Below are 288,358 nucleotides of genomic sequence, written 5' to 3'. Positions count from 1 at the left end.
AGACTCAGAGCACTAGAAAGAAGGTATAGTCTTCTTTTTTGATCTGTACACCGTGAAGACCCATGAAGAAATACAATGATAATATCTGTTTGTGGGAGTCTAGGACTTATGACCATTTTGCTCAGAGGAGCTATCCATTGTAAAGAGTCTGCATTTTTACATATTGGATTAGCAGGTAGAAAAACATACTTAGTTTAGAAGAGCATACATCAGGCCATACCCTTCACTGGAAAGATTTTGCAGCATTGGACAAAACAAGATCAGATTTATTGTTCATCTATAAACTCCGAGGGGGCACTTTCATAAAAGTCCTCATCCTCATTCAAACGTCGAATGGAAAGCCAGGAAATGGAGTTTGTGTTACACTCCAAAGAGCTTTGATGCTTTTTCATAAACATTAGCACACTTGGAGAGCACCACGGCCTTCTCTATTAGCTAAGACTGTTCTGGTTGCTAGTGACAAGAACCCAGATGGGACTGGCTTAGGCAGAACAAAAAGGAGTGAAGGGAGTAATTTCTTGGAAAGCTCTCATCACAAAGGGAAGAGCTGAAGAAAGGTGAACGAGCTGGCAGGACTCTCCCTCTTTCTCTCGTGTGTTATTTTCTGTCAGTCAGCTTACTTCTATGGCAGATAGGATCTGCTACCCCATGGGGCTTGGCCAATCCTGGCTTGTAGCCTCACACCTTCCCCCTCCAGAAAGGAATAGTCTCTGCTTGGGAAATGTTCAAAAGTCCTAGGGAAGGGCTCTGACTGGCATTGCATGTTGGGGGTTCCTTTCTGACACAAGGGCCATAGGATCTTAAAGGCTGATAGCATGGTAAGGAAGAGGTCCAAACATTGACTCCCTTGCCTCCTAGCTGTACGATCTTGGGCAAGTTATTTCAGCTCTTTTACCTCAGTTACCTGATGTGTAAAATGAGGATAATAATGGCATCTATTTTATAGGCTTTATGTGATGATTAAATGAGTTAAAACATGTACAGAATTGTATGTAGTACCTGCCGCAAGGTAAGCAACCAGCAATCATTCCTGTTCAGCTGGGAGTGTTAGGAGGCCATGCTTGAATCAGTCACTATGGCGATTTAATGGAGAGATTAAAAGCATAAACTCCATGGTCTGATGATTTGGCTTCAAATTCCAACTCCTGCATTTACAGTTCTACCTTATGCTACTTATTTAACTTGCTCTGTGTCTTTGGTTTCTTCGTCTTTATAAAATGGGGGCAATGATAGTTCTTGCATGGTCAGGTGATTTCCAGGAATAAATGAGATGATAAAAGCCAATCATTTAGCATCTTGCCTGGTGCGTAGTGAGCATGCAACAAGAGTCGTCATGAAGGCTATGTAGGTGATCTGTGAAAAGATGAAAGCTCCCATTTGAATCCATGATATTAGAAAGAGTATTTCATTCATTCAACAGATAGTACTGGGTGTTTCTGCTGTGCTAGGCACCGGATAAATGTGGAGAATACAGAGTGATGAACAAGACCGACAAGACTCTGATCTCAGGATTCTAATAAGGCTTTTAGAAGAGGGCTATTGTTCTGGACAGAAGAAACAATAGACATGCACTATCCCTGACTTATGTCAATAACTATTAGACCAACTATTAGACACTGACTTCTTTTTTTAAAGATTTATTTATTTATTTGAGAGAAAGAGAGAGAGAGAGAGAGAGAGTGTGTGTGTGTGCATGAGTGAGGGGAGGGGCAGAGGGAGATGGAGAGTGAGAATCCCAAGCAGACTCCACACTGAGTGCAGAGCCTGATGTGGGGCTCAGCCTCATGACCCATGATATCATGATCTGAGCTGAAATCACGAGTAAGACGCTTAACCAACTGAACCATCCAGGCTCCCCTAGACGCTGACTTCCATCAATAGCCAGTCCTTTATAGTTCTTGTCCTTTGTATTCTCTCAAAACATAGTCACCGGGGCACCTGGGTGGCTCAGTCGTTAAGCGTCTGCCTTCAGCTCAGGTCATGATCCCAGGGTCCTGGGATTGAGTCCCACATCGGGCTCTCTGCTCCGCGGGAAGCCTGCTTCTCCCTCTCCCACTCCCCCTGCTTGTGTTCCCTCTCTCGCTGTCTCTCTCTCTCTCTGTTGAAAAATAAATAAAATCTTTAAAAAAAACAAAAAAACAAAACATAGTCACCTTCACCATCATATCTCTGTCTCCTTGAAAAGGGATACCTTTTTCTATTCTTGGTAGATATTTATCACTGTTAATTTTTTGTATTCATGTGTGTATTGCATGTGTAAATTGCATTATATGTATACATTCTTTTTGGCATTTAAAAAGACCTGGTATATCACTTCACTGTCTAGGTATTTTGTGGACTTGACATCTTGATTAGCCTCAAATTTGGAGTATGTAGAACCAAGGGTGCAGAAACTCAGTTTCACCAAAAGATAGAAGAATCATTTAAAAAGTGACCAATAAACTATACACAGAAATCATTTCCAGCTGGATCATAGATCAAATGGGAAAAACAAAAACAATAAGGCTAACAGATAATATAAGAAAATATCTTTATGATTTACGGATCAGGAAAGATTTCTTACACATGGTACCAAAGCATTTGCGATTAAAAAATAAAGTTTGAAAAAGTTGACTGTGCTAAGAACTTCCATTCATTAAAGTGTACCAACAAAAGAGAGAGAGGCAAATCTCAAAGTAGGAACATTTTGCAATGAGTTTAATCAACAAGGGGTTCATATCCAGAGTATATAAAGAATTCCTACAAATGTATAAATAAAAAACAAAAACAGATAACTCACAAGGGAAATGGCCAGAAGATGTGAACAGGCACCCCACAAAAGAGAAACCCAAAGAGACAAACATAAAAGGGTGCCCAACCTCATTAGTTAGCTGGGAAATGTACACTAAAATCACACTGATATACCACTACATGCTCACTAGAGAGCCTACACCAAGTGTTACAAAGATATTGAACATCAAGAACTCTGATACACTGGTGGTAGAAGTGTAAATTGGCACAATTACTATGGAAAGCAGATTGACATCATCTAGCAAAATAGAAGATATGCGTAATTTATGACCCAGCAATTCCCCTCCAAGTTATAGTCCCCATAAAACATATGCTTATGTGTGACAATATACATATTTACGAATGTTCATGGCAGTATTGAAGAATAGCTCCAAACTGGAAAGAACCTAAATATCTATTAAGAGTGGAGTAAACAAGAAATTGTGTTATATTCATATTATGAAAACTATACCATGAGAGATTGGGGGGGGGGGGAGTACAGCTACATGACACATAGAAGATGAATCTTAAAGACAATATTGAGTGAAAAGAGCCAAACAGTACACATACTGTATGATGGAGTTTATATAAACATTTTTAAAGGAAAAATTAAATAATTGTTAGTGGTAAAACTATAAGGAAAAGTAAAGAAGTAAAGACTACAAAAATGAAGGGAGTATTTAGCCCTGAGGGGAGGGAGGGTAACAATCAGGAAAGGTTTTTAGAGTGTCAGTAATGCTCTATGTCTTTTCACTAGTAGGTTCCACAAGGATTTATTTTACACATTGTTAAATTATATCTTTATTTTTAAAGCTTTCTGTATGTTTGTTATATTATACACACACACATGAGTGAGTATGCAGACTTACTGGACAGAGATAGAAATTAATACAGCAAGATCAGAAGTAGAATTGTTCAAGTCCAAAGTCATGGAGATCTCTCTCTAAGAGAGGTCATCAGTTTAAGGATAATCACCATCCTAGAGCAAGCACTGATGAGACTTGCTACTAGATGGGGCTAGTGGTATCTTGCCCAACCGCATTACACATTCTATTAGTGTAACTTATAGAAAAGGGTTTCATTGTAGAGAAAACATGTAGCAAACATTAAATCCATACATTATAAATTATCAGGGCTAACAGTCTCCTAGAATGTCTGTCTGGGAGTGGATGTCCTTGCTCCACAAATTTACAGTTGGCAGGGGGGTGGGGATCACAAGCGATACATGGAGAGTGTCAGTCAACAGAGCCTCTGCCAACTGGACACACTCTGTTCCTAGCATGCCCCTTGCTTACTGTCCCCGGGGAACTGACCTGCTCTCCAGCTGGTCCAGTGGGAACCGCAATCATTTCTGCTTTGAACTAGCACCTTCTACACTCTTGTGAGGCTGCCCTTTCCCCACAACTTTCATGCTACCAGGGGGGTTTGTTGATTGGTTGGTTTGGCGTTCACTAGGAAAGGAGAAGTTCCTATCATGGGCGTGCTCCTCACATATTGCCCATGATGCTTAGTCCGTGGACTCTTCCTGCATCATACTCCTCCTGCCCTTCACAGCCTCCCCAGGGCCAGCAAGAAGGGGATTCTCCAGTGTTTATTGGGCTCTTACCATTTTTAACCTTCATAATGACCTACAAGATTGGTGCATTTTTATCCCCAAATGGGCTAGAGAAAATGATGTGCCTCATTTTCCTGTCTCTGTTTCCCTGCCCCCACCCAAACACGTCCAGTAATCTTTAAAATATCTATTCTTAATTTTCACTGAAATAATGTCATAAAAATATTAAAAGGAATTTTGAAAGTAAATTTAATCTCTAATCTTACCAATCTAGCATTTAAACATTTTCCCAAGGTTTTGCCACATAGATGTATAATTATTCTGAGTAGTAATCATAATATATATGTACATTTGTGTTTTTTATGTGTAAGAAATAATTTTCCAGTGCTTAAAAAACCTACAAAATTTTCATTTAAGGATAATATTTAGTATTACATTGAGAAGATAAATAATAACTTAGTTAGCCATTTCCATATTATTGGTATTTAGATCTTTTTCAATTTTAACTGATAATGTGTGTAATGATAACATTCATTAAAGCTAAATGTAAAATTTTACATTTATCCCTGTTACATTTAACTTAATTAGTTTTGGCCCGTTATTGCAACACATTAACAGCTTTTTGAATTTTGACTTTGCTAATGTACTAATGTGGTTCATGGATTTGATGTTATTAATTAAAGTATTGAAATGACAGACTCTAGGACAGAAGCTTTCAGAGGTATACGTGCCAAAAGGTATGCACTAGAATGTTCACTGTAGCATTATCCATGATATGTTCAATCTAGTAACAGCCCAAATGTCAATCAGTTGTAGAATGGACAAATTAATTATGGCATATTTACAGAATGGAGGACTATACAGGAATGAAAATAAGTGAACTACACTAGAACAATTACTTCAATGAACCTCACATACTGACATTAAGCAAAAGAAGCCAGACACAAAAGAAATATATACTATATTTTTATAAAGTTAAAAAAACAGATGAAACTAATTGATAATGTTATGTATCAATATACTCGTTATCTTTAGGCAGGAGTTAGTGGTTGGGAAAGTGTATAACGTGGGCCCTTGAGACACTGATGAGTGTTTCACTTCTAGACCTGGATGATTACATGAGTATGTGCACGTGGTGATAATTCATCAAGATGCACACTCAGGGTTTGTGAATTTTTCTGTACATATTTTAGGCGTCAATAAAAAGTTTATCTTTTAAAAAAGATTTATTTATTTATTTGAGAGAGAGAGAGAGCGGGGTGGGGGCAGAGAGAGAATCCTCCAGCAGACTCCCCACTGAGTGCAGAGCCTGACATGGAGCTCGATCTCACGACCCTGAGGACACAACCTGAGCCAAAATCAAGAGTCAGCTTCTTAACCAAATGAGCCACCCAGGTGCCCTAAAAGTTTATTTTTAAAAATAGTGATAAGCATCATGAATTCAAGAATTCATCGTGATGCTAATGAGTATACATAAATCAATAAAAAAATAATGATACAGGATTAAAGCTATGTTGGGGTGGTAGACAGTGAGTTTAGTTTGAATATATTGAAACTGGAAGGATACACAGATACAAATGTTCAGTAAATAGTCGTGTACATGGGTCCTGGGCTCAAGGGAGGGAGCTGGGCTGGAGAGAGATATTTGGGACTCAAGTGTAGCGATAGTAATTGAAACCATGGGAGTGGATGAAATCATCCACAGGGGGGTACAAAGTAGTGTATGAGAGAACTAGAGGATTACCAAGACTTCCAGAAAGAAAGCTCATGACAGAGGTGAAGACATCCAAAGAGCAGTGGTAGGGAAACCACGGGAAGAGACTTTCAGAGGAGGGAATGGTCCACAAGGTCTGATGCCAGAGACAGAAAAAGCTAGTTAAGGCCTCAGAAGTCACCATTGGGTGTGATAGCTGGGTCACAAGTGACTCTCTGGTGGGAGCAGAATCAGTGGCCCCCTCAGGTCTGAGATGGGTTTTCCACAAGGATATCATCTAGGAAGATGGCAGAGTTTGGAGAAGAGAGGAAGAACTTAAATTAAGCCAGCTGCTGAAGTTTTCAGTGAATTTGAGGTAGTCTTCAAGATTCTGGTGGGGGTGGTGGTAAGGAATGGTGGAGAACAATATAGCCAAATGGCATGAATATAGAGTAGTTCTGGTCTGGAAGGAGCACGGGGCACTGGGACAGGACTGACCACCCATCTTCCAGCTCTAGGGTACATGGGGCTCAGAAAAATTCTCAGCCTCTATTCAGGAGACCATAGAAATCCAAGTAAATATCAGGAGAGAGCGCAGTTTCATGCCAAATCAGGAGGTGGAGGAAACATTGTATGAAGTGGTCCAGAGAGTCTTCTTATCATGAAGGTAATTCTGCTTGAAACTGAAGAACGGACAACAATTCTCTCCACTTGGCTAGCTAAGCTTTACCTCTTGCAGTCTGAATGGTTGTCTTTGTGTGCCCAATTATCCTTGTGTCCTCAGGCAACATATTACTCTCCTCTCCCCTCTGTCTGGTAATTTTCCCTGCTCCTTGCTGTCCACTAGCTCTGCATTCTTGTTACTCCCAATCTTTCCCTGAGCCTAAACATTTTCTTCCTCCAGCCCCAAATTTCAGATTCCCCTTGGACTTTTCGGTACCTTCTAAAGCCAAAGCTAGTTTCTCTCTCCTGGGGGAGGTTCAAGTGTGTTCTGTTGACTTATGAACATATCAACTACACAGCAGAAGGCTAAAGATCCAGAAGCTGTCCCAGACTCACAGCAAAAGTGGAGTTCTTAATTGGTCATTAAGAGGAAACCTGCGGAGTGGCCTGATTGCAGACGTGCCCTCTATGCCCATGACCATCATGCTCAGAGGTTCCTGTGCCCATGGGACTTCCTGTGCCCATCCTTCCCTGTGCCTATTCATATGCCTTGACAGGTGGCTGCACAGCATGAATGTGAATCAGGGTTCTAGTCCTTTTCTCAAAGGCTTTGATTTTATCCTCTACCTTCTCAGCCAGAGAAAAATGACCCCAAGTCAGAAGTCCCACCTTCCGACTTCCTCTTTTACTTAATCAGCTCATTCTCTTGCCATTCCTTCTTTTGAGGTTCACTCCAGTCGGGGGCAGAGGCTAGAGTGAGAGTTCAGGGACTCAGAGTATGGAGAAAGCCCAGGGTGGAGCCTCACATGAAACGCATGTTGCTTTCCTTCCTCCTGAAGAGGGAAAGCTGGTGTGAGGTTCTGTCCAGTGAATTTGAATGGGCTTCTCTTTCACACTTCTGGGGCTCATTCCAGTGCAAGATTGATTCAATGAAAGAAGTATTTATAAAGCACCTGCTGTGTATACACACAGCAACACAGGAAATACAGAGAAGAAACCTGCATAGCAGGCTGAATGATGTCCCCCAAAGAGGTCCTGATCCCTAGAGCCTGGATTATTATTACCTTATTTGGAAAAAGGGTCTTTGTAAGATGTGGCTAAATGAAGGATCTCGAGAGGAGATTCTCCTGGATTCTTTGGGTGGGCCCTGACTGGAATCACATGTATCCTCACACACATACCCTCCTACAGGGAGGATGGGGAAGATTAGGCACACAGAGGGGAAGGTGATGATGACACAACAGAGAGAGATTTGAAGATGCTGGCCTTGAAAATGGGAGGGATGCGGCTACAAACCAAGGAATGGCGGCGGCCACCAACAGCTGGAAGAAGCAAGGAGCAGGTTCTTCCACAGAGCCTTCGGAGGGAGTGTGGCCCTGCCAATGCCTTGATATCCAGCTCCAAAACAATGTTAGAATAAATTGCTATGGCTTTAAGGCACCACATTTGTAGTTAGTTGTTACAGCAACCACGGGAAACTGACAGAGCATGTAACAGCTTGGAAACAGTCCTTGTCTCTGTAAGGGAGAGGAGAGTGGAGTTGTGCCAACTTGCAAGCACGCACGCACGCACATGCATGCCCCAAAATAAAACAATACAGGGTGGCAGGTGAAATCCAGCATTGAAGTGCATGCCATCTAGCAGCAGAATCTTACGTGCAGGTGGCTTAGTTCACGTGGGACCAGCGGTGATCACTGGCTACCTCCCACTCAACACTTGCTTACGGGCTCACCTCACACACGACACCGCTTGTGGTGACAAGGCCCGGCACGAGGACCACGCAGAACCTTGAGCCCAACGAAGACAAGACTTGCGCTGAGGCTCTGGGAAGGAAGCCATTCTTAGCAAATATTGCTGGAGCTGGAGCACTTGTTAGAGGTGAACAGAAAAGGGAAAAAAACCTGACTTCTTGTTTGAAGAGCCCAGCTGGACAATGTGCAGAAGCACCAGCCAGGACTTCCCTGATTTGCTGGCCTTGGGCAGAGGTGGAGATAGCCCCGCAATGGGGAGGGAAGTGGGCTCCAGGGGCAGGGGCGACCTGGGGCCAAGGAATCCTGCCACACGCTGGCAGGACATAGACTCCTGGTCTCAGTGTTGGTTACCATCAGAGCCCTGAGGAGAGGGAAGATTTATTTCATCTTTAAAAGGTAAATATTACTTAACCACAGAAAGGAAAGACTTCATTTAAGTTCATGAGCACTATCAATAAGAGCGTGAGAAATGCTATGCTAAGTCAAGAGAATGAATAAACCCACTTGGCATCCCTGACTGGAAGTTTGTGGGTGGATACTCTCAAAAGGTTACGGATATGGGACACCTGGGTGGCCCAGTCGGTTAAGCGACTGCCTTCAGCTCAGGTCATGATCCCAGGGTCCTGGGATCAAGCCCCACCCATCGGGCTTCTTGTTCAGCAGGGAGCCTGCCTTTCCCTCTGCCTGCCACTCCCCCTGCTTGTGCTCTCTCTCTCTGGCAAACAAATGAATAAAATCTTCAAAAAAAAAAGTTTAGGGATATGCACATCTCCCCCCAAACACTTCTAACTCTCTTAAAGGATGATCCATTAACTACATTAGTATCCATCAGTCTTGTGATCCTTTGGTTTGAGGGTTCAAGGCAAGGACTCTGGCCATTATATTTTCTGCTCAGACAATAGAAAAGGCAATGCTTCCATTTATAATTCAGAATGGTCAGTCGTACCTTCATAAAGTACTGACCCAGCAGTCCTAGATTAAGGTCTCTGTCAGCACAAGCTTTGTCCACGTGACAGCTTACTTCCTGTTGCCATCTGCTGTTGAGAACAATGTGAACTGTCCCGTGACCAGTATATTATACCACCTTTGACTGTGATTGTGAGGGCTGAATTAACCTTCTTGTGATTTAGAAGCTGATGGGTCTGAATTTCATTATAGATAAGACTTCCATGCTCTTCTCCTCCACTGGGGCAGAGGGATTCACTTGGAGAAGTGTTGCAATTACTATGCAGATTGCTTTCCTATCATTTGATTGGACCTTCAGGAAGAAGGAAGGTCATTAATGTACCTTCTTCCTCAATTTCTCATTTTAGGGAATCTGAAAGCAGAGCCAGGCATAATTCAGTATAATTCAGCCCACTGAGCCACTCTTCACAGAAAATATAGAGCACAGAAGTTCTGAAATGGATTGTAACCGCAGAGAGAAATTCTCAAAAGACCCATTTCTTGGAAATAAGTCCACCAAGTAGAGCTGGATCCATGGCTGCTCCTCAAGGTCTGTATTCCTCAGAGGGCTGTCCTGGCAAATTTACCTGCTTTGTCATCCATCCGGTGGTAAAATGTAAAGGAGGCTTTTCCCCATCTCACAGTTGGTGGGCACTCCCGGGGCAAATTCATGTATCACCCTATGGATCTCTTTAGAAGGGGCTGCATAAGACCCATAAGAAGCAAAATACGCCTTTCCAATGCCATGCCCACCGCCTTCTCACCCCCAGAGCCCATTTAGCATCAGCAGCCATCAGTAAGTCAAGTTCGCAGAAGGTGAGAGATGTGTCTGCCAGATGCCCCGCTGGAGCTTTTGGGTCCCAGGACCCTGAATTGGACATAGCACTGATTCTATTTCATTCTCCTACCTGGAGCAATGTACCAAGAAAGACATAAAGGACACTTACTGAAGTATCAGAATCGTAAAAGCTCAGAAAGAATCTAAATAGCCAATAACAAAAGACTGGTCAAATAAACTAGATTATATCTATGGAATGGGATACCATCTAGCCAGCGAGAAGAAAGAAGTTGGTTAATTTACGCTAATACGAAATCACCTGAAAATACATTAAGTGAAAAAAGCAAGGTGCGGAAAGTATGTATAATAGGAACACTTTATGTAAATACAATATATGCATATATGTGTGTATATATATGCACTAGTACATTCATAATTTTTTTTCTAGAATCTTCAAGAAAGCCTCAACAGTGGTTTCCTTTGTGTGTGTGTGGCGGGGGGGCGATAGAGATTTTTCCTTTTATTTCTTTCCATCTATTTCTTTTTAAGATTTTATTTATTTATTTGACAGAGAGAGACACAGCGAGAGAGGGAACACAAGCAGGGGGAGTGGGAGAGGGAGAAGCAGGCTTCCCGCCGAGCGCAGAGCCCGATGCGGGGCTCGATCCCAGGACCCCGGGATCACGACCTGAGCCGAAGGCAGACACTTAACAAGTGAGCCACTCAGGCACTCGTCTTTCCATCTATTTTTTAATGCTAAATATATATTGCTCCCTGACCATCTCCCAGAGGATGTTTCCAGGCTCTTCCTCTTGACTCCAGGGCAACCTTCTATGGTTGTACGGGCTATATCCTGAACACAAGCACCTAGCCCAGGGGACACGTGGGGGCCGAAATCCAACCTGAGGTATGCTTGCCTAGCTGTGAACCCTGGCACCAGGTTGCATACACCCAGAGGCACATCTTTTTCTAATTCCCCAGATGCCACCATATGGGCTGGTGACAGCTCCGCACAGTCCTTGACGTTACATTTCACTGCTGGCAACCCTTTCTTTCCAGTACAGTTTGATTAGGTTCTTGCTCCTAACCTGTCCCCCTCAACTTACCTTTTCAGACCATCCTTCACGTCCTGGCCCTCCACCCCCTAATGTAGGTTTAAGTCAAACTCCAGATCCATCCGCCGCCATGTCCAGTGAGGCCCGAACTCACCCAACCCACTTGACTTAACTGGAGTGAAGCCAGGCGAACATATTCATGATGCCCCAACTCCAGCATATGTGTATGCTAATATTTATCATGCATCATTTATTGACAGTCAGCGCTTGATTATCCACACAAATGGCAGTGAGCATTGGCACATAGCATCCAAAACAGCAGATGATCTCAAAATTAGGGCTTTGGATATTTGTCCTTAAAATGTGATCAGTGGTTTTTTAATATAGATTTTTTTTCCCACCATAGTCTGTTGGAATTTAAATCAATTCGTATTTTATGTTTCATATCTGTGGAATGTAGTAGGACTGAAGGAACATGCAGCAAATCTACCGGAGATCAAATCAGAGATTAAAGATTTATTTGGATAATCTGTATGGAGGGCTGAGTTCACTATATCAACAACCACACTTAACATCTCTTTTCCTGTTGTTACATAGCAGCCTTCCTGCAAAACTAAATATTCAATCTAAGGCCAAAGTAGCTTTTCTTGAAAATATTTTCTTATCTTTAATAGAAAGTGTATGTGTGTGTGTGGTGGGGGGGAGTATTAGTGAATTGGATTTTACAAAGCATCCCAAACCTTGTCTTATTTTGGATCTCTAAGTCAGCTTCATCTGCTTTCTCCGGTCTAATCTTCAGAGGTGGGCATCACCTGCTCATGAACTTTTAGGATGATGGACCATGTTGCCATTAAGTAAGGCTCGTTGCATCATCATAGCTACAAACATAATCAGAATTTCATATGGTGACTTTTGACTTTCAGGCTTAGGGTACCAGGAGAATGAGGTTTTCCAATACATTAATTATGGGCACCATGTGTATGTTCCATTCATCTTTTGTGATGGTTATGCATGATCTAGAATAAGGGCACATTTTATCGGAGTAGCATATATCCATAGAATTAAGTTCCGGGGCGCCTGGGTGGCTCAGATGGTTAAGTATCTGCCTTCAGCTCAGGTCATGATCCCAGGGTCCTGGGATTGAGCCCTGCATCAGGCTCCCTGCTTAGCGGGGACCCTGCCTCTCCCTCTCCCTCTACTATTCCCCCTGCTTGTGCTCTCTCATTCTCTCTGTCAAATAAATGAATAAATAAAATCTTAAAAAAAAAAAACAACTAAGAAATAAAAAAAAGAATTAAGTTCCCATTTCCACGAAAGGGCCAATGCATATGACCCCTCCTCTAAAAAGTATAAAATAAGAACAGTGTTGGGTGCCTGGGTGGCTCAGTTGGTTGGGCGACTGCCTTCGGCTCAGGTCATGATCCTGGAGTCCCAGAATCAAGTCCCGCATCTGGCTCCCTGCTCAGCAGGGAGTCTGCTTCTCCCTCTGACCTTCCCCCCTCTCATGTGCTCTCTCGCTCTCTCATTCTCTCTCTCAAATAAATAAATAAATAAATAAATAAATAAATAAATAAATAAATAAATCTTAAAAAAAAAATAGAACAGTGTTTCCTATGCCTATTGGAGCATTGGGAAGGATTAAGTTTTCCGTCCTTTTCTTTTCCTTATTTCCATGGGGCCTCCACTCCCCCACACGTGGCAGGTGTACATCCTACAATGACCCTAGAGTTCATGCTGGGGAAGGTAGGGATGGAATCAGCACCAGCCAGGCACAGACTCGGGGCTAGAACAGCAAGCTGCAGCTTGGGGCTCACCAGATACGTTCGTCGGCATAGAAATGTCAATTGGAGCAGATGTATTTTCTGTTTTTATGATACAATTTAGGGAGATGGGATGGTTGTCATAGTGTAGGAGTTTGAATGAGCGTTTCAAATTCAAGAGGAAACTAAGCGGGAGCTGTGTACACAAGCAAGGAATGAGCAAGGCATTTCATAATTTAGCAAGAAACTGATGCTTCCCCCTCACCCTGGACTGCAAAGAGATTGAAAAAGCAGGGATGGTAGTTCCAGTTGTGAACGGCAATGCCGCGCAGAGGTGACCTGAGTTGTTTTGCGATTAGAGAAGCCTGGCTTCTAACCATCTTACCGTTTCACACTTGAGAGCAGGAGGAGCTGCGTAGAGTTTGGCTGGGTTTGGAGCCAGGATCTGCCCCTTCCTGGCTCTATGGCCTCAGGCAAGGGGCCCGTCTCCTTATCTCCATAGTGGGGCTGATAATAGTACCTACCTAAGAAGGTGTCTAAGAGGATTATGGATAATAATCTATGTAAAGGGTTTAGCGCAGTGCCTAGCACAGAGTAAGCGCTTCATCCAAATTGACTTATTATTCTTAAGTATTTGAAAACAGTATGTCCTTTTAAATAGGCTAAGCCACCTTGAGTATTTTTCAACAAATCCTCTCTTCATAGAATACACACAAGTCAACGCTAATCGAACCCAGGTGAAATGATCATAAATTCCAAATTAGCGGTGGCTTAAATAAACGCAGCGTCGCTGTTTTCTATTATCTGTGTTAATACTCCCCTCCATTTGTACCGATAATTGAGAGCTGAATGTAGTGGAGCTGAATGTAGTCTAAATAAAATGTAATGCCCAAGTGGAACTTATTTAAGGAGTGATTATGGCTAGAAAATGGTCTGTAAAAATAGCTCCTGTCCTTACATCACATCTCTTGTTCCCAGCGGTGCCGTCAAGCCTTCCTGACAAACAGGCCTGCCCTCCCGCAGACCCAGGATTCTGTTCGGCCTCACACATCCCCAACACAACAGCCAGCTGAGTTCTAATTGCAGAATCTTCATTACCAGGGATGATTGAAACTATAAAAAGAACCCAGCTGAATTTTTCACATCCTGCTGGGTGAGCACAAGGACCAGCTCTCCAGTTCCTGCCCCCCGCCTCCCCCCAGCAATTATCCTCGGTCCATGTGTGGTCCAGCTTCTGAGGGAAGCTCTGAGCGGTTGATAGATGTTACCTTGCTTTTCCTCTGAACCTCGCTCCGTGGAAGGGGGTCTGATGACCATGATGGGTATGCCTGGCTTTCCTTCACGGCTGCAGAGACAGGAGCCTCACCGCTTTACCTCCCTGACTAAGGGTCTTGCCTAAAGTCACCCAGAAGTGTGCGACCAGAAGGAGATCGTAGGCATTTCTCTTGGTCTCTTAGGCCCTCGTGACAATATATTGGTAACTCTATCTGCAAATGAGCCTTTTTCTGTTATATCCTTTCTTGGTTGAGTCAATCAACAAGCATTTATAAAGCACCTGCTCAGTACTGATTAATTATAGTGAAGGGAGATACTGAGAAGCAAAAAGCTACCAAGGAATTTAAAATCTAGTTGGAAGGCAAAACTAGACAGGACTGCTCCTGGTTCTATCACTAATAACTTTAAGAATCCAGGGAGTGATTTATGCAAATTTTATATAAAATTTATGCAAACCCTTTTTCTAACTACAAGTATTATGTGTGTGTGTGTGTGTGTATGAGAGAGAGAGAGGGAGGGAGAGAGAGAGCAGGGCACATATGTCTGTATATCTAGAAAGAGAAAGACAGAAAAAGAAATGTCTAGAAGGATGTTCACCATAAAGTTAGTCGTAGCTGTCTCTGACACCTGTGTAGCAAAATGATTAAGAGTATAATCTCTGAGGACACAAAGCACCTTCAAATCCCAATTCTGCCACTGACCATGGGACCTTGTGCATGTTATATTCAGCCTCTCTCAAGTTCCAGTTTTCTTAGAATGGGGTAGTAATTGTAGCATCTCACAGGATTGTCAGAGGGTTAACTAAGATAATGGATGTATGGAGAGCATTTTGCAGGCCTGGTGCCTGGCACTTAAATATTAAGTACTCAATAGATGTAACTGTTTACAGTGATGAGACGTTGAAGGAGGAGAGGCCCGGGAGGGGAAATCTTGGGGAAGATAAGACTTGAACTTATTCCTGGAGAATGGTGAAGATTCAAATAGCTGGAGGGGAAGGCTGAGAGATTCCGGGTTGGGGAAACATTCTGAGCAGGGGCAGGGGCAGAGGCAGGAAGGAGCCTCATCTGTTCTCCAAGTAAGAGAGGGCTATGTGTGAGGCAACAAAGTTACATAAGAAAGGGACTCGGGACAGTGGAGGGCCTCAGGGATTTGGGGTGTTGTCCAATCACGGAAAGAAAGCTCTTGAATGTATTTGAGCTGACAAAGAGTCTAATTAGTTTAGTGTGTCAGAAAATTGTCCTGTCGATGAGATTAAAAGGTGGAGCTCGATGGAGGAATAGAGGCAAGATGGTGGCTATGATTCGTGCATTTTAATCTCTCTGATTGCCCCCAACAGAAATAAAGACAATAACTAAGATAGCAAACAAACAGGAAGGAGGCCGCCAGACCAGAAGGCAGCAGAAGGAAGACAGTTCTAAGAGCCAGAGAACTTAGAGATTACTAATAAGGACTCACCCTGGAAAGGAGGGGGTTTCACAAAGATGTTGAAGCTCAACAGGCCCAGCTGAGACTGTGAAGGGTCTACACAGGTCCCACACGGTGCTTTATAGTTGGCATGTGGCCAGCTCCTCTTCACAGGGAGAGCCAAAAGGGAGAAAGATTTCTAAAAGATTTAAAAAGAAAAGTGCCCAGGATGGATCATTACCTGCCCCGACATTATTGCAAGACCGGAAAATAGAATCCCCCTGGCCAAGAGAGGGTTGGCCTATTAGCATTATGTGAGTCTGGAAGCCTGATGTGAGGAGGAGTGAAGAGATGGCCACAGAAACAAAGGTTAGACTGGTGAGTTTCTTCTTCCTGCCTTCCTGCCAAGGGAGTAAAACTCCTAAGAGAAAACAGTGGGGACAGGGGTCAAGGTCGTTTTATGAGGATGCAGCAGTCAAGGATGGCCAAACCCAGACTCTGATCTGTTGATTCTCCTCCCTGGGGAGCTCTTTCCATCCTCTGTTAATTCAGCAGGAATGACACAAACGAGAGGCTGACTTTAGGCTTCTTCCCACACATAAAGGCACACAAACAGCCAAGTAGCTGACATCTATATGGAATGAAAAAAAGGATAAAAAAATCATGGAGAAAAATGCCAGATAGCAGAGAAGCATGACCACTAATAAAAGAAAGGGGATCCACTGAGTTACCCATGCTACATGGGGTAGACAGAGAAAAGCGACTGAAGTAAGTACGATATATACTCTCAAAAGAGGATATTGCTAACATGAAGTGAATATGATAATTTTTGTTTAAAGCTCAAGTAAAAATGCCAGGTAGGAAAAACATAACCGTTTAACTAAGGAGCTCAATCCAAGAGATAAATAACAGAGTAGATAGAGACAAATTTGAATTAGTGAGCAAAAGATGAGGGTAAGGAACTATCTCCCAAGGCATTGGGAAGAAAAAAAAAGGGAAGAAAAATATATTAGAAAAGGTAAGAGTAAAGGAAGCTTGACGTAGAAATTTTAACATCCATATAATAGGAGTTCCAGAAGGAAAGGAAAAAAACTGCTCAGAGGGAGATGTGGCGGGTTGTAACACCATGGCCCCCTCGGACCACAGCTCCCACAACAGTCTATACCCTCTCACACTGAGCTTGATCGCGTGCCTCACTTTGACCAGTGGGATCTCAATAAACAGGAAGCCAGCAGAGATGTAAGTATACGGGCCTTGGGGTTGGCGGGGGTGGTGGTGGTGGTGGGGGGGGAACAAACGTGATCACGTGACTTACGTTGACTAACAGGACATCAGTAAATTTGAAGTGGGCAGAGACTTAGGGAGCACTGAGCACACTGCCCTGACCATGTGAGGCAGCCTCGTGTAGCCCCCCTTGAGGGTGAAAGATGTCTGTCCCGGCGTGAGGCCAGTCATCCCAGCTGTCTAGAGGAGCCCAGCTCCTGTTCTGCTGGGTTAACATCAAAAACAAACGGAGACCAGCCTTGAAAATTGCCTGAGCAGATGAAACCCGCTTAGTCATACAAGCAAAGCTTAACTTAGCTCTTTTGCAAGGCTAACTTGACCTGGGTCATTTCTGGCTTCTGCCCCTGAAAATCAGAAGCAAATCTTACTCTGTTTCCCAAGGTCAATAGGAGGTAATCATTGACCAATTCTCCATCATTTCAGAAAATTCTTATATTATAACCAATCACTGTGAAGAATGGTCATCACTTTTTCAGTAAAAGCTGCTTTATCATCCTGAGTCTCATTCCACGTTTTGGCTTCAGTGCTCCCGGTTTGTAAACTGGTTTTTTTTTGGTCTGTGCACTGTAAACTTAACACTAATTATTGCTTCAGTGACTCATTGGCTTTACTTCTGTTATTTTTGAACTTTGGACAGCTGAAAGCAGCCACCTGAGCCTGCCCAACAGAAGAACACCCAGCCAACTCACACACTCAACAAGAAATCATTGCTGCTCTTTTGTGCCATTATATTGGGGGTAATTTATTATGTTTGTAGCAATAGATAATTGATATGAGGTATGAGGAAATAATGACCTAAATTTATGAGGGTAAAAGATTTTAGATTAAAATAAACAAATACCTTTTTTGACTGAAAGCCTAGTCCAGTGTGAAAAGGATGAACACAAAAAAATCATCATCTAGGATTTATAGTATAAATGCAATAACTTCAAATTCACAGAGCCAATTTTATAAGCATGTAGAAAGTTCATGAGTTAGTTTGACATCAGCTTTCTCAATTGTGACACTGAGATCAGGAAGTCAATGCAGTATTATTTTCAAAGAATTCAAAAGAACTTCTTACTAGAGCTAAAGAATCCCATTTAAAATGTGAGGATTTAATAAAGACATTCTTTGGTAAACAAAGCTACGGGAGCCTTAATATGCAAGAGCCGCTCCTAAAAATACTCCTGCACCAAAAATGAATGGGTCAAGTTATTGGCTCAAAAAATTAAATATTATACAGAAAACCAAATATATACACATGTATTTCAGTATACTTAGAATATTTAGTATATTCTTTATTTTATTTATTGTATTTATTCTGTCGTTATGAATGTAACAAAATGTAATAGAGAAGAAAAAAAACCCTTTTCTTTGAAAAGGTTTCTAAGGTAGACAAATATCCTGCTATGCTGAAAGGCACCCACAAATGTAGACTGGGGGCATTGTGCTCAGTTGCAGTCCCCGAAGATTTCAGCAGGGCAGGCAGAGAATGATGAGGCTTGGTGCTCTCTTGGCAGAATAGCAGGGGTGGTTATGAGGTACCTTTCATAGAATGACAGGAAGAACTTCTGACTGGTTGGATGTGGGGGTTGCGGGAGAGAGAAGAATGGGCTGTGTTGGGAGATGAGGCTGGCCAGATGGATCAGGGATGGACCGTGCAAGCCTTTATAGGAAGTTAATCATAGAAAGACAGCGTCAAGGATGAATCAGAGGAGAAAGAAAGAGACCAATTAGGCTAATTGGAGAAACACCCATTAAACTATTACAACAGTCAGGCTGAAGTACTGAACCAGACTGTGGGAATTAGGACGGGAAGAGACGAGTTAGAGACAGGAGATATTAAAAATGTCGAATCTGAATGACTTGCCTGGTTACTGAATGGTGAAGGAAGGGAAGGGTTCAAGAAAATGGAGTGTTCTGGTTTTGTTTGGAGGTGAGTGGTAGCAGCATTACCCAAGATAGGAAATTCAGAGGGCACTGTTCTAATTAGAAATTAGTTTAATTTCAAATATGCAAATATGGATGCTTTCAATTACACATATCCAGTGGGTAATTAGAAATGTAGTCTGGAGAGCCGCCTGGGTGGCTCAGTCAGTTAAACATCCGACTCTTGATTTTGGCTCCGGTGGTGATCTCAGGGTCGTGGGATTGAGAGCCCTGCATCAGTCTCTGCGTTGGGTGTGGAGGCTGCTTAAGTTTCTCTCTCTCCTTCTCCCTCTGCCCCTCCCCTCACCCCCCACCCCTGCTCATGCACTGGAACACTCTTTCTCTCTCAAAAAAAAAAAGAAAGAAAGAAAGAAAGAAAGAAAGAAAGAAAGAAAGAAAGAAAGAAAGAAAGAAAGAAAGAAAGAAAGAAAAAGAAATGTAGTCTGGAACTTGAGAGGTTAGGATTGGGATATAGAATCAAGAATCACCAGAGTTTGGGAATGTAATTGGTGTGCCTAAGACCGCACAAAAAATGAATATGGAAAGTAAACGGCAGGTGGTCAAGTTCTCCAGGAGACTGTGGTCCAAAGGCAGAATCCAGTCTTGCCTTTGAGAGGCTCAGGATCTGCTGGAAAAAGGGAGAGCCACACTTGGCAACTGTCAGATCACATCTGTTTTCTGTGGCGTGGTTTCCTCACTGACTGACAATCAGAATACAAAAATATATGTAACACATCAGACAGGCAAATCCACTCTGCACAGACCTGCCTAAATATTTAGACACAGCCAAGCAGTGACAGAAATTGTTAAGAAATTGAAATTGCAATCACTAAAGGTGATCAGTGAAACAGAGAACAGCTCTCATTCCAACCTGACTTTCATCATCAGACTGTGGTTGATTTGTCACTTCTGGAAGAGAAAGGACAACTCAACAAATATGGAAGGTTCTCTATTTAACTGATCGCATCTATCTTATCCCTTATTCTCCTTTGGTGAATTTTCTTCTCCTGGTGTCTCCCACTGGAAAAGTGAGCAAAGAGCAAGGGGTTTAAGGTTTAGTTAAAAGAGTATTAGATTTGGCATCAGAAGATTGAGTTCAAGTCCCAGCACCACTGGGCACTACCTGGTTGACATAGCCTTCCTGAACCCGTGCTTGTCTATAAAATAAGAATATTCATTCCTGACCTGCTACCTCACAAGGCGCATGAGAGTCAAGAGCGAATGTCTGTGGTGTTTTTCGAATTGTGTTCTTCAGGACTCTGGGCTTTCACAGTGCTCCCTCGGAGGCCACAGGTACAAGGGGGAGGGAGGCTGGGACTTACCCATGGGGACAGGGCTCTGATCCCCCCCCCACACACACATAAGCTCCACTTTTTTTTTTTTTTTTAAGATTTTATTTATTTATTTGAGAGAGAGAGAGAGCACAAGAGCGGGGAGTGGGAGAGGGAGAAGCAGACTCCCTGCTGAGCAGGGAGCCCAATGTGGGACTCGATCCAGGGACTCCAGGATCATGACCTGAGCCGAAGGCAGTTGCTTAACCAACTGAGCCACCCAGGCGCCCCATAAGCTCCACTTTTATGGGCTGTTTATTGGCTGTAAATACTTAGATGCCAAGAGAGATTTTGTTTGAAACTATGTATCTGCTGCTGAAAACATCCTTGAAAACCACCGGTGTATGTGAAAGGGCCATACATAAACATGATTTTTTTAATTGAGGTGTAATTGACATATAACATTATATTAGTTTCAGGTGTACAACATAATGGTTGCATACTTGGATACACTATGAAATGATCCCCACAATGAGTCTAGTTACCATCCATCACCCTTCATAGTTAAAAAATTTTTTCCTTGGGAGGATAAACATGAATTACTCTCATTACAGGGTAAATTCACCTCTTCGGATAAATGTTGGATGAAAAAGAACATGTATCTGAAATGAGCTTTTTGGATTATCTGTGCTCTGCAATTTCTGGTGTCCTCCCTTGAACTTCATTATCAGATAATTAAGAATTCATTGTGTGTGAATTCTTATTATAATAATTATAACTTGGCTCCTAGTCCTACCCTGAATTACATCTCCTATAAGACCACAGACTTACTTTTTCTGATGACATCTGTGGGCTGGGGGCTGAGTCGCAGGCTAAAGACTGCTACCATCGTTCACTGTTCCTGATTTAATCATGATTCCCCATCCTGCAGCCCCCTGGAATTATCTAGAAGGGGCAGTGTCCCCAGGCATCCCTACTCCAGAGACACCATTCAGGAGACTGAACTGCCCTCAGCCCAGAGTCGCTGTGGGAGAACACCATGTCCCTCCAAGTCGACGCCATGATTTCACACCATTAGACGAAGGCTTAGCACAAGGGAAGACACCAGGGATGCAAAGCAGAGCTTAGGTTTTCTGCAGACAGATCATTAATGACTTCGCCCTGGTGTGTCTTAATAAGATTCCCAGGAGCTCAGGAGCTGAGTGGTCTGTAGTGCTAACCTGCCTGATAAAGGGAAATGGGTTGACAAAGGAAAAATTTCAGACCAGCTCTAGTTTTAAAAAGAGTGGCATAAATCCTGATTAGGTAGCACCCATGGAAGCGGGAGGTAGTTAATTATCATTCATGTATAAGAACATCGTGCGTTACCCACAAGACTCTCCTTTTCAGCAATAACACCCAGGAAATGCCAGTCAGAAATAAAGGAGACATTTAATTTAAGAAAGCTCTTAAATTCTTAATTAGCTTAGCCTCTGAAGACTGCAGGCCTCGACAGCCCAAGGCTTTGTAGTCAGCTTACTTTCTCCAAAGTCTGCTTCCTAGGGATGTGTCACATGGCAGCTTGTCCATCCTCAGGTGTGGCTTTCTCTAAAGCCACCTGGTCATCCAGCCAGGACACTGGGAGGAAGAAACTGCAGATTTTCCCATTTGTACTCAACCGAGGAAAAAGGAGGATTGGAATAGTTTCCTAAAGTCATCATGTTCAAGGTCCTGGTAGCGTCTATCACGGTAGGAAAATGAGAAGAGTGTGGGGTCTCTAAATGGTAAGTACCAAGATCTTATGCTGGGGTATAGGGAAATTCCAGAGTCCTTCATTTGCCCCAAGCTGGAGTAGGGAGAGACCCAGAACCCTTTTGGAAACTAGGAGAGCTATAGGGTCCCAGCTCCCACTGCCTTGTATCACAGAGGTCTGGAGTGAGGACCCAGAGTACATGATCCACACTGTCACGCCTCGTTTGGGACTTCCAGAGCCTTACCAGGAAATTCTAGTTGCTTCCTCAGCTAGCTTAAGAATACGAAAATTGCCACAGGGTCCAAAACATGATCCACTGAGCCTAGAAGTTGCTTTATCGTGAAAACTCTGAGATGTATGGTGGAAAGGCATGCTATCCCCCCAAAGCCTCAAACCCCAGATATTCTTCGCTCTTGGTGTCCAGCATGAGTATCTCTAAGAGCCAATCTTCACAGTTGAGAAGAGCCTTTCTGCACGATGGCCCGAGGAGAAGAAAAGGAAGTGAGAAAGAAAACCAGTATTTGTGGAAAAGCAGCTTTGTGTAAGGCCCTGTGATTGGTGCTTTTACAGGAAGCCCTTTTAAGGCTCTTAACCCCATGAATTAGGTATTATTACTCCCCATTTTCTAAATGAAGAGAGTGAGAATTGGAAAGGTCAGGCACTGTGCCCAAGGCCATGTCACTAAGAAGGGGATAGAGTGGAGTTTCTCTCATCCATTACATTTAATTGCTAAATCCTATGGGTTCTGCCTCTTAAATAAGTCTCAAATCTGTTTCCTCTTGGCCAGTCTTATCACCCTGAGCCTTGTTCAGATCGTTGGAATGACGGCTTTCTTTGCCTTCCCACTCATGTGACTACCTCCGCCTGCTCACTTCTAAAACACAGCGCTCTCTTAGTATTCTACTGCTTAGAAACCTTCCATGACTCTGGTGTCCACAGGACAAAGACTAAACTGCCCTGTGTGACTTATCATTAATGACTTCGCCCTGGTGTGTCTTAATAAGATTCCCAGGAGCTCAGGAGCTGAGTGGTCTGGGGGGCCTGGGTCCTGCCAGCTCTCCAGGCTCTTCTCTGGCCACATGCATTCATTCTAACTTGAAACTCCATGCGTGGTACACTCTCTTGCAATTCTCCCACAGGACCTGCTGCCTTGTGCCTTGGGACGTGCTGTTTCCCTGGACTCTGATACCTTCACCACCTACTCAAGACTGGACTATGCTGGGAAAGTCTTTTTTCCCCTGCAAGTCCCAACTTAGAACATCACCTTCTCTGTGAAGACTGCCCTGATATCCACAGGCTTAGAAGCTTCTCCCGCAGTGCAGGACCTGGTAAACAGCTCCTTGATGGCAGCGACGACAGAATACCATAATCGGCTCCTTAAGGGTGTGCCTGCAGCCTCATCAGACTGCTTTCTGTGGACAGAGTTCATATCTCTTTTTACCCATTGATCCCTTGCACTTAAATTAATACAGTGTGCAGGTTCCTGGGTGGCTCAGTCGGTTAAGCATTTTTCCTTCGGCTCAGTTCATGATCCCAGGGTCCCAGACTCCGCCGGGAATCTGCTTCTCCCTCTGCTCCTCCTCCCACTCGTTCTCTCAGTCTCTCCCTCACTGTCTCTCTCTCACTGTCTCTCAAATAAATACATAAAATCTTTAAAAGAAATTAATGCAGTGTGCACATAGTAGGCACTCAGTAAGAACTTGTTGAATAAAATGAATGAACGAATGAATGAGTGAACATTTTAAAAACTCATTGAATGAAAGAAATGAAATGACATTTCAAAAACCCAGGTATCTCTGTCTCAAGCTGCATGAATGAGACAATCTAGAATCATTAGTAGCATGTTCGATGTCTCTTGTAAACACAAAAGGGACAAGAAAAATAATTATAGAATAAACTTGATAGGTAAAATTTGATTTTAAAACAGGTAAGTTAATATTGTTATTCATTTCAGTTTGCAAAAAGTACACACGGAGCTGCGATAAAATGTATACATGAACTATTTCATAGTTTTCGAGGGATACTTCATTTGAACTTAACAGCAACCCAGTGGGGAAGGCAGACAGGGTATTTATTGCCCCCTCCCCTTTTTTTCCAATGAGGAAATTAAGGATTGGAGAGGTGAGAGCGACACACCCACAGTCATCGAGAGGCAGAGATGGATCAGAACCTGAGAATTCTGAAGGCAAGTTCAGCGTTCTTTCCAGGTGACCCCAGGTGACCTCTGATAGCAGGTTTTGATTGCTCCACGGACATGGAAAGGTACTGTGAATTTTCTAGTTTACCCCCCTGAAGACTTCTCACCTCCCTCTCTGATGACAGGCAGTAGGGTCCCAGGCACCTCCAGACCTCAGGCAGGCAAACTTCACAGTCCAGACTCCACTCCCCCAATCTCCCTAGCAAACAATTGACACTGTGATTTCTTCGGCTGCTCCGGTATCTCAACCTTTAGATTCACCTCTCTGAAGACAGTGGCCAGAGAGGGAGGCCAACGACAAGGCAAGGGTAGGAAGGAACACAGATGTGGTGAAGGGAAGTATGAAGAGCAGACAGACCCAGGGTCAAATTCGAGCTCTATCCACTTACTTTTCCATTTAGATATCCAGTTGTTCCAACACCATTTCCTGAAAATATTTTTCTGTCCCCATTGGATTGTTTTAGTGCCTTGGCTGAAAATCATTTGCATGTATAAATGGTCTATTCTTGGGCACTCTATTCAGTTTCTTTGATTGATTGATTTGTCTCTCCTCACAGCATACTGTCTTGAGAGCATAGCTTTAAAGTAAGTCTTGAAGCCAATGCAAGTCCTCCAACTCTGTTCTTTGTCTGTATTTCTTTGGGCAGCCTGGGTTGTTTGCACATGAATGGGAGAGTGGGCTTGAGAATTTCTACCAAAAGCCCTGGTAGGATTATGATTGGAACTGCTTGGAATCTATAGACCGATATGGAAAGAATCGACATCTTACCAATACTGAGTCTTCCAATTCATAAACATGGTATATCTATCCATTTATTTAGGTCTTTTTAAATTTCTCTCAGCAATGTTTTGTGATTTCCACTGTAGAGGTCTTGCACATTTTTAGTTAAAGTTACTCCTGAGTATTGTATATTTTTGCTGTTGCTGAAAATGGAGTTACAGGTTTTAGTATTTTTTCATTTTCCAGTTCTATCTCCTAACAGCAAATGTGAACTTAGCTTGGAGTTAATAAGGCCTAAGCTTCAGACTCCTCCATTGCAAAGACCCTTTGCAAGAAAATTTGGAGGGACCCTAACAATTTTGTCATAATAATTTTGTATTATTTTTCTTAAATAAGGATCCCCAAATTGCAAAATATTTAGACCACACAAAACTTAGATCCATGCCCTGTCTGATAGTAATGTTGTTGATCTTGCTTAGACCTTCAGTCTTCTTATCTGTAAAATTGGGATAATGATACCTACCTTCCAGGAATATATTTCATTTTGGAAAATAACATAACAAATTTACCATTTTAACCATTTTATTTTATTATTATTATTATTTTTAAAAGATTTTATTTATTTATTTGACACAGAGAGACACAGTGAGAGAGGGAACACAAGCAGGGGGAGTGGGAGAGGGAGAAGCAGGCTTCCCGCCTGGCAGGGAGCCCGATGTGGGGCTCGATCCCAGGACTCTGGGACCATGACCTGAGCTGAAGGCAGACGCTTAATGACTGAGCCACCCAGGCGCCCCCATTTTAACCATTTTAAAGTATACTATTCAGTGGCATTAAGTTCATAGAGTCATGCCACCATTACCACTATCTAGTTATAGGACTTTTCATCACCCCAGAAGGCAACCTGTCCCCATTAAGTGGTCAGTCCCATTCTCTTCTCCTCCCAGCCCCAGGTGACCAGGAATCAGTTTCTGTCTCTATAGATTCACCTATTCTGGATATTTCATAGGAATGGAATCACTCAGTTGTGGCCTTTTGTGCCTGGCTTCTTTCACTTAGCATAATGTGTTCAAGATTTATCCATGCTGTGGCATGTGTCAACACTCCATTCCTTGTTATGGCTGAGTAATATTCTGCTGTAATATACCACACGTTATTTAACTGTTCACCTGTTGATGAACATTTGCGTGGTTTCCATCTTTTGGCTATTGTGAATAGTGTTGCTCTGAACACGGGCGGGCGAGTTTTTGTTTAAACACCTGTTTCCAGTTCTTTGGGGGTGTGTACCCAGGAGTGGAATCGCTGGGTCATATGGGAATTCCAAGTTTAACTCACTGAGGAGATGCCAAACTGTTTTCCCTCACAGGGTAATTTTCAGGATCAAATGAGCCAATGCATTTGTAAAGTTTTAATATAGTGCCTTGCATACAGGACTCAATAAATCATTGCTAAAAGGTATAATTCAAATTACTTACAAGTTATTGGCACTGGAATACATCTGCTGTAAAACATGTCATGTGTTGGAAGGAACAGTTACTCCCTGCTCTTCTGTGTGGAGGGACCACCATTATAAGAACATTCCAACTCTCATTCCAGCCCTTTCCTTACCTCTTCCAGGAAAAGTGGAGTGACTTTCTATTTGGAAGACCAAACTGGGTGTGCTTATTCCATCCTTCCCTTGGATCCACATGCCTGTAGGGAGCATGTATGGAGCCATGCTGTCAAGTTTTAAGGGGCAGGTCCCCCTCTAACAGAGGTTTGAGGCTGTTCAGCTTCAAGCAAGTCTGCCGTAGCAGGGTGGTAGTAAGCTTAATCTGGGGCAGAGTACTAGCAAGCACACTTGCTAACTGATTTAAACTACCTTCTCTAACGATGGACTCTGAAAAACAAACAGGGTTCTAGAGGGGAGGGGGGTGAGAGGATGGGTTAGCCTGGTGGTGGGTATTGAGGAGGGCACATTCTGCATGGAGCACTGGGTGTTATGCACAAACAATGAATCATGGAACACTTCACCTAAAATTAATGATGTAATGTATGGGGATTAACAGAAGAATAAACTACCTTCTCTAAATTCCTTCTTTATGAATAATAAAGATAATATTTTTGATTTACCTCTCTCTGACCCCTCTTACACAATTGGTTCTGTCCGTGGGAAGGACAGGGATATTATATATCACTCCCCCCCTCCCCCCCAAAAAAACCCAAACTTTAAATTGAGATCAGTTATAATGAATGACTATTTGTGTTTTTTCCTAGAGTTTTTTTGTTCTCTGTTTTTGGACAAGTTGGAACGAAAATAGAAAGGCTCTGGGATATTCTGTGGTATTGTCATAGTACCCCTTGTTATAGAAAGTGCTTGGCAAGCGATTCTCCATTGTGGAGAGGCTTCATTTCAGAGTCCTCACATCCTTAAATTACCAACCTTGACATGGTATTTGTTTTCATCTCTGCACTTAATAGAGCATAACATCACATTCATTCTCTTCTCTCTTGGGGTGAGTGTAGAATGGATAAGTAGCGAATGTTTGCTTTTTAATTCCATTCAATAAACATTTATTGAGCACCTGCTATGAGCCAGGCTTTTGCGGGGGGGGGGATACCAAGATGAGTAACCTTCAGTTTCATATACAAGGCACTTTTAGTCTGGTGGCAAATGAAGGAAGACACTTACATAAGCAAATACACGGCAGAATTTCGCTGATCTGGCTTTCCATGGGTTTCAGCCATTTGGCTTCGATGATTAAAATCTAATACATCTCACCAAAGGAAATTGGATTCAGAATTTTCATTTTATTACTATTCCCATGTTAGTTATCCTCCCTTCTGTCAGGCTGAATTCCTCTCTCCCTTTGGAAAGTGACATGTTTTCTCTAGTTGCAAACATATCATGGCCCATTCACTAAATAGTTTATTTCGTCGCTATGAACCCATCCTTTAAGTAGCCTAATTGTTTAGTTTCTGCTGCTATTCCTCAAGCGGGTAGCAGGCAGCATCAGGCTGATGAACGAACCAACTGATAAACAAATAGAAACCCAGGCTCAGAGACTCAGAAAACCTGAGCTTTAAGTTCATCTCAGCTGTAGCCCATAGAAATTCCTTTCTCCAAAGTCCCTTCCCAGGGTCCCAGCCCACGCTGTCTAAATTCACATGGCAGACTGAAAAGAGTGGAGAACTATGCTTGCCACATCTGGGCCAAGTTGGGTAAGAACGTATCCTGAAGGACAGAGAGAGGGACACTCAAGGCCCGAATGAGAGGCAGCTAGAGCTGAATGACTGAGGATGGGGCTTTGAAGCCAGACTGCCCAGCCGAGAATCTTGGCTCTTTCCCAACCAGCCGTGTGACCCTGGGCAAGTCAGGTGACTTGGTTTTCTCATAATGAAATGAGATTTCTCATAAAATGAAGATAATCATAGCATCTGCTTTCCAGGTTTGTGGTGGGGAATAAAAGTGAGTTAATGTTTGCATGCAGGTGGACCGGGGTCAGGCACATCAGGTGAAACCCAGTCACCTATGTGGAACCCAGCAGGAGGGATGAAAGCAGAGCCCCCTCCCCAAAGGACACAGAGAGGGCAGAGTGAGGTGGAATGGAGAGAAACAAAAGAATGGGCAGAATGAAGGGAAAGCTATAAGGTGGAAAAGAATATGAGGCAAACGCTTGGCTCAGAGTGAGGCAGTGACTCCATGGCAGAGTGGGGAATGCCAGGCTGAAGCCCAGCGATGTGGCTCTACGTGACCCTCTGCGGCTCCCTGACCTCCCTGCACCCCTGCCCCCTGCCCTGCAGAACACACCAGAGGCAGTGAAGCACAGTACTTAAATTCCAGCATCGCCGCTCTCCAGCGACGTGACTCTGGGCCAGTCACTTAACCTCTCTGGGACTTAGTTGCAATGTTTCCATGAGGGTGCGAATGGTTCCTACCTTATAGGGACTATGCGGTCGGGGAACGTGAGTGCAACACGTGAGTTCTCAGAGTATCGGTTCGTGTAGAAGAACGTTTTCTAAACTTCAAAGGGACCCACCCCCGTAAACATTAGGGATTATTATGGCCTTCAAACTGACATGCTGTTTTTCATTTAGACAGTGATATGGCCTACACGTTTTCTTTCTCTCCTCATCCAACTGATCTTGGAAACTAATTGAGAATCTCGGTCCGTAGAGACATTTCATAGCTTCTCTCTCTCCTCTCTGTGGGCTGACTTCCTAGCTATTTCTCTCCCTCTGGATAGCTGTAAAAGCAAGAAGTACTGCCAGGACAGCTCTTATCAAAATATTTTAGCACTTCTGCATCTGGTCCTGGCCATAAAATAGAAGTGAAGAAACACTTATGTAAAGCTTTCAGAGCTGTGAAGGAAAAGGAGAGCTCTTACTTTATTGGCTCTGGTTCATGTATCTCCAGGACAGGAAAGAAAAAATAACTTAAAGATTTAAACCAAAAAGGCATTCAGTGAAAGAAACTGAAAGATATGACATGAGCACCCCAGCAACGAAGATAAACAAGAGAGGAAGGAAGAGCGAATGTTGTGGAGTGAATTATCTTTCCCCTGGGCTCTGCTCAGCATTGTGTACCAAGTCGACTAACGAGCTGGGCCAGCGAGAGAGCTCGGTGATCCATATGCTACCTAATCGGCTCTCCTGGAGATCCTTCCCACCCTGGCCCAACTGCTGTGCTGGTGGCCCACATCCAGACCAGCGAGTCTCCAGTGTCCCCAAACCTCTTCCTCCCGTTTCCTTCTCCAGCCCAATCCTTTCTGTCCCAGCCCTTCTTGTGACCAAATAGGAAGTGGGTAAGAAAGACAGCATTCCTTTCCTATGTATTGGGCATCTCCCATGTTCCAGACACGGGGCTAGGATCTGGGGTAGGAAGATGAGTAAGACAAAAGCCCTGCATTCAAGGAGCTCTCTGAGTGATGGGAGAGATACCTGCCCTGCCAAGCGGTGAGAACACTTGGGGATGCGCTGGGGGCACAGGTGGGGGGCGGGGTTGTCACTCTCTCTGAAGGCAGTGGGAAAGAGAAAAGCTTTAACTTGACATTTCTTAGCTCAATTGTGTCGTATAGTCCTCCTGATATCCCTTATGAGGGAGGCATTGTTGTTGGTGGCGGGTTTTTTTTTTCTTTTTTTATCACTTCATAGATACGGATACAGAGGTTCAACGTAATTATGTAACTTACTCAAGGCCACGAATCTAAATCTGACTCCAAAGCCTCTGTTCTTTCCAGTAACCTTGTGCTGTTGGTATGGGACAGACTGAAAATGTTGGTGAGATTCAGAGGTCGGTAGGAAATCCTAGGTGAAACTGGGTAAAAACTTGGCAGAGAGGGAGGGTGATGAAGACCAGCAGGGTGGGGTGAGGAGAGACAGTGTCTGAAGAAAAAAACAGGGAAGCAGGGGTGTGCTGAAGGCAGCCCTAACCCTCTCATAGTCAGGCATTTTGCTAGCTGGTTGTCAAGCGCAGGTAGCTTAGTCTGCCCTGGGGGAGAATTAATAGAACAGAAAGTGCCGAGTGCTACAAAGCAGCATCTCCCCCGTACCCTCGCCCCCTTCTAGAATCTAGTTTATCCGCACACCTCCGCTGGCGGCAAGGCAGCGAGTGTGGGTGGTCACTGAAACATTTACAAATAGTAAGTTTCTTCGTGGGGGAAACTGACATCTCCGGTGGCCCACATAGCTCCATTTGAGTTGTGGGAAGAGTTCCGCAGGGAGCCCTGGGCGCGTCAGGGTTAACCCTGGGTGTCCCTGTTAACGGACTTTCCTTTTCCCTCTTCAACCTGCTGTGATTGTCAGAATTCCTCGGGTGAGAGACAGAAACTACTCAAATGACCTTGAGCAAAAGGGGGGCATTCTAACCAGGAAGACCAGGAAGGAGTTGGCCCCAGATCCCTGAGAGTCAGAAAGAACTGTCAGGTGCCGGCCCTGCATCTTTATTTCCCTCTCTGTCCTTCAGCTTTCTTCTGGGTATTTGCCTTAGTCTTTCCAATGGCAGAGGAGGTGGGAGCAAGGGAATCAGGAGTGGGAAAGGGAGGAGGTGGCCGGAGCGCGTCCAGCTTGAGTCATCCCAGCGAGGTGACCCCAGAGGGAAGAGACCACTTCTCCCTCCCAGTAGCCAGCTCTCCGGTTGCTGTTCTCTCTGCCAGAAATACTCATCCCCTACATAATCCCACGGCTGATTCCTAAATTGAAATGCATAATTTAATTATTAGAGATAACCAGTAAATCTTTACATCCACTAATGGAATAAAATACAAACTACGTAGTCAGCACAGTTCGGGGCTTACAAGCTACGAGGAAAATACAAAACAGTAAAGAAAGCAGCCTCGTTAACTGACCGTTTCCATTTTTATTAATTGGAGAACTATATGGCAATCATTTAAATTCAAAAGAACTGTATTTTGTGGGTCATACATTTAACCGTTCCAGACCCTTTCTTCAGTAAAATATTTTCATCCTGTTACCAGATTATTTTACTTATTATTTTATTTATTATTTTAAAACCTTTTTTTAAAAACTGTATTTACCTTATGTGGTTTGTTTTTTTTTAAGATTTTATTTATTTATTTGACAGAGAGAGACACAGCGAGAGAGGGAACACAAGCAGGGGGAGTGGGAGAGGGAGAAGCAGGCTTCCCGCCGAGCAGGGAGCCCAATGTGGGACTCGATCCCAGGACCCTGGGATCACGACCTGAGCTGAAGGCAGACGCCCAACGCCTGAGCCACCCAGGCGCCCCCTTATGTGTTATTTTTAATATTAAAAGCCCAAGCAGGATGCGATACCTCTAGGCTTTCATTTTCTTGTCTGTAAGACAAGGGTGTTGGAGGAATACTGGTTGTACTACTTCGGTACTGGGGCTACAAGAGTTCACAAACGTTTTCTTCCATTTCATGGAACCTGATGTTGACATAAGACTGTAATTATCACCCGTGTCCTTGGAGTTCCAGCTTCTCCCAGACAGCCTTAATGATCCTACCGATAAGCTTTACAACAAGCAAACACTATACACTTGAACTTAGAAACTCAATTTATGTTTTGTGGTTGTTTTAGAATTGTTTCACTTCCTGGGTAGAATTCCACGGAAGGTTTTGTTTTGCTGGGGGAGACATGGCTTCACTGTTTAAACCGCAACAACATTCTGAAAATTATTGAGCAAGAGAGGCTTCGAGGTTGTGCTCAGCGGTCAGGATCTGAGATTATATCCAAGAAGCGCTTCCAAACCTGTAGTTCCGAGAAATACTCGATTCAAGCCTTGCTCTAGCCTTGCTCATCACCTTGAACAAATACCCTTGCAGGACCAGCACCCATTCCCTACACTACTTTTCATTTTTGGAAAATCACTCAAATTATCTAACAGTCTTTAAAACTGTCACATGAGGGAAGAAGTTCATGCTCTATCATTAAATGAAAAAAGCAAGCTACAAAGAAATGTGAATATTTCCTCCCCATCTTATAAAAATATATAGCTGAATCTAGATAGACAAATGTTAGTTATAGATATTACCTTATAGATCTTACTATGCACCATTACTATTCTAAATACTTTGTGTATATTAACTCATGTTTTGCCCTCAATCACTCCATGGGGTAGATAATATTTTTTTTTTTATTTTACAGATAAGAAAACTGACACACAGCCATTGATTATATAGCTTACCTGAGGTTATACAAATACGTAGAAAGAAATTTCTGGAAGTATTTGTTCTAAAACTTGTAAGACTATGGTGGGTGATGTTTGCTCTTCCGCCTGTGTATCATTTCTAAAAAAGAATTTCTATGACTTATGTAATAAAATGAAAAGGGAGGCTGTCAGAATTTCACGTTCATTTTTCCTGGTGATGCTCTCATTTGGAGTCTGAATGCTGGAGGCCTTGGGATCACACACTCTGTTCTATTTGGGAATGGGGCGATGATCCATTAGGATTTGCAGACGGTTCTGTGCATAATATGGGACAGTAGCAATTTTTATTCGGTTGGTGGGAAGAAGTGGTTACGATAAAATGTCCTTTGAAAGAATCCTTGCCCTTACGGCTGTCTCCCTCTTACTACGGGTGACTCTTCAAACTGACCAACCAGGGTAAGCTAATTCTGTTGGGGCTCAGCCCTAGATAAGACACGCTTGCAGGAATTATGTCTTCATCCACTTGGATCCATGAGAACCGGGCATTTGGCACCAACTTGTGCTATTATTGTGTTGAACTGCTATTTTTGATTTGTGTTATCTATCTGCTTTAAGCCTCTGTGTTTCATTTCCCCAGTGAGATTGTAAACTTCTGGACATCACTGATGGCCTGGGAAATACGTCCTTATTTTTCCCCAGAATACTTTAAGCACAGCAAGTGTGTGATGAATGGTAGTTGAATGGAATGGAATCCATCATATATGTAATGGTAGATTTGGCAAAAATTGGTATTTATTTTCTTTATTTTCTGTTGTAGCCAATGGGCAATACATTGATAATTTAATCCATCACTTCAGGGTAATGTCCCATTCAAAACAGATCACTTGGACATACGTTCTGAAAACAACAACAAAAAGCCACGGTTGGACCGTCTGGGTTATGCTGGGCCACACTGTGAGGCTGCAAGGTATACATTTTTCGTATGGCATCTAAATCGCCAAGGTGAACCCCACTGATACATACTTAATAGACAAAGAATAGAAGGGCCTTCTCCTTCTCTTCTTTTCCCTTCCTCTTCCTCTTCTCTTTCCCCTTCTGAACAACCCAGTCCTAAAGCCATTATATGGCGCAAAGCGTTATTTAGGTGGGCTGTCTGGTGTGGGGTGTCAGAGCCCAAGTAGGATGGGAAGGACTCTATTCAGGGAAAGGGGCAGCCAACATACAGGGAGTTGATTGAATAAATAAATATGTTAAAAATAATGGGAGCCAGGCTTCTTACTGTTGTATAAGAGAATTAGAAATAAGGAATGGGAGGAACAAGAACGAACACTGTGGTGTTGAACTGATATTAGAGGTAGTGGTATAAGGCTCACAGATCAATAAATACACAGAGAAATGGAAATAAATTTAGATATAAATGTGTTTATGTATATCTGTCTACATACATATACATATACGTTTGTGTATATACTTAGATACATACATATTCCTCACCTAAATATTTTTCTGACTGTTTTAGATTTTCAGCTCCACATTTACGTCATTTGGGATTTATTTTTGTGTACTGTGTGAGATGGGGTGCCATGTTGTTTTTTTTTTGACTGACTAGCCAGCCAATTTCACCAACACTATTTATTAAGTAATTCATCTTTCCCTATCGATCTGAGATGGTTCTATTTCCATATATTATGTTGACTATAAACATCTTAGAAAATCAACCTTGATCATCTCATTAACGAGGAAGCATTGTTGACACATCTCCATTTCTTCTGCTCTGACATCTTTTGGGGCATCAATCGCCTCTTTCTGGCAAAGGACCCAAAAGACATCCTTAAGCTCAACATTTCCGAGGCTAAGCTGATCCTGCTCTTCCTCATGTATTCTTTTTTTTAATATAAAGATTTTATTTATTTATTTGAGAGAGAGAAAGAGACAGAGATGGCAACACAGAGCATAAGCGAGGAGGAGAGGGAGAAGCAGGCTTCCCGCTGAGCAGGGAGCCAGATGCGGGGCTCGATCCCAGGACCCGGGGACCATGACCCGAGCCAAAGGCAGATGCCCCACCGACTGAGCCACCCAGGCACCCCTTCCTCATGTATTCTTGACATCAGGAAACAACATCACCATCAGCCTAGTTGCCGACAGACTCTTAGCTACGTCAGACCCTTACTCCCGTCACTATCATATCTCTCCTTCTTTCCCTCTCCTCTGCAACTCCTTATTTTAGACTATCACGACTTTTCCCCTGAGCTGTTGTAACAGCCTTCAAATGCCTCTCCCCTTCTAATTCATCCTTCATACTGATTTCTTCATAATGAATACAAATAATAAATAATACATAATATTAATAATAATCTGAACCTGTCTCTATGATTCTGCAACTCAAAAACCTTCAAGTTTATGTGTTGTCTTAAACACTACAACAGAACATTCCAGGCCATGGTAGTTTACCTTCCAGCTACTTTTTCTCCTACCGGATTTGTGCTCTTGTCCCTCATTCAAAGCTCTGGCCCTGGAATATGCCAAATAATTTCCAAATTTTGTCTTGTGCCCAACCTGGAAAATCTATTCTAAGAAAATTTATTCTCTTTTAAGGTCCAGCTTAAACATAACCCTCTTCTGGCACGTTCTACATGGAGCACTGGGTGTTATACACAAACAATGAATCATGGAACACTACATCAAAAACTAATGATGCAATGGATGGTGATTAACATAACAATAAAAAATTTAAAAAAAAAGAACCACAAAGAAAATGAGGCTTGGAGCTATGTACAAATACATCTGAATGTATATTCTAAGATGGGAAATGCTTTATCAGTGCAATTATTATGGTCTGTAGGAGTGTTCTACTTTGGAATACCCATCCCTCAGGCCTGACCACACTTTTTGTTGCCATCTTTTCTGGGAAACTCCACAGGTTTTGGGTTTTTGAACCCAAAATAACTTTAGGTCTTTGGTTACTGGAAACCAATCCTGGAATCTTAGACTCAGAGTCACTGAGCTTGGTGCATGAGTCTGAAGTTCCGGGTGATTCAAAGATATTTCTAGGTTAATAACTAGCTGGATTGGATAGAGCATTTTGTTTCACAAACATGATCATAATTGGTTCTTATTTACTTTTAAATTATAAATGATTATTCAGTAGTTTTTTTCCTCTTTTTTAAACAAGCTCTTGAAAACATTGCTTTAATGAAAAATAAAACTTAAAAGCAAAACAACAACAACAACAACAAACAAACAAACAAAAAACATAACCCTCTTCTGTAGTGTTTTCCAACTTCTCCAGTTGGGACTCACTATTTCCCAATCGTCGTCAAAGCCCTTCGTTCTTGAATTATACTACATGTTTCATTATATTTCATATGTAAGTTTTCAGATCTAGACTATACCTCCTGGAAGCAGGACCATGTCTGCTACCGCTGACCTATGCTTCTAGTTAACAGTTCTAGCCCACTTAACTTGGATACCTTGCAAAAAATGCCATAACTCCTTCCTTACTTCATTCATTCAAGACTGATTTATTAAGGGCTACCTGCACGCTAGGCATTATTCTAGCACTGGAGATCTTGTGATTAACAAGATGGAGTTCTCACACTCGTGCAGTTTGCTTTTCAGAAGGATTCTTATTTATCCTATCAAGACCCAATGACATAGGGGCTATTGTTCTTCCCCCTTTAAATTATTCCTCAAGAACAGCCACATATATGGTAACTGGCAGAACTGGAATTCAAACCCAAATCTGCTTGATACCACTTATCCCTAGCATCCTGCCTTGCTAAGATAGTTGTGGAACTGAAAAGGAGAAGTTTGGTACCAAGAAGATTAAAAAGGGTGCCTCTCTGGGTCCTGACCAAAGAGGAAAACAATTATGTGTCACTGTTGAATAAGACATGGCCCCCTTTGCTACTCCTGTATGCTCAGGAAGTAAATGTAGAAACCTAGTCTTATGTCCAAGTTGGATCTTTATTCTGAGGGCCCATGATGCTTTATTACAGAAAATTGAACACAAAGAAACTCATATTTATTGAGGTAGATACATCTACATACTTTACTTTTTTAAAAAAAGATTTTTTTAAATTTATTTTTTTAGAGAGAGAGCATGTGTGCGCATGCGTACATGCATGTGGGGGTGGGGTGGAGCAAAGGGAGAGAGAGAAAGAATCTCAAGCAGACTCCACACTGAGCGCAGAGCCCCACGCGGAGCTCGATCTCACGACCCTGAGATCATGACCGGAGCTGAAATCAAGAGTCGGACGCTTAACTGACTAAGCCACCCCATGCTTTACTTCTTAAAATCTTCACAAGAACACTGCAAGGTAGATACTCTTGTCTCCATTTTTATAGGTGAAGAAACAGACCTGGGGAGCGGGGGTTTAAACAAGTGCCCACAATCACACAGCTATTTCTGGCATTATCTTTTAAATAGAACTTTTGTAAGTGCATATAGAGAACTTGTATAAATTGAATCACATTTAAAATGTATATGGAGAAGTAGCTTTTTAAGGGGCTCCTTTAAAAGGTAGATTATTCAATAAATGGTAATTGGATTTACTTATTTGCCATTTGCGGAGAAAAAGGCAAGTAAAACTGGATCCTTATCTCACTTCTTATACCAAAATAAGTTCCAGATGGATCAAAGATTTACATGTAAAACATGAAATCACAGACATTCTAGAACACATGGATGCATATTTTTATAATCCTAGAATGGGCAAGACTTTTTAAAATATAATGCAAAATCCAGAAGTTATAAAGGAAAAGACTGATAATTTTGAGTACAAAAAAATTAGTTTTGTATAGCAGACTTCATTCCCTTAAAAAGAAGGCAAGAGGGGGCGCCTGGGTGGCTCAGTAGTTAAGCATCTGCCTTTGGCTTGGGTCCTGATCCTAGGGTCCTGGGATCGAGCCCTGGCATTGGGGCTCCCTGCTCTTCAGGAAGCCTGCTTCTCCCTCTCCCTCAGCCTGCCGCACCCCCTGCTTATGCGCTCTCTCTGTCAAATAAATAAATAAAATCTAGAAAGAAAGAAAGAAAAAGAAAGAAAGAAAGAAAGAAAGAAAGAAAGAAAGAAAGAAAGAAAGAAAGGAAAGAAGGCAAAAGGTGGATCCCACCAAAGGACTGCATTGGGGTTTGGAGCCAATCCCTGCTGGTAATACAGGACTGCATGGCCGGCGTGTCCTCTATGTATCAATCTTGCCTAACAACCTCAAGGGATAGACGACAGCCAATCAACAAGCAGGATTAGCGTCAGTAATCTGCATCCTGGACTATTTGTTTCTTCTCAATCTTCAGTAAAGAGTAATTCACAAATTACCACCTGGGGACCTTAATGTAGGGAAACACGTGACGTCTGAGATTTTAAAGATGGAAAGAATGGACACGAAAGTGCAACCTGTAGCCTGTTTGACACAGGGCTCAGGTGACAGCTTTGAGCTCCCTGTCGTTCCTTCTCAGAGCTGGGTCTCAGGCACAGAAGAGGGGAGAAAAGCAAGCATGAAAAGGCAGGTGAAATCTATTTGATTTCCGGTGAAACTGGATTTTCTGTGCAAGGTACTGCTTTGCTATTTTTAAGAGATATTTAGTTGAAGGGAAGCTGTGACTGAATTTATGTGACTTCCCTTCACAAAATTATGGAGTGTATCCATTTAGAAAACGTTAGGAACTGGGTTAGAGGTCTACAGGGGACTTTCTCTGTGTGTTACATTTATAATTGCAAAGCGCATATCCTCTGTTAAGCAATTTTTTAAGGCATGACAAAACTGAGCTCATTGGCAATGAGCAACAGACTTTTTTTTTAATATGGCTGTGCTTTTTATTCTCCATAGTCATTTGGTTATTTTCCTTTTTTAAAAAGGTTTATTTATTTATTTGAGAGAGAGAGCGGGGGGCAGGAAGGGACAGAGGGAGAGAAAGTCTTAAGCAGACTCTGCACTGAGTGCAGAGCCTGACTCGGGACTCGATCTCACAACCCTGAGATCATGACCTGAGTTGAAACAAGAGTCAGGCCCTTAACTGACTGCACCACCCAGGCACCCCTCATTTGGTCATTTTCTGATGAGACATTTGAATCATGTTGAGGCTTTACAATAGGAAGACACATATTCAGGAAGGCTGTTGACCCATCCCAGTCTAGTCACTCTGCTTTGTGATGGAACCTCCGGGTGTGTGTGTGTGTGTGTGTGTGTGTGTGTGTGTGTGTGTGTGAGTTGAAAGAGCAGCACAATCAAAGCGCTGTAACACTTTGGGGCCCAGGCAGCTTTGTCGTGGGACATTCTCATCTGAATATGACCCTGGGAAGATGGCTGAGGGAATCTTCTTCCCACTTCCAGAAGGATCCCTGTCCTAGAACCCTGACAATGACACATGATGAGATGGGGAGGAGACAACGAGGACAAGGTAATCATCACACTTGGAACCTTGAAGGAGACGGCCAGGGAGAGAGACCCAAGCATGCATTATCAAGGTGGGTAGTTTCTGAAGGCCAGTTTCATTAACCAGCCAGAGAGGATCCGTGCAGATACTCAACAGGAATTCATGGAAAGAGTTAAAGAGTGGAACCCAGGAAAGATTGGACTGATGGCAAATAAGGCAGGAGAGAGGTAAGGGCAGGAGCCCTCTGTGCTCAGAGCCATTGCGATTGGGTATAAATGCATGAGGCCACACAGGTTGGTGAAGTCTGAATACTGTTACCTCTGGCTTCCTTCCAGGATTTTTGTGAGTCCCAATGTCGTACACATATGTATCAAGGACCTCTAAGAGTTTTGGAAATGGCAGTGATATTGTAGGAGGCTAATGCATGGATATAGGTGTGGATTCTCAGTTTGTTTGTGAATGCCAGTGAGTAGTGAAGAATCTGAAATTAAAAACAGCAGACGGGCTTCTTTAAGGACCCTGGAAAGGGATAAAGTGCTTGGCAAGTTTTTCAGGAAGGAAGAGAAAGCCAATGCTGCCTTCCTAGAGCTTAATTATTTGTACTCACTGGAGAGATAAGTATCTGGAAAGTAGTCTTTCAGCCCTGTCCTCTCTACCTCAAATACTGAACTTCTATAGCGACTGAACCTCTTCCTAGGTCAAGACTGGCAATGAAAGTCAGACAGGACTAGTCACCCAGTGGATTTAAACCTAAGCAGGCCACCTGCCATATACACATAAGCTCCTGGTGGAAACAAACCATGGGGGGACTGGGGCAAAAGCTGGTGTGTTCCTCAACGGTATTAACCATAGCATGAGCGGAACAAACATTTAAGCCCTGGCTAGGAAATCCACTTAGACCCTGCAAAAGTGGCAGGTGCCAGAAATGAGGTAATAACATCAAACACAACCAGGACGATAGGTCCCATTTCCTGATTGCTTGCTAGGTGTCATGCATTGTGCAAAGCACTTTACAAGCATTACGAGAAATTGAAGGAGGTTAATGGAGAGCCTAGAGCCTCGACAACTGAGGTCTCACATATATCTTCAGTCACGTGGTACTTTGGCAAGAGTGGCTAAATGTTTGAAAACACTTGAGCAGGTATTTGGGTGTGTTATCAACCGAAGTGCTACACCACAAAATTGCTAAATCACCAGTGAGCCAAGCAAGAAAAAAAAAGCTTACTTATTAAAAATTGGAGACCCCATGATGGAAAATGGTAGGGAAGAAGGTACAGATAAGGCTCACTGCCAACAAGCAATTATTGGGGCTGCCTTGATTAGAATATTTCAACCCAAACTGCCAATCCAAGAATAGGCTCCTATTTCCCTCCAGCTGCTGAGACTAGCGACAGGAAGCAAGGAGTCATCCAGATCAACTGGAACAGGCGCTGGACTGCCAGGAAGGCAGAGACTTAACCTCAGATCCAGACCCAGGGAAGACCTATAGGTGGCCTCCTCCCAGTCACAAGGCTCGGTCTTCCAAGAAAAAAAATGCAGGAAGCAGTGCCCAGAAAACTGCAAAACGAACCTGCCCTTTAGTGGGCTATCAGTGTAGGGAGCAAGGCTACATGCAAAAAGGCTATGATCAAAAAAGAACATCAGTCTCAGGGCTGCCTGGGTGGCTCCGTCAGTTAAGCATCTGACTCTTGGTTTTAGCTCAGGTCATGATCTCAGGGTCTCAGGGTCATGGGATCAAGCCCCGCGTCGAGCCCCACATCAGGCTCCACACTCAGGGTGGAGTCTGCTTGAGATTTTTTCCCCCCTCCTCCTCCCTCCCTCTCTGTTCCTCTCCCCGCTCACACTTTCTCTCTAAGACAAATAAATAAAATTAAAAAAAAAAAACAACCCACCAATCTCTAGTATTCCCAAGGTAAAGAGCACCCCAGAGAGTCAGACATGGCAAAGGGGCCCCAGACAGAAACCGGCCCTGTCCCTCACAACGACAGTCACTAGGCAGGCAGAGATTTCAGGACGTCAGCGTGGAGGAGAAAGGTACAGGAGGGATTTCGTGTTCGGGTGGTGCAGGACAGTGGGTCACAAGCAATCATCTCTTCTCAATCACTCCATGCCTTACACGTGACCCACTTCCTTTTACAAGAATTGGGTAGATTAGGCTTGTTGGTTTAGCCTCCCTAGATCCCTACTCACTTTGGAAGTGTGAGCACAAGGCTTGAGTTTTTCTGAAGAAAAGGAAGGGGTAGATGTGGATGCTAGTGGCTGTGTGTCTGAGACAAGAGGGCAGAACCATGGAGAAGCTGTTGGGTAAGAACCTGCTCCAGTTAATCAAAGTGCTTGCTCCACACGGTGGGCAGCCGGCAGGAACAGAGCAGTTCTCCCCTGCAGCCCGCAGACTGAAGCTTCCAGGCTTGGGAAGGAGCCAAAGGCTCCTACTCTAGATAACGTGCCGACTGGGACCCCAAGAATAAACTTAGGGATCTTAGAACATGCCATGCTGGGTGAGAGGAGAGGTTGAGGAGATGTCTTACCCTGAGACCCAGTTTTCCCTTTCTGTGAATGGAACTAAAGGGTCTTCAGGGAAAACAGTGTGAGAGAGAGCTGCGGGACCCTTTTTCTTTTTGAGAAAGTTCGCAAAATTTGCACTGCTTGGGATTAATGAGATCACCTTGAATAATTTCTCATTAACAGAGGCCCAAGTCTTAAAGTCCTGTGGCCTATCTGTCTCTTCATGGCATAGGGGAGAAAATGGGTCAACAAAATTGGTGTAGACTTTAGCACTCTGAATGGATTAATTGATCCAGACCACTGTACATAATACTTACCCCAGAGCGCCGGCTGGAACATCAGTGATTTTCAATGTCTATTTGAGGACTGGCTTATGAAAACCCTCTGACTAAAGGAAATTAAAAGACACTGTGAAATAGAGGCACCTGGGTGGCTCCGTCATTAAGTGTCTGCCTTCAGCTCAGGTCATGATCCCAGGGTCCTGGGATCGAGTCCCACATCGGGCTCCCTGCTCGGTGGGAGGCCTGCTCCCCTGCTTGCGTTCCCTTTCTCGCTGTGTCTCTCTCTGTCAAATAAATAAATAAAATCTTTTTTTTTTAAAAAAAAGACATTGTGAAATAATCTGTGTATAATTTCAGTCCGAGATATTGGGAAGTAGGTTGACTTGTGTCTAGGCCTAGACATTGTTAACAAACATGCTTTGAAAACTAACATATAGGGGCACCTGGGTGGCTTAGTCATTAAGCGTCTGCCTTTGGCTCAGGTCTTGATCCCAGGGTCCTGGGATGGAGCCCCACCCACATCGGGCCCCCTGCTCAGCGGGGAGCCTGCTTCTCCCTCTCCCTCTGCCTGCCATTCCCCCTGCTTTTGCTCTCCCTCTCTCAGTCAAATAAATAAGTAAAATCTTAAAAAACCAAACCAACCCAACATATAAAGCTGTAAGAAAATAACAAAAGTTGGGGCGCCTGGGTGGCTCAGTCGTTGGGCGTCTGCCTTCGGCTCAGGTCATGATCCCAGGGTCCTGGGACCGAGTCCCACATCGGGCTCCCTGCTCGGCGGGAGGCCTGCTTCTCCCTCCCCCACCCCCCCTGCTTATGTTCCCTCTCTCGCTGTGTCTCTCTCTGTCAAATAAATAAATAAAATCTTTAAAAAAAAAAAAAGAAAATAACAAAAGTTGATGGAGTGATTCTAGGCTGGTATTTCCCAAACTTCGGTCATATCCATGCCACCATCCTCAACATTTTTGCCATTTATTATACTTATTTCACGTAACGTTTTTCTTTAAACTGATGTGTACTTTAAACTTACAAACTTGGCTTTTCAAAGAAGAAACTTTATATTAGGTCTATAAAAAGAAAACCAGGATCACTTGCCGTAAATAGGAGGTGAAAATAAAAACAAGTATTTATGTAATAAAAACCAAACTAATGCTATAAAACTGTAGCTAGATACTATTACACATCAAAGGCTCTCAGCTGAGGTCTGCTCTCTTTTCAAACGGGACATTAGCGAGCGACAGACATACAAGGACCAAATGGAAACTCTTCCCTTGAAGTAATCAGCAGGGTTGAGAGAGAATTGAAAATTGCTATGTGACTCAGTGTTATTTCTTGTTGGTGTCTGGGAACCAGTGATAATCGTCCCCAGAGCCCACGTAAGCCCAGATCACAGTTCATGTGCTGGATGTTTTAGGAAACATCATTCTTGACCCTCCCAAGATGATGGAAACCCCATCCGCCCCAGATGGAGTAGAAATAAGATGGGGAATCAGAGGAAGAAGGTCTAAAAAAAGGTCTACAGAGGGGACTATACAAATGACGTAAGGAAAACAAAGCCAAAAGGATGAACTTATGTTTGAATGTCAGCAAAGACAACTAACAAAAGGAAGAAGCCAACCTCTTTAAAGACTGAAAGTGGCTATGAAGTGACGAAATGACGTCCCATGCAGTTGAGATGAGCACTAGCGGAAATGCGGCAAGTTATCCAAATAAGCCTGTGTGCGGAAACTCCGTAGGCCGTGCTGACGGCTCCTCATTGACCTCTGCTCTTGTGGGAAAATGGAGGGGGTTTGGGAGCCATCCCACCAACAGTCCTCTCAGCCTTCACGGTAAGATCACTGCCTGGTTGAACTAGCTGGCGGCGGGGAAACAGGACCAGCTGGCAAGTCAGGAATGTCAGCTACTTGAAAACAAACATATTCTTCATCCCACCTCCCCCACCCACCAGAAAAAAAAGGTGTGGGGGGCATTTGTCCAGCCAGAGTTTGACTTCTCAGAGAGCTATTTTACATGTGGAATGTGAATTGCCCAGCACTTAATTTGTTTTTCTAGAAGGTAATAAAATATAATTTATAATTGGTAGGTTCAGTGGCCAGAGAGAGTGATAAAATTCGAAACCCAAAGCATTGGTATTCAGTACCTTTTGCTTTTCTGCTGTATAATCTAGTTTAGAGCAAAGCAAAGATGGGTCACTTGGGGCTCCTAGAGTTACCATTTATGCCTCAGAAAATAATTGCTAATGATTGGGACAGGGTAAATAAATAGAAGAGCAATAAAGCTCAAGGTAAATGCAATGTTTAGATCACATCAGAAGCTACACATACGCTAACTAACATAAAACTGTTTTGTTGCTTTAAAAAATTCTACCATCTGGGTTTTAACAGTGACTCAACAGAAACATGTAATAATATACTTAATATATGCATAACGTGAAAACATGTCAATATATAAAAAATTTTCAAGTTTCTCAAGTACTATTCCAAATGTGATTTTCTGAATTTTTGAAGTCCCTTCCAAGTTTGGTCTGTTCTCACATTCATTGACAGAATGAAGCAGATGATAAGGGTTCCTAGATTTTCATGTCACATTTCAAAAAATAATAGTTTACATTTATATAGTGAAATGCAGTCTATAGAATATTTTCCCACGCATAACTTATTCCCCACTGATCTTCACCATGACCCTATGAGGCAGGTAGACTTTATAGAGGAGTTAACTGGCTCAACAGGATTAAATGACCTGCCCAAGCCCGCACAGCCGGTAAATGAAGTTGACATCCAAAATGATGGTGGGTTGAAGCTGGTGTGATGTCAGGGGAGGAGAGGCTGGTTGTCGCCTCAGAGACCTTATTCCACTAAGTCTTCAGGTTGCAAGATCTGTCCTTAGCTTGTCAAAGTCCCAGAATTTTGCTCTCAAAGTCAACTGAAGCACTGGTACCAAACCCATAAAAGACCGAAGTCTCCACCAGCAGGCTGGTAAGTTTGTTGTGAGAAACATTCCTGCCGCGTGAACCAGACAGATGCAATTGCTGGTGTGCTGGTGTGCTCCCTCCTGGTGGGCGGAATTATATGGGGAGACAAACACAATGGTGAGATTGAATGCTGGGCGTGAAGGTGCTGGGGGGAGGGAGGAGATGGTGAGGACTGCACAAGGAGAAAAATGACAGGTATTGGCACTTACAGTGGGCCTATCGGTGTTATTATCAATTCCATTATTCCCAGTACTTATTATCATCATCTGCCTGTTCTAGAAGAAGGAAATTTAGTCACAAAGAGATGCATTAACTTGCCCAAAGCTGCGCAACTAGTGTGAGAGACAGGTTTCCAACCCAGGTCTATCTGCTTTCAAGGCTCTTGGACCTTCTCCAAGGGAGCATGGTAGCGATTCTACGGGATGATGGGGATGTGGAAAAGGAGGGAGAGGAAAAAGAAGGTGAGGGCAGGATGGGGGAAAAGGAGGAGAGGTAGGATGGAGGAAAGGAGGAGAAAGAGACAGAGGGGATGGAGAAAGGAAGGAAAGGGGAAGAACAGACAGAGGGGAAGGAGAGGGAGGGCCAGGATACAGACTCTAAGTAAGGTGGACCTCAACACTTGCAGGGGCACCTCACATAATTCAAGAGTGAGAAATTGCCAGGGCAGGGTTGAGGTGCTACTGCTCTGCTTGGTCTGTGCTACCCTGGGGAGTAGGGCTATTCTTCTGGGGGAAGAGGTGGGAGGAGTGGGGAGGGGGGAGAGCCAGGCAGGCATCACAGCAGCTTCCCATATGTGATTGGGCTAATCTGCCCTTTGGGGATTTGCAGACTAATTACAAGCAGCAAGGTTTAGAAGACTTAGAAGTGCCTACTGTATAACTAGACCACTAACTAGGGATCCTGGCCTTACTATTTATCTTCTAACTTCAACACATCATCCCTTAAACTCTCCGAGCCTAAGTTTCCCCATCTGTGAAATGGAACTAAAACTACTTGCCTACTTTCCTTTTAATACCTCGCATTTCTTTTTAAAAAATAAATCAAGTATAATTAACATAGTGTTCTATTACTTTCAAGTGTACAATATAATGATTCGACAGTTCTATACATTTCTCAGTGCTTATCAAGCTAAGTGTGCTCTTAACCCCTTTATCTATTTCACCCATTCCCCCACCCACCTCCCCTCTGACAACCACCAGTTTGTTCTCTGTATTTAGGAGTCTCTCTCTCTTTTTTTTTTTTAAGCAGGCTCCACGCCCAGCATGGAGCCCAATATGGGGCCTGAACTCATGACCCCCACACAGGACCTGAGCTGAGATCAAAATTCAGTCGTTCAACTGACTGAGCCACCCAGGTGCCCCCAGGAGTCTATTTTTTGTCTTTTTGTTTTGTTTCTTAAGTTCCACTCCATATGAATTCCATTCCATATGAATGAAATCATATGGTATTTTTCTTTCTCAGACTTGTGGTGCTTATCATAATACACTCTAGGCCCATCCATGCAAGATGTCATTCTTTTTTATGGCTGAGTAATATTCCATTGTATTATATATATATATATATATATATATATGTATACCACATCTTCTTTATCCATTCATCTATCAGTGGACACTTAGACTGCTTCCATATCTTGGCTAGTATAAATAATGCTGCAATAAACTTAGGGGTGCACTTATCTTTTTGAATTAGTGTTTTCATTTTCTTTGGGTAAATACCCAGGAGTGGAATTACTGGATCAGATGGTAGTTCTATTTTTAACTTTTTTGAGGAATGTCCATACTGTTCTCCACAGTGGCTGAACCAATTTACATTCCCACCAACAGTGCATGGGTGCTCTTTTTCTCTACATCCTCACCAACACTTGTTATTTCTTGTGTCTTTGATTTTAGCCATCCTAATATGTGTGGGGTGGTATCTCATTATGGTTTTGATTTGCATTTCCCTGATGATTAGTGATGTTGAGCATCTTTTCATGTGCTTGTTGGCCATCTGCATGTCTTCTTTGGAAAAATGTCTGTTCAGTTCCTTTGCCCATTTTTTAATTGGATTACTTGGGGTCTTTTTTTTTTTTTGGAATTCACTTATATACATTTTATGTAAGTATCTATTTTGGATATTAACCCCTTATTGGATATGTTATTTACAAATATCTTCTCCCATTCAGTAGGTTGTCTTTTTGTTTTGTTGATGGTTTCCTTTGCTGTGCAGAAGATTTTTATTTAATTTTGCTTTTGTTTCCTTTGCCAAGGGAGACATAGCTAGAAAAATGTTGCTATAGCTGAAGTCAAATAGATTACTACCTATATTTTCTTCTAGGATTTTTATGGTTTCAGGTCTCTCATTTAAGTCCTTACTCCAGTTTGAGTTTATTATTGTGTATGATGTAAGAAAGTGGTCCTAGGAAACACCATTTGTTGAAGAGACTGTCTTTTTCCCATTGCATATTCTTGCCTCCTTTGTTGAAGATTAATTAACCACATAATTGTGGGTTCATTTCTGGGTTTTATATTCTGTTCCATTGATTTATTTGTCTGTTTTTGTGACAGTAACATACCATTTTGATTACTACAGCTTTGTGGTATATCTTGAAATCTGGGATTTTGAAATCTTTGGCTTTGTTTTCCTTTTTCAAGTTTGCTTTGGCTATTTGGGTTCTTTTGTGGTTCCTTAGAAATTTTAGGATTATTTGGTGTTCTAGCTCTGTGAAAAATGCTGTTGGTATTATGATAAGGATTGCATTAAATCTGTAGATTGCCTTGCGTAGTATGGACATTTTTACAATATTGGTTCTCCCAATTCATGATCAGAGAATATCTTTACATGTTTGTGTCATCTTCAATTTCTTTCAATGTTTTATAGTTTTTGGAGTACAGGTCTTTTATACCCTTGGTTTATTTGTAGGTATTTCATTATTTTTGATGCAATTGTGAATAAAATTTTTTTTCATTTCTTTTTCTGCTACTTCATTGTTAGTGTATAGAAATGATTTCTGCATGTTCATTTTGTATACTGTGGCTTTAAAATTGAATTATTTATCAGTTCTAGTAGTAATACTGGGGTTCTTAGGGCTTTCTGTAGATAAGTGTCATGTCACTGCAAACAATGAAAGTTTTACTTCTTTCTGACCAATTTGGATGCCTCTTATTTCCTTTTCTTATCTGATTACTATGTCTAGGACTTCTAGTACTATGTTGAATAAAAGTAGTGAGAGTGGATATCCTAGTCTTATTCCTGGTCTTAGAGGAAAAGCTCTGTTTTCACCATTAAGTATGATGTTAGTTGTGGGTTTTTCATATATGATGTTCCCTCTAACCCTACTTTGTTGAGAGTTTTTATCATGAATGGGTGTTGTACTTTGTCGAATGCTTTTTCTGCATCTATTGAAATGCTCATGTGGTTTTTAACCTTTCTCTTGTTAATGTGATGTATCACAGTTGATTGATTTGTGGATATTGAACCACTCTTGAACTCCATATCCAGAATAAATCCCACTCAATCGTGGCGAATGCTTTTCTTAATGTATTGCTGGATTTGATTTGCTAAATGTTTGTTGGTGACTTTTGCATCTATGTTCATCAGAGATATTGGCCTGTAGTTCTTTTTTTTTTTGTAGTGTCTTTTTCTGGTTTGAAAACCACATATTTCTCAAATACTTTCCGGGTGCCAGGACTATGCTCAGTGTTCTTTTTACAGGCACCATTGTTTTTAATACTTAGTAACGATCTTATGATTCATAAAATAAATTATGGTCATGCTTGTTTCATAAATGATTAAAATGAGGCTTAGCAAGGTTAAGTATCTTGCCTGACGAGGTACTTTTGTTATACTTTTGTTATTGGGGTACTTTTGTTATAAAAAGCTGAAAGATTTCGCTTAAGAGTTTTTTGGCTCAAAGAGTAACTTAAAAAAAAAAAAATTCCTAACCCATGGAACACTGGAACCTCACGAGGAGTAAATCATTTGTTTGATTTCATCTAGGCACTGCCTCTTGAGATGGTGTAAAAAACCCACATTAAGGGCCAGGTTGGTCCCCTTTGAGTATTGGCTTCTTGACTGGCAGTGTCAGTGAATTTATGCAGGCATTTGAAGGATACCCTCTGAAGTGTTGCCCTCTCTAGAGGTGACCTGCTGTAGTGGAGTGGGTCTGCCAGACAAGGAGAGGTTCAGGACTTGGATCTAAAGCTCTAAGAAAACTTTTGGAAATTCTTTTTTTAAGGGTGACATAAAGACCCTATTACTAATGTATAATTTGATGAGCAGTAATAGGGGGCCCGGACCCCTTCTCCTTTTGTAATTTTACAGCTTCCACATTATGTTTTAGAGGTTTAAATATATCATCTCTTCAGGATCCTGTAGATTTTAATTACCAAAGCAGTTCCATCAGTTTTTACCAAAAGCAGAGTGACCTTGTTTTATAGCTGAAACAAAGCCCAAAGCTGGGTCCCAGCAGCAGGCAGTTAATAGGTCATTCCATAAAGATTTATATATACTTTGTGGACAGAGAAGAATATCAAATAGGGTAAGTCAAACTATAGACTCACTTTAGGCAAGTTAAGATTTACTTCAATTAGGGGCTGTATTCTGGCTACATGAGGTTTGTTTTTATGAAGACTCCCAAAAAACACTGCCATTAAACAATTTAGAGAACAGTAAATTCAGCATCTAATGTTAACATACCTGCAGGGGAAACAAAGCAACTGCATTTCCTTTTGTTTTAGGACAAAGGTAGCTTCTGCTGTGAGACCAGGGAAACAAGCAGTGTTTCATAATTGTATTTATGCACCTGACAGAAGAAAATATTCCTGCAAAGTGAAAGCAAAAATCTCGGGCAGAAATAGCTGGGTGTTGGAGGGAGGTGGGTGTGTGTGTAGGAGAGGGGGAGGGGCGCTCTTCCATTATCTCTTGGATTTAGCAATAGCAACATCAACCTATCTTTCAGCTCACTTTGCTGCTGTGCAATTCTGAGAAGAAAAAAAAAAAATCTGTGATTAAAATTCTCAATCTCTGCATCCCTATTCCCACACCCCCTTACCCTCTTCCCTCAAAAAAAAAAAAACAAAACCCAAAAACTCTGTTGCCCATGCCTTTGCTATGATCCTTCCTTATGTGGGTTTCATCTCTGGAATAACAGCTAAATCAGGAAAAGGTCTTGGCCACAGCTCACTGCTTCAGCGACTACCTTGAGACCAGCTGGGGACCGATAGTCTCGGACACCGGCCAGTTGCCACAGATGCAATTGCTTTGAAAAGCAGGTTCCCGGCACCACTAACCTCATGCAGAAAAATTGAAAATGGGAAACGCAGTGATATTTTATTCCGTTTCCTCCTGCTCGTTCTAGGAAATAGAACCAAGGCAACATATGATTGGAATGAAATGAGGTTTTTCTTAGCAAATAAACATTCCACATGCAGAATCAGTACAAAACGTGGCTTAGAGAGTGTTCTTAAAACATTAAATGGCCATTCTTCGTCTTCCCATCAGTGAGGGCCTGGGGAAGGGTGGGGGGTGGGTAAATGGTTGCCACTTAGAGAACAGGCCTTCTTATTCTTGTTTTTGAGACTAGCCTTCAAATGTGTAGAAGCTCACAATTTATAATTTTGTCATGACAGATAGAAGTATCATTTCGGCGTATTTTGGATGAGATAGAAGGAAATGTGGTCGTTACGTGCGATGTTTTGAGAGCTCTTAATTAAGGTTCCTGGAGTTTTCTGCAAAATATGGCATCCTTCATCTGCAATATGAAATCCAGAGCACCTTTCCTCTTAGGGAGGGAGATCAGGAGGGGCTGGGCCTTCAAGTGGGGAAGACCCCGAGCACAAGTAGAATGAAGCGGCAGCTTGCTACCAAATAACAATCCACATCTTGTAGCCTGATGCTGTGACTACACGTCCCTAATAGCCTTATTCCTGGCTCGCTCTCTCCCCCAAAGCTCGTGCTGTCAGTTAATAGACTCTCGCATCTGCCTCAGTGGCCGTATCCCCTCCGTGGGGGAGCTGACCAGGGTCTCCCCAGGGCCTGCGTGCCTAAAGGAGCAGACAAAGGAGTTACCCCATTGTAATGTTGCCATGAAATCACAGCATTCTCTTCACTGCGGGAAGGGGAAGGGCCAGGCTCCCTACAATTCGGATGTCACGTGAACAGCAATAAACATCACCCCAATTCATCAGACTGAGAGAGATGCTGCTTAGCTCAGAGACGAGAAGAGCTGCGCCTCCGGAAACCAGAGCAAGATGGTTAGTCAGGATGGGGCCAGACCTGCCAGGCCAGTGGGAGAGAAGGCTGGTGTCTCAGGCCGCAGTTCGGCGGCTTTGCGTGCAGGCTGCGGGCTCAGCCAGCCTGGTTCCTACTCACCCATCGATCTTGGGCACATTTCTCAACCTCTACAGTTTCAGTGGCAGACTTGAGTTTCCTTATCTCCGAAACGGAAATAACGATGTTCTGACAATTACAAGAGATAACATGTACCAATTGTCTGTCAGGCGGTAAATGCTCAATAAGTGTTAGGTATTACTGTCATCAAAAGCAAAACAGATTCATGATATATGAGGCCGAACAATTATGCTGTACACCTTAAACTTATACAGTGATGTGTGTCAATTATATCTCAATAAAACTGGAGAAAACGGAATAAATTGAAAAAATAGTAACACATTCTTCTTATTTTTTTACAAAGCCAAATACAGATTTTTCAAGTGGCATCTGACATGTGACTGATGATTCTTTTGTCCCCAAGCCCAGGTTCCTGGATGGGCAAGGAGAGGGGCACATGTAGCTGGGCTCTCTGTCTTTTGCTTCGGCTCTGCAAATGTTGATTTTTGTGTTGGATTAATTTCTGCGTGGAGGACCGGCATGGAGGTAGGCTGAGCCCTCAGCTGACCATTTTCTCTTTATGCTCTACCCAGACTGTACAAGTTGTCCAATGAATATTAATGAATCAGTGTTAATAAATGTCTACCTGAGAGAATTGCCGAGTGGGAGCCTCTGACCTTTCATCCTGTTTCCCCTGTTTTCTGGGGCTTTGATAGTGACAATTATGGTTGTAACATCCATTTTTATTAAATAAGGAAAGAGACAAAATTAGGAAAATGAAAGGCTTGGGTGCACTTGGCTGTGCTGCTTTTTTAAACATGTATTAACTATTAACATTAACTTTGTTCTGGGCACTCTACCAGCTGCTTTCCTCATGCTCTATCCTTCAGTCCCTGCAAGAACATTTGAGGAAGTAATGTTTGTGCTGAGGATCAGAGAAGTCAAGTAGCCTGCTCCCAGTTGCGTGACTCCACGTGGCAGAGTCCTAGTTCATCCACAGTGAGATCTCACTGTTCACTCCCTGCGTGTTTGTGAAGTGCCTGCTCCGTGTTACTCGTGGCGCTCGGTGCCGAGGACATAATGGTCAGCCAGGCAGACTCAGTCCTGATCCTCACGGAGCTTCCAGCCTTGAGAGGAAGGCTGACAAATAAAAAGGCCTTTTCAAGTCCATGCCAAAAAGCACAGGATGTGGAGTGCCTGGGTGGCTCAGTTGGTTAAGCGTCTGCCTTGGACTCAGGTCATGATCCCAGGGTCCTGGGATCGAGCCCCACATCGGGCTCCTTGCTCAGCAGGGAGCCTGCTTCTCCCTCTCCCTCTGCCCCTCCCCCTGCTTGTGTTCTGTCTCTGTCAAATAAATAAATTGAATCTATAAAAAGGAATTAAAAAAAAAGCAAGACACAGTATGTGGACTCAGTGCAAAGTCCTGTTGTCTCATCAGGTCTTGGGGGTGGTGGGGAGAATGCAAAATATCTCCCCTGAATAACACCCATTGGTCCTGTATACCTAATACTTTGTGCCAGGCTGTGTTCTTGAGCTGCACAGGTGCCAACTCACTGAGTCTTTGAAATGAGCCTGTGAGGTAGGAACAATGACGCTAATGCTTCAGATGGGGAAATTGAGGCACAGAGAGCTTAACTAAGGAAGATACCCAGGCTCATACAACGAGTAGGTAAACCTGGGGCAGCATGACCCTAGAGTCTGTGCTCTTATTCCCAGTCTTGACCCTGTTGGAATTGTATTAGACTTGCAAAGCTCATGAAATCATCTGTGCAAATTATGGAAGACAAGCCATAGTTCCTTTCTTTGGCAGTACATGAATTAAAACCATTTATGGGCAATCTCATGGATAAATCTACCACCACCCACACCCGCCCTCGGTGCTTTTGACTCATCACCTCTATACCTTCACCAAACAACCAGACGTCCTCGTTACCTTCAGTAGAGCAGTAAGCAAAGACATCTCGCTGGAACCCTGTAGGTGGTTTTTTTTTCACATAAGCCTGAACCGTGGGTCCTCCGCAGAGAGCACCAGAAAGACTGAGCCCAAGGTGGGTAGCTATGACACTGTAGCAGCCTTTTATTCCTAGCATAGCCCCTTAGGGTTCATTACACGACCACATTCTACCCCAGGAGATTCTAATATAGTGGCTCAGGGAAGGGGCTGGGGCACACAGATTAAAAAAAACCCTTCAGGGCGCCTGGGTGGCTCAGTTGGTTAAGCGACTGCCTTCGGCTCAGGTCATGATCCTGGAGTCCCGGGATCGAGTCCTGCATCGGGCTCCCTGCTCGGCGGGGAGTCTGCTTCTCCCTCTGACCCTCCTCCCTTTCATGCTCTCTGTATCTCATTCTCTCTGTCTCGAATAAATAAATAAAATCTTTAAAAAAAAAAACAAAAACAAAAAAACCCTTCATGGGTGATTATGATATAGGGCTAGAATTGAGAACCATTGGAATTGGTCAGTCAGATGGGAGGAGCATTAATCTGGTTAACAGAGAAAGGTGAAGAATGCCTGACATCAGTGATGATGATGATGATGATGATGATAAATTAAATTAGTTGAATGAATGAAAGAATGAATGAATGAATGAAGTGATGATTCCACAAAGCCTTGGAATGTAAGTGCTCCCAGACTATTTGGCTATTTCATCAGAAATAAATATAGTTCCTTGTCTTTGCAAGCCATGGTCTCATCAAGAGACCCATCTCTTTTATGGAAAGTTAAACCCAGACCTCTGTTTCCCTTACCCATAATCGACTTCAGGTCTGTGTCCTCTGGTGCATCTTCCTCCAGGTTTTATTCAGATTGCTCCCCAGTGGTCTTTTTTCTATATTTATGCAGTACTTAGTTTGATGGCTTACCTTGGGGTAAGTGGTTACTCCCTAGCCCTGTTTTTACCTATATGAGGAATTTCTGCTTCTCCTGTTATATCAGCCTAAGGGAACCTGCCGCCCCAGAGATGCTATGGCTCTCATGTTCTCCGCTGCCTACAGGAATCACTGGCAGAGAAGTTAAGGCAGGAGAGAAGTTTAGTCTAGATGCAGAGAATGACGTTGTATGAAATAGCAAAACAGACATTTGAGGAATCTTCGTTTTCCCCAAATCATAAAATAAGATAGTGTCTTATGAGGACACCGTGGGTATTTTGCTAAAAAATGAGAGAAAACACTAAAGACCTTTCCAGGTTCCTTGCTCTTAGGTTATCATAATGATTAACATTGTTACTATGGAAATGATACAATTACTTTTTTTTCTTGTTGGGTGCTGATTCTATCTTCAAATCTTGATGAATCTTTCTGTGCAGTATGTGTAATTCTTGAGCATTATTCACATCTACTGGTACATCAGTTCCTCCTTTCTTTCTTTCTTTCTTTCTTTCTTTCTTTCTTTCTTTCTTTCTTTCTTTCTCTTTCTTTCTTTTTCTTCTTCCTTCCTTCCTTCCTTCCTTCCTTCCTTCCTTCCTTCCTTCCTTCCTTCTTTCCATGCATTTATGTTTCGAGAAAGTACAAAGATCTGAAGAAAAAACCTACCACCAACATGAAAACAAGAACAAAAACCCCCTCACCTTTAACATATCTGGCTCAACTGGAAATACAAACTATAATTTTATTGCCATGTCCCATTTTTTCCCATGCTGTTTAAAACTAACAAGTAGTTATAATTTTGCAAAATATCAGAAAAGCATAGTGCATCAGTTCTTTCAGCTTACATGATAGGGAAGAAGACTCCTACAGCACCGTGATAGCAGGACCTCTGTGATTTTAGCATTTCTCCATGAAGGGAGAGGTGTCTATATAGCATGATGGTAACCAAATCATGCTGTAAGTTGAATAGTATACCAGCTGCCCACTTCACTGTTTTGCTTGCATTGCCCCTGAATGCAGAGGGTTGCAGTTGAAGAAGTAATATGGTCTGAAGAGAAATTATCTGATAATGGCTTGTAATAAACAGCAGACTCCATGTGTGAAATGTAATGCAATATTTGCCCTCAAATAAATGAAAGTGTTCACTTTAAAAATCAGACACAAAAAAGGTCTTGTCTTTTCAAAACACATCCTTGCCATCATTTCAGAGACAATCCTAGAGTCACACAGCTCATTATGGGTCTATTACAACCGGGAAATTTCCCATGTGCAGATGCCCAGGCGGATTCCCTATAGGGTTCCAAAGGGTTTCTCGGCTGTTGGAGCAGTCCTGTGGTGGGTAACAGGCTCAGACTTTACTCCATGGGTTAGAATGTTCGTCTGAAATTGCACAACACATTTGGAACTTTAAAATTAAATCTTGGGGCACCTGGGTGGCTCAGTCATTAAGCGTCTGCCTTCGGCTCAGGTCATGATCCCAGGGTCCTGGGATGGAGACCCGCATCGGGGTACCTGCTCGGCGGGAAGCCTGCTTCTCCCTCTCCTACTCCCCCTGCTTGTGTTCCCTCTCTCGCTGTGTCTCTCTCTGTCCAAACAAAAAAACAAAACAAAAAAACCCCACAAAACAACTTTATATAAAAAAATAAAATTAAATCTCATTTGCCTTTTAGAATGGCTGTAAAGTAAATACAAAACCTTAAAATTCATAATTGGAAATCTCTAAGTCCTTTAAACCTTTTTCATGCTTGAAGCTACTAAATTGCCTTTGCAATAATAGCTCCTTAGCTTTCAGCATTTATAAGTAACTTCAGTTTGGTCGTATAATATATACACCCCTCCCAACTTCAGTCAATGCAAAATCATTGTTCTCTGAAGGATAGAGACACATTGTAAACTGAAACATTAGTTTAAAGTAATTAATGACCACCAGGGAAAGGAAAGAAGTTACATGCCATGAAACCTATGACTCCCTGTAAGAATTCACAGGTCAACATACTGGATTTACTTGTTTTTAATACCAGCTGTGCACTAAGAAAGCCATGACTGCTTTACCACTTCAGTAGTTAGGCATATAGGTGTGTTTGAAAACCATTATGTGTAGAAAAGTGAGAAAATCTGCAATAAAAATATAATCTTAAAGGACTATTATCATGTGGAAAATGATTACTTAGAATATACACACATTTTTCTGGTATTATTAAAGTGTCATTTTCCCCCAGATTATTGAAACATTCCCTAAGCACCAATAGTTAAAAGTAGAATACTTTTTGATAGACATTATCTAAAATTGATTTACATAATCCTCGTATATTGACTATAATTTAATTTATTTATTCATTTATTTTTTTATTTTTACGTAGGCTCCATGCCTAGCATGGAGCCCAATGCAGGGCTTGAATCCATAACCCTGAGATCAAGACCCGAGCTGAGATCAAGAGTTGGGCACCTAACTGACTGAGCCACCCAGGCATCCTGAGTATAACTTAACTTTTTTTTTTTAAAGATTTTATTTATTTATTTGATAGAGAATGAGATAGAGAGCATGAGAGGGGGGAGGGTCAGAGGGAGAAGCAGACTCCCCGCTGAGCAGGGAGCCTGATGTGGGACTCGATCCAGGGACTCCAGGATCATGACCTGAGCCGAAGGCAGTCGCTTAACCAACTGAGCCATGCAGGCACCCCCTATAACTTAACTTTTTAATGAACCAGTTTGAATATCTAAACTGAGGAGCTGAATGTTAAGTGGTATAATCAGAAACAAGGAAATAATATCTTCTACCCCCACAAAAAAAACCTCCTCTTCTTTTTCAGTTCCATGCATCAGGTTTTCTAGGGCAGGTGTATGTATAGATGCCATCTTTCATCTCTCCCCTGTCACCCAATCAGCTATACTATCAGATTGCTTATTGAAATGCCTGCTCTTGTTCTTCACCAACACCACTATGTAGTTCAGGCCATTAATATCTCTTGGCTACATGGTAGAAAGAGTTTTCTAAATGGTCTTCCTGCCTTTATGTAGTCTGACCACCCTGAAGTCCACTCTTCATTTTATACCCAGAGTGATCCTTCTAAAAACGCACATCTGATCTAATCATTCCCCTGCTTAAAACCCTTTAATGGCTTCCTATTGCTCTCAGAATAAAACCCAACTCCTTAATGTGGCCTCCTTAGAGGCCCTTCATGAAACGATCTCTATTACCTCTGTTTTTTGTCTGCCTGATATAGCTGTGTCTGAGAGATCCTTTAAAATCTCCCACTCAGACAGTGGGCTTGTCAATTTCTCTTTGTAAGGCTGGTGGGTTTGCTTTCTGTAATTGAAAGCTATGTTATTAGGTACATTAAACTTCTTGGTAGTGACCCTCTTTATTTCATTTGGTTTAAAAGATTTTTTTGTCTGATACTATAATGCTTCATCAGCTTTCTTTTTGATAGCATTTTATCCTTTTATATCCAGTACTTCTGTAGTTTAGTTTGTGTGGCATTTGCTAGCATTGTATACCTGAATGTTGTTTTATTTTTTTTTAAAGATTTTATTTATTTATTTGACAGAGAGACAGAAAGAGAGCACGAGTAGGCAGAGCGGCAGGCAGAGGAAGAGGGAGAAGCAGGCTCTCCGCTGAGCAGGGAGCCCTATGCCGGGCTTGATGCCAGGACCCTGGGATCATTCATGACTCCAGCCGAAGGTAGCCGCTTACCTGACTGAGCCACCCAGGTGCCCCCTGAATGTTATTTTAAACCAACCTAATAATCTGTCCTTTAATAAGTCATTTAAATCTGTTTAGTTAATGTACTTGCTAATATATTTGTGCTTAATTTTACTATTCCATTTTGTGTGTGTACTTTCTTTTTCTCTCCTTCTCTGCCTTCTATTCAATGATCAGTTTTCTATGTCAAATTTCCTCAACCCTTGGCCATTTCTTTTCTTTCTGCAGGTTTAGAAGCTCTAGATCAGCTTTTTATTAATATAAAATTTCCTATAGACAAAGCATTCAGACAAAGTCATTATTTCTATACATCTCCCAAGAGGTTTAGCATGCTTTAGTCATCCACTGTACATTTCCTTTCTTCCTGTCATTTTTTTTTAACACTAAAGTAGTTATTTTTAATTTTACCATCACATTTTATTAATTCCCTCCCTCATCAGTATCTTGTATCCTGTGCTTTCCCTCTGGGCTTATTTTTCTTATTGGGAAAGGACATTCTTCCTTCTTCCATAGTTCTTTTGGTGTAGGTCTGTGGGTGGTAAATGCTGTTAGTCTTTTATTGAAAATGTCTTTGTCTTGATCTCTCCCTTAAATGGAAATCAAATTCTTGCTTGATAGTGTTCCATTCAACTTTTAAGATATTCAACTGTCTTCTTGTTTTTGTTGTTGCCTTTGATAACTCTAGCTATAGTCTCTTTGTAGATAACCAATGTTTTCCCTTTGGTAACTTGTAGATAACCATTGTTTTTCCCTTGGTAACTTGAGAGACTTTATCTTCATCCTTATAGCCCTGTAGTTTCTCTACAATGCCACAAAAGTGTGAGCTTACTTTTATTTATCTTGCTTGCTACACAAGGTGTTCTGATATTTTGATTAGAAAACCTTCAGTCATTTCTTCTTTTAAGGTAGAGTTTCTCCATGCTGCCCTTCAGTTTTCTCCTTCTGGAACTCCTATGAGACATGTGTTGGAGCAACTCCATAGAATCCCCATGAATCTTAACTTTTTTGCTTCCATTTTATAATCTCTTTATTTTTCTATGCTGTGTTCTGGGTGAATTATTCAGTACACCCCTTTAATTCCTTACTTTTTCTCTTCAACTTTGGCCAGTTCCAGACTTAAAGCCATCCATTGATTTTCTCATTTCAGTGACCATATTTTTATTTTTAAGATTTCTGTTAGTTCTTTTTCACATTTATCTATTATTTACTCAGTTTGTATTTGTTCCCTAATTTCTTGTCCATTTAAAATGTCCCTAATTTTTGGTCATTTATCACTTTGAGAATGCCAAAATATTAATTTAAAAATCTCTGTCCGTTCCATAGAGTTAATTTTATCTGAAGTAAATTCATTTTCTGAGTGTTCATCATGTTGGCCATCTTTCTTAGTATTAGATATCAGTATGTGTTTGGAACTTGGTGGTCAGGCTCATTTTGGGTGGGAAGTTTTCACTTGCTGTTTTCTGTTTTGTTTTAGCTTAGTGTTGGTTTTTCTGTGTGCTGTTTTGCTTTGTTTTGTTTTTCCCTCTCACACATTCTGTGCTCACCCCTCCATGTTCAGTGATTTTTGTCTCCACCTGCCTCCCTGGATCTCCATTCTAGAATTGGGTCTCATGTTGGCATTTTGATGCTTCCACTCCACAGTGATATTGGGGATATTGCAGAACCAATCACTTGGCCAGCTGCTTGGCTTGGTTCCTGAGTTTAAGGCTGTGTCTTTGTCCTGCCGCTTCCCCAGGTGTTGGGTTGGCAGCAGTTTATTTTCAGCCTCCTTTCGTGAGCTTCTGACTTCAAGAATCAAGCCTGGTTCCTGTCCTCCACCTTATTTGGAGCATCTTTAGTTCCTGTCACCTTGCAGGAGACAAAAATCTTGGCTTTCAAACCTGAGACCTCAGTAGGCCTGGGGCATCAGACCGCTTTAGGCTTTTTATTCCATTTCTGATCTATGAGAAGGGTTATTTGTTTTTGAGCCTGGTTGTGCCTTTTTGGTTTTTCTCTTTCTATATTTTAATTATCATTACTCTTTGTGTGGAGTAAAGGGAATGGATCAAAGCATGACCTTACTGTACCAACCACTCGAGCAGAAACCCTTCTATGTTTACCTCTCTGGCTTTATCTCTCACCACCCTTCCCTCTACAATCTATGTTCTGGCCATAATTAATTACTTTAGAGGATCAATAAATTGTATGCTCTTTCTCCCCAGCCCAGCCCTGAGTTTTGGATGAAATAAGACATAGAGGACAGTCAAGTGGAGATTTTTTAAAATGTCAGCTTTATTATAGATAAGCTAATAAAGAACAGGGTTCTGGATCTGTAACCCAAAAGGGTTTGCTGACATTCTGTGCCAGCTCCTAATCCCCACAGAATGTAGCCTCAGAACAGCCTACAAAGGGGAAGGATGGGTCTGCAAAGCAGACTTGTTTACCCAAGATCATTGTCTGCATTACTCTGGGGCAGAAAGGGAACAAGAGGATGAATCCTCACTAATTAGGGCCTTTTAATAGATTAGCTCCATTCAGTCAAGAACTATGAACCAATGAATGCAATGGTACTCACCCATCAAGAAACTCACTCTTGAGTGTGAAGGATAGTGGTGTAAGGAGCCAAAAGTCATATCCTAATGGAACATCTCCTACCCACTCCCTGGAAAAATGGGGCAAGGGGAAAGGAGCTGCCCCTAACACATGCCATGTTCTTTCTCCTTCTTCCAAGTCTTTTTTTTCACCTGCCAACGCCTTCCCATCCTGATGCCAATCATAAAAACCGTAGTTAATATTTACTGAATCCCTGTTACGAGGAAGTACAACCCTAGAAGGTATGTGTTTTTATTTTAATCTTATGGATGAAGAAACTAAGCATAAGGAGGGATTCCAATATTTCCAAGGTCACACAGGTAAATGGCAGAGGCAGGATTGGGCCCAAGGTTCTCTTAGTTCCAGAGCCTATATACTTTATATTATATGCAGCTGCCCTCCACATTTTATTCACCTTCGGATATTTAGAACAGGGCATAGCATCAGTAGAGAGTGGATGCTCAATAATATTTAATGAATGAACATATAAATCAATGAAACATTCTCAAGTTAACTGCCTTGAGTGGATTAAAAACAACTTTAATATGAGGATTTATAAAGAATGTTTAGCTTCCTTTAGCATCGGACTGATTTTTATAAAGGTGGATGTGAGCATCCATTGGAAGGTTTCTGTGGGGGTTACTAAGGTCTGTTGTCACTTGTGTCCAGCCCTTTCAATTTTAGGTTTTCTCCTCCAGCTGTTCAAGAAGACAGTTGTTCTCTCTTGGGTCTATCCCACTTTTGTCCTTGGCCCAAGCCTGTTGGCCACCTGAAAGAGTGGTCCTTTACATTGGTAAGACTACTGATGCTTCTTCGCATACTATGGGCAGCCAGAGCACCTCCATGCAGACATGCTGTGTATCAGTCAAGACTCTTTTTACATTGCAAGCTGCAGAAATGAATTCTGATGAAAAAAGAAATGTATAGGCTTGTGTAATGGAGAAGTTCAAAGGATGAACTAGCCTTGGATATGGCTGGATTCAGAGCAGAAGTAATTTATATGAGCCCAGTGTAGCTTAAGATTCTGGGTTCCTCCTTGCTTGGCCCTGTCTTGGGCTCTGGGAGAGGCCCCAGCAATGTGTTTATGTAGGAATAGGTTTTTCTAAAATTTGAAAATTTCACTTGCCCAGTTGGAGAGTACTGGGGGATTAGGGCCAGCCGAAGAGTAAGCAGGGAAGGGTTCTGGATAAGTGGCAGGCAAAGCAACAAGGGGTTCCTGTGCATTCTCTGCTCCTTAGGTTGAAGCACCACCCTTCTCTCCTCCTGGTTAAAGGCTCAGTTCAGGTGACAGTTGATTCAGGAGCCTTCCCCAACACACTCCCAATCTCCCTCCTCTCACTCTGGTGCCCTTTCAGTGTTCCCATGAACCCCTGGGGCTCTATTCTAACATCATCGTCCGCCCCCCCCCCCCCCGCCGCCATTTGTAATTGCCAGTGTTCAGCTCTCTCTCCACACTAGACTGTGAGTTGGTTGAAATAGGGATTCTGACTTATTTTTCCAAATCTCTAGCACCTCGTAGGGTATGTCGCATAGTAGTCCTTCAACAAATATGTCTTTTATGAGCAAATGAACCTTAAAGACTTAGGCTCAGTGAGACACCTGAAGCTTTTATGGCTTTGCTGATTTTCATAGAGCTAACTTGAGAGTTTCATAACATTGAACTTCAGTTTATCCCTTCCCTCTGAGGAAGAAAGCTTCAAAGAATAATGTGAAAACAGAAAGAACAATGCCAAAGCCTGGTTCTCTATGCATTTAGTGGTCATGTCTGGTAATTTCTCCTCTAATATCTTTCTTGGATATTTGGGAACCAGCTGAAACTAAGAAGGTACAGGTTATGTAAGTAAAACAAAATCTTTTTTTTTTTTTTTGCATATCAGGTGTATATATATTTTTTCTCTAGCATGTAATTTCAACTTAACTGAAAACACAGTGAGGTGGTGTGTGTGTGTGTGTGTGTGTATGTGATAGGTGTTAAAATTGTTTTGATAATGGAAAAGTTAACATATGATTGAATAAATTCAAATAACTTTTACACTGTAATATGTAAGTGGATCGCAGTAATGATCCTATACATCCAAAATATGTAGGGGTAAATTTTGTTTTGTTAGTAATTTAATAAGTCATATTTACTGAAATATCAATTAATGTATATGGATTTATAAAAGGGAAATCATCTCTCTATCTGCCACTTTGGAATCTTGTCTATACCTTTGATTAAAGCATAACTGCTCTTTGAAAATGAGATATTCTCTTTGCACTCTCTAGAATGAGATCCTTCCCTGTTTTATATATACGCTCTGCTTTCTGTTGATTGCCCCCAGATGTGTTTTCACCTTGATACAATTGAGTCCACCTATTTGAAATCTGACCTCAACTTTCTCAGGTACCAGTTTAACATTATTCCATAAAAGGAACACAAACAGAACACATGGGGAAAATCAAATGTAATACCAGCATCTTAACACAACAGTTATACTTCTTTTTCAAATCTTCCCTTTTAATCTTTTTTTTTTCATAAGATTTTATTCATTTATTCATGAGAGACAGAGAGAGAGAGAGGCAGAGGCAGAGGGAGAAGCAGGTTCCCCGCCGAGCAGGGAGCCCGATGCGGGGCTCGATCCCAGGACCCTGGGATCATGACCGCAGCCGAAGGCAGACGCCCGACCGCGTGAGCCACCCACGTGCTCCCCCTTTTAATCTTTTATATGCATATTTTTATATACTTGTAACCATATTTATGAATGCATCTGCAACTTGCTTTAAGGAAACCCAACAAAACGGTGCTGATTCTTCCGCAACTTATTTGAAAGGGACCTAGTCTCTAGAAGAGAATACATGCACACACTAAATATATATGTGATTTTTTTTTTTACATGCTACTTTTTGATGCTTGGGTAGGATTATAATAAAATAACTGACAGCATCAATGGCTTCAGAATTGCAGACTGAACTTAAACATCTACAATAACCCCCAATTTAAATAATGGTGTTTTTACTCTCATGAAGGAAAAATGAATTTTGCAGGAAGGTAAGGACAAGAAAGAAGGGGCACATATAAGACTTTTCCAGAAGCTATGAGGTTGAGCCTGCCAAAGTCACACTAGGTTGTGGCAGGTTTCCTATGATTGATCTCTCTGTGGTTAATGATTTAGTGTCAACTTAGGTATTTACTTTGCAAGACACATAACTTGCTATGTCATTCATAGCTCAGTATTTATTTTCCCTCATCTTTTCATGGGAAAGAATGACCTGACCAGTAGGAAACCCATGTTTCTTCTCCTTTGGCTTCCGGAGAGGCTCAGCATTAGAAACTTATTCATAAAATTGGCACATTTTATAGAGATACTTCAGGAAGGCAGGGCGTTTCTTATACCTACTCTTGACAAGTGTCCAACACAAACCTCACTTTGGATTCAGCACACTTTACTGCCAGCATGACTGGGTGAACTCATGAGAGGGGACCCTCCGTTAACATTTTTATCTCTGTTTGATTTGGTGAAGCATGGTCAACCACAATGACTTCTTTTGTCATACGGTAGGTAGCTGGATAAGCAGAGCTTCTGAAAATAGTGCAGACTAGAATGTACTTCGAGTTGTGCCAATGAGCATGAGGATTTATTTATTTATTGCTTGATTTTTGAGCTGAGACTGTCTTTTTCTCCCCTGCCATTTAAGGGCTTCCTCTCCAATCCCCAGCCATCAGTAAGGATGCCTAGAGGGAATGACAACTTATCTTAATATTAGAGTAAAACTCAGTGTGAAAGTAAGTTGCAAGCGACAATACATATATATTATAAAACATTCTTTCGGACTTAATCACAACATGGTTCTTCTCAATATTATAGATGAAGGAATCGACTAGATTGTTTTTAAGCCCGAATTTAAACAATATTGCCCTTTTGGGTTTTAGAACCTCCTCGATCACACTTATCTTTTTTTACGGGAGTGGTGGTGGTGAGGAGTGAGATGACTGGAAAACGTATTGCAGAAACTGAATCATGAAGAGGCCGCTTTCATATAAGGTCATATGGGCTGGTGTCACCCATTCCGCAGACTGGAAACCTAACGGAAAGGACAAGGCCGCCATTTTTAACACAGAGCCTGGCACATGGTCGGTGCTCGAGTCTCGGGTGCCCAGCAACGTGCACATGGGCTACATGGAAGAAGTTTGAGATCCTGCCGCTGGGCCCTAGGGACCGACGGTCTATACCACAAGACAAGACTCCCATGGAGCAAGATTAAACGCCAGAGCCCGTTCATTCCGCGAAGCCTTAACTGCGGCGAACCCTTCGCGACCCGCGCCCTCCTCCCGCTCCCCAAGGCCGGGCCAATGCCACCAACTGGCGATGGCAAGGCGCCCGGCAGCGGCAACCTTGGCAGCCGGGCGCTGGGGGCGAACCGCGCCCACCGCGCGCCCAGACGCCGGCAGCCGGACGCTTCCGGGGGGCGCGCGGGCGCTGGAGCCCGCCGCGGCGCGAGGCCGGAGCGCGGGCCGGGCGGGGCGGGGCCCGGAGCGTGCGCGCGCACCTCACACTCCGGCGCCCGGGGACGCCCACTCGCGAGTCAGGGCGGCAGGCCGGCCCGCGCCTTCCGCCCCCCTTCCTCCGCACCCCCGGGTCCCCTGCAGGCGTGTGCCCAACGGGCGTCGGCCCTCTGCTGTCTGCGCTCCCCGGGCCTAGGAGGCAGGGGCTGACGACCGGGCCGCAGCGCCGCACCGCGTGGACGCGCCGCCTCTCCCGCACCCGCCGCCAGAGCAAGCTGCTGCGAGCGACCCGAGGCGGCGCCGAGGAGGCCCCCACGGCGGCCCGCGGCCGGCGAGGACCGAGACGGAGCCGACCTCTGCTCGCCCGAGGCGCGGCCGCTCCTGCGCGCCCGGGGCCGCCGCCTCCCCAGCGCCGAGCGAGGAATGAGCAGGCGCCTGCCCCGGGCTCTCGGACTGAGGGGCCGCGGCGCGACTTCTTCCCGCGCCGCGGGGCGGCGGGGGCCCGGTCACCGCGGCCGGGCGCGGCGGGGTCAGCGGCGGCCTCGTCCGGGGAGCAGGCGCCGGGGTTAACTTCGGCGGCGGCGGCGGCGAGCGGGAGGAGGAGCCGGGCGGGGGCGGCCGCCGCGCCTCCCCTCCCCCTGCACACGCCGGGGCTTCTCAGTGGCCGCCCGAGGAGGAAGTTCCGCTCCCCGCCAGACCCGTGCGCTAGCAACAGCGGCGGCTGCGAGGGCGCAGGCATTTGGGGCGCGAATGCCCTTCGCGCCGGCCGTCGAGGGGGCAGCGGCGGAGCTCTCCCCGAAGCGTGGAGCCTGGGGGCGGTGTCGGGAGGCGCGGGCGTGCAAGACTCCCTTCCCGCGGCTTCGCCCGGCGCCGCCGCTTCGCCTTCCCGGCGAGGCGGGAGACCTCTTTCCTTCCCTGTTGGCAGACTTCCGAGGAGCCCCTTATTTTTCCACCACCGAGGTGAAGAGGTTCTGGAATCGAAGCATCAGAGGTGGTTAAGTGCACCTTCTGCAACTCCTCGGATCTGGTCAGTCTCCCTTTGGGGCGGGAGACTACATTGGAGCATCTCACTGGGGTGCAGGAATGGAAGACCCCACCTTGCATCCTTTCTGCAGTGTTGCTTGCCTCATCTACTCTTAGGAATGAAGAGGAGACTTGTGATAACCCGCTGAGGTACTGAAAACCAAATGGCAGAGAAAATATTACAGGACACAAACTAGTGATCGTGTGGGGGCCACGCTCGTTTCTGAATGTAATTGGACGAGCGTGAAAGAGGTGCCCTATTAAAAAGCACAGGAGTCCTTTAAGAGGAACAAAATTGAGTTTTTCCATTTTTTTGCCAAGATTTTGGAGACTGTTCAATGTATTGTACGTCTGACATAAGATGAGAACTTTGTAAGATATTCAAGAGCGTAAACGATGACTACCCCGGCCCTGCTGCCCTTATCTGGACGAAGGATACCACCTCTGAACCTGGGGCCGCCTTCCTTCCCACATCACAGGGCTACCTTGAGACTTTCCGAGAAGTTTATCCTCCTCCTTATTCTAAGTGCCTTCATCACCCTGTGTTTTGGGGCATTCTTCTTCCTTCCAGACTCTTCAAAACACAAACGCTTTGATTTGGGTTTGGAAGATGTGTTAATTCCTCATGTAGATGCCAGCAAAGGGGCTAAAAACCCTGGAGTCTTCCTGATCCATGGACCTGATGAACATAGACACAGGTTTGTTTATTTTAGAAGTTTTGGTATTAACGTTTGGCAGAGCAGGGCATGGTTTATTGCATCAAATCTGTCTTATTTTTTTTTTTTTTTTTTTAGTAAGATGTAATTTTCCCTGAGTCGTTAAGAGTTGTAGTTATTTCAAAACTGATGGAATAAAACCATGGACTGGAAGAGCTCCTAGAGCCCCATTTAAAGTGCAGCTCCTTTGTTTTATATAGGAGAAACCTTTGAGCTCAGCGATATTAGGTCTGATGTGAAAAATTGGGAGGTAGGAAAATTTAATCTAAAGAAATGATTACCTATGCTGCGTCTTCATTTATTAGAATGTTGCATTCAGTCATAGTGCCACCCTGTGAAATAGACCCATTGAATCCTTCCAGCTTCTATGAGTTCTCTTCCAAAGGGCTCTTATTCTCTAGCTTGTAGTTAAAGATCAGTAATGAATCTTACCTTTTTAGGAAGACAAACTATGGACAGAATATACCTGTCCTTTCTTAGCATACAAAAATACCCTGATTTCTTTTATTTTCAGGGGATCTGTTTTGGTATTCCATGTGGAAATCAGTTAGGTTAAAAATATCATTGAATCTTTACAGTCATTTCACTTTGTGTCTTGTAGAAAGATTTGGTTATGTTTTTAAATTTTTTATTTTTTTTTTAATATGTGGGTTGGAGTGTGTCAAGTAACTTTTGCAATATGGTTGATGAAAGGGTTCACATTCTTTCAAATCACCAAATTTGAGGAGAGCTGTTGGGTGAGTAGAGCCAAATCAGGATAAAATAGGAGCTCTAGTGTTTATCTCTTTAAATCATTTATGCAATTTGTGTCAAAAGAAGAGTTTGGGAAAGTAGTTTACTTTTCTCAAACCTATATATATATTTTTGACCTGCTAAGTTCCCTTTTTCCTGTTTCTTAAAATAACTTTTGAGTATGTGAAAAAAAACAAACCATATACTTGAATTCTGTTTTCAACTGACATTAGTTTTCACTTTTTATTAAGCAGGAGTTGAAGAAGCTTAGGTTCAGATGTGAGCCTACGTTAAATACTTGGGATAATGCAATGTTGTAATGACAGCTGGTTTTTCCTTTTTCTCAATCTTGTTAATGCACTATTTGCTTCCCGATTCTTTGACTTTTGGCTGAACCTTGTGGTGTAGTTACTTCTAAAATTGTTTCAAGCCATTATTTTGTAACTAAATTTGGACTTTTTGCCATCATTTTCAACTTCTGTACTCTTTCGCATCAGTTTCTTTTATTTTTGCTCTTTGCTCTTTGTGACTTAGAGAAAAATCTGATCTGTGAAATATGTTGCTGAAAAATTAACACTGAAAGTACTGTTTTCCTGGAGAACCTTATTTCCCATGATTTTTATACAAGCTATGATAAATATTTGAGAATAAAGGGTGTTAAGACTGGCTTCAGATTTCTTTGAGAGCCACACATTAACATTACTGAACTCTGTTATTACACTAATCTGTCATGTACTAAACTTTATATTTTGTGTGGTCTAAAGGTTAAAAAATATACAGTATATGGCAACATTCTAGTTTAAAAACATTCATTAGAAAAATTCTCTCCGGGCGCCTGACTGGCTCAGTCATGCCTTGGCCTCAGGTCATGATCCCAGGGTCCTGGAATTGAGCCCCGCATCGGGCTCCCTGTTCAGCGGGGAGCCTGCTTCTCCCTCTCCCACTCCCCCTGCTTGTTCTCCCTCTCTCGCTGTGTCTGTCAAATAAATAAAATCTTTAAAAAAAAAAAATTCTCAGTTAAGTGTAGTTAAAATGTAAGATTTGAAAAAAAAAGATTTGAATGAGAATACAGGTATGTCCATCTTATTTACATTTTTAAAAAGCCTACTTAGATCTCTTAAACAATTCTTTTTTTTTTTTCTAATTATTTATTTAATTGACAGAGACAGCGAGAGAGGGAACACAAGCAGGGGGAGTGGGAGAGGGAGAAGCAGGCTTCCCGCAGAACATGGAGCCTGATGCGGGGCTCGATCCCAGGATCCTGGGATGGAGCCTGATGCGGGGCTCGATCCCAGGATCCTGGGATCATGACCTGAGCTGAAGGCAGACGCTTAACCGACTGAGCCACCCAGGCGCCCCTCTTAAACAAGAATTCTTAAGTTTATATAACCTGTGAATATTTTGCTTTGTGTATTGTTATCCAAACTATTGGGTTCCTGAGTTGGGAGCTTTGGTTGGTTATTGAGTTCTAATAGTAAGGGATTGTGAGCCAGATCCTGAGTTTTGGATAGTAAGAGCCCGGGTTGCAAATGATACATGTGAGAATTTATTCAAACTGCTTAGTTCCTGAATTTTGGAAAGCAAGGATTCAAATTGTGAGGGTTCCGGTGAAGAGGGATCCCTGTATTACCTCTCTACGTATTTCTGAGGTTATATCGGTTTATATTTGCTTGGTATGTTATCGGTTGTTGCTTATATCTGAAAGCACAATCTGTAGCAATTTCTAACATGGGCAATGAAGTACATTTCAAAATAGAGATCATTCAAATAGTAAGTTTAAAATGGGAGACATAAAACATCAAGCTAATGTAGAAACATTAGCTCATTTAAAAATCATTCAGAAAGATAATATTTCAACAGGACTAGTTGGTGCTAAAATCATACCTATTTTGGGTGTGGTTCAAAAAAATCTTAATTTGAAAAATGCAAATTGATAATTTATCTTTATTTTGTGTATGTAGAAGGGTGCAGGGTAGAGGGATGAGGAACCTTACTTTAATGGATAAGTAATGGAACATGAATCATGGCCATTATTTCTTATTCACAGTATTTAAGGGGTACTTGTTGAATTGACTTTTCTTTATTAATGAGTTAATTTAGTATTATAGTTAGGTGCTTAAGTTCTACAGTCTTGACTGCATGGATTTATGCCCTCGTTTGTTACTGATTAGATGTATGATCTTGAAATTTTTAAACTCTGTGCCTAAGCTGCTTCCTCTGGATGACGTTGGCATCTACTTTACAGATTGTTGTAGTGAATGAGATAGTACATGTAAAGTGCTCAAAATATTTCCTAGTATTTAGTAAGTGCTCAGTAAAGATTAGCAGTTATTGTTACTGGTAATTATAGTTTTAATTGAATTATTTTAATTTTGAGACCACTTTAAATACTGTACATGTTTCTGAAAAGTTAGGAACAGATTAATATTTTAAAAGTATACTCAAACCTTGGTGTCTAAAGGAACATTTTATAACCAGAGTAGTTAGCAACAAATGTGTATTTCATGTCCATTGCGTGTCAGGCCCTGCTTTAATGGAGCTTCTCATCTAGGGGGATGATGGGCATTAAATAAATACATTTCTTTTCTTTTTTTTCTTTTAAAGATTTTATTTATTTGACAGAGAGAGACACAGCGAGAGAGGGAACACAAGCAGGGGGAGTGGGAGAGGGAGAAGCAGGCTTCCCGCGGAGCTGGGAGCCTGATGCGGGGCTCCATCTGAGGACCCTGGGATCATGACCTGAGCCGAAGGCAGACGCTTAACAACTGAGCCACCCAGGCGCCCCTAAATACATACATTTATTTTCAAAGTGTGCTACGTGTTATGGAGTTGTACTCAGTGCTGTCAGGGCACATAATGGTGTGATTTATCCTGTGGATTGGGGTTGGGGGGGGCAGCCCATGGGAATAGGGAAGTTTTCATTGAGGAAGCAACGAATGGCTCAGATACTTAGAACAAGTAGATTGCTAAGTGAGGTAGAGATGTGGGAAAAAGTGATCAAAGCAGAGGACACCACATGTCTGAGAACCCTAAGAAAAAAGCCTGGCATCATTGAGGATCTGAGAAATGTTCAGTATGGCTGGTGTAGAGATTTAGCAGTGTGGGGCTAGGCGAAGAGACTACTATGAGAGGTCAGATTTGGCCTCCTTGTTGTTCAGAAAGTATGAGTTAGTTGCCGGCCTTCACATATCAGGAGATTTCACATGAAAGTCTGGACTTCTGATTTCTCTTGAAAAAATTGGAGGGTCTGGCAACACCCAAATGGGTATTTTCAGATGGCAGCCCTGAGCTGGATCTGGGCACAATACTGGAGAGTCTAGTTAAGTTTTTGGTCTTTATCCTGAGTACTGTGGAAAGTCAGTGAAGGGTTTTCATTAAAGCAAAGCAATGACATAATCATTTTTTAAAAATTTAAATAATCACTATGGTTGCATTGTAAACACTGGATTGGAGAGGAGCAGGAGGGCATGTGAAATTAGGAGAGGCTAGGCCACAGAAGAGATTGGCTTAGACCACAGTGGTGATAATGGAGAAGGAGAGAAATTAGTGGAGAAGAGTGGTTGATTCAAGAGATGTTAATGTGTTAAGTTTCACAGAAATTGATAGTTGATCAGATATCAGATATGGGGGCTAAGGTAGGAGAGGAGAGAGTCCAGGATAACTGCCAGTTTCTGGGTGACATGCTATGGATTACTAGGAAATATATACCATACGGAATTAATACTTTAATTTATATAATAATACGTGAATTTGAGATAAAGTCTTTTCGTGAGAAAACCTGTATGTTCCCTTCTATTAAGTGGTTCACAAATAACCCATAGTTCTCAGATGATAATAATGTAAAGTGCGTGGTTTGATGTTGATGACAGTCATTTTTAGCATCTGTGATTTCAGGGTAACCAAAACAGCTATTGGTCGTAAAACACATGAATGTTGTTACAAGTATATACTGATACACATAAAGTATGTTCACAATTTATGTACATAATAGACCTAATTGAAATTTTACTTACTAATTTCTTTCATAATTCTTGAAACTGACGTTTGTTTTATATAATGGCATTGTATAAATGGGCTTTGTGGTTTTGTTTTGTTTTTTAAATATTTATTTGAATTGCCAGTAAGTTTCATCCTCTAGTCAGGATTTTGTTAGTGTGACTTGAATACTTGAAAATACGTTAACTTCTGATAGTTTCCTCAAACAGAAAGAACAGGCTTTGGAGTTAGAAGGACCTAAAGTTGTGTCTTGGTTTTACTAACTAGCTGTGAGACATTGTACTAGACATAATCACTCTAAACCTGTGCTGGCCAGTGTGTTTGTCACTAATGACACGTCCGTGTTGGACTCGAAATGTGTCTAGTCCGGATCGCAGTGTGCGTTTTTCAGTGAGAGTTTTTCAAGATTTTCATGTCATGATTTGCATTGTTGCTTGATTCAGTTTTGCTTTTTATTGCAAGAGTAGAGATTTTAAATCTCACCCTTGTCATTTTAATTTTAATATCCTTCCCTCATTCCTCCTCCATGCCTTTTTCCGCCTTATCCTGTTAGGGAATTCTGCTCATGTTTGGGGGAGGTCACATCACTTTATCCTGTTAAGTCTGCTGGGCTTTCCCTTGTAATGTATTTACCCTCTTTGTCTCATGGTTATTTTTCCCACTTGCCTTTACTCAGATGTGAAATCTGTTTATACTTGATATTTATCAACAGTCTGATGTAGATGCCTTGACTGTATGTATATGTATATAGACTTTATTTACTTTTATTGAGTGAATAACGTTTTCACTTCTGTAGTTGGGGAACAAGTTGATCTGTGCACCTCTCAGTCTCATTTCCTCTACTCTGCTGTGATAGTAGCATCTTTAGTCCTCTCAACTGTTTTGGTGCCAGAGTACATTTTTATGTGATTCCTAAATTAAGAGTACAGTTGGCTGCATGGACAGCTACTGAGATTCTTCTTGTCTTGTCCATTACCACTTAGAAAGCAGTTTTTCATTGTTTCCCACACACTTCCCCCATCCTCCAGGAGTTGCTCTCTGACTGAACCTGATCAGTTAGATAATAAGGTAAGAATTGGGAAGAGAGTGGGGAAAGGCGGGTTGAACAGTGAGTGCTCTGTATGGAGGTCTCTGTCCCATTTTCCTATTGGGACAGACCTTTGGCCTCTGAGATCAGTTACAGTTGGGGTAGCGTAGTAGTTTGGGCATTTTTTGTTGCATGAGGTAAGGCTTGATTCTGTATAATCTAAGTATGGTTATCAGTTAGTAAAGAATTCTTCCAAATTCTGATGTGATGGCTCTTACTTCTTCGATAGTCTGAGTTTTCATCATTTTCTGCATCTTTCCTTAAGTATTGATAGTGATTTGGAGGAGGCTGTATTTTGGCGTTGCCACTGCTCACCAGATGACATTTGATATATCCTTATTTAAAGTCAAATTTTGATCCTAGACCAAGTGACAGTGACCTTGCTTTTATTAGTTCAGCATTATCAAATCACTGAATATGTCGGTATATTTTTAATTCTCAGAAATGAATAAAGTATTAGAATGGCATGGTTAAAAGGCAGAATGCCCAGGTATAAATTGTGATTTTCATGTTGGTCAGTGAGTGTTGGAAATTCCAGGAGATGATGCTCCGAAATCGAATGTTAATATATTAACAGTATTTATTGGATCAAGTTAAATGTTTTAAGGAAATCAAATTTGTTCAAGCATCAGTTTATTTGCTTTAAGAGCTATAATAGCCTTTCCAAAATTTCTCTTGGGTTTTATAAGGTGTTATAGGGCTATGAAATGTTTCTGTACTCTTATTAATATTTTTGGATTTTCTTATTTTAAAGGATCAAACAATCTAAGATTATTACTTCCAAATTATTAACATTGTCTTATGTAGATTATGTAGTCTGTATAACATGTAGTTTGAAATTAGATTGTATTTTTTTATCAGTATTATTTATTGTAATTCTGTGCTTCAGTTACTTTGAGTGATTTGCATTTAATCTTATTTCCTAATAGTGTTTTCTGATCTACAGGATTCTTGTTAGTATTAATTTATCCATTACAGCTGAGATTGCCCAAATCCTCTTATGGGTTTATTTCCTTACCTCCCCTGTCTGTAGGTAGTGTTTTTCCCAGGTACTTTATCTTCCTCATGTATGTCTGTGATTGCATATTTACAGTCTGTATGCTTGCTTCTCTGTCTCTCCTAAAAGAGCATGGGCTCCTTGAGGGCAAATAACTGTCTTTAATTTATCTTTGTATGTCCAATGCTTGAAGTACATTTGGCCCTTAATAAAAGTATATACCTATTGAATAAATGATGTGCATGGCAAGGTGGCAAATTTCCTAAGAGAAGGTATAAACAAAACACAAGGAAGAATTGAGAGGTAAAATGCAGAAGGAGGAGGAATGACGTCTTATAATGAGAAGCATAGAGTCTTTAATAAAGGCCATTTATAAAAAATAATTTAAAAAATTAATGAATAATTCCTATTGGCCCTATCTACAACATACTTATTCCTATAAATGTATCTAAGTTATTTTGCATGCCCCCACATTGAATTTCTCCTTCTTTAGGAAAAAAGGAAGAAAATAATAGCATGTGATAAATGTTTTCACACATTTATCCTTTAGTCTTTATGTCAGACCTGTAAGTTAGGTATTACCTAATTTTTACAAATATAGCTATAAAATTAGATCATGCTGAAAGTTGGCACCTAAGAAACTAAACATCTCCAGTAGTCCCCCCACATCCGCGGTTTCACTTGCCTAGTTCTCAGTTACCTGCAGTCAGCCGCACTCTGGAAGCAGATGATCCTCCTTCTGACGTGTGTGAGGTCAGTAGCAGCCTAATGCTAGGTCACAAGGCCTGCATTCACCTCATCACGTAGGCATTTTATCATCACATCATCATCATCATAAGGGGAGTGCAGTACAATAAGGTATTTTGAGAGAGGGAGGGAGACCACATTCATGTAACATTTATTACAGTATATTGTTATTGTTGTATTTTATTATGAGTTGTTTATCTTTTACTATTCCTTATTTATAAATTAAACTTTATCATAGGTATATATAGGAAAAAATGGTGAATATACAGGGTTTGTTACTATCTGTGGTTCAGGCATCCTTTAGGGGTCTTGGAACTTACCTTCCACAGAGAAGGAGGATTTTTTTTTAAATCGGTAGTACCTGGTAAACATTAACTGGGCAAATGTTTTGTTTACTGTTGTTTGAAAATTATTTAAAAAATTAGCCTATGGTTTGGGCTGATGCTGTATATTAATTGGCCAGACAATCATTTGCTGTTTTTAATTTCAAATAAGTCAGAATTTTGCAAATTCTGTCAGGAAAAGTTTATTTTGACTGCCACTGAACCTCTGCTGGAAATTTTTCCTTTTAGAACATGGCTATAATGAAGAATGCACTGGAGATTTAGTTACAGATTAGGTTTTAGGATTTATTATAAGAAAAATGTTCTTCAAAGGGCATTCATTTCAGTGGTCTATCTTGGAATTTTATGTAGTCCAGAAGGAAGGCATCATTGCATATTTAAAAGAACATCGGGTTCGGTGTTAAGAGATAGGGGCTCTAGTTTCAGCATTGTCCTTACTTGCTGGAGTGTATTTAGGTAAGCTATGACTTTCCTGCCTGATTTATGAAATGAGGGAATTGATTGAATCTTTAAAGATTCCTTCCAGCTCATACATATGAAATACTAATAATTTCATGAAGTAGGGAACTGAAAAATGTGGCAGTAATTTACTTCAAGATATTATAAATACTGTGAAAACAAAATGTGTTCTAAATAGGAATTAGCAGTGTCATTTTTACATATAAAAATAAAGGTTAAAAACCATTTCATATGTGACTATAATTCACTTACATAATATCCTGATTCTGTAATGAAATTTGTACCAATTTAAAAAGTGTAAATGAATGAAATACTGTTTTATAGTCTTGGTTTTCATAAGTTTGAAAGTATAATTTATTGAACATTTTTTGTGGAACATTTTATGTGCTGGCCTGGATGAAGGTAATAGGTATATTTAGAAAAGTATTTCGAGGTGTCATTTTTGAACCCAGTTAACAATTCCATCTTTTAATTTGCTGTCTAAGTCTTTAGGGTAGATGCTGTGGAAAACAGAGAGTCCCTGAGTAATTCAGGCTTCAGATCTGTGAAGGCTCTTACTATTCTTGATGTAAAATTTTCTTTGATTTCCTAACCTTAATATTGAGAGATGCCATTGAAAGTGTCTGTTCTCTTTTATTCCCCATATCTTGACAAGAACTTTAGGGACAAGTTATATAACGAGTTAAAGAAACAAAAGGATATGAAGTAATCTGGAGACTACAAAGAACACTGTGTATATTGTTTTTCCTTTTACATTTTTGACATTTACAAGTTTATAACATCAACCTCTATCACTTATACAGATCTCTTGGCCTTTCCTTTGTGATAATGATGTTAACCATTAGAGAATATTGGTCACATTCATTTATTCAGCAAGTGTTTTTGAGTATGTGCTAAGCATTATGCCAAGTACTGGGGATTATAGAAGATTAGTTTTGACTTGGACACCACTGAAAAATTTAAATCTTACATTCACATCTTAACATCATTCTTAAAATATGTATCATCATCTTTGGAGTCAGATTCTATGGGTCTTAGAGATACCTTCTCACCTAGATGAGACTTGGTGTATGCATTTAGGTCATTGGCATTTTTTGAGGGTACAGATAGGTTATTGTCTTATCTTTCCTTCTCTCTGTTTTTTTCTAATGCATTTATGTCATTAATTTCTGCATTTCTGGAATATGGACTGTGTTATCTGGAAATAAGGTGCAATGTTCTGTAGTTTTTTTCAGTCAGCATCTAGACTCTGGCATCTGAAAAAAATATGCCCACCAATTAAGATCTGGCATGATTGTATGTATTTATGTGTCTGAAACTGTGTAGATAGCTATATTGTGGTTATATTTGTAAGTTTATTTATAAAGTTATATGTGCATACATGACCTCTTAAATTACTTGGCAGTAAGATGGCATCTGATACAAGGTTTATATTTGGTATGTATCTGTTATGCATATAATAATAAATGTGAATAATTTTTCTGTTAATTAGTGATGCCATCAATAAACATTTACCTTCTCATGACCTGGATTTTTCCCTCTACTTAACAAGTAGAGTACTTAAAAACATTGGTAATAACTCGAGTGCAGTGAACATTGAGCGACTGGCTCCTCTTGCACTTAGACTGTTTGTGGGTCTAGATTCATAGAGTTTCTGTGAAGAACAATTTGGTGGTATCAGCTAATTTAAAGTGCATATTCTTTGATTCAGCTCTTCTAAGAACTTATTCTTGGGAAATCGTCACATCACTGCACAAAGAAATGTTCAATAATATCCCCTGAAGAACCCTCTTACACTGTTGGTGGGAATGCAAGTTGGTACAGCCACTTTGGAAAACAGTGTGGAGGTTCCTCAAAAATTTAAAAATAGAGCTACCCTATGACCCAGCAATTGCACTACTGGGTATTTACCCCAAAGACACAGATGTAGTGAAAAGAAGGGCCATATGCACCCCAATGTTCATGGCAGCAATGTCCGCAATAGCCAAACTGTGGAAAGAGCCGAGATGCCCTTCAACAGATGAATGGATAAAGAAGATGTGGTCCATATATACAATGGAATATTACTCAGCCATCAGAAAAGATGAATACCCAACTTTTACATCAACATGGATGGGACTGGAGGAGATTATGCTAAGTGAAATAAGTCAAGCAGAGAAAGTCAATTATCATATGGTTTCACTTATTTGTGGAACATAAGGAATAACATGGAGGACATTAAGAGAAGGAAGGGAAAAATGGGTGGGGGGAATTGGAGGGAGAGATGAACCATGAGAGACTATGGACCTGAGAAACAAACAGGGTTTTAGAGGGGAGGGGGCAGGGGGGATTGGTTAGCCTGGTGATGGGTATTAAGGAGGGCACGTAGTGCATGGAGCACTGGGTGTTATACGAAAACAATGGATCGTGGATCACTACATCAAAAACTAATGATGTATTGTATGGTGACTAACATAACATAATAAAATTAAAAAAAAAAAAAAGAATATTCCCTGAAACTCTAACATGACATATTTAAATGATCTAAATGTCTGTCAACGGGGGATTACTTAAATAGATGGTAATATATCCCAGTATGTGCATAGTTCTTTTTTCTTTTTTTTAACCCCCTTATGGATCTTTCTGGTTATTCCCCAAAGCACTACACTGTTTTAATTTCATAGTTTTATAATAGTATGTTTTGATATCTGGTATAAATTCTCTGTATCATTATTTTGTACAAGAGTTAAACGCATACATACAAGTCTTAACATAATATTAATGTAACTGTACCTGCTATTTAAAATGTTAACATTTTCCTATTTTAGCCAAAAATTACTCTTCTGGAGGCAAATTTCTGGCCTGAGTTAACATTGTCTTAAGTATATGATTTTATACTTCTGTAACATATATTGATAAAACTATCTATATAAATATAAATGCATAATTTTATATTGTTTTGCCTGTTCTTAAATATTATATATATCATTCTGTGAGTTTTTCTTTTTTGCTCAACATTTTTTTTTAACAATTTATGTATGTTGATATTGGGCTGTGGTTCAGTTATTTTATTCTCTTAGTCCATTTTATGACTTAATGATAGTCCATTTTTTCTCCATGGTAAAAACTTAATAATAGAACTACTGGGTTGTAAAGCTGGTGTATCACTGACTCAAAATTTTTTTTGCTAAATTGTCTGTAGAGTGGTTGTACCAATTTACACTCCTACCTGAATCTTCATAAACCATAAACCATGGTATTGTTAGACTTTAAACATCTTTATTAATCTCATGCCAATTTTAGTTTTTATTTCCCTGATGACTAGTGAGGTGGAACTTTTTTTTTTTAACATTGGTTGTTTGGGTTTCCCAGTCTTTGAGTTGCTCTTTCACATTTTTTTTTTGTCAATTTTTCTTTTGGGTTTTTCTCCTTTTTCTTATTTGTATGAATTATTTATACATTCTGAGTGAATTCTTTGTTATGTGCATTACACATCTTCTTGAACATGGATGCCTTATTTTTATACTTTGTTTATGGTTTCTTTAATGTTACAGAATTTAAAATTTTAACGTAATTGAAATTGTTAATATTTTTCTTCATGGTATTGCTTTTTGAATTTTGCTTAGGGAATGATTTAAACCCTGAAGTTATGGTGACCTGTATTTTCAATTCTGGCAGTTTTAAAGTTTTGTTTTTCACACCTAGGGATTTAACTTACTGTTTGGTTTTGATTTTTGTGTGTGATGAGGTAGGGATTGAGTTTATATTTTTTTTGTACAGGTGTCCAGTTTTCCCTGTGCTACTTATTGAAGAATCTGTCTTTTCCCATAGATTTGTAATGCTGTTTCTTCCATAAAACAATTTTTCATATTTTCATAGGTTTGTTTTTGGGCTCTCTGTCCTTCTATTTCTTTTGGATGCGCATGATGTGCTGTTTTAGTAAGTGTAATAATGAGTGTAGCTTTATATAAGTCTTGATATCAGGTGATGCTACTGACCGAATGCTTGTGTCCTCCCAAAATTCATATGTTGAAATCCTGATTTTTAGTGTGATGGTATGAGGAGGGTGGAGCCTTTGGAAGGTAATTAGGTTATGAGTGTGAAACCCTCATGAATGTGATTAGTGCCCTTATAAAAACATGTGAGAGAGCTTGCTTTCTCTCTCTGCCCATTCCACCATGTGAGGAGTTGGCAGTCTGCAACCTGGAAGAGGGTTCTCACCAGAACCTGACATACTGGCATCCTGATCATGGACTTTCAGCCTCTGCAACTGTAAGAAATAGATTTTTGTTGTTTATAGGCCATTCACTCTGGTACTTTACTATGGCTGCACAAAGACGGGTAGGGTGGGTTTTACCTTGTTTGTTAAAATTGTGTTTGCCCTTCTTGAGTCTAAGCTCTTAAGTATTTCTTCAATCAAGGTAAATTTTGCATGACATAAAATCAGTCATCTTAAAGTGAACAATTTAGTGGCATTTAATACATTCACGGTGTTGTGCAATCACTGCCTCTGTGTAGTTCCAAAATATTTTCATACCCTAAAAGGAAGCTCCATACCCATTAAGCAGTTACTCCCCACTCCGTCTCCCCACCAGCCCCTGGCAAACTACCAGTCTGCTTTCTGTCTCTAAGGATTTACCTATTCTGGTAAATATTATGACCCATGTGGCATATATTTAACATAAATGGAATCATGCTATGTAAGACATTTTGTGTCTGGCTTCTTTCACTTATCATAATGTTTTTGAGACTAATCCACATTGTAGCATGTGTCAGTACTTCATTCCTTTTTATGGCTGAGTGATGCTCCATTGTTTGTATAGACAGTTTACAGTTTGTTTAGGCATTCCTCTGGTGATGGACAAGTTGGACTGTTTCCACCTTTTTGCTACTTTGAATAGTGCAGCTGTGAACACTGTGTACATGTATTTGTTTTAAGTATCTGTTTTTAATTCTTCTCTTGGGTATATCCCAAGGAGTGGAATTTCTGGGTCATATGGTAATTCTATGTTTAACATCTTGAGGAACTGCCAAACTGTTTTCCATGGCAGCTGAATCATTTTACCTTCCCATTAGCGACATCTGAAGGTTCCAGTTTCTCCACATCCATGTCAACGTTTAAAAAAAAAATATATCCATCCTAATGTGTGTGAAGTGGTATCCCATTGTAGTTTTCATTTGCATTTCCCCTCATGACTAGTGATATTGAACATCTTTTCATGTACTTATTGGCCATTTGTGTATCTTTTTTTTTTTTTTTAATATTTTATTTATTTGAGAGAATGAGAGAGAGAGAGAGAGAGCACATGAGAGGGGGGAGGGTCAGAGGGCGAAGCAGACTCCCTGCTGAGCAGGGAGCCCGATGTGGGACTCGATCCTGGGACTCCAGGATCATGACCTGAGCCGAAGGCAGTTGCTTAACCAACTGAGCCACCCAGGCACCCATTTGTGTATCTTTTTGAAAGAAATGTCCACCCAGGTACTTTGTCCCTTTAAAAAAATTGGGTGGTTTGTCCTTTTGTTATTGAGTGGTAAGACATATTTATATCTTCTGGATACTAGATCCTTATCAGATTGATGGTTTGTGAGTGTTTTTGCCCTTTCTGTAGATTATCTTTCACTTATCTTGGAAATGTTCTTTCATGTAAATAGTTTTTAATTTTGATGAAGCCCAATTTATTTTCTTTTGTTACTTATGCATTTGGTGTCATTTAAGAGTTTATTACCAAACCAAGGTCACAAAGATTTACTCTTATTGTCTTAAGATTTTTATGACCTTAACTTTTATATTTAGGTTGTGGATCCATTTTGACCTTTGGTGTATGGTGTGAGAAAGGGGTCCAACTTCATTATTTTATGTGTGGCTCTTCAGTTGTTCCTGCACCATTTATTGAAGAAACTTTTTTCCCCCATTGGACAGTATTGGCACCCTTTTTGAAAATCAATTATCTGTACTAGTATGAGTCTATTTCTGAACACTCAGTTCTGTTCCTTTCATCTATATATGTTTGTCCTTGTGCCAGTACCACACTGTTTTTTTTTTTTTTTTAAATTACCTAGCTTTTACCCATTTAGTTCCACATTATCATGAAAAGTAAATCATTATTATTTAATATATTAAAAAAATCAAATAATGGACCTTGTGTTGGCATCAGTCATAGATATAAAAGCCATTTAATCTGAGCTTAATAGGACTTAAAGTCCTCTAAAAATGTACATACATTTTGGAGAGAATGGGGATGAGGGAAAAAGAGGGAGAGCAATCAGAATCAGAAAGAGATGCAGACAGAGGGAGAGACATTATTTTAAGTAGGTATCTCATGATTCTGCACTACTGGGTTTGCACACACCTCGCATGCAAGGGGATGTAATACAACATAATCTCGAAAATGCCTTCAGAGATAGGAATTCATGTCCTAGAATAGTGCCACACAGTTTTGATTACTGAACCTTCGTAGCAAGTTTTGAATTTGGGAATGTTGAGTGCTCCAAACATTGTTACTGTTTTTCAGGATTGTTTTAACTATTTGGGGCCACTTGCAGTTCCTTATGTATTTGAGGATCAGCTTTTCGATTTCTGCAAAAACAGCTGTGGGAATTTTCAAGGTGATTTTGTTGAATCTGTAGGTTGCTTTGAGCAGTCTTACCTTTTTAACAATATTAAATCTTCCAGTCCATGACTATATCTTTCCATCATTTACGTCTTCTTTTTCTTTCAGCAATATTTGTAGTTTTCAGTACACAAGTATTCACCTCTTTAGTTAAATTTATTCCTAAGTATTTAATTCTTTTGTATGCTATTATGAGTGGAATTGTTTCCTTAATTTCCTTTTTTGGATTTTTCATTTGTGATACATAGAAACGTAACTGATTTTTGTATGTTGAGCTTGTGCTCTCCATTTTACTGAGTTCATTTGTTATCTCCAGTAGTCATTTTGTGGATTCTTGGGGATTTTCTGTATATATATAGGATCATGTCATCTGTGAATAGAGATAGTTTTACTTCTGCCTTTCCAACTTGGATTCTTTTGATTTTTTTTTTTTCTTGCCTAATTGCTCTGGCTAGAACTTTACAGTATAATGAATAGCAGTGGTGAAAGTGGGCATCTTTGCCTTATTTCTGATCTTAGGGGGAGAGCTTTTAGTCTTTTACCACTGAGTATGTTAGTTGTGAGGTTTTTATAAGTGCCCTTTATCATGTTGAGGGAAGTTTCTTTATATTCCTAGTTTGCTGTATGTTTATCATGAAAGGGTGTTGGATTTTGTCAAATGCTTTTTCTGCATCAGTTGAGATGATCATGTGTTTTATTCCCTTTGTTCCATTAATGCGGTGTATTACATTTTATGATTTTCTTGTGTTGAACCACATTTGCATTTCTGGGATAAAATCTGCTTGCTCATGGTATGTATAATCCTTTTAATACGCTGTTGGGATTAGTTTGCTAGCATTTTGTTGAGGATATTTGCATCTGTATTTCTAAAGGGTATCGGTCTGTAGTTTTCTTTTGGTATCTTTGGCTTGATATCAGGGTCATGCTGGCTTCATGGAATGAGTTAAGAAGTGTTCTTTCCTGGGGCGCCTGGGTGGCTCAGTTGTTAAGCGTCTGCCTTCGGCTCAGGTCACGGTCCCAGGGTCCTGGGATTGAGCCCCACATCGGGCTCCCTGCTCAGTGGGAAGCCTGCTTCTCCCTCTCCTGCTCCCCCTGCTTGTGTTCCCTCTCTCGCTGTGTCTCTCTCTGTCAAATAAATAAATAAAATCTTAAAAAAAAAAAAAAAAAAAGAAGTGTTCTTTCCTCTTCTGTTGTTTTGGAAGAGTTTGAGGAGGATTGGTGTTAATTCTTTGAACATGGTAGAATTCACTTGTGAAACCATCTGGTGCTGGGCCTTTCTTTGTTGGGAGGTTTTTGGTTCCTGATTCAAGATCCTTACCTTTTACAGGTTTATTTAGATTTTCTATTTTTGCTTGAGTCAGTTTTTGTAGTTTGTGTGTTTCTAGGAATGTGTCCAATTCATCTAGGTTTTCTAATTTGGTTGTATACACTTATTTATAGTACTGTCTTTTAATCTTTTTTATTTCTATAAGGTTGGCAGTAATGTCTCCATTTTTATTTCTGATTTTAGTTAGTTACATCATCTCTGTTCTAGCCATTATTGAAAGTGGAGTATGGAAGCTCCAACTATTATTGTAAAATTGCCTGTTTCTTCCTTCAGTTCTATCAATGCTTGTTTCATATATTTTGGGGTTCTGTTGTTTGGTTTTTATAATTATTACATATATGTTTATAATTGCTACATCTTCTTGATGAATTGACATCCAGAAGTATTTTAGAATTAGGTTATCAAGATCCCATCCTCCTGCTTTCCAGTCTCCCTTTAGTACTGCTTATTGGTTGAACCTAGTAGGAAGCCAGTTGATAAAAGAGAGGGATAATTTGCAGAGTCTAAGCCCCAGCATCATGAAGGAAAGTATAGAAGAGTAGATTTGGAATTGAAGATTTGGGTTTACTATCTGGTGCTATCTGGCTTCCTTGTTTTTAGTGTATGGACTTCTTAAATAAATTTTTATTTTTTTTAAAGATTTTATTTTTATTATTTATTTGAGAGAGAGAGAGCATGAGCAGGCAGAGGGAGAGGGAGAGGGAGAAACAGTTTCCCTACTGAGTAGGGAGCCCCATGCAGGACTTGATCCCAGGAGCCTGAGACCAGGACCTGAGTCGAGGGCAGACGCTTAACTGACTGAGCCACCCAGGAACCCCTTTTAGTGTATGGACTTTAATTAGGTCCAGATGAGCAGTCAGTGGAGCAGTCTATGAGGGGCCTCTTTTTTGTAGACTTGGAGTTGAATAGCCAGTAGTTCACCTTAGGCAAAATGGATCCCTTTTGGCATGGCCTTTTCTCTGGAGAGCCTTGTAGTCTCCCTCAGGTGATGGTTTTGAACTGGGCAGATGATCAGGAGGACCTCTTCACAGGAGTGACTGAGGCAGGCCCTTTTAGCCTATGCTGGAAGTTATAGCAGTTGGCAACTCAGGCATGAGAATAGCTTTGCAGGAGAGCAGGCTACATAGGTTAGTGCTTTGCCAAGTCCCAGGTCTCTTCCCAAATTCCTGAAAAGTACTTTCTTAATCAGTGAGTAATAGTAATTAGTAATTATGGGTTGGTTGACTGCCTTCCTGCTCTCCAGCTTGTTCTCATTTATGCCATATTCAGAATAACTTGGGAGTTTTAAGCATTAGGTGGAACTCCTCTGTTTTTTGGTGGTGGTGGTGGGTCAGAATTTGTCATCCTACATTGGTTGGAATTGCCTTACCAGCAGCATTTGAGAGTGAGTCAAAGGCATGAGCTTAGGTCGTAGTCTCAGAATACCTCTTCTGCCTGCATTAAAAAAAATTATAGTAGAGGAATTTTGGATACAAACAGTAGAAACCAAGTGAAATGCATGTATTTGGTATGCATGTAAAAGGTATTTATTGGAAGGATATTGGCTGGCTTTCAGAATTGATATAAAGGCTATAGAACTAGGTTTAGAAAATAGGCATTAAAGGAAGCTAGGTATGCAGAACCGTAGTGAGGGTCAAGAAACAGTGTACCACCCTTAGTGCTGCTGTCACTGAGCACTCGTTATGGCTTTGCTACTCTTTTTGTGTTTTGTTTTAAAGATTTTATTTATTTATTTGAGAGAGAGAGAGCAAGAAACAGAGGGAGCATAATCTGAGGGAGAGGCAGAAGCAAACTTCCCACTGAGCGGGGAGCCCGATGCGGGGCTCGATCCCAGGACCCTGGGATCATGACCTGAACCGAAGGCAGACCCTTAAGCGACTGAGCCACCCAAGTTCCCGCTTTGCTACCTTTTGACACTGGATCTGCTTCCTGAGTTATTTCTAAAATTGAGTCCTTGTTTCTTTATGTCACTTCAGCTTTGTAGTCCCAGCCAGAGCATCTAATTGCCTAAGTGTGGGTTATAGGCTCTTGTCTTGTTGTTAGGTGATAGAAAGACAAACTATCTTGAACCTTCTGACTTCTATAGGAAGAGAAGGGATTCTGCTTCCAGTATAGTGGTGAATTCCTCAGTTTAGATAAGGGATTATGTATTAACATCTTAAGAAACCTAAAGTAAGTTGAAAAGAACCGTAAGTTTTATTACAGTGACTTGTATTATAGTTGGGAATGAAATTCTTACTTGTGCTGTGCTATTTAGAAATGTAGATATAAACAGTCTTTCTAGACTCTACCCTTTCAGTACTTTCTGTGTAGTGGTTTAAAACAGGGGCCAGTATTCTCCCCTTAGAGGGTTGTTGGAAACATGAGGGCATTTTTTGCTTGTCACACTGATGAGAAGGGTAGCATTATTGGCATTTAGTGGATGGGCACCAGGAATCCCAACCACTGCAGTGCCCTGCTATTCTGCACAACAAAGAATTGAATTATCTTGCCCCAAATGCCCATAGTGCATTTGAGAAACACTGGATTATATGGATTATCTTAATGAAGGGCTGCAAATTATTACTGGCCTCTTTTACTTCACTGTCTGTACCCTCTAGTTTGAGCTTTCTTTCTTACTTCCTTGCTTTGCTTCTTGGTACTTTTCTTTAGTTCAGGGACTTTACTCCCTTTCAAGCCAAAAATAAAATAAAATAAAATCTTCAACACCACATATAAAGATTAACTCAAAATGGATCAAAGACCTAAGAGCTAAAATTATGAAACTCTTTAGAAGAAAACTTAGGGGAAAAGCTTCATGACATAGGATTTGGCAGTGATTTCTTGGATAAGACACCAAAAACACAGGCAACAGAAGAAGAAAATAGATAAGTTGGACTTCATTAAAATTAAAAACTTTTGGGGGCACCTGACTGGCTCATTTGGTGGAGTGTGTGACTAACTCTTTGTCTCAGGCTTGTGAGTTCAAGTCTCACAATGGGTGTATACATAAATTTTTAAATAAAATCTTAAAAAATTAAAAACATTTGGGTTATCACTAGTTTGTGGACTGCAGGGCTTGGAGCTGAGGATGGGGGGGGGTCCTAAGTCTGTGTGGGCTGCCATAGCAAAATACCAGAGTGAATGGTTTAAATAACAAATCTATTTCTCACAGTTCTAGAGGCTAGAGAGTCCAAGATCAAGGTCCAGCAGGATTTGGTTTCAGGTGAAGACTCTTTTCCCGGCTTGCAGGTGGCTGCCTTCTTGCCGTGTCCTCACATGACCTTTCTTTTGTGCTTAGGGTAGGACAGGAAGGGTGTAGAGGAGAAAAGAGAGAGATTTCTCTTTCTCCTTATAAGGCCTCTTATCCCATCATGAGGGCCTCACCCTTATGCAGTCTAAACCCTCATTACTTCCCAAAGGCCCCATCTCCAGATACTATCGTGTTCAGGGTTAGTTTAGATATACAAGTTTTTAGGGATACAGATATTCAGTCTATGTGAATTTTTAGGGATACATTCATTTCTAAGAGGTAGCATCTTTGGGAGAAACCAAATAAACTTAGACCACAGAAGCAAGTTGTCAGTTTGAAGAAGCTAGGTGGAGAAGGAAGATAGGAACCAGAAGAAAAATTAGAGAAACAAGAAAAGGAAGGTTCAAAACTAGAAAATGGGAAGGCAGAGCTGACCAGGAACGAAGATAAGTGGCTACTGCATTTGTTCCTGAATCTTATGTTTCAGGTGTAGGCAGGGGGTACTTGGTAAAGATGCTTATGGTGAAAATAGCAGCTTTGGGCCAGGGGCTGCACTAAAGTCTGAATGGATAATGTTTTACTCCACAGGAAAATAAGCAGTAATGTAACAAAACCTTTTTAAAAAGAACACTTAGAGTAAACTGTCTTTATGTCTTCACAGATGACCTATAGTGACCTATAGTTTTGTTTTGAACATGATTTCTTTTTTTCTTTTTTAAATTTTAGTTGACACACAGTGTTACATTAGTTTCAGGTGTACAACATAGTGATTATGTGCTTGCCATAAGTGTAGCTGCCATCTGTCACCATACAATGCCATTACCGTACTATTGACTATATTCCTTATGCTGTGCCTTTCATCCTGCTGACTTATTCTAACTTGCATGACTGCAACCTATACCTCCCACTCCACTTCATCCATTCTGTCCATCCCTCACCCCGTCCCCACTGGCAGTCACCAGGTCTCTGTATTCATGGGTCTGTTGCTGCTTTTTCATATGTTCGTTTGTTTTGTTTTTAGATTACACAGATGAGTGAAATCATATAGTATTTGATTTTCTCTGTCCGACTTATTTCACTGAGCATAATACCTTCTAGGCCCATTCATGTTGTTGCAAATGGCAAGATCTCATTTTTTTATGGCTGCATAATATTCCATGGCATATTTACATGACATTTATACATTTATTTATTGATGGATGCTTAGGTTGCTTTCATATCTTGGTATTGGAAATAATGCTGCAGTAAACATAATGGTACATACATGAATTGATGATTTCTTATAATCAGTCTAGCATAAGTGTTGTCTCTGGCCTCTCCATTTAATGGTTACTTTTTGATGATTATGATTTTTGGGGAGAGAGGATCTTTATAATAATCAGAAAACCATCAACTTTCATTCTTTATACTTTTTTAGCTAGTTAAAAGGACTACTTAAAATACTAAGTCAGTCACCTTCTAAGACAAAAGAACATTATGAAATAAAAGTCTTGTAAAAATTTTTTTTTTTTAAAGATTTTATTTATTTATTTGAGAGAGAAAGACTGAGAGAGAGAGAGAGAGCATGAGAGGGGGGAGGGTGGGGAGGGTCAAAGGGAGAAGCAGACTCCCTGCCGAGCAGGGAGCCTGATGCGGGACTCGATCCAGGGACTCCAGGATCATGACCTGAGCTGAAGGCAGTCGCTTAACCAACTGAGCCACCCAGGCGCCCCAAAGTCTTGTAAAATATTGAAGCTGAAAGAAAGAGGCTGGGAGTTACTGTGTACATAATAGTTTCTTCTTTTGCTTTTGAGTTTTATACCTGTTTTCAGTTTCTGATTCATTGCAGGATGGCCAGGCTTTGTTTTATTTAGAACCTCTATTCTGGGGTAGAGATTTTACTATTTCTTTGTTATATGTTTTTAAATGATAAGAAAACACTGAATTTCTTACAAGGTTTGTTTTATAATGGATTTTTGCATATGTGGTTTGGTTATCTGTGCGCCTGCACTATCTGTGCTTTAGATTTTAATCTCAGGATAGCAAAACCTCAAGGAAGAGAAGTAAATTGACAAAATGTGGGTTTTTTTGGCCTTCAGAATAAATTGTAAAAATTGGTTGGGTTAAAAACAAGATACATGAAGGGCGCCTGGGTGGCTCAGTCGTTAAGCCTCTGCCTTCCGCTCGGGTCATGACCCCAGGGTCCTTGGGATTGGGCCCCATGCTGGGCTCCCTGCTTTGCGGGAAGCCTGCTTCTCTCTCTCCCACTCCCCCTGCTTGTGTTCCTTCTCTCGCTGTGTCTGTCTCTGTCAAATAAATAAATAAAATATATTAAAAAAACAAAAACAAAATACGTGAGAGAGATTGTTATCAAAATGATCACATGAAGGAAACAAACTTACACAGCACTATATTTATTGTTGAGGGATGAAATAAGTATGATAGATGTAGATGATCAACATGAAACAACAGGATCTGAGAAACATGATGAAAATTAAGGTGGCTTTCCATGTGATCATTCATTCATTTATTCATCAGGTATTTATTGAGTTCTGTGTTTCAAACAGTGGGAATATAACAGAGTAAGATAATGCCCTAAACTTAAAAGTTTAACAAACTTACAGAAAAATGATAAATATGAAAATAAGATTTATAAATAAAGGGCTATGGGAAGAGTGATATTAGCATCATGGTTGCATAAGATGTCCCTCATTTTTGTCCCCTACCACCCACACCAATGTTTCAGCATTTATCCATGAACAGAAGTGCTTTTGTGGGGGCTTTGCAATCAGCATTATATACCAAAGGACCCAGGAGGAATCTCGCCCAGCCATGCATCAGATAATAGGCAAACAGACCTCTGTCCTGACTGTGGACCCTGCAAACTGGCCTGTGACCTGGCTTTAGCTTTTCTCAGCTGCAGTCTGAAGCCCCTGGAGAATACTGAGACATTCACCCATGGACAAGAGAGCCTTGGTGGGCATCCAGGTTTCTAGAAGAGAAGTTCCAGCACTCTGGAGGCAAAAAAAATATATGAGTTTGGACTCACTGGAGTGGGTAAAAGGAACAGCTTGGCCTCACCTGAATCAGCCCTCCCCCAAAGTAGCACAGCTTCAGACCAGAGCCCATTTCAGCCCATGATTTCTCCCACGGGGCAAAGGCAGAATGGGTAAGTGAACATCCAGCTTCCCCAGCTATGCTGGATGTTGCCAAACAGGCTCATTTCTCTCTCATGCCATCTAGAGTACTAAATTGGGAGCTCCCTGGCTGAGATGTGAGAAAAGACTGGGATAGTGGCAGATAGGACTCTTGGACATTCAAGGGATGTAGATTCTCTTAACTGCCTCATGGACCCCCATCAAGAAGCTCACCCCTGAGTTGCTGGAAAAGCCTCACCTGTAGATTCCCTCAGCTGGCCCATGGGCACCCTCAGCATCCCCTGTGCCTTATACCTCCTCCCACTATCGAGCCAGGTCTTTGTGCTCCTGAAGGCAAACTTTGGCACCCCAAATCTGTGGCTCAGGGAGAGAGCACAAACTTGTGCTGTAGTGCCACCCTTAGGAAAACAAAAGAGGCAGTCAGCACTCCGCCTGGTGCATTGTAGGATTGAGAAAAGGCAGACAAAATTGAGAATTCTGCCACAAATGGGAACAAGAAGTATGAAGCATGTGTATGGGTAGAAAGTCTCAGAATTTCTAACAGAGCTGATGGAAGGTATTTATTCTCCCCAGAAGGCAGTTGGTAAAGACTACAGGAGGTGACTGATACTTCAGCTGCAAAGAGAGCAATGCAAAAACTCCCAAAGAACATGAAGAACCAAGGAAACACGACACCACCAAGTGGTCACAATAGACTTCCAGTAACTAGACATGGAGATCTGTGAATACAATGGATAAAAAATTCAAAGTAGCTGTTTTAAGGAAAGTCAGTGAGCTGTGAGAAAACCCAGAGAACAAAATCGATACATGAGCAAAATGAGAAGTTTAACAAAGAGATAGAAATCATAAGGAAGAACCAAATTCTGGAGATGAATTTAATGAAAGAAAGAAGAATGCAATAGAGAGAATCAGTATCAGAATGGACCAAGCAGAAGAATGATTCTGTGAGACAAAAGACAGAAACTTTGAAATTATACATGCAATAGAGAATAAAGAAGAAAGATGAGAAAGTGAAGAAAACCTATGTGATCTTTGGGATACTATCAGGAGAACCAATTTGCAAATTATTGATGTTACAGAAGAAGAGAGGGAGAAGGGGGCAGAATACATATCCATCTCAAGTGTACATAGAACATTTTCCAGGATCATATGATAAGTCACAAAACAGGTCTCAATAAATATAAGAATATTGAAATCATACCAGGTATCTTTTTTAATAACAGTGGTCTGAAACTAGAAATCAATTACAGAACAAAAGCTGGAAAATTCATAAATATGTTGAAATTCAGCAACACTTCAACAATGAGTGGATTAAAGAAGTCCAAAGGGAAATCCAGAAATACCTTGAAACATACGAAAATGGAAACACAACATACCAAAACTTACAGGATGCAGCAAAACCAGTTCTGAGAGGGAAGTTTATAGTGATAAACCCCTACATTAAGGAAAAAAAATTTTTTTAAATAAATAGCCTAACTTTAAATCTCAAGGAACTAAGAAAAAAACAACAAAAAAACCCAAAATGAAGCCTAAAGTTAGCAGAAGAAGGAAATGAAAAGAGCAAAAGGAACTGAAATGGAGACCAGAAAACCAATAGAGAAGATCAACCAAACTAAGAGCTGTGTTTTTGGAAAGATAAAATGGACAAGCCTTTACCTACGCTGCTAAGCAAAAAAAGAAAAGGCACAGGGGCGCCTGGGTGGCTCAGTTGTTAAGCGTCTGACTTCGGCTCAGGTCGTGGTCCCAGGGTCCTGGGATCGAGCCCCACATTGGGCTCCCTGCTCAGCGGGAAGCCTGCTTCTCCCTCTCCCACTCCCCCTGCTTGTGTTCCCGATCTTGCTGTCTCTCTCTCTGTCAAATAAATAAAATCTTAAAAAAAACCCCCACAAATAAAATCAGAAATTAAAGTGGACACAACTGATACCGCAGATATACAAAGGATAAGAGAGTACTAAGGACAAATAAATGCCAACAAATTGGGTAACGGAGATGAAATTGATACATCCTGGAAACATACAACCTATCAAATCTGAATCATGAAGAAAGAGGAAATTGAATCAGTAATACAAAAACAAGGAAAAGCCCAGAACCAGAGGGTTTCATGGGTGAACTCTACCAGACATTTTAAGGAAAAATTAAGGTGACCAGTCCTTCTCAAACGGTTCAGAATATTGAAGAGGAGGGAGTACTCCCAAATTTATTTAATAAGACGAACATTATCCTGATTTCAAAGCCAGACCGGGACATTCGAAGTAAAGAAAACTGCAGGCCAATATCCCTGATGAGAAAACTGCAGAAATCTCAATAAAGTATTAGCAAACCAAGTTCAGCCTCACGTTAAAAGTATCATATACCATGATCAGGTGGGATTTGTTCCTGGGATGCAAAGGTGGCCCCAAATATGTAAATCAATACATGTGATACACTGCATTAATAGAATGAAAGATAAAAGTCATATGATCATCTCAGTAGATGTAGAAAAAGCATTTGACAAAATACAACATCCTTTCATGATAAAAACTCACAGTAAATTGGGTACAGAAGGAACATACCTCAGCATAATAAAAGCCATATATGATAAGCCCACAGCTGTCTTCATACTCAACAGTGAAAGATTGAAAGCTTTTTCTCTAAGATCTAAGATAAGACAAAGAGTGCTCACTCTTATCACTCCTATTCAACATAGTACTGGAAATCGAAGCCAGGGCAAGCAGGCAAGCTAAATAAAAGGCATCCAAATTGGAAAGGAAGAAATATAATCGTCTTTGCAGATGATATGATCTCATGTATAGAAAACCCGTAAAGACTCCACCATAAAAAAGATGGAAATATTCAGCGAGTTCAGTAAAGTTGAAGGATATAAAAATGTAGAAATCAGTTGTGTTTCTGTACGCTAACAAACTATCTGAAAAAGAAGTAAAGCAATCCCATTCACAATAGCATCAAAAAGAATAAAATACTGAGGAATAAATTTAACCAAGGAGGTGAAAGATCTGTCAATGAAAACTACAGGATTTTGATAAAAAAGATTGGAGAGAGATATCCCTGCTCATGGATTGAAAGAATTAATATTGATAAAATGTTCATACTACCTCAAGCTATCTATAGGGTCAGTGCAATTCCTGTCAAAATTCCACTGGTATTTTTCACAGAATTAGAGAAAACAATCCTAAAATTCATATGGAATCACAAAAGACCCTGCATAGCCAAAGCAATCCTGAGAAAGAAGAACAAAGCTGGAGACATCACACTTACTGACTTCAAACTATACTATAGAGCTATAGTAATCAAAACAGTATAGTCCTCACATAAAAATAGACACATAGACAAATGGAACAGAATCAAGAGAAATAAACCCTCACAATATTTGACAAGGGAGTCAAGAATATTCAATGGGAAAGGATAGTCTCTTCAGTAAATGGTGTTGGGAAAACTTCATAACCACATATACCACTTATAAAATGGACTTACACCACTCATAAAAATTAACTCAAAGTGGACTGTAGACATTAACATAAGACCTGAAACAATCAAACTTGTAGAAGAGAACAGGAAAAGAACCTTGATACTTTTGTCATTGTCATTGATTTTTTGGAAATGACTCTAAAAACACAAGCAACAAAAGCAAACATTAATACTTGGATTACATCAAACTAAAAAGCTCTACAGCACAAGAAACATTAATCCAGGGCGCCTGGGTGGCTCAGTTGGTTAAGCGACTGCCTTCGGCTCAGGTCATGATCCTGGAGTTCCTGGATCGAGTCCCGCATCGGGCTCCCTGCTCGGCAGGGAGTCTGCTTCTCCCTCTGACCCTCCCCCCTCTCATGTGCTTTCTCTCATTCTCTCTCTCTCAAATAAATAAATAAAATCTTTAAAAAAAAAGAAAAAAAAAGAAACATTAATCCAAAATGAAAAGGTGACCTAAGGAATGGGCAAAAATATTTGGAAATCATATTGCTGATAAGGGAATATCCAAACTATATAAAGAACTCCTACAGCTCAGTAGCAAAAAAGCAAACAATGCAACTAAAAAATGGGCAGGGGAACAGAATAGACATTTTTTCCAAAGAAGACCTACAGATGGCCAAATGGTATATGAAAAGATGCTTAACATCACTAATCCTCAGGGAAACACAAATCAAAAGCACAATATCACTTCAGGTGCTAGATGTTTATTATCAAAAAGGCAAGAGATAAGTGTTGGTGAGGACAGTGGGGGAAAGGGAAGCCTTGTACACTACTGGTAGGAATGTAAATTGGTAGGACTACTATGGAAAATGTTACAGAGGTTCCTCAAAAAATTAAAACGACCTACCATAATAAGATCCAGCAGTTGCACTTCTGGGTATACATTGAAAGGAAATGGAAACAGGATCTTAAGATATTGGCACTCCTATGTTCACTACAGTATTACGATAACCAAGATATGGTAACAACTTAAGTGCTTGTCAGTTTGGATATATGGGTAAAGAAGATGTATGTATACATATGGTGGAATATTACTATCCCATGTGAAAGAAGGACATACTTTCATTTGTGATAACATACTGCCATATGCTTAGTGAAGTAAGTCAGACAGAGAAAGGCAATTATATCACTTGTAAGTAGAATATAAAAAGGCCAAAATCATAGAACAGAGACTTACAATTGTGGTTGTCAGGGGCTGGGAGTGGGGGAAATGGGGAGATGTTGGTCAAAGGGTACAAACTTCCACTTATAAGACAAGTTCTGGGGATCTAATATATAGCATGGTGATTATAGTTAACAATGCTGTATTATATACTTGAAAGTTGTTAAGAGGGTAGATCTTAAATATTCTTATCACAAATGATAATTATATAACATGATGGAGATGTTAGCTGATGCTGTGGTGGTTATCATTTTGCCATATATAAATCTATCAAGTCAACATGTTAATACACCTGGAATTTATACAATGTTCTATGTCAGTTATATCTCAAAACTGGGGGGAAAAAAGGTTTTGGAGAATATAGAGAATGCTGGATATAGAGAGTGGGATTTTTACAAATGCATATGAACTCATCAGGGCAGAACAGAGAAGACTCCAAAGGAGGGGTGGTTACCATGTGCATAGTCTGAAAGGTGCAAAATTGCAAAATATGATTAGAGTTAGGGTTATAGATTTTCTACAGTCCTGTCCGTGAATAAATACAGTTTTACTTCCTTCTTTCTGAACTGGTTGCTTATTTTTTCTTGCCCTTTTGCACTGGCTAGAATCTCTAATGTGTTTTTGAATTGAAGTAGTGAGAGTAGGCATCCTTCCCTTGTTCCTTATCTTCAGGAGGAAGCATTCTGTCTTTTACCATTAAGGATAATGTTAGCTGTAGGTTTTTCATAGATGCCCTTTATTGGATTAGGAAGTTGCCTTACATTCTTAAGTTTGCGGAGAGTTTTTTTTTTAATCAGGAATAGGAATTGGATTTTGCCAAATTTTCTTTATCTACTGAGTCTGTTAATATGGTGACTTGCGTTGTTTGATTTTTGAATTTTAACTTCATTCAGTCATTACATATTTTTTAAATCATAGAAGTGCTTTTCTGTGTTCACAAGGAGTAGTTATTATTTTTGTCTGTTTTGGTATCAGAGTAATGCCCTCATGAAAGGAGTTGAGAAGTATTCCGTCTTCAGTTTCCTGAGTTTCTGAGGAACTGATATTGATTCTTCTCTAAATACTTGGTGGAGTTCACCAGTGAAATCATCTGAACTGCTGGAGTTCTCTATGGAAAGTTTTACATACACATTCAGTTTCTTTAATAGATATTGGCTATTCAGGTAGTAGTCTAGGTCCTCTTGAGTCCACTTGAGTTTTTTTTAAGCAAGGAATGTAAATTGTTGAATTTTTGGTGTAACCTTGTAAAAAACAGTCCCTTACTATAATTTTAATATTTGTAGTATTGTAGTTATGCTGCTGCTTTCATTTTAGTTAATAATTTGTGGTTTTCTTTATTAGTGTTGTCAGAAATTTATCTTTTTTTTTTTTAAATCTCAGTGTGAGCCTTTTGTTTCATTGGTTTTACTCAATCTTTAATTTTCTCTTTTATTTCATTTCACTTTTATTATTGCCTTTCTTCTGCTAGTTTTAGGTTTAATTTTCTCTTTTTCTATTAAGTTAGAACCTGAGGTCCTTCATCTAAGATCTTTCTAATTTGGATTGGTCACGCTAGAACTGTCCCTATAACCTTTCTTCTTTTCTTCATGAAGGCATTTAGTGCTGTGAATTTTCTGTAAGGATTCCTTGAGCTTCACCTACAAATTTTGATGTTTCCATTTTCTTTTAGTTCAAGCCACTTTCTGATTTAATTTTTTTAAAAATAGCTTTATTGAGATCGAATTCACATACCATACAGTTCAACCACTTAAAGTGTACATTTCAGTGGTTATTTATTTATATTTTTTCCTAAGGATTTTATTCATTTGACAGAGAGATAGAGTACAAGTAGGCAGAGCGGCAGGCAGAGGCAGAGGGAGAAGCAGACACCCTGCTGAGCAGGGAGCCTGACGCGGGACTCGATCCCAGGACCCTGGGATCATGACCTGAGCCGAAGGCAGACACTTAATGACTGAGCCACCCAGGCACCCTCAGTGGTGTTTAATATATGCACACTTATATGCATCCACCACTGTAATCATCTAGTATCACTTTTGATTTCTTTTCTGACCCTTAATTATTGAGAAATATATTACTCAGTTTTCAAATATTTGGAGATTATCTAGATCCCTTCATGTTATTGACTGCCACTTTAATTCTACTATAGCAAAAACATACTCTGTATGGTTTGAATCCTTTTAAATTTATTAAGACTTGTTTTACAGCCCAGAAAATGGTCTGTATTGGTAAATGTTCTATTTACATTTGAACGGAATGTGTATTTTGCTGTTGTTGGGTAGTGTGTTTTATAAATGTCATTTAGGTCAGGTTGGTTGATAGTGTGTTGCTCATCTTTTATGTCCTTACTGATTTTCCTTCTTCTTTTATGAATTATTGAGTGAAGCATGTTGGATTTGCCTAATATGCTGTGGATTTGTCTATTATTCCTTTTATTTCGGTCAGTTTGCCTCATATATTTTGAAACCCTCTGATTAGATGTGTAATGTTTACATTGTTATATTCTCTTGCTATATTCTCTTGATGTATTAACCCTGTTATTATAAAACCCGCTTTGTCCCTGCTCTGGAAACTACTGTCTGATATCCACATAACTGCTCCTACTTTTTAATAAACATCTTTATGAGATTTACTTTACATACCATAAAATTCACCCATATAAGTGTACAGTTAGGTGGGAGCTTCAGCCCCTCCTGTAGGCTGATGATTTCCAAATGCATCTTCAGCCCTGGAGATCTTAACCTGCTTGCTTTGTTGGCTTTTTAAACACAGCATGTCTAAAATACTTACTCATTTCTTTCTCACTCTTTCCCTTTATTCCAAGTCAACCTTTTCTCTATTTTCTGTTTAGTTAATGCTTACCCCTTTCTATCCAGTCAGTAGAGTGAAAAACCTATCATATTACTCCTTTTCCCATTCACGTTTAATCACTTACTTAAACTTATTGGTCCTGCCTTTCTAAGGTCTCTGATATTTGGTCCCACTTCTCCCTATCTACTTTAGATGGATTTTATTAGGTCCTTATCATTTTTTGCTTGGGTGACCTCCTGACTCCCATTTCCTGTATCATTTTCCTTCCTAACTCCCTTGCCACCGCATTAGTCCTCAGTGTTTTTTTGTTTTTAAGATTTAAGTACAAGCATGCCATTTTCAAGTAGAAGCCCTTTAGTGGCTTCCTTTTGTCATCAGGATGCAATGCAAGCTCTGTTCATGCTTAAGATTTTGTCCTCTCCAGCTTCCTTGTTATATTCAGTCTGTTTACTGTACCATACCCTCTCCCACCACACACACTAACGTTTAGCATCCACAGCAACTTACTTGCTAACTAGTGTGTTGTGTCACTTCTTCCATATCTTTATATACTATCCCTTCTATGCCTAGCATGCCCTCGTTTTCTTGATCTGCTTGGCAAACTCATGTTTTTTCTTTTAATTTGTATTTGAAGATCATGCATTTCTTTTTTTTTTCCCAAGATTTATTTTTATTTTCGAGAGGGAGGGGGAGGGGCAGAGGGAGAAGGGAGAGAGAATCCCAAGCAGACTCCTCTCTCAGTGCGGAGCTTGATGTGGGGCTCAGGCCCAATCCCATGACCCAGAGATGCACCAAAACCAAGAGTCAGGACGCTTAACTGACTGCACCACCCAGGTGCCCTGAAGATTATACATTTCTAAACTATTTTCCTATGTAAATCTTCTCAAGGCATACTTGTTTGCTTCGAGAATACTTTTTCTGTGGATATCTTACTACTTCTGTCTAACCTACAGTCCCTGGTACACCAACTGTAGTTATTTACTTCCTTTTTTGTGATTCACTCATTTTGTATTTGCTTTGTTTGCATAGGATTGTTAACCTCTGTGGGCAAATAATACCTTATTTTTCTTTGTATTCCCTGCACCTAGCTCAGTGCCCCTCACATTTGGTAGACATTTATTGATTATCATTGAGTTAAGCTGAAATTAATTCAATGACTGATAACTAGTGATTTAATCGGAAGTTACCATTAACTCAAACTAAAATTCCCTAAAATGTAGTTAGATTGATCTATAACAGTTCTCTCTTGTAGACAATTTTTTTTGATAGCCATATGGATGACCTATATCTGACCAAATTTAAGATAGAGATGGTGAGTTGTGTTGATGGTTCATGAGCTGCGTTATTAAAACGGGAACATGAAAGAACTTGGTATTATATGGGGCCCACATGTCCAAAGTAAGTGGATTTGGTATGGAAACTTGAGGGTCATTGGATTTCTCAGTGAATTTTGTTTCACTTTGAATCTCTTTCAGTTTTTTTCAGGTGACGGACCAGTTACTTGTATTGATGAATGGTTGTGCTTTCCTTTTAATGTGTTTTCTTAAGAATGGATTCACTCTTATGGAATAGGGAACCCAAATGTGATAGAGTTTGTGCTGTTTGGTTCTTAACTACAAATCTGTACACCAGAAGGTACACGGTTTAGCTTAAAACAGTAACATTCAGAAAGTTCTTTGTTGTTTGTATGACAGTGTATTCTGCGCACGTAGAGTGCATTCATTTGCTATGAAGACTCATCTTAGACCATATTTGTGAAAAACCCTCTGAAAATAATTAGCACTATTTTAACTCTTGGTTAGTTTGAGTTTAAGGAATTCTTCCTTTATGACCTTGAAGCAGTGGCATTTCTTTTTGGAAAGTCTTAAATTCTTTCAGGCACTTGCCACTGAATATTGTTATTCTGGTATATTCTGTACCTGCTGCTGATTATCTTGTGGTCGTTTCCTAAAACCATTCTTGGCCTGTGATTGTGCATAAGTAGCTAGCTTGTGCTCTCTCTGTCTCTCTCAAATAAATAAAATCTTAAAAAAAAAAAAATTTTTAAAAGGTCATCATATAGGTCATTGTCATTTATCTTTTGGAAGAGAGCATTACATTTTTGAATCATTCAGCATGTTTTTTAGTCAACCCCTAGGATGATTAGAATTTGGAGATTAGTAAGAGTCACTTTAGTAAAATTCCTCACTTATAATGCTTTAGAAAAGTTATCTGACAAAGTCTTTAAGGGCTTTTATGTTTCTTAAATCTAAATCAGAAGACAGGGCCTGGAAATGCAATAATGGATGTGAATGAAAGCTGATGTAAACAGTGGTTTTACCTTAAGAGAAAAGAATGTGTCAGTGCAAGTTTGAGTGCTTGGAGTCTAGACAGGTGAGACCCAAAGGGTGGGAAGGAAGGGCAGTGACCTTTATTGGGGGCCTCATTTCTGTTCGTTTCCTTCCCTTGCTGCACTCTGGTTTCTAATAATTTGTAGATTCTTTGGGTTTCCAGTGTATAAATCATATTATCAATGACAGAAGACTTTGAAATTTTTCTTGTATTTTCATCTCCTTTACTTTGCTGGCTAAGACATCCAGTACAATCAATCAAATAAAGTTTTTTTTTAATTTTTTTTGCATTTTTAAAATTTTATTGTGTTAATCACCATACATTACATCATTAGTTTTTGATGTAGTGTTCCATGATTCATTGTTTGCGTATAACACCCAGTGTTCCATTTAATACGTGCCCTCCTTAATACCCATCATCAGGCTAACCCATCCCCCCACCCCCTCCCCTCTAGAAGTTTGTTTCTCAGAGTCCATAGCCTCTCATGGTTCGTCTCCCCCTCCAGTTCCCCCCCTTCATTTTTCCCTTCCTACTGTCTTCTTTTTTTTTTTTAACATATATTATTTGTTTCAGAGGTACAGGTCTGTGATTCAACAGTCTTACACAATTCACAGTGCTCACCATAGCACATACCCTCCCCAGGGTCTATCACCCAGCCACCCCATCCCTCCCACCCTCCACCACTCCAGCAACCCTCAGTTTGTTTCCTGACATTAAGAATTCCTCATATCAGTGAGATCATATGATACATGTCTTTCTCTGATTGACTTATTTCGCTCAGCATAATACCCTCCAGTTCCATCCACATCATTGCAAATGGCAAGATCTCATTCCTTTTGATGGCTGCATAATATTCCATTGTGTATATATACCACATCTTCTTTATCCATTCATCTGTCGATGGACATCTTGGCTCTTTCCACAGTTTGGCTATTGCGGACATTGCTGCTATAAACATCGGGGTGCACGTACCCCTTCGGATCCCTACATTTGTATCTTTGGGGTAAATACCCAGTAGTGCAATTGCTGGGTTATACGGTAGCTCTATTTTCAACTTTTTGAGGAACCTCCATACTGTTTTCAAGAGCGGCTGCAACAGCTTGCATTCCCACCAACAGTGTAGGAGGGTTCCCCTTTCTCTGCATCCCCGCCAACATCTGTCGTTTCCTGACTTGTTAATTTTAGCCATTCTGTCTGGTGTGAGGTGGTATCTCATTGAGGTTTTGATTTGGATTTCCCTGATGCCAAGTGATGTTGAGCACTTTTTCATGTGTCTGTTGGCCATTTGGATGTCTTCTTTGGAAAAAATGTCTGTTCATGTCTTCTGCCTATTTCTTGATTGGATTATTTGTTCTTTGGGTATTGAGTTTGATAAGTTCTTTATAGATTTTGGATACTAGCCCTTTATCTGATATGTCATTTGCCAATATCTTCTCCCATTCTGTTGGTTGTCTTTTGGTTTTGTTGACTGTTTCTTTTGCTGTGCAGAAGCTTTTTATCTTGATGAAGTCCCAATAGTTCATTTTTTGCCCGTGCTTCCCTTGCCTTTGGCGATGTTTCTAGGAAGAAGTTGCTGCAGCTGAGGTCAAAGAGGTTGCTGCCTGTGTTCTCCTTTGGGGATTTTGATGGACTCCTGTCTCACATTGAGGTCTTTCAACCATTTGGAGTCTATTTTTGTGTGTGGTGTAAGGAAATGGTCCAGTTTCATTCTTTTGCATGTGGCTGTCCAATTTTCCCAACACCATTTGTTGAAGAGACTGTCTTTTTTCCATTGGACATTCTTTCCTGCTTTGTCAAAGATGAGTTGACCATGGAGTTGAGGGTCCATTTCTGGGCTCTCTATTCTGTTCCATTGATCTATGTGTCTGTTTTTGTGCCGGTATCATACTGTCTTGATGATTACAGCTTTGTAATAGAGCTTGAAGTCCAGAATTGTGATGCCACAAGCTTTGCTTTTCGTTTTCAACATTCCTGTGGCTATTCCGGGTTTTTTCTGGTTCCATACAAATTCTAGGATTATTTGTTCCATTTCTTTGAAAAAAGTGGATGGTATTTTGATGGGGATTGCATTGAATGTGTAGATTGCTCTAGGTAGCATTGACATCTTCACAATATTTGTTCTTCCAATCCATGAGCATGGCATGTTTTTCCATTTCTTTGTGTCTTCCTCAATTTCTTTCATGAGTATTTTATAGTTTTCGGGGTACAGATTCTTTGCCTCTTTGGTTAGATTTATTCCTAGGTATCTTATGGTTTTAGGCGCAATTGTAAACGGGATTGACTCCTTAATTTCTCTTTCTTCTGTCTTGTTGTTGGTGTATAGGAATGCCACTGACCTCTGTGCATTGATTTTATATCCTGCCACCTTACTGAATTCCTGTATGAGTTCTAGCAGTTTTGGGGTGGAGTCTTTTGGGTTTTCCACATAAGGTATCATATCATCTGCAAAGAGTGAGAGTTTGACTTCTTCTTTGCCGATTTGGATGCCTTTTATTTCTTTTTGTTGTCTGATTGCTGTGGCTAGGACTTCTAGTACGATGTTGAATAGCATTGGTGACAGTGGACATCCCTGACGTATTCCTGACCTTTGGGGGAAAGCTCTCAGTTTTTCCCCATTGAGAATGATATTCACTGTGGGTTTTTCATAGATGGCTTTTATGATATTGAGGTATATATCCTCTATCCCTATACTCTGAAGAGGTTTGATCAAGAAAGGATGCTGTACTTTGTCAAATGCCTTTTCTGCATCTATTGAGAGGATCATACGGTTCTTGTTCTCTTTTATTAATGTATTGTATCACATTGATTTGTGGTTGTTGAACCAACCTTGCAGCCCAGGGATAAATCCCACTTGGTCATGGTGAATAATCCTTTTAATGTACTGTTGGATCCTATTGGCTAGTATTTTGGTGAGAATTTTTGCCTCCATGTTCATCAGGGATATTGGTCTGTAATTCTCCTTTTGATGGGGTCCTATGTTTGGGGATCAAGGTAATGGTGGCCTCATAAAATGAGTTTGGAGGTTTTCCTTCCATTTCTATTTTTTGGAACAGTTTAAGAAGAATAGGTATTAATTCTTTTTTTTTTTTTAAGATTTTTATTTATTTATTTGACAGAGAGATAGAGAGCACAAGTAGGCAGAGCGGCAGGGAGAGTGAGAAGCAGGCTCCCCACTGAGCAGGGAGTCAGACGTGGGGCTCGATCCCAGGACCCCAGGATCATGACCGGAGCCGAAGACAGCCGCTTAACCGACTGAGCCCGGTATTAATTCTTCTTAAATGTTTGGTAGAGGGGCACCTGGGTGGCTCAGTTGTTAAGCGTCTGCCTTTGGCTCAGGTCATGATCCCAGGGTCCTGGGATTGAGCCCCACATCGGGCTCCCTGCTCAGCAGGAAGCCTGCTTCTCCCTCTCCCACCCCTGCTGCTTGTGTTCTTCTCTCGCTGTGTCTCTCTCTGTCAAAAAAAAAACAAAACAAAGTTTCTTAGATTTCCCCTGGGAAGCCATCTGGCCCTGGGCTCTTGTTTGTTGGGAGATTTTTGATTACTGCTTCAGTTTCCTTAGTGGTTATAGGTCTGTTCAGCTTTTCTGTTTCTTCCTGGTTCATTTTTGGTAGTTTATATATGTCTAGGAATGCATTCATTTCTTCCAGATTATCTAATTTGCTGGCATGTAGTTGCTCATGTGTTCTTATAATTGTTTGTATTTCTTTGGTGTTGGTTATGATCTCCTCTTTCATTCATGATTTTATTTATTTGGGTCATTTCTGTTTTCTTTTTGATAAGTCTGGGCAGGGGTTTATTAATCTTATTAATTCTTTCAAAGAACCAGCTCCTAGTTTCATTGATCTGTTCTACTGTTCTTTTGGTTTCTATTTCATTGATTTCTGCTCTGATCTTTATTATTTCCTCTTCTCCTGCTGGGTGTAGGCTTTATTTGCTGTTCTCTCTCCAGCTCCTTTAGGTGTAGGGTTAGGTTGTGTATTTGAGAACTTCCTTGTTTCTTGAGAAAGGCTTGTATTGCTATATACTTTCCTCTTAGGACTTCCTTTGCTGCATCCCAACGATTTTGAACAGTTTTGTTTTCATTTTCATTTGTTTCCATGAATTTTTTAAATTCTTTAATTTCCTGGTTGACCCATTCATTCTTTAGTAGGATGCTCTTTAGCCTCCGTATATTTGAGTTCTTTCCGACTTTCCTCTTGTGATTGAGTTCTAGTTTCAAAGCATTGTGGTCCGAAAATATACAGGGAATGATCCCAATTTTTTGGTACCGGTTGAGACCTGATTTGTGACCTAGGATATGATTGATTCTGGAGAATGTTCCATGGGCACTACAGAAGAATGTGTATTGTGTTGCTTTGGGATGGAATGTTCTGAATATATCTGTGAAGTCCCTCTGGTCCAGTGTGTCATTTAAAGTCTTATTTCCTTGTTAATCTTTTGCTTAGGTGATCTGTCCATTTCAGTGAGGGGGGTGTTAAAGTTCCCCACTATTATTGTATTGTTGTCAATGTGTTTCTTTGCTTTTGTTATTAATTGGCTTATGTAATTGGCTGCTCCCATGTTAAGGGTATAGATATTTACAATTGTTAGATCTTCTTGTTGGATAGACCCTTTAAGTAGGATATAGTGTCCTTCCTCATCTATTATAGTCTTTGGTTTAAAGTCTAATTTGTCTGATAGAAGGATTGCCACCCCAGCTTTCTTTTGGTGTCCATTAGCATGGTAAATGGTTTTCCACCCCCTCACTTTCAATCTGGGGGTGTCTTTGGGTCTAAAATGAGCCTCTTGCAGACAACATATTGATGGGTCTTGTTTTTTTATCCAGTCTGATAGCCTGTGTCTTTTGATTGGGGCATTCAGCCCATTTACATTCAGGGTAACTATTGAAAAAAATGAATTTAGTGCCATTGTATTGCCTGTAAGATGACTTACTGTATATTGTCTGTGTTCCTTTCTGGTCTATGTTACTTTTAGGCTCTCTCGTTGCTTAGAGGACCTGTTTCAATATTTCTTGTAGGGCTGGTTTCGTGTTTGCAAATTCCTTTAGTTTTTGTTTGTCCTGGCAGCTTTTTATCTCTCCTTCTATTTTCAATGACAGCCTAGCTGGATATAGTATTCTTGGCTGCCTATTTTTCTCATTTAGTGCTCTGAATATATCATGCCAGTCCTTTCTGGCCTGCCAGGTCTCTGTGGATAGGTCTGTTGCCAATCTAATGTTTCTACCATTGTAATTTACAGATCTCTTGTCCCGAGCTGCTTTCAGGATTTTCTCTTTGTCTCTGAGACTCATGTTTTATTATTAGATGTTGGGGTGTTTACCAATTTTCATTGATTTTGAGGGGGGGTTCTCTGTGCCTCCTGGATTTTGATGCTTGTTTCCTTCCCCAAATTAGGGAAGTTCTCTGCTCTAATTTGCTCCAGTATACCTTCTGCCCCCTCTCTCTTTCTTCTTCTGGGCTCTCAATTATTCTAATGTTGTTTTGTCTTATGGTATCACTTATCTCTCGAATTCTGCCCTCGTGATCCAGTAGTTGTTTATCTCTCTTTTTCTCAGCTTCTTTATTTTCTATCATTTGGTCTTCTATATCACTAATTCTCTCTTCTGTCTCATTTATCCTAGCAGTTAGAGCCTCCATTTTTGATTGCATCTCATTAATAGCCTTTCGATTTCGACTTATTTAGATTTTAGTTCTTTTATTTCTCCAGAAAGGGTTTCTCTAATATCTTCCCTGCTTTTTTCAAACCCAGGTAGTATCTTTATTATCGTCTTTCTGAACTCTAGTTCTGACATCTTACTAATGTCCGTATTGATTAGGTCCCTAGCAGTTGGTACTGCCTCTTGTTCTTTTTTTTGAGGTGATTTTTTCCATCTTGTCATTTTGTCCATAGGAGAATCGATGAATGAGAGAACAAAATGCTAACAGGGTAACAACGACTTGAGAAAAATATACACTAAACAAATCAGAAGAGACCTGAAACTGGGGGAAAAGAAAGGGAAAGAAAGAAAAAGGAAAGAAAAAGAGAAAGATTAAAAAAAAAAGAATATGATCAAATATGATCAGGCTGGTGAATAGATCAGTGCCACACGCTACATTTTTGGTATATTTTGGTCTGTTAGAAGAAACTGCCTCCCCAAATTTTAAAGAATGAAAAGCTTATATATGTACAAAAATAAGGGTAAATACGATGAAGGGATGGAATATGACTGTAAAGATGAAAATTAAAATAGATTTTATAGAAGGAGTTGATAAGTTGGTTGAAAAAAGAAAGAAGAGAAATAAAAAAAAAAGAATGTAATCAGGCAGGAGACTAGAACAAAAGCCATACACTAGAGATTTCGGGTATATTTTAGTCTGTTAGAAGAACCTGTATCCCAAAATTTTAAAGAGAGAACAACTTATATATATATATACCAAAAATAAGGTTAACTACTATGAAGGGATAGAATGTGACTCTAAAAATGAAAAATAAAAAAGATTTTTAAAAAAGGGATTGATAAGATGGCTGAAAAACGGAAAAAGAAAAATTCAAAAAAAAAAAAATTAAAAAAATTAACTTTGAAAGACTAAAGAATGATGGTAAAAAAGCCGTGAATTCTATGTGCAGTATTCTCCTAGCGCCGGCATTCTGTTCTTTTCATTGATGGGTAAATTTGTTCTTGTCTGGCGGTTCTTGCTGATCTTCTGGGGGAGGGTCCTGTTGCTGTGGTTTCCAAATGTCTTTGCTGGAGGTGGTATTGCCCCGTCCTTGCCAGTCCGGGCTAAGTAATCTGCTCGGGTTTGCTCTCCAGAGCTTTTGTTCCCTGCGAGCTTTCCGTACAGCTTTGGAGGCGGAGAGTGAAAATGGCAGCTTCCCAGTCTCCACCCCGGAGGAGCGGAGAACTCGGGGGCCCCGCTCATCAGTTAGCCCCCAGAGAAAAGCAGTCAATCACTCCCGTCTCCCTGGTCTCCGGCCACACTCCGTGCTCACCCGGCCTGTGACCGAGTGTTTCTGTCTCTGGCACACGACCCTGTGTGGAGTCTCCAAACCCAGCAGATCCCTGTGGTGCGCTCCTGCGCTGCTCGTCCTGGGGGAGGAAGGGGAGTCTCCCCGGATCTGCCGCTTGTTGGGTCCCTGCTGGAGGAGCAGTGGCCCGACTGTGCCGCGGATCACGGTTTATGGCAACCCCGAGCTGAAAGTCCGCTGCTCGGCTCCGTCTGTGCAGCCGGCTTCCCCGCTGCCATACCTGGGAGCTCTGCCGCACTCAGGCACCCCCTTCTTCCTGTGACCCCGAGGGTCCTGAGACCACATTGTCTTGTGAGGGTTCCACCCCCAGCTTAGCCACCCGAGCGACGTCCCTCAGCGGAGTAGATTTCTAAAAGTCCGATTTTGTGCTCGGCTGCTCTATCACTTGCCAGAAGTGGCCAAGGGAGGCCCCCTTCCCCATCGTCTGTCCTCCCGAATATTGCCTCAGATTCACTTCTCCGCACGTCCTACCTTCCAGAAAGTGGTTGCTTTTCTGTTCAGAGAGTTGCTGCTATTCTTTTCTTCCATCTTCTGTTGAGTTTGTAGGTGTTCAGAATGGTTTGATCCCTATCTAGCTGAATTCCTGGGACCAGACGAAATTTAGTTCTCCTACTCCTCCGCCATCTTGCTCCTCCTCCCTCAACGTTTTGTTGGTGAGCTTTCTTATTTGTTTCCTCATTTTGAAGGGAATGCTTCTATAGTTTCACTATTAAGATTGCTATTTGCTATAGGTTTTGGAAGGTATTTTTTATTAGGTTGATAAAGTTCTCTTTTTCTCCTTTGCTATAAGGTTTTATTTTTTTTAACGATTTTATTTTTTAAGTAATCTCCTCCACCCACGTTGGGACTTGAACTCACAACCCTAAGAGCAAGAGTTACAGGCTTTCCGACTGAACCAGCCAGGCGCCCCTTGCTATAAGGTTTTAAAATCAGGAATGGATGTTGGATTTTATCATTTTACTCTTCTGTTTCTACTGAGTGATTTATATAATTTTTATTCTTTAATAATACGTAAATTACATGGATAGAATTTTCTGATGTTAAGCTATTCTTGTTTCTGGGATAAGTTCAATTACTTATGATGAATTATTTTTTTCTATGTTTTATTGTTGCTGATTAACTTTGCTGGTATTTTAATTAAAAAAAAAACTGTTGTGAATGAACTTAGTCTGTGATTGTCCCTTTTTCATAGTAATCATTCAGTTCTGTTTTAGACATGTTGAATTGGAGGCGTTTGGCAAATAGTCGATGGCAGTGTCTTACATATTGTTAGAAATTTGGATTTGGAGTACTTAGTAACCTGGTAAAGGCTGACCATATATACATATGTGTATGTATTTTTTTTTGTGTGTTATAATAGTTGAAAAAATACAGTTGGTTGGTGTTGAATTGGAAGAGTACATAGAGTGAGAACAGAAGTGGGGATGGAATACGACATTTTGGGGGCCAATTGATCATGGTAAAGCCAGTGATCAGCAGTTTGTTGGAAAGGCAAGTGTGAGGAAGAGGTGGTTTCAAAGGATGGATAAACTTTGTTATCAGTTTTTAACTGTGATGGATAAAAGAGTGATGTGAGGTTAAGGTAAGTAGAAATAGCAAGTGTAGTGCTTTTGAAAAAGTATAGTGATTGAAGGAAGGGGGACACTAGTGATGGTGGAGACAGGCAGTTTTGAGGGAAGTTTTTATTGATTTATTTTTAAGGACGGATGAGACTTTATGTTTCTTAGGTGAAGAGTAGAGAGGGAGAGAGTATTTGTCTATCTGCCTAAATCTTTGCCAAACAAGATTTCAATGTAATTTTTTTTTAAAGATTTTATTTATTTATTTATTTATTTGACAGAGAGAATGAGAGAGAGAGCACATGAGAGGGGGGAGGGTCAGAGGGAGAAGCAGACTCCCCGCTGAGCAGGGAGCCCGATGTGGGACTCGATCCCGGGACTCCAGGATCATGACTTGAGCCGAAGGCAGTCGCCCAACCAACTGAGCCACCCAGGCGCCCCAATGTAATTTTTTGTATTCTTATGTAATTGAGGATTGTATTTGCCCTTCAGAATGTTTCCAAACATGACTTATTTTAATACTCTAATTGGAGAGGGAAATTTGTTACCTGGTTAGTTTCTTTCTGGCAAATCAGCTCTCAGATACTAGTGAAAGCCTCAGGGAAAGAGATCATTTAGGTTGGAGAGTGTGTGGTTCAGTTAATATTAGGTCATTTTACCAAACATAAAAGTCACAAAACAACAGTGGCTTAATAAGCAAGATAAAAGCTTATTTGTGATCACACAAATTCTATAGGGCGGTTTCAGTAAGGGAGGCTGAGAAATAGTTTTATTTTTAGCAGGAGCATGTGTTTAGCTAAAAAGTGAAGGCTGTAGGATGAAAGAAGAGGGGAGAAGAGGTTGAGAAATAGTGTTTGTATCTACACAGTAAGAGACAAACTCTTAAATACAATTCATCTTTTATATGAAAGGCGCTATTTGCATAAATGGTTAAGAAGTCCAGATGCGTATGCTTATGTCTAGGCTCTCTACTTACTAGCTCTGTGACCCTGAACAAATTACTTAATTTTTCTCTTTGTGCCTTAGTATTTTTCTAATAAGATGGAGAACAGTGCTTAATAGAGGGTACCTCATAAATTGGTGTGAGAATTAAATAAGATAATCTAAGTCATTGACTAAACCAGTGTCTTATATGATTTAAGCCACAACAATTGTTGTCATTTGCCTTTGCTTTTCAAGGACCAAGGGTGCATGGAGGGACAGAACAAAACAAGACAAAACAAAACAAAACCTTATATTATGTATAGTGTAACAAAAGTGAGTTAAATATTACACATTATTAACATGTAATTGAAAAAAGTAATTTCAGATCTCATGAGAACGTGTATATGTAAGACTGGATTTTATTGGAAGCCTTGGAAGGTGCCCAGAGTTAGCCCAACTTCAAAGTTTAGGTCCCAGTTCTACACAAGACCACCTCACTTCTGACACCACCTGCAATTTTAGGGGTCTCCCACAACCACCACCAGGTTTGATAATTTGCTAGCACTCATAGAACTTACTGAAAGGAGTTACACTCATGAAAGGATTGTAGATTATAGGGAAAGGATAGAGGTTACAGTCAGCCAAAGGAGGAAGCACATTGGATAAAGTCCAGGAAGGTTCCAGATGTGGAGCTTCTAGTGTCCTGTCCTTGTGAACTCAGGACATTACTCTCCTCCCCTCAAAGTGTGCCAGTACATATTGCTAACCAAGTAAGCTTGCTTAAGCTTTGGTGTCCAGAGTTTTTATTGAAGCTTTGTTGTGTAGGCATGATTAATTGATTGCCCACATGATTGAACTCAGTCTCAGTAAAACTGACCCAGAACCCTCACCCTAAGTCATATGGTTGATGTTTCTAGGGTGGCCGGCCTTGACTCTAGGACTATCAGATGTGGCCAACCCCACCCTAAGATTGGGTGCGGCCAGCACTCACCGTAAACAAGGACACTTTCGTCAGATATGAAAGATTACCTCCTAGAAGTTGAGGACAAAGGCCAGACTTCTCTTTGGACGTGGCCAGATTCTTTACTACACAGAAAGATACAAGGCACTGATGGAATCATACACATGTGCAAGTTCAACATGATTCTCTGTTGGAGATATCAAAGTTAAAAAAAAAATCTTAAAAATACATAAGTAAAAGATCAACTAGGGGAAAATAAACATCCAAAAGAGTTGATTCAGCTGGTGTACTTGCAAATCTAGAAATTTGGCCACTAAAAATTTGAGGAGCCCCTTGAAAGGAGGGGCTCAAAAATAAAACTTTGATATATATAGAGAGAAGAAAACTATGAGAGAGGTTAGGATGTTTGAGATAATTAATGGATTACAATATACTAAGTACTTTTATTTACCTTGGATACCACTAGCCAAGTGGTGTAGTTGGGGTAGTACCCAGAATGTACCGATCTTGTGGTTTGTAATGATTTGTGTCAGATTGCAAAGTAAGTCGGGGCAGAGCTGGAAAGAGAATTGTCTCCTGGCTTTTGGATTAAGTACTTTTACCTTAAGTACTTTTTCTCCTCAACTATAAAATGACTCTTGGCACCCAGTTAACGGGAGGTCCAACTCACTTCCTTGAACTCTGGAGTTCCTCTTGAGGACTAGATTGGTCTTTCTTTGAACTCCAGTTCATGGTGGTTATTCTGTGGTGAATGTACTCACTAAATTGCTAAACAAATAATTATTTTTGAGGGACAAATGCAAATTTATAGATCTTTTGATTTTCAAAATATTTTTGAATAAGACTGCACAATACTGGAACAGTATAGTTCTGCTGAACAATGTTTGGATGCCATAACAGTAACTCAAGTGGGATAAAGTGACTGGGGGCTTTCCTATAGAGTACTAAAATTTAGAGGGTTTAATTTTCTATTTTTAAAAATAATTATTAAAAATTGTGTAATTTGAAAATAGTTTACATATATAGGTTGCTCTCAAGTATACTTCACTTTTAGAGAAATAATTGATATTAGCATTTAATTAGTAAAACAGTAAATGAAAATAGGCTTCCCTGCTGGAAGCCTGGATGGAAAAGGGAGGGCACAGCTCTCTGCTAGTTCTGTGGGAGGCTGGCCACATTTTAAGAGCATTTGGTGCCCTCTCAATCCTTGTAGGTTTGCCCAGAAGCTGTTATGTCATTCGTTGCAGGGATGCTGAGAAGTTGCAAGATGTCCCTGGGTATTGGTCCCTGGTTCCTGAGGACACTGATGTTATCCTAGATCATTAAATGACACTGTGTGTGTGTGTGTGTGTGTGTGTGTGTGTGTGTGTGGTGAGGAAGAGGATAGGTGGTAAGGGAAGGAAGGAACCTTAAGTTGATAAGGACTTTTCTGTACTCTTAGACTCATGTGTCATCCACTCCTCACAACAGTCTTGCAAGGTTGGTGGGGATACTCTTCACAGATGGGAAAAGGAGGCTCAGAGAGGTGACATACATCTAATGTCACACAGCAAAAAAATAGCGGGTTCTACCAAAGGCTTAGTTGGTTGATGGCATAGTTTGAGGACATTCATCTATGACATTGTGTTTCATGGCATGCTAAAAGGGGTGTGTGCAGAAAAGGGGAATGTGACTAAAAAAGGTTGGGCAATGTTATGCTAGGCACCTTTACTGCAGAACTTCTCAGAGCCTTTAAAATACCCATGTGCATTGTGAAGCTTTCGAGAGGGACATAGAATGTGTTGTGGCCTGTATTTCTTCCCCACCATTAGGGTGGGCTCTAGAAAGTGGCATGTAATATCCACTGTTTGTGGAGGTTCACTGGTGGGTGAGGATGCTTCCACGGTGATGGCACAGATGAGCCGTTGCAAACATGGTAGGGGCTTCCATGTGCCCTTCAGTGGTAACATGATGCTTGGAGCTAGAAAGGGAAAGCATGGTTCCCAGTAGAGACTCTCCCAGTCATCATCAGGACAGAAACTGCCCTTGAAAGAACCAGTGGTTCCTGTTTGATGTTACTCTTCTTTGGGACCTAGCCCCAGGCCTTCTGCTTTCCTCACTTTGTGTGCATTGTTTGCTCGCTGAGTGAGCGAGTTGGGAACATTCTTAGGTGGAAGTGACGGAACACCTAACTGGTTCAGCCCCACAGAATCTGAAATCTGGGGACTGGCAGTTGAAGGCCCTGGTAGCAGCCTAATGATATCAGTAGCACTTTACGGCTTTCTTTTCTTTCCTGAGCCATGTTGGCCATTTATCCCCAGGCCTTTGTCTGCAAAATGGCTGTCACAGCTTTAGGCATCACAACCACAGCTGAAGACAGGAGTAGGTATTTGGGTAGGTTTGGTCTTAGTAGCTAACAGGCCCTTTTCTCAAATGGCTCTGTCCATTTTTTAATCCCAAAAGGAAAATATTTCCCAGTAGCTCTCCTTTGTCTCTTTGGTTGGAATAGGGTTATGTGATCACCCCTAGCTGCAGGGGCATTTGAGAAAGACTTGGTTGACATAGACACATTTATTATTCCTGGCCTAGGCACAGTGTTTCTCTGTTGGGAAGGAGAGGGAAGGGGGCTGGAAGGCTGATGATGCCCTTTTGCCTGAGTCTTCTGAACAGATCAGCTCAGAATCGCTCATGAATTCACTCAGGGGACAACCTTGGTTTCTCCTTGCTGCATTCTTCCCACCTCCAGTCTGTCTGGAGGCCCCACGGATTCTTTCTCCCTACCCTCAAGTGCCCCTGTGTTTTCCCTGACTGTGTTTGTTGCGTTCTCTCCTGTTTCCCTCATCAGCCCCTTCTTACTGCTAGCAATCCAGTATTTTTTTTTTTTTTTTAAGATTTTATTTATTTATTTGACAGAGACAGAGATAGCAAGAGCAGGAACACAAGCAGGGGGAGTGGGAGAGGGAGAAGCAGGCTTTCTGCTGAGCAGGGAGCCCGATGCGGGGCTCGATCCCAGGACCCTGGGATCATGACCTGAGCCGAAGGCAGACGCTTAATGACTGAGCCACCCAGGCGCCCTCCAGTATTTTTTTCTAAACATTTAACATTTTATTTTTAGGGGTGCCTCTCGCTGTGCCTCTGTCAAATAAATAAATAAAATCTTTAAAAAAAATTTTATTTTTAATATTAGACTGTAAATTGATATTTTTCTCTTGATGTTCTGTGATTTTTAAACACATTTACATATTCCCATAATCACTGTAATTAGGTTACATAGCAATGCTTTCATCCCCCCAAATTCTTGTGTGTTATTCCTTTATGGTTAACCACCCCCCATCCATAACTCCTGGCAACCACTGATCTACTCACCATCCTTATATTTTTGTCTTTTTGAGAATGTCACGTAAAAGGAATAATGTGGAATGTAACCTTTTGAGATTGGCTTCTTTCACTCACATAGCAGTACCTTTGAAATTCATTCAAGTGTGTATGAATAGTTTCTTTTTATTGCTAGTAGTATTCCATAGTGTGGCTAGACCACAGTATAAACAGTGGTTTGTTTATTTACTTGTTGAAGGACCCCTGGGTTGTTCCCAGTTTTTGCCTATTATGGGTAAAGTTGTTATAAACATTTTTGTATGGGATTTTTCCTCCAGTTTTTAGAAATTGTGGTAAAATACATATAACATTTATCACTTTAACTATTTTTAAGTGTACAGTGCATTGGTATTAAATGCACTCATATTGTTTGTGTAACCATCTCCAGAACTCTTCTTCTTGCAAAACTGAAACTCTACCCATTAAACAATAACTTCCCATTTCCCTTTCTTCCCCCATCATCTGGCAACCACCATTCTACTTTCTATGGATTTTGGTTATCCTAAGTATCTCATTGAAGTGGAATCATACAGTACTTGTCCTTTTGTGATGGGCTTATGTATAGGTTTTTGTGTGAATGTAAGTCTTCACTCCTCCAGGATAAATGTCCAGTGCAGTTGCTGAATTTTGTGATAGTTGCATGTTGAATTTCTTTTTTTTTTTTTTAAAGATTTTATTTATTTATTTGAGAGAGAGAGAATGAGCGAGAGCAAGCACATGAGAGGGGGAAGGGTCAGAGGGAGAAGCAGACTCCCTGCCGAGCAGGGAGCCCGATGCGGGACTCGATCCCGGGACTCCAGGATCATGACCTGAGCCGAAGGCAGTCGCTTAACCAACTGAGCCACCCGGGCGCCCCGCATGTTGAATTTCTTAAACTGCTGACCTTTTCCAGAGTGGCTGTACCATTTTCTTTTCCCACCAGCAATGTTATAGGTCCAGCTGTCTGCAGAGTTTGAATTAAATTTCTGAAAAGGTGACTCTGGTGACTACTGAGTTAGATATTTACCCTTAGAGCAGTCATCATTGGCTGATGTGGAAAATAGTAACTACCACTCCTGTACTCATTCACGTGGATTGGGGTAGAAGTGGAGAGAAGATTGAGCTCTCACAAAAGTAGGCCGGGGTAGAAAATCCAGTAGGTGTCCACTGTGGTAGTGGTGTCCAAACCTGTGTGCATACCAGAATTCATCAGAGGAACTCTTCATAATACACAGTCATGGGTTTCATACAGACCTACTGAATTGGAATCTGTATTTTTAACAAGGGCTCAAGAGAGCTCTCTTAAACAATTCCCACAGCAGTTGGGAATTGTTGTGTTTTGAGATCTATAGTATTTTCAAAATGTAGAAGTTTTAGAAGCATATCATGTACTATAAAATAAATGAAAAATTTCCCTAGCTCTTCTCTTTTCCACTTAGCTCTTTCCTTGACCTTATATTTATATTTTTGTACCCTCCCCATACTTAATTCTTTTTTTTTTTTTTTTTAAAGATTTTATTTATTTATTTGAGACAGAGAGAATGAGAGACAGAGAGCATGAGAGGGAGGAGGGTCAGAGGGAGAAGCAGACTCCCTGCTGAGCAGGGAGCCCGATGTGGGGCTCGATCCCGGGACTCCAGGATCATGACCTGAGCCGAAGGCAGTCGCTTAACCAACTGAGCCACCCAGGTGCCCCCCCATACTTAATTCTATTTTTAATTTTCTTTCCCGCATCAAGTTTTCTCTCTGGTTGCTTTCTCTTTCCCTCTCCCTTTTCTTTCCCCCTCTTCTTTTTCATTTGTCTTATGATAAGTTACTGATTGCTCTTTTATCTGTTCTCACTGGGTCCTGCAATTAAAACTTTCTTTCTCGGTTCCCTCTTCTTCCACCTTGTAAAGTGTTTGGTCTTCAGCATCCAGGGCTCATACCAAGTTATATTTATCCTATTTGGGCAGATAGATCTGAGTCTCTCTCACAGATCATCCTTACCTTTTAATGGCCAGAGTAGAAAACATCTATTAGGGTTTGGTGGAGGAAACTTTAAATTTTATGTTCAAAGATTGAGGTTCTTAAGGATCATTCTTACCAGTCTTTTTTTTATTCTCCTCTTATAGGGAAGAAGAGGAACGTTTGAGAAATAAAATTCGAGCTGATCATGAGAAGGCTCTGGAAGAAGCAAAAGAAAAATTAAAAAAGTCAAGGGAGGAAATTCGAGCAGAAATTCAGACAGAGAAAAATAAGGTAGTCCAAGAGATGAAGACAAAAGAGAAGAAGCCACTGCCGCCAGTCCCTATACCAAATCTAATAGGAATAAATGGTGGAGACCCAGAAGATAATGACATAAGAAAGAAAAGGGAAAAAATTAAAGAGGTAATAAAACAGATTTATGATGTGGAGTGGCTATGGTATTTGACTGGATTTAAGTATATATGCATTTGTATCATCTATGGTGTCACACTTTGTTCTTGTTTGTTTTGGGGTCATGGTCATAGTTCAGATTCCAAGTTGGCAATAAGGGCTCGAACTTTCTTTCTTAATATGGATTATAGTACCATTGGACACTTAAAATTTTGATATAATGTTGTTTGGATCATTATACCACTCTGTTGAGAGAACTTTTGATATTCAACATTTTATAAATAATGTAGAATAGATCTGTAAATAATTTATCATTGAATAAGAAATTTCTGAAGTGTTTAGTTACAAGGGACTCTGCTAGATACTATGCAAATCTCCTCATAAACATGCCTCTGAAGAATTAGCATTATATCTGCCATCTTTTGAGGAATAGGTCATGAAACCTTTGACCCATACTGCAGATATCTTCCAGAGTCTCAAAGGATTGAAGAATGGGGAACAATTGACCTCCGAATTCTTTAAATTGTTTAGTCTCAGAAGTCTTTCAATTTGTTATTCTAGGAATTACTTGGAGATAAAGAGAATGCCAGAGTGTGTGTGTGTCGGGGCGGGGTGGGGGGGTAGGCGGAATTTAGTGAATATTACAGTTAAGTTTTGTTAATTAGAACTGCTGATTCTTGGTAGAGTTTGCCTGTTGTACTGCCTGTGAAGAAAAAGATTTTGTCAGGTTGTAACAGTATCAGCAATGTTTCAAAAGGATTGTTTATCATAAAATAAGACAGAAGTTTAGTTCAAATAGTTAAATATCTACTTGGATATATTCTAGTAATGAATATGAAAGATTTAGCAGGTACTTTAAACTTGGCCTTATGAATTATTGTGAGACCTTGACCTTGATGGAATCAAAATAGAGCTGTACTCTGATGTTACCTCAGCTCTGGAGTCTCTTTTATGTGCTGGCTGCTAAAGGCACTTTCTTTGGACCGTATTGGGAAAACATTGATAGATTTTTTTTTTTTGAGATGACTGACCTGCAGTTTTTTTTAGATGTCATTAGAATTTATTGAAATACCTTCTTATGTACATAATAATTCAAGTAACTGTGTGTTTAGGGGACTCCCAAGACCACCCACAGCCTCAGTGATTTGCTAGAAGTATTCTCAGAACTTGGCAAAGCTGTTGTATTCATGGTTTTGGTTTATTACAGCAGTAGCATTCGGATTAAAATTAGTAATAGAAAAGACCCATATGACGGAGTCCAGGAGACACCAGATGCAAGTTTCTAGCTGTCCTCTTCCAGTGGAGTGGTATGGACAGTGCTTAACTCTCCCAGAAGTGATGTGTGGTAAGGAAGTATCACCAACCAGGGAAGTTAACCTGAGCCCTGGTGTCCAGGGTTTTTATTTGAGGTTCATTATGTAGGCGTGGCTGACCTTAGTTCTCCAACACCTCTAAAGGTCAGGCTGATACCATGTGGCCCAAGGCCCCCACCATAAATCACACTGTATGGGTAAACTGTCTGACGTGGCCCAAGGCTACACTTAAACGAAGATACTCCAAAAGGCAGGATAAGAAGATTTAGTGATTATTTTCCAGGAGTCTGGCACAGGCCAAATCTTTTTTTGGGATGTATAGGATTTAGACAACCCAGACCTGGTGAGTTAACCCTTTAGAGCACACCATAATATCCAGTGTTCCTACAAGTCAACACGAAACATATTAAGGTCTCCTGTATAGGCTCCTATTAAACATTATGGTCACTGGCTTAGCACGCAGAGAAAGTTGAAACTTAAGCTCATAGGGGAAGAAGCTAACAAGAAGCAAGGTGATGTGAACTGAAGGATACCTGAAAGTTTGAAGAATTAGAGACATTGTTTACTTCTGAAGGCAGGGGTATAAAATGAAGTTGGAAAGGGATTATTTGAAAATTTTAAAAAGTGCTCTTAACTCCTAGATCCCCAGTTGTCCAGCTTAGGCATCCTAGCTGCTGTCTTCCCTTCCCCAAAAGAAGACTAAAGTGTACTTTTGGAGGGATAAATTAGAGGAGATCTGGATTTGGGGAAAACCAGTTATGGCTGAGGGAAAACACAAAAAAGGTGGTTAGGGTGGAGGGAATTAAGTGAAAAGTGTTCTGAATATTGAGACCACTTTCTCCTGCTCAGCTCTCAGAATTCTTGCAGCCAGGTTTTTATGTTCAGTAAGTGGAAGATGGGAGGACTTCTCTCCAGAGGGACTGGCCCAAGAGAAAAGACCTTCACTGTTCCTCAGTGAAAACCCCTGGGTTTCACCTGTACTCCCTAAGATGAGGCTCAACTCAAGTTTTGCTCATTCACTGGCAGCATTTAATTATCTTGTAAGTGCTTCCCTCTCATGTGAAGAACAAACCAAAGATCACCAGGTGTTTCAGGAAAGTTTCTCACAGCAAAACAGATGAAGAATTCAGGAACTCAGAGAATACAGAAACAATACAGGGAGGACAAAAAAAAAACAAAAAAGAATTAACATCATTGGAGTGACAAAAAATGGAACTCATAAAATGAGAACAGTAAGCTATGAAAAAGAACATTTGCAGAATATGAAGGAGCTCTTAGATATTAAAAAATATGATAGAATTTTAAAATTCAGTAGAAGAGTTGGAAGATAAAATTGAGCAAATCTCTCAGTAGAACAAAGAGATGAGCAAACAAAGTAAGATCAGTCAGGAACATCTAACAAGTGATTAGATGAGGAAAATAGAGAAGCAGTCAATTTAAGAAAATTGGCTAAACCTAAAGAATGTGAGTTTACAGATTGAAAAAACCTACCAACAATGAGCAAAAAAAAAAAAAGGAAAAAAAAAGACTCCTTCTGAAATTTTAGAAAAATAGGCATTCAAAAACGAGCCTAAAAATTTACAGAGGAAAAAAAAGTTTCCACTCAAAAGATGGGATTGTATATAATGGCACCTCAGATTCCTCAACCATAATATTGGAAACTGGAAGAGAGTGGAGCAATGGCTTAGAAAGAATTATATGTTCAGCCAAATTGTGAATCAAATCTGAGGTTAAATTTAGTCATTTTCTCAGATTGCTACTGGAAACTATGCTTCAGCACAAAAATAGGAAGAGAAGAGATTTTGGCAACAAGGGATCTGTCACTAGAGAGAGAAAGGAAGGGCATTCTCAGGACTCTGAATAAGGGACTCAGCAGGGTGACTGCTGTGCTTCAGGCAGAGAGAACAGAAGTTGAGGTTAGAGCAGGAGGGATAGCTTCAGGAAGTTTATATCAGGATAAAATGGAATTGATAGTTTATCTGATGTGTTTGATTATACTGAGACAAGTTTTTGAAGCTCAAGTATAATTTGGAAGTAAATTCAGAATTGTTACATTAAAAACCTAAGTAAACAAAAAGACCCAAGCCCTCAGACAAGTAATTAAAAGCAGGAAAAACAAAAGTTGCCTAAAGTAATATAATAATTATGAGAAAAACTTGTTGTTAATTACATTGGGAGGATGTGGGCCAGGGAAATATATGTGGGGAAGTGTTATGTGGAGGTAGTGGTATAAAAGAGCTAAATTAACTATAGGGGAGTATAGTACATACCTAAACCTTTTTTTAAAAATCAAGAAATAGCACTATAAACTCCATTTCAAGATATAGCGATAAATAGAGGAACAGGTGAAGGGTGCCTGGGTGGCTTAGTCGGTTAAACAGCTGCCTTTAGCCCAGGTCATGTCATGATCCCAGGGTCCTGGGATCGAGTCCCATGTAGGGCTCTCTGCTCAGCCGGGAGCCTGCTTCTCCCTTTCTCTCTGCCTGCCGCTCCCCCTGCTTGTGCTCACTCTCTCTCTCTGCCAAATAAATAAAATCTTTAAAAAAAATTGAGCTTTTTGAGACATGATATGTATAAAATAAAATGTACCTATTTTAAGAGTACTGCTTATTGATGGGTTTTGACAGATGTACATACCTGCATAACAACTATTATCAAGATGTTTATAATCTCAAACATTTTTCTTGTGCCCCACTCTGGTCAGTCCACCCGATTCCTTGGTCCCAGGCAACCACTGATCTACTTTTAGTCATTGTAGATGAAGTTTGTCTTTTTCAGAGCTTTAGTCAAATGGAATCATAAAGTATGAAAGTGTGTGATATTTTGTTTCTGGGCTTTTGCTCAGCATAATTTTTTTGAGATTCATCTATGTGGATTGCACACAAAGGTAATTTTTTTCTTAATAGTATTCCATTGTATGGGTATACCATGACTTGTTTTATTTATTCACCTGTCGAACACTTGTTCAACATTTGTTCTAGTTTTTGGCTATAATGAATAAAGTTGCTATGAACAGTTGTGTACAAGTATGTGTGTGGGCACATGATTTAGTTTTAATTTTGACATTTCAGTCTGTGATCTGTTGCCAGTTAATTTTTTTATTGTCTGAAGTAAGGGCTGTGCTTCAGTTTTTGCCCATAGAGCTTTCTAGTTGTTTCAGCATCATTTCTTGAAAAGATTATCCTTTTCTTATTGAATTACCTTGGCACTTTTATTCAAAATCAAATGACAAGATCAGTAGGTGTTGAGCCTCTTTCTGGACTCGTACCTATTCCATAGCCCTTAATGCCAATAGGACACTGTATTGAATAACTTACAGTAAGCTATGACATCAGGTTAAATCCTCCAGCTTTGTGCTTTTTAAAAATTGTTCTGGCGTTTCTGGGTCCTTTGCCTTTCTAGAATTAGCTTCTTTATGAAAATAGAAGGTTGCTGGAGTTTGGGATTTTACTGAATCTGTAGATGAATTGGGAAGAATTATTAACAATATTCAGTGTTCCATGAACATGTTACATGTTTCCACTTACTTAGGTTTTCTTTAATTTCTCAGCAGTGTTTTATTTCTCAGTATATAATTCTTATGCATATTAATTTATTCTGAAATATTTCATGTTTTTGAAGCTAATATAAATGGAATTATTTTTTAATTTCCATTTCTATTGTTTATTACTAGCATATAGAAATATGTTTGATTTTAGTTTTCTGAACTTGTTTCCCTGTTACTTTAATGAAATCATTTACTAATTCTTGTGGAGTTTTCTTTTTTAGATTGCTTAGGATTCTCCTTATACATAGTAATGTGAATAGAGGTACTTTTCCTTTTTGATTTTTATGCCTTTTATTTCTTTTTTTGTATCGTTACAGTGGCTAGGACTTCCAGTACATTGTTGAAAATAGGTGGTGAGAATGGACATACTTGATCTCAACTTTAGGGGTTAAGCATTTAGTCTTTTGCCGTTAAGTATGATGTTAGCTGTAGGTTTTTTGAAGATCCCCTTTTTTAAAAAGGTTTTAGATGTTTACTTGTAGTTTACTGAGGGTTTTTATCATGAATGGGTGTTGAATCTTGTCAGGTGCCTTGTCTACCTCTATAAAAATGGTTGTATGATGTTTTCCCCTTTATATTATTCTGAATTATATTGATTGGTGTTTGAATGTTAAATTAATCTTCTATTCCTACATTAAACTGTACTTGATCATTATGCAGTATCCTCTCTCTATTGCTAGTTTTTGTTAAGGAATTTTGAATCTGTGTTTTTGAGGTATATTGGTTTTCAGTTTCCTTGTAATGTCTTTTTGTCTGGTTTTGGTGTCTGAATAATGCAAACTGCAAAAAAACAAGTTGAGGAATATTTTAATGAATGGTATACTGTTAATTGAATAGATTTTTGATATACCACAGTCCACTATTAAATAATTCAACTGTTACATAATTAAATACTCCGCTTTTGTGTAGCTTGGAGCTCCTTGGGTTGTAAGAAGTGCAGTTCAAACTAGTTGATATAAAAAATATTTATTAGCTTAGTGGCTCTAAAGTAGGGCGTCAAGCTTGGCTTGGCTAAGACCACATCTTAGATGTTGTTAATAATATGCACCTCTGTCCTTTCGTTGTTTAGTTTCTCCATGTTGGGGGAGTGTTAGCCCCCATCAGCGCCAAGATGATATATTACATAGACCTTGAAATTGCAAATCAAGAGAGTCCCTTCATCTATGCATAAAGGGACTTGATTGCTGCTACTTGAATCACACCTACCTAGTCACTTTGTTTAGGTCAGGGGTTGGCAAAATATAGCCTGCAGGCCAAGTTTTTCTTCTGTTGTGTAGACTGAGGTTAAACATGGTTATGTGTGTTATCACACTGGTACAAATGTTAATAGAATAGTATCCTAATGTAGGAGATACAGGAGAATGGGTAAGGCTATAGTGATAGATGATCTAGATAGATGAAATAACAGTCTGTGAGTAATGTAAATTGATGGATTATAATTTTTCCTTTCTCAGATGATGAAACATGCCTGGGATAATTATAGGATATATGGATGGGGACATAATGAACTCAGACCTATTGCAAGGAAAGGGCACTCCACTAATATATTTGGTAAGTTTACTTCTTCTTATACATCCACTACTATATCCGTTTTCTACCTCCATCTTTAAAACAGAATCTAACTTTTTAAGTACTTTATAAAACCTGAGTATTTCTATGTAACAATAATTTGAATTATAATAAGTGTATATATAACATGTACTTTGTTTCTTTTTTTTGCAAGTTTCAGTCAAGATTTAGTGATAGTTGCTTTGGAATGTACAGATGATGTGGTAGATTTTCTAATACACACACACACACACACACACACAGATGCTATAGTCATTGATCTGAGTATTTTGAAGCTTTTTCTGCATTCTTTTTTCTTTAGTATCAGGGAAGTCCAGTACCTATTTGTAATTTTTCTTCAAACATAGTTCTGATACTGCTCATATTATAGAGGAGGAGGGGATGCAAAAGAAAGCAGTATTGCTATGTATACATAAAAAAGTCACATGCCCAGGGTGATTTGGTTGGTAAGGTAAGTGGGTTATGTTGTACATTCACAGTTCCAAGGGAAGGATTAATGTGTGTTTGTGGATGGAGGTCTGGGGAAGAGCCCTTAGTTTGCTCTAACTTTTTACCTCTCCTGAGTTCACTCCACTTGTTAAGGTCAGTTTAAAAAAGTAAGTTAATTTACTTAACTTTTACTTAACCGAAGGACAAATCTTGAGAATTATCAAGCTGTTCTTTATCGACTTCACCTCTTTCCCCCATTCTCAGTTTTTCTTGATGTGATGAATATCTTTTAAGTAATGATAGGTGAAGGCAAGAAAATACTAATGGGGTAGGAAGGCACACATACTAGCTTTATGTAATGTAGTTATCTTTACTAATTATAATGTGCCACCACAGTAATCTTCATAACATTTTTCTTTGTGATATTTGGAAGAATTTTTCTAATACTTGATTTCTCTTATAATCTGTTTATTGCTTGGTTATTTTTTGTAAAAAATAAAGTGACTGAAAAGATCAGTTCTCCCAGGTTTGAGAGATGTTGGGATGGAGGAATAATTTTCCTTTAGGTAATCAAAGACACTAGAGATCTTTTAATACGATATTTAAGTTAGTGTCTATCACTTAATGAAATAAAGCATGTTTCCTCAGTAGAGGTTACAGATAGAAAAGTTCCCATTGCTTTGTGGATGCCGCATTATGAGACATTAGTGCAGGAAAATTTATATTTAATGGTTAATTAAAATTAGATCCTCTTTTCAAGTAAATATTTCTTTATATTAAACTCAGTGGTAAACTTGTGAGTCTTTTTAAAGGATTGGAGTATAATAGTGTACTGAAAATAAGAGTTGGATGTTAATTTTCTACTAGTTTTTTTAAACCTTATTTCTCAGAACATCTACTATATTAACATTTATCAAAGAGGTATGGGTCCTAGGGAAGGTAGTAGGTAAATAACATACATTATTTCATTTAATCATTGCAGTGACTGTCTAAGAGTTGTTTGCTGAATTTAAATTCAAAATATAAATGAGTTTTTAGGTAACTATTCTAGCGAGCAAAAGGGGTATTTCTTTCTTAACTGAATGTTTTGTTAGAATCCTAATGGAGAAGTTTTGACTTAATTTTTTTTCTATTTAAAAACAATAGCTTTGGGGTGCCTGGTGGCTCAGTTGGTTAAACATCTGCCTTCGGCTCAGGTCATGATTCCAGGGTCCTGGGATCGAGCCCCATATCAGGCTCCTGGCTCAGCAGGGAGCCTGCTTCTCCTTCTCCCTCTGCCTCTCTCCCTGCTCATGCTCTCTCTCTGTGTCTCTGTGTCTCAAATGAATAAATAAAAAAAATCTTTAAAAAAAAAAAAAAGCTTTTTTTTTTTTAATGAAAGGTGGTTCTAATTTGTGGTAATTTTGTCAGACTTCTTCAGATGTAAACTTTGTAGATCACTCTTTGGTTAGGTTGGTAAATGAGGACTGGGGCATGGCAGGTTCAAATTATTGTCCAGTGAGTTCTTGCCAGCTGGTTATTAGAGCATTTAAGTTGATTTCGTGGGTAAACTGAGAGTTATCTGTGAGATCCTAAAGGTTAAAGGAAGTTAGAGTTGGAAAGGGAGACTTTACAAAATAAGCCCTTTTATTCTGAGTTAACAAGGTACAGAGGCAAGGTTTTGCCAGTGGTCCTCCATTTCAGAGGGATCATCATGTAAATGAAAGCAATTAAGTACATATCAACAAAAAGTTTTACCTTCTTTGCAACCAATCTGGGAAGAGATCAGTAACGTTAGGGATTCTGTAACTTGGTTTATGAATAAGACTGTTTTCCTTTAGAACAATAGTCTTATGCACATTAATAGAAACTTCAATAGTATTTGTATAGTTCATATTGCTGTGGACTGAATTGTGTCCCCCATAAATTTATATGTTGAAGCTCTAACCCCTAAGTCATTATATATGTAGATAGAGTAGGAGTTAATAAATGAGGTCATAAGTGTGGGGCCCTAATCTGATAGGGCTGGAGCCCTTAAGAGAAGAGGAAGAGACACTAGAGCTTGCTCTGCCCATGCACATGCACCAAGAAAAGGTCCTATGAGGACATAGGAGGAAGATGGATGTCTGCAAGCCTTCACCAAAATCTGGAACCTTGATTTGGACTTTTACAGCCTCCAGAACTATGAGAAAATAAATTTCTGTTGTTTAAGCCTCCTAGTCTGTATATTTCATTATAGCAGCCCAAGCAAAGTAATAAATGTACCATATACTGAGGGCTGGTTTTAGAGATGTATGTGAATGAATTTATTTTGCATTTAAAACAACCCTAAGAGGCAGGTGCTGTGGTTACTGTTTCCATTTTACAGATGAGGAAATTGAAGCAGAGTTAGGGTTAACTGTCTTGCCCAGAGTCACCCAGTTAGTGAATGATGGAGCCAAGATCTGAATCCCAGCTGTCTAGTGTCAAGGTCCCTTTTTCTAACCACCATTCCACACTGTTTCAGTAGACTCTGAAGGACAGAAAAACATTAATAGCAGAACACAGGAAAAAATCCATTGTGAGAGGAAAATTCTAGTGAAATGGTAGAAAAAGTGCAAATGCAATCTATAGAATTTTCAGTAATCAAAATTAGGTGCTTGTATCTTTCATTAAAATTTTTGAGTGGTTATAATTTTTTCCCTCCAAATAAGCTAACTAGGGATGGATCCTTTATTGTTTGTTTTATATTTTTAGATATTAGTTTATTAAAGGATTAATAAACAAAGCTCAAGACTTTGTTTCCCACTTACTCTGTTCTTTTTTGCATCTCATATTCTTGCTAGTGAGTATGATTTGGAAGCTTAAAAAAAAAGGTCTTTTTTTTTTTTTTTTTACTTTTTCGTTGTTTAAACAGAAGAAGTCTAACCAATGGCTGATAGTTCTGAGTGTCTCATTTGACATCCCAAATTCAGTTTGCCTTTACAGAATCAGAATCTTAGAGTTGAAAGGAACTTTAAGTTTAAAAGTCTGGCCTCTATTACAGAACATATAGGCTGGTATTGAACATACAGGAACATACAGGTGAGTATTGAAACTTGTAGTATTTGAGATTATATGGAAAACAACTTAAAATGTGTCCTTTTCCATTTTATTAGCTTTAATTATGAAAAAAATCCTTTAAATGGTAACTGAAATCAGTGTTCCTCTGACTTCTAATAGTTAGCCCTTGGTATTATATGATTCTTTATGTGCAGATAACAGAAAACCTATTTCAAAATGGCTTAAACTAAAAGAAATTTAATCAGTTTAGTGAAGTCCTATCATAGATTGGAGTCCAGCTAAGCTTTTTCTCTATGTCTTTCCTCTGTTTTCCTCTGCGTGTTGGTATCTTCAGACTGGCTCCTTAGCAGGATGGCTGCCTCAGCTCGAAGCTTTATATGTTCATATTACCACATCTGTAGAAAAGAGAACACTGTAGAGAAGGGAGTACTTTGGTTTCTTAGAAACTTCATTGAAAGACTCATTGTTTCTTGTTTCTAATTGGCTTTTGTGCCCATCCTCGAACCAAATGCTGTTCCCAGGTGGGTGGCATATATTCCCTTGGTTTTACCTAGTTAAGGCAGACTCCTGGAGCTGGTGAGTGCAAAGAAGGAAATGTTGCTGGACGTAAATTAGCACTGGTATTAATTATTCCAACAGTGATTCATGGAATGAATTCTTTTTACTTAGACATTCTGGAGAATAAAAAGTTTTATTATGGATAGGTCTCTTTGTATTTAAAAGAAGGAATTTTGATTTGGAAAAGAGTGTTACTAACTTTGCAGTGGTTTTTGAAGTATGCTTTTATTTTCAGTACGTGTCTATGTATGTATCTATATGTGTTTGTGTAAATTCTTTTTGCTATTTCCAACTTAACTGGGTTTTGACTTCTAGTATTTTGTCAAGGATTTTTGCTTTTATATTTTGCATTATATTTGTCTTATTTTGATACCAGGGTAATGCTGGCCTCATAAAATGAATTTGGAAGTGTTCTCTGCTCTTCATATTTCTGGAAGAGATAGTTTAACATTGATTTTATTTTCTTCTTTAGTGTTGGTAAAATTCACCAGTGAAGCCATTGGCATCTGGAGATTTTTTTTCTGGGAGGTTTTTAATCTGTAAATTCCGTTTCTCTAGCAGTAAGGACCAATCAATTTATCTACAATTGACTCTTGAACAATACGGTTGTGAACTGCATGGGTCCACTTATATGTGAGTTTTTTTTGATAAATACAGTATAGTAGTATATATTCTCTTATGATTTTTTTCAAATTTTTATTTAAATTCTGGTTAGCTAACATACAGTGCAATATTGATTTCATGAGTAGAATTCAGTGATTCATCACTTACATACAACACCCAGTGCTCATCACAAGTGCCCTCCTTAATACCCATCACCCATCTCTAGCCCATTCCCCCACCCACCTCCCTCATCAACTCTTAGATTGTTCTCTATCATTAAGAGTCTTTTTTTTTTTTTTTAAAGATTTTATTTATTTATTTGAGAGAGAGATAGCAAGAGATAGAGCATGAACAGGGGAGAGAGGGAGAAGCAGGCTCCCCACTGAGCCAGGAGCCCTATGCTGGGCTTGATCCCAGTACCCTGGGATCATGACCTGAGCTGAAGGCAGATGCCTAACTGACTGAACCACCCAGGCACCCCTATCATTAAGAGTCTTTTACAGTTTTTTTCCCTCTCTCTTTTTTCTTTTTTCCCCCTTCCCATATATTCATCTGTTTTGTTTCTTAAATTCCACATGAGTGAAATCATATGGTATTTGTCTTACTGTGACTGACTTATTTTGCTTAGCATAATACACTCTGGCTCCATCCACCTTATTGCAAATGGCAGGATTTCATTCTTTTTGATGGCTGAGTAATATTCTATGGTGTGTGCGTGCGCGCGTGTGCGTGTGTGTGTGTGTGTGTTCATAGTATACATATATATGTATATATAACTTATTTATCCATTCAACCGTTGATGGACATTTGGGCTCTCTCCTATAGTTGGGCTATAAACAATTGGGGTGCATGTAGCCTCTTATGATTTATTAATAACATTTTTTCTAGCATACTTTATTGTAAGAATATAGTTTATAATACATATACAAAATATGTGTTAATCAACTCTTTGTTATCAGTAAGGCTGCTAGTAAGCAGTAGGCAATTTGTGGTTAAATTTTGGGGGATTCAAAAATTACACATGGGTTTTTGACTGCATTGGGAGCCAGCACCCTTAACCCAGGGTTCTTTAGTTTAGGGTTCTAAGTTTTGGTAGTTTCTGTTTTTTGAGGAATTGGTTCGTTTCATCTTAGCTATTGCTTTTATGTGTGTAGAGTGTTTGGAGGGTTGCCTTGTTATCTTTTGATTGTTTGTGGCAGCTGTAGTGATAATCCCTTTTAATTCCTAGTATTAGTAATTCATGTTTTTTCTTTTTCTTTGTCAGTCTTGCTAGAAGCTTGGTTTCATTGATCTTTTAAAATAATTTATCGTGGTTCACTTTATTTTTTTTTTATTCAAGTAATAACCAACATAGAGTGTTATACTAGTTTTAAGTGTACAATATAATGATACAGAAATTCTCTACATTATTCAGTGCTCATTGTTATAAGGGTACTCTTAATCCTCTTCACCTATTTCACCCACCCCCCACCAAACTCCCCTCTGTAACCATCAGTTATTCTCTATAGTTAAGAGTTTGTTTCTTGGTTTACCTCTTTTTTTCTTCCCCCCATGTTCGTTTGTTCTGTTTCTTAATTTCCACATAGGAGTGAAATCATACGGTATTTGTCTTTCTCTGGCTTACTTATTTCACTTAGCATTATATCGTCTAGATCCATCCATGTTGTTGCAGATGGCAAGATTTTATTCTTTTTTTATGGCTGAGTGATAGTCTATTGTATATGTATACCACATCTTTTTTTATCCACTTATCTGTCAGTGGATACTTGGGTTGCTTCCCTGTCTTGGCTATTATCAACAATGCTGCAGTAAACATAGGGGTGCATTTATCTTTTTAAATTTGTTTTCATTTTCTTTAGGTAAATAGCCAGTAGTGGAATTACTGGATCATATAGTAATTCTGTTTTTAATTTTTTGAGGAACCTTCATACTGTTTTCTACAGTTGTCTGCACCAGCTTGTATTCCCACTAATGGTACTTGAGGGTTCCTTTTTCTCCACATCCTTGCCAGCTCTTGTTATTTATTGTGTCTTTGGTTTTAACATTCTGATAGGTGTGAGGTGATAATCTCATAGTGGTTTGTTTTGCATTTCCCTGATGATAAGTGATGTTAAGCATCCTTTCATGTGTCTGCTGCCCATCTATATATCTTCTTTGGAAAAATGTCTGTTCATTGATCTTTTTTATATTTTCTTTGTGTTTTCAGTTTCTTTGATTTTTGCTCTTTATTACTTTCTTTCTTCCACAGATTTGGGTAGATTTAGCTCTTTTCTGATTTCTTTAAGTGGAAGTCTAGAGTATGGATTTGAGATCCTCTTTTTATCCACTTATCTGTCAGTGGATACTTGGGTTGCTTTTTAATGCTATAATTTAACTCTGAGGTGCTGCTTTAGTTATATTCCAAAGATTTTGATATGCTGTGTTTTAATTTTCATTAAATTCAGTATGTTTTAAAATTTCCCTTGAGGACCTTCCTGCACTGTTGGTGGGAATGCAAACTGGTGCAACCACTATGGAAAGCAGTATGGAGGGTCTTCAAAAAGTTAAAAATAGAGCTATCCTATGACCCAGCAATTACACTGCTAGGTATTATCTGAAGGATACAGAAATACTAATTTAAAGGGATACATGCACCCTGATGTTTATAGCAGCATCATTTACAATAGCCAAATTATGGAAAGAGACTAAATTTCCATCAATTGATGAATGGATAAAGAAGATGTGGTATAGATAGTCCAAGATGGAGGGGGAATAGGAGACCTTAGTTTCATCTGGTCCCAGGTTGAAGTAAATAGCTGTCAAATCATTCTGAACACCTGTGAACTCAACCAGAGATCTAAGAAAAGAATTGCTGCAATTCTACAAATAGAAAAGTGACACTTCTGCAAGGTAGGAGGTGCAGACAAGTGAATCCGAGGTAATACATGGGCAGATAAGCCTTGGGGGGAGGGAGCCTCTGTAAACCAGCTACTGGAAAGCGATATAACAATGGAGTGCAAAATCAGAACTTGTAGAAGTTTGCTCCAGTGAGGGACATCCCTGCCTGAAAGGCTCTTAGGTGGCAAAGCAGGGCAGAATCCTAGGTGGGACAGTGTGGTCTCAGGATTCCTGGGGTTACAGAAAGACCAGGGGTGCCTGAGTGTGGCAGAGCTCCCAGGTGTCCGAGTGGGGAAGCTGGCTGCCATCAAGTGAGCCTAGGAGTGGGCTTTCAGCTTGGTGTTGCCATAAACCACAAACCCCTGCACGGTTGGGTGACTGCTCTCAGATCAGGGGCCCAGCAAGTGGCAGAACCATAGTGAGATCCCCTTCCATCCCCTGGGAGGAGCGGCACAGGTGCACACTGCAGTAGTCTGCAGGATGTGAATGGAGCTTGTGTGCCTGAGATAGAAACTTTTCTCGGTCATAGGCTGGGTCATAGGCTGGGTGAGCACGGCGTGCAGCTGGAGACCAGGGAGAGAGGAGTGATTGCTTTTCCCTGAGGGCAGCTGAAGAGTGGGGCCCTGAGCTTTCAGCTCTGGGGCTGGAGATTGGGAGGCCTCCATTTTCATTCTCGTCCTCTACAGCAATGCGGGAAAACCTTCAGGGAACAAAAGCGACATAGAACAATCCTGAGCAGCTTCCTTAGCCGGGCCCCCTGGCAAGGGTGGTGCAGTTCCATCTGGGGCAAAGACACCTGAGGATCAATGCAATAGGCCCCTCCCCCAGAAGATCAGAAAGAACATCCAGCCAAGACCAAGTGTACCAGTCACACAGAACTGTACAACTCCAGTGCTGGGGGAAAATAGTATATAGAATTCATGTTTTTTTCTCCATGATTCTTTAGCTTTCAATTTTAATTTTTTTCTCTTCCCTTTTTCAAACATTTTTTTATTTTATCAACTCTTTTTTTTAAATCTTTTTAAATTTTCATCTTTAAATTTACATTCTGTCCTTTCATTGTATTTAATTTTATTTTTGTATATATATATGTTTTCCTTCTTTACAATTTTAGGATGCAGTTTCTTCTAACAAACAGACCAAAATACACCCAGAATCTAGTGTATTGCTCTGTTCTTGTTGCCTGTCTGATCATATTTTCTTTCTTTTTCTTCCTTTTCTTTTTTCAGTCTTTTTTAATTTTCATCTTTACAGTTACATTCTATCCTTTCAATGTATTTAATTTTATTTTTGTATATATATTTTGTATAAATATATATTTTTTGTATATATATACATCTTTACAGTTTTGGGATGTGGTTTCTTCTGACAAACAGACCAGAATACACTCAAGATATAGTGTACTGCTCTGTTCTGTTTATAGTCCTTCTTTTATTTGGCTTTTAATTTTCATTTTTACAGTTATATTCTGTCCTTTAATTGTATTTAATTGTATTCCTGTACATACATATTTTTCTTCCTTTACAATTTTGGGATCTAGTTTTCTAACAGACCAAGATACACAGAGGATCCAGTGTATTGCTCTGTTTTATTCACATGTCTGATTATATTCACTCTTTTTAAAAATTTTATTTATTTTTTTTCCATTTTGGGTCTCTTCTGATTTGGTTAGTGTATATTTCTCTGGGGTTGTTGTTGCCCTTTTAGTATTTTATTCTCTTGTTCATCTATTCCCCTTTGGACAGAATGACAAGGTGGAAAAACTTACCTCAAAAAAGAGAATAAGAGGCAGTACTGACTGCCAGGGACCTAATCGGTATGGATGTAAGTAAGATGTCAGAACTAGAGTCCAGAATAACGATTATAAAGATACTAGCTGGGCTTGAAAAAAGCATAGAAGACACTAGAGAATCCTTTTCTGGGGAAATAAAAGAACTAAAATCTAACCAAATCAAAATCAAAAAGGCTATTAATGAGATGCAATAAAAAATGGAGTCTCTAACTGCTAGGATAAATGAGGCAGAGGGGAGAATTAGAGCTATAGAAGACAAAATGATGGAGAATGAGACCGAGAAGAGAGATAAACAACTACTGGTCCACAGGAGAGAATCGAGACATAAGTGATACCATAAAGCGAAACAATATTAGAATAAATGGGATCCCAGAAGAACAGAAAAGAGGGAGAGAGAGAGAAAGATAGAGAGGGAGGCAGAAAGTATATCGGAGCAAGTTAGAGCAGAGAACTTCACTCATCTGGGGAAGGAAACAGGCATTCAAGTCCAGGAGGCACAGAGAACCCCCTTCAAAATCAATAAAAATCGGTCAACACCTTGACATATAATAATGAAACTTGTAAATCTCAGAGACAAAGAAAACCCTGAAAGCATCTTGGGGGGAAAAGAGGTCCATAACCTACAAGGGTAGACATATTAGACTGGCAGCAGACCTATCCACAGAAACCTGGTAGGCCAGAAAGCACTGGCATGATATATTCAGGGTGCTAAATGAGAAAAATATGCAGCCAAGAATACTTTATCCAGCTAGGATGTCATTCAGAATAGAACGAGTGATAAAAAGCTTCCAGGACAAATAGAAACTAAAAGAATTTGTTATCACTAAACCAGCCCTGAAAGAAATATTAAAGGGGATCCTTTAAACCAAGAGAGAGCCCAAAAGTAAAATAGACCATAAAGGAACAGAGATAATCTACAGAAACAGTGACTTTACAGGTAATACAGAGGCACTAAATTCATATTTTTCAGTAGTTACTCTGAATGTAAATTGGCTAAATATCCCAATCAAAAGACACAGGGTATCAGATTGAATAAAAAAGGAAGACCCATCTATATGCTATCTGCAAGAGACTCATTTTAGACCCAAAGACACCTCCAGATTGAAAGCAGGGGGTGGAAAACCATTTATCATGCTAATGGACATTAAAAGAAAGCTGGGGTAGCAATCCTTATATCAGGCAAATTAGATTTTAAGCCAAAGACTCTAATAAAAGATGAGGAAGGACACTAAATCATAATTAAAGGGTCTGTCCAACAAGAAGATCTAACAATTTTAAATATTTATTCCCCTAACATAGGAGCAGCCAGTTATATAAGCCAATTAATAACAAAATTAAACTCATTGATAATAATGAAATAATGGTGGGGGACTTTAACATCCCCCTCCCTGCAATGGACATATCATCTAAGCAGAAGATCAAGGGAACAAGGGCTTTGAATGACACACTGGATCAGATGGACTTAACAGATATATTCAGAGCATTCTGTCCTAAAGCAACAGAATACACATTCTTCTCGAGTGCTCATGCAACATTCTCCAGAATAGATCACATCCTGGGTCAACAAATTAGGTCTCAACTGGTACCAAAAGATTGGGATCATTCCCTGCATATTTTCAGATCACAATGCTTTGCAACTGGAACTCAAGCACAAGAGGAAATTTGGAAAGGACTCAAATCTGTGGAGGCTAAAGAGCATCCTACTAAAGAATGAATGGGTCAACGAGGAAATTAAAGAAGAATTAAAAAATTCATGGAAACAAACGAAAATGAAAACACAACTGTTCAAAACCTTTGGGATGCAGCAAAGGCGGTCCTAAGAGGGAAGTATATAGCACTACAAGCCTTTCTCATGAAACAAGAAAGGTCTCAAATACACAAGCTAACCTTACACCTAAAGGAGCTGGAGAAAGAACAGCAAATAAAGCCTAAACTGAGCAGAAGAGAATTAATAAGAATAGAACAGAAATCAATGAAATAGAAACCAAAAGAACAGTAGAACAGATCAACAGATCAATAAAACTAGGAGCTGGTTCTTTAAAAGAATTAATAAGATTGATAAACCCCTGGCCAGACTTATCAAAAAAAAAGAGAAATGACCCAAATAAATAAAATCATGAATGAAGGAGGAAAGATCACAACCAACACCGAAGAAATACAAACAATTGTAAGAACATATTATGAGCAACTATATGCCAACAAATTAGGCAATCTGGAAGAAACAGATGCATTCCTAGAGATGTATAAACTATCAAAACTGAACCAGGAAGAAATAGAAAACCTGAACAGACCCACAACCAGCAAGGAAATTGAAGCAGTAATCAAAAAATCTCCCAACGAACAAGAGTCCAGGGTTGGATGGTTTCCTAGGGGAATTCTACCAAGCATTTCAAGAATTAATACCTATTCTTAGGGGCACCTACCTAGGTGGCTCAGTTGGCTAAGCGACTGCCTTCAGCTCAGGTCATGATCCTGGAGTCCTGGGATCGAGTCCTGCATCGGGCTCCCTGCTCAGCAGGGAGTCTGCTTCTCCCTCTGACCCTCCCCCCTCTCATGTGCTCTCTCTCTCTCTCTCTCTCATTCTCTCTCTCAAATAAATAAATAAAATCTTTTAAAAAAAAAACCTATTCTTCTGAAGCTTTTTCAGAAACTAGAAATGGATGGAAAACTTCCAGACTCATTCTCTGAGTCCAGCATTGCCTTGATCCCAAAACCAAAGACCCCACCAAGAAGGAGAATTACAGACTGATATACCTGATGACTATGAATGCAGAAATTCTCACCAAGATACTACCCAGTAGGATCCAACAGTACATTTAAAGGATTATTCACCATGACCAAGTGGGATTTATTCCTGGACTGCAAGGGTGGTTCAACACCCGCAAGTCAATCAATGTGATACACTATATAAATAAAAGAAAGGACAAGAACAATATGACCCTCTCAATAGATGCAGAAAAAGTATTTGATAAAGTACAGCATCCTTTCTTGATTAAAACTCTTCACAGTGTGGGGATAGAGGGAATGTACTTCAATATCATAAAAGCCATCTATGAAAAGCCCACAGTGAATATTATTCTCAATGGGGAAAAATTGAGAGCTTTTCCCCTAAGGTGAGGAATACAGCTGGGATGCCCGCTTTCACCACTGTTGTTCAGTATAGTACTAGAAGTCCTAGCCTCAGCAGTCAGACAGGAAAAAGAAATAAAAGGCATCTGAACCAGCAAAGAAGTCAAAGTCTCACTATTAGCAGGTGACATGATACTCAATGTGGAAAACCCAAAAAAAGTCCACCCCCAAATTCCTAGAACTCATACAGCAAATGACAGGATATAAAATCAGTGCACAGAAATCCGTTGCATTTCTGTACACCAACGAGACAAAAGAAATAGAAATTAAGGAGTTGATCCCATTTATAATTGCACCCAAAACCATCAGATACCTAGGACTAAACCTAACCAAAGAGGCAAAGGATCTGTACTCAGAAAATTATAGAATTCTCATGAAAGAAATTGAGGAAGACACAAAGAAATGGAAAAACATTCCATCCTTATGGATTGGAAGAACAAATATTGTTAAAATGTCTATGCTACGCAAAGCAGTCTATACATTCAGTGCAATCCCTATCAAAATACTATTAACTTTTTTCATAGAGTTGAAACAAATAATCTTAAAATTTGTATGGAATCACAAAAGACCCTGAATAGCCAATGACACACTGGACCAGATGGACTTAACAGATATATTGAACGTTGAAAAAGAAAGCCAAAACTGGTGGCATCACATTGCTGGACTTCAAGCTCTATTACAAAGCTGTAATCATCAAGACAGTATGGTACTGGAACAAAAACAGACACATAGATCAGTGGAACAGTATATAGAACCCAGAAATAGACCCTCAACTTTATGGCCAACTAATCTTTGACAAAAGAGGAAGGAATATCCGATGGAAAAAAGACAGTCTCTTCAACAAATGTTGGGAAAATTGGAGAGCCACATGCAGAAAAATGAAACTGGACCATTGTCTTACAGCATACACAAAGATAAGCTCAAAATGGATGAAAGACCTAAATGTGGGACAGGAATCCATCAAAATCCTAGAGTAGAATACAGGCAGCAACCTCTTTGACTTTGGCCACAGCAACTTCTTGTTAGAAACTTCTCCAAAGGCATGGGAAACAAAAGCAAAAATAAACGATTGGGACTTCATCAAGATAAAAAGCTTTTGCACAGCAGAGGAAACAATCAACAAAACTAAAAGGTAACCTACAGAATGGACAAAGATATTTGCAAATGACATATCTGATAAAGGGCTAATATCCAAGATCTGTAAAGAACTTCTCAGACTCAATACCCCAAAAACAAATAATCCAGTCAAGAAATGGGCATGAAGACATGAAGAGAGATTTTTCCAAAGAAACTATCCAAATGGCCAACAGACATATGAAAAAATGCTCAACATCACCTGGCATCAGGGAAATAGAAATCAGAACCACAATGAGATACCAACTCACGCTGGTCATCTTTGAATTAAACTCCTTTTTTAAACTTATTTTTTATTTAAATTCAGTTAATTAACATATACTCTATTACTGGTTTCAGACCTAGAGGTCAGTGATTCATCAGTCTTATATACTACCCAGTGCTCATTATAAAAGGTGTGCTCCTAAATGACCATCACCCAGTCATCCCATCCCCTCACCCTCTCCCCTACAGCAATCCTGTTTGTTTCCTGTGATTGAGTCTCTTATGGTTTGTCTCCCTCTCTGATTTCGTCTTCTTTTATTTTTCCTTCTCTCCCCTTATGGTCCTCTGTTTTGTTTGTTAAATTCCACATATTTGATCATTTCAGTAGATGCAGAAAATGCATTTAACAATACTCAAGATTGATCCACGATAAAAGCTCTCAGGTGATTGGCATAGAAGGGAACTTCCTGAGCCTGATTAAAGAAAGGCATTAAAACACACAGACACACAGATACTCCAAAATAAAACAAATGGAAAAAGTTTGCCACATGCTTAATATTGGAACACTAGATGTTTTTCCCTAAGATTATGAACTAGGCCAGGATGTCTGCTCTCTTACTTTTGTGAGATTGGAGTTGAGGTCCTAGCCAGTACACTAAGAAAAAGACAAAAGAGATATAAAGATTGGAAATGAAGAAGTACAAGTGTCTTGTAGTCAGTAAGATTGTCCATGAAGAACATCTTAAGGAATTTACCGGACAACACCAACCAAGTACTAGATTGAATAAAATTTAGTAAGGTCATAAGGTACAAGTTCAGTGTACAAAATAAATTGCATTGGGGTGCCTGGGTGGCTCAGTCGTTAAGCGTCTGCCTTTGGCTCAGGTCATGATCCCAGGGTCCTGGGGTCGAGCCCCGCATCAGGCTTCCTGCTCAGCGGAAAGCCTGCTTCTCTCTCTTCCCTCTGCTGCTCCCCCTTGCTTGTGTGCTTGCTCTCGCGTGCTCTCTCTCTCTGTCAAATAAATAAAATCTTTAAAAAACAAACAAAAAAACCCCAAATAAGTTGTATTTCTATATACTAGCAATAAACAGTCACAATGCAATTTTTTTTAATAATACCATTTGCAATAGCATCAGAAAATATGAACTGTATGTGGGTGAATTTAACAAAATATGTGCAAAACCTATACACTTAAAACTGTGATTATTGAGAGAAATTTCAAAGGACTTAAATAAATGGAGATGCCATGTTCATGAATTGGAATACTCAATACTGTGGGGATGTCAGTTCTGTTAAAAGTCATACTTAAATTTAAAGAAATCCCAGTCAAAATGACTTTTTGCATAAATTGATAGGCTGACTCAAAAATCTATATGAAAATGCAAAGCATGTGCAATAGAGTAATCTTTTAAAAAGAAGAACTAAGTTGACACATTTATATTACCTGATTTTAAGATGTATTATAAAGCTGCAGTAATGAGGACAGTCTTATTGGAGACAGATCAGTGGAAAAGCACAGAGCTAGGACTGTACATACATGGTTGATTCAAAGGTGCCTGGGTAATTCAGTGGGTAAAAAGATACCTTTCCAGTAAATCATGCTGGATCAGCTACATATTCATACAGAAAAATAACAAACCTTGACTCTTCATTGTACATAAAAATTAACTTGAAATGGATCATAGAGCTAAACATAAAAGTGAAAAGTGTAAAACTTTCGGTAGAAAGCTTTGGAGAAAATCTTTGTGACTTTGAGGTAAGAAAAGAGTTTTTAGAATACAAAAAGCATAAACCATAAAAGGGAAGAAATGGATAAATTGGACTTCATAAAAATTAAAAATTTCTGCTCTCCAAAAGACATTAAGAAAATGAAAAGTCAGCCACAAGACTTGGAGAAAATGTTTGTGGTACACACACATGAATGTATTTAGAATATATAGATGATTCATATACCAAAGAAGGTTTATGAATAGCCAATAAGCACATCAGTTTCCAGAGAATTAAAATTCAACCCACAATGCAATATCCTACACACTCATTAGAATGTCTAAAATTAAAAAGGGCAGCAATACCAAATGTTGACAAGGATGCTAGAGCAACCAGAACTCTTCTGCATTGTCGCTGGGTGTATAAAATGGTACACTCTGAAGAGCTGTTTGTCAGTCTCTTGTAAAGTTAAACATGAGCTTATCACACAGCTCAGCAATTTCACTCTTAAATATTTCCATGATGCTCACAAATGAGATTAGATAGTAGTTTTATTTTTCTTACCGAGACTTTTGCATCAATGGTATGCAGAATCCATAAATTGGATTTTAAGATCTCTCTGTATTCTATAAAAATTTATGTAGGAGTTACTGTTCTTAAAATTAAAATAAAATCTATTCTATGGAACTTCCAGAGTATGATACTTTTATGGTGGATAGTTCTTTGAGAACTTCTCAATTTCTTCTGTTTCTTGGTGTGTTTTGTTTAGATTTTATGTTTCTTTTCTAAGTCAAAGTTTTATATATATATAAAACACATATATTAAAATAAATATATATAAATATATAAAAACATATGTAATATTTTTATTTTATGTGTTACTATATATAATATTAAATATATAATATATATTCATAGAATATAATCAGTTGCACTCATTTTTTCAAATTTATTGATACAATATGACTAAAATGGGTTTTGTATAGTTTCTTAGTTTCCTCTGTATCTATTGATGCAGTCTTATTTCTTATTTTGTGTTTTTGTATTCCCTGGCTACTTTTTAAACATTGGTTAGTGGTAGATTCATTATATAGTTCTTCTAATAGAACTATCTCTTGAATTTATATTTTTGACAGTTTTCTTTATTTCTAATTCATTAATTTTTGCTTTTAACTTTTCTGATTCTTTGAACTTTTTTGCTCAGGTTTATCATTCTTTTTTTGTTTCCTTAGTAGAATGTTGTGAATTCAATTATTTTCATTGTTCTTATTAAATAACAAAGTTTTCAAGTTATGAGTTTTGAGAACTGCATTAGTTGAATCCTGTGTTCCCATAATAAAGTTTTATTAATCTTTTATACATTCTGCAGTATTGTGTTTCACTTCTTCGACCCAAATGTAGATTTATTTATTTATATATTTAAGATTTTATTTATTTATTTCAGAGAGAGAGTGAGAGCCTGAGCAGGGAGAGGGAGAGGGAGAAGCAGACTGCCATGCTGAGAAGGGAGCCCAATGTAGGGCTTGATCCCAGGACCCTGGGATCATGACCTGAGCCAAAGGCAGACACTTAACCAACTGAGCCACCTAGGCGCCCTATCCCAAGGGTAGTGTTAGATCTTTTAACCTTTTCCAGTTGAAATCTTGAGTTGTCTAGGTAAACAATCATAGTGATAGCCAGGAACTTCAATTTTGCCTTTTTCTTCCTTGGGCTGTTTAGCCCATGGCACAGACCTCTTCTTGTGGAACTAACCAGAATTGGTACAGAACAGGTGGGTCAGCCCTTTTTCCGTTCCAGAGTTGTCTGCACCTTAGAGGAATACGCACTTCCAAGATTCCATAAATAACTAGAGAACTGAAGCATAACTACCTATAAAAATTGAAATAACAAAAAGAGGTACTCTTAAGGATTTAAAATAAGCATAATAAATATTTTGGATGAAATACATAAAAAGATACATATTTAAATGATTATGGAAGAGATAGGGATATTTGGGTGATTAAAGGCTTGATAAAATATTTATCATCCTAATAAAAAGTTGAGGAACAAAGAAAAGTAAATGGAAAGTATGTCTGTAATAACCCAGAACAAACATTCTAGTTAATGTCAACATGAAGGGAACTTAAGTGGGGACAAGAACCAGGAACTTTATCAGAGTGTGGTGGAGTGCTTGTCTTTTTAGTGGAAAGATAATATTTATTGATGAGTTGAGAAAGTTATTAGAATCATGTGAAGAAGAAAATGTAAGTTAAGGACATTTTAAGAACGAATTTGTATAGCTTTAAAGCATCAGAAGAAAGCACTGTTTGCCCAGTGGAAAAAGGAATGGAAGAGAAAAGAAAGAACAGTAACCATGCAGTGTCAAACATGACTTGTTGATAAGACAAAGCTGAGTTTAATGCTTAACTGTGGCCTGTCAGATGGAGAAGGACAAAGTTGAGATATTTATTGAGATTTTAAGTCTGGGTTAAGATGGGCCTTTCAGTTGGGGTAGGGGTACTTGGTTATGATTGGGTAAGGACCATAATATAACAGCTTAGGATTGGTAAGCAGAGAATTTAGAGGTACAGAGTTCAAAGTTTTTTTTTTTTTTTTTTAAAGATTTATTTATTTATTTGAGAGAGCGAGAAAGTACATGAGAGGGGGGAGGGTTAGAGGGAGAAGCAGGCTCCTCGCCGAGCAGGGAGCCCGATGTGGGACTCGATCCAGGGACTCCAGGATCATGACCTGAGCCGAAGGCAGTCGCTCAACCAACTCAGCCACCCAGGCGCCCCAGAGTTCAAAGTTTTAAGCCATCATTTGATAACTTTCCATTGAAGAGGTCTTTCAGGAAGTTCCTGGAATGAACAATAAAATTATTTTGCAACTTTTATCTTTCTGGGCCAGGGTAACAGTAAATTCACGTTGATGAAGACAGTAATAAAGCCATTTTAATCTAGGTAGTGACAAGTAGGGATAATTTTCATTCTCAGAAGATAGAAATAATTGCTTTCTTGGGGCTGGGGAAGACTCATCTGCTCCTTGTTACTTACTCTTTTATATGCTGTTAGATTTGTTTTAGATTGTATTCTGGATTTCACAGTTCTATTCATTAGTTAGATTGACCCATTTGCTTGTCAGGTGTTTATAGTGTGTAGTTTTGCTATCAGCTGGTTTTGTTGAATTAGTTTCTTCCTCCCTGAATTGTTTACTTTAACTTCAGGATTCTTTCTCTCTTTAAGGTGGGTATAGATCCTATTATTTTGATTTTTTCTACTCACATTTTGTTTAATACTTTACTTTCTTTTTCGGTATGATTAACCTGCTTTTTGAATAGTAAGGATTATTATAGTTTCTGTTTTACCGTGGTCATCTAGCCTTATTGTACTTTTATTATTATTTCTAAGTATATTTTTTGCCCTTTCTGTGCATTTGTACCAGAACAGCATGGTTGTCTTACGACTTGTATTGACATCTTGAACCACCCTCCCTGTTTCTTGAATTAATCCTTTTTTTTTTTTTTTAAACTTAGTTAAGTAGGTAGATATCTCATACTGTGACCACGAAGAAAATGAAGGAGAGCTACAATTTTAGTTTTCCTTTACCTTCCTATTAGTGGTTAACATGTCATCTTTAGGAAAATACATTGAACAGTGTTTATTATTTGTTCTTAAGAAAAAGTGAACCAGGGGCGCCTGGGTGGCTCAGTCATTAAGCGTCTGCCTTCAGCTCAGGTCAAGATCCCAGGGTCCTGGGATCGAGCCCCACATTGGGCTACCTGGTCTGCGGGAAGCCTGCTTCTCCCCCTCTCACTCTCCCTGCTTGTGTTCCCTCTCTCGCTGTGTCTCTCTGTGTCAAATAAACAAAATCTTAAAAAAAAAAAAAGAAAAAAGAAAAAGTGAACCATGTTGGGTATTATTTTTGGTCCTTATATTTCTACTTTGATTTTTTTATATATTAAAAAATTAAAACAGACCTTATATGAAGGGCATGTTATTAATGACAGTTTTCTCTCCACCCCAAATATAGGAAGTTCACAAATGGGTGCTACCATAGTAGATGCTTTGGATACCCTTTATATCATGGGACTTCATGATGAATTCCGAGATGGGCAAAAATGGATTGAAGACACCCTTGATTTCAGTGTGGTGAGTATACAGTTGATGACTTCTTTGATCGACCTTGAAAAGACAGCATCTAACCAGAGTAGTTTTGAGCGTTATACTAACAGTTTAAGGAAATCCTAAATTCCCTGTCTTCTTTTGGGATTAGAGTTGTTATTTAACTTTTGTGTAAAATACATACCTTTCTCACCATCTTTCTTTCACTTTTCTTAACCTTATCATTTGAGGCAACGTGTTCAGTGTGTTAAGCAGGAGTTACAGAAAAAAACACATGGGAATAGAAATACCAGGAAAGCATAAACTATTTTGTAAACAATAAGGGTTTTATTATTTTTTAAAGATTCAATAATCTGGTACAGTTTTGATGAACTTTCATAACTAGCCCGATGCGATGCCCCTCCTTCCAGCATTTTGGCATAGTTGTTAAGTGGTGGGGCTAAAGTTTGAAGCCCAACACAGCTACATTCTTGCTGTGTGACTTGGGAAAGTTCCTTATTTTTTCTAAACCTGTCATAAAATTACTATTGCATTGCAGTGTTGTAAGGATTATTTGAGATAATCTGGTACACATTAAGTGCTCGTAAATGGTAGCAATTTTTTTCATTATTACCAGCATTCACCCACAAGTTGTATGGACTATTTTGTCATGTTCATTATTATGTTTCATGATATTTGTGCTTGCTGTTCTTTCTTGCTGTGGTCAGAAGTCACTCTTTCACTATGTGTTTTTCTCTTTGGCAGACTCTGCATCACTCAAATTGTGATTTAAATCCATAATTATTTCTTTTCTCATGCTTTCCTGATGCTAACCACACAAAAATGGATTACTTTCTTTTATGTTATTCTAGCATTTTGGATATACATCAATTAAAACAATTTTTATTATCAGTTAGATTTAGGTTTGTCTGTGAGTGGCAGAAAATCTAATATAAAATAGCTTAAACAAGATAGCTGTTTATTTCCCTTTCATGTAAATTAAGCACGGAGATAAGCAGTTTAGGGTTGGCTTGGGTAGCTCCTTGATCCTCAAGGATCTAGGATCCTTTGTCTTGTTGCTCTGTCAACTTCAGTGTATAGCTTCAACCTCATGGTCTAAGCAAGGTGGTTCCTCAATAAGGTGGATAAACCTTCCAGTTGCAGAAAAGAGGAAAGATACATGACTCTTCTATAACACTTTACAGGAATTGGTTACCCCAATTTTGCTTCTATACTGTTGAATAGATCTGACTTATATGGCCCAACTTTAGTGTAAGGGGAGGCTGTGAAATACAGGTTTTTTTTTTTTTTTTTTCCCTCCCGTTTGGCTAAGTGGTCCTTATAGGATGTGGCTTTTTGTATCTTATTTAAGAAATCCCTATTCTTATTGAAGATATATGCCTATATTTCATTCTGAATGTTTTAAAGTTTGGTTTTTGCATTTAGGACTTTAATCCATATGAAATTGATTTATTAGGGTGAGATAGGCAACTATTAGTTGATCCTAGAACCGTTTATTTCCCTGCTTTTTATACATGCCATATTAGTCATTTGAGCTGATTCTTTTCTGTCGCTTTTTTTTTTTTTGTGCTTACATCAATACTAAACTGTCTTAACTACAATATAGGAAGCTTGATATCTGATCTCGTTCTACTAGGAAATTATCTTAGCAGTTCTCAGCTCTTTGTTCTTGTAAGCTCTGGAGTACTGTTGACATTTTGATGAGGATTGCATTCAATTTACAGATTAATTTAGAGAGAATTGGCATCTGTACAGTCTCAAATACTCCTGTCCATTAACATGTCAGCTTTATTAGGCCTAATAATCCACTGGTATATCATTGTATCAGTTCACTCAATCAGGAACCAGAACTATACCATTTATTTTAATTAGAGGATTTAATGTTTAGAATTGTTAAACAAATAACGGGGAACTGAAAAGGCAGAAAGAGAACATTATGGTATCACAAGAGGTAGTAACTACAGTAAATATCCACCTCCCTGGGACTGTGAGAACAGTGGGAAGAAGTTGGTAATTTGGGACTCTGTTTCTGGTATGTAGGAGCTCTTAAAAGAGCTTTTTAGAGCTGGGACTCAGACCTCTGAGGAGAGGGCCCCTAGCTGGTGGGCCACAGTGAAGCTGATTTGGAGAATGTGTGTGTGGCAGGGGAACTGTAATGTGGAACCAGCTGCCACTGCCAGGGCCAAGAACCGTGGCTGGTTTGACATGGTCAGAAACCAGAAGTAAATTGGAAGGAATCAGTCTTTTCTCCTTCTTCCAGCCTTGTATTATCTTTGTAAAACTTCCTGTTGGCATGGCCCATAAGGGAGTCAGCTGGCTAATGAGACATATATTTGCAGAGTTCCAATTCCAGTATACCAAGTAGGCTCTAGAAGGATAGATGTGAACCTGAGGAAAAAAAGCTTAATAATCAGCACAATCATTTACCATCTCTTTACTTTTAATCTTTCTGTGTCATGTGTTTTCACTGTATATTTTGCATGTAGTGTGTATTTGGATTTTGTTATTTTTATCCAGTCTTGAAGTCTTTTAACTGTCAAGTTTGGAATATTTACATTTATTGTGATAACATTTATTTGGAGTTGGGTCTTCCATCTTTGTTTTTCAACCTATATTATTGTTGTACTTTTCATTGTTTTTATTTGCTGCTTTCCCTTATTTGGAATATTTACATTTATTGTGATAACATTTATTTGGAGTTGGGTCTTCCATCTTTGTTTTTCAACCTATATTATTGTTGTACTTTTCATTGTTTTTATTTGCTGCTTCCCTTATTCCCATATTTACTTTATATCTCTTTTTCCCTCTACTTCATTGACATTTATACTTGTCATTTCCATTCATTCTGGGGTTATCCTTAAAATATTATATGTATACTATTTAAGTTCAAAATCAGTTTCTTTTTCCTCCTTCTGAAGAACATAAGTCTTTTAGAATGCTTTAATTTAGCTCATCTCCCTCTTGTCTTATGTGTAATTGTTGTCTAGCTGGTTCCAACTTGTATTTGAAACTTCCAAATTAATGAATGAATGGAGGACTGACTGAATGAAGGAATAAATAAATAAATTTATTGAATGCCTTTTCTGGGACAGGCACTGTTCTGGCTTCTGTGGATACAGTAAAGAGCAAAACAGTCTTATTTCTCCTTGAGTTTCTACTCTAGTTTTGGGAGAAAAAGAGTAAAGAAATCTTCAAGTCACATATAGTATATCAGGTGGTGATAAATGTTGTGGAGAACAGTAAAGGAGAGCAAGTAGGATTGGAGCAAGTATGGGGTTGCCATTTTACATGGGGTGGCTAGTGAAGGACTCTTTGTCATGGTGACATTTCTGAGAAGAGACCCAGTGGAAGCCATGTGGATATAAGGCTCTCTCATACTGGACATTATAGTTGAGTATAATGTTAGAGGTTGATTATTTTCTCTTAAGCTATGAAAGGTACAGTTCCACTGTCTTCCTGTTTCTGTTATATTGTTGGAAAGTATGCTATCAGTCTGATTTTTCACAGGTAATCTGTCTTGTTTTCCCCTTGTTTTAATCTTTTTTTGCCCTGTGTTCTATATTTCCATTACCATGTCGCCATGTGTGGATTATTCTTTAAAGGACTCATAATGTACCATCAGTCTGAGAACTTATGTTTTTATCAATTTTGGAAGATTCATAGTCACTACTCCTTTGAATAATGCCTGTCTTCTGTTTTGTCCCTTCTATCCTTCTAGAACTCTTATCTGTCTCTCTTCTGAGGGAAGTTCTGAATTTTACAAATAAAGAATTATATATAATCAGATGGTGATGTGTTAATTGGGGAAATAATGCAGGTTAAGAAAGATTAGAGTATTTTGTACGATGTGTTTGGATAAGCTTCCTATTCAGAGATCTGTAGGTAGAGGGTAAGACTGACATACAGGAATGATGAGTTCGGTAATTCTAGAACAGCAAGTAGACCCATTTGGTAATAAAGTGAGTCAGGAGGACTCCTATTGGTAGGAGATGATGTCATACAGCTAGTGGGGAATCAGCATATGTTGGGTCTTACAGTTATTTTGCTTTGAATGTAACCAGCAGTCATTGTAAAAGTTTGCACACAACAATAACCCAACCTGACTTAAAATGTATGAGGTTCACTGTACCTACAGGGTGCTGAATAAATGGAATGTAAGGAGGAGAGGAAGGCTGAAATCAGGGAAACTGATTAGAAGGTTATTGTTTCAGTGAGTGATAATGGCCTGCCCTGCCTCCCTCTTTCTCTGCTTCTCTGTATTTAGTGATGTCTGCTGTGTGCCCTGCAGTATGGTCTATATTGGGAATATATGAAGTAATATAAAGCATATTCCTGTCGTGGATGGAATGGGATGATAGATATGTTATTTAAAAATTGCAGGAAGTAATCAGAGAGGGAGATAAACCATGAGAGACTCTTAACTGAGGGTTGCTGGAGGGGAGGTAAGTGGGGGGATGGGGTAACTGGGTGATGGGCAGTAAGAAGGCCACGTGATGTGATGAGCACTGGGTGTTATACGCGACTGATAAAGTATTGAACACTACATCTGAAACTAAGGATTTACTGTATGTTGGCTAATTGAATTTAAATTAAAAAAAAATTCCGTATCAGAGATACATACTTGTGTTAGCAAATTGTGTGTTCTGCCTATGAATGTTACAAACACTTCAGGATAATATATATTTCCTTTTAAGTTTTGTTAACAAATTAGTTACAGACATTATCTTTATATTAGTCAATTGGGTATATCCTGTGGATTCTTTGGTCATGTTCTCTGCCACTTCTTTTCTTTCCATGTATTAGAATTTTTCTCAGCAATATCTTTATCTGTATCTAAATACAAACATAAAGACTTTATATGCTAAGGTTATTAATACTGCTATATTTGTGCCAAATTTCCTTCTGTTTTTTTTGTTTGTTTGCCTTTTAATTTTGTTCATAATTGCTTTTCCTTATATAGGTCATTCTCATTTTGGGGAAACTCAAGTCTTTCTATCATCATTTGTTGTCAGTACAGTTGATTTTATGCTTACAAAGTACCTTCTTTGTCAAGGAAATTTGTATGTTGTCACATTTTCTTCTACTTTTTTATTCTAATTTTTTCTACATTTATTTCTAAATTATTTGGATTTCATTTTGAGAGAGAGAGGTATCTGAAATGAGTATCCAAATTAATTTCTAACCTAGGAGTCAGTTTTCTCAACATTATTAATTGAATAATCCATCATCCTATCATTTTTTGGTCCCTCTTTTAACATTTATTAAGTTTTTATATATATGAGGAAAAATATTTAAAATTCATGAGAAATATAATAAAAATGGGACAGTATGCTGTAGTAACTAGAACAGAAGGAGATGGACCCAGTGGAGATACCACTATTCCAGAATTCAAGAAGTGGAGGCTTGGATGAAGAGAGAATAGTCAAGAGCATCAAATATGTTGATAATTTCACAATAATAGGTAAATACATAAAAATGATTTTGGCTAATAGGAAGTTGTGGTGGCAGTAATAGAGGAGTTTGAGTAACATTAATAAATTGAAAGTGACATTGCAGTTACATGAGAAACGAAGGTGTGGAAAATGGAAAAAGCATTCTCTGCAGGGTTTTTGTGAGAAACATATGAAGTACTGAAAATATTTGGAAAACTCGGAAGTTTTATGTATATATGAATATTTTCAACATGTCTTCACAGAATTCAGAGGTGTCTGTGTTTGAAGTCAACATTCGATTTATTGGAGGCCTGCTTGCAGCTTATTACCTTTCAGGAGAAGAGGTGAGCCACTAAAGTGAAACATTGTTTGGGGGGAAGGGGCTCTGAATGGACTTTAATAAAATGAAAGATTTCCCTAACAACCTATCATTTTTCTTAATTGTCTAATATTGAACTCATGTAAAGGTTTGCTGAGAGAACTGGATGCTTCAGGTAGAACTGTCCTTGGTAGAACTTGGTAGAACTTTTTCCATTTTGAGAATTTTAGAAAAACATAAATTCATCACAAATCCTGTCTCTGTATATACCACTTCTCCTTTGCAGGAGCTGTCCTCCAGGGTTTTGCCACTGCACTTAAACTACATAATCGAAACAAGGTGGGGGGGTGATTAATAAGATCAGAATTACGGAATAAATCAGGAAGAATGAATATGGATCCTCCAAAGACCAAAAATTAATTATTAAAACTGCCTGTTTGGAAATCGAATGAGATTTTTTGCTATAAATTTAGAAAACCAACACAGCAACAACTCTGAATTCTCCTTTCTGGAAATCTTGGTGTATGTAATACACATAGATTGATTTGAGACCTGCTGTGATGGGGAAGTGGGTGTGGGAAATTCCTTTTTACTACTCAGGTGGGTTTAAAGGATAGGTTTGGGGAGTGGGAGAAAGAGAAACTAAAGGAAGAGGTTATAAGTCATTTCTATTTTGCTTCCTGAGGAACTTCTATATTTAATTGGTTTGTTGGCCTAAATGATTATAAGAGCTCTTTGTAAATTTAAAAAAATTCATCTTTTGTTTTATGTGTTGTAAAGATGGATTTCTATGTTGTTAGTATTTAAGAAATGTTTGCCTAATCCGCGGTCACAAAGATTTTCTCTTATGTTTTCTTCTAAAAATATTAAGGTTTTACTTTTAATTATAAGTCTGTAATTCATTTTGAGTTAAATTCTATATCTGCTGTGAGGTATAGGTTGAGCTTTCTTTCCTTCTGGATATTCAAAAATTCTAGCAAGATTTGTTGAAAAGACTTGCCTTTCTCTGTTTAATTGACTTTGCACTTTTGAAATCAATTGACCATATATGTGTGAGTTGACCTCTGCACTCTCTGTGCTCTTGCTGTTTGTGTCTGTCCTTTTGCCACACTGTGTGAACTACACTGCATTCATTATTGTGGCTTTATGGAAAGTCTTGAAGTCAGGTTGTGTGAGTCTTCTGACTTTGTTCCTTTTCAAAATTGTCTTGGCTATTCCATTTACTTTATTTTCTATTTTAGAATCAGTTTGTTGATCTCTACAGAATATTCCACTGGAATTTTGATTGGGATTACCTTGAGTCTATAAATGAGTTTAGAGAAAATTGGTATCTTAACAAATACGGAGTCTTCCAAACCATGAACATGACATATCTATCCATTTATTTAGTCCTTCTTTAATTTTCTTCCTTGGTGTTTCTAGTTTTTAGCATATAGATATTTTATATATTTTGATAGATTTATACATATTTTATATTTTTTGGTCCTATTATAAATGGTACTGTATTTTTATTTCAATTTCTAGTTGTTTATTGCTAGTATTTATAAATACAGTTGATTTAAAAGAAAGTTTTAATAAAGACTTAAATTTTCAGCTGGCTTAGGACATCTTGTTTATCACTGAATAACTTCCTGATGCTGTCATTTTTAAAAATATTATAAAACATACATAACAAAATTTTTCATTTACCATTACAGTTCAGTGGTACTAAGAACAGCATTCATATTATGCAATATACAGTGGATTTTTATATTGACCTTTGTGCTCTGAGATTTTTCTAAATTCACTAATTCTAGTTGCTTTTTTGGGATTTTTTTTTGGTAAACAATCATGTCATCAGTGAGTAGTTTCATTTCTCTGTATAGAGAACAGTTTTATCTGTGTAGCTCTTTTATTTGTCTTGTCTTACATCTTGTCTGTTTCCTGATCTTATAGGAAGAACATTTATTCTTTCACCATTACATGTAAATGTTAGTCATAGGTTTTTTGTTCATGTTCTTTTTTTTTTTTTTTTTTTTTGACAGAAGATGGTGGTGAGGGAAAGGGAGAGAGAGAATCTTAAGCAGGCTTCACACCCAGCATGAAGGCTGACGCAGGGTTCGATCTTACCACCCTGAGATCATGATCTGAGCTGAAATCAAGAGTCTGAAACTTAATCCACTGAGCCACCCAGGCACCCTGTTAGCCATAGGTTTTTTGTAGATGCCCTTTATCGTCTTGAAGAAGCCCCTTTCCATTCCTAGTTTGCTGAGATTTTTTATTTATTGTGGATGGATGTTGAATGTTGTCAGATGTTTTTGTGGTATTCAATAAGATGATTATATATGATTTTTTTTCTTTATCTGTTGATTTGCAGATTATATTGGTTGAATTTTGAATGTCAAACCAACCTTGCATTTTCAGGAAGAAACCCACTTGATCATGGGGCATTATCCTTTTTATATACTGCTAGGATTGATTCGATAATACATTGTTGAGAATTTTTTGCATTTATATTCATGTGGCATATTGATCTATATGTAGTTTTAATGTCTTTGTGTGTGTTTTATATAAGAGTAATGCCAGCCTCATAATATGAGCTGGAAGTGTTTCCTCTTCTTTTTTGTTTTTCCTTTCACTGGAGAAGTTTTTGTATAATTGGTATTATTTGTTCTTTAATTGTTTGATAGAATATCCTTCTGAAGCCATGTGGTTGTGGAGCTTTTTGTTTCTGTTTTTTTCACCTAAGTTTTAAAACTATTTAATTTTTTTGGTAGATATAGTACTGTTCAGTTTATTTCATCTTGAGTGGCTTTTGTAGTTTCTGTAGTTTGTGTATTTCTGGGGATTTGCCTATTTCCTCTAAGTTGTGTAAACTGTTGACATAAAGGTGTTTGTAATATTCCCTTATCCTTTTCATATCTGTAGGATCGTTAGTAATGTGCTCTATTTTGTCTTCTCTTTTTTTGTCAGTCTGGATACAATACAGGTGTATTGGTATTTTTGTTTTTTTCAGATAACTTGTTTTTGGTTTTATTGATTTTTCTCTATTTTTGTGCATTCAGTTTCATTTCTCCTTTTATACTTCTGTTTGCTCCTTTTTTTTTTTTTCCCCCTTGTTTCTTAGGTGTGGAGCTTAGATCATCAATATGACACCTTTCTTTGAAAAAAGAACAGTGCCGGGCGCCTGGGTGGCTCAGTTGGTTAAGCGACTGCCTTCAGCTCAGGTCATGATCCCAGGGTCCTGGGATCGAGTCCCACATCGGGCTCCCTGCTCTGCGGGGAGCCTGCTTCTCCCTCTCCCCTCCCCCTGCTTGTGCTCCCTCTCTCGCTGTGTCTCTCTCTGGCAAATAAATAAATAAAATCTTTAAAAAAAAAGAACAGTGCCATAAATTTGCTTCTTGGCCCTTCTTTAGCTACAGCCTATGAATTTTGATATATTTTCATTTTCCTTTAATTCAAAATATTTTCTAATCTTTTCTTTCTCTTTGATTCCTGAGTTGTTTAGAAGTATATGTATTTTTGGGGCACCTGGGTGGCTCGGTTGGGTGTCTGCCTTTGGCTCGGGTCATGATCCCGGGGTCCTGGGATCAAGCCCCGCATTGGGCTCTCTGCTTGGCAGGAGCCTGCTTCTCCCTCTCCCTCTGCTTGCTGCTCCCCCTGCTTGTGCTCACTCTCTCTCTCTGGTAAATAAATAAAATCTTTAAAAAAAAAAAAAAGTATATGTATTTTTATATGTATGTATGTATGTATCTATTTTTTTTTTTTCAAGTAGGCTTCACATCCAATGTGGGGCTTGAACTCACAACCCTGAGATCAAGACCTGAGCTGAAATCAAGAGTCAGATGTTTAACTGACTGAGCCACCCAGGTGCCCCAGAAATATATTTTTAAATTTTCAAATATTTCAGGGTTTTCCACATATCTTTCTCTTATTTCTAGTTTAAGTTTTTGATAGGCAGTGAATAGAGAACAGTTCTACTGAATTTGTTGAGGTTTGTTTTATGGGTCAGAATATGGTCTATTTTAAAAAGAATGTGTACTTGAAAAGAATGTGTATTCTGCTGTGGTTTTGTTAAAACATCAATTAAGTCAAGGTAGATAATAGTGTTGCTCAGATCTTATGTAATTTTACTAATTTTGTGTCTGTTTGGTCTGTCAAATACTAGGTGAGGAGTCTGTATTTTGGAGGCCTATTCTTAGGTACGTACACACTTAAGATCGTTAGGTCTTCTTGGTTGATCCTTTTATTGTTTTACAATTTTTCCTCTTTATCCTTGGTCACATTCTCTGTTCTTTTTTTGTATTTTTCTTCTAAGATTTTACTTATTTGAGAGAGAGAGAAAGAGAGCACGCGTGTGCGCCTGCAAGAGCAGGGGCAAAGGGGAGAGGCAGAGGGAGAAGGAGAAGCAGACTCCCTGGTGAGCAGGGAGCCTGACACGGGGCTCAATCCCAGGACCCTGAGATCATGACTTGAGTGAAAGGCAGATTCTTAACTGAAGTCAGACACTTAACCAACTGAGCCACCCAAGTGCCCTCACATTCTCTGTTCTTAAATGTAGTTTGTGTGATGCTGACATAGTCACTCTGGCTTTCTTTTATGTAGTGTTTGCGTGGTATATCTTTTAACCTATATGTTTTTATATTTAAAGTTGGTTTTCCCGAAGAAAGCTTGACAATCTGTTTTTAATTTGTGTGTTTAAACCCTTTACATTCGTTTAACTATTGATACAGTTCATTAAATCTACTGCATTGTTAGTTATTTTCTATTTGTCCCATCTGTTCCTCATTCCTCTTCTTTTTTTCTGCCTAATTTTATATTATTTTTTGTGATTGTTTTATCTCCATGACAGACTTACTATTCTCAATATTTTTTTTTCTTTTTTTTAGTGGTTGCCCTTTTTGTTTACTGTATATCTTTAATTCATCCTGGTCCTACCTTCAGTCAGTATTATGCTGTTTCACTTATACTGTGAAAACTTTACAACTGTATCTTCTTTTATGCTGTTTTTTGTTACTGTACATTTTTTACACTATAAACCCATAGGACATCGCTACTAATTTTTGCTTTAGGTGGTCAGTTATTATTTAGAGCTATTCAAAATAAGAAAAAAAATATGCCTTTTTATCTTTCAGTCATTTTTGTTGGTCATTTCTCTATGTTGGTTCAGGTTTCTGCCTGGTATCTATTCCTTTTGTGTGAAGAGCTCCCTTTAACTTTTTGTATAGTGTAGGTCTCCTGGTGGTAGAGTCTCTCAGTTTCTGTTGGTCTGAAACTGTTTCTTCTTCAGTTTTGAAAAATAATTTCTTTGTATTTTTCCTTTTAACGCATTAAAGAGGTTACTGCATTAGCTTAACGTTTGCATAGTTTGAGAAGTGTGCTTTAACTCTTTGTTCTTCTATATATAATGTGTCTTTCACCCTCCTTCGGCTGTCTTTACGATAATCTGTTCCTATTTTATTTCATATGAAGAATCTGAGTGGTTTTACTTTTTTGCTTTTGGAGGGGCGAGTAGGACTTACTTATCTTGCTTGAGGTTCTCTGAGCTTCTTAGGTGTATGGTTTGGTAGCTTTATATTTGAAAAGTTCTTATCTTTTAAAATATTTTTTCTGCCTCTTCTCCTTCTGGAATTCCAATTACATATACATTAGACTGTTTGAAATTGTCTCTTAGCTCTTGAATTCACTATTCTTTTTTATCCCACCCACTGCTTTTTATTCCTTGTGCTTCAGTTGGGGTAATTTTTATAGACGTGTCTTCAAGTTCACTGATTTTTTTTTTTTTCCCCAGCTCCATTTAATCTACTTTTAATTAAGCCTCTTGACAGCTTTCTCTATCTCTGTTACTTTGATTTCTGAAAAATTATTTCTAGTATTTCATTTGACTTTTATAATTTCTATTTCTTTGCTACAGTTCCTTATTGTCTTCATGTTTTCCACTTTATCCACTAACTAGGTCTTTTAACATGGTAATCAAAGTCATTTTATTTTATTTTATTTATTTTATTTTTTTAAAGATTTTATTTATTTGACAGAGAGAGGCACAGCGAGAGAGGGAACACAAGCAGGGGGAGTGGGAGAGGGAGAAGCAGGCTTCCCGAGGACCAGGGAGCCCGATGCGGGGCTCTATCCCAGGACCCTGGGATCATGACCTGAGCCGAAGGCAGACACTTAACGACTGAGCCACCCAGGCGCCCCTCAAAGTCATTTTAAATTCTCAGATTGTTTTAACCTCATCGAGCTTGGTTCGTCACTTGCTTTTTGTTTCTAGAAAGTGGGGTTTTTTTTGTTTTTGTTTTTTTGTGTTTTTTTTGCCTTCTTAGGTATTTCATAATTTTTGACTGAATGCCAAATATCAAGTATGGGACAGTAAAGACAGGTTGATACTGTTTATGTCTGTGCTGTTAGCATCAGGGGTTCAGTCAGTTTAGTCTAGAGTTGAACCACATTTTGGTTTTTTACTGCTGAGATTACCCACGATGTGCCAGTAGTTTCAAATTCTTCTAAGATTACCTTGTAATTAGAGTGCACCTGGCAGGCAAGTTTTTCTTAACATTCTAGCTCTTCCCTCCACTTCACGCATTTCTGTATGCCTGCTCCTCAGAGAGGGTCTCTCTCCACCCATACCTTGCCTCCCCCCAGGCATGGACTGTTGTTACTCTTCCTGACCTTTATGTCCATACTCTTTTCTGTTTTGATCTCTAAATATTGGCAGCCTTGAATTTGTACTAACAGCTCTAATTTCAGCCCAATACCAAAAGGGTTATTCTGGCTTTCTGCATTTCTCATTCTCTTTTCTGATAGTGTGAAATCTGTCCACTGTTATTCCTCATATATTTACCTACTTGCTTAGTCCTACTGTATGAAACCACTTCCCTGCCCTCACCAGGCTGCTGCCTTGTTCAGTGCATCTTCCTCACATGGACCCCTCTGGGAGTTACTCTCCTTTGCTTGGCTGGCTTCACTTTCCTCATGTTGGTCTTAGGCTGTCTCCAGACAGTGCTGCCCACCCTAGGCATACTGTCTGGGCACAGACCCCTGACTTCAGGAACTTCTGGATTGAAATATTAAATAATGAGACGAGGAAGGAAATGGAACTATTTTGATGCCTTCAGTTTCAGATTTATTTCTAGATTATACATTATAAGATGTCCTTGATAAAGGAAAGCATTTTTTTTTTTTTTCATACTTTCATGCTTATCTGACTATGTAGAGGAAGTACTTAATTTTTGGGGTGTAGTGACAAACTTGATTAGTTTTCATACCAAAAGGCATATGATTCAAAATTAATTATGAACAGCTTATGAAAGAGAAGTGTCGGCCTTGGCTGTTTCATATTAGACTCCCTATATGAAGGTTGAAACAGAATGTTGAAATTTTGGTTGTTACTGTCTAAGGAAAACATTAAAATGCTGAAAAAGTATATAATGTTACCAGTATTTCCATTTTTGCTGTTTTTATACATCATACCTCAAGAATAAACATTTTGAAGTGGAGGGAAGCACATATGCTTTGGAGTTTGGAGGCTCGGGTTCCCACTCTGCCTCCTTTTCATAATGATATTGGGCAAGCTGTATACCTCTATAACTTAAGTTTCTTCATCTATGAAAATGTCAGAGAGTTCACTTGAGAGTTGTTGTAAGGATTAAGTTATGTGAAAGTGCCTAAGATAGTACCTGACTCAACAGATATTACTTTACCTTTCTTCCTCCTTTGACTTTTTCCGATGTGGTAAATATTCTATGTTTCTAATGGGTGGGGAATCCCTTTACTTACTTCTTTTTAATTTAAATTCAATTAATTAACATATAATGTATTATTTGTTTCACGGGTACAGGTCTGTGATTCGTCAGTCTTATATAATACCCAGTGCTCATTACAACACATACCCTCCCCCATGTCCATCACCCAGTTACTCCATCCTCCCCACCCCCTTCCCTCCAGCAACCCTCAGTTTGTTTCCTAAGATTGAGTTTCTTATGGTTTGTCTTCCTGTCTGGTTTCATCCTATTTCATTTTCCTTTTACTTATTTAAAAGGAGACATCATAAATTAATTTCTTAGGATTTAGTCTACTCAGGTAAGAAGTGTAAAGAGAACATGTTTTACTTTTCTGACTTTCTCATACAGTGGAATTCTGACCTTTTTACTTTTCTTCTTGATCATTTGACATATGTGATCCATATCTATTCTGGGAAACCAACAATAAATCTCAGATCTGCTAAAAATAAATTAAACATAGAACAATAATTTGAATATGACATTATTATAATACAGGATATACAGTAAATTCCTACATCTCACATAAGCCAGGAAATTAACTCTAATTTATAACTTGGCAGAGTGCCTTTCTTATATTAAGGTAGTATGTAAATAGAATAAAGAACATTTTACATGCATTCTGTTTTCTGGTACAGGAAACCAAATGAGGGTTACAAGTGTTCCTCTCGCCTATTGATTTATTAATATAATAAATGTGAAACTTTATCATTTTATTTTCTCAGAACAAGGCTATTATATTAAATATTCACAAGTTAAAAAAATCTTGATGATTTATTATGTTTACTTGATGTTATTCTCTAATATATGGCATTTCTTTTATAGGATTGTCTCATTTTTTTTAATGGTTATCAAAGTGGTATCCCTTCCTTAGTAAGATAATAACATAATTTTTGTGGATAACTACATCTGGAATCTGTCAGATAAAATAGAGAAATGGTTATGTGGAGTTTAATACATGTTTTATAGATAATAAAAAAAAAGTAAAAGGAACAAGAACAAAATCTTTCTTTACTAAACACAAATGTACTGTGTTGCCTGTAGTGTAAGATTGTTTCTGAATAACTTTGGGGATATTTTCTAAGACAAATAGAATAGTTTTTTTTGACCCAGATATTTCCTGGTTTAAATATTAGTCATTATTGTCCTTACTGCACTAATTCTCATTTTGTTTTTGGAAAACCTGATATTGCTCCATAAATTGCTATTTCCATTGAAAATTTGAGCTCTTCGTTCTCTGTAGGTGTGCTGGTAATTGGGCAAAACAGTCCACTAAGCTTTACTGACTCAGATAACATTTTTAAGTACACTCTCCAACATTTTCCTCCTGAATGTGTGAGTTCGTCTATACATCTGTACACATTCTTACATGTTTAAAGTTATAGCCAGTACCAGTCATAGTTGACAGTTACGGTTGTGATTATTGGTTTGTCAGATCAGAAGGCAGAGTTTGGAGCTACCATAGGAGCTAGAAATTAGGAGTAAAATCCGGGATAGGAGGGATCCACAGAGGAGAAGCTCAAAATTCTGCATACATGAAACTGTATTTAGACCACATTGTTTTATTTCCTATGTGTTTATAGACCTCTACCATAATTTTCTGCCTAAACTAGACTAACCCTTCCACATTCTCTGTCTAATAAAGAACTTCAGGGCTCAGCTCAAAGATTATTTTGCTTATTTTAAGCAATTCTACTAAGGCTAATTTCCATACAGTAAAATGCCCTCACTTTAAATAGGATGTAATTAAATGTATAGTTTAAATTTTAACAAATGTGTGATAAACTATTGGAGGGAATACAAATGATACAACTTTTTGGAAAATAATTTGGTGGTGTCAAGTAAACATTTAAAATATAAAATTCTCGGGGCGCCTGGGTGGCTCAGTCGTTAAGCGTCTGCCTTCGGCTCAGGTCATGATCCCAGGGTCCTGGGATCGAGTCCCACATCGGGCTCCCTGCTCAGCGGGAAGCCTGCTTCTCCCTCTCCCACTCCCCCTGCTTGTGTTCCTGCTCTCGCTGTGTCTCTCTCTGTCAAATAAATAAATTAAAAAAAAAAAAATCTTAAAAAAAAAAAATATAAAATTCTCGGGCGCCTGGGTGGCTCAGTTGGTTAAGCGACTGCCTTTGGCTCAGGTCATGATCCTGGAGTCCCTGGATCGAGTCCCGCATCGGGCTCCCTGCTCCAGGGAGTCTACTTCTCCCTCTGACCCTCCTCCCTCTCATGCTCTCTGTATCTCATTCTCTCTCAAATAAATAAATAAAATATTAAAAAATATATATATATAAAATTCTCCTTGACCCGGTAACCTGCCTCTAGGGATATATTATCTAAAAGTAACAATGTGAATACATAAGAAATATTTAGAAGTATATTTTATTGCAATAGTGTTTTTAGTGGCCAATGTTTGAAAAGACCTGAATTCATCTAGAGTGGAATGTTTGAATAAATTAATACATCTCTCACTTATACAACTGTGAACATAAGTTTGATATATTTTATCTAGGAAAAATATGTTGACATATTCAATGACAAAAGCAAGTTATAGACTAATAGTTATAGTGTGGGGTGTGTGTGTGTGTGTGTGTGTGTGCCTGCCTGTGTATGTGTGTATGTATTCTATTCATCTAGTTAGTTAGCCATTGCAGTATTTGGGGCAAGAAATAATGGCAGCTTGGACGCAGATGGGTTGTAGAGATGAGAGATTAAATGATTTCAAGGGATTTGGGAGGTAGATTCCAAAGGATTGGGTGTTATTTTGGAAGGGGTGATGAGGCAGAAGGAGGAGTTGGTCCTGTCTCCAGTTTCAGGGTTTTGGTACTGATGGCGAGACAGTTTTTAGAAATTACGCACTTTAAGAACATTAAATTGGGAGTGGAAGATCATCAATTCATTTTAAGTATTTTGAGTTTGAGGGGGTTTTGCTGTATTTATGTGGAAATAGGTAGTAAACAGATGTAATGGAGCTGGTGCTTATTTTAGAAGTCTTGATGAGAAATATAAACAGTCAGCTGCTCTGTACCTGATAACTGAAAGCAAGCACACGTGAAGTTGCTCAGGGGAACAGTTTAGGATAGGAAGATAGGAAGAGATAGGAATCAAGCCTGGAGGAACACAGCATCAAAGGTCAGATATGAGGAGGATGAGTCAGTGAAGGAGGTAGGGAGATTGTGGGTTACTGAACACAAGGGAAGAAATTATTTTAAGAAGGAACTGGTCGATTGCTGGAGTGGTAGGGGGTGGGAGGGATAGGGTTGCTGGGTGATAGACATTGGGGAGGGTATGTGCTATGGTGAGCGCTGTGAATTGTGTAAGACTGTTGAATCACAGATCTGTACCTCTGAACCAAATAATACATTATATGTTAAAAAAAAAAAGTAGAAGATAGCAGGAAGGGAAAAATGAAGGGGGGGGAATCGGAGGGGGAGACGAACCATGAGAGACTATGGACTCTGAGAAACAAACTGAGGGTTCTAGAGGCAGGGGGGTGGGGGGATGGGTTAGCCTGGTGATGGGTATTAAAGAGGGCACGTACTGCATGGAGCACTGGGTGTTATACGCAAACAATGAATCATGGAACCTACATCAAAAACTAATGATGTATGGTGATTAACATAACATAATAAAAAAAAAAAAGAAGGAACTGGTCAATAATGATCTGTGCTCAAATGTGTGACTAATCATTAGCAAGATCCAGTTCAATGAAATGATGGGGACAGAAGCCATGTTGGAATAGGATGAGGAGTGAGTGGGAGGAGAGGAAATGGATACAGTAAATTGGACAGTTTTGTAAAAATTGGAAAGATACTTGTGTTATTATGTTAGTAGCAGGAAAAGATAGAATAAAAATCTACTTAGCAATTGTATGTCCTTACAACAAAAAGGATGGAAATATATCAAAATATTAAGAGTGTTTGGTTCAGAATACAGGAAGTGTGTATGATTTTAGAAATTTTCATTTTCCTCATTTTAAAATATATAACAAAGTATGAATTATTTATTTATCAATCAGGATCCAGTTAAGAGACAAACCATGCCAATATTTGAACAGAGAGAAATTAATGTACAGATCATTAACTAGGCACAAAGTCACCTAGGTAAGTGCTAGATTAAAAAGAATATTCTAAAGTATCATGGAGGTGGCTCTTACAGGAAGCAACCAGGACTGAGGCTAAAGGTTAGAAACCGTAAGAGGAAGGACTAAGCAGAACTGAAATTCAGACCTCTGATGAAAGCGTGCTGTCATGTTGGTGCTCTTGCTGCTATCTTTCCAGTGAGGGTTGAGGGTCATGAAGCTGGTTCTGCTAGCATCGGAAAAAGTGGATTTAGCTGCTGCTACAGGAAGGCAGTGCTGCTGCTGACGTGAAGGGTTAGGAAAGCAAAACACCATAGTGCCTGAGCATCCCTGCACACTTCTGCCAGGAATACCAAGGATTCAAGGCCTTGACTGCTTTTTACCCAGGTCGTTAGGGTTATACTTGCAGGGATGAATTAAGGTCATCAAATCAGCTTGCTTTCACTTACTGTAAAAGAGATTCTCCAAGCTCAGTATTCTTTTCTGCAACACAACCCACCATGTGTGCAGGAATCCGCCACGGACTCTTTGGATCATCCCTCCGAGATTTAGGTGGGGGTGAGGGTGGGGCAGGTACAGGCAGTGTAGATTAACTCAAATCTTTGGCTGATACTTTGCCGTGAATAATATAGTCCTCTGGTCTCTGACCCAGTAGTCAGAGATATTTATGACTCTGTGGATATTCATGAAAATGTGGTATGCTAACTTGTTAGCTTATAAATAGAATAAATCTTAGATTTCATTATGGGTTTGAGAATATTGTTTGCAGGCTCATTTTGAGGGAGAGGTGTGTGTGAATATGTTTCTACCTCTTTGTTAACCTGCAGTTTTGTAGTAACTTTCACTTGATCCTGAGGAACGCCTGTCTAGCCTTTAAGGATGTTCATGGTGATGATAAAGAATCATCCAGAATGCAATACAGAGTCAAAGAGAAATTAAGAAAAAGAGTTGAGATATAAAATAGTGAGAGGTTTCAGAGAATGTTGGAGTTTTAGACGAGTTTAATGGAATAAATGATAGAGAATCAAAATTTGAAAAGATATAAAGAATAAGGAGGAAATATTAAAAGCTACCTAAAGAGAAAGGGCTGATTACTTACAGAAGGATAACAGCTGACAGCAGAGTGCTCAGTAGCAATAGGCGCCCAAAGACACTGGAGTGCTATCTTTAAATCGCTAAGATAAAATAACTGCCAACTCAGATTTTTATATTAGCCAAACTGTCATTCACAAGGGAGGATGTAAGATACAGGACAAAGATATGTGCAATGAATTAGTCAAATACCTTGAGGAATTTAATTGTTGACTACAAAATAAGATTAAATAATGCAAGGTGTAGGAATGTCTTTGTCTGCATTTGTGTCTATATCAAGATGTCAGTAATCTAGATATCTGTATCTTTATCTAATTAGTGAAATTGTCAATCAAGAACATGGACTCTGGAGCACCCCTGCCTAGGTTTAAATTCAGCCTTACCATTGACTAGTTGTATGACCAGTCAAATTAACTTACTTGTTTTAAACCTCAGATTCCTACTCTGTAAAATGGGAGTAACAGTATTTATCTCATTGGGTTGTTGTGAGAATTAAATGGGTTAATATATGTGTGTGTCATTATCATTGTCATCATCCCAACATTTCTGTAGAATATCTTAAGAAGGTCTTAAAACCTTTGCATGTTAATGTCAGACATTTTGGGGATATGGGGTTGGTATGGAAGAGAAAGAAGATAGTTACTTGTTTATTATAAATCTCAGGTATTCAACAGGCAACAAACGGGGTAGATATGTGAGAGCACATGTGTGTTTACACACGTATACATACACGTACACTCACTGTTATTGAGAAGCACTAAGGAGAGAAGTAGAACATGGAAGGGGATAAAGAGGTTTTAATTTCAAAAGATGGTCAAGGAGTATGTGCGAGGTTTACATTTGTATAAAGACCTGAAGGAGATTAAGAGAGAGCCACGAGAATGGCTTCTCCTGAAGGAGAAGAGAGAGCCTCTTTTAAGAGCATTTAGTTGAAAGGAACTGCAAATGAAAGGACACTGAAGCAAAAGCATAACTGGCATTCTTAGAAAACAACAAAAATGGTTAGGAGGGCTGAAGTAGGTTGCTGGAAGGGAAAGAAAGGAGAGAGAGTGAGGCATAGAGGTCCTAGAGGTTCATTGCTTATAAAGATACATAGCCTCTTAAAGGACTTTTACTCTGAATGAGATGGGGAGTCATTTGAGCATTCTGAACTCATCACTTCGACATTCTAACTCTGCTAGGTTTAGAACAGGCTGCAAGAGTATTACATTAGTAATTTAATTCAATAAAGAAAACAAAAGCACCCATGGATTCTTTTTTTTAAATTTAAATTCAGTTAATTAACATATACTGTATCACTGGTTTCAGATGTAGAGGTCAGTGATTCATCAGTCTTATATGCAGTGCTCATTACATCACATGCCCTCCTTGATGGCCATCACCCAGTTCCCCCATCCCCTCTACCCACCTCCCTTCCCTCCAGCAACCCTCAGTTTGTTTCCTATGATTAGGAGTCTGTTATGGTTTGTTTCCCTCTCTGGGATTTCATTTTGTTTTATTTTTTCCTCTTTTTCCTTATGATCCTCTGTTTTGTTTCTTAAATTCCACATGAGTGAGATCATATGATAATTGTCTTATCTCTGATTGACTTATTTCGCTTAATATAATACCCTCTAGTTTCATCCATGTCATTGCAAATGGCAAGATTTCATTTTTTTGATGGCTGTGTAATATTCCATTGTGTGTATGGGTGTGTGTGTGTGTATACCACATCTTTTTTTTTTTTTAAAGATTTTATTTATTTATTTGACAGAGAGTGACACAGCAAGAGAGGGAACACAAGCAGGGGGAGTGGGAGAGGGAGAAGCAGGCTTCCCACCGAGCAGGGAGTCTGATGCAGGGCTCGATCCCACGACGCTGGGATCATGACCTGAGCCAAAGGCAGACGCTTAACGACTGAGCCACCCAGGCACCCCTGTATACCACATCTTCTTTATACGTTGATCTGTCGATGAACATCTGGGCTATTTCATAGTTTGGCTATTGTGGACATTGGTGCTACAAACATTGGGTGCAGGTGCCCTTTCGAATCACTGCATTTGTATCTTTGGGGTAAATACCCCGTAGTGGAATTGCTGGGTTGTGGGGTAGCTCTATTTTCAATTTCTTGAGGAACCTCCATGCTGTTTTCCAGAGTGGCTGCACCAGCTTGCATTCCCACCAGCAGTGTAACAGCGTTCCCCTTTCTCCACATCCTCACCAAAAAGTCATTTCCTGACTTGTTAATTTTAGCCAGTCTGACTGGTGTGAAGTGGTATCTCATTGTGGTTTTGCTTTGTATTTCCCTGATGCTGAGTGATCATTTTTCATGTGTCTGTTGGCCATTTGTATGTCTTTGGAGAAATATCTGTTGATGTCTTCTGCCCATTTCTTGATTGGATTATTTGTTCTTTGGGTGTTGAGTTTGGTAAGTCAGTTTTGGATAGGTTTTGGATACTAGCCCTTTATCTGATATGTCATTTGCAAATATCTTCTCCCATTCTGTTGGTTGTCTTTTGGTTTTGTTGACTGTTTGTTTTGCTAGCACCTGTGGATTCTAATATTCCTCCTCACGAATCTACAGTGGTTCTCTGTGTTTTCGGTTATGTTACTTTAAGTTTCATCGCTTTTATTTTAAAGCTTTTTGTAATTTTGCCACATTGTATCCGTTTAACCCCATTTCTTCCAGTTCTTCCACACCTAGGAATAATTCTTCCAGTCCTAATTCTTTTAAACCTAGAACCAGTTTTAGCATAGTTCCATCATCTACCATTTTTTTCTGGTAAAAATAACTGGAAGATTTTACATAATGGATGTTGAACACATAAAAGTTTTTTCTGTAAATAACTGAAATGTTGTAGAAGTCTTAATACTATTGAGCCTCTTAAACATGAATAATTGAGTTGCTCTCATCATCTTATCCATCAAGAATCATAGTAAAATTGGCAGAATCTGTTTTACCTTGTGGTTTATTATAGGGTACTGACTAGTTAACTGAATCTTGGGGAGGGCCATGACATGAAGCTTTTTTGTTATATATCTTGGAGCCGTGCAGTCAGGAGAAATGCCCAGGCATGCCATACCGTGTATCTAATCGATTGCCTTTATTGCACACATGGTCTCTATGAAGATGGGGACCAGTCACTAGAACTTCTATTAGAGCCACCACAGAAGAATCAGATACCTCCACCATGATGTTTGCAAGGCCACTGCCTCAGATCCCTTACTTCTTCCTTCCAAATACTGCGTATTTAAGTATGCTTGGCAATGCCTGTGCCATATGTTGAACCGTAGGTGGAGTAGACTCTGGGAAATGTTAGTAGTTTTCCATCCTCTGCAGTGTTTGAAGGTGTGCTTGAAAGGGGATTTGAATGAGTGTTGAGTATCTACTGCATTTATAATAAAAGTAATGAAAATAAAAATGACCCTGGAGTTTCCTTTTTCAACTGTAGATCTTCCTTGACTTACAATGGAGTTACCTCCTGATAAACCCATCAAAAGTTGAAAATATTGTCAATTGAAAATGCATGTAATACACTTAATCTACTGAGCATTATAGCTTAGCCTAGCCTACCTTAAATGTGTTCAGAGCACTTCCATTAGCCTACAGTTGTCCTATTTTATAATAGTGCTGAATATCTCCTGTAATTTATTGAATCCTATACTGAAAGTGAAAGACAGAATGGCTGTGTGGTATAGAATGGTTGGAAGTGTATTGGATGTTTACCTTCATGATCCTATGGCTGACTGGGACCTGTGGTTCCCTGCCTATGCCCAGTATCATGAGGGAGTATCCACCACATTTCTCTAGCCTGGGAAAAGATAAAAATTTATAGTTGGTTTCTACTGAATGCATATTACTTTCACACCATTGTAAAGTTGAGAAATTGTAAAGTGTTCATCATTAAGTTGGACCATTGTAAATTGACGACTGTATGAGATTGGCAGCAATCAAAAGTTTGCTAACTTTTGTGTTAACAAGAACACGGGAATGGCTACTCACACATTCCAGTAAGAATATAAATTAGTAAAACGTGTGGAAGACAAAATGGCATTAACTGTCCAAATTGCAAATGAATATACCCATTGATACTTCAGTTCCCATTTTGGAATTTATCTTATGTAGTCATATAATTTGGAAACATATGTCTGTCACGTAGGGGACTGACTAAATAAATTCCAGTATATCCATACAAGGAGAAATTCTGCAGCCACTAAGGAGAAGGATGTGGTAGACCTTTGTAGACTGATTTGGAAAGATTTCCAAGGTACAGTAAAGTGAAAGAAGCAAGTTCAGAATAGAGCGAATGCTATTCCATGTTTGAGAGAGACAGAGACAAAATGTGTGTGTGTATGTGTAAACTGTAACAATTTCCATTTCTGGGAGGGTCAGAAAATGAGGATTTGTTGTGACAAGGCTAGGAACCATGCACATCATGGAACTGATTTAATGCAAAATATTTACTAGATATTTAAGAAACTGATAGCTGTTTGCATTGTAGAAGAAACGGGTTGAGGAATAGGACTGGAAAAGAGACTTTTTTTTTTTTTTTTACTTTGATACATTCTGGATTTTGCATGCCAAAAAATAATGTGTTTTAAATTAGCTCTTGCTGCTATCTCTAAAATATGTTTCTGAAAATAGATTATGTAGGGCTATGATTTATCATTAAAGAGTTTGTATATTTGTGAATAAATTAAGCACACTAAGGAAATTTTTCTCAGTGGTATTAATATTAGGATGTTGTGTTGTGGGGAGCAGTGTACTATAACTGGTTAGTGTGTATGTTATCTGTTATTAATAGTATAAAGTAGGTGAAAATTAGAAAATATCTTTTGGAAATTTACTCCTGGAAGTGAAATGAGTATGCTTTCTACTTAGAAAATGTTTGTGTTTGTAAGTCATTTTACCATTTCGACTATTAGTTTTTATATGTAGAAAAGATGTAATATAAAGATATATGATTAATAAATCCATGATATTAATATTAGGTAAGAACTTAGTCCCTTTGTCTTCATGGTAAACACAAGCAGTACTACTGTTCATTATATAATGTAACTTGGCTTTTCTTAACATAAATGTTAATATGGAGAGAACAGTTTACATTTGCTTTTCTGAATTAATGAGATGAATATGAGAAAATTATTAAAACTTTAACCTTAAATTGTTACATTTTTCATTGAGACTTTTGTGTCAAAGTAGGTATTCAAGGAAATGGTAAATTGTTGATGTAGGAGATTATCTAATTAAAAGTTCTGCTAAAAGGTTTTGCCTCATTTAAGGAACCTTGCAAAACATCTTAACATCATATTTCTTTGTCAGCTTGCACATATTTCTAATATCTTCTACCCCCAGTAATGTTGGGATGCTTTGTTTCATGTAACCTCAGTCTAGAACTTTTGATCCGTTCCAGACCATCAACTGCTTATTTATTTGAAGGACCTAATACTATTTTATCAAAAACATTTGACTGCAGTGAAAAGATGGGAGCTTAAGTATCTGATCAATCAGTTTGAAATCAATTTGAGAAAAGATAGGCTTGAAGCATATAGGAGAACATACTACTTTTCCTAATAGGATATTATGACCCAGTTTCAGTTACAGCCTCTAAGTCAACAGTCTCCAAAGTGGGATACACAAACCTATTTGGATATACTAAGAATATTAGAAATTTTACTATGTATATTTTGGTAGTAGTACATGATTTTAAAAGTTTGGAAACCACTGATATTAAGGCAATTTATTGTTTTGGTACCCAAAATAACAGTAATTAGGACTGAGGGGTGAAGCATTTATTACTCTCAAAGTAAACTTGAAATGTGAACTCAAACCTTTTCTTTTTAATAATGTGGACAAACCTTGATGGAAAATGTTGAGACATAAACATGCTTATAGTAATTCAAGGACATTTATCCAAATTGGGTTGCATCTTTTTGCATTAATATTTGTACTAAGCTTATATACCATTGTATGGACATTTTGTAACCTGACGTTTTCTCTAAGACTTTTGCCATTTGAAAATACAGATAATATTAACACCAAAACCATATCCTTCCCTTTCAGTAATTATAATTTCAGGACATTACACATTGGTAGTTTTCCTCAGTATCCAGTTTGGAAACATTTTCTCTGATTGCTGTATGTTACATGGTACTAAAGAGATACCATTATTCCCCCTTGTACTTCTTCCCTGTAGTATGCATCCTATGAGAGATCAGCAAGTGATAATGGCTATAATTTATGAATGGGTGGCTATAATTTTTTTTTTTTAATAAAAAATGTTTTTGTGTTTTGACCTCAGATATTCAAGATTAAAGCAGTTCAACTGGCTGAGAAACTCCTTCCTGCCTTTAACACGCCTACTGGGATTCCTTGGGCAATGGTGAATCTGAAAAGGTAAATTTTATCTTTATATGATTATTCCTGTTCTGAAAGAATTAGTTTAACTTAATGTTAGAAATTTCTAATGATCTCTCCCCACCATACTTTCTAAGACTTAAATTGTTTTTCTCTCTATATATGCAGAAATATATTTCTTTAAAGCATTCTTTTTTTTTTTATTAAGTTCTTTACTTTGCCACAGTTCACTGGCCTTAACTGTATTCCAGTTTCTCCAAGTCTATTTTTTTTCCTCACTTGTTTGTTTCTTTTATTTGCTTATTCATTTCCATTTCATGCTCTAATGGATTCAGAGTGCTTTCCCTCTCTAATTTTTTGTATACTACCTGTTGATCTTCTAAGTCAAAATGGAACACAAATATGCCTTAAAATCAGGGTTTCCCATTGCTGAATGATAAGGGAAGACATAATTCATGATGTTGACTATAGATAGGGTCCTTATTATGGTATTTGTACTATTGAAATTGAAAGTGAACTCAACGTTCTTTGCACTTTGTTTCATTTTGATAGAAAATACTGGTTTCACTTAGAAATAGATGAAAAATTTTTTTGGATACCTTTATAAATCATGCAAAGATACACAATATTAAAAATTTTGAATAATGTCAGCATATTTAACTTGCATTGGATTAATTTATGCTGACTGAAATTTTTGCCACTTAGGTTTTTCTCCAAATGAAATTTATTACTTCTCTTAATGTTGGAGCTTGGGAATTACATGAAAATTTGACACTTGTTCTACTTGCCTGCAGGCCCTTTAGGATGAAAGTTAGGAGAATTTATTTTTCTGGAGTTGTGATTCTGTGACATAAATTATTTGAAAAAACTAATCTGTTTTAGTCATTTCTTTGTAATGGAGAGTTTTATAGAGTTTAGATTTCCATTGAGAAATTAGTTGTTTTTTTTTTTCTTTTTTTTTAATTATGTTAATCACCATACATTACATCATTAGTTTTTGATGTGAGAAATTAGTATTTAATACTGAACATTAAATTTAACTTTACTCTTCTCCAGTTTCATGCACTATATGTAATGTATATTACCTCTTTGCGAGGGGAATAAGTCAGCCGGAGCTCCAAAGCAACCTGCACTGAAGGAAATGGCCCAATGATGTATATGCACCTGTTCTCGTTCCTTAGTTTTATGACAGATTTTCTGATGTTTCCTTCAGTACCATTGTCAGTATCCTATAACATTCTTACATAATAAATTTAATTAATTTAAAATTTAATTCTGAGATGAAGAAAGAATGCAGGACTTCTTTTTGTCTCTATGGAAAAAAAATCTAGCTTAAACCACAAAACTTCAAACTCCTATTGAGATGAAAGTAGAAAGATATTCAACAATCATGCCTTGAACATTTTTATAAACTTAATTTTCATTTCACTTCTGCATATATATTCATACAAATACATATTTTATTTGAGTTTATAGATCACAAATATAATTATTTACCTATTTTTTCTAAGTTTTTTTTCTTTCTCTTTTGATTGAGGTCTGCCGATGTCTTACACATAGACTTTCCTCCTCTCTTGCTGCCTGAAAGCCAACCCCTGTTAACACCTAGGCATATTTATCTTCTACAGTATGATACAGCATACAGAAACACAAACATGTTCTGGTGTGGCTTTTAAAATTTTGTTTGGGTTTTTGGATGCTTGCTTTTATATCTCTTATTTTTCTCACTCAATAGTATTTCCTGGAAGTACTCTTCCACATTCCCTGATAAAGCTCTAAATCAGTGTTTGCGATAACTACATAGTGAAACGTACTATCATACATTGGCTATAATGCTACACATAGGTTAGACATAATTGATTCCATCATTTCCATGTCAGTGGTATTTGTTTCCATTATTTTGCTAACATAAACATTGTTACAGTAGTATCCTATTATATATGTCCTTGTATAATGGGGATTTTTCTCTGATTCTCAAGAATATGATTGCTGGATCAGAGACTCTATGTCTTTTTATTCTCGAGTGTGGGATTGCTGGATCAAAGGGTATATGCATTTTACCTTTAATAGTATTCCCAAAATGTTTTCCGAAAAGACTGTAGTTCATCATATTTCTACCTACAATGTGTGAGATCCCTAAAATGTCTGCAGGTGTAAGTTCTGTTTAATTTTTGATAGACTGATAACTCTAAAGTGTTACTCATTGTTATCTTTATTTCTTTTTTCTGGCTAGTGAATTTGAATATCCTTTTCATAAATATATTGGACATTTAGATGTGCTTTTTTGCTTTATTTATAAAAATTTTTTATTCATAAGCTTTACATTTTTATATATTCAAATCTTATACCTTTTGAGTTTATAATTTTTGTTAAAAAGATTGTCTCCATCGATATTTTATAAGTCTTCTAGATTTCCATTAAAGGTTTTTATAATATGCTTTTAAAAAAATTGCAAGTATGGTCTTAGCGGTAGATTTTTCATCAGTTGCCTTTGCCAGGTTCAGGACGTTCTGTTCTCTTCCTATTTCACTTAGAGTTTTTATCATGAATGGGTGTTGAATATTGCCACATACTCTTTTTCTTCATCTGTAGAAATAACATTTTTCACCTTTGTTCTGTTAATGTGGTAAATTACTTGTTAAATTTTCAAATGTTAAACCGACTTTGAATTCCTGGGATAGTCCTTGGCCATAATGTATTATCCTTTTTATATTTAGTTGTATTTGGTATTAGAGTTATCTGCCTTCATAAAATGAAGTGGAAAATAGTCTCCCTTTGTTTTCTGAAAGCATCTGTGTTATATTGGTGTTACTTCTTAAACGTTTGATAGATTGACCTAAGCAACTATCTGGGCTGAAAATTTGCTTTGGGGGAAGGTTTTTTTTTTAAGATTTTATTTATTTATTTGACACAGAGAGACACAGCGAGAGAGGGAACACAAGCAGGGGGAGTGGGAGAGGGAGAAGCAGGCTTCCCGCTGAGCAGGGAGCCCGATGTAGGGCTCGATCCCAGGACCCTGGGCAGACGCTTAATGACTGAGCCACCCAGGCACCCCTGTGGGAAGGTTTTTAATAACAAATTCAACTTTCATATATGTACATATATATGTATATATGGCTATTCAGATTTTATTTTCATTTTGTGTCAGTTTTAGTTAATACTATTCTTAAGGAATTTCTCCATTTCATGGAAGTTATCAGAGTTTTTGGTGTGCAGTTGTACATATTATTTTCTTATGCCTTTCATGTTTCTAGGTTTTGTAGTGATAATCCCTCATTCATTCCTGATAATGGTAATTTGTTTTCTCCTTTTATCAATCTAGGTTGGCATTTATCAATTTTGTTAATCTTTTCAAAGAACTAACATTTGTCTTTAGCTGCATTTAGTAACATTAACTCTATTATGTTTTCTGTTTCATTATTTTTACTTTTTCCTTCCTTTTCCTTTCTTAGAGTTATTTAGCTCTTTTTAAAGCTTTTTACATTGGAACTCTAGGTCTGATTTTTATATTTTTCTTTTTTCCCTAATGAGCATTTTTTTCTGTAAGAATTTTATTTATTTATTTGCTTATCTATTTTCTTTTCCTATAAGATTTTTAAAGCTGTAAATTTCCCTCTAATGACTGCTTTGGGTACATCCCAGATATTTTAATATGTTTTTTTTTTTTTTTTCATTATTACTCAGTTAAAAATATTTTATAATTTTCTTTAGGATATCTTCTATGACAAATCAGTTATTTCTAATTGTGTTGTTTAATTTGCCAAAATTTAGAATCAGGGAGATTTCTTAGGTATCTTTTTTTTTTTTTTTTTTTTAAGATTTTATTTGAGAGAGAGAGAGGGCACGCATGTGCCTGCATGAGCGCAGGGTTGTGGGGGGAAGAGGGGCAGAAGGAATATGGAGAAGCAGACTCCCTGCTGAGCAGGGAGCCCGACATGGGGCTCATTCCCAGGACCCTGAGATTGTGACCTGAGCTGAAGGCAGGCACTTAACCAACTGAGCCACCCAGGCGCCCCTTAGGTATCTTATTGTTTTGATTTCTAATTTAATTGTGATCATAAAGGATACTCTGTATAACTTAAATCCATTTAAGTCTCTTGTGCTTGTTTATGGCTCAGCATCTGGTCTTTTTTGGCAAATACACTTGAATCTGTATTCTGCAGTTGGTAGGGTAATGTTTTATAAATATTAGGTTAAGCTAGTTGATGGTGTTGTTTAGCTGTCTTTCCTGATTTTTAATTAATTTAATTAGCTTAATGAAGTTAATTAATGATATACTTTTTTATGAGTTGCTGAGATGAAGTATTAAACTGTTTCCAGTTATGATTGTGGAGTTGCCTACTTCACTTTATTTCTGTAAGGTTTTTGCTTCCTGTATTTTGAAGCTTTACTTTTAGGTACTTACTTACTAAAAATTTATGATACATCTTTCTGATGACTTCAACCTTTATTATCATGGTGTGCCCCTCTTCATCTCTGGTAATATTTTTACTTGGGAGTTTGTTTTATCAGATGTTAATATAGCTACTCCCCCTTTCTTATGCTTACTGCTTTTGTGGTGTATCCTTTTAATTTTCAACCTAACTGTATCATAATTTTAGTCCTTTTGGAGACAGCATAAGTTGGATTTTGCTAGTATGAAAATACTAGACCATTAAAATGTAATGTAATTACTGATGCAGTCTGATTTAAGTTCTCTGTTTGTCCTTCCTTCATTTCTTTTGTCCTAACTTTTGAATTGGTAAATGTTTTAGAATTCTCCTTTATTTATTAGTGTTTTTACTTAATACATTTTTGGGGTGGTTGCTATAGAAATTACATTGTACATAATTTTTCATTTAACAGAGTTAATATTGTACTACTTATGTACAGTAATATTTCAGCCATACCTGTTCATTTATATCCTCTCTCCCATCCTTTATATGCCATAGTTGTGAGGTGAATTGCACATAATACACTCTAAATCTCAAAATACATTGTTAAAATATTGGTTTAAACAGACCTATTTACTTTATAGAATTGAGGGGAATAATATTCTAGTATTTACCCAGGGGGTTACTATAGCCAGTGCTCTTCATTTCTCTTTGAAGATCTGACCTTTAATCTGGTACCACTTCATTTTAGCCTGAAGAACTTTAGTTAGCATTTCTTGTAGTGCTCATCTGTAGGAGTGAATTCTCACTGTATGTCTGTTTGAAAAGTTTTTACTTCGCATTTATTCTTAAAGGATTTTTTTTAGTGAATGTTAAACTTTTGATTGATGACTTTTTCTTTCTGTGCTTTAAAAACATTGTTTCTCTCTCATCTGTTTTCCATTGTTTCTGATAAGTCAGAATTTAAATAATTGTCATCGTGTGTGTGTGTGTGTGTGTATACATTCTGTCGTCCCCCCCCCGAATACTTTTAAGATTTTTTTTTCTTTTTCTTGGTTTTCAGCAGTTTGATTAAGATGTGCCTTAGAAAATTTCCTTTGTTTTTGTTGTTGTTGTTGTTCCTTCTGTTTCCTCCTAAGGCTTTGCTCATGAGTATGTTGAATCTGAATGTTTAGGTCTTTCACTACATATAGTGGTAAAATTTTGGCCATTCTTCAAATGTTTTTTTCTGCCCCATTCTTTATCTCCTTCTGAATCTCATTAACCTGTATTTCAGAATTTTTATCTCTGTCTCACAGGTCCCTGAATACTTTATGTTTTTCAATCTTTTTTTTTTATTGTCTTCAGGCTGAATAATTTTCATTAATCTATCTTCATGTTCACTGACTGTTTCCTGTATTGCTCTTATCTGCCCTTAAGCCCATCTAGTTGAATCTTTAGAATTTTGATTTGATGCTTTCTCATACTGTTTCTGAGATAGAGGTTTTCTGTCTTCATTCATTGTGAACACATTTTCTATATTTCATGAAGTATACTTAGATACCTGGCCTAAAGGCTTAGTATTTCTAACAACTGGGTAATCTTGGAATTGGTCTTATTAGTTCATTATCTTTTCACTTGAGGCTAGGTAACATTTTGAATGAATCCTGGACATTCTGGAAGTTTTGTTGTGGAAATTCTGGATTCTGTTATAATTTCTCAGGGGTGTGTGTGTGTGAGAGAGAGAGATTGAGATTGAGATTAAGTAGTCATTTAACTTCTTTTTGGATTCAGACTTCAGTGTCTCAATTCATTTCATTTCTTTATCTTTAACTGGTTTGCTTTGAGTCTGTTTTCAAGCATTCACAATTCACATGGCAGCCAGAGACATAGAGTTCATATTACAGAACTAGGGGTTCCTCTCTCTTGCTCTCTCTCCTCCCCAGGATTCTTTCTTCCTCTTTTTTCAGGAGCTGTAATTGCTGCAAAAACTGGCTTCTGATTCTTTAAGACAGAAGGACTACCTACAAGTTTTCTATCAGATTTTCACTGTTCTGCCTATATGGGCTTTGACTTTGGGATAAAAACCGTGAAACTTAACCTCATGTTAGCCTATATTTGCTAGTTTCCACTGTCCTTGGAATCTGACCACTTTTGTTTATTCTCCAGGGACTTTAGGCCATTGTCATTTTGTATTTTGTTCGGAGGTTATAACTTTTTTCTGCAGGAGAGACTAGTTCAGTTATTAGATTTCAGGGATCATAATGAGAGCAGAAATTAGAAAAATTTTGCTATACTTATTCATAGATTCTTGGTTTTTAAGAGTGCTATAGGGGCACCTAGGTGGCTCTGTCAGTTAAGTGTTCAACTCTTGATTTCAGCTCAGGTCATGATCTCATGGTCCTGAGATAGAACCACATGTGCGGCTCCATTCTCAGAGTGGAGTCTGGTTGAGATTCTCTCTCTCCCTCTGCCCCCCCACCCCCACTTGTTTTCTTGCTCTCTCAAAATAAATAAAATCTTTTTAAAAATGCTATAAAATGGTATTTTTTTTTTTTTAAGATTTTATTTATTTATTTGAGAGAGAGAGAAAGCATGAGGTGGGGAGGGTCAGAGGGAGAAGCAGACTCCTCGCTGAGCAAGGAGCCTGATGCGGGACTCGATCCTGAGACTCCAGGATCATGACCTGAGCCGAAGGCAGTCACTTAACCAACTGAGCCACCCAGGCGCCCTATAAAATGGTATTTTAAAATTATCATTTTCTACTGGTGGAACATAGAATATAGTTGTTTTGTAAACTTACCTGAATTCAGCAATCTTGTTGAATTTGAATTCTCTTGTTAATGTCAGTAATTTATCTGAGATTATTTTGTACTTTTTTAATATACAATCATCTGATCTGAATAGGGATGGTTTTGGTTTACTGCTACTCCCCACCCTCACCCCCTTATCGTACTGGCTAGAACTTACAGCACAGTATTGAATAGAAGTGGCAACCAAAGATACTCTTGTCTTAGTGGAAAGTGAGTTTTTACCATTAAGTATGATGTTACTTATAAGACATTTCTATATTTCTAATATTTTAAGAGGTCCCTTTTTGAAATTTTGTATTGTTGAACTTTTTTCCAAGCAATTTTTCTGTAGTTATTGAAATGTTGTTAAGAATTTTGTTCCTAAATCTTTTTGTTGCAGGCATTTACATTGATTTGTTTTCCAATGAGAAACCATTATTGTATTCAAGGAATAAATCCAGTTTGATCATGTTGTGTTATTCTTTTTATATATTGCTGGATTTTGTTTGCTGATATGTTTTTTGGGGTCATTGTATCTTTTTCACACATGAGATTGGTCTGAACTTTTTAATACTGTTGTCTAGTTTTGATATCTACGTTGTTCTCTTTTTCCAAAACATGTTGGGCAGTGATTCTTCTTTTTCTCTTGAAGAGTTTATATAAGTTTTTTTTTTTTTTTCTTTTCCCCCCTGAGATGCTTGATAGAAGCTTCTGGTAGTTACTTGGGTCTAGAATTTTATTTTGAGTAAGTTTTTATACTGCTGATTTAATATCTTTTATCACTTAATTAAATACGTTATGTTAGATAATTTGTTTTCTATTTAAGTAAATTTTAATAATTTATACTTTTCTAGGACTCTGTCCATCAGGCACAATAAATATATTCTTGTGTCACTTGTTTACTCTCTGTTTTATCTCTTGTGTATCTTTTTATACTGGTATTATATATTCAGTAAAGGATAGCATTTAAATTTTTAGATTTTTGCTGAACACTCCTAAACAACATACTATAGACATTTTGGGTGAATAACACACAGTTTTTACTTTTTTTTTTTTTATTAGGAAGCACAAAAAATGAATCTATTTAACACCAGATACATTTATAAACACGATCTTATTTAAGTCTAATAATATCCATATGAAATAGATACTTAGGAAATGTTATCTATACTTTATAGATAAGGAAATTGAACATCAAAGGTCTCTCTCCTGACAGTGGATGAGTCTGCTACTATCATTTATTTTAAGTTTTTATTTACATTCCAGTTAGTTAACATGCAGTGTAATATTAGTTTCAGATGTACCATATAGTGATTCCACAGAACATTATCTGGTGTTCATCACAACAAGTGCACTCCTTAATCCCTATCACATATTTAACCCATCTCCCACCCTCCTCCCCTCTGGTAACCATTAGTCCTTTCTGTAGTTAAGAGTTTGTTTCTTGGTTTGCCTCTCTCTTTTTCCCCCCCTTTGCTTGTTTGTTTTGTTCCTTAGATTCCACATATTAATAAAATTACATCATATTTGTCTTTCTCTGACTGACTTACTTTGCTTAGCATGATGCTCTCGAGTTCCATCCAAGTTGTTGCAAATGGCAAGATTTTTCATTCTTTTTTACAGCTGAGTAATATTCCTGTGTGTGTGTGTGTGTGTGTACACCATATCTTCTTTATCCATTGATCAATAGATGGACACTTGAGCTGTTTCCATAATTTGGCTGTTGGAGATAATGCTGCTATAAACATTGGGTGCATATATCCCTTTGAATTAGTAATTTTGTGCTTTTTGGGTAAATACCTAGTAGTGCAGTTTCTGGATCATAGGGTAGTTCTGTTTTTAACTTTTTGAGGAACCTCCATACTGTTTTCCAGAGTGGCTGCACCAGTTTGCAGTCTCACCAACAGCGCATGAGGGTTCTCCTTTCTCCACATCCTCGCCTACACCTGTTGTTTCTTGTGTTGTTGATTTTAGCTATTCTGACAGGTACAAGGTAGTATCTCATTTTAATTTTGATTTTCATTTCCCTGATGCTAAGTGATGTTGAGCATCTTTTCTTCTGTATGTCTTTGGAAAATGTTCATGTCTGCTGCCCATTTTTTTAATTGGATTATTCATTTTTGGATGTTGAGTTTTAGAAGTTCTTTATATATTGGATACTAACCTTTTACCAGATGTCATTTGCAAATATCTTCTCCCATTCCATAGGCTGCTTTTTAATTTTTGTTGATTGTTTCTTTTGCTCTGCAGAACCTTTTTATCTTGATGATGTCCCAATAGTTTATTTTTGCTTTTGTTTCCCTTGACTCGGGAGACATATCTAGAAAGAAGTTGTGATGGCCAACGTCAAAGAAGTTACTGCCTGGCTTCTCTTACAGGATTTTTATGGTTTCAGGTCTCGCATTTAGGTCTTTAACCCATTTTGAATTTATTTTTGTGTATGGTGTAAGAAAGTGGTCCAGTTTCTTTCTTTTGCATGTTGCTATCCAGTTTTCCCAACATTATTTATTGAAGAGACTGTTTTTTCTCCATTGGATATTCTTTCCTGCTTTGTGGAAGATTAATTGATCATATAGATATGCATTTCTGTTTTTTTTTCTGTTCTCTTGATCTGTGTGTCTGTTTTTGTGCCAGTACCATACTGTTTTGATTACTACAGCTTTGTAATATAGCTTGAAGTCTGGAATTGTGATGCCTCCAGCTTTGCTTGTCTTTTTCATGATTGCTTTGGCTATTCAGGGTCTTTTGTGGTATCATACAAATTTTATGATTGTTTGTTCTAGGTCTGTGAAAAATGCTGGTGGTATTTTGATAGGGATTGCATTAAATGTGTAAATTTCTTTGGGAAGAATAGACATTTTAACAATATTTGTTCTTCCAATCCATGAGCATGGATTGTTTTTCCATTTCTTTGTGTCATCTTGAATTTCTTTCACCAATATTTTATAGTTTTAAAAGTACAGGTCTTTCACCTTATTGGTTAGGTTTATTCCTAGGTATCGTATTATTTTTGGTGCAGTTGTAACTGGGATTGAGTCCTTAATTTCTCTTTCTGCTGCTTCATTATTAGTGTATAGAAATGCAACAGATTTCACTCAGTTTTTACTTTTAGAGGACAAGCCAGGGCTGCATTGTGATATTCAGTGGAATGACATATGGCAGGTACCCGAATATTATGTTATAAAGTAGAAGGCATTAGTGTGCAGTCAACATGATATGAGATCATCAGAGAAAAGGAAGTTTATGTTTATTTAGGAAGATCAGGGAGTTTTCATGGAGCACTTTGAATTGCTTTTATAAAGGAGTATGATACTAATAGGCAATACAGATGGGTAGGGCATTTTGAGTGGAGGAAATAGTTTAACCAAAAAGATGTGGAGATGTGGAGAAAATTGAACTTTTAGAGGAAGGGCTGGTGATGAAATAGGGGGAACCAGTATATATGAATCTCCAAATGCCTCAGCTAATCCTTTAAGCAAGGAGATTTATGAAAGGGCAGAAATGCCATTTTGTAAAGAGGCTTAACCTTTAACTGGAAAGCTTGCCTTGGAGTTATGGAGATAAATTTTATTATCGGGAGATTGAAGGAAGATCTTGAGAGGGTATTTGAAATTCTTTTCTCTGAAAAAGTAGCAATACGTACATAGGGCATGAGTAAAGAAGGTTACTTTACTTCTGGGGGTTTAACTCATGGAACAGACTGGAAGCACTTTCTTGGAGTTTTTTGCCCTCCTGAAGGCAACAGCATTCAAAGGCAATGTTGCTTAACCCCTACATTAGATTGAATTCTCTTGCTGTGTACGTCCATCCCACAGAAGCATGCCTGTTTTGTTCACCACCATATTCTTAACACTGAACATGGTGACTGCATTCAAATAACACCTATCCCAGATAGAAGTCTCATAAGTGATGGTATGATTCTTACATGGTTGGCAAAAGCACAGTGCATGAAGCTAAACCAAATATGCAGAATAAAAGCTGAGCCCAGCAGAAAACATATATGGAAGACTCCATTAAAAAGAGAGCAAAAAAAAAAAAAAAAAGCAGAATGAACCACACAGAGATGAAGTTTCCTAGCCAACAGTTTTGGTGTCCTCCAGATAACCCTGAAACTGGTGTGTCACTGAATTTCTTCAGCTTGACCCCAGAAGGAAGTTCTGTTATCATCCAGGGTTCAGTGAAGGGTTTCTAAGAGGAAATTGTCTACTGTGATTTTGGATTAATTCTTAGTTTAGATTGATCTCTCATTATTGAGGAAGGAGTAAGTAGTTAAAAATTAGGACCTTTAAAAAACAAAGAAAGAATAAGAGAGACAAACCAAAAAACAGACTCCTAACTACAGAGAACAAACTGGTTACCAGGGGAGAGGTGGGTAGGGGGTGGGTAATGAGGTGATGGGGATTAAGAGTACATTTATCATGACGAACACGGAATAATATGTAGAATTGTCGAATCGCTATATTGTATACCCAAAACTAATATAACACTGTATGCTAACTATACTGGAATTTTAAAACAAAAGATTGCATACCTTAAAATTTGCAGAGCTCAGTCAAAGAGGCAGAGAAAACAGGTATTTAACAAAAGTTTTACTTCAGGAAATATTTAAATTTTAAACATGCTTGCTTCTCTTGAATTTTTCAATCATGTTGAACTTAAAGCTGTTATAAAACATCATGAATAAAATGTAAGGGGAGTAACAAACTAGAACAAGGTTAATAGTAATGGTATTGATAGCATATGAGTGTCATTCTTAATATATAAATAGCTTATACTGACTGTTAAGAAAAATACCCACCAATTATTTAAAAAGCTGCTAAATACATGAATGGGTAATTCAAAAACGTAAAAAATCTTCAGCCACTTTAGTAATTAGAAACATTTAGATTTGAAATAAGATTATATTTTCTTACCTAGAAAATTGATAAAAAGAGTGGTATTATTTAGGACTGGCAAAGTGAAGAAATGAGAAGCACATATAGTTGTTGGAATTGGAAATTTGAGTAACTTGGAAGATAGATTGGCATTAGGTTTCAGAAACTTTGAAATAATGGGGGAAATCGGAGGGGGAGACGAATCATGAGAGACGATGGACTCAAAAACAAACTGAGGGTTCTAGAGGGGAGGGGGGTGGGGGGATGGGTTACCCTGGTGATGGGTATTAAAGAGGGCACATACTGAACGGAACACTGGGTGTTATGCACAAACAATGAATCATGGAACACTACATCAAAAACTAATGATGTAATGTATGGTGATTAACATAACATAATAAAAAGAAAAGAAAAGAAAAGAAATATGCCTGCCCTTTGACCATGTAATTTCACTTCTAGAAATTTATCTTAATACAAAGTAGTTGTATTTACAGAGCTTTAATTGTAAGGATGCTCATAGCAGTGAAGTTTATATTAATGAAAAGAGAATGTACATTAAATTCAGAAGAGTGGCATGTCCATAGAGTGGAATGTGACGCAGCCATTTGAAATTATGTTCTGGGAAGTGAATTTTTAAAGAAAGATAATACTTGTGATGTGGTAGGTGAAAAAGCAGTATATATAAGAATATGACCCTATTTTTGTTAAACAATCCACTCTATCGCTTCTAAGTAGGAATCAGAATTCACTTTCTTACTGTATCTTCTTTACTTCCTTCTCCTAAGACTACAAAAGCAACAATAAAATAGATTCCTCCCTCCTTTATCTCTCTCCATTCTCATTCCTTCCCTCTCTCTCCTGTTTTCTCCCCCCTCACTTTCTTTTCTCTTTTTATTTAGCTAGATATTTTAAGAAAAAGAAATACATGTATCGGGTGAATATACATGTATTGAAATAGCATATACTCAACTATAAAGTAAATCTTCAGTTCCAAACCCCTAGTCCTTTAGGGAAGCCACTATTACAAATTTCTTGAGTATCCTTCTAGACATGTAATGTACTTATATGTGCATACATACCCTTGCATGTGTGTATTGTTTACTTGTCATTTTCATTTATCAGTAGGTCTTGAAAATTATTCCATATCAGGGGCGCCTGGGTGGCTCAGTCGTTAAGCGTCTGCCTTCGGCTCAGGTCATGATCCCAGGGTCCTGGGATCGAGCCCCACATCGGGCTCCCTGCTCGGTGGGAAGCCTGCTTCTCCCTCTCCCACTCCCCCTGCTTGTGTTCCTACTCTCGCTATGTCTCTCTCTGTCAAATAAATAAATAAATAAATAAAAGAAAAAGAAAATTATTCCATATCAACACTTAGGTATATTTACCTCATTCTTTTTAAGAACTTCATAATAATGATGAAAGTACCATAATTAATTTAAAATAGATCTGATATTAATGAATTGTTAGATTATTTCCAGATTTTTGCTATTAAAAAACGCTAGAAGAAATGCCCTGCATATGTTGGGAATCGTATGTGTGTGTGTGTACATGTGTGTACGTGTGTGTACATGTATATGTGTTGGTATGCCTTTGATAGAAATGCTGAAGCAAAGACCTCACGTTTTGCAAATACTGTTTATTGTTGTTTATCAGATAGGTACAAAATGAAACCTTATTTTAATTTTCATTTCACGGGATTTTTGAGTGAAGTTGGGTATATTTTGTTCATTGCACAGCTTTTTTATATCCTTTTCTGTTTTCTAGTGGATATTAAATAAAATGAATCCTTAAGATCTTTTTGTATATTAGTTGAATCAGTACTTTGTCATGTTATGTTGCAAATACTTTTTGCTCTTAATTCCTATTATTTATGGGAGGTTTTTCTTAAAAGATTTATATATTTTCTAGTATAATAATGGTTTAATTTTTCTTTTATGCCTTTGATCCATTTGACATTTATTGTGGTATAGGGAGGAAGATAAAAATTGAGCTTTATTTTTTTCAAGATGCTTAGGTTAGTGCTCTGACATAACTTCTCAGTGCCTACTGAAGTCTTAATTTTATGATAAAATATAATGAAATATAAAAAGTATTTCCAAATATATGTGAATCTGTTTTTTAGACTTTTTCTTCTGTTGCATTAATTAGTGTATTTATTTTAACTCTACATTGATTAAATCACTTTACTATAATGCTTTATTGTGTGGTTGGACTGGTCCCTTTAGTATCCTGCTTCTCAGTATCAGCTGTTCTCACATATTCATTTTCTTTATATGAAATTTTGAGTTATTGTGTCTAGTTTATTTTTTTATCTTTTATAGTTTAGTTGGGTTTGCACTAAATTTAGAAATTAATTTAGGGAACATCTTTACATGAAATCTTCCTTTCCTATAATTTATGTCTTTTCATTTGTTTAAATCTTATTCTGTGTCAAATCAGAGATATAAGGCTTCTTTTATATAGATTCTGAACTTTTAAGTTCACTTAAAAATGCTTAACTTTTTACATTTTTACTGGTACTTGTTTGGGGGGCATAAATTCTAGAGGAAAACAGAGAGAATGATTTTATTTATATCGTCTAGGCACCAAAAGATTTCTAACATGATAAAAAGCATGGAAGTTGTACAGCTTTGATTAAACAAAAGAGTTAATGAAATGTTGGAGACATCACATTAAAATCAAGAACAAGAAAGTATTTCATATTTTTCTGGAGGTTTTAACAAGTGTAACCAAATAAGAAAAAGGAATAAAGTGAAGATATGGATTGGAGACAAAATTATAATTAATAACAGATCATATGGTTGTTTTCCTGAAATAAAAAGAAAATGATCAATTGAAAAACCATCAGAATAATAAAGGAGTTAAATAGATTGGCTAGTTAAAAATTAAAACACTTCTTTGAACACTAGGGATATTAGGTTGAAAGTACAGAAAGGTCTTGCCTTATTAGTAAAGAACTGAACTAGCCACAGAGTAGACAACTGTAGATCTGTCCTAGCAAAGCCTTTGAAAGAGCTGAGCTGTCCACAAGTCATTTGACTGTCTGTCAAAAGAAAATTGAAAATACTTTAAAGGAAGAAAATAAAATTCAGATATTCAGGAAATTGTAACCTATAATCAGGAGGAACAAAATTATCAAGAGAAGCATACACAAGTAACAGATGATGGAGATTGCAGTAAAGGACTTTAAAATAGCTATTATAAGTATGCTCAGGGATTTAAAGGGAAATATGAACATAATGAGAAGAGAGATTTTATAAAGGACTAAATGGAACTTCTAGTGCTGAGAAATACATGAAATAAAAAATTCACTTGATCAGCTTAACAGCACATTTTACACTGCATCAGACAAAATCCATGAGCTTGAAGACATAGCAGTAGAAACCACGCAAACCAAAACACAGAAAGAAAAATGAAAGGGGCAAAGCCTGTGACCTGTGGGACGATATTAAATGTTTAGCATACATATAAGGGAGTGGTTGGGGGTGGGGAGCAGCAGTGGCAGAAAAACTGTTTGAAGAGGGAATGGCCCAAAATTTTCCAAATTGATAAACAGCTATAAACCCACAGATTCCAGACACTTGAAGAAACCCAAACAAGGTAAAATAAAGAAACATAATGAATGGGTGAAAATCAGTGGAAAAAAACAGTTTAACATCAGAGAAAAAGACATTATGCACAGGGAACAAGGATACAAGCACCTACCACTTGCTTCTTGTCTGAAGCGGTACAACCGAGAAGACAATGGAATGCACCTGAAAGTGCTGAGAGAGAGAAGTGGATCTAGAATTCTCTAACCACTGAAAATATTTTTTTAAAGCTGAAGGTGAAATTAAGACCTTTTTAGACAAACAAAAGCTTAGCGAATTTATTGCCGGCATGGCTCTATTACCAGAAATGTTAAAGGAACTCTTAATGACACTACATGAAGAAATGAAAAGCAGGTAAAAGAGTAAATATGTAAATATATATCAAAGGCTTACTTTTTTTCTTGGGTCTTAGAGTTTTCTTTAAAAGATAATTGGCTGAGGGGGGTGGGAGGATGGGTTAGCCTGGTGGTGGGTGTTGAGGAGGGCACATTCTGCATGGAGCACTGGGTGTTATGCACAAACAAGGAATCATGGAACACTTCATCTAAAACTAATGATGTAATGTATGGGGATTAACATAAGAATAAAAAAATGGCAAAAAAAAAGATAACTAAAAAAAAAAGATAATTGGCTGTTACAGCAAACATAGTAAGTTTGCATTGGAGGTCTGTAATATACGTAGGAGAGAAGTGTGTCGTCACACTAGCACCAAGGATGTTATGGGGATGTGAAAATATACTCTTGTCATGTTGTTAGTTTACATGTGAAGGGTCGTAATATTTGAAGGTATACTGGGGTAGGTTAGTTGTACATACTCTAATCCATAAAGCAGTCACACGCACAAAAATAAGCCAGTGGAGAAATGGAAATACTAAAGAATACTCAATCCAAATGAAGGCGGGAAAGAGGACTAAAGAACTGATCATAAAAAGTAGGTGGCAAAAAAAAATCAAGATAATAGACCTATGTTGATGGGATATAAAATGGTACAGCCATTTTGAAGAACAGTTTTTATACAGTTAAAATAGAGTTATTATAGGACCCAGAAATTTTATTTCTAAAGTATTTACGTGCCCAAGAGAAAGGAAAGTGTATGTACAAAGTTTGTTCATAACAACCTTACTCATTTAACAGCCCCAAACTGTAAGCAACCCCAGTGTTTATCTAACAGGTATATAACTAACTAGGTGTGGTACCAAACAATGGAACGCCACCTTGTAATAAAAACTGAACTACTGAGATGGCAGTATGCATGAATCTCAGAGATAGGGTGCATGAAAGACTCAAATACAGAAGAATATATACTGTGTGATTATGTTAACATGAAATTCTAGAACATATAAAACCAGTAATAGAGAAAGTAGATTAATGGTTTATTTGAGACTGGGTGGAGGAAAATTGTGATTTGATTGCAAAGGTGAATGAGGACAGGTTTTGGAGAGATTGGCTTGATTCTTATACAGTGTGTTCATTTGTCAAAACCCTTGGAACTGTGTTCCCGAATTGATGCATATTTGTATTAAATTATACCTCAATGTGTTTTTTGAAGAGAAAAATAAAAACCAGATCCTAGTCTTGGCTGAGAGGGTCTGTGTTTAAAAAAAAAAAAAAAGGCAACAACCAAAATTACCATTGATCTGTAATTGAAAAACACTCTTAAATTTGAGAAATATTAGAAAAAAATGTTTGGAAAAATACAGAATTAAAAACATGATCAGAAAAATACAGAATTAAAAAAATGACCATTCAACATATAAAGTGAAGTTAAGTACTAATGTATAATTTAAATTGTGCTTATATAAATATGAAATTTTCTGAAAGGATAGATGAGAAAGTGAGAGGAAAGGTTGGCTTTGGAGCTGGGAACTGATTCGAAGAGGTACTGGGCTTAGAGGGAGACTTTTTACTTTGTGCTGTTTCCTATCTTTTTTTTTTTAAGTTTTTATTTAAATTCCAGTATAATCAGCATACAGTGTTCCATTAGTTTCAGATGTACAATATAGTAATTCAGCAGTTCCATGTATTACTCAGTGCTCATCACGACAAGTGCCCTCCTTAATCCCCATCACCTATTTCCCCCATTCCCTCATCCCCCTTCCCTCTGGTAACCGTCAGTTTGTGCTCTATATTTTGTTTCATATCTTTTGACCTTTCCCATCTTCCCAATTAAGTGAAAATGAAACAAAAATGAGATTTCATATTAAAATAAAAATTAAACCTGTTGCATTTATATTCTGTCAAAAAGGGAAGGTTTTAATTTTTTAAAACAGTGTAACATTTCTTGTGGATAAGGATGTGGGAAGGTCATTCTTTTTTTTTTTTTTTTAAAGATTTTATTTATTTATTTGAGCCAGAGAGAATGAGAGAGAGCACATGAGAGGGGGGAGGGCCAGAGGGAGAAGCAGACTCCCTGACGAGCAGGGAGCCCGATGCGGGACTCGATCCAGGGACTCCAGGATCATGACCTGAGCCGAAGGCAGTCGCTTAACCAGCTGAGCCACCCAGGCGCCCCTGGGAAGGTCATTCTTACATCACATCTTTCCTTGTATCCAGCATCCTTGAGGAAGCGTCTTTCATTGTCAAAAGCCCTTAAAACATGTTTCTTTTAACCCAGCAATTCTGGCAGTTTAAGTCTAAGGAAATAATTGGAAGGCTGGACTAAACAAGACATGCATGAAATGGTATTTATCATAGCATGTTTCACGAAGACGTAAGTACACATTAAATGTCCAAGAGGAAGGTGATTAGGTAAGCAAATTTTGGTAGTACATAAGATAAAAACAGTGTGCTACCACTTAATTGATGTCTTAGGGAAAATATTGACATTTTACAAAATTTAAAAAATATGTTACAACATTCTTATGAAGAGGGTAACCATAAAGTGTATTATTTATTAAGAGTGAATGGAGGAGCTAAAATAAGTTGGTTTTTAAAATATTTAAAGACTGACAAATTAGTTTTATTGGGTGACCTTTCAAATAGTTCTATTCAAAAATGATTTTCCAAAATTAAACCATTTCTAAACAAATACATATATCCTTGTACATTTATCCAGATATGAAATTATTAATACCTTCAGTTGACTCATATGCTTTTGAGAAAGTATTCTCTCTACAGTTGCTCAAAGCAGATTCTGCTCAAAAGTAGGATGTTCTCAATTCTAAATATTTTAAAATGTGTAAATATTTTAGACTGGGTATTTTCACAGATGCCATTTTCTTGCTTTCGTTCAGAGTACTTTCTACATAAAATTGTTTTTTTTTTTTTCATTCAAGTATAATGAACATACATTGTTAGATTAATTTCAGATATACATTATAATGATTCAGCAGTTCTGTACATTTCTCACTGCTCATCAACCCATCTGCCCACCCACCTCTCCTCTGGCAACCACCAGTTTGTTTATTTAAGAGTTGTTTTTTGTCTTTTTGTTTTGTTTTTTTGTTGTTCATTTGTTTCTTAAATTTCACATATGAGTGAAATAATATGGTATTTGTCTTTTTCTGACTGACTTTTACTTAGGATAATACACTCTAATGCATCTGCGTTGTTGCAAATGGCAAGATTTCATTCATTTTGATGGCTGAGTAATATTTGATTGTGTGTGTGTGTGTGTGTGTGTATACATATGGACACTTGGGTTGCTTCCCTGTCTTGGCTATTGTAAATAATGCTGCAATAAGCATAGGGGTGCATATATCTTTTTGAATTAGTGTTTTCATAATCTTTTGGTGAATACCTGGTAGTGGAATTACTGGATCATAGGGTAGTTCTATTTTTAACTTTTTGAGGAACTTTCATACTGTTTTCCACAGTGGCTGCACCAGTTTGCATTCCCACCAATGGTGCACGAGGGTTCCTTTTTCTTCACATCCTTCTCAATACTTGTTATTTCTTGTGTCTTTGATTTTAGCCATTTGGACAGCTGTCAGGTGATATCTTGTGGTTTTGTGATGCTGAGCATCTTTTTATGTGGTTATCATTATGTTTCCTTTGGAAAAGTGTCCGTTCAGGTCCTCCATCAATTTTTTAATTGGATTATTTGGGGTTTTTTGGTGTGAAACTTCTAATTTTTTTTTTAAGATTTTTTTTTTTTTAATTTGAGAGAGCGAGAGAGAGAGAACATGAGTTAGGGGGGAGAAGCAGAGGAAGAGGGAGAACCAGACTCCCCACTGAGCCACGGTGCCCTGTGTGGGGCTCGATCCCAGGACCCTGGCCCCATGACCTGGGCTGAAGGCAGACGCTTAACCAACTGAGCCACCCAGGCACCCCTAAAAACTTCTACTTTTAATTTACTTTAATATTTCTTCTAATTTTGTTGATGCAAAATCATAGGTCTTCTCAAATTTTTTCCACTGAAGTATATAATGTAAATATATCTAATTAAAAATAAGAGCTTCATCAGAAGTCTTCCTCTAAGTCAAGATACTCCCATTTAAAAATTATACATTGTTTGAGGTTTCGTCATTTAGTTTTTTAGTTCCTCCTTTGCTTTTTCTGAGATAAATGTCAGTGTCAACCTGTTTGTGTGCTTTGTTTTTAATAACTGCAAATACTGAAAACTTTCATTCCTTGAATTCGTCAATTAAAGATTTTCAACAGACTTTGAACAAAATAAAAATAATATATAGATAACTCATCAAAAAAATTTTAATACAGTGTAGGACACTGAGGTTGATTTGTCTTGTAAATTACTAGAAGTTTATCAAACATTTCTAAAATCTGGTTGCTGGTGGTCAGTCAAGAGAGATCATGTTTATATATATGTATATTTTAATACGATACTTTTTATTTTTGATTGGTTAAAAATTACAGCATTTGCATGAAATTATGATCTGGTCGTTTTTTATACTTGGAGCTGTTCTGTCCTCATCAGTGTTATATCTTCTTCTTAGGGATTTTTAAACTTTTCTGAGTTGTTACAATATAGACAGGTATCAAATTTAACATTTTAGATTGTTCCTGTGAGTTGTGTGTGAAGTACATGAAAAATCTTGTTTAGAATTTAGTGTTTTGAAAACTGTTTAAATGTACTTTGAATGAAACTTTCCTTTGGTACCTTTGGACAGAAATTTTTTTTTTTTTTTTAATTAAAGGATTTTTGTTTACTTCTCCTCATACCAAAGTATGAAATTCTTTTTTTATTTAATTTTATTATGTTATGTTAATCACCGTACATTACATCATTAGTTTTTATTATGTTAATCACCATACATTACATCATTAGTTTTTGATGTAGTGTTCCATGATTCACTGTAGCCATATAACATCCAGTGCTCCATGCAGTACGTGCCCTCTTTAATACCCATCACCAGGCTAACCCATCCCCCCAACCCCACCCCTCTGGAAGCCTCAGTTTGTTTCTCAGAGTCCATCGTCTCTCATGGTTCATCTCCCCCTCCGATTTCCATTCAGTATTGCCCTCTTTAATACCCATCACCAGGCTAACCCATCCCCCCACCCCCTCCCCTCTAGAACCTACCTCAGTTTGTTTCTCAGAGTCCATAGTCTCTCATGGTTTGTTTCCCCCTCCGATTCCCCCCCTTCATTTTTCCCTTCCTACTATCTTCTTTTTCTTTTTCTTTTTTTTAAAACATATAATGTATTATTTGTTTCAGAGATACAGGTCTGTGATTCACGGACAGAAAGTTTTTATAGGGAAGAGTAAGCTGTTAGACTTCCTAGGGACTTTGTGTTTATATTTGACAACACTGTAATCCATTCATCAGGCTGATGCCTGGGTAGTCTTTCTAAATGGTATGCTTTATTACTTAAATATGATGTTACATTTCTTAAAATCCTCCATGACTTTCTTTTTTTAAAAATTTTATTATGTTAACCACCATACATTACATCATTAGTTTTTGACGTACTGTTCCATGGTTCATTGTTTGTGTATAACACCCAGTGCTCCATTCAGTACGTGCCTTCTTTAATACCCATCACCAGGTTAACCTATCCCCCAGCCCCTTCCCCTCTAGAACCCTCAGGTTGTTTCTCAGAGTCCATCGTCTCTCATGGTTCGTCTCCCCCTCCGATTTCCCCCCCTTCATTCTTCCCCTCCTGCTATCTTCTTCTTTTTTTTTTTTCTTAACATATATTGCATTATTTGTTTCAGAGGTACAGATCTGAGATTCAACAGTCTTGCACAATTCACAGCGCTTACCAGAGCACATACCCTTCCCAGTGTCTATCACCCAGTCACCCCATTCTTCCCACCCCAACCCCCACTCCCAACAACCCTCATTTTGTTTCCTGAGATTAAGAATTCCTCATATCAATGAGGTCATGTGATACATGTCTTTCTGTTTGACTTATTTCACTCAGCATAAAACCCTCCAGTTCCATCCACATCGTTGCAAATGGCAAGATCTCATTCCTTTTGATGGCTGCATAATATTCCATTGTATATATATATACCACATCTTCTTTATCCATTCATCTGTCGATGGACATCTTGGCTCTTTCCACAGTTTGGCTATTGTGGACATTGCTGCTATAAACATCGGGGTGCACGTACCCCTTCGGATCCCTACTTTTGTATCTTTGGGGTAAATACCCAGTAGTGCAATTACTGGATCATATGGTAGCTCTATTTTCAACTTTTTGAGGAACCTCCATACTGTTTTCCAGAGTGGCTGCACCAGCTTGCATTCCCACCAACAGTGTAAGAGGGTTCCACTTTCTCTGCATCCCCGCCAACATCTGTCATTTCCTGACTTGTTAATTTTAGCCATTCTGACTGGTGTGAGGTGGTATCTCATTGAGGTTTTGATTTGGATTTCCCTGATGCCGAGCAATGTTGAGCACTTTTTCATGTGTCTGTTGGCCATTTGGATGTCTTTGGAAAAATGTCCGTTCGTGTCTTCTGCCCATTTCTTGATTGGATTATTTGTTCTTTGGGTATTGAGTTTGATAAGTTCTTTATAGATTTTGGATATTAGCCCTTTATCTGATATGTCATTTGCAAATATCTTCTCCCATTCTGTCGGTTGTCTTTTGGTTTTGTTGACTGTTTTCTTTGCTTTGCAAAAGCTTTTTATCTTGATGAAGTCCCAATAGTTCATTTTTGCCCGTGCTTCCCTTGCCTTTGGCGATGTTTCTAGGAAGAAGTTGCTGCGGCTGAGGTCGAAGAGGTTGCTGCCTGTGTTCTCCTTTAGGATTTTGATGGACTCCTGTCTCACATTGAGGTCTTTCAACCATTTGGAGTCTATTTTTGTGTGTGGTGTAAGGAAATGGTCCAGTTTCATTCTTTTGCATGCGGCTGTCCAATTTTCCCAACACCATTTGTTGAAGAGACTGTCTTTTTTCCATTGGACATTCTTTCCTGCTTTGTTGAAGGTGAGTTGACCATAGAGTTGAGGGTCCATTTCTGGGCTCTCTATTCTGTTCCATTGATCTATGTGTCTGTTTTTGTGCCAGTACCATACTGTCTTGATGATTACAGCTTTGTAATAGAGCTGGAAGTCCAGAATTGTGATGCCGCCAGCTTTGCTTTTCTTTTTCAACATTCCTCTGGCTGTTCAGGGTATTTTCTGGTTCCATACAAATTTTAGGATTATTTATTCCATTTCTTTGAAAAAAGTGGATGGTATTTTGATGGGGATTGCATTAAATGTGTAGATTGCTCTAGGTAGCATTGAAATCTTCACAGTATTTGTTCTTCCAATCCATGAGCATGGAACGTTTTTCCATTTCTTTGTGTCTTTCTCAGTTTCTTTCATGAGTATTTTATAGTTTTTGGAGTACAGATTCTTTGCCTCTTTGGTTAGATTTATTGCTAGGTATCTTACGGTTTTGGGTGCAGTTGTAAACGGGATCGACTCCTTAATTTCTCTTTCTTCTGTCTTGTTGTTGGTGTATAGGAATGCCACTGACTTCTGTGCATTGATTTTATATCCTGCCACCTTACTGAATTCCTGTATGAGTTCTAGCAGTTTTGGGGTGGAGTCTTTTGGGTTTTCCACATAAGGTATCATATCATCTGCAAAGAGTGACAGTTTGACTTCTTCTTTGCCGATTTGGATGCCTTTTATTTCTTTTTGTTGTCTGATTGCTGTGGCTAGGACTTCTAGTACGATGTTGAATAGCAGTGGTGATATTGGACATCCCTGCCGTGTTCCTGACCTTTGGGGGAAAGCTCTCAGTTTTTCCCCATTGAGAATGATATTCACTGTGGGTTGTTCATAGATGGCTTTTATGATATTGAGGTATGTATCCTCTATCCCTATACTCTGAAGAGGTTTGATCAAGAAAGGATGCTGTACTTTGTCAAATGCTTTTTCTGCATCTATTGAGAGGATCATATGGTTCTTGTTCTTTCTTTTATTAATGTATTGTATCACATTGATTGATTTGCAGATGTCGAACCAACCTTGCAGCCCAGGGATAAATCCCACTTGGTTGTGTGCATAATCCTTTAATGTACTGTTGGATCCTATTGGCTAGTATTTTGGTGAGAATTTTTGCATCCATGTTCATCAGGGATATTGGTCTGTTATTCTCCTTTTTGATGGGGTCTTTGTCTGGTTTTGGGATCAAGGTAATGGTGGCCTCATAAAACGAGTTTGGAAGTTTTCCTTCCATTTCTATTTTTTGGAACAGTTTCAGAAGAATAGGTATTAATTCTTCTTGAAATGTTTGGTAGAATTCCCCTGGGAAGCCATCTGTCCCTGGGCTTTTGTTGGGAGATTTTTGATGACTGCTTCAATTTCCTTAGTAGTTATAGGTCTGTTCAGGTTTTCTACTTCTTCCTGGTTCAGTTTTGGTAGTTGATACATCTCTAGGAATGCATCCATTTCTTCCAGGTTATCTAATTTGCTGGCATATAGTTGCTCATAATATGTTCTTATAATTGTTTGTATTTCTTTGGTGTTGGTTGTGATCTCTCCTCTTTCGTTCATGATTTTATTTATTTGGGTCCATTTCTCTTTTTCTTTTTGATAAGTCTGGCCAGGGGTTTATCAGTCTTGTTAATTCTTTCAAAGAACCAGCTCCTAGTTTCGTTGATCTGTTCTACTGTTCTTTTGGTTTCTATTTCATTGATTTCTGCTTTGATCTTTATTATTTCTCCTCTCCTGCTGGGTTTAGGCTTTATTTGCTGTTCTCTCTCCAGCTCCTTTAGGTGTAGGGTTAGGTTGTGTATTTGAGAACTTCTTGTTTCTTTAGAAAGGCTTGTATTGCTATATACTTCCTCTTAAGACTGCCTTTGGTGCATCCCAAAGATTTTGAACAGTTGTGTTTTCATTTTCATTGGTTTCCATGAATTTTTTTTAACTCTTCTTTAATTTCCTGGTTGACCCATTCATTCTTTAGTAGGATGCTCTTTAGCCTCATGTATTTGAGTTCTTTCCAACTTTCCTCTTGGTGATTGAGTTCTAGTTTCAAAGCATTGTGATCCGAAAATATGCAGGGAATGATCCCAATTTTTTGGTACTGGTTGAGACCGGATTTGTGACCTAGGATGTGATCTATCCTGGAGAATGTTCCATGGGCACTAGAGAAGAATGTGTATTCCATTGCTTTGGGATGGAATGTTCTGAATATATCTGTGAAGTCCATCTGGTCCAGTGTGTCATTTAAAGTCTTATTTCCTTGTTGATCTTTTGCTTAGGTGATCTGTCCATTTCAGTGAGGGGGTGTTAAAGTCCCCCATTATTATTGTATTGTTGTCGATGTGTTTCTTTGCTTTTGTTATTAATTGGCTTATATAAGTGGCTACTCACATGTTAGGGGCATAGATATTTACAATTAGATCTTCTTGTTGTAGACTCTTTAAGTAGGATATAGTGTCCTTCCTCATGTCTTATTACAGTCTTTGGTTTAAAATCTAATTTGTCTGATAGAAGGATTGCCACCCCAGCTTTCTTTTGGTGTCCAGTAGCATGGTAAATGGTTTTCCACCCCCTCACTTTCAATCTGGGGTGTCTTTGGGTCTTAAGTGAGTCTCTTGCGGACAGCATACGATGGGTCTTGTTTTTTTATCCAATCTGATAGCCTGTGTCTTTTAATTGGGGCATTTAGCCCATTTACATTCAGGGTAACTATTGAAAGATAGGAATTTAGTGCCATTGTATTGCCTGGAAGGTGAGTGTTACCGTATATTGTCCGTGTTCGTTTCTGGTCTATGTTACTTTTAGGCTCTCTCGTTGCTTAGAGGACCTGTTTCAATATTTCTTGTAGGGCTGGTTTTGTGTTTGCAAATTCCTTTAGTTTTTGTTTGTCCTGAAAGCTTTTTATCTCTCCTTCAATTTTCAATGACAGCCTAGCTGGATATAGTATTCTTGGCTGCCTATTTTTCTCATTTAGTGCTCTGAGTATATCATGCCAGTCCTTTCTGGCCTGCCAGGTCTCTGTGGATAGGTCTGTTGCCAGTCTAATGTTTCTGCCATTGTAGTTTACAGATCTCTTGTCCCGAGCTGCTTTCAGGATTTTCTCTTTGTCTCTGAGAGTCATTAAGTTTTACTATTAGATGTTGGGGTGTTTACCAATTTTTATTGATTTTGAGGGGGTTCTCTGTGCCTCCTGGATTTTGATGCCTGTTTCCTTCCCCAAATTAGGGAAGTTCTCTGCTATAATTTGCTTCAATATACCTTCTGCCCCTCTCCTTCTTCTGGGCTCTCAATTTTTCTAATGTTGTTTCGTCTTATGGTATTGCTTCTCTCTCGAATTCTGCCCTCGTGATCCAGTAGTTGTTTATCTCTCTTTTTCTCAGCTTCTTTATTTTCCATCATTTGGTCTTCTATATCTCTAATTCTCTCTTCTGCCTCATTTATCCTAGCAGTTAGAGCCTCTTTTTTTGATTGCACCTCATTAATAGCCTTTTTGATTTCGACTTGGTTAGATTTTAGTTCTTTTATTTCTCCAGAAAGGGTTTCTCTAATATCTTCCATGCTTTTTTCAAGCCCACTTAGTATCTTTAAAATCGTCATTCTGAACTCTAGATCCGACATCTTACTAATGTCCGTATTGATTAGGTCCCTGGCAGTCGGTACTGCCTCTTGTTCTTTTTTTTTGAGGTGATTTTTTCTGTCTTGTCATTTTGTCCATAGGAGAATAGATGAATGAGAGAACAAAATGCTAACAGGGTAATAACGACTTGAGAAAAATATACACTAAACAAATCAGAAGAGACCTGAAACTGGGGGAAAAGAAAGGGTAAGAAAGAAAATAGAAAAAAAAAAAAAAAAAGAGAAAGGTAAACAAACAAAAACCAGAATATGATCAAATATGATCAGGCTGGTGCATAGATCAGTGCGACACACTAGATTTGGGGTGTATATTGGTCTGTTAGAAGATAGTGCTTCCCAAAATTTTAAAGAAAGAAAAGCTTATATATGTATAAAAATAAGGGTAAATACAATGAATGGATGGAATATAACTGTAAAGATGAAAATTATAAAAGATTTTATAGAAGGAATTGATAAGGTAAGAAGTTGGTTGAAAAAAGAAAGAACAGGATTTTAAAAAAAGAAAAGGGAAATAATGTGACCAGGCAGGAGACTAGAACAAAACCATACACTAGAGATTTAGTGTATATTTTGGTCTGTTAGAAGAAACTGTATCCCAAAATTTTAAAGAGAGAACAACTTATATATATACACACACACACACACATACACACACACCAAAGATAAGGTTAACTACTATGAAGGGATAGAATATGACTCTAAAAATGAAAAATAAAGATTTTTTAAAAAGGAGTTGATGTTTGTTGAAAAGGGGTAAAAGAAAAATTCAAAAAAAAAAAAAAAGAAAATTAAAAAAAGAAACTTTGAAAGACTAAAAAATCATGGGGCAAAAAAGCCATGAATTCTATGTGCAGTATTCCCCCAGCGCTGGAGTTCTCCTGTTCTCATTGATCAGTAAACTTGGTCTTGGCTGGCTGTTCTTGCTGATCTTCTGGGGGACGGGCCTGTTGCTGTGGTTCCCAGATGTCTTTGCCGGAGGCGGAATTGCCCCTCCCTTGCCGGTCCGGGCTAAGTAATCAGCTCCGGTTTGCTCTCTGGAGCTTTTGTTCCCTGCAAGCTTTCTGTACAGCTTTGGAAGACGAGTGGGGGTATAGCTCAGTGGTAGAGCATTTGAGTGCAGCTTTGGAAGATGAGACTGAAAATGGCGGCCTCCCAGTCTCTGCCCCAGAGGAGGTGAGAACTCCCCACTGCTCAGTGAGCACCCAGAGAAAAGCAGTTAGTCACTCCCGTCTCTGGGGTCTCCGGCCGCAGGCGTTTCTGTCTCTGGCACATGACCCGTGTGGAGTCTCCAAACCCAGCAGATCCCTGCGGTGCGCTCCGGCGCCGCTCCTCCCAGTGGAGGAAGGGGAGTCTCCCCGGATCTGCTGCTTGTTGGGTCCCTGCTGGAAGAGCAGTGGCCCGACTGTGCCGTGGATCACGGTTTATGGCAACCCTGAGCTGAGAGCACGCTCCTCAGCTCCGTCTCTGAAGCCGGCTTCCCCACTGCCATACCTGGGAGCTCTGCCGCACTCAGGCACCCCCGGTCTTTCTGTGACCTCGAGGGTCCTGAGACCACACTGTCTCCGTGAGGCTTTCACCCCCCACTTAGCCACTGGAACGATGTCCCTCAGCCACGCCGACTTCTAAAAGTTCCGATTTTGTTCTCCGGGGCTCTATCACTTGCCAGAAGCGGCCCTCAGTGGGCCCCCCTCCCCCGCCGTCTATCCTCCTGAATCGCCTCGGGTTCACTTCTCCACACGTCCTACCTTCCAGAAAGTGGTCGTTTTTCTGTTCAGAGAGTTGTTGCTATTCTTTTCTTTGATCTCCTGCTGAGTTCGTAGGTGTTCAGAATGGTTTGATCCCTATCCAGCTGAATTCCTGGGACCAGACAAAATCCAGGTCTCCTACTCCTCCGCTGTCTTGCTCCTCTCCCCTCCATGACTTTCCATTACAGTTAAAATAATTTTTTTTTTAAATTTAGCATGGCCTTACAGAATTCTTTGTAATCTAGATTATACCTAGCTCTCTAACCTCATCCTCTATCATTCACTTCCCCTTCCTGAGCTCTAGTCACACCCTCTACAGGGTCATTGCATTTGTTGTTTCCTCTACTGGGAATTCTCTTTTTCCAGATCTATTCATCAGTATTCATCTCTTAATGTAGATTTCTGCGCAGATTGTGTCATTTCAGAAACAGTTTCTCTGAATGTTATACATAAAGAGCTTTTCTTTTAAGTTCTGTCACTAGTACTCAATATTCTATTTCTCTAGTAAATTTTCTTCATAACAATTATCACTATTTAAAATGGTCTTATTTAGTATAGGAGTCTAGGTCAGGTTCAATACTGTATTTCCCAGAGCATAATCGGCTCTTAATATTTGGAAATGAATGACTGTTTAGTTACTGTATCCATATTTTGTCCTTGATTCTCACTTCTAGCTACAAGAGAATCTGTTCGTGGTATTTGCCTACCTGTCATATTTTCAAAGACAATGTAAAAATAGCACCAAACAATTAAAGAACTTTAAGCCAGGTAGTAATGTCTTAATATCTCTTTTAATGTTTTCTCAAGACAGATAACTAATAATGGCATATTGAATTGGCAGTATGCAAGTGGATATAAAATAAGAGAAAAACTTGTATTTTTACTTCCTCCTAAAAGTAGAAGAGACCCTGGAGAATGGTTTAGATTTCTCTTAGGAATAACCCGTGAACTTTGCTACTTGAAAAATTAATCTAGACTTCCAGTTCCAACCATGGAATACCTTATATCAGACCAATCCTCCCACCAAAACCAATCACAAAAGCTAGACAAAATGGTTTGAGGACCTTGGAGAGCAACTCAGATAGGACTTCCTAGGAGAAAGTTATCTCCATATAAACATTGGCCTTTTCCCTGAGGGCATGTTCTAAATCCTGGTGGAGGCATAAAGGCTAAGCCTGAAGAGGTGGTCACTTGGGTCAGAGGACACTATGGTCAGGTCTTAGAGTTGCCAGAGTGGCTGAGGCATGAGGGACAAAAATCTCAAGACAGGAGGAAATTGCAGAGGAAAAGCCCAATAATTTATGTACAAATTTCCCTCAAGTTGTTGATTGATTCTGCAGTTTTACATGCATGGGCAAAAGTCAAGGAAACCCAGCAGAAAACAGCAGATGGAGGCTCAAGGGCAAAGAAAAAAATTTAACAGCCACATGGTACTGGGGAGGCAGAAATTAGTGTTTAAGGCTGCCAAGGTGAAGGGCCCTTGGTACATGTCAGGCTTCCAGCTCAGATCCCAGAAGGCATTCCCTAGAAGTAGTGCTAAAATGGAAATAGACTACTCTTAGCAAAGCCTGAACCCTTAGTAGTCTGCCTGTACTCAACCTGTGTTTCAGAAGAAACTTAACCTTTAGAAAGAATGTAATGCTCAAAGGGTCTATGCTTTTTCATTTATATAGTCTAGCTTCCAATAAATTATGAGACAGGCAGACTGAAAAAAGGTAGGAAGATACCCTAGAGGTATATCTACACAAAAGAAGTATACATAAGATTATTCACTGTAGAAGTTGTTATTAATAGCAAAATATTAGAAAAATGCTAAAGAACCACCAACAGAGGATTGAGGAATTATGTTGGTTCATAATTTACTTAATTTTTTACACAGGTCCTATCAGCATGTGGGGCCGGAGGGTTCTTTATTGTATGACACTGTGCTGACCATTATTGGGCATGTTACATCTTTGGCCCTAGCACAATAAATGCTAATTAGTGCACCTTCAAGGTTTGCTACAACTTGGAATGCTCTCACACATTTTCATATGCGTCTGCGGTGGGGCATTCCAATTGAAAATCATTAATATCATGGAATTTTGTGCTGCTGTAAAAAAGAAAATTGTTTATGAACTGATACAGAAAGTCCACCGCAGTGCATCTTAAGAGTAAAAGGCAAGATAACGAGCTGTATGTGTACTTTGCTATATTTTGTTTAATAAAGGAAGAAAATAATATATATATTTGGATTGCTTATATGTGCATAAAATTTCTGTAATAATACATAAGAAACTAATGAAAGTGATTATCTATGGGGCCTGGTGGGGTGAAGAGAGATGAGATTTCTGGGGTTAAATATATTTACTGTATACTTTTCTATGTTGTTTTGATTTTTAAAACTACCTATTCAAAAAAATTTTAAATAATAAACAGATATAAATAAGCTATTGTGTAAAATATAATTGTTAAGAGAATGAAAGTTTATGTATTCATTAAAAAATTGTTTTGGTCTTTTTTCCAATTCTGTCTCTTTTTACCTTTGCTTTCATTCAGTGGAGTAGGGCGAAACTGGGGCTGGGCATCTGCAGGTAGCAGCATTCTTGCTGAATTTGGTACGCTGCATATGGAGTTTGTCCACCTCAGCTACTTGACAGGGGACCCAGTTTACTACAAAAAGGTTAGTTTTCTTGACTTCTTTTCTTCGTTTATTATAGAAGAGTTCTTTAAGATTTACCAATGGACTTGATTAATGCTTGGAAAATGTTCACCTTTCTAGAAATGTATTTATCAGGACTCTGGCCCTTTTATTCTTTTTAAATTAAATAAATATCCTTTCTATTTAAAATATTTACTGTTATTTGAGAAGTTATAAACATTCGTAGGTTTTCAGAAATTCTATTCTATTCAGAATTGTGCTGCAGTGTTCCTAGCCAGCATGGTAAGACAAGAAAAACAACATGAACAAAAAGTTAAAGAATTGAATTGGATTGAAAAGGATGAATGAAAAGAGTAATTATGCACAGATTACATGATTATTTACCTAAAATATTAAGACAATTTGTATTTAAATTATTAGAAATAAGAGCATATATATAGTTTTGAATAGAAGATCAATATAGATATGAAACATCAACAGCATTTCTCTGCACCAACTACAACCAGCAAGAAAGTATCACTTTCCAAAAACATACGTGGTAGGAACAGGAGTTTAAGTTTCCTACAAATAAACCTAACAAAAGATAAATGAAGTTCAAAACAGTTAAATGACCTGAAGAGGAGAGAGCAGAGAGGTATGTTATGTTCATGTAGAGCTAAAGAATATCATAAATATTTTAGTCTTCTCCAGATAGATCTGTAGCATCAGTTCAATGCCAGTCAAAACTCCAGTGGCTTCTTTTACAAAAATGAAACTTGATAAGACCCTTGTAGAATTTATATAGAAGAGAAAAATTCAAGGCACTCCTGAAGAAAAACATGTGGGGTGGGTTTGTATTACCCAGTTTTCGACGCTCACAGTGAAGTATTGGTGCACAAGACAAATAGACTGATGAACAGAATAAACATTCCTTAAATAGATCCATGTGGAAACATTATGCAAGGGTAGCACTGTAGATTATAACGTTTCTAGGAGCATTAAAGGCTTATATTTAAAAGACAAATGTAATAAAGTTTAAAATACATATACCCAATGGCCCAGCAGTTCCATGTGCATTTATGATGTGCATTTACATCATATACATGGAAGCATTGTTTGTGTTAGCATTTTATATAATAAAATTTAATACAGCAGTAAAAAATAAAGGAATTACAGTTACATTTATCAGTTAAAATAATACAATACCGGGTGCCTGGGTGGCTCAGTCGGTTGAGCATCCTACTCTTGATTTCAGCTCAGGTCATGATCTAGGGTTATGAGATTGAGCCCCAAGTTGGGCTCTGCACTGGACGTGGGAGCCTGCTTGAGATTCTCTCTTCCTCTCTAGATGGCCCTCCTCCCACCTTTAAAAAAAAAAGATACAACTTTTTAAAAAAATTCAACACAAGCAGAACTGAGTAATATACTTTGTTTAGAGATTCAGAAGTGATTTCAGTAGAGTTAAGACAATGGTGAACATAAAATTCAGGACTGTGCATATAGCCATTACAAAGACAGTGATGTGTGAATGCATAAGCAGAGCGGCGAAGGTGTTTGTAGTGCTGTATTTCTTAAATTAATTTATATATATAGTCCTTTCTATGTATGAACTTTTTCATCAATTGAGAAGAATTTTCAGGTAAAGACAGCAGTGGAGCCAGACCACAGAATTTTTCTTTCCTGAAGAGATGAACAATAACAACAAAAGTAGTAAATAAAGACCAGCAAAAATTTATCAACAGCAATGAAATGAGGAAAGGCTGCAATCTCATGTCACTAGCAAGTGACAGCCAAAAAAAAGAAGTAAAAAACTTCTGGTATGGTACTTAAGTCTGTTTCTCACCTTGTCCTGAGTCCTTACTGGGCAAAGAAAGCCAGTCAACAAATTCCTGGTACTCCCCATTAATCTCACAGAAGAGACCAGTGCTAGGGGTGTTGAGTATACAACTGTCCATAGCTCTAGAGGGGGTTCCCTCCTCTATCCTTCTTGAACACTAGTACTCCAGATCTCACATTGTGTTCAGCGGGGAGGAAAAACCCCCACTCCCCAGATGCACAGTAGGAAGGAATTCAGGGACAAGTCAGCTGTGCCATATCAAATCAAAGTCCAGGTCAGAACTGACCCTGTTCATTGGGAGCAAGATGAAAAGGAAAAGCATGGCAGGTATGCAAACAATACTGCAGCGTGGTGGAAAAAAAGCATGGTGGTAAATAGCATGTAAAAGACTGATAAAGGACCCTGTTTCAAATTTTATAAAGTCACCGTAATTTATACAATAATAGCAATTGAACTCAGTAAAATTAGAACTCAAAACAAACCATAAAATGATACAAAAAGATTGTGGAACTGAAGAAACAAATTGAGACCTTAAACATTATATTTCTGTAATGGATAAATAAATGAAAAACAGCAAATGTGACTGTACATAATTGAAAACCAATTTACTGACATGGAATAAAAGCAAGAGACAATCATAGTGGAAACAAAGAAAAAGCATAAAGAGTTTAAAAGGGTGATAAATTTGCAAAATGAAGATCATCTAGCACAGTATTTCTGAAGTGGAGGACCTAACACACAGGACCTTCCCTGAAAGGAAGGAGAAACAGAACTGTAAACTCCATTTTTAACAAAATTAAAGAGATACATGATATAACACATCACAAAATAGCAAGAAAGGTTGGCATAAGCCATCAAGGGCAGAGAGGTTTGGGAAACGAGAGGATATTTGTGGTTGCAGATTTCAAAAATAAAAAGGCAGTAGACTACAGTTCTCTGAAATCAGTGGTATGTCTTGAGGTACAAAACCAAAGTCCTCATGAGCAACATTGAGCACAGGGTCATGGGTTGATGGTGGGTGCTTCTTTGGACTCCGCTAAACCCGGTATGTTGAGAAGCTGGAATAACAGAATTCTGAGGAAATTCTGGTGAGGGAAGAGAATGAATGACAGATTTTCTTTTATGAGCAGTGCTGCATGGCTAGTGTCAATTATCTGGGGAGAAGCAAAGGCATCTAGACTCTCCCTGGCCTTTTATGTCAAAACTCGTGTGTGAATAGCTGGTTCAGGGAAAATAGTAGTGAGTAATTGATCAAAGAAGGACAAGCGTACAATTTATAAGATACTATCAGAAAAAAAGAGGGAAGGAACATCATATACAAGTGATAACCAAAAGATACCTCTCAGAAAATAGCAGTTAAATCCTGACCAAACATCACCATGAAAGGGAAGATGATGGAGCCCTCCTCTCTGTAAATCAGGTATATCAACAGAAATACAAGTGCTCAGAGACGGTAAGATAGGCTATCAGTAACAAATTACAAGAAAAAGTTATCACCAAAAATGAAGGCCAAATTGGAAGCATTACAAAGGAAGTGTTGAAAGTATAGTGATGGACTTAGAAGACAAAATTGAGAAAAGCTAGTAAAGGTATAGACATTAGAAAAGAGATGGATAAAAAGATTCTGAGAGGAAAGATAGCTGTGGAAGAGGCAGAGAGGATTCAATGTGTGCATAATTTTTAGAAGACAAAGGAATGCAGTTTTTCATTTTTCTTAACAGCATCATTTCAAACTGACTAGCCTTGATTCACGGAATTATTCAGATTGAGATTGTCTTACATAGAGCTGGTCTCAGCCTTTAAAGACCAGAAGGAACACAGCATCCCTGAGCCCATTCCTAAAACCACCTGATTTCAAAGTCCAGCCAAAGGAAAGATGACTGGGACCTTGTCGTCAGAGGATGCGTGCTGTGCTTAAGCCCAGAAAATAGTGAAGTAGATGTTTCCCCAAGTCATGTATACCAAAGCAGGTTATCCTTCATATGTAAAGAGAACATTCTCAAATAAGAATACCAGGAATAGAATACATTTGTGCCTTTTTTTGTAAGCACGGACAAAACCCATCCAATCTATAGATGAATGCAGATAAAGTCCTTGGAAAAGTTTCCGGCTTTTTAGTATATTTTGATTTTTTTTCCTTCTTAGTGTTAGGGAGATCTTTTAGGGATCAGAATTTTTGGAATTTTAGGAATTTAGGGATATCTATTGTGGAATCAATATTTAGAGTTCAGCAATTCAGTTTTTCATCTATTAAATTCAAATTTATTATAAATGTCCTTTTATGTTTCCATTTCTATGAAATTATTTCTGTTCTTATATTTAGATGTGTACATAGTGAATATGTCTGGAATGATGTTTATCACTGATGTTTCTGATGGCTATTTCTGGATAGTAAAATGTTGGCATTTAAATTCATTTTTCTCGTGCTCTTTTCTTCATGTTTTTAATTATTTGTTCTTTATTTAATGATCGTATATAATCTTATAAAAATAATGAATCAATTATAAAGTAGAAGCCTTTCCTGACCACCACACATGCAGAAAAAGGCAGGGGGGAGATGGTGTAGGTTCTGAGTGAGGAAAACCCACAAAACCTAGATTAATATAAAGCCTTGATGACATTTATTTTATTAATTGCATTCTTTATTTGTGTTAAGGTAATGCACATTCGGAAACTCCTTCAGAAGATGGATCGTCCAAATGGTCTTTACCCAAATTATTTGAACCCAAGAACAGGTCGCTGGGGTCAGTGTAAGTATTTCTAGTACAGCTGATGCTATGTTAAAAGATTATTTGTCTGAAAACTTGCTTGATGTGGTGAAAAGTACACTACATGTAGGGTTAGAATCCCTCAGCATTGACCCTTGTGATCTGTTACTGCTGTTACCTTTGACAAATTTCTCATCTTTCGGTAGCTTTGGTTTTCCTACTTGTAAATGCAAACCAAATAACCTGTGTCACAAGCAGTATTTTATTTCATGTATGTGAAAGTACTTTGTTAAAATATAGTGCGGTCTTTGCAAAGGGTTGCCCCTATTTATAAACCATATCTTCATGTAGATAGAGCATTGCTTGGGATAGGTATTTTATTAAAGGAATATGGAGAACAAATGAGTATCTTAAATGATTAGAAAGGAGGGCAGTTGCTCTTGGGCAAGCTTTGTCCCATCGTTTTAACAATAGATACCAGGGTCTTTTATTTATCAGGCTCTGTGCTAAGTTCTTAGATGAAACTGGAGATGGGGAAAGACCATATAGAACTTGGCCGGATTTTGGGGAGCTCCCAGGCCAGCAGAGTAAACAGACACACTTAAATGTAGTTGGAATAAAATGTGATGAATGTTATGGTAGAGGTATGTACCAGTTGTCATGTGAGACTGACAGACGTGACTTCCTCAATGAGAAGAAAATATTTTGTTTGGGGTGAGGGTGATCTTCTTATTAGAGCTTTATAATTGATCTTTGAAGGAATAGATTTTTAAAACATAATAATAAATATTTGGAAATGTGGAATGTAAAGAATTGAAATAAAATATGGGTTTATGAATAGTATTCTTTCTTAAAAGATAGGAGAACTGGAAGGAATACTAGAAAGTGTAACTTTCCCCCAGGTATAACATGTTTGGATTGTTTTTGAGACTGATAAAATCATAATGAAATAAAAAAGAAGTAAAAATAACAGCCTCTTAATCTGTCAGTGAGAAATTATGCTGGTGTTTGCTACCAAGAGTAGGAAAACATTTGTCATGGAATTTGGGGGGGCTCCTTTCAAGGAAATTGTCCTTTATTTTGTGAAAGGAAAGCAGTTTGGTCAATATAGTTATGTCTGTCATGGATCTGGGAATAGATCTCAATCTTTGGCTCCTCTTACGTACTTTTTTGAAATTCTTTACATGCAGCTTATTTTTCTCTTTATTTTGAGGAAAATACAAGGGCCATGCCTAGACTGAGTGAAAATGATACTTTTTTGGAAAAAAGCCCGAGGGCAGCATTTCTAAAATACAAAAATATACTTTTCTTATTCCAGATAAGGATGACTGGTTTGGATGTCTGCTTAGTAATTTGGGTGAATTTTATTGTACATTTCACCCCCTAGAGTTTTATTAAGATTTGGGAATATTCTAACAGGAAAAAATTATGTTTGGTCTTTCTTTATGTCATATGCCAGTGTATATTCTATAAGGTAAAACTTAAATTTAACTGTAAAAATAACAGTATGAAAATATTAAAAAGTGTTTTTTTTTTAAATAATCAGGAAAGCCTTCTCCGTAAAGAAAAAGATTATCCGTTTTTGCTATATATAAACATTAACCTCTTATATTTCATAACAAAGGCAAATAACTAGCTAATGAAATACATTTGAATGTATTTGGAAAGCAGAATTTTCATATCCTCTATCAAGAACTCTTATAAGATCATAAGAAAAAAGATGATCATCTCAGTAGAAAAATACACAGAGAAAAGTTGGTTCATGAAAAAAAAAGGAAGTAAGCAGATGTTCATTTTTAACCGAGAAAGTGGTATTACTGAAGATAAATAGTACATAGAGACAGTGTAATGCGGTACCACCTTCTTTCTGTACACACTGGTGCTACGCTACTATAGTAGGATGTGCGAACACTACCATCTTTGGTATCCTGTTTGTAGCATCTCCACAGACTGGTCACCAGAGATCTTTGTCCCTCTCTTGTCCCACTTCACCACCACGCTAATCAAATCAGTGCAGCTTTTATTTGACTTATTTTATTGAAGTGTAGTTGACATACAAGACAACAATATAATACAATGACCTTTGAACAACGTGGGGGTTAGGGGCACTGACCACCTGCACAGTAGAAAATCCGCGTGTAACTTTTAACTCCTCACCCAAAAACTTAACTACTAAGTGCCTACTCTTTACTGGAAGCCTTACTGATAAACATAAACAGTTGATTAACACATATTTTGTGTTATATTCTTATACAAAAAAAGTAGCTAGAGAATATATTAAGAAAATCATAAGGAATAGAAAATAAATTTACAGTATTATACCTTGTTGAAAAAATCTGCATGTAAGTGGACCATGCAGTTCAAACACATGTTGTTCAAGGGTCAACTGTCAACTCTTAGTTTCAGGTATACAAAATAACGATTCTCGATGCAGCTTTTAAACAGAAGACACTGTTCATTATCTATTAAATTAATAAGGGAATTGGACACATCCCTGTACCTGGAGCTTCAAAAAGTGTGAAAATTTGTATGCCATTTGAACCTGGGACTCATTTCTACATATTTATTCCAAAGAAATTTGCACAGCTATGTATAAAAAGTTTATTTACTATATCTTTGAAGTTATTTATAATAGGAATAATTTGGAAACATTCTAAAGCAGTCTTTTCCGATAGAACTTTCTGTGATGAGGAAAATGTTCTATATCTGTGCTGTCTACAGGCGTCAATAACCACATATGGTGTTGGGCATTGGAAATGTTGGTATGGTTGTAGAACTGCATGTTAAATTTTATTTACTTTTAATTAATAACTACTTGTGCCTAATGCCTGGACACTGCAGTTTTAAACATCCTATGAAAGAGATTTGGTTAAAGAAATTATAGTACCTTCAGATGTCATATACTATGCAGCCATTAAACATTATGTTACAGAATACTTAACATAGATATATGTTATTTCTGTTTTTTCCTTAATGTTTGTTTTTATTTTCTTCTTTTTGTTTTCCTTTATTAGTCTAAATTTGATGATGAACATCTATCACTTTTGAAGTAAGATTAAAAACATTTTTAAAGCAGTTTTATTGATATTTAACCCATATACCATATAATTCACGCAAAGTATACAATTGAATGGTTTTTAATCTATCCACAGTGTTTTGTAACCATCACCAACATCAATTTTAGAAGATTAACCCCCCAAAGAAATCCTGTGCCATTTAGCTATCACCTACCTATTTGCTGGTTCTTCTACCCCTTGCAGCCTTAAACAACCACTAATCTACTCTGTGTCTCTATAGATTTGCCTGTTGCTGGACTTTTCATATAATTACATATTATGTGGTCTTTTGTGATTGGCAAAATGTTTTAAAGATTCTTCCATATTGTAGCATGTATCAATATTTGGATTTTTTTAATGCCTGAATAATATTCCATTTTATGGATCTACCACTGTTGTTTATCCATTCATCAGTTGATGACTTTGGAGTTATTTCTACTGGGTTTTTTTTTTTTCCACTATTATTCCTTTTTTAAAATTGATTTGTAATTGACATACAATATTATATTAGTTTCAGGTATACAACATAGTGATTCTATATTTTTATATATCACCTTGATAGGTCTGGTTACCATCTGTCACTATACAAAGTTATTACAATATTACTGACTGTATTCCCTATGCTGTGCATCATATCCCCATGACTTGTTTATTATATAACTGGCAGTTTGTACCTCTTAATCCCTTTCACCTATTTCTCCCATTCCCCCAACTCCCTCCTTTTTGGCAGCCACGTTTGTTCTGTGTATCTATGAGTCACTTCTTGTTTTGTTTTGATTTTTAGATTCCACATAGGAGTGAAATTATACAGTATTTGTCTTTCTCTGTCTGACTTATTTCACTTAGCATAATACCCTCTGGGTCCATCTATGTGGTCGCAAATGGCAAAATTTTATTCTTTTTTATGACTGAGTAATTGTCCATTGTACTATATGCACCACATCTTCTTTATTCATCTGTCAGTAGACACTTAGGATGCTTCCATATCTTGGTGATTGTAAATAATGCTACAGTGAACATAGGGGTACATACATCTTTTTGAATTAGTGTTTTTGTTTTCTTTGGATAAACACCCAGAAGAGGGATTGCTGGGTCATATCGTAATTCTATTTTTAATTTTTTGAGAAATCTCTGTGTTGTTTTCTGTAGTGTTGCACCAATTTACATTCCCACCACTAATGTGCAACGGCTCTGATTTCTCCACATCCTTGCTAACACTTGTTATTTCTTGTCTTTTTGAGAATAACCATTCTGACAGGTGTAAGCTGGTATCTCATTATGGTTTTGATTTGCATTTCCTTGCTGATTAGTGATATTGAGCATTTTTTCATGTGTCTGTTGACCATCTTTAGGTCTTCTCTGGAAAAATGTCTGTTCAGGGCCTCTGTATATTTTTTAATTGTGTTATTTGGGTTTTTTTTTGTTACTGAGTTGTATCAGTTCTTTTATGTGTTTTGGATATCAACTCCTCATCAACTATATCATTTGCAAATATTTCCTCCCATTCAGTAGGTTGCCTTTTCATTTTGTTGATGGTTTCCTTCATGGTGCACAAATATTTTTAAATATAAAGAGGATGTCATCTTCCACATCAAAATCTTAGAATACTGAAAAAAATTAAGTCAATGTATGAGACTTGCTAGTCTTTGAAATGATGAACAGTAAAGCATTGACAGCATCTTATTAAAAATATAACTTTTTCTCATTAAATGGTATTATAATAGAAAACTGGATAGCTACATGGAAAAGAATGAAATTGGGCCCTTACTTTATATCATATATAAAACTTAGCTCAAAATGCATCACACACTAAATTTAGGAACAAAAATTATAATATCCTTAGGAGGAAACAGGGAAAAACCTTCATGACCTTGGATTTGGCAATGGTTTCTTTAGAAGCAGAGGCAACAAAAGAAAAAAATAGATAAAATTGGATTTTATTAAAATTAAAAAACTTGTGTGTCACAGGACTTGATAGAGACAGAGGAAGACAAGCCACAGAATGAGAGAAAATATTTGCAGATCACATGGCTGATAAGGGATTAATATCCAGAATACACGAAGAACTTCTACAACTCAACAACAAAAAGATGGTTAAAAAATGGGCAAAGAACTTGAATAGATATTTCTCCAAAGAAGATATGCAAATGGAAAATTAAACATATGAAAAAGATGCTCATCATCATTAGTCACTAGGGAAATGCAAGTCAAAAGCCCAGTGAGATTCCGTTTCACACCTAGTAGGATGGCTGTAATCAAAAGACAGAAAATATGTTTTTGCAAAGGTGTGGAGAAACTAGAACTCTTGTACGTTGCTGTTGGGAATGTATAATGATGCAGCCACTTTGAAAAACAATTTGATAGTTCCTCAAAAAGTTAAATATAGAATTCCATATGATCCAGCAGTTTAACTCCTAAGTATATACCCCAAAGATTTGAAAACAGGGACTCAAGCAGATACTTATATGCTAGTGTTCACACAACGTTATTCATAGTAGCCAAAAGGTAGAAATAACCAAAGTGTCCAACAGATGAATGGGTGAACAAAATGTGGTTTGTCCATATGATGGAATATTATTTAGTTGTGAAAGGAATGAAGTTTCTGACACATGCTGCAACACAGATGAACCCTGAAAGCATCATGAAAAATGAGAAAAGCCAGTCACAAAAAAGGACAAATACTGTATGATTCCACTTTACCAAATCTAACGTAGTCAAATTCATACAATGGATTAGAGGTTGAGACTTAAGTAAAAGGGGAATGGAGAGTTACTACTCCGTAGGTACAGAGTTTCTATTTGGGATGATGAAAAAGTTTTGGAAATAGTCCTAGTTGTACAAGGTTGTGAATGTAATTAATGCCACTGAATGGAACATTGAAAAAATGATTAAAATGGCAACTTTCATGTTACATATATTTCAGCCCAGTTAAAAAATTGCAATAAGGGGGCGCCTGGGTGGCTCAGATGGTTAAGCGTCTGCCTTCGGCTCAGGTCATGATCCCAGGGTCCTGGGATCGAGTCCCGCATCGGGCTCCCTGCTCCTTGGGAGCCTGCTTCTCTCTCTCTCTCTCTCTCTGTCTCTCATGAATAAATAAATAAAATCTTAAAAAAAAAAATTGCAATAAAATAGTCCCTTCTTGTTTTTCTTCTCACAATAAATTTAAATTACTTCTTCAGAATATATTCACTCTTAACAGTTGTTAATTTAGAGAATGTTACAGAAAGAGCTATTTACTGGTTATCTTGGCAAGGGGCTTTAAAATCCTAGGGAAGCCATCCTGGTATCCTTTTAGCAGCTGTAGTCTTGACTAAATTGTCCAATTTGTTCCTTTTAATGTTTTTGTATATTTTATATCAGCTTCTGAAAAGTATATCAGATCCATTATTATCTTTGAGCACTATACATCTGTCATATCTTTAAATAGTCTGCAAAACAAACAGTGAATTGAACTGAAATTTAACAATCCAGCTTTGGCTAACTGTATTGTAATTAGAGTAATGGTAATATCTGTGACATGCACATAGCAATCACAGAGAATAATTACTGGTGATTACCTTCAGGAAAAGTACTTGGCAACAGATATAAAAGAATATAGTAAAGAACCTAGATTTAAAGGCACATTATTAATATTTTCTCTCTTTTTTTCCTTTGTTTTTTCACTAGTTTTCTAAGCACAGTGCTTAGCCTATGCTATTTAATAACCGAAGTGAAGAAAATATAGGAAATTGGTCATTACTGATTCATTATGTTTTGTATCACTAAATTAAAAAATTGTAGAAAAAACAAGAACGGGTATAATATTTGGAGTTAGAAGACTAACCCTGGCTTTCCTGCTTAATAATTTAACATAATAATGTAGATGAGTTATCTAACTTCTCCATGCCTTTGTTTCTTCATGTGTTCTAATTGACTTATTTAATAGGATGATCATGTAGGTCATATTTGAAAATGTTTCATAAACCATGACATGATACAAATAGTAACTTCTATTCCAGAATTTCCTATAAGAACGCTTCAAGAAATAGCTTCTCTTAGTAACCTGCCATTAACTTTATAACATGCTGAGATAGATCATATGAATCATTGCTGTTTAGTAGTGCTTTATAATGTTTTATTAATTTCTGCATCTCCAGAGGACCTTGGAGTGTCATGGTTCATCCGATTTGACACTGGGGTAGGCATGATTCAGAGGTTTAAGTAAGAAAGTCACACTACTGGGTGATAAATTCCATAGTTACCATGGATCTCAGGCCTCTGCTGCTTACTTATTAAGCATATAATCTTCTACTAGAGCAACAGTCTAGAAGAGCTGGAAAGGGAACTTGTTTTCCTAGTACCCAGGTAACTTAAAGCTAAATCTGTAAACCCTGGCAATAATTCACAGACCTAAACAACATTTCCTCTAAACCCTGATGACAAAGACTTGCCTTTCCCTGCTATTTACCCTGTTATTTCACCTCTTTTAATTGTTGTGTCTTCTTTATCTTGTTTCCTTTCCGTAGATCTGTAACATACCCAGAAATATGTATGAGGCCAGTGCAAAATAGAGAATGCCCTATGTGTTATTTTAATGACTGTTTCTTCTATAAATGTCATGCTCCAAAGTACCATTTGTACTGTCTTTAATCACTCCATGCAAACTCTCATGGCTCAAATCCATTTCATATATTGGTAATTCCCAAGTGTATACCCCCAGTCTCTGGATTTCCACATGTCTGATTGCCTGTTTGTCATATCCATTTAGATATCCATCCGGGACCTCCAGTTCGATATGCCCCAAATTCAAACTCCTACTTTAAACCATTTCCTCCTCCAGTGTTACCAGTTTCAGTGAAGAGCACCATTGTTCTCCCATTTGCCCAGCCAGAAATCTAGACATCATCTGTGATTCTCTTTCTTCACTTACTTCAGTAAACACTTGATAGGTATCAAACTGAAAGAGTAGAGTATTGTCAAGAAAGATTATTCGATTGTTTTAAGATATTAATAAATATTTAAAGAGAGAGATTCAGTTGGAGGGTAGAAATTGAAGATTAAAACTGGCCAAGAGGGGGAGGATTCCTGAGAAGGAAGCAGAAGTGGTTAGGGTCCAGAATGAGATGGAGTATGTAAAGAAGTAATATATCTTCCTCTTTAACAAGCAAAAGGAACAGATGAATTGATAGATGGGGGTGCAGAAAGTTGAAAGATACATTTTTGGGTTTCCCTCTTTTCGCTGTCAATGGTTTGTATTTTTTCTGTGAATTAGGCATGGTTGTGTGCTGAGAGTAGGAAGAAGGTAGAGCAGTAGGGGGTTTTTGAAGAAGAGATTTCAAATACCTGCTTTAAGGAATGGGAAAGAGCAGTAATCAAAAAGTCATACTAAAGTTGACAAGCAATGCTGAGGTTCTCATTCTTGGTGAAAATTGTGATTTGAGGATAATAGTAGAGCAGACTGACAATTGGGCTAATGTTTTTACTGGTTGGATGCAACAAAACAATGGAACAAGGATCCTGAATATTTGGACAGGAGGATTGCCTGTTGCTTCTTTTCCTATCCTGCCTAGACTGCATAGGATCCAAACCAATATGGGAATACTGTACTCCCTTACCTTCTGTTTCATCTCTCCTACAAATCCCAAAACTGTTTCAATCCAGCCATCTACCTTTCCCATTCATATACTCAGCTGAGCATTGCTGATGAAAATCGTCAGTAGTACAGGCTGAAATCGAAACCAGTTCCAACTGGATCATCAGTACCTCTGTCAATTCTTTAACTTCGATCAGTTTACTTCTATTCCTTACTCTCCCCAAGTCTTCTTTACAAACCTATCCATCCCCAACTCACTTTTGACCCATTTCCTTATTTTCAATTTCCTGAGCAATTTTGGTTTAGGTATATCTTTAGTAAAAAGTATTTATGGAGTATTTATAGAGTGTTTTGTTTTTTTTTTTTAATCTTTAAATCCCAGTGTGACTCTTAGTATTTTAAAAACGGAGTTAAATTTGTTGATGTTACTGATAGGTTTAGACTAATTTCAGGTATCCTTTTTGTTTTGTTTACCAGCTTTTTTTAAATAGCTTTATTAAGATATAATTGATGTGTAATAAATAGTACATGTTTAAAGTGTACAGTTTGATAAGTTTTTAAATAAGTATATGCCTATGGAATCATCAAAATAATCCTATATATCACCTCTAAAGGTTTCCTCATCCCCTTCTATGATTCTTCTTTCATTCTCCTGTTCACTTCTTCCTCAAGCAACTGCTGATCTGCTTTCTTTCATCATAGATACATTTGCATTTTCTAGAACTTTATATAAATGGAATCCTTTATATGCATTCTTTATTTTTGTCTGGCTTCTTTCACAGAGAATAATTATTTTGAGATTTGCCCATATTGTGTATATCAGTAGTTCTGAGTAGAATTCTGCCTGTGGAATACCACAATTTGTTTATCCATTCACCTGTTGATGATCATTTGGGTTATTTCCACTTTGGGATTATTACAAATAAAGTGCTATGGACATTGACCTAAAGCTTTCATGTTGACATATGTTCTTATTTTTCTTGAGTGCATACCTAGGAGTGGGATGTTTGTATCATGTAGTAGGTGCGTACTTAACTTTTAAAAAAACTGCCGATCTCTTTTCCATAGTGGATGTACCATTTTACATTCCCATCAGCAGTGTTCTTCCACATATGCACCAGTACTTGATATGGTCAATTCTTTCATTTTAGCTATATTGTATCAATATAGGTGTGTAGTGGTATTTCTTGATGGCTTTAATTGTCACTTCCAAAATGATCAGTGATGTTGTATGTCTTTTCATGTGCCACTTCCCATCCATTTATCTTCTTTGGTGAATTGTCTGATCAAACCTTCCCCAGGTGCCCATTTTCAAAATAGATGTTTTCTCTCTGTCTTTGACTTGTCTTTTCATTCTCTTCGCAATCTTAAAGGCAAAAGATTCCAACTATGAAGTCCATTTTATCAGTCTGTTCTTTTATGAATTATTCTTTCATGTCTTATCTAAGAAAGCTTTGCCTAACCCAGGGTCACAAAGATTTCCTCCTATGTTTTCTTCTAGAAGTTTTAGAGATTTAGGTTTTATATTTAGGTCTGTGATCTGCTCTGAGGTGATTTTTATATAGGTATTACAGTTCATTCCTCCCTCCCTCCCTCCATCTATCCCTCTCTCCCTCCCTTCCTCTCTCCCTCCCTCCCTCCCTTCCTTCCTTCCTTTCATGGGTATCTAATTATTCTGGCACCCATTTGTTGAAAGGATTGTCTTTTCTCCACTGCATTGTCTTTGCACCTTTATCAGGAATCAGTTGTACATATAGATATAAATTTTTGAATTCTGTTCTGTTCTATTGATCTATTTATTATTATGCCAGTACCATGCTGTTCTGGTTATTATAGCTTGAAATCAAGTAGTGTTAGCCCTCTAATTTTTTTCTTAAAACTGTCTTGGTTATCTAGATCCTTTGCATTTCCGTATTAATTTTAGAATCACTGTGTCATTTTCTGTAGAAAAGCCTGCTGGTATTTTGATTGGGAAGTCCATAGATCATTTGGGGAAATTTGATATCTTAACACTGTTTGACAGTTGATATCTTCCAGTCCATGAACAAGTTATATCTATGTCTACATTTATTTAGGTATTCTTTATAATTTCTCTCAAAAATATTTTGTAGCTTGCTATGTACAGGTCTTACACATGTTTCACCAGATTTATCTGTAGATATTTCATATTGTTGATGCTGCTAAAATGATTTTTTAAATTTCACTTTCTTATATTTTGTTGCTAATATATAGAAATAAAATTGATTTAGAATATTAAGCTTGTATCTGCAACTTTCTGACTTCACTTTTTAGTTCTAGTAGCTTTTTTTGTAGATTCCATCGAGTTTTCTTCATAGACAGTCTTATCTAAATAAATATAGCTTACTTCTTTATTTCCAGTGTGAATGCCGTTTATTTAAATTTAATTCATTTCTTTTTTGGCCTCATTGCACTTGCTAAAACCTATGGTGCAGTGTTGAAGAAAAGTGATGAAAGTGAACAGCCTTGTCTTGTTTCTGACCTTACGGAGAAAGCATTTAGTCTTTTACTAAGTATACTGCTAGCTGTAGGTTTTCTTGTAGTTGCCCTTTGTGTGTTTGCCCTGGTTTGCTGACAGTTTTTATCAGGAATGGATGTCAAATTTTTTGTGTGTGCATCTATTTTCTTCTTTGGTTTATTGAATATAGTGAATTACATTGATTGATTTTAAATGTTAAACCTGGTCTGCATTTCTAGAATAAGTCATATTTATTCATGATATGTATTAGCCTTTCAGTATTTTCTTGTAATTGATTTGTTAAATGAGAAATACTGCTCTGTAGCTTTCTTTTTATGTCTTTCTCTGGTTTTGATATTATTATAATGCTGGCCTCAGAATTGGTTGTGAAGTATTCCCTCCTCCTCAGTTTTTTTTTTTATAAAAGTTTGTGCAGAATTGATAATGTTTCTTCCTTAAATGTTTGATAGAATTTGCCAACATAACCATCTGGGCCTGGAGTTTTCTTTTGTGAGGTTTTTAAATATAATTTCAATTTCTTTGACAGATAGAAGGTTGTTCAGATTATCTGTTTCTTCTTGAGAGAGTTTTGGTAATTTCTGTCTTTCAGAGAATTTGTCCATTTCATCTAGTTTTTCTAATTTACTGGCATAAAGTTGTTCATAATGTTCCTTATTGTCCTTTTAATATCTGTAGATTCTGTTTCATTGATTTTTGCCCTAACATTTATTATATATGCTTTCTCTACCTACTTTGTGTTTAATTTGCTTTTCTTTTTCTGGCTTCTAAGGTGGAAGCTGAAGTCATTGATATGAAACCTTTTTTTTCTAAAAAGGTTTCATGTTGTTAATTTCCGCTTATGTACCGTATCCCACAAATTCTGCTGTGTTGTGTTTTCATTTTCATGTGGGTTTTTAGTTATTATTATTATCAAATTTGGAGATATTTTTAGCTCTTACCTCTTCAGGTAATTTTTCGGTCATGCCTGTCCTTCAGACATTCCAGTTATCCTAAATGTATTAGGCCACTTAGTTCACTGATACTTTTTTATTTCTGTTTTTTACCTCCTCTGTGTTTCATCTTGAATAATTTCCATCGCAGTGCCTTCAAGTTTACTATTCTTTTCTTATTTATTGTCTCATCTGCTCTTAATCCCTTCCACTGTATTTGTTTGTCTCTAACACAGTAGTTTTCATCTTTGGAAGTTCAGTTTGGATCTTTTTATATCTTCCTTGTCTCTGCTTACCTATTTGCACATAGATAAACACAGTTATAGTAACTTGTAATATTCTTCTCTGGTCATTCTACCATTTTTGTCAATTCTGGGTCAGTTTGGACTGGTTCCTTATTTTCCTCATTGTGAGTGGTTTCTTTCCTGCCTCTTTGCATGCCTGGTAATCTTGGATTAGATGTTAGACATTGTCAGTTTTATCTTGTTTGAGTGCTGGATATTTTTCTTTTCCTAGAAATCTTCTTGAGTTTTTTGGGGGGATACAGTTAAGTAACTTGGAAACTGTTAGACCTTTTCCTGTCTTGATTTTATGATTTGTAAGGGGGATCTGGTACATTGCTCAGTCTAGGGCTAATTATCTCCTGCATACTCTACTCTAATGGCCCATGAAGTATGGATTTTTCTCATCTGGCTCATGGAAAGAAGCATTATTACCAGTAGGGTCTTTGTGAGCCCCAGGCAGTGTCCCCTCCCATCTTTTCATGTGGTTCTTTTCCCAGTCTCAGGTAGTTTGCTCACACGTGTGTGCTGCTCAGTACTCTACTGGATACTCAGGGGAACCCTTTATAGATATCTGGTTTCTCTTTCTGTGCAGGTCTCTTTTCTCTGGTACCCTGTCTATGAACCCTAGCTGCCTTGGACTTTCTGGACTGTGCCTTATTTTCTCCTCCCTATGCCTCTGCCTGGAAACTTTCTTGAGGCAGTCATCTGGGGGCAGTCACAAGACTCCCCTTGTTTATTTTCCATATCTGACAGATCACTGTCCTTTACTGCCTGATGCTCAGTATCATGAAAACCATCATTTCATGCATATTGTCCAGTGTTTTTGGCTATTTTAGGTTACAGGGTAAACTGTTACTTCATTCTGGTCCAAAACACAAGTCTTTTTCTAAGTCAGTTTCTTTTATCTTACTTGTTTTTTTTTTTCTCCCTATTATGCATTCTTAAAATAGCCTCCGCATACTGCCTTATGTCTTTTGTTTCATTTTCTTTTTCTTTATTCGTTTCAAAATTAATATATATATTTTCATCTTTTCTTAACAATTGCCCTTGAATTTTAACTTACGCCCTGATTATTTATATTTTTCTAATGACATTTAGAATTAATCATTACTGGATCTTCCCTCTGAGCAAGATGAGAACTCTAGCATACTTTTATTGCTCCATTGCCTAATTCATCATAAACTTGTGGTTCAAAGTATTAATTTCTTTTTCTCACTATTGCTCCTTGTATGTCCCATTCTGTGCTTCTAGTTTTTAAAAATTATTATTATTCACAGAATGCTTCTTTGGTAGTTTTTAAAAGTTGGTCACCATACCCCTTTACCTCACTTCTACCTAGACAACCTTGTTTCATAAGTCAAAGTGAAAGTGAAGATTCTTATGCAGATCTCTTTACCTGTAAGCTCATTTACTGGGTCACTGGGCTTTATTTCTATTTTTCCAGTCTCAGAAGATCCTGACCAGTATTTTTCCTTTGACCTGCGTTCTGTATTCTGTCCTCTTTCATCTCCTGAACTCTTTCTTTTTTGGTATTCTCATTGTGATTACACCATGTGTTAAACCTCCTGGTTCCTTTCTCATTGCCAGTGAGCCCTTCTCTCTATTTCCTCTACTCTTCTTCATTGCCATAGCCCCTTCTAGCAGACACTCCACCTTTCTTCTTCCTGTCAGGATAAAGCCTTTTGAAGAAATGTTTATATTTGTTGGTTTTTCTTGTTTGCCTTCTGTTCACTTCTTTTGATGCATTGCATTCTGGGCTCTGCTTTCTTTTTTTTTTTTTTTTAAAGATTTTATTTATTTATTTGAGACAGAGAGAATGAGATACAGAGAGCATGAGAGGGAGGAGGGTCAGAGGGAGAAGCAGACTCCCTGCCGAGCAGGGAGCCCGATGCGGGACTCGATCCGGGGACTCCGGGATCATGACCTGAGCCGAAGGCAGTCGCTTAACCAACTGAGCCACCCAGGCGCCCCGGGCTCTGCTTTCTACCGCTCACTAAAAGTAATTTTTTATGTGGCCCAGCGACTGTCCTATAGACTAGTCCAAAAAGGACAATGTATTAGTTAGGTATTTCTGTATAACAAACCACTCTAAAATTTAGTGACTTAAAATAATGTATTATTTCTTCAGAGTCTACAGGTTGGCTGAGAGGTTCTGCTGGTCTTGTCTGGACTTACTAATGTGTCCCAGTGAGCTGGCAGGTTGTCTGCAGGCTGGCTAATCTAGCACAGCCCCACTTGGGGAGATTCAGCCCTACTCCCTATGGTCTCTCACCATTTATCAGGCTATATACCATGCTTATTTCCATGGCAGTAACAAGGTCCCATAAAAAGAAGTGGAGCACATTAAGGCCTCTTGAGGGTTGGACTTGAAACTGGCATGATGTTACTTTTTACCACTTTCAGTTAGACAAAGCAAGTACAAGGCCAATCTACTTTAAAGGGATGGGAATTTGTTTCATATTCTTCTTCACCTAGCTTCTTAAATGTGCATATTCCTAGGAATTCTTCTTATCCTTTCCTTTTTTGCCTCACAGACCTCATCTCTTTTTACAGGACGAACTGTGTCCTATATATCTGTGAAATATGAATCAGCAACTGGCAAACTAGGCTAGCCTCTGGCCTGTGTTTATATGGCCTACTAGATAAAACAAGTTTTTTTTTTTTTTGCATTTTTGAAGGGCTTAAACAATCATCATCAACAACAGCAAAACAGAGGGGCATGCAACAAAGACTGCATGTTATCTGGCCCTTTACAGGAAAAGTTGCCCCTCCACCCCCACCCCTGATGTAAATCAGTATTTCATTACTGATTTTGCTTGGGCTTTAAACTTCTATCTCCCCTCCCCACGTACAGGATATTTGTTTCTGGGTTATTTGTAGGTATCCTTTTTTTTTTTTTTTTAAAGATTTTTATTTATTTATTTGACAGAGAGAGAGAGAGACAGCAGGAGAGGGAACACAATCAGGGGGAGTGGGAGAGGGAGAAGCAGGCTTCCCGTGGAGCAGAGAGCCCGATGTGGGACTCAATCCCAGGACCCTGCATGACCTGAGCCGAAGGCAGACGCTTAACAACTGAGCCACCCAGGCATCCCCTATTTGTAGATATCTTAAACTCAGTAGGTAAAAAATTGAGCTTATTATCTCTTCTTTAAAATTTATTCCTCATTGTGATTCCTTATTTCCTCCATACTTTACATAGTCTGGTCTGTGCCAGAAACTTGACAATTTGGCCAGATTCCTGTCCTGTTGTTTTTACCTTCTTAGTAACTCCAAAATCTGTTCCTTCATTTCTTCTTCCCTTTAGTTAATTTGGGCCTTCAGTTCTCTCCCTCAGTTCAGTATCACCCTTACTGCCTCACCCTCCACATGCTCTTTGTGTGGTCTAATCATCTTCTCTTGCACGTACAGTTTATTTGATGTATTGGGACTGAGAAATGACTGTTCGCTTATAGAATGCCATTTTGGTTTGGCTGTCTGCTGTAGGCCAAAGCCAGAATGTAGGGGAATAAGGAGCAAGTAGGTGAGGAGAAAGAAGCAGGAGTGAATTCAAATTCTTTTAAGAGAAAAGAGGAACGGAATTAGGTATTTGGTTATTTTTAGAAAATACATTCTTGGTTTGTCTCCCTCTCTGATTTCTTCCCATTCAGTTTTCCCTCCCTCCCCCTGTGGTCCTCTGCCCTGCTCTGTTCATTATGTTCCACATGAGTGAAACCATATGGTAATTGTCTCTCTCTGTTTGACTTATTTCACTTAGCATAATATCCTCCCGTTCCATCCATGTAGATGCACATGAGAGACTCTGGACTCTGGGAAACAAACTGAGGGTTACAGAAGGGAGGGGGCAGGACGATGGGGTAACCGGGTGATGGGTATTAAGGAGGGCATGTGTGGTGATGAGCACTGGGTGTTATATGCAACTCATGAATTGTTGAACACTACAACAAAAACTTAACATGTATTATATGCCGGCTAACTGAACATAATAATAATAAAAAAAAGAAAATGCTTTCTTACTACAGTCCCCTGAATAGTTGAAATATTGTATCTGGAGCTGAGCTATAAGAAAATTAAATATTAAGGAAAACCTTAATATCAAGACTTTGTGTATATTTCTGATAATTCAGATGAATGAAGTTTTGTAAGGTTTTTAAAGTTATATTTCAGTGGATATTTCATGTAAGCAATTGAATATACTACAATTATAGACATCCTAGTATTGGGGGAATTAGGAAAGTTTAAAAATATATACATGTAGGGGCGCCTGGGTGGCTCAGTTGGTTGAGCGACTGCCTTCGGCTCAGGTCATGATCCTGGAGTCCCGGGATCGAGTCCCGCATCGGGCTCCCTGCTCAGCGAGGAGCCTGCTTCTCCCTCTGACCCTCCCCCCTCTCATGTGCTCTCTCTCATTCTCGCTCTCTCAAATAAATAAATAAATCTTTAAAAAAAAAAATATATATATATACATGTAAATTTTATTAAAACTTGAAAGAATGAATAAGGTAGTTAATGCATTCATTCTATAAACATTTTTTTGTTGAACTTGTAAATATTAGATGTTAGGTATTACTATTTATCCCATAATTACTTGTTTCCCTAAACTGAAAAAGAGAGAGAGATTGTGAAAGTGGAATCATTTTTTTTAAAAAAGTGATCCAATTCTTTTTTTTTTTTTTTTAAAGATTTTATTTATTTATTTGAGAGAGAGAGAATGAGAGACAGCATGAGAGGGAGGAGGGTCAGAGGGAGAAGCAGACTCCCTGCCGAGCAGGGAGCCCGATGCGGGACTCAATCCCGGGACTCCAGGATCATGACCTGAGCTGAAGGCAGTCGCTTAACCAACTGAGCCACCCAGGCGCCCCTATCCAATTCATTTTAAAAAAGAAAAAATACCCCTTAAAAAGAAAAAAAAGAAAGATTTATTTATTTATTTATTTAGAGAGCGAATATGTGTGTGAGTGTGAGGGGCAGAGGGGGAGAGGGAGAGAGAATCTCAGGCAGACTCCCTGCTGAGCAGAGAGCCCGACGTGTGGCTTAATCTCGTGACTCCTGAGATCATGACCTGAACCAAAACCAAGAGTTGGACACTTAACTGACTGTGCCACCCAGGCTCCCCCACAAAAAAGAAAAAATACCTTAAAAGATAAGTTATTGTATTTGTGAAATGCTATTCATACTTGAAAATGGGAAAATAGCCATTCATTTAATAAATGCTTATTGAGCACTCTTAACTAGAAGTAAGAATTGTGCAAAGCATTGTAGGGTATATAAAGAAACAAGCTAATGAGTGTCTCTTGACAAATTGCTCGTAGTTTAGCAGAGTCTGCTTTCCTTTAAGGCAACTCAAACTTCTCAGCATATTAAACAAGACTGTTATCAGATTCATTGTCTAATGTTTTTTTTCTGATCTGTCAATTTTCAAATAGTTGTATTAAAATCTATGCCCAGGGCACCTGGGTGGCTCAGTTGGTTAAGCAACTGCCTTCGGCTCAGGTCATGATCCTGGAGTCCCGGGATCGAGTCCCGCATCGGGCTCCCTGCTCGGCGAGGAGCCTGCTTCTCCCTCTGACCCTGCCCCCTCTCATGTACTCTCTCTCATTCTCACTCTCTCAAATGAATAAATAAATTAAAAAAAAAAAATCTATGCCCATTTTTCAGTGCAAATTGATCAGTTTTGGCTTTATACGTTTTTTTCTCTTAGTACACTTTTAAAATATTAAACTTGTTTTTAGAAGGTAGCTGCATTATTTACTTTTTCATGGTATAATACATTCTCCTATTTGCATAGTTGAATTCTTTTATGATGAGTTTTCCTTATGTGCATTGGAGTTTTCATTTGCAAGCTCAGTTTGAGAGAGCTCCACGATGTGTGTTTTTCTTTCCACTCTCACTATTTACTACTCCATTCCTGGCAGTATTATTAATGCCTCCACTGGCTTATCAGTTCAGAACTTGGTGTTTTTTATACTGGAATGTCAGCTCTCCCAAGGATATTAGAAACTTATTTCATACCCAGAGTCCCACCATGAGTGAGTGCTTTGAATCCCATGATGTTGGAGGAAGTAAACTTCTAGATGTCTTTATTTTCAAGAAATAGAAACTCCTGCTTTTAACATTATGAGTTTCTTTGTATTTCTTATTTACTACAATTTTTATTTTGTTTTCAAGTGTGAAATACCTGTTAAATAATGATTTCATCCTTTGTTGTTGGTATGTGCTCCAGGGAGGGGGCAGGATCTTGCATGAAGTTAAAAGATCATCTTGACAATAGTCATTATGTAACTATGACAACGACTTTTTTTGGCGGGGGGAAGGGAGTGGGAGAGAGACAGTCACAGCTGGATCTAGGGCTCCGTCTCACAATCCTGAGATCATGGCCTGAGTCGAAAGCAAGAGTTGGACACTTAACCAACTGAGCCACCCAAGCACCCCATGACTCTGACAGTTTTTAAAAAGTTATTCTATGTACCACCTAAAATCATCCTGAATTACATAATGGTTACAAACTTACAAGTCCTACACCATCCAGAAATACTGGAGTAAACCAAGATGCCCTAAGTTCCCACCTGCTTTGATTTTTATTCATGATAGGACAACAATGAGAGCAGATTAGGAGACAGGGGAATGAGAAGTCATACATATATAGCATTAACAAATTGTAAAGTTATCCAGAAAGAACTCAAATTGAGAAAGTTTTACTAGGACTTCTGCTTCATGGTGGAAGATTGAACTATAACTTCACCACTGTGGCCAACCATTCTCCTTGAGATCACAGTGAAATGCAAGTACAGAAAAAGGTAGAAAGCAATTAACTCAAGATGGTAAAGAGAGTTGGAGGTAAAAGGGAGATTGTAATGGACAGGATTATTTAAACAAATTTGCTTAAACAAATTTGCGTAATGCACTGTAGCTGAGATTGTGTGAGTAGAACTGAGAAAGGTGCAACCTAGAATATAGTAAAAGAACACTACAAAAGGGTAACTGATGTAATTCCACAAAGATTCAGAGTTCATAAACAATAGGAATTGGATAAATTTGAGTGAATTCCTGTCTTCTGGTTCATTAGCAAATAACGTACCCAAAATGCATCCCTCAACATTTCTCTGTCCTGTATGTAATCTCTGTCCCTAAATATGAGGGACTTTCTCTGTCTACTCAGTTCCATATTGTTTTAATATTTTACAAATATGTGTTATCTTTTATGATTTCCAGTAACTATAAAATATTTAAATCTGTTGGAATTTAGCATCTAAGTGTAACTTATCCTTTAAACCTATCATCATACGTTACCATCATTATAAAATTCTTAAATATAAGTATGACGAGTATTGAAAGCTGTTAGAAATTTAACTGTGATCTTCTTGTGCAGTCTGAGAGAAAACTGTCTTTTGTTCCTCTGTCTTCTCTAATACCCAAGCACTTTAAATGTTAGAGACTCAGAGAAGCCTACATAAGGCATATATCTTTCTAGATATTTAGATGGAAAACAAAGGAGATCATTAAGCTACCAAATCATTGAAAGTATATTGCCATTTTATACAAATGGTTATTTTATGTGAACTTTAGAAATTTAATTGTGATCTTCTTGTGCAGTTTGAGAGAAAACTATCTTGTTCCTCTGTCTTCTCTAATACCCAAGCACTTTAAATGTTAGAGACTCAGAGAAGCCTACATAAGGCAATATTCTTCTAGATATTTAGATGGAAAACAAAGGAGATCAGTAAGCTACCAAATCATTCTTGAAAATATATTGCCATTTTATACGAATGGCTATTTTATGTGAACTTGACAAATCATTTAATGTAGAGGTCAAAAAAATGGTTATCTTTGGAAGTTGGGTATTGATTGTGAAGGCCACATGAGGGAGACCTTGGAATGCTGGAAATGCTCTATATTTTTACCTTGTGGGTGTATATATATGTAAGAATTCATTGAAATGTATACTTATGACTAAAGGAAAAAAAGTGATAAATAAGAGCATTTGAGATGCAGGCTGTTGAAGGTACAAGCGAATTACTAAAGTAGTAGCAAACGTGTTGTTTAAAGTGAATGGTGGCACTTTCCCCCATTTATTACTTTCTATAACAGAAGATGATTTAATCACACAAGTTACATAGGCTACTCCCGTAGAGGTAGTCACTGTGCACAGTTGTCTTTTTAAATCTTTTCTATACAATATACAAACCTTTTCTGTACAATAATATTCTTTAAACATACAAATTTTTTGTAGTATCAAACTATATTATTCTGAAACTTACCCTCCCCCTATTTAACAGCATATAATAGATATCTTCCAGTATCAGGTTACAGATTCACCTGATCCTCTTTAATGATTGTGTGTTCTCGTATAGTCTCTTTATACTGTAATTTATGTAGCTACATCCCTAGACGTTTGAGGTTATCTTACGTTTTTATTAATGGATACAGTGCACTGATGACCTTTTTTCTTCTACATCTATACTTGTGTATTTGTTACAGGATAATTCCAGAAGTAGAAAACCTAGTTAAATTTTGATAGCTACTACAAAATTGCCCTCCATTCCCACCACCTGTGAACCATAACTTTATGTACATTGGATGCTATCAGTTTTTAAAAATGTTTGCCAATTAAATAGACAAAAATGGAACCTCATTGTTTTAATTTGCTTTTCTCTGGTCACTAATAGAGTTGATCTTCCTTTCTTATGTTAATTATTAATTTGTGTTTCTTTTTTTAAATTACTTGTGTGTGCTCTAAAGCAGTTTTCCTTATTTAGTTATCAGAGTTCTTTGTATAGGGTATTACTCTTTATTTCTATTATAAATGTTGTAAATATCCTATTCAGTTTCTGGTCTTACAAATTCATTTACGGTAGATTGTACCATATGATGCTATAAGTCTTTCCTTTGTGACTCCTTCATTCTGTGTTTTGCCTAAGAAGATCATCTGCTTAGGAAGAGCAGACATCTTCTTATATTTTCTTCTGGAATACTTACAGTTTTGTGTTTTACTTTTAAATCACTCATCCACCACAAGTTTATTTTTGTGAGCTAAAGATACAAATATTAATATGCATTTCCCCCCAGATAGCCAGTTGTTCCATAAACCACCCAGCGGTCCATCCTTTCCTCACTAAAGTAGGAAACCAGTGCTAGTGCTCTATGAATGATTGACAGGTCATAGAAGTGTGTTGTTTTTCTTTTTTGTGCGGGGAGGATGTGAGTTTTTAAGCAAAGTTTAAAAATGTAGAGTGGGGCTTACGGAAAGGGATAGAAGACTAGGGTTGCCTTGGGAGTTATGCTGTTGCCTTGGATAGGATTAGAAGTATAGATGGGGTAGAATAAGAATACACATAGGGCAAACATATGAAGAAAAAGCTGTATAAATAGCAACCAAGTGTATTCCTTCAATAGCTTATTATATTATGCAAAGTGTTACTACAAAGGCCTTTTAGATTTATTTTACTTTACTGTCTATGGCACAGAAATCACCACTAACCATCCTAGAGAAAAATGGGCTCTTTTTAGTTAACATCAGATTCAAGTGTATCTCATGTTTAATCTTACAGCTTGTATAGTTTAAAGTCATTAATATATGAGTTGTTTTCACTTTTGGAAAAGTTTGGTTGTGTGACACTGTACAAACTATGTGACCGAAGAAAAAGACTCCTATGTGTGTGAAATACCCCATCCAGCAGAAAGGGGTATCTGGAAAGTTGGGTACACATGTAGAGAGAAGTAATGAGGGCATATTTTTACTGGACTAAATTTGAAGTATGCTGCAAGTAAGGCTGTCAATATAATTTTTAAATTGTTGACCAGTAATAGTCATTATACTTGAAAAAGATTATTTCATTGTCTTCTGTCTTCTCTTTCCTCCACCTCCATCCTTTCCTTTTTCTTTCATTACAGACCATACATCAGTTGGCGGGCTGGGAGACAGTTTTTATGAATACCTACTAAAAGCATGGTTGATGTCAGATAAAACAGACCATGAGGCGAGAAAAATGTATGATGATGCTATTGAGGTAATTCTTGTCAGAACATTTACCTGTTTAACATTCTATGAATATACAGTGTGTTTCATAGTGACCAGTGAACACCTAAATGCATTTGGTTCTATGCCCTCACTGTAGAATTTTGGTATTTTAATCTAAAAGTCTTGTATTGTTTTCCTTTATTGTGGCATTTTAAAGAAATTGTTGAAGAATAAATATATATTTATGTATGAAAATTTATTTTAATTACTTTTAGTTATTATCTACACAGACTAGAAAAACTTCTGACTTCACCAGACATTTTCATAAACATTTCTTCTTTCAGCTGACATTGAACCTACACATGGAGAGCCTTATGGATAAATAATATGGGGAAAACACTTATCTAGTATTTTCCACACACCAGGTGCTGTTGTAACCCTTTTTACACATATGAAATCATCTCATCTTCACTACCATTTTACATTTGAGAACCTTATGGCACAAAGAGGTTAAGTAACTTGCTCAAGCTCGTAATAGCTAGTAAGTGATGGAGCCTGGAACTGAACAGTCTGGCTCCAGGTGCTGTGCTTTTAACCACTTTACTGTATCATTTCATAGTTATATAACCTCTTACCACAGTGTTGTGACAGTTTAAAATTGGAACAGGTTTCAGTCTTGGAAGCACTTACATGTGATATTTCCAAGCAACAACTGTGAAATAGAAAGGTGTGTTACCCACTTACTAAGTTATTTGCTTTCTGATCCAGTACAAACCCATAGCCCTTTAGTGATTTTAATTGGATTTTAAAGTTGTATTGGCGCCTGGGTGGCTCAGTCATTTAAGCGTTTGACTCTTGATTTTGGCTCAGGTCATGATCTCAGGGGTGTGAGATCGAGCCCCCTGTTGGGCTCAGCACTGGATGTGGAGCTTGCTTAAGATTCTCTCTGCCTCTCCCTCTGCCCCTCCCCTCCACCTCTCTCTCTAAAATAAATAAAGTCTTTTTAAAAAATCCGTTTTTAAAATTAGATACATATATATTTTAAATTTTATTATTTTTCTTGAAGTATAACTGCCACATGATGTTGCATTGTACAACATAGTGATTCGACAAGTCTTTACTACTCTGCTCCCTACAGGTGTAGCCAGCATCTGTCACAATATAACGCTATGACAGTACCATTGACTATATTGCGTTTATCCCTGTGATTTACTCGTTCCATGACTAGAAGCCTGTATCCAACTCCCCTGCGCCCATTTTGCCCATCCTCCCACCCTCCTCTCCTGTTCTTGATATTCTTAAGTTTTGTTTTCTCTCCATTTTTCTTCATCAGAGTTGTTTGGGATTGTCAAAGAAACACAATAGGCTTTGTTGATTTTGTATGATTTTGTATATAGCAACACCATTCTGACTGTAGTTGATGATCAGTATTCAGAGTTATAGTTATTGTATTTTTAAATTAAAGCAAGGATCTTATTTTTTTTTTAAAGATTTTATTTATTTATTTGACAGAGAGAGACACAGCGAGAGAGGGAACACAAGCAGGGGGAGTGGGAGAGGGAGAAGCAGGCTTCCCGCTGAGCAGGGAGCCCGATGCGGGGCTCGATCCCAGGACCCTGGGATCATGACCTGAGCCGAAGGCAGACGCTTAACGACTGAGCCACCCAGGTGTCCCAAAGCAAGGATCTTATTATTATTATTATTATCCTTTTTATAGCCTTACTTTTGGGGGAACTAATTCCTACAGTCATTTACAGAATGCACAAGTGTTAAACTGATATTTGGCATATAGTGCTTAGTCCATTGTAGGCATTCAATAAATGTTTCTTGAGTAGGCATCTGTTGCATGCCTTATATGTGGAAAACATGCCAGATGCCATGAGGCCCACAAAGATGAAAAACATTGTCCTTGCATTCGAAAAACTAATCTTTTCTTTTTTTTCTTTTTTTGGTAAAGATTTTATTTATTTATTTGACAGAGACAGTGAGAGAGGGAACACAAGCAGGGGGAGTGGGAGAGGGAGAAGCAGGCTTCCCGCGGAGCAGGGAGCCCGATGCGGGGCTCAATCCCAGGACCCTGGGACCATGACCTGAGCTGAAGGCAGACACTTAATGACTGAGCCACCCAAGCACCCCTTCTAACTAGTTTTGTAAGCTTTATAACATACATGATGTCTCACCTAATGGTGCTTTTTTAAAGTACTTTGACAAGAGGTATAGTTACATGGAAGAGGAGAAACCATTTTAACTAATTACCAAAATCATATTTTTCTGATTAACCTAGATACTCTTCCTCTTCAGTTTTAGTTTGTGAAATAGAAAATAAATTGGTAGAGCCTTTTGGGTTATAACTTGTCATCATGATCTCAATTGACTGATTCCTATGAATTCCATTTAGCTCTAGAAGAAAAAAACATGTAATACAGGTATGTCTTTACTTTAGGTCAGTCTTCCCTCTCCCACCTTGTCTTTGTCACAGTAGTGATGGGGTATTCATTCAAGATTCTATGCGACTTGTTTGATCTCCAAAACTTACGATAAATTAACTCTTACAGTTTGGGAATGTTACTGATTTCTGGACTATCTTATTACCAAGGTTTTATGACCGCTAGAAAGATGTAGTAAGTTTGAACACTAACACTTTGCTTCTAAAATTTTGAATATCTACTCTTTCTTATAGGCTATAGAGAAACATCTTATTAAGAAGTCCCGAGGAGGTCTCACCTTTATTGGAGAATGGAAAAACGGGCACTTGGAAAAGAAGATGGGGCATTTGGCCTGTTTTGCTGGGGGAATGTTTGCACTGGGAGCAGATGGTTCCAGAATGGATAAAGCTGGTCATTATTTAGAGCTAGGGGCAGAAATTGCACGTACATGTCATGAGTCATATGACAGAACTGGTAAGAGTATTAGTAACACTAACTACTTAATCTAACATAACCTCTAAGTTAAAAATATATCCAGGAATTAGAAGGAAAATATATAGGTATTTTTCACTTTAAAATAGGTTACTCTAATACAGTAAATCATTTTCTTAAGAACTTGAATTTTAATTCTGGAAATGTGTTCTTGCATCATTTTTTAAAATTATTCTGAATTCTACTGATTTTATTAATAAAGATTTTGAAGAAATTTTTTTAATGACGAGAGGCGGGGCATTTGCGGATGTATGGGATGCCATTATTTATTTTAATATAGTAAGAATCCATTTTAGCCATTCATTTCAATGGCTTCTGTAAAACCAGTTACTTTTTAAAAGAACACAAAATTGGCTGATTGAGGTTACTTGCCTTGCATATCTTCTTGTGAAAATAAGAATGACCAAAATATAATAGTTATATTGAATATATAGTAGTCTTTTGGTCAGTTCACCAGTAATTTTTGGGTTGATGATTGTGCCTAAGACTAAAAAGAGTTTTTTTAGGCAAATAGGTAATATTTCTGGGCTTCAGTGTCCTTACCTGGAAAATGAGCTGGTTCTCAATGGTGAAAAAGATTGTTCTTGGGAGTGAAAAAAAAAAAAATCTTTTTTTTTTTTTAAATATATAAAGACTAGATAGATATGCAGTCATAGATAAACAGTGTATATTTATTAAAATTTCCTGGAGAGAGAAGGCAATCAGGTTTTTTAAAAAAGCCTGAAAAAGGATTGAGAAATACTGAAGTAGACCTTCCAAGATTTTTTTCTGGTTTTAAAAAAGTGTTTCTACCTGAAATAATGGAAAAAGAGTTCCCCAAAAGACGAAAAACTAGGAATTTCTGTTTGTGATTTCAGAAGTTGAATTGTTGCTTTTATGAAATAACTGAATTAACATTTTAGGATTATTTTGCCATCAGGTACCATGACACAGATATGAGTGACTTAAAATTTATCCTAGTTCATCTTAGTTCATAAATCTGTCAGGTTATTTTTATATAATAAGGAATTGAACTTACGGTGAAATTGACCTTTCAGTTCCCTCAGTAACTAAGGGATTCCATTTCTTGACAAAATACAACTAAGTCAAAAGGACATTGAAGCAGATGTTATAGTGGTTTAGTGTTGGTATATAGTACATATAAAGTTGGTGATCTAATTATAAATAGAAGCTAAATTATGTTGACTATATAGAGTATCAAATATATATTTAAAATACAGCTAAAATTAGTAAAACATTGAGGACCAGAATGGATATTCAGTGTGTGTACTAGGACCCATGATAATAATACTTGTTAACGCAGATTTTGACCACAAATGAAATAATAGACGTAAAATAGTAGGATTTCATACAGCAGACATATTAAAAATATGATATACTGTTGTTATCATTAATTATTCACTCCATTAAACATGAACACCTATGATGTGTCAAGCTTTATGCTGGATGCTTACAGATGAAAGTGTGAATAAGAGCTATCCCCTACCTTTGAGAAATTTATAGAATACCAGAGTTACGAGAGGATTCCCTGTCACATTTCATAGAGACCTTGCAGATGCTGATATGAAGTACTGTGATACTGTAGAATGGAAATGTGCCTAGGATTCAAAAATCCCACGTTCCACTATTTATTATCTCTGAACCTTAGGCAACTCCTCATTTAACTTGCCTAATTCTCAGGTGCTCCATCTGCAAAAAATTGGAACAGTAATACCTACCCTGTCTTCCTCAGTATGTTGTTATGAGTGTAAGTGAAATTTTAAGCAATCCAGCCTATGGTTGTTGCAGTCATGCTGGTTCTGATGGTCACTCTCACATGGCAAGTCAGTGAGTCTGGGACACTCTGCCATGGTATGCCCCAAAGATTACTATTTGATTTGTGTCCTGTATTTTCAAGTCTTTCACTGTTTTTACATATTTAATCTCAACTTAGATCCTTTAATTAAAAGGTACAGTCCTAGTGTTGCTTCTTTCCCACTTGGTTATTACATCTCCTGTGTTTTGGTATAGCTGTGCTATAATTTTTTGGCCGGCTTATTTAAAAATATCCATTCATTTTTTAGCAGTTACTCCAGCTAAATTCATATGATAAGGACTTAGGAATTTCATTTTCATTTGTTATTGGAATTAGAATTAACATTAATGCAAAATTTGGTAATCCTCATATATTTCACCTTATTGATGAACATGGTCCGCTGCTAAGTAATTTAGCTAGGTTTGTAGGAAACATGGCTGAATCTGTTCATGAAACTGAGTAGTAATTTAGTGTAGTTTCAGACCTTACTGTATCTACATGGGAAGCTAGGTTGATACATTGTTTTAGTTTATTTTGAGGTATAAGGCAGAATTGGTGCCAAACAAGATCTTAGACTTTTTTTTTTTTTTAAAGACTTTATTTATTTATTTGAGAGAGAATGAGATAGAGAGAGAGCACATGAGAGGGGGGAGGGTCAATGGGAGAAGCAGACTCCCTGCTGAGCAAGGAGCCCGATGCGGGCGGGACTCGATCCTGGGACTCCAGGAGGATCTTAGACTTTCAAAATATAGTACTGTTCTTTTTTTTTTTTTCCCCCCCGGGTTTCTAGATTAAAACAAAAAAAACAAAAAAACAAAACCTACTGAATATGAATAAAATAATGAGTTATTTAATTTAATTTACTTCTTATTGAAGTTGGCTAAGGTCTTCCCTAGACCATGTGCTATTATATTTTGGGGCAAATTTTAATGTTTAGATACATACAACATATTCAGTGGACAAAAAATCCATTGGACATGAAGTTTTGGACATAACTCTTTTTTTCCTTAAAAGGAAGTTAATAGGGAAATAGTTTAAAGTTCTTCCCTTACTGTTAGCCTACTGAAACTATAGTCAGATCACCTGTCCCAGAATATTCCTCATGCTTTTTTTATCTTTTGTTGACCTGAGATGCTTATTTTTCCCATCTCTACAGATTCTGCCTATCTGGAGGACTCCTATGACTTGCAAACTAATCTATGCCTTCTTTAAATGTATCTTTCACCATCTTACTATTGACCTTTGTCACATTTGATATTTTACTTTGATTTTTTTTTATTTGTGCATGTCTCTTACCTTTGCTTACATTATATGATTTTTGCATCCTCTTAGAGTTCTTTTTACCTAGGCACTAAATTATTTATGGTTTCAACTCAATTTTTACTTGCTGGCTTAGTTTCCTTTTAGAAATGAAGTACCAAATATAAATGGGAAATTTAAGATAGAAAATAGAAATTAAGTGCAAGATAGATTGTTAGAAAATTATTTTTTACGATTCTTAAACAGAGGAACACCTAAGAAATAATGCCCTCAGAAACATGAAACCAGTGATTTTGACCAGCCTAATGGATGTAACTGGTATATAATTTAGGCTTGTACATTTTTATTTACCAACTCCTCACAAAGCAGATATATTCTCTTTCTGGTATGTTTTATTTGTGAAGTTATGAATGGCCAATAAGAGAGATACACTTTTTAGTGAGAAGTTTAAAATACTAGTTCCATGCAGCCAATTTCTACTTCCAACTCAGGCGATAATATCATTACAGAAATTATTGTCTAATTTAAAGTTAGCCTTAAGATTAACATTTGAAAACTCCATATGATCACCTCTTAGCACTCATTCTTTGAGAAAGGAAAAACATAAGAAATTTAGATAAAATTACTTCCTCTATGTTTTTATTGGATTGCCATCATCTCAGTTCTTAATGATGTTTGACTTTTATCATCATTTTAAAAGCATTTACTAAATGCCAAATCATATTTGATCATATACTGACCTTATCAATAAACTGGATAGAAGTTCTCTAACAAAAAATATTGATGAGTTGTTGGTTAATCCTAACCTCCAATCCCATTGAGGAGCTGCTAAAAGCTCTGTGTGCACACAAAGTTATGCATACAATTTCAGAGGCTTCTTGACAGAACACTGTTCTTCCAGAGCCTATCACAGAGTTCATGACCCTCAGGTTGAAAATCTCCTGCTTGAGTTCTGCTTTAGTTCTCTAAGACTTATCAGTCAACTCTTCTGCTCACATGTTTTGCTTTCAGTAGAACTATTTACCATTGGTACAATGTTTTTGGTTTTGTGTTTTTTCTTGGGGGTGATGGTTGGTGAGAAAGACCTGATTTTCACATTTATATGGGATTAGTTAGAGCTTTACAGTGTCTCCCTTGTAGTGCTGAAATTTGGCCACAGCAACCCATGTCATTCCAGCAACTGTGGCATGATTCTGTTTGTGGTCTACCGGCATTGTAGTTCTTGTTTTACCTTTTCTTTTCTGAGAAAATATAAAAGTGTCTAGCATTTTTTGAAAGAGGTAAGAGACCTTGAAACTACCCATAAAAGGAAAGTAAAATGGCAGCTGAGAGTGGTAATTGTGTGTGAGTCCATCATCCCAGTGGAAGATGACTTTATACTGACCAGAGTTAGGGTGCTCGGTGTGATTAGAAAGAGGTTATTAAAAAGACTTTGATGTAGAGCTGTATTCTAGCCTTGAATGGAAATCATGTCATTCAAAAAATAGTATGCAGTGTTGAAATATATGTGTAATGGCCCTATTTTATTCAAACTGATAAATGGGGAATACTGATGAAATTCTTGGTGATTGACAGTTTGAATCTCTTCCTTGCTATATATACAGAGGCTATAGGAGAAAAGAGTTTATCTTTAAAACTGGTTTAAGTTTGAAAATATATTGCTTTTTATATATTATAGGGTGCTTGAAAAGAAAAGTATATAATCTACACCTAAATCTAATTCAAGATCCGAGCTCTAAAATGTTTCCTTACATATGTGTGTTATGTTAAAAGGACTTTAAAATTGTCCTGACTTAAAAAAAAAAAAAAAAAATTCTACACAGTACAGTTATCTGTCTCATTTTATTTTGGAACAGAACAGAATATGTAATGTGCTTATGTCTAGCTTTGCATTTGTTGCCAGAGGATTACCAGACTCTTGTCAGTGTAGTTGGATTTAGCAGTATGTTGATGTACATTATGTATGAGACACATTTCATGTCAGGATAATAGGAATATTTATAAGGCTCGTATAAGAAAACCAAATGCGGATCTTTTGAAGTCGCTGATTTTGCAAGACAGCAACAATAAAAATAAAATGAACATAACTTTACCTTATACCCCATTCTTTCAGGGGAAAAAGCAGCTCTGGTGAACAAACACAAATGGTTCATTGTGCTCGTTTGTTTCTTTTGTCACGTTGCAGCATTAAAGCTGGGTCCTGAATCGTTCAAGTTTGATGGCGCAGTAGAGGCCGTGGCAGTCCGGCAGGCTGAAAAGTATTACATCCTCCGTCCAGAAGTAATTGAAACCTATTGGTACCTGTGGCGATTCACTCACGATCCAAGATACAGGCAGTGGGGCTGGGAAGCAGCACTGGTAAATGAGCCAGGATTTCATTTTATGTGCAAGAGCGTTAAATCAAGCCTTCCCGTAGTGCCATATGTCCTCATCCGTGTTACCTCATGTTCAGTAATTGTAGTGCTACTTTCATTTATCTGGTGGAAGAACTCTGTGACTCAATTTAAGTTTCAAGTTTCTTTCTTTTTTTTAAGATTTTATTTAGATTTGACCAGAGTTAGGGTGCTTGGTGTGATTAGAAAGAGGTTATTAAAAAGAGAGAGCACGAGCAGGGGAGGGAGGGGCAGAGGGAGAGGGATAATTTTACATAGACTCCCCCACTGAGCACAGAGCCTGTCCCTGTTGCGGGGCTCGATCCCAGGACCCTGAGATCATGACCTGAGCTGAAGTCAGACGCTCAACCAACTGAGCCACCCAGGCGCCCCTTAATTTAAGTTACTTTAGCAGTAGCAGTAAACCTTAGAATCCAGTTTAGTTCTTGATTAAAACTCTTTTCCTACTGGTGTTCACTCATTATTCTTTTTGAATAATAAAAAGTCATTTAAAAGGCATTATGGGTTTCAGTATGATTATACAGTTTCTTTACTTGCCAATTAAGGCTTAACCTCTAGAAAAAACAAATCCTAAAACTGCCCAGACTCACAGCCTGGGTAGATTACCCACTCTTCACTTCAGCTTGTGTTCCAAGTAATTTCTCAGTGGACCATCATAAGAAGAATCAATGAACTGTTAAAATTTTTCTAGATTGAAAGACTATTTACTTATCTATTTGAGACATTTTTACTGGTTAGTAAGTAAAGAAGGCAAGTGGTTTATTCTTAAAATAGCCTCTCAGAGAACCCATGGTTATCAGTACCTAGGGAGGAAGAAAAATATTAGTCTTCTCATGAAAGTATAGCATATTCCCGGGAGTGAGGGAGTATTTTATTCTTTGAGATATACTAATTATGATAAATAGCAGTAATTATGATGAATGTTCATATTTCAATTGTTTAACTTAAGCTTGCAGCCTAGTTAGAATGATGACATTCTAGGTGAGATAGTGTTAGTAAATTTCTTAGGTAAGAACATGCAAGATATGTTTTAGGGCAGAATGTAAACCAATTTATGTAAAAAGAAGGTTTCACAGTGGCAACCGGAGTATAAAGAACATGAACTGAAATAATTACACTTTAAATTCAAGTTTCAGAAGTATGCTGTGATGAGGAAAGGCAGGGGTGGAGACAAAAGAGGAGGATTCCCATCTTAAATAGAAGTTGCTTTCTTGTCCATCACGGGCCTCACTGTTGGGTGTGAAGAAGGTGAAGGGAAGACAGGTATCTTGTATGCCTTCTCTAGCTTTAGCTCTTCCATTCACATCTTCAGACTTCCAAACTTGAGTATATTTGCACGAAAACTTGCCTTCAAGAAATGACTCTAAATGGCTTAAAGATTAGTCATGCCTCCCTGCTACTTTTGCAGTATCCTTAAACTGCTCTGATAGTTTTCTGGTGGTAGAGACACATGATCATTGCACGGAACATGGCATTTAAAAACTTTGAATTTAAAATATGTTTAAAATATTTAGATATAGAGACAGGGGCCCTGGGTATCTCAGTTGGTTGAACGGCCGACTCTTGATTTCAGCTCAGGTCATGATCTCAGGGGCCTGGGATTGAGCCCTTTGTTGGGCTCCATGCTCAGTGGGGAGTCTGCTTAAAGATTCTCTCTCCCTCTCTCTCTGCCCCTCCCCTCACACGTGCACACACCCTCTGTCCTCTCTCTCTCAAATCTTTAAAAAAAAACATTTAGATAGAGAAAAGTACCAAACTCTTTGGTAAGAAGACTTTTAAAACCCAGCTATAGTAAAAATGGAACTATATAAAAATGAATAGCTTGATTAAATAAAAACTTCCAGTGTTAATTAGCTTTTCATTAGAAAGGAGGAAGGTCAGAAGAATAAGAAAGGTGGCAAGATAGGAACAAGAGCCATGGCAGTAATGATTAAATAACTGTACCTTCATTTGACAGTATCTCAGGGTTAGGTAGAGTAGAGAAAGAAAAGAACCACATGTGATCAACTTCTCATGAATGGCTATTTTTGAAGTGATACACCTGCATAAGCAGGATATTTGGGTTTTGAATGGGTGCCTTTTGATTTAGTGTGTTTTATTTAGAGATGTTCAGAGATACATGAAGCGATCTAAATTAAGAATTTATCTCCCACGCTGGGCAGTAGAGCACAGTCGTTAATAATAATGTGGAGCAAATTATTACTCTTTGCCTTAGTTTTCCAATCTGAAGTAGAGCCTATTAAGACAAGCTCATGGGGGGCGCCTGGGTGGCTCAGTTGGTTAAGCAACTGCCTTCAGCTCAGGTCATGATCCCGGAGTCCCTGGAGTCAGGCTCCCTGCTCAGCGGGGGGTCTGCTTCTCCCCCTGACCCTCTTCCCTCTCTTGCTATCTGTCTCTCATTCTCTCTCTCTCAAATAAATAAATAAAATCTAAAAAAAAAAAAAAAAAAAAGACAAGCTCATGGGTTATTAGAGATTTAAATGTTAATACATGTGAAGCCTTTAGAAGAGCCTTTAGCATGTAGCAAAAACTTCATAATGGTTAGCTCTTAATATTGTAATTATTGTAAAAGGCGAAAGACTTATGTGATCTGAAGAGAAACCAGAGTATAATATTGTAATTATTGTAGTAGGTACGTGGGTGGGTATTTCCTGCCAGTTGGTACCACCTGTAATACCTAACTTGTAACTTAATGTCTATTATACAGTATGTTTGCAGTGAATATTACCTCATTGCTATTACTATGGAGAGCTCCTAGGTAATACTTTTTTAAGCATGTTTTGTATTGTTTATCCTTAGAAGTGAAAAAAATTGCCTTTAAAATTTAATTCAAACTGGCCTCCCCGATTTGTCAAAATTAATAAGGCTTTATTGTGCTAGATAGGTCTCTAATTCCATGTGAATAGCCCAAACTTGACTTTCCTAAGTGAGGAAAATGTAAGATGTTTTTAAAAGATTAAAGAGTTGGGGCGCCTGGGTGGCTCAGTCGTTAAGCGTCTGCCTTCGGCTTGGGTCATGATCCCAGGGTCCAGGGATCGAGCCCCGCATCGGGCTCCCTGCTCCGCGGGAAGCCTGCTTCTCCCTCTCCCACTCCCCCTGCTTGTGTTCCCTCTCTCGCTGTGTCTCTCTCTCTGTCAAATAAATAAATAAAATCTTAAAAAAAAAAAAAAAAAGATTAAAGAGTTTTGGAGAGGGAAAATTTCCACAGGAAACAGGATACCTCAGTTAATTTTTCCAGTGTGAGAATATTTCCATTTGATAATAAATCTTATTCTTAACCTGTCAAATTCTCATATAGATCTTTGTGAACTTTTGACCGTGGTTTCTTAATTTGTCCTTCGAAACTTGAAATTCTGTGGAACTGATTGTTTTGTCTGATCTCTTTCATAGGCTATTGAAAAGTATTGCCGAGTCAGTGGTGGATTTTCTGGGGTGAAGGATGTGTATTCTTCTACTCCTACACATGATGATGTACAACAGAGCTTCTTTCTTGCTGAAACGTTAAAGTAAGTAGGTGCCTTTAAAAATTTTTTTATTGTAGGCTGGTTTTGCTGTATGATCACTACATGATGAATTATGACTATGTGGTATGTTACACCAGATTTTATTACAAGTATCTTTTTATGTAATTGGTTCTTAAGTTTTTAGCTGCATCTCAAGAAGAATGACTTTAACTATGAGGTAGATATTTTGTCAAATAAGAGTTTAGTACCTTCATTTTGTCCTTGGCTCTGTGGTGTGCATTAGAATCCCCTGGAAGACTCCTGAAAACATACATCACTGGGCCATACCTGCAGAGTTTCTGATTCAGTAGGTCTAGGGCGAAACCTAAGAATTTGCATTTCTGACAAACTCCCAGCTGATACTGGTGATGCGGGTCCTGGGAATAATCAGTTCAGAATAATCATGGAGTTTTGAAGGTACTAGAGGGTATATGATCATAGTCATGCATCCTCCCTGTGAGGTTTCCTATAAAGATACACATAAAAGGAAGAGTGGGAAAAAAAAGACAGCTATTATTTGAGCTTACTCAGAACTCCAGACAGAGCTCTCTAAACTGACCTGGAAGAAGGTGGAGACCTGAAATGTGTCCACTTCCCTAAGGACCTACAAAGTAAGTATCTTTTGATATACCCTCTCTTAAATTTCATACATTTCCTGTCTACCTACCTGAATGCTTCATAAACTGTCATTTCATTTGCTCAAAAAAATGTTTATTTCTAGGCATTGTTGAGGTTACTTACGGATATATCCGTAGAGAAAAAGGACAAAAATCCCTAGCCTCCCACGGTCTACATTCTAGTATACTTGTAGCTGACATTTTGGGACATTAAAATTGAAAGGTACATATCTCAAACTAAGTTTCTTATCCTAAATGGCCATCTTATTCCAGTTTTTCTTTTATATTATCCCTAGTACTCTTCTTTTCCCATCTTTTCAGCTTCTACATTATAAAGTTATTTCTTTTTTCTCTAATATATCTCTAAGTCTTTATGATTCCTGTTACACTGTTTCTTTATTTTGCCCCCTCCTTTCATATCTGTGACCGACCCTAAACCAGGCCCTTATTGCCACTGATGGTTTAGAACATCTGCTTGGTAGTCAGCCCCCGGCCTCGGGTCACCCCTTATCCCTTGTGGGATTCACCCTGTGTGATGAGGCTGAGACCGTGTGAGACAGAGCACTGGGCGAAAAGGTAAAACCACAGCAGCTTGAGTTACATACTTGCTACACCCTAGCTGGATGAGCCTGTCAAAATAAATTTTCTCTGCCTTCTGTTTTCATATCCATAAACTGTGGAATTTGACCTAAATTATGTAGGATCTCTCTTGCCTTTTTTAGACCAGGAAAATTGTAAGGATAGCACAATGAATGTTTGTGTATCCTTCACCTAGATTTACCTATTGCTAACTTTTGCCACACTCCTCTACCCCTGTGTGTATATGTCTGTGTACATGTACACATACACATGGTTTTCCTTATTTTTAAAAATTATTTGTTTGCACTCTAATTTGAGAGTTAGCAGCATTCTGATACTTAACACAAGAGTTTGGAGGAAGGGGAATAATGCTACATGATCACAGTGCATTTTTAGTACATTTGTGAAACTTAACGAGCCTACAGTACTGTTGTTTAATACATAACCCACTTTCAGATGTCTCCGTTGTTCTAATAATGTACTCACAACTATTTATTTATTTATATATATATTTATTTTTTAAAGATTTTATTTATTTATTTGACAGAGAGAGACACAGCGAGAGAGGGGCACAAGCAGGCAGAGGGAGTGGGAGAGGGAGAAGCAGGCTCCCGGCTGAGCAGGGAGCCCGATGCGGGGCTCGATCCCAGGACCCTGGGATCATGACCTGAGCCGAAGGCAGACGCTTAACGAATGAGCCACCCAAGCGCCCCACAACTATTTATTTTTAACTCCAGTCTCGGATCCAACAAAGGATCATTTGTTGCATTTGGTTGTCGTGTATCTCTAGTTTTCTTTAACCTAGAGCATAGTGTTCCTGTTTTGCCTCTGTCTTTTATGACACTGACATAAATATTCAGGCTAGTTGCTCTGGAGAATGTCCCTCAGTTTAGATATTTGTGATTTGTTTCTTTTCTTTTTTTTCTTTTTAAAGATTTTATTTATTTGACAGAGAGAGAGAGACAGTGAGAGAGGGAACACAAGCAGGGGGAGTGGGAGAGGGAGAAGCAGGCTTCCCGTTGAGCAGGGAGCCCAATGTGGGGCTCGATCCCAGGACCCTGGGATCATGACCTGAGCTGAGGGCAGTTTCTTCATGATCGGACTTGGGTTAAACGTTTTGGGCATGAATATCGTATAGATGATGTGTCCTCATTGCATCCTCTAAAGAGGCACATAATAATAGGTTAGCCCATTACTGGTGACTCTTAAGTTTGATCGTAAGGTTAGATTTGATTACAAGGTCATGTAAAGAGTCTTTTTTGTTTTTGTAAGTGATAAGTGATCTGTGGAGTAATAACTCCCTGACTGGGTGAATATCCTTTTTCCAGCAGTCTTTCACCCAGTGTTATTAGCATCTTGCTCAATGAACTGTTACTGTAGTAGTGGTAAAATGCTAATTTGGAGGCTTCTTCTAGTGTTAAAAAGAAATTACTTTATTTTCAATATTCATATACCATTTTCTTCACGTCACTCTCCTGCTCAAAAAGCTACAGCTCAAAAAGTTCATCTCTAGCTTCATTTCTCATTTCTTTTACTATAGATTCTATTCTTTTTTTTTTTAAAGATTTTATTTATTTTTATTTGAGAGAGAGAGAATGAGAGAGAGGGAGTACATGAGAGCGGGGAGGGTCAGAGGGAGAAGCAGACTCCCCACTGAGCAGGGAGCCCGATGCGGGACTCGATCCCGGGACTCCAGGATCATGACCTGAGCCGAAGGCAGTCGCTTAACCAACTGAGCCACCCAGGCGCCCCTATAGATTCTATTCTTAAATCAAGCTAATCTATAGTCCAATATATATATATATTTGCATTTCATTGTCTACTTCATATTTCATTGGCTCTGGCAGGAATGCCTTTATCATTTTTATCAATTCCCCTCTCTTATTTCTAAATTCAGTTCAGATCTCATCTCTTACAAATTGGCTTTCATAATTAATTCTCAAATTCCTCATCAATATAGACCTTGAGTACTTTTAGTACATGGTATAGGGCTGCAAACATGTGCCATGCTGCCTTTCCCTTTCCAGTACATACATGGAATATCACCAGATCACTAGTTGACTTTGGTACTTTTCACTGCTGAGTTCGGGAAGAATCCTTCTGAACACAGCATTCTAGGTAACCAGTTATATATATATATATATATATATATATATATATATATATATATATATATATATATATATGTATGTATGTATAAATAACTACTATATATATAAAACTATAATATTCAACTTTCAGAAAAACACATATACATTTGGATCAATAAAAGTAAAAAAATCAAGTAAGAACAATCATACAGGTAATTATAACAAAATCTAGGCTAAGGAAATTATCACAGTTGAGTACTGCATTCAGCACTGAGCTTCCTTGTAGCTAAAGCAAAAAGGAAGCATTTTGTGTCATTCTCATCTTTGTGAGTTGGGAGAACATGTTACCTTAACAAATGAGACAAAATTTTTTCTTACCACTAAATTATAAGATGACTTAATTTGATAGCTCATTATTAAAGACTGAACTATTAGATGAAGCACATAAAAATGCCCTTTTTATAAGTCAGAAAGAGTTGAATACTGCCAATTTTACACGGTTCAACCTAGTACATAATGGCAATTATCTTCAAACAGTGATGTTATAGAAGATGTCAGACTCTTAATATGACTTATTCTTTAAAAACTGATGGCATAATATAGAATGCATTTGAATCAAGACATTTCTCTGAAGACTAATGTAGGTTTATATTTTTCTTACTATTAAGACAGAGCTTAAAACTCTATAGCAGAATGAAGATTAGTATGATTTCATAGATTTTTCTCAAATACCAATTAAGGCTTTTGTCAGAAGCTGAGTAACTGTTAACTGAAGATTGCATATTCTATCAAGTGGTTCAGATTTATTGTTAATTCATTAAGGGGCAATAATCCATAAGTTTTAGCTACCAGAGATGGCAACTGATTAGGTTGGCAGTGGTGAAGTTAAATGTAAAAGCCTGTGTTCTTGACCTACTTGAGGGTCATTTAACCTTTTACATATTGTTGGGATGTTGTACTGTAGACGGACTATAGCTATAGCTAGACATTTTTCTCCAGAAGATAAGATGCTGTGTCCTCTGTTTCTTTGTTTCCCTGAGTAGTTGCCAATTTGTTTATTCCTATAGCATATATACTGATAGCACAATAAAAACTATGTAATCAGTAAGGTCAGAGATAGATTAAAACTCTTACATTCTAACAGAGGAAATAAAACACATGCAGATTTGTAAAAAATGTTAAATATAGTAAGTGCATAAGAGAAATGTTAAAGTGAGCAAGTCTTCTGGAGGAGAGTTTGCTTAACCTAGAAAGCATAAAGGAAGAATTCATGGAAGTGGTGGCATTTAAACCAGACTTGAAGGCACGATGAGTAGAGTAGGATGAATTCGTATTTGGGGAGGCAGACAGTAAATTATTAAGGATGAGATACAAGCACTCTTTAGTGTAACTGACGGGTGCTAGTATCTTATTAGATATAGAGAGATTCGGAAAGAAGGAACAGTAAGATATAACATTAAAGTTTTCAGTGTGGGTAACTGTAAGGATTACGACACCAAGTTGCAAGAAGAAATAGATTTTCAGAAAAGATAATGAGTTACTTTTGACATATGTTCCCAAGAGGCATTTGAAAATATAGATCTGGAGCTCAAAATACAAATTCAGGAAGATTTTTAAGGATGAAGAGAAAAGAAAGCATGTATCTGATCCTTTGAAGATGCCTACATGTAACAAAGGTGTTCCAGGTTAGCCTGGCAGAGTGAACACCTGCATTTATCCTCCACTCTCTCTTGAAAGCCATTAAAATGATTATAGAGGGCTAAGAAGGTGTAAAGAACTAGGACCAAAAAGATGGAAAGAAATCAACAGCGGACAAGAGATGTCAGCAGATTTTTAGAAGATGGAAAACAGAAAGCTAAAGTACCTACAGCAGGAGGAGTTAGTTGAAAACAAACTGGTGAGTGCTTCAGAACCTTGGAAAGACCCAAGACTGCAGGGTGCGTGGTATGATTGAACGCTGTGGAATTTTTATATAAGTTTATATAAGGAGTAGCGAGAGCCCAAGTTCACCCCTGCCTCATCTCTACCATGAATGAAACTAGAGATTTTTTTGTCTGAAGAGGTCAAATGATGGAGGCTGTGGACTTAGGGATGCCAGGCACAGCTGAAAATAGACAGGAGGTTGGAGGGTTCCCTTCTAGGAAATGGATTAGTCTACAAAAAGAAAAACTAGAGATACTGCTACAATGAGGTTCCCTCAGCAAAATGGTCACCACATCCTCCCCCGCCCCCCAATGGTGCAGCCACCAGTAAATGCCAACATGCCTACAGTTTCTAATCAGCTGTTAGGGGCCTTGCTTTTAAATATTAATGGGCGTACTGACTTAGAAATATTTATCAAACTAGATATGTATGTACACTTAGAGTTTTTAAAGTTTATTTAAAAAACAAAATATGAATACAACAAGGTAATTCAAGAAAATATCCCAGAAGTGAAGGACATGAGTTTCCAGATTGAAAGCAGCCATCAGGATTCTAGCACAGTGGATGAAAACACCCATACCAAGGCACAATGCTGTATTCAGACCCCTTGGGGTAAAGGAAAGATTGAACAGCCTCCAAAGAGAGGGGGAATAAAAGTCTTGGAATAATGATCTGACATCAGGATGGCTTCAGACTCTTCAAAAACAACAGTGAAAGCTAGAAGCAGTGGAGCGGTTCATTCAAAATTATGAGAGAAAATTAATTCCAACTTAGAATTTCAAGTTTCTAGCCATGCAAGGTCTCAAAAGTCTACTTTCTAATTAGTTAATGCCTTGGAGGATATATGCTATCAAAACTGAGTATAAACCAAAACAGAAGACATGGGATGTAGGGAACAAGTGAAAGGAAGATCAAGAGGGTTATCAGTCTAGATTGAATGTGACAGAAGGCTCCGGAGGGATTTTCTCAAGATTAAATTTATAGGATGTTTCTACCTGAGTATTTTAAAAGGAGACTTAGACAATTGAAGATTTTGGTGTATTATTAGTAATAAATACAAGGCAGTCTGCTTTTTAGGTGAGGGGAGGAATTATGTAAGAAAAGAAAAGCCTGAATAGCTTTCAGCTAAGGGGGAATTGCTTAACTTGAAGCCTTTTGTTTGGAGTCTGGATTGTTTTGCAAAAATAGGTAAATAATATCACTGTGCCACATTTGTCTGGTTGCAAGAAAGAGAAATATGCTCTTTTATAATGGGTTTGTTTTCTCCAAGAATTGTCTTTTCATTGGTTTTTAGTGTAATAGGAGCTGATAGAAAGCCCCTTATGCTACAAGAATTCCAAGAGACCTATCTGTACCTCAGTATCTACATCCATTAACCTAGGTCTAATTCAGCTCTCACCGAATCTCAGCTCGGTTCTGTTGCGTCTTTATTTGAAGGTCTGATAAATTGAGAAAAGTGTACGTGTTGAAGATACATTTCTATCTGTTTTTCTGAGTTCGTATATATTAGACATTAAATGGCTATGAGAAATCACAGGTTAGTTGGAATCATAGTCCTCTTAATAAGTTTGTTATTGAAAGAGAAACACCATAAAGACCAAGTTTACCACCACAGTTTGTATGCTTTCACTGGCAAAATCTCTGTAGCAAAAACTATGTTTTGTTTGTCTTTCTGTGAATCTTGCTTGTGTACTTTTTTCCCCCTTCCTGTCTCTTAAAATTCAAACTTTGAATATAATAGCAAAATTCTGGAAAACTATATAAGAATATGTCAAGGATCTTAATCAAAGCTCTGGAAAAAATTTTATGTACAGGGGTGTTTATTACTATTATAAAAATAGTTACTACATGTTCAATAATAGTTGGACAGTTAAGTAAATTATGGCACATCCACAGTGGATATTATGGAGCCATAGCAGTTATGGACTCTTCATAATAGAATATTAAATAGGCTATTATGTGCACATATACGTATGTATAAATAAAATGTGTAGATAAACATCTTCATGTGTATTTCAACATCATAAACATTGTTTTTACTTTTGTAATCAGAAAAACAATCTTTTAAATAAATTAAACTGCAACCATATTTTCCTGCATCACATTTAGTTGCTGTTTTTGTGCCTAGAATCAAGAGGAAAGTTTTTTGAGCTGCAAGAAAATTTAGAGGTCATTCAGTCCAACAAAACCAACCACAATCCATTTCTTCTTCCTACACGCATTCCCAATGCTAAAAGTCTCTTTACAACACACAGAGTATTTTGTCTTAAAGTCTTTTCTTAATCTTGTCAGTTGATGGGCAGCTAGCTCGCTGCCTCAAAAGGCCAACCCATGCCACCGTTCAAAAGCTTTTTTTATTGGAAAAATCTTATTTTCAGTTAAAATCTGCTTCACTGTGAGTTCCATTCAGTGATCCATGTTTGCCCTTTGGAAATATACAATCTTCTGCATAAATGTTCACTGAAAATACTTGTATTTGTCAGGCTAAACACTGTAAGTTTGGGTGCTATTCTTTCTATGACAGCGGTCTGCTTGCCTTCTCTGGAACTGAGTGCATGGTTTTCTAGACTGAACACTGTATTTAAGGTGTGGTTAAACCAGGGCGGGTTACCTGTCCCTTCTGTGGTCATTATACTTGCATCAATGCAAGATAATACTGTTTTCTATTTTCTGCTAACCCTGTCAATATAGCTTGAAATTTTTCTGTAGGTCTTTTTTTTGGGGGTGGGGGTGGGGGATGAACTAAGATAATTATTTTCTCTCATATTTGGAATGATTTTTCTGAAATTTACTTCATTTTATCTTTATCCTTATTAAACTTTATTTTGTCAGGTTTAACATATTCTCATTTGTTGAAATTTTGAACTCTTGGAGTTTTTCATCTAATGTTTTAGCTATTCTAGCTTTGTGTCACTCACAGATTTAATAAATGTCTTTTCTCTATATATCCAATTAATCATATGATACAGACATCTAACCATGTATTCTCAACCAGTACGTATTTACCTGTTTTATCCCAACTCTTTCCCTTAGTAGCTGTGTGACTTTGGACAAGTTACTGAATTTTCTGCCTCAGTTTTATCATATGTAACAAGGGAGTTAATAACAGTGTTACCTGAAAGAGTTGTTGTGGAGATGAATATAGCGAAGCATTTAGAATTACACCCGGCAGTCACAAAATACAACATAGCAGGTGGAGAGTCTCAGGACAGTAGGGCTGGCAGCCAGGGAGAAAAGCTAGATGTGAAGCAAAGGAGGACAAGGACAAACTGGAACTCACAAGGACAAAGGATCCCATATCTGTTCTCACGGCCTCCAGCTTTGATAAGCAGCTGATTTGCAGAAGAAGTTGGCACCTGTTGCCACGGGGCTATCCATGCCTGGCTTAGGAATCGGAAAAATTGCTGAGGAGCTCCGACAGGAGCTGCAGGTGCTGCAGGTGCTGCAGGTCTGGCCACCGGCCCACCCTCCAAGGTGAGCCAGGCGATCACTGGCGAGTGTGTAATGTTACTAACGGCACATGGCAGCCCTGCACTCGCCTGAAAGCAGAGTGGGGGCTGCTCTACTGCAGCCTCCAAATCATGTGCGTGCATAGGTTTTTGTAGCCAGCCCTAACTTAGAACCATGCAGAGAAAGTGGTCCTGACAAATGTAGTTCCAGCTCAGCTGTGTTTGACAAAGTATGCAATCACTGCAGGAGACAAGCCCTTCCAGACAGTGAAAGAAATTATAAGCTACTTTATATCCCATAGTATGCAATATCTGTATATAAAAGACCATTTAAAAACTGTTATAAAGCTATAATAAATACAAGTAGTGGTACAAGAGTAAATGGAACAGTGGAAGAGTTCAGAAATAGGCCCACTTATATGTCAGAATTTCATCTTCGAAGAAAAGCAGTCCAGATCATTGAGGAAAAGTTAGATTAGTTAATAGATGATGTTAGGAAAACTATTCATTAGGAAAGAATCCTGGAAATTCAGCTGGATCTCTGGTAGATACCAAAACTGATCTTAATATAGATCATGCTTTAAATATAAAAAATGAAATAAAATCATGAAAAAAATTGGAAGTGTTTTTTTTCCCAACTCTGGGGGTGAAGATGGCATGACACAAAACCCAGAAACCACAGAAGAAAAGATAAAACATTTTAGCCACTTGAAAATGGGAAAGATCTACAAGGGAAAAAAAAACACACTAAGTTAAAAAAATGGCACACTGGGAAAACATATTTGCAAAACATTTGATAGTGGGTAAACTTTCTTAAACTCTGAAATTAAGGAAAAAATACTAAGTTAAAATAAGTAAAGGCAGTTCACTGAAAATATAGATGGAAAATACCATAAACACATGAAAAATAAATGTTTGATCCACTCAGAAATGACATAAAATTAATAATCAGATGCTGTGTTTTACTATCTACTTAATTCAGATTTTAAAAATTTGTATTCTGGTGTTGGCAAGGATGTAAGGATCTAGTCATTTACATGGGGTGGGAGTGCTTGTTGTTTGATGTGGGTGGTAGAATCTTTGGGAAAGTTAGCCTAATGAAATATTAAGTTCACCTTAATTTTGCCCCAGGAGTCCTACTTCTGTTGTAGAACTGTCCTGAAGGTATACTCCCGCAGGTGAGGAAGACAGGTGAAAAGATGCTCCTTGATTCCACGTTGTTGACATTCTTTGCTCCTATACTGAATGATTAAGTGCTGCATACAGCTCCTGCTAGACCACTTTCCCCATGCATTTGATCTATACCTGCCTACACCTTTTCGCTTACATGTCCTTATTCCTTGTTGTCCCTTCTGCGTGCAGTGCTCATTCCTTTTTTTTTATCCCTAACAAAATCCTATTACTTTTTCAAGGCCTAGTTCAAAAACACTGAATCCTCTCCAACACTAAGGCAGAATTAATCCATTCTTAGGTATACTCATGATACTTCCTTTGTCCTGATAGTCTACAGGAAACATTAACACCTTCAGTGCTTAGTTTCATGTTTGGGTTAGAGTATACACTCAACAAATGTTTATTGAACTGTACAGAATTAACAGCTAATTCTTGTCATATTAAAATTGGTTGTGTAAACTTCTGTCTCCTCTATATTGTGCAGCTCCTCAAAAATCAAGGCTAATGTCGTTGTTTTTAATGTAGTTTATTTTTTAATTATAAAAATAATATGTGGATATAGCAAGATGAATTAAATATTAGTATGGAACAGAAAAAATGAAAAAGAAAAGTTTCTCTGTTATTCCACATCCAGTCTCACTTCCCAAAGATAACTATTATTAAACAGTTCTTGATGTATCCTTTTTAGAAGTTTTCCGGGTATAACCAAACATATAAAAATACATATTTATAATGTATATCCTTTTAATAGCCTTTTTTTCCCCTACAGAGGCATAGTATACCTACTGTTCTGAGACTTGCTATTTTCATTTTACTCTTTATCTAAAAAAGTTTTACATATGGACACATAAATCAATGAGGAATATATCATTTGTTTAATCAGTACTTTATTGTTGGATATAGAAGTTGGTTCTAGTTTTTTGCTGTTATAAACAACGTTTCAGTGAACACCCTTTTACATATAACTCTGCTTCTTGTATGAATATAAATATTGGCTAGATTCCTAGCAGAAAGATGGCTGGGTCGGGGGCATGTGCATTTGAGTAATGATCATTTTAGAGAGCTAAATTCACAAAACTTCTCATAGATAGAAAGATCTGGAAATTCGGGGGGGTCGGAAATGTTTTGAAAATTAGCTGATCAGAAACATTAAAATCAAGAGAATATTCTGAGAAGTAACAAAAACAGTACTTGATAGGTGAAGTAAGCTTTGAATGATCTGGCTTTTTAAAAGTCAATCAGAATAAATCACTTAAATTTTCTGTAGGTTAAGAACACAGATAAAAAGTCAAACAGGTTCTTAGGAAATTAATGGGGATAAAAGTTTCAGCATTTGCTCACCCTTTCAAACTATCATTTCCTGGGATCCTTAATTCCACCTCTTCATGTGTATCTGAGCTCTTTGTCCTTATCTACTAAGTAAATGGTGATCAGAATATAGAAATTATACAGTGTAGTATATGAAATAATTCATCCAACAGATGCTAAAGGGCCTCATATGTGCCTTTGCTGTCTTATGTGCTGGGGATACATCCATGAATATAATAGAGAACAGTCTTGACGTCAAGGAACTTAGAAATTGCATTCCTACTCTCCTTAACTTACAATTGCTGTATTTTTTGAGTGCCTGCCCATAAAAATAGGCCCTGTGTGTGTATATCATCTGTACTTTCCATTATTCTCTCCCCTTGCCCTGCTCTATTTTTTTCAGCACTGTTACCACCTGATACATATATTTGTTTTTTAATCTCTCTCTCCCAGTAAGTAGAACGTAAGCGCATAACTTTGGGAACTTTTCCTTTTAACTGCTCTCACCTCCCTAGCACCCAGCACACAGTGTATGAGGCACTCAATAAATACGTGTTACATAAGGGAAGAGTTGGCTGTTTGCCTCTGTATGCCGACGCTCTTAAGTAGTGGTTTGGTTTTCAACTTTATTGAGATCTAATTGACGTACAGTGTTGTGAAATAAGGTGTACAGTGTGATTATTTAATACATTTATATATTGCAGTGTGATTACCACCTGCAGTGTTAGCTGACACCTCCATCGTGTCACATACTTAACCATTTCTTTTTTGTTGTGAGAGCGTTTAAGAGCTCTCTTAGCAGCTTTCAAATATATAATACAGCATTGTTAACTGTAATCACAATGTGATATGTGAGATCCCCAGAACTTACCTTCAGACTGAAAGTTTGTACCCTTTGACTAACATCTCTGCAGTCCCCCCAGCCCCACTCCTCAGCCCTTGGTAGTCCCCATTCTGCTCTCTGTTTCTACAGGAGTATGGCCTTTGAAGATTTCACATATGGATATCATACAGTCTTTGTCTCTTCTGACTTCTCTCACTTAGCATAATGCCCTCAAGGTCCATCCATGTTGGAAATGGCAGGATTTCCTTCTTTCTCACGGCTGAATGGTGTTCCTGTGTCTGTGTTTGTACACACCATGTCTTCTTTCTCCGTTCGTCTGTTAGTGGACACTTAGGTTGCTTCCATATCTTGGCTATTGTGAAGCTTAGCCTAATGGTGCAATAAACATGGGAATGCACATACCTCTTTAAGATCCCAGTCTCATTTCCTATGGATATATACCCAGAGTAGGATTGCTGGATCATATGGCAGTTCTATTTTTAATGTTTTGAGGATCCTCCATACTGCTTTTCACAGTGGCTGCACCAGTTTGCATTCCCTCCAACAGTGCGCAGTGTTACCCTATTCTCCACATCTCTGCCACTGCTCTCTTGTCTTTTGATGACAGCCATTTTAACAGGTGTGAGTTGATACCATTGTGATTCTGATTTGCATTTCCCTGATAATTAGTGATGAACCATCTGCATGTGCCTGTATATCTTTTTGGGAAAAATGTCTATTTAGTTCCTCTGCCCACTTTTTAATTGAACGGTTTCATTTTTGTTACTGACTTGTAGGAGTTATTTATATGTTTTTTATGTTAACCCCTAATCATATATATGATTTGCAGATATTTCTCTGATTCAGTAGGTTGTCTTCCATTTTTTATTTTCTTTTGTTATGCAGAAGCTTTTTAGCTTGATGTAGTTCCGTGTATTTATTTTTGCCTTTGTCGTCTGTGCTTTTGGTATCATAACCAAAAAATCATTGCCAAGACACATGTCAAGGAGCTCTTTCTCTTTGTTTTCTTCTAGGACTTTTGCATTTTCAGGTCTTAAGTAGTTTTTAATCATATTGTTTTGTCGTTTCTAATTGTATTTTTTTAAGTTTTTATTTAAGTAATCTCTACACCCATTGTGGATCTCGAACTCATGACCCCGAGATCAAGAGTCGCATGCTTTTCCAATTGAGCCAGCCAGGTGCCCCTCTAATTGTATTTTTAAGGCATTCCTGATCATCCTATATAAAATTTCAGATTGCTCCCTTTTTTCCCTTTCATTTCCCCTTTAACTTTTCTCCATAGCACCCAACTTCTAACATACTATATAATTTCCATAGGCTTTCCCCAACCTAAGAGTATAAATTTCATGAGGAGAGTGAGTTTTGTATATTTTAGTTATTGTTGTATTTCCAGTATCTATGGTGGGAACACACATACTTGTTTCAGAATTAAGTATTTGTTGAATAAAGGATTGAATTATTTGATATCAAGAGAGACAGCTGAAAAACAGCAATTTTATAAGATCTTAGAAAAATGGGAGCAGGAGGGAGAAGAGAGTAAGAGACCTATTTTATTTATTGGTTGAGGCTCTGGGCTTGAACTCGGAATTCAGTTTGTGCTAGTAGATCATTACCAGTGAATGGGTGAGGGAATTAATGAAATAAGAAGAAAAGGCCCAAGGCAAGCTGTGGGAAGTGGGGGAGTCAGGACAGTGAATTGTTTTCAGTAGAGTCAAAGGTTCAGATGCCCACATGGAGGAGAAAAGCAGAAACAGTGCCAACTAACTCGTGTTGGAAGTTAGATAAAGTTGGTAAACCTAGGGCAGTGACTCTTAAGTGTGAGCTTGTATCAGAATCACCTGGAAAGCTTGGTAAAACACAAGATGGCCGGGTTCCATCACCAGAGACTCTGAATAGTACGTCTTGAGTGGGGTCTAAGAATCTGCGTTTGTGACAAGTCCCCAGGTGACGCTGATGCTGCTGGTCTCTGAGGGACCTCTGACACCTGTGAGTCTGTACACCGCTTATGGCAGGAGTTAGGGGTCAAAGAATTACCTGTGCTGACGAGCGATAGCTGGTGTACCGTGCGATCAGGTGGGCAAATCATTGCTCTTAGCTGCTGTGTTTGTGTCGTCCAGTCTCCTCAAATGGTACACTAGAGGACCAAAACCATGGTCTGCACGGCTTTTAATTCCTCTGAGGACTTACCACAGTGTCACAGTGCAATCCAGATATTAGATGGTAGGGACACACACATACACAGAGTGAATTTCTCTGGCACTATTTAATAGAAGCATTTTTTCAGTTTCAAGCCTGTGTTACTTGGAAATATCCTTGCCATTTTTTTTTTTTTTTTTTTTTTTTTTTTGCTGCAGTAGAGGGAGCTGCAACCCAAATTGTATTTATGTAGCAGTAACACATAATAGGGTTATTTTCCTTTTCCATCCTTTTCCTTTAGTCTTTTTTTTTAATTTTAAAAATCCACTTTAATGAAGTATTTTAAATGTGCACTTTATTGTCTGGGCAAGTAGATAAGCCTGGGTAACTACCACCCCAATTACTGTGGAACACTTTTAATTCCTAGTCTTGCAGTGATTTCCACCCCACCCCCAAATACATCGATGCTTTTGGTCACTATAGGTTGCCTGCCTAGAATCTCATGTAATTGGAATCATGCAGTATGCACTTACTTTTGTCTGCCATTTTTTTCCGCATAATGTGTTTTAGATTAATCAGTGTTGTTGCAAGTATCAGTAGTTCACTTTTTCCTGTTGATAAGTAGTATCCTGTTATACGGATATACCATGTTTTGTGTATGTATTCTCTTTTTGATGGCATGAGTCCTGTGCTTTTGAAAGGAATTGGGGAAAAAAGGAATTATGTTTGTTTACCATTTGACTACACGTAAGTATCTTGCTCTTTATTTTTTCTTTCTAGGAAGTTTTTAATTCTTCCCTTAAAAGTAATAGTACCTAATTTGCTATTATCAAGTAAATAGTTACTACCAAATAATTTGCTATTCTTAAATAAAATTCTAAATTTTTCTAATCTTGCTGCTTCTTAGAGATGGCATAGATGAAACCATAGCAGCCAAAATTTGTGGCAACAGTCTTCCTCCCAAAATTTAAGTAAATATTGTTGCCTAAAGTTTGTTATTCAAAGTTTGTTCTGATTTTAAAAAAAAAATTCTGGTGAGACTTCTAGTTTTCCCTTTGCAAACAATTTTACTGATCAAGTGTTTCTTGATATTTAGCTAGGTTTGCTAATTAGCTGTTCTTTCTAGAGGGAATATTTTAGTATGATAAAGAAAACTAGTAATACATGAAGAGGGTAATAGACCTGTGATCAAGAAATATACCAGAATGCTAACTGTAGCGTCTAGGAGGTGAGCATGTATGGGTTTCACTGTAAAATTCTTTCAGCGTTTCTGAGGTTTGAAGGTTTTATAGTAAAATACTAGGGTCGGGGAGGAAGGGAAAGCTAGTGAATTGTTGCAGGACAGGTATTGTTACTGATGTTGCTCTCCTGTCCTCCAGCAATGCTGGTTCTCCTTTTTATAGCCCCTGTTACCTGCCTGTTCCTATAAAGTTATTCTCAGTATGAGAATGAAAGCACAGTTAGCCAGCTACCAGACTATTAAAGCTAATCCCCTAGTGATGAACAAGGTTTTGAAGTAGGTTCAAAGACAGTTGTGATAATGGTTTTGTCAGTAAAGCATCAAGAGTAGTATGACTTTTAAGTTTGTAAGCAAAAGTGTCCAAGTAATATATTTGGGAGAGAGGGAGGAATCCATGAGATTATTGGAGTAAGGATTCTTAGCCAAGGAAAAAACAGTTCAGGAGGGAAGACTGGAAAAACCAAGCCCCACTATTCCCTTCCATTTATCTTTCATCTTTTATCTTGTCTATAACTGGATCCTAAAGTTAACCTCCTGCCATGAGAGAAGGACTATTTTTCCAGCTGGATGAGAAAAGTAGCATTAAGTCTCCTGTTCTTTGCTGTTCTCTGCTCACTTACCCCTGAAAGGTGATTTGCAAACAAAGTCAAATCCATAAGTATTTATTAAGTAACTGCTCTCTTTTCAGAATTGTGCTCTTTGGAAATTAAAGCGCATGAAACATAACACTGTATGAGGAGCTTGCAGTCTAGTTAAGAAATCTCTTATTTCTGGCCCTGGGCAAATTCAATAAAAGTACAAACTGTATAGTCAAGTGCTAAATCGAGTATAAATATTTTAGAGATTCAAAGAAGGGAACTTTGGCATGGGCCGGAGTAGTGATGAAAAAAGTTTGAGATAATGCTACATGTTAATAGGTGAGGTAAAGCAGAAAGTCATTTCATGAAAAGGGATCCAGCGTGAGAAAACAAATGCTACCATTCTTTTACTGTTCTAAGACAGTAAGAAAACTAGCCTGACTAAAGAATATTCATTAGAAGTAATGGGAGATAGACTTCTAGAATCAAAATCAGGGAAGCAACAGTATGGATGAACATTGAGAACATTATGTTCAGTGAAATGAGCCAGTCACAAAAAGATGTACTATTATGATTCCACTTATATGAAGTACCTGTAACCAAACTGATAGGAACAGAAAGTAGAAGGTGGTTATCAGGTGCTGGGGGAAGGGCAAAGAGTTGCTTTAAAGAGTATAGAATTTCAGTTTTGCAGGATGAAAGAGTTCAGGAATCTGTTTCACAGTTGAGTGAACATAGCACTAGTGAACTTAAAAATAGTTAGGATGGTAAATTTCATTTCTTTCTTTTTTAAACTACAGTTGACACACAGTGTTACATTAGTTTCACGTGTACAACATACTGGTTGAACAACTCTGTATATGCTCTGCTCACCACAAGTGTAGCTACCATCTGTCACCATACAGCGCTATTACAGTACCATTGGCCATATTTCCTGTTCTGTACCTTTTATCCATGTGACTTACTCACTTCATAACCGGAAGCCTGTATCTTCCTCTCCCCTTCACCCATTTTGCCCATCCCTCCACCCCTGCCCCTCTGGCAACCAGCAGTTTGTTCTCTGTATTTATGGGTCTGATTCTGCTGTTTGTTTATTCATTTATGTTGTTTTTTAGATTCCATATATGACTGAAATCCTATGGTAAATGTGTTTGGTTTATTTCACCTATCATAATAGTGTGTAGCTCCATCCATGTTGTCACAAATGGCAAGATCTCATAAGATGGTAAATTTTATATTGTGTTTTTTTTTTTAAAGATTTTATTTATTTGAGAGAGAGAGAATGAGAGAGAGCGAGTACATGAGAGGGGGGAGGGGCAGAGGGAGAAGCAGACTCCCTGCTGAGCAGGGAGCCCGATGCGGGACTTGATCCCGGGACTCCAGGATCATGACCTGAGCCGAAGGCAGTCGCTTAACCAACTGAGCCACCCAGGCGCCCTATATTACGTGTTTTTTACCACAATAAAAAATCAGAGAAGCAATGGCATGCTAAAAAGGGAATCAGTAAGATAAAATGTAAAGCATCTACACTTTAACTCCCACCCCCCCCCTCCTCCAACCCCTATAACTTATAACTGGGGCTGTAATTAAAGGAAAACAAATATGGCTGAGAGAGTACTAGAGCTCCAAAGGAAGAAAAGTAACTTGTTATTTTAAATGAATGCAAGGATCCTAAAGAATTACATACCAAGATATTACTACACATGTAATTCTGTAATTAATATTCTTTCAGGAATGATGGAGAGAAACAACAGAATTAGATAGCTAATTTTAAAGAAGGGAAAAGTTGGATTGAGAAAAATAAAAGTATATGGATTTAATGTCTATTTTCACAAAGTTCTAGGAAGTCATATGACTTTGATACGAAGGTATGAATACTTTGAAGAAAATTAGTGATCAAGAAGAGCCAGAAGGGCTTCCTCAGAACACGTTCTTGCTGGACTAACCCTAATGTTCTTTTTGGATTGGTTTAATAATAGAGGACTAAATGATTCCATGAAAGGTACATGGTGTTCAGCAAATTGTTTGACAAAGTATCTCAAAATGGAAGAGCCGGACTCTTCCTCCACGATGAAGTAACAAGGCTCAGAATTTACCCTTCCACCCAAAGCAAACAGATAAAATATATAGGAAACAGTGGTTTTCAGAGCACTGGAGAGGAGGCAGTGAAGGAATGTGGTCTCTGAGAGACGGGAAACAAACCAGCAGCCGTGGGTTTGCCCCAGCTTGCTGCCTCTGTAGAGCTGCTGGGCCGCAGCACAGGGAAGGGGACCTAAGGCCGAGTGCAGCAACTCCCTGCTGATTGGGAGGAGATTGGAGTTGGTAGTCCAAGGAAACAGACATAGCTGGTGTTTATAAGAGAGTAGCAGAGAATAGCGAGCTGCACAGAGAGAGAACCTAAGAGAATCCCCCTGGGAGTAGTCAGCGGAGGGAAGAAACTATACCTGAGTGGGGGAAAGAATCCTCTTTGAGGGATTAAAGGGAACAGTGACCACACAAGGTGAGGAACAGTGCCTGTTCCCAGGAGCCGGACTGGAAAATCTCTTAATTCACAGGGCACTGAGTAGAGTACTCAGGATAGTCCTTCCTCAGTGGTGAGGAATAATCTATTGCTGTGGATCTGCATAATAAATCACAAAAGCAAGACCTGAAGGGATCATACTGTTTCCAAGTAACTTAACTATATACCTGAACAAAACTCAAGATTTGTAGGAATCAAAATTACCTAGCAACCAAAAGGTAAAACTCCTAATGTCTGGCATCCAGTCAAAGATACCATGTATGCAGACAGACAGGAAGGGATGACCAATCAACTGAAACTGACTCAGAACTCATATAACTGTTAGAATTAGCAGGTGACATTAAAGCAGTTATTATAATTATATTCCATATATTCAAAAAGTTAAATAGAGACATGGGAGATAATAAAACCCAAATCAAACTTCTAGAAATGGAAATTGCAATGCCTGAATTGAAAAATACACCATAGAGGATTCATACCAGATTAAACCTTGCAAAGGAAAAGATTTGTGAACTTGAAGACGCTACAATTGAAATCAAAATGAAAACAAGAGCAAAAAGAGAATCTTATAAAAATGCAGAGTATTGGTGAGCTGTGTCACAACTGTAGGTTGCTTAAAATATGTGAAATTGGAGTCTGTGAAGGGGAGAGGATGGAGGAATGGATAAAAAAAATAAGGGCCAAAATCTTTCCAAACTTACACCCACAGATCAAAGAAGCTGAACAAATTCTAAGGACAGGAAACTTGAAGAATACTTCACCAAGGGCACATCATAATCACATTGCTCAAAACTAGTGGTAATGAAAATAAATCTTAAAAGCAACTAGAGGAAAAAGACAAGTTAGGAATGAACAAATATAAGCATGACAGCGGGTTCTCATTAGAAACAAGACTAATATCCCTCATGAACAAATACATATAAAGCAACTAAACAAGATTTTAGCAAATTAAATCTTTTCAATAGATAATACAGCATGACCAAGTGGATTTACCCCAGGCACAGAGGTTGAACATTTAAAAATCAATTAACTGAAAAAGAAAAATCATATGATCACTTCAGTAGACACAGAAAAATTATTTGACAAAATCAAACATCCCTTCCTGATAAGACTCTTAGCAAACCGGGAATAGAAAGGAACTCTCTCAACCTGATAAAGAGCATAAATGAAAAATCTACACCTAACCTCGTACTGAAAAACTGAATGTGTTCCTCCTAAGATCAGGAATAAGACAAGGATGTCTGTCTATTGTCTTCACTTCTGTTTAGCCTTGAACTGGAGGTTCTAGCTAGTATAGTCAGACAAGATCCAGACTAGAAAGGAAGAAGTAAAATTATCTTTTTTTCATAGAAGATGTGATCATCAAAGTAGAAAATCCTATGGAGTTACTGGAAAGTTACTAGAATTACTGAGCATTTAACAGAGTTGCAGATGCAAGATTAGTATATCAAAATTAATTATGTATATACTAACAATGAACTGAAATTGAAACTTAAAAACACAGTAACGTGTAAAGTTATGAAATACTTAGGGATAAATCTTGACAAAACACATAAAAGACCCTGAAAACTAAAAATCATTGCTAAAAGAAATTAAAGAGACCTAATTAAGTGGAGAGATTCACTTTGTTGATGGTTCTGAAAACTCAGTATTGTTAATTCTCTTCAGATTGATCTGTAGATTCAGTGAAATCCCAGTTGAAATCTCAAGAGAGGGTTTTTTATAGAAATTAGAAAGCTGTTTCTAAATTTCATTTGGAAATGTGAAGAACCTAGAATAACCAAAACAAGTTTGAAAAAGAACAAAGTTCAAAGCTTACCACTACCTGATTTCAAGACTTACTATAAAGCTATGATAATCAAAACGCTGGGATATTGGTGTAATGCTAGGCAAATATACTGATGGAACAGAATAGAGGGTCCAGAGAAGAAAAACTTGACATATATTTGGACACCTGATTTTTGACAAAGGTACAAAGGCATTGCGATGAAAAAAGATAGGCTTTTCAACAAAAGGTGGTAGAATAATTGGATTTCTGTATGCATACACAAAAAGTCAGTTCAAAATGGATCATAGAGCTGAGTTTAAAACCTAAAAGTACAGCTTTTAGTAGAAAACAGAGAAGAAAATCTTTGTGACCTTGGGCTAGGCAAAGATCTTTTAGATATTACACCAAAAGCATGATACCTAAAAGAACGAATTGATCAGTTGGTCTAAAAATTAAATCTGCTCTTTGAAAGACATTTGAAAGAGAATGAAAGAAAAGGAAGGGATGAGACCATAAGGCACAGACTGGGATAAAATCTTTGCAAAGTATATAACTCACTAGGGACTTCTATCTGGGCGATATGCCAAATTCTAAAAACTCAACAATAAGATAACATGCAACCCAATTTAAAACCTGGCAAAAGAATTAAACAGATACTTCATAAAAGAATATATAAGGATGGCAAGTAAGCTCATGAAAAAATCCTAGACATGATTAGTACAAATTACAACTACAATGAGATACTACTTACTACACATGTATTAGACTATCAAAATAGACCCACACCTTTATTTTCTGACTTTGGACTTGTGTGGAGATGTAAGGTATGGAGCATCTTCTAATTCTGAGAAGAAAGTCAAGAAAATTGTGAAGATCCTGATGACTGGGGGAAAAATTGGAAACCACATCTTCTGCCAACCCAGAAAATCCTCTCCACAAATATAGCAGAGAAAGAAAACATTTTAGAAAACATTTTTATCATTGGATAAGCATGAAACCAGGCTACAATTTGCATCACAGGCAGATTGCAAAGACAGAAATCTCACCTTCCCATATAGCCAGACAGATACAATCCATTACATACGTGTTCTGAAGATAGGTTATAACTTGTCCGTATGTAAGAATACTTTCTCCACAGCACCACTTGCTATACAGAGTTCATTCTAAATTCACATGGTGATTCAGGTGACCATCTGTGTTAATTAATTGTCTTTAACCAAAGGAAAACTGACACTTCCATCTCTGACAAGGGTTAATTAAGAGCTTTGGAGAGAAAGGCACCTAAGCGTCCCACAGTGATGGGGACATTGGGGTGCATCTTCCTTGATGATTGCGTTGCAAAGGCAGGCCTCCAGGAGAAACTCCATTGTAAAGCTGGCAAGAGGTTTATTCAGCTTTTAAAAAGATTTACGTACATTTCAGAGGGACAGTTAAGTTTTCTCAAAGCAGTGATCTAAGAAGGAAGGAAGGATAAGATGTTTTGGCACCAGGAAAAATTTAATATTTTATTAACCTTTACAAAACCCAGAGCTCTGATAGGGTTTTACTGCTGAATGAACCAGCCTTTGTTACCATCTACCTCTGGGCTTTCTGTTATAGAAGCTGACCCCCACTGTGTATGTATGTAGTTTAGGTATCCTGTATCCTGTAGGCAAAATCATCCTAACTTACTCATCCCCTGAGGGTGAGCAAAACGAATCCCTCACAGCTCCCTTATATCTCAAGACAAAGCCTAAACCATTGCAGTGATCAGAAATACCTGCTTTCTTCATTTATCTTTAAAAAAAAAAAATGCATGTGTATTTTGCATTTGAATTTGTAATATACCCACATTAGTTTTAAGATTTCTCTTTTCCCCATCCCTTCCCCTTAAAAACAAAAAAAACAAAAAAAACAAAACAAACTTTAAGATTTGAGAAAAGATGTGGGAAAGAGCAGAGGGGCAGGTCCTTCTGGAGAGATTAAAAATTGTTTTAATGTGTATCTTTTTTTTTAAATTTATTTATTTGAGAGAGAGAGAGAGCGTGATGGGAGGGGCAGAGGGAGAGAATCTTCAAGCAGACTGCTCTCTGAGCGGGGAGCCCAGTGCGAGCTTGATCCCACAACCCATGAGATCATGACCTGAGCCAAAACCAAAAACCAGACGCTTAACTGCCTGAGCCACCCAGGTGTCCCCAGTGTGTTACCTTTTAGAATATAATTTCCACTGAGTATGTTTCAATTTCATTTGATTTCTAACCAGTCTGTTCCAAAGACATTATTGAAACATTAGAAGTATAAATGAAATGGAAGTTTTAGGTAAATTATTTTTCAGGCAATCTAAGGTGTTTTTTTTTATGAGTTACATATACATGTAAATGCAAGCCTTTTTAGAGTTGGAACATCTTCCCATGATACACTGAACATTGCCATTGGTAGTTGTGAAGAAGAATAAATGCGTCATCAAGGCTTGTTTGATAAGTCAACATAAAGGACCAAGTAAGTACATATTAACTTGGCAGTTGGTTCTTTTAGCTTTACCATTTCTCTATCGACACTTAAATTTTTCTCTTCAGATTTGGTTGACTTTTCTTTCTGTAAAACTTGCCTGTTCTGTTACTACCAACACTTGTGTTTAGATGACTTCTGGCATCACCACCTCCCAAATACCTTGTCTTTAGATGAGAGAAAGCTAAAAGAGACATATATGAACAACATTTAAAAATAGCCCTAAAAAGGGGTGTCTGGGTGGCTCAGATGGTTAAGCGTCTGCCTTCGGCTCAGGTCACGATCCCGGGGTTCTGGGATCGAGCCCCACATCGGGCTCCCTGCTTGGCGGGAATCCTGCATCTCCCTCTGCCTCTGCTGTTCCCCCCTGCTTGTGCTCTCTGGCTCTCTCTGTCAAATAAATAAATAAAAATCTTAAAAAAAAAAAAAACCCTAAAATGTAAGCCACACATCCATTCAAACTGAAGTACTTAATAGCACCTTTTTGTATGTCTATAGGCTTTTGTCAAAACCGTTTGTCATCTATTAAAACCTAGTTTTAAGAAAATTAATACTAAAGGAAAAAATAGTAGTGTGGTAGCTAATTTAGATTGTAGACTTTTCTCAGCTTTCACAGCAAAGATCACAATTCTCCAATTGTTCTATTTTTAAAATCCATGTTAAAAATCTTAAATCAGTAACAGTATACCACGTCCTCAACATCCTCTTCTGAATGTGTAATCCAAAATTAAGAAGAATTGTTTAGCTATATTATTTTAATTTCAAGCATTGATTTTGTTATAAATTTGTGAGTGTGTGTGTGGTGTGTGTGTTTGTGTGAGTACATGTGTTTCTGTGAGTGTATGTGTGTTTGTGTGAGTGTGTGGTATATGTGTGTTTATGGGAGAGTGTGTGTGTGTGTGTGTCCCCGTATGTCTAACCCCTGCTCTCTAGTCTTGTTCCAGATCCGTTGGACCAAGCAGCAGTGGTAAAGGTCTAGAGGTATCCTGGAGGTTGGGGGTGGAAGCTGTATTAGTTCCTAGGGCTGCCTTAACCAGTTATCACAAACTTGATGGCTAACAGAAATTTATTTTCCCCTAATTCTGGAGGCCTGAAGTCTGAAGTCCATTCCATCTGAAGGTGTTCCTTGGCGTGTAGCAATATAGCTTTAATCCTTGTCTCTGGCTGCATGTGACCCTCCTCCCTATGTGCCTCTGGGCCCAAATCTCTCTCTCCTTTCTCCTGTAAATTACAAGTTACTGGATTTAGGGTAGGCCCTAAATCCAAGATGATTTCATCTCAAGATCCTAACTGATGACATCCCCAAAGACCCTCTCTCTAAATAAGGTCACATTCTGAGCCTCCAGATGGATGTGAATGGGGGAGGTGGGCACACACTGTTCAACCCACTATAGTAGTATTTAATTAGGTTCCTTTTATTATTTTATTTTAGAGAGTGGGGGGAGGAGCAGAGGGAGAGGGACAAGGAGACTGTGGTGAGCACAGAGCCCAACATGGGGCTTGATCCCATGACCCCGAGATCACAACCCAAGCTGAAGTCAAGAGTCCGAGGATCAACTGACTGAGCCACCCAGGCACCCTTAATTAGGATCCTTTTTAAAAATGGTTTAAAAATAATATTCCTAAAAAACCTAAAACTAATGTTCCTTTTTGTTATCTGAAACTTCCACATTCATTATTTTCTTGATTTTTGTAATGTTTGTGTTTACATCAAGTACTTCCATAGCATCCCCCACAGAAAGGAATCATTTTGTGGGAAACTCTTGAATTTTCTCTCACTGTTCCTTCACTCACTTCTCTCTCAAGAAGTGATGAAATTAGAGCAAGCTTGATCCATCAGGCCACATTTAACCAAGAGACATGGGATTGCACAGAACATAGTGCTTTTGGACACATTTGTACCCAGAACTCCAGGAGCTTGTGCTTCTGGTCTCCCTACAGTAAGCAGACCCAGCAGTCTCTTGCTGATATCCAGCCAAGTCTGTTTTTTCAGTTCCAACTTCTCTGCCCGTGACGTGGTGGATAAATTTCGAGTCAAGCAGGTCTCAAGGTCTAGGGTCAGGGAGTGAGGTTGGAAGCCCTGTTACTCTCCATTCCAGCTTTACCAGTTATAACGTTAACAGGCAGTCCCCATTTACCTCAGGACTGTCTGTTTTTACTTGCTCATCTAAGAACTGTAATGGTAATCAGAAAAGATATTAATGTGCCTATTTTTAAGATAAAGAAATTTCAGCAAAGTCACTGTAAAGGAGTTCTTCACCAAATCCTAATGAAGAGTTAGAACCCAGATTTCCTGATTCTCTGGAGTTGGTTTTCTTATGCTCACCTTGAAGACTGCTTTATAGAATTTAGATTGGAATATGCCCAACATTATAGGTCACAGTTACTGTTTGTGTCAACTCTGTCACTGTTGATTTCTGAGTGACCACCTTGGCTTGCAGTGCCCATGGAGAGGTCGGGAATCCTTGCCTTCATATAAACAATGCTGTTACCTATGGAGAGCAGTCATGAAATTCTTAGACCTCCTGTTAATCCATAGTGTTTCTGAAACCTTCATTAAACAGTTGGCATTACCTGCTGGAAGAACTGCAAAAACTACTCAAGTATTGGTATATAAAAGTCCTTGCTAGGTCCAGATAATATACTAGTTATTTCCTTCAGCGTCTGTTAATAAATGTGAATTAATCAATTCGTACTTGTACTCTGAGCTCTGTAAGCTGCCAAAATAGATGATTGATCTTATATGTGACTTTTAAAAGAATGTGAAAAATCATGAAGTGGTTTGTTTTATGCCATTTTACAGCCTTGTCCTGTGTGCTTCCAACAGGTATGCGGACTTTGTTAACTCTCTTACATCAGAAGTCTAGTTGTGCATCTCCCTGGATTTTCTTATGCACTGCACTATTCTAGAACACGTTATTATGTTTTAGATCGTGTGAGTGAGTTTCATTCTGTGATGTGTTTTTCATCAAAGCTGTTTAAAGTAGGTTATTGGTTTCCTCTGCCACTGTGACTAGATCACTTGATCTTGTTGAATTCTAACTGAAGCTCATTTCTCTCCCTTTTATTTTCAGATATTTGTATCTGCTGTTCTCCAGTGATGACCTTTTACCTTTAGACCACTGGGTATTCAATACAGAGGCTCATCCTCTGCCCGTGTTACATTTAGCCAACACCACACTTTCAGGAAATCCTGCTGTTCGATGAAAGCAGCTCCAGAAAGACCATTCTCACCTGTGTTTTGTTTACATGGACTACTACAGAAATTAGTCTGGAGAGGGGGCTTTGGGAAACCTGGACCTCATAAGTCACCATGGCAGGGTGAAACAGGACTATGCCCCACAGGACTTTTCAACCTGTAGATATCTCAACTTTGAAATGATTCCATTTTATACCTGACCAAAATATATTCTGGTATTATGTAAGACAAAGACCTGGTATGCTTGGATTCCTAAAGAGATGGTCACATGGGAAATTTTGCCTGTTACTACTATATTGTTTTTAGAGTCCTGGAATCTGGAGTCTAGACTGCCTAAGAATAAGCCAAGAATGTGGAGCACCTTGTGGGAGTGAGAGATGGCCTTTGGAACCAATTATATATGTGTTCCTTCCAAAGCGGAGCAGCTTTCAAATCAAATATTTACTTATCGTTTCGCCCCCTTTTCTCCATTTTTAATAATGGAAGGAACTAAAACAAAAGAACAGTGGAACTGCATCAAGAGCAATGAAGACTGGAAAAAGAAACCCAAGTACCTGTCTCTGTCTCAGTTTCTAGTTCCCCATTGGATGACCAGACTGGCAACCATTTCAGATCCCAGTGTATTCCATTGAAATTTCTTGGTTAAATTTAATTTTCTCTGGGGGCATGATCTCACAAAGAATACTCTTCAAGTCTTTGTCTCCATATGGAATCATTGAAACTGCTATTTATCATAACCACTACTTATGAGCCTGGGTTTGGGATTTTGTGCATGTTGATCAGTCTAGTGTGGTAGCATGACCAAAAGTGGGGGAAACGCTGCAGTTTGTCGCCTTGAAACCTGTTCTAAGAGAAAGCCTTGGTTTTGTTGGGAGGAGATTTTTTTTTTCCAAACCAGCGAATCTACCAAGTGAATTTTATCCACTTTAACCTTGTTATAAATTTAGTAAAATCCCTCAACTTACGACTTTCTGTAGCTTGGTAAAATTCACTATACTATTATGCAGCTCTGAATTTACCCAAATTTCTTTTACAGCCTATTAAATCAAAAAACAAAATACAGTGAAACTTGCTTAAACATTCTATCCGGAATGGGAACAGGGGATCCTTTATTTATTATCTCATCAGATGAGTGAACTTTTCACAAATATTTTATGTAAAAAATAAAATTCAGCTTTTATTTTCTGCAAGGGTATTTATAGAAATCCAAAGAACAGCTTCAAAATAATTTTTAGCAAAAAAAAAATGTATAATTAGTCATATTAACTAAATTTGGGATATATCTAAGGGAGTTTCTCTTACCATCAGTAGATTTTACAGTGATATTTATTTTTAAAGAAATTACTATTTCTTTATATTTGGGGGGAAGAACTTAAATTTTATCAAGAACTGTATTGTAAGATAAATATGCTTATAAATTTTCTGTCCCTTAAATTCACATCACAGTGCAAGACACTTTTTCTTCTTTACATTTAATACAAACAGCTTCCATTGACAGTAAAAGTTGGGAGCAGTGTAATTAGTCTGATATTTACTGTGAATTTGAAGATTTTGTGAACAGTGTTTGGAGAAGAAGCCCACCTTGGATTCTGAAGGCATATTTTCTTATTTTGATAGCTTTTCTGTTTAACCTTTTAGCATGTAGTAGATTTAAATTGGAGAAAAGATTTAATAAATTAATACAATTAAATATTTTCTACGGGTTATCATCTTACGCCACCAAGAGTCAGATAGTCCTCACAATTTAGCAAATGATCCCCAGCGTTTTCAGTATACCTAGAAAATAAGAATGTGGAGCCAGTGCATTATTTAAGTTTTTAAGAGAGATAAATTTTAGCACACATTTTGAAATTGTAATATCTTTTACTACTTGAAAAATAAAAATTTTTAAATGAGAAGGATAGATAACTAACTTGAGAAAGGAAGAGTATTTTGTTCTCAAAAACATGTTAGCCTTCCTCCTAAAAATAGTGCAAGCCCACTTACGAGTCACTAAAAAGTGTGAACAACTTGAGGTAGCAAAGAGCCACTGGGTAGCTGGCCGTGCGCCCATGCGCACTTTGTTCAGAAGAGTACAGAGTAAAGGGGCCTTCTTGGTCTCCCAGGAGCCTCTCAAGGAAGGAGAAGACAGAGCCCCCACCCACAAGTGCTCGGTTTCTATCTCTGGGCTGACTGGGACTTAAGAGGAGGCAGAGAGATGTCCGAGCATGGCCAGTTCTCACACAAGCGAAGAATCTGACGGGCAGAGGAAGGGTCGTCTTCACCACCCACTCCCTTCCCTGTGATGAAAGAAGACTAGTGCTTATCACAATGCTTCCATTGTTTTTTTTCTCTGAATACCAAAGGCAATTAAAGTCAGCTACAAATGACTTGCCAGTGTCAGGTTTTGTTTTGTTTTTACAGATTTTTAAAATTATTTCCTCTAGGATCAGTCCTTATCCCATATTTACTTAGTTTCCAAGAGTATTTACTTTCTTCTGTCCCTTACCATCCTTTGCATTTTGTAGACCTATTACTCAGGTTAAAATACTCATTTCACGTATAAGATCTTCACAAAGAACCTAGAGATGCTCCTTTCCAGGTGCCTCATCAGAGAGCTGACACCTCACTTTGTGCATTTGGCACAAATGTGCTGAGTAGATAGATCAGTTGGTACATAAAAGAAAAGAAAAATAGAGATGTTGAACACCCCTCTACCTTCTACATTTCTCTCTTAGAATTTTAGAATCACACTTTTTTGTTGAAACCGGTCTGAAGTTGTTAAAGCCAAGCGAATGCGGCCCTAACCAAAAAGTCATCTTTGCAGAAAAACAAGACCCCAGTCAGAGGGTTCTTGTTTTCTGGTGGGTTGCATGTATGTGCTGTTTGTATCTGACACCCACTTACACCCGTCTTTGAGCAGATGTTCATATGTAAGAGTGAAGCCTGGATATTGGAGGAATGTGTTCCTCTTGTGGATGTTGACCCTCATTCTCTGTGACGTCAGCTAAGGCACCCCTGGGCTGCCCTTGGTAGATCGTAACCAAGCAGTTTGGAACCGTGACCATTGGCTTCTCATCTCCACTCTCCTTTGCCAAAGTCTTTGTCCGAGCTACAGATTTGTTGATAAAAGATTGTGCTTGCCATTCTCGTTATGCAGTTTCTCCTTCTGCCTGGATTTCTGTGAATGAATGCACGAGTGAATGAGAGAATGAGTGAACAAACATGGAGTCCCTAATATGTGCCGAGCGAGCATTGTGCTAGGCATGCACTCTCAAGCATTAGAACATTTGTGATTCCAGTGGCATTTTCTGTGTAAGAGTAATTCATACCATTTTAAATATTTTCCAGTATGAATTATGTTACAAAATCCTTAATTTTATATTTCATTTAAATTAAAGAGGAAAAGAAATGGTTTATAATATATTTTAAGCAATGTGTTACTATATAATACTAACAGCTATAATTGTAGTTAATAACTAAAGTCTCTTGGAAAATGTCAAAGAAATACTTGACTTCTGATGCCACTTTGACTAAAATATTTACTTTAGAAATAAAAACATTCTTTTGCTATATCACTTTAATTATATAATTAAAAATTAGTGTTTTATAGAAATGCTGGTTATTTTATATTCAAAAAATTTTGTCATGTAAGTCATGGGTAAGATCTGCAGTTGTAAATTGTTCTTGCTCTGCTAAGGGTCCTGCTCATGGTCCCATGCTGTTAAATATAAAGAAAAATATACTAAAATATTTCTAAGTTCCAAATAACAAGTTTCTAGTAATCGTATTTTGAGTTCTTATTTTTCTTTAGGTCTCCTTACCTTCAAATTGGCTAGCTCATACCTTATCTGTTCTCTACGTAGATATATACATAAATACAATTATTCACAGAGATTTTTAATATCGTCTGTGTTTGTTAACAAACACAAACACAGTTGTTAACTAGTTCTGTCTACACGGATTGTAAGCAGAATGGTTGAGTTAGCCAAATATGATCTGGAGATATTTTAATGTACTTTTCTGGTTCAAGAACACAGGTGAAGATGATTTTCTGTTACTTCAGCTCCTTCAGATCATGATGGAAACATTCTTTGATCTGTAATGGGTCAGCAAGCTTTTCTGTAAAGGGCCAGATAATAAATATTTTAGGCTTTGTGCATCATACAGTGTCCTATCTCTATTACTCAGTTCTGCCATTGGACCATGAAAGCTGGCATAGGCGATATGTAAATGAAGGGGTGTGGCTGTGTTCCAATAAAACTTTATTTACAAAAGCATGGAGAGCTGGATTTGGCCCATGGGTCATAGTTGTTAACCTTTTATCGCAAGTTTAATTTCTGTAAGACCCTTATGTAATCTCTGATCAGCATCTTTTCTCTGTGTTTGAGTTACGTAATTCATTTTCAAAGCAAAAAGATGGTGTGTATGTATGATTGTATGGATTTGTGTAACCTAAAGCTATATATTTTGTTGTCTTGAAAATAGATCTACTCTTCTGGAGTCTGTTCAGGTTCCAATCTGATACAACTGTCATGAAAGTGGCATTATTTGTTGTTGTTATTGTTGTCTGGGGGGTATTCTCTCAGCCAGCTTCCTTGCCTTGTCATTTAATGCCACAATTCCAGACTCCCCATATAAAAAGGAAGGTCTCTGTGGTGTCAAAATATTGAGTCTCTCCAGGTTCTGCCTGCTCGTTGATCTTTGGACCGGGACTCTGGCTTGCTGGAGCTGCAAAACTCTTCCACTTGAGTACTCTCAGATCCCTACAACGAGAATATGATAGAATCTCTAACCTTCATGCTGCCAAAACCAATCTCTTGAAAAACTTGAAGCAACAGAAAATGGGGTATGTGCCTCATTTGCCACTTGGCAGCCACTATTCCTTTTTCAGACTGCAGAATGGTCCTGCCTCTGTTACCTCGAGAACAGCCTAAATCTGAGTGCAGAGAAAAGATACATCCAAAAGGAGAGTTCCCTTTTCTCTTCCTGCATAACTTGCCTCAATTCCTTTACAAGTCCATCGCATTATTTCAGAATGTCAATATGCATCATATTTAAATTAAAGCACCTCTCAACGTCAGCCTTATATTTTCACTGTTGAACAGCTAATCTCTTCTAAACTTTGCTTGAGCCCAGCAGCACTGGTGAAATTACTCAAAGTTACACGACACCATATTACTAGTATATACGTTGCAGTGTACCAGTCCTCGTGACTGAGAGAGATTTTTCACTAAGAAGTGTATCAAATAGGCATTTCATTCTTTTTGGAAATTCTAGAGGAGGGGAGCCCTGTAAATGAGCTGCCTTTCTAGGTCCAGCATATGCAGAGGGCTTCAGTTCGGTGTGAGTGTAAGTGTGAGCACACAAACACAGAAACCCACATCTATACATGTTAATATGCACAAGATTTTAATCGCAAACGTCTTGCTGCTATTGAATGCTACAGAATTCTATGGCAAATTGCTTACCAGGACATTCCGTGGAGATAAGTTCAGCTCGCTCTTGAGAAAAATTATTTCTTAGAAAACAAATTAGTTTTTGTTGGATTAATTAAATAAGGTATCCCCCGTTTTAATTACTAGACTTGGAAATTGAAATGCCATTCCTCAATCTCACTGGTCTCAAATTCACTGATAAAATTTTTCCCTAAACTAGTAAGTGGGGTAAGTATAACCTCCTAGATCGGTACCCACTGGCCGCTCTTGAACTGATTTCCAGTCATGTCCTCCATATGTAATTTTTATAAATTAAAGGTAATATTGTATATTAAAGATCAAATAAAGATGTTCCTTAAGTGAAAGTCTTTGTTTATCCTTCATTTGTACCCACTGATGGCAACAGAGTTCAATCTTCCTACTTACATGACAACTTTGGCTTTTTTTATAACTGATAGTCTTCAGTCTCCTACCTTCAGAGAGTATTTCTCTTGATTCAGCTAATCTTTACACTTACTGGTTTATTTTTTTTTAAAGATTTATTTTGGAGAGAGAGCGCACGCGGAGGGGAGGGGCCGAAGGAAAGAACGAGAATCTCAAGCAGACTCCCCTCTGAGTGTGGAGCCCAGTGCGGGGCTCAATCTCAGGATTCTGAGATCGATCTGAGCCGAAATCAAGAGTCAGATGCTCAACCAACTGAGCCACCCAGGCGCCCCTGTAAAGGGTAATTTTTATCCCATCTGATTTTGAGAAAACTAACTATAGACCTATGTGACAATCTTAACAGTGTTACTGTGCCTGGTACCTCTAAGACCCAGTCCAACCTCTGAGGTCATTGAGCTTAAATCCTGCCTTAATCACTGGATCTCATTCTGTCACATTAAAATCTGACCTGATTCTTGAGCAAAGATGGGCTTTGGGGGCCTGAGGAATAGGATTAGCTAGACTATAGATAGTGGTTTAATCTATCAATACTGTAAAGACATAGGATTTTTATTTTTTATTTTTTTAGATTTTATTTATTTGAGAGAGAGAATGAGTGGGAGAGAGCACGCACATGAGAGAGGGGAGGGTCAGAGGGAGAAGCAGACTCCTTGCTCAGCAGGGAGCCCGATGCGGGACTCGATCCAGGGACTCCAGGATCATGACCTGAGCCGAAGGTAGTCGCTTAACCAACTGAGCCACCCAGGCATCCCAAGACATAGGATTTTTAAAACCTTGAGCCCATGTGGCATCAAATAAGATAGTGGTAAAACCTGAAGCAACAGCTAATTTACAACCAGCGTCTCATTCTTCCCAGCACAGTGGATTTCAACTTGATCAAAATTTTAAACAAGGAAATTTACCTTGTGGGTGTATCAAAATTCATTGTGGACTTACGTTTTCAAGAACAATGAAAACAGGACCAGATAAAAGAATAAGGATCTCTGGGTGACTCCGATTTGATAAAACCTGGGCCTCTGTCTGCCAGATACCTGCAATTTCCATCGTTATTTTATTGGGTTACAAAAGATTGTCAACATGCAAATAGCATTCACGTTAAGAGAATGGGTTCATCACAGAAACATCATAGATTGGTGATTACTGGAGGGTGGAGGGATGGAAATGCTGGCCACAGGGCACAAACCTCTATAAGATGAGTAAGTTCTGGGGATGTAATGTACAGATGGTGACTACAGTTGACAGGTCTGTATTACATACTTGAAACTTGCTGAGAAAGTAGGTTTTAATGTTCTCATCACACACAAAAAGTATGTAAGAGGATGGGTATGTTAACTAAGTTTATTGTGCTGATCATTGCACAATATATACCGTATATCAAATCATATGCAGCTTAAGTTTGCACCCGCTTATGCCAATTCTATCTCAGTAAAGCTGTTTTTAAGGAAGCATGGAACCCATATGCTTTTTTTAAAAGCTTTACTGAGATGGAATTGGCATAATGTGTAAGATGAAACTGCACCTCATTGGCTGACCTAACACAATTTTAAAAAATTTTGTGATAAATTTAAAATGTGCTATTTTAACCAGTGTTAAGGGTACAGTGCCTTGGCATTAATAGTTACCTTAATGATGTTGTGTAAGCATCATCACTATTTCTAAAACTTGCTCATCACTTTCAGTGCATCTCTGTAACCGTTAAACTCGTTCTCCCTTTCCCCTCCAAGAAAAAATTTCAATTTCTTAACCCCAAGAAAATCACCATTTTCTTGTTGGTAAAAAGAGAATAATAAAGGATTTTCAGGAGAATTTTCATTTGAGAAAAATCCATGCTCCCGGCCTGAAATGAGCTCACAAGTTCTGTTACTGTTTCTAATTATTTATTGGCAGATCAGAGTAATCATTTCTAAAGGAATAGAAAAATTTTTTTAATAAAGAGGGGAAGGGCATGGGTGCCTGGGTGGCTCCGTTGGTTAAGCGTCCGACTCTTGATCTCAGCTCAGGTCTTGATCTCAGGGTCATGAGTTCAAGCTTTGCATTGTAGCATCGTACTCCCTGCAGGGCATGGAGCCTACTTAAGGAAAAAAAGAAAAAGGGGGAAGGGCAGTTAGGTCAGAAAAGAGCCAAGAAAACCATCTAGTTCTACCTCCTTATACATAAGGAAATTGAAATCAAAAGGGGTAAAATGAAGGCATTAGGTAATCTTTAAGATGGTTTTCCAGTTTTGTCATTCATGATTCTATGAAATAAGACTTGTGCAGTTTTGTTACAAAAAATTTAACAACAAACAAGTATGCTCATAATATATATGAACCAAGCAGTTTATTTTAACCAAGCAGGTTTTTTTTTTTTTAAGATTTTATTTATTTTGACAGAGAGAGAGAGAGACACAGTGAGAGAGGGACCACAAGCAGGGGGAGTGGGAGAGGGAGAAGCAGGCTTCCTGCCGAGCAGGGAGCCCAATGCGGGGCTTGATCCCAGGACTCTGGGATCATGACCTGAGCTGAAGGCAGTCGCTTAACGGCTGAGCCACCCAGGCACCCCTTTAACCAAGCAGTTTAAAAACTATAGAAATCATTTTTTTTTTGCTAAAACACACAGCAAAAAATGTAGATTAAAAATGGCCGTTATCTTTGTGGGGTAAGGATATAAGAATTAATTTTTTGATATTTGTTTGTTTAAAAAAATAACAGCTTTCTTGAGGTGTGATTTACATCAGGCTTTCCCACTGCAAGTGGGAACTAGTGGATGCTGAGTGAGCTTATAGGGCATACAACACTCTTATCCACAAAGACCCAGCATGCCCACATGCAGTCAATCTTCGTTCCTATCCTGGCTTCCGACAACCACTAATCTACTTATAGATTTGCCTTTTCTGGACACATACACATGGCATCATTCACATGTGGTCTTTTGCCTCTGGCTTCTTTAACCTAGCGTAACGTTTTCAAGCTTTATGCTGTAGCAAGTATCAGGAGTGTTCCTTTTTGTTGCTGGAAATACTTCATTGTATGGATATATCATAGTTTGTTTATCCACACACCAACTGATGAACATTTGGATTGTCTCCACTTTTTGGCTATTGTGAATAATGCTGTTATGAACATTTGCAGACAAGTCTTTGTGTGCACATATGTTTTCATTTCTCTCTCTCTTTTTTTTAAGATTTTATTTATTTGACAGAGAGAGACACAGCGAGAGGGAACACAAGCAGGGGGAGTGGGAGAGGGAGAAGCAGGCTTCCCGCTGAGCGGGGAGCATGATGTGGGACTCGATCCCAGGACCCTGGGACCATGACCTGAGTTGATGCTTAATGACTGAGCCACCCAGGTGCCCCTGTTTTCATTTCTCTAGGTTACATACTTAGGAGTGGAATTGCTGGGTAATATGGTAAAGTTATGTATAACTCTTTAAGGAACTACTATATTGTGTTCCAAACTGTTTCTACATTCCCACCAGCTCTGCACAAGGGTGAGAGTACCAGCTTCTCCACATCCCCACCAACACTTGCTATTCTCTCTCATTTTTAATAGCCATTTTAGTGGGTGTGAAGTTGTATCCCAGTGTAGTTTTAATTTGCATTTCCCTAGTGACTAGTGATTGAATATATATGCTATTAGCCATTCCTCTATCTTTTGTAAAATTTTGTTCAAATATTTTGCCCATTTAAAAAATAGTATTGTTTGTCTTATTGAGCTGTTAGAGTTCTTTACATATTCTGTATTTATTTAACATTGTGGTTTGTCTTTTCGTTTTTAATGGTTTATTTTGAAATACAAAATATTTTTATTTTGATAATGGGCAGTTTATCAATATTTGCTTCTTTGGATTGTCCTTTTCTTGCCTAATCCAAGGTTACAGAAACTTTAGACTTATGTTTTCTTGTAAAAGTTTTATAATTTTAGCTCTGACATTTAGGTCCAAGATCCATTTTGAGTTAATTTCTCATGTATGTATGGTAAGGGTCTAAAGTCATTGTTGCATGTGAGTAGTTATGCTAGTACTATTTATTGAAAAGACTGCTCTTTCCCTATTAAATTGCTTTGACACCTTTGTGAAATATCAATGGATCATAAATGTAAGATTTTACTACCGGCTTCTTAATGCTGTTCCATTAATCTTTGATTGTCTTTCCTTGTGTCAGTACCACATTATGTTGATTACTGTTGCTTTAGGGCAGTGGTTCTCAGCTCAGGGTGGTTTTGCCCTACGTCCCCCAGGAGACCTTTGGCAATGTCGGAAGACGTGTTTGGTTGTCCTAACTGTGGGGGAGAAGGGGTGCTGCTGGTATGGGGGGGAGTGGTCAAGGGCAGTGGTAGTATTTATTGACTCCCTGATAACAGTTTACTCTTAAGTTTGTTTGCATATCTATTAATTTTTTATTGAAAAATGGACATTTTAGGGGCGCCTGGGTGGCTCAGTCAGTTAAGCATCCAACTCTTGATTTCAGCTCAGGTCCTGATCTCAGGGCCGTGGGATCGATCCCCGCATCAGGCTCCGCACTCAGCCTGAAGCTGGCTTGTCCCTCCTGCTCTGCTCCTCCCCCCTACCTCTCTCCTCTCTCTCTCTCTCAAATAAATAAATAAAATCCTAAAAAAAAAGAGAGAGAGAGAGAGAGAAATGGACATTTTAGGTAATATATTTTTGTAGCAATTCTGGATTCTGATTTGTTCTCCACCCAAAGAGGAGGTGGTTGTTGCTACAGCTGTTTTTTATTTGTTTAGTGATTTCCTTGGACTAATTGTGTGGAGATTATCTTTCCTGGCCACTGATGTTTCTGCTTAGTTTTGTATTTTTAAATCTTGTTTATATTTTTATTTTTTTATTATTTTTTAAAAGATTTTTTATTTATTTGAGAGGGAGAAGGGGAAGCAGACTCCCTGCGGAGCAAGGAGCCTGACGACCAGGGCTCCATCCCAGGACCATGACCTGAGCCGAAGGCAGACGCTTCACCGACTGAGTACCCTAGGTGCCCCTAAATCTTGTTTGTATTTTTAGATCTGGCTTCCTGGAGCCAACCCTGTGTCAGCATAGCTTGGAGATCAGTCAGTAATTTGTACAACAAAAGTTGTACTCAAATACCTTTAGCCAGTAAGGGCTTCCACCCTTTGCCACTGGATCTGTGTGTAGGTTGGGGGACACATTTCAGTGTTCAGGCAGTTGACAAGTCTTCCCTAGCTTTTTACCCTGGGCCCTCCTGTGTGTGTTTTGCCTGTATGCAAGGCCTCACACTCAGCCAGGAATGTGTATGAATGTCCAGGGCTCCCTCTGGTCTCCCCTGAATGTGTGCACTGTCCTGCTTTTGTGCGCAGCCTTCCAGCCCTCCAGGGATGTGTGGCAAGCTCTAGTATGGCCGTGTCATTCCCTGGATCTATCTCCCTGGGACATTTCTGGCCAATGTGCCAACCTGTGGCTTGTCCCAACCACAACCAAAACCTCAAGCTAGCCCTGTTCACCTTTCCTATTCATTTGCCACTGAGGTGGCTTCTATCTCTAACAATGCCCAAGGGCATGTTTTCTGCACACCACTCCAGATCGAGTCGTTCCCTCCCAGCTTCTCCTGCCCTTGCTATAACTGCCGCCCAGATGGAGCTGGAAGGGAGCAGAAAGAAGCTGGACTAGAAAATGTGAATGTGATGCATAAGATAATTAGTATGGTTATTATATTCCACACACATTTATCGAACTTCTACCCACTGTTTCCAGAGCTCTAAAAATCTTCAAAGATACATAAATCAAAATAGAATCTCCACCCTCATCTAGGGAGGGACTTGGCCTGCTTAATATTGTGACAAATGCTCTAATAGAGGAAAGCATTGTGTGTTCTCTATAGTAGGAGGAGTACGTAATCAAGCTTAGGAGGATGGGCTAGGAGGAGAGAGGGTAGTCAAGAGCGATTCTTCAGGTCGCTGACATTGGAACTGAAGTGAGTTTGAAGATAAGGGGGAAAGGAGCTATCTGATATGGCAAAGATAGCTGAAGAAGCCAGGGGGTATAATTTCCAAAGGCGGGAAGACTAGCCTTGAACTTGAGAAAAGATACCCACTTCACAGAGACCCATAAAACCATCCTCTCCAGCAGTCCTTTTCAGGCCCCGAGACTGCACGGCCCACCGCACAGGGTAGGTCCACAGGGACACCCCCCTCCCCCCCTCCCCCCCACCGAGGGTCCCGGCAGTGGCTCTCCCTTCTGAAAGCCTGGGTTCAGCCATCTGCAAGGAGAGACAAAAAAAGAATGTATTTAGGAAGTGGTTAAGGGACTCCCCTGGAAATACCTTTCGAAAATACTCATCAAAACTTTGGATGACTCCAAGATGAATGAGCGTGGGCAGGGTGTTTTGAAACCGTTCCGCGGTAGGAAGCCGGAAATGCTCGCCACTAGAGGGCGGTCGTCTCGATTTCCTTGTTCATTCGCCTTCAGCCGGTTGAAGCGTGGCAGGCTAGAGCTGCAGGGAAACCTCGTGCTTTTTCAGTACACCCTAACGTTGGCTAACGGAGGATGCCCCAGCTCCGGGCTGCGGGGCAGAGTGAGACCAAGGACTCGCTGGGACCTCCAGCGGCCTCGACACCCGGTCCCGCCTGCCCCGGAGCTCATGCGCCACTGAAACCAAGTCCCCCACGGAATGTTTGCCGAGTGGAAGACGGACGTCGCCTGAAAAACACTTTAACATTCCCCTCCAAATATGACGCCTCCCTTCCTTTAAAGGCTTTGAACTAATAGGTACGAGTTATTAGAAGATGAAAAATACCTCTAGTCAGAAGAGAGGCCTAGACAAATTCTAATTCGAACCCTACAAACGATTTTAGCTCACATGGGACACTTTGCGGACTGGTATACCTAATGGCATTTTATAAATCAAATGATAATTGCTCACCGTGTTTCTTATTTATACAACTCCGCTTAAGTCCTTTCGGAATTACTTTTTCCTGAAACATTTCTTGAGCATCCATGTGCCAAGAACTGTGCCTGGCGCTGGAGATCCAGCACCAACTCTGGCAGGTGTGGATCCGCTGGGCTAGAAGAGGGTGGACCCGCAAGCCGAAGAGCATGCTTTCTAGCAAAGCTGTGTACCAAATGCCACCGGAGCTGGGAAGAGAGCACTGCCAGGGGCCGGGCACAGGAGGCTAGGACAGCGACCCAATGAGACAATGTGCCCTGACTGTGAGGGAGCCCCCCCGTCCCCCCGCCGTCGGCGAAGTGGGGGAAGTGAGTTTTCCTAAGCAAGGAGGAGGTCTGAGCTCACAGAGAGAAGGCGTTAGACTGAAGCTGGGGGAATGAGAAGCTCGTTGGTTGTGGTCTAAGTCCGGCTGCAGCAAACAGGGAAAGGCAACCTAGGAAAAGGGAAGGTCATATTTAAGACACGGAGGCAAAGAGGAGAGTGCCTTTTCCAGCCACCAGGCCTCGGAGGTGGGGCTCCTGGGCGGTCAGCACACTGCCCTGTGGCAGCGAGCTGGGGGCTGACCCGACAGGTACCTGGCCCGACACTTGAGACCTGCGCGATGACTCACAGTCACCTGGGTGACTGATCGAGGGAGATGGGATGGCTCTGTGGTTTTGAAGGGTCTGCGTAGAGAACCCGTTGGTGGGGGCCAGTGAAGAGTCTACTGAAATAATCCAGGTGAGGAATGATGGTGACTCAAGACCAGTAGTGAGGGCAATGATTTTGTCAGTCTTCTGAAGCTAAAGCCAACCTGACTCGTTCACTGGTTGGTGATGACCGTGAACGGAAGAGAGAACTCAAGGTCGGTCGGTGCCCAGGTGTGTGACCCAAGCACCCGGCAGGCTGGGGTTACCACTTCCTGAATGGGAAAGACAAAGATTTGGGAGGGGCGCACTGAGGCCTTTGCTTTGAGCACACGCAGTTCCTGCTGGACCTGGAAGCTCATGGGGAACATAAACGTGGGCAGTGTGAGCCTGGAATTCAGGAGAGTCTGGGCCGGGGGGTGGAACTTGGGCTGGTGGTGTGCACAGCGCTGCTGAGACGCGTGGAGCTCACGAAGGGGGCGCGTGCCGGGGTCCCCGGGAGGTGCCGGGAGAGCCTGAGAGCAAGGGAAGACCTCGGCTGCTCAATGGGCAGACAGGGGAGGGAAATAACCTGGGCCAGAGGAGCCCAGGATGGACACAGGCAGTGTGTGCATGGGGGATGGGGGACAGGAGGGAGGGAAGTGGGTATTGTGCGTGCAGAAGAGTATGAGTTATATATGGGTAAAGGGGGCTGTTTACGGTGGGGGTGGGTGTCCTGGGCTGGCTCCTAACCCCCCCTACCGGAATCCCACGTCTCCTGACTGTAGGGAAGCTCAGGGTGCGGGGGCCAGCAGGAACACCTCCACTCCTGCACTTAGTGAAGGGCACTGCAAGCCAGAAAGGATGAGGTCCAAGGCAGCCAACCAAACCCCTGCCCTGCATGGAGGGCCCGACGCAGCCCCCACTTCTTTTCCTCATCAAGGTAGACAGATGTCCTCGAAGAGCCACCTGATGTGGCTTTGGGCCTGTGTCTGTCAGTGTTCTTCCATGCAAGGAGCAGAAACCCACTCTGGTCACTTAAGCGAAAGGGCTTTATGACAAGGATACACGGGGACTCAGACCACCTGCAGAAAGCTGGAGGTCAGGCGAGGACAATGGGTGGGAACCAGGGAGTCAGGAAGCCGGGCCACCGAAACCCCCGGGCAGGAACCCCCTGGCAGACACAGCCCGCGACTCGTTCTTAGTGGCCCCTTGCTTCGCAACCCCATGCGAGGTTTGAAGTTTGTGTTTGGGGTAAATAGTGGCGGGCGGTCCAGTTGCTCACTCTGGCTAGCTGGGAGAAGGAGACTTTGCCCACTGAGACTCATGTCTCAAGGATTCCCTAAAACTTGGAAGGCCATCTGGGTGCTGGCAAGCAGCAACAGAAAAGACAGATAATCTATAAAGTCAAAGTCAAACCCTCGAGGTTCAAATCCCAGGACACCGTGTGACCACGAGCCACGGATCTACCATCCCGAAGGATCCATCTTCTCATGTGAAAAATGGGATAATAATACATCTCTAATAGGGTGGTCGTGAAGATCAAGTTGCTTGTCCCACATGGCATCGCAAGGCCAGGCCGAGGCGTCCGGGCTTTACTCAAGGACCCGCCACTTGACTCCCAGGCTGCCGTAGCTTCCACGGGCCAGGGTGGCTGCATACATCCTGTGGAGACTAGACATCCCTCTGTAACTCAGGCTCCTGCCATTCAGCTTGACAATTACACCCTTGTATCCCGAGGCCTTCTGAAATGGCAGGCACCCCGATACTCACATCACAGGCATTATTTTATGTAATCCTCATAACAAAGCATGAGGTAGGTACTAGGGTCACTCCCGTGTTCCGATGAGGCAACTGAGGCTCCGAGAGCCTAAGTAGCTTCCCCATGGTCCTTTGAGATGGGAGCGCATCCTGCTAACCGCTAAACAGGACCACCTCGACCATGGCTGATGGAGCCCCCCTGTGGGCCCGGCTCCAGCCCCCTTAGCTCACAGCATGAAGCCAACCTGCCCCCAGAGCCAGTGCCCACCGGGAAGGTTACAGGGATCCTGCCGTTTCCTTCAGAGCTGGGTGGGGGGGAGGGGCAGCCCTTCTTCCCCATCCTGGTCCAAGCGTGTGACCAGGGCGAGGGGAGTCCTGCTGCACTCTGGGCTGCCCACCCAAGAGCTCAGACACCCGGCCAGCCTCCTCCTTTGGGGCCCAGAGGAAGCAGCACCAGACCAGGCTCCTCACGGAAGCCACGCTGAGCACCATGCGGTCCCCAAAGAGCTCTGGAATGAGCAGAGGACAGGAGAGTGCTCGAGGCCTCCCAGGCATGCCCAGGATATTCCCTCGAAAAGGGCACCAGTGCGACGCAAGGGCGTGCAGTTTGCCCCGTGCATGCGGGGCCTGGCGCCCTTCCGACCAGGTACCCGGGGAAGGCCGCGCTGTGCCTGCTGGATGGAGGGAAGCAGGTCACACCTGGCTCCCGAGGGGATGGTTTCATTTTACTCCTCTGATGAAATGTTTCTAAGAAATGTAAAATGAAACATTCTGAGGGTTGGGTATTTTTCCACTTGGCAAATACCTGTGATTTATAGGGCACAGGTTACTCCTCCCTTGCTCTAGTCTTTTCCTTCTTCCTCCACCCCCATTCCCCGGCAGCCCAGTGCAGGTCAAGATCAGCTCAGCTCCCCTGGCTTGTGGGGCCCCGGGGGAGAGTGTCTGGAGAGGTCCACCACCAGCGCCCTCAAGAGCCCGCGGCAGGTGCTCGCCGGCCAGCACAGTCTGCTGCAAAGTAAGTTAGGGAGTCTGGGGTCTCTGTGGCCCCTCCAGGAGCCAGGAGGTGCCAGAAGAGATGATCTGGTTCCCAGCAATGTCAGAAGAGCAGAAGATGCAAAGGGCAGAGCCACCCAGCACCCCTTAGCCACAGGGCGAGTGAAGCTTCCCTTAGCTCACACTTTGGGCTTAAGAACCAACAGCCTCCACTTAAAAAGGAGCTACATTTTTTTTTTTTTTAAATCTAGCTTGAAGGGGACCTGGAGACTGTCATTGGAGACAATTTGCAAATAAAAAAACAAAAAAAAGAAAAGAAAGAAAACAGAGAGAGGGAAGGAGGAAGCTTTTGTCCAATTCATTCATGCAACCTTTGTTTATTTAGAAAGCACATTTTGTAATCATTAGTGCTGAGTTAGTGGAGGGTTTACAAAGATTGTTATATTTAGTCCCTGGCCTCAAGGACCTATCACTATATTGTCATTTCTACTTTGCTCTCAGGATGATCTGAATCAGGAAAATCACCCTGGAAAGGGCTTTATCCCATCTGGTCTTTTTGTCAGTAAATTTTAGATCTGGCTTGTTTTGGTGCAGGTGACTCGGCTAACAATTAGACAAAAGACAGTTTTAAGTAGAGTTAGTGTAGCTAGGATGGGTTTTGTTCAACTCAGCAAGCACTGAGCGAGCATCTGTTATATGGCATGGATGGGGCTGGGTGCCAGGGGTGCGGAGGTGAGTGAGGTCAGTCCCCGTTCTCAAGAAGATCCCAGTCTAAACACATCCAGACTGCAAGGTGGACTAAATACTGTAAAAAGACATGACATGCTGTGGACAGTGAGGGTAAGACCCCACAGCTGGGAATCAGGAAGGTTTTCTGAAGGAGAAGGCATTAGAGAGTAAAAACAACCCTCCCCCCCCAATTCTGCACCGTCTCTCTGTCCTATCCCAATCTATTTATTCCCTCCCTTAATCGTTCATGCATACATTCAGCAAATATTTATTGAGCTCCAAGGTGTCCTAGGCACTGTGCTAGCCTTGCGAGTACAGTGGTGAGTAGCACAGATCAAGTCCCAGGCTTTTGTATGCATTCCACTAGGTGGGGATGGGCCAAAGACACCAGCCAATGAAGGGACAAACATACTGCCATGTCGGCGATGGTGAGTGTTACAAATTAAAATAAGGTGCAGGGGACACATAGCTCAGTGCACGCAGGGGAGGACTGTGTGTTCCATTTCAAGTACAGCATTACAGAAGCTCTCTCTGAGTTGGGAGACATTTGGGCAGAGACCTGAATGAAGTGGCAGAGTGAGCCTGGGAGCTCTGGGGGGAGGGGGGGGGAGAGTATCCCCGGCAGAGGGAACCGGCAAGCACAAAGGCCCTGGGGTAGGAACGTGATTGATGACCAGATGGCAGGAGCTTTGTGAATGAGAGGAATGGTGGGTGGAGAGGCAAGCAGGGGCCAGGTGAGGAGTTTGGATTGTATTCTAAGGGTGATGGGAGGCCGCGGGAGGATTTGAACAGGGACTCAGATCATCTGACATGTGTGTTGAAGAGATTATTGTGGCCATAAAAGGTCAAGGAGGGAAGCGAGGAGGACTTATGGAGTATTTTCAGTTTGAGGAACAAAAAATAGAGTTGACCTTTCCGATAAAGGGGAAATAGCAAGAGGAGTAAGGCTCAGGGCAGGGATTTCAGGGGCTCAGGTTTGGGCATACCAAATTCCAAGTGTCTGTTAGATGTACCTGAGTGGAGACACTGAGCAGACAGTTGGATCTGAACTTTAGGGACTAGTCAGAAACACCATGGCCAAGCAGAAGGCCAAATAGATGAGGACTACCAAGAGGTCTTTTAGATTTGGCCTATAGGAAATTATAGAACCTCCTTCACTGGAGCAATACCAGTAGCATAATGGGGTAAAAACCAAATTGTGGGTGTAAGACAGTGAGTATAGATTATGCTTCCAGAAGAACCAACTTTGGGCTTTGTTCATTCCCTTTTTCTTTGTTTCCTATTGCATTAATTTCCACCCTTATCTTTATTTACCTCCTTCTATTTTCTTCGGGCTTTCTGTTCTGCTAATTTCGTGGAGGGGAGCCTCACCTAATTAATTTTCAGCTTTCCTTCTTTTCTGAGGCAAGTGTTTCGGGTAGAAAAGTTTCCAAACATCACATATGCTGCATTGCACAAGTTTTAAAATGTGGTGATTATGCTGTCATTTTGTTCTGAGGATTTCTAAATTTCCATTGTGAATGGAAATTCTTTGACCCCCTCCTCCTGTCTCATCCCCAGCAAGGATGCAATTATAAAGAGAAGTTTACTATAGAAGGGCCACAAAAATGACAGGCAGATCTGAATAACAAAGACATGGAAATTCTAGAAATAAAAAGTGTAACCACTGCAATGAAAATCACATTCACTAAATTAAACAGAAGAGGAGATGACACATTGAAAGAGAATTTATTCAGAGCGCCGCAAAGAAATATAAGATTATGGGGAAAAAGAAAGAGAAGTTAAAAGCATCAAAGATAGAATGAGGCCTATTATGCCCGATTGGAGTTCTGGAAGGAGAATAAAGATAAAATGGAGCAGAGGCGGTCGATATTGAGGAGATCCCAGAAATGATGCAAAACACCGATGAACCCGCAGGTCCAGGACTCGCAACATATGGGAAGCAGGATAAATTAAAAACAAATCCATGCCTAAACACACGGTTTTGAAATGGCAAGGCATCAAAGACAGAGAGAAGACCTTGAAAGTCACCAGAGAGAAAATACGGATCCCTTGAAAAGGACAGTTGGAAGGAGGCCAACTTCTCAGCAGAACAACGGAAGTGAGGAGACTGACCATACTGGGTCAAGTGAAAAGAGCTGTCCACCTAGATCTGTGCCCTCTGCAAAAGAGCTGTTCAGGGGCACCTGGGTGGCTCAGTTGGTTGGGCTTCTGCCTTCGGCTCAGGTCAAGATCCCAGGGTCCTGGGATGAGTCCCGCATCGGGCTCCCTGCTCAGCGGGGAGTCTGCTTCTGCCTCTCCCACTGCCCCTCCTCCCTTGGCTTGTGCTCACTCTCTTGCTGTCTCTCTCCCTCTGTCAAATAAATAAATAAAATCTTTAAATAAAAGGGGGGAGGGCTGTTCCAGAATAAAGGCCAAGTATCTACAGGATGCAAAATTGAGAGCATTTACCACCAAGAGAACTATTCTAAAGAATGAACTTCAAGGAAGAAAATGATGCCAACAGGACGGTGTGATATGCAAGAAAAAAGAGTAAGCAAGTGTCACTATATCAATAAACTCTAAATATGTTTTTCCCTGGAGTTAAATGTTCTGAACAGCACTGGGAGAGTTCAGAGAGGGAGAAATGGGATGGGGAGGAAGGTCAAGCTCAGCCATAAGATTTTTGGTTAAATATGTACAGTAAACTTTGAAGGGAACCACTAGAAGCATAGAAATAGCACGCGAACATTCCAAATGTGGCGAGACAGAAAAATATGTAATAAAGGAAACAACTTGGTTAATTTTTCTTTTTAAAAGCCTGGAATGAGGAATGACAGGGATGGTCAGGTTCAACTAAAACAGTGATGGGCTATTGACGCCAGGCGAGACTAAAGGTTATGGCATAAGTTAGGTGCCCCCGTTGAGGGGTTTACCCTGAGAGAGTGGTGGGTCAGACCAGAGCTTTGGGAAGGTGAGGTTGCCCAGCGCGGAGGATGCACCCAGGGCGGGGGCAGGAAGCTTCACCACACCGTGGGCCTGAGCTGGGGCTGCGGCAGCGACCGGGGACAGGAGGGGCCGGCTGGGGAGATGAAAAAGTCATCTCTGTCATCCCGACGAAAGCCAGTAATGGCCATGCCCTTCCAGTCCAAATGACAGACACAGGCCTCTGATCTCAACCCGGGGAGCATAGTGCTTGTGCTAAAACCAGGCCAGAATTCTGAGCTCCACATCAAGACCTCTGGAACTGAGAGAGACTGAGCTTATTTTACTTACAAGTGACAAAACTAGTGCCCCAGGCAGTCCGGAGTCCGGGCCTTCGAATCCTGCCATCTAGGGAGGGGGCTGTCCAGTGGTCCCGCTGAAAACCTACCTCTTGGCAATTGTCATTTGAAGCTGTGCTCACTCAGAAACTAAAAGAACACTAGGGACTGAGAGACACACACACAGTATTTAAAAACTACCGATTCCACTGTTACTGCAATAAAAATTCCTCCCACATGAACCAAGCTTGGCTGATTCCAAGTCCCTGCTCTCCCAAGTTCTTCACACCTCACCTGAAAATAATAGGAGATCCTGTTATTTCGGTAGGCTGGGCGGGATTTATTTTAACATTTCCTTTTACTGATGAGGAGACAGAGACCCAGAAACTGAGGTGGCTTGCCCGAGATCACTCCCCAGTGAGCACAAGGAAGCCGGGCTGCGTGGTGTGGGCTGGTTTCTCTTTCTGCCGGCAGGTGAGAACTTGTTTGGGTGACAAGAGGGAGTCAGTGGAAGAGAATGGGGCTGACTCCAGCCTCTGTTTCCATCCACCCTCTCCCACTCATCTTGCTGCTCTTTTTGTAAAGGGGTTTGTACCTCTCTGAAACGGTGACATTTCTGAACATTGTAAACAAACAAAAAAACCTGGAGAGCTTCTAAAGAGAGGCAGAGTACACAAGTCATATTAAAAGGATCAGGAATGGGTTTGGATTTCCCGAACGTCACCCTGGAAGAGAGAACATATGGATCATTGCTTTCCAATGTATTCTGTGGGAAAGCGATGTCCAACCTGGAATTTTACATTAGGCCAAACTGTCAAGCATGAGGCTCACATAAGGACATTTTCAGATAAGCAAGGTTTTAAAAATTTACCTCCTGAGGAGATGATGCTTGCAAAATGGCCAAGCTAACATCAATCGGTGTTTGGCCGAAGCCAAAACGCACCATCTGAGACACACGACTAAAGCAGAAATGTTATTGTTAAAGTTTGTAATGTAATGTACAATAATGTAACTTTTATTACGAAGAGACTTAGAGGTCGATGTTTAAAGTCTGGCATTATAATGCAGGAAGAAGAATTTGTTAGCACTTCAAGCTGCTAGACTATTCCTGTGGTCATTATATCTGTCATTCAAACAGATGCTCACTTTCAACTGAGTTTGGGTGAGAAAGCTCATTTTAGGGTCTCCTTGCCAGCCCGGGGTACCACTGATGGTGACGTTGTTCCCAAATGATTAATCTTTTTTTTTCTCTATAGTAACTCCGATAATGCTCATGTCCTTTTCAACTCCTGCTTGGAAGATTGGGTTGCTGATGAAGATGCTATTTTGTGGAAGCAGTCCACCAATGGAAGTTTTGTATTGTCGGAATATTTTCATAAGGAAAGCAAATTTTTGCTCTATTTTTTTTAAACCTTGGATAAACAGGTATGGAAATGAAGTAACAGAACTGGATTTCAGAATAACAGAGTCTTCTATAAATTTTCACCTGTATCTAAGATTTTATTGCGTGTGCAGCAATTTCAGCATCTTCCCTGGAGAAGAATGAAAGGAGGAACTTTGAAATAGGCATAATTTAATATGCTAAGTGAAATAAGTCAAGCAGAGAAAGTCAGTTATCATATGGTTTCGCTTATTTGTGGAACATAAGGAATAGCATGGAGGACATTAGGAGAAGGAAGGGAAAAATGAAGGGGGGGAATGGGGAGAGGAACCATGAGAGACTATGGACTCTGAGAAACAAACTGAGGGTTTTAGAGGGGAGGGGGGTGGAGGGATGGGTTAGCCTGGTGATGGGTATTAGGGAGGGCACGTATTGCATGGAGCACTGGGTGTTATACGAAAACAATGAATCGTGGATCACTACATCAAAAACAGATGATGTACTGTATGGTGACTAAGATAACAATAAAATTAAAAAAAAAGAAATAGGCAAAATTTAAGAAAAAGTTGTTCTCTGGGGCGCCTGGGTGGCTCAGTCGGTGAAGTGTCTGACTCTTGATTTTGGCTCAGGTCATGATCTCAGGGTCAGGGGGTGGAGTTCTGTGTGGGGCTCTGCGCTGAGCATGGAGCCTGCTTGGGATTCTCCTTCTCCCTCTGCCCATCCCTCCCTTCTGCACGCGCATCTGTGCGTGCGTGCATGCGTGTGTGTGTGTGTGCTCTCTCCCTCTCTCAAAAAAAATAAAATAAAAAAAGGAAAAGAAAAGAAGAAAAGAAAATTTGTTCTCCCAGGTCTTTCATTTTGGTTACTTCTCCAGCAGAGTCGAGCAAATGAATTAATTTCTGTGCAATCAACCAGTGGGTGTGAGCTGATCCCGCTAAGTTGGGATTATTACCTGACACCTACAAGATTAAGTCATTTTTAAAAAATCAAGCCATCTTTTATAGGTAATAGCTGTTGTTCCATCTGTTTGACCATCTCCTCTAAGTACATGACAAAACAATTCCAGAGTCATGCAGTTTCTCTTCTGTTGAAGACTGATGAAAACGGCCCATTATCTTTTTGCTTCAGCCTGTAATTCTGTTAAAATAGAGTTGCAATTACATCCTTAATACACAACTTAAGGATGTGTGCAAAATGTTTTGCTTGGGATTCCAAAGTCAGTGATTATCTTCGCTGTGATTTTTCTATTGTCAGTCTAGAGATTGGCTTTCTGTTCTATAAACGCGTCTTCTATCGGTTTTGCCCTTCTCTTGGTTAGACTGCCTGTCCCCGCTCCCATGCCCCAGCCTTATTCCTTGACAAGCAACTTTAAGTAGTTTAATTCCTGAAAGTCCTTACCTTATGAAGAGGAAAAACACAACCGTTTCCTCTACTGTTTCCTTTGGCTACTACTTGCACCAATCACTTCTGGTCACCAAATGGGTGGGTTTTTTTCTCACACCAACCAATTCTCCAACACCAGCTGCATGTCCTATGATTCCATCCAGTTCGGACAGCATCTGCCTGGAGTCAGATCCCACAGGTTAAGAGCTCAGCCTCACGAGACTGTTCTCCCTTCACATACCAAGAGCCAGCGTGAGACCTCAGGTACCCACATTTCTGTATGACTTGGCTACAAATCAGGGGTTCCTCAACCCCCTCTTCAGGTTTAATAATTTGCTATAGTGGCTCACAGAACTGAGGAAAACACTTATGTTCACTGGTTTATTATGTAATAAGGGATATGATAAAGAATACAGATGCTAGCCAGATGAAGAGATACACAGAGAGGTCCAGGAGGGTCCTGAAAGCAAGAACTCCTGTCTCTGTGGAGTTGTGGTGCACCCCCCTCCCAGCACATAGATGTGTTCACCAACCTGGAAGCTCTCTGAACCCCCTAGCTCAGGGATTTTTTATTGAGGCTTCATGACATAGGCATGATTGATTAGTAACTCAATCTCCAGTCCTGCTTCCTTCCCTGGAGGATGAGGGTAGGACTGAAAGTTCCAAGCTTTTGTTGGTCTTAGTGACCCTTTCCCATCCTGAAGCCATCTAGGAGCCCACCAAGAGTCACCTTATTAGAACAAAAGATGTTTCTATCACCCAGGAAATTCTAAGGGGTATGGGAACTCTGTGTCAGGAACCAGAATCAAAGACCAAATATTAGGACAGAAGGTGTTCCTAGCACCTTTATTGCTTAGGAATTTAAAAAGGGCTTTAGGAATGCTGACCAGGAGCTGGGAATGAAGATCAAAGTATTTATATATCTTATTAATCACAATACGATACCATATCTGGGAAGTAGAAATAATGAATTTATGGAAGACTTTAATAAGTCAAAGACCCCTGTTGTAAATTCTAAGGGTAATTTTAAAAAGGAAAAAAAAGCTTGTGGAATGGAAGGAAAAAATGATAAATATATATATAATTTTATTATGTATATTATTTATTATATATTATTATTAAATATTATATATTTATTAAATACATACATTTATTAATGTAATAAAAGACAGAAAGGAGAGAAAAATGATCACATAGATCATTTGAGATGAATAAAAAATAAAGAGATGACAGATTTAAACCCGAGTATGTCAACAATTACATTAAATATAAATGAACTAAACACTGTAATTAAAAGCAAAGATTGTCAGCCAGGATTTTAAAAAACAAAAATATTAAGCTATATGATACTGTCAGGAGAGTCTACTGGAATATAAGGATAAGAAATGTTAAAAGCAATAAAATGGATTAAGGTACACCATGAAAATATTAATCCAAAGAAATCTGGCATTATTATATTAATATCAGAAGGATTACCCATAATGCCTTGTCTGCATTGGAGACAATGAGGAGTAAGGTTTTAGTATCATAGTTCTTTTTTTTTCAATCTGGAATTCATTGCTTGAAGAAATCTCAAAAATACATCATCTTTGATTACTGAAAATTGATGTCAGTCTATTCAGTTCTTTTAACAAGTATATTGTTTACATTTTTCTCCAAGGACTACAAACTATGAGAACCTATCTTAAAGCACTCTTATGATGTCTGCCACTTTGAAATCTGATAAGTGAAAAGAAAATGCGTTTTGTTTACCTCATTTTTTTCTAAAAAAAATTCTTTTTTATACATTATGTATTATGTTTAGATAGAAGATGATTTGTTGTGGATGGTGTTGTATATGGTTTGGATTTTTTCCTTCTTATGAAATGTTGAGGAGACAAAATACATCCTCAAAAGCCATAACAAGTATTCTTGAAATACCTTTGTCCTAAGTGGAATTAAATAACCAAAAGCTAAATATAGTTCTTAAAGTTTATTTTGTCAGTGTTATGAGTACTAGTACATCGAGCTATTCTATAATGATCTGAATCATGCTCTATTATTCTTTCTTGCAGTATTTAACTTTTTATTGACATTTTGGGTTCATAAATTTCTTCTTATAGTTATCCTTCTAACTCATTCTCTTACTCTTCATATCAACTGACATTCTATTTCCTATATATTTAGCTATTTGTTTTTAATAATTGTTTTTATATGTAAAATTACTCGTTAATTATGGTAGCATTTCAATTTTGTAATAATCGATACACATTTATATTAGACATATTTATTATTTCTAGAATAATTGTAGACTTATTTATGGAATTAAAACATACAAAGTACACAGAAAGAGTCTCACTCCAAAATACGTCTAAAGTGATTACTCTCAAAAATGAATATTCTAATATTAACAATAAACTGAATGGCATAATTATTCATATGACTGACATTTTTGCACTAATTATATATGATGGTAACTCTCAAGGTCACATAATTATGGATTATCACAAACTCACGGATGCCAGACATTATGCTGGAGTGTGCATCTGGCTCTTTGGCCCTCTTAAGGCTGAGGCTTAATACCAACACCCAAATTGAACTAGTATGCACCCTACGCATACTACTCTCCATTTTTGATGTCTTCTACCAAAACAGGGTGTAAATCAAGAAGGAGGAAATGTGAGATTCGGGAAATCAGAGTTCCATCTTTTTTTTTAAGATTTATTTTACAGAGAGAGGGAGTGAGTTGGAGGGGAGGGGCAGAGGGAAAAGGAGAGAAGCAGACTCCCAGCTGAGTATGGAGCCCTACCAAGATGCAGGGCTCGATCTCATGACCCTGAGATCATGACCTGAGCTGAAATCAAGAGTCGGGGGCTTATGCAACTGAGCCACCCAGGTGCCCCCAGAGTCCCATCTTAATGGAGGCAGGAAGAAAACCTCCAAATGACAATGAAAGGAGTTTTTAGGACAGCAGCTATGTGTCAGTCCTGAGTGAGGCAGGTTAAAAGCATCGAGAGGTAGATCTCCAGGCGTTGAAACTAATAGAGAACCTGATGTGTTTGAGTGATTGAGGGGAGTTTTAGTGGATAGCTGAGAGCAAGGTTGCATTAGTCATACATATATGGAAAACTGTATCAGACAAGCTCTGTGAGCCTCTGCTTGCTATTCCGGGCCAAGCAGCCGGTCTCCCAGGCTTTGTTTCCTCTCATCACTTCCGGTGTTGGGTGAAACACTACATCCCAGGCTGGGGGATCTGGCAGCCCGTGAAGGCACTGGATAATGCAACCTGGAAGTGCAAGGGAATAGATTCACGGGGGGGGGGGGGGGGGGAGATTTTAGGGAATGAGAAAACAGAGATAAGAAGGAGCCAGGCAGATAAATTCGCTGTTCTTCTCTTCCATGGAGGACACTGGGGCACAGTTTCACCTGTCAGCTCATCTGGGGAAGTCACAGGTGCAGATGAACATACCCGTCCAGCAACCTGCTCTGTCTCCTGGTGGCTCTTTGTGCTACGGAGCGCACTAACACACCACTTTGTGTTGCTTTCCCACCTTTTCTTCCTCCCTTCCTTTTCCCTCATCCTCATTTACCTGGATTGCATCTCCCAAATAAAGCTGATGCACTTTAATCTGCACTTCAGACTCTACTTTTTAGAGGATCTGGGCTAAGATGAAAACAAATAACTAAACAATGAACTTACATGAAAATTCAAAGTAGTGTAAGAAATGACAAATAATAATAGTGGAGGACATGGCTCAGCCATTAATAGGGTATAGTCGTAACACTGTATATACTAAATATCCAACAAACAATGAACTAGAGCTGCCTTGGAAGAACAGCTGGGAGAGATGATTGGTATGGGTGGCAGTTCTGGTTAAAGAGACCTAAATTCTCACCTTCCATAGTGAGAAGTTAATTAGACTGAAAATCTGAAAAACTGAATATTAAAAAAAAATTAAAAGAAAAAACTAATAGATGTGAAGAATGATTGCCTTTGGGGGCAGGGGAATATGAAATTGAAGACCATTCTTTTTCAAGTCTCCCTGAATAACCAACTCAGCCATTTACCTCTGTGACTTCAATCTTCAAAGACACATTTGAAAATGCATCTCAACTACAATAAAGGGCAACAATGTGGCTTTATTGTTGTTTGCTGTATAATCAAACTAGGGTAAATGTATGTTTGCTGTTATTTTTTAGTTTTTTAGATTTTATTTATTTGAAAGGGAGAGAGAATGAGCAG

The 288,358-nt window shown here is 38.7% G+C and overlaps 1 protein-coding gene across 4 annotated transcripts; it reads left to right on the top strand.

The window, feature by feature from the left end:
• Positions 1–65,387: 65,387 nt before the first annotated feature.
• Positions 65,388–282,797, top strand: MAN1A2 (mannosidase alpha class 1A member 2). 4 transcript variants are annotated; one of them, XM_054512663.2, is made up of 13 exons: positions 65,388–66,154; positions 114,488–114,743; positions 121,046–121,142; positions 140,624–140,742; positions 146,411–146,491; positions 165,672–165,766; positions 196,586–196,709; positions 201,161–201,254; positions 223,439–223,554; positions 226,186–226,405; positions 231,664–231,758; positions 235,262–235,377; positions 282,629–282,797. In XM_054512663.2, exons 1-13 carry the CDS (start codon positions 65,853–65,855, stop codon positions 282,780–282,782), a joined length of 1,869 nt encoding a protein of 622 aa, XP_054368638.1. In that variant the 5' UTR covers positions 65,388–65,852; the 3' UTR covers positions 282,783–282,797. The 4 variants fall into 4 exon arrangements, with proteins under 4 accessions (XP_054368638.1, XP_054368637.1, XP_064444637.1 ...); XM_054512662.2 differs by having other exon boundaries at positions 231,664–231,836; XM_064588567.1 differs by lacking the exon at positions 282,629–282,797 and adding an exon at positions 261,162–266,197.
• The last annotated feature ends 5,561 nt before the right edge of the window (positions 282,798–288,358 follow it).

The sequence above is a fragment of the Mirounga angustirostris genome, unplaced genomic scaffold (genome assembly GCF_029215605.1).
Source record: "Mirounga angustirostris isolate CCGP_5_RB_7025 unplaced genomic scaffold, mMirAng1.0.hap1 SCAF_4, whole genome shotgun sequence".
Classification (NCBI taxonomy): domain Eukaryota; kingdom Metazoa; phylum Chordata; class Mammalia; order Carnivora; family Phocidae; genus Mirounga; species Mirounga angustirostris.
The sequence above is the reverse complement of the archived record's forward strand: the minus strand, read 5'-3'. Positions and strand labels throughout refer to the sequence as shown.

Bases quoted from the DNA above. Each gene is read 5' to 3' on its own strand.
- MAN1A2 (XM_054512662.2), top strand. From the start codon at position 65,853: ATGACTACCCCGGCCCTGCTGCCCTTATCTGGACGAAGGATACCACCT. The intron at 146,492-165,671 runs GTGAGCCACTAA...TTTTGACCTCAG, and splicing joins ATTACCTTTCAGGAGAAGAG to ATATTCAAGATTAAAGCAGT. The intron at 201,255-223,438 runs GTAAGTATTTCT...CTTTCATTACAG, and splicing joins AACAGGTCGCTGGGGTCAGT to ACCATACATCAGTTGGCGGG.